The sequence below is a fragment of the Oncorhynchus nerka genome, linkage group LG1 (genome assembly GCF_034236695.1).
Source record: "Oncorhynchus nerka isolate Pitt River linkage group LG1, Oner_Uvic_2.0, whole genome shotgun sequence".
In the NCBI taxonomy this organism is placed as follows: domain Eukaryota; kingdom Metazoa; phylum Chordata; class Actinopteri; order Salmoniformes; family Salmonidae; genus Oncorhynchus; species Oncorhynchus nerka.
The window spans coordinates 8,376,442-8,664,799 of record NC_088396.1 but is presented as its reverse complement, the minus strand read 5'-3'; the positions used below and the strand labels follow the sequence as shown (position 1 = coordinate 8,664,799).

Here is a 288,358-nt window from a genome sequence, read left to right as displayed (position 1 = left end):
CCAAATGTGATGAACAAAACGGAGCAATTTCTCCTACACAAATATTCTATTTGGAAAAACTGAACATTTGCTATCTGAGAGTCTCCTCATTGAAAACATCTGAAGTTCTTCAAAGGTAAATTATTTTATTTGAATGCTTTTCTTGTTTTTGTGAAAATGTTGCCTGCTGAATGCTAGGCTTAATGCTATGCTATAGCTATCAATACTCTTACACAAATGCTTGTGTAGCTATGAGATGACAGTGTTGTTAACAAAAGGCTAAGCTTGTGAGCTAATATATTTATTTCATTTCATTTGCGATTTTCATGAATAGTTAACGTTGCGTTATGGTAATGAGCTTGAGGCTATAATTACGCTCCCGGATACGGGATTGCTCGTCGCAACAGGTTAATAAGGCTGATGGAAAATATCAGAATGTTTCACTTAAAATGTTGATAACTATTCACATTTTAAGCTTAGCTATGTGCACATGGCGGTAGGCCTATGCGGAAATGTTCCAAAATGCAACTTGTGGAAAACAGTTCTAAAATGAGCACCCCGCACATGCGAGCGGTTTCATGGCGATGGAAATATGTTAGAAATTTAGGGAGATCTTAAGATGCAACAACTATCCTGGGTTGCTGATATGACTAGGATAATGCCTTTAGCTGCTAGACAATGAAAGAACCAATAAAACAGGAGAGAGCATATGAGGTCTTTATAAAATAATTACCTCCACTTTCTATGTTGGGATTGTGGCTATAGGCCACTTTGATGCAAGGTAAGACATGCCTCATAGTAGGAAGTGAAATGTCCAGGTTTCAAACAATTGACAAACAGGAAAAATATAGTGACGCTAATGATGGGCCTAACCGTCTAATGGTAGATGGATAGTTTTTTTTTTTTACTATTAAAGTGTGACTTTGAGAGCAAAAAACTGAATTTGACAAATCTGAAACTTGTGAATTTCTGACTCAGTTTACTGCCTCATTTATCCATTTCAATAATAGGCCTGCTATTAGCCTACGTACAGTACAACTTGTGTCATGACTGTCCACGAGAATCCAAATAGGTCAGATTTGGTTTGCAATGAATAACTTCAATCAGACCCCCTTTCACCCGTAGAGGGGGAGGAAAGAACTAGTTGGGATTGACACTCACTTCCTGTTGTAAATCAGGGGAGAAGATCCAGGCCTCTGCTCTTTATGGAATGTGCTTTGTCTCAACACACCTTTTTGCCGCTGAAACTAACACGTTCAAAAGCGAATACTGGAACAATATTTCTAACATAGAACCTGGGGAAGGGTGTGAGGGATCTATAGAACACTGTCATTTTGTTTATTTAGTGATGTCATTAAATGTTATAAAGGAAATACTGTAACTTGGAAAGTATACCCACTACATGTATGGAGTTTCCATACTATGTGTTGTGCATGTAATATGAAAAATAATTTGTGTTTTTAAGAGGGATGTGACTTGAGAAAGCTATGAGACAACTGTTTTTATAACTGTGCACAATAAGTAGTCACCACCCATGAGTGAGGTCAGAGAGTGTGTCAGCCTGCCGAAAGAGTCCCTTTCCTGCAAACTCTATAAATGATGGGTTAAGAAATTAACATACCAGACTAGAAAAATGTGTAGCTGCAGCAAAGTGGTTTGAACTTTGAGTCTCAACTCAAGGTAGAGACGAAAAATCACCTCCCAATCACTGGTATGGCTGATTAGCAGTCCTAAGTAAAGTATCTTCGAAAGGAAATTTAAGTAGAACCGTTCTGTTACTCTGCTCAAACCATCGTATTACGCTACTCATCACCCCACTGGGAAACCATCGATACGGTTGGCTAGCCTATCTTCAAATAATCATCTTCAAGAGTGAATGGAAGGAAAGTAAACTCTGTAGTACTGTTCAAGACTACACAAGTCATCGGATACCGGACAACTACAGAGAGGGAAAACAAGACTTGTTGAAAACATTTTGGACAATCAGAGCCTTACAAGCGTGCAACAAAAAGGCTCAACTCCCTTTCCAAGGCTGCCCTGTTCACCGAGAGAGATCCACAGTGAACCCAGGCATTTCATGTAAATGCATTCATGATTACTTACTCAAAGTGGGCGGTGGTTTGTGTGCAAAGTATATGCTTACTGTAGGTGAGTAGTTTCTGAATGTACCAATGTTAAGTGTCTCTGTCCCTCCATCTCGTTTGAAACAAGCAGCCATGTTGTCATTCCTTTTGGGACCTGTTATAACGTATTTAGTCTCCAGTCAATAACCACAGCAGTGTGTTTCTCCTGTGTTCCCATTTAAAGAGCTAGTAAATAAATAAACCAATTTGTGTAGTACTGAATCTAAGGCTCTGGGTTTTGCAGATGCAAGAAGATTATGACTGTTCAGAATATGATACAAGGTTGTGATTAAGTCGACTGATTATAGACGTGATAGGTAAAGACCTTTTTTGAGTTTAATTCAGGAGATGGTAACTGTTTAAAGAACCGTGCTCGTGGTGCCGCAGATCCTAAGGAGTTACATGATTAATTTAATCGGGTAACAATTCAACATAGTTAATGACAACATTCTTCAGATTAATGTTAGTCATTTAAGTCACAACACTTGAATTGGCCTGATTGTGAAAGACCAATATGGGATATCATTTTAGGACAGTCAGAGTGTCACTGTTTGTCATAGAATTTTTCGCACAGGGTGCATGTTCTTTGCTGGGAGGGCCGTTGAATTTTTTGGTGTGCAAAATTAGAGTATACCCGCTTCTCCGGGCACCATTACGTCACTTCTTAGCCGAGCCACTTGCTCCTGTTTTGCACTACCGTTTAACATTGTGTTTGCATAGAGGGCTGCAGGCAGGGTGTGTTTGTGTTGAGGGTTAGTTGTAGCAGCTTGCATGCTCATGATTCTGACTATTTCAACTTTCCTTTAAAAAAATTATCCACAAGCAAAGACCCTGGGATGAGTGGTTGTATGACTGACTCACTCAAGCAGATAAGACTTTTCAATAGTGGTCACCAACCTTGGTAACAGAGAGTTATGCAAGTTTTATTTCCAGCACAGACATAACATTTTGCTGAAATGTGAGACCTTCAAAATCTATTTAAGTGTAGTTAAAGGGATGGTTCGGAATTTTGGAAATGAGGGCCTTTATCTGCTTCACTAGGGTCAGATGAAGTTGTGGATACCATTTTTGTCTCTCCGTTCAGTTTGAAGGAAGTTGCTAACTTGCATTAGCACAATTGCTAAGATGTTTTTGCATGGGCTGCATCTCAATCCACTGCATCCACCATTGTTGGCCTTCCGCATCTGCGGTGGAAGGTGGCAGAGATGCAGCTGTGTTTGTTAGACCAGGAGACATCCCGAAAATGGAAAGTAACCCAGTTACAGTTTAAAAATTAAGTTTTGAAGTACTTTAGTGCCAAAAAGGGGTTAAATGTGATGACATATTTAAATAATTTCCTGAGCTTTCTCATCTCTCAGATATAGGACAGACTTAGAAACATACTTTAGTTTTTTTTTTAAATACTGTTTCGCCACATATGAATGTTATTCAATGTGTTTCTATGGGTTAATAGCAGTAAGGCCAAATGCAATGTTCCATCAAATAATGTGTATTGTTGTGAATTGTTAGATACTACTGCACTGTTGGAGCTACTGTGAGGGAAAAAAGTATTTGATCCCCTGCTGATTTTGTACGTTTTGTGCCCACTGACAAAGAAATTATCAGTCTATAATTGTAATGGTAGGTTTATTTGAACAGTGAGAGACCGAATAACAACAAAGAAATCCAGAAAAACGCATGTCAAAAATGTTATAAATTGATTTGCATTTTAATGAGGGGAATAAGTATTTGACCCCCTCTCAATCAGAAAGATTTCTGGCTCCCAGGTGTCTTTTATACAGGTAACGAGCTGAGATTAGGAGCACACTCTTCAAGGGAGTGCTCCTAATCTCCATTTGTTACCTGTACAAAAGCAATCAATCAATCCGATTCCAAACTCTCCACCATGGCCAAGACCAAAGAGCTCTCCAAGGATGTCAGGGACAAGACTGTAGATCTACACAAGGCTGGAATGGGCTACAAGACCATCGCCAAGCAGCTTGGTGAGAAGGTGACAACAGTTGGTGCGATTATTCACAAATGGAAGAAACACAAAAGAACTGTCAATCTCTCTCAGCCTGGGGCTCCATGCAATATCTCACCTCATGGAGTTGCAATGACCATGAGAACGGTGAGGAATCAACCCAGAACTACACGGGAGGATCTTGTCAATGATCGAGGCAGCTGGGACCATAGTCACCAAGAAAACAATTGGTGACACACTACGCCGTGAAGGACTGAAATCCTGCAGCGCCCTTAAAGTCCCCCTGCTCAAGAAAGCACATTTACATGCCCCTCTGAAGTTTGCCAATGAACATCTGAATGATTCAGAGGACAACTGGGTGAAGGTGTTGTGGTACGTCATTTCCGGTCACAACTTGCAGGCTTGTTTTCGAGTTGCTGTGCGTTTTGTTGCCAACCTATTTTGCTACCTGACAACTTTACGGTTTTCACTTTTTAATTACCGTTCATATATTTATTTATTTTTTCCTCAACTTTTTCACTCCGGACGCTTTATCTGGACACGATTCGTCAGGACCTCCAACAGCCGAAGCTAAGTAGTAACATTAATATGATGCCTTCTAATTGCAGCCGCTGTGCTCGCCTTACGGCGAGGATAGCTGTACTGCAAGCCCAGCTTCAGACGCAATCGTTAGGCAAGGATAATTTCAGTGTAGGAAAGGATGAAACAGCGTCTGTGCCACCAGTAAGTACAGATAGTAGTATAAATCCCCTGGCACAGTCCCCGCAGCCGGACAATTTTCTCACGGTTTCTGGAAGGAAATGCTGTAGGAACGCTCAACCGGTGTCGCTCATTCAGCCGACAGAAACTTTCAACCGGTTTTCCCCATTAAGCAGCGGGTCTGTGTCAGAGGCAGAGTCTTCTCTGGTCTCTACTCCTCCCGTTACGGGGTCTGAGACGCCGAAGCTTCCCACCATTAGCTCTGACAAATTGAAAACTCTAGTCATTGGCGACTCCATTACCCGCAGTATTAGACTTAAAGCGAATCATCCAGCGATCATACACTGTTTACCCGGGGGCAGGGCTACCGACGTTAAGGCTAATCTGAAGATGGGGCTGGCTAAAGCTAAAACTGGTGAGTGTAGAGAGTATAGAGATATTGTTATCCACGTCGGCACCAACGATGTTAGGATGAAACAGTCAGAGATCACCAAGCGCAACATAGCTTCTGCGTGCATATCAGCTAGAAAGATGTGTCGGCATCGAGTAATTGTCTCTGGCCCCCTCCCAGTTAGGGGGAGTGATGAGCTCTACAGCAGAGTCTCACAACTCAATCGCTGGTTGAAAACTGTTTTCTGCCCCTCCCAAAAGATAGAAATTGTAGATAATTGGCCCTCTTTCTGGGACTCACCCACAAACAGGACCAAGCCTGACCTGCTGAGGAGTGACGGACTCCATCCGAGCTGGAGGGGTGCTCTCATCTTATCTACCAACATAGACAGGGCTCTAACTCCTCTAGCTCCACAATGAAATAGGGTGCAGGCCAGGCAGCAGGCTATTAGCCAGCCTGCCAGCATAGTGGAGTCTGCCACTAGCATAGTCAGTGTAGTCAGCTCAGCTATCACCATTGAGACCGTGTCTGTGCCTCGACCTAGGTTGGGCAAAACTAAACATGGCGGTGTTCGCCTTAGCAATCTCACTAGGATAAAGACCACCTCCATTCCTGTCATTACTGAAAGAGATCATGATACCTCACATCTCAAAATAGGGCTACTTAATGTTAGATCCCTTACTTCAAAGGCAATTATAGTCAATGAACTAATCACTGATCATAATCTTGATGTGATTGGCCTGACTGAAACATGGCTTAAGCCTGATGAATTTACTGTGTTAAATGAGGCCTCACCTCCTGGCTACACTAGTGACCATATCCCCGTGCATCCCGCAAAGGCGGAGGTGTTGCTAACATTTACGATAGCAAATTTCAATTTACAAAAAAAAAAAAAATGACGTTTTCGTCTTTTGAGCTTCTAGTCATGAAATCTATGCAGCCTACTCAATCACTTTTTATAGCTACTGTTTACAGGCCTCCTGGGCCATATACAGCGTTTCTCACTGAGTTCCCTGAATTCCTATCGGACCTTGTAGTCATTGCAGATAATATTCTAATCTTTGGTGACTTTAATATTCACATGGAAAAGTCCACAGACCCACTCCAAAAGGCTTTCGGAGCCATCATCGACTCAGTGGGTTTTGTCCAACATGTCTCTGGACCCACTCACTGTCACAGTCATACGCTGTACCTAGTTTTGTCCCATGGAATAAATGTTGTGGATCTTAATGTTTTTCCTCATAATCCTGGACTATCGGACCACCATTTTATTACGTTTGCAATTGCAACAAATAATCTGCTCAGACCCCAACCAAGGAACATCAAAAGTCGTGCTATAAATTCACAGACAACACAAAGATTCCTTGATGCCCTTCCAGACTCCCTCTGCCTACCCAAGGACGCCAGAGGACAAAATTCCATTAACCACATAACTGAGGATCTCAATTTAACCTTGCGCAATACCCTAGATGCAGTTGCACCCCTAAAAACTAAAAAAATGTCTCATAAGAAACTAGCTCCCTGGTACACAGAAAATACCCGAGCTCTGAAGCAAGCTTCCAGAAAATTGGAACGGAAATGGCGCCACACCAAACTGGAAGTCTTCCCGACTAGCTTGGAAGGACGGTACCGTGCAGTACCGAAGAGCCCTTACTGCTGCTCGATCATCCTATTTTTCTAACTTAATTGAGGAAAATAAGAAGAATCCGAAATTCCTTTTTGATACTGTCGCAAAGCTAACTAAAAAGCAGCATTCCCCAAGAGAGGATGACTTTCACTTTAGCAGTGATAAATTCATGAACTTCTTTGAGGAAAAGATTATGATTATTAGAAAGCAAATTACGGACTCCTCTTTAAACCTGCGTATTCCTCCAAACCTCAGTTGTCCTGAGTCTGCACAACTCTGCCAGGACCTAGGATCAAGAGAGACGCTCAAGTCTTTTAGTACTATATCTCTTGACACAATGATGAAAATAATCATGGCCTCTAAACCTTCAAGCTGCATACTGGACCCTATTCCAACTAAACTACTGAAAGAGCTGCTTCCTGTGCTTGGCCCTCCTATGTTGAACATAATAAACGGCTCTCTATCCACTGGATGTGTACCAAACTCACTAAAGGTGGCAGTAATAAAGCCTCTCTTGAAAAAGCCAAACCTTGACCCAGAAAATATAAAAACTATCGGCCTATATCGAATCTTCCATTCCTCTCAAAAATTTTAGAGAAGGCTGTTGCGCAGCAACTCACTGCCTTCCTGAAGACAAACAATGTATACGAAATGCTTCAGTCTGGTTTTAGACCCCATCATAGCACTGAGACGGCACTTGTGAAGGTGGTAAATGACATTTTAATGGCATCGGACCGAGGCTCTGCATCTGTCCTCGTGCTCCTAGACCTTAGTGCTGCTTTTGATACCATCGATCACCACATTCTTTTGGAGAGATTGGAAACCCAAATTGGTCTACACGGACATGTTCTGGCCTGGTTTAGATCTTATCTGTCGGAAAGATATCAGTTTGTCTCTGTGAATGGTTTGTCCTCTGACAAATCAACTGTAAATTTCGGTGTTCCTCAAGGTTCTGTTTTAGGACCACTATTGTTTTCACTATATATTTTACCTCTTGGGGATGTTATTCGAAAACATAATGTAAACTTTCACTGCTATGCGGATGACACACAGCTGTACATTTCAATGAAACATGGTGAAGCCCCAAAATTGCCCTCGCTAGAAGCATGTGTTTCAGACATAAGGAAGTGGATGGCTGCAAACTTTCTACTATTAAACTCGAACAAAACAGAGATGCTTGTTCTAGGTCCCAAGAAACAAAGAGATCTTCTGTTGAATCTGACAATTAATCTTAATGGTTGTACAGTCGTCTCAAATAAAACTGTGAAGGACCTCGGCGTTACTCTGGACCCTGATCTCTTTTTTTGAAGAACATATCAAGACCATTTCGAGGACAGCTTTTTTCCATCTACGTAACATTGCAAAAATCAGAAACTTTCTGTCCAAAAATGATGCAGAAAAATTTATCCATGCTTTTGTCACTTCTAGGTTAGACTACTGCAATGCTCTATTTTCCGGCTACCTGGATAAAGCACTAAATAAACTTCAGTTAGTGCTAAATACGGCTGCTAGAATCCTGACTAGAACCAAAAAATTTGATCATATTACTCCAGTGCTAGCCTCTCTACACTGGCTTCCTGTCAAAGCAAGGGCTGATTTCAAGGTTTTACTGCTAACCTACAAAGCATTACATGGGCTTGCTCCTACCCATCTCTCTGATTTGGTCCTGCCGTACATACCTACACGTACGCTACGGTCACAAGACGCAGGCCTCCTAATTGTCCCTAGAATTTCTAAGCAAACAGCTGGAGGCAGGGCTTTCTCCTATAGAGCTCCATTTTTATGGAACGGTCTGCCTACCCATGTCAGAGACGCAAACTCGGTCTCAACCTTTAAGTCTTTACTGAAGACTCATCTCTTCAGTGGGTCATATGATTGAGTGTAGTCTGGCCCAGGAGTGGGAAGGTGAACGGAAAGGCTCTGGAGCAACGGACCGCCCTTGCTGTCTCTGCCTGGCCGGTTCCCCTCTTTCCACTGGGATTCTCTGCCTCTACCCTGTTACGGGGGCTGAGTCACTGGCTTACTGGGGCTCTCTCACGCCGTCCCTGGGGGGGGTGCGTCACCTGGGTGGGTTGATTCACTGTTGTGGTCAGCCTGTTTGGGTTGGCGCCCCCCCCTTGGGTTGTGCCGTGGCGGAGATCTTTGTGGGCTATACTCGGCCTTGTCTCAGGATGGTAAGTTGGTGGTTGAAGATATCCCTCTAGTGGTGTGGGGGCTGTGCTTTGGCAAAGTGGGTGGGGTTATATCCTTCCTGTTTGGCCCTGTCCGGGGGTGTCCTCGGATGGGGCCACAGTGTCTCCTGACCCCTCCTGTCTCAGCCTCCAGTATTTATGCTGCAGTAGTTTATGTGTCGGGGGGCTAGGGGGGGGGCTAGTTTGTTATATCTGGAGTACTTCTCCTGTCCTATTCGGTGTCCTGTGTGAATCTAAGTGTGCGTTCTCTAATTCTCTCCTTCTCTCTTTCTTTCTCTCTCTCGGAGGACCTGAGCCCTAGGACCATGCCCCAGGACTACCTGACATGATGACTCCTTGCTGTCCCCAGTCCACCTGGCCATGCTGCTGCTCCAGTTTCAACTGTTCTGCCTTACTATTATTCAACCATGCTGGACCTGAGCCCTAGGACCGTGCCCCAGGACTACCTGACATGATGACTCCTTGCTGTCCCCAGTCCACCTGACTGTGCTGCTGCTCCAGTTTCAACTGTTCTGCCTTACTTATTATTATTCGACCATGCTGGTCATTTATGAACATTTGAACATCTTGGTCATGTTCTGTTATAATCTCTACCCGGCACAGCCAGAAGAGGACTGGCCACCCCACATAGCCTGGTTCCTCTCTAGGTTTCTTCCTAGGTTTTGGCCTTTCTAGGGAGTTTTTCCTAGCCACCGTGCTTTTACACCTGCATTGTTTGCTGTTTGGGGTTTTAGGCTGGGTTTCTGTACAGCACTTTGAGATATCAGCTGATGTACGAAGGGCTATATAAATAAATTTGATTTGATTTGGTCAGATGAGACCAAAATTGAGCTCTTTGGCATCAACTCAACTCGCTGTGTTTGGAGGAGGAGGAATGCTGCCTATGACCCCAAGAACACCATCCGCACCGTCAAACATGGAGGTGGAAACATTATGATTTGGGGGTGTTTTTCTGCTAAGGGGACAGGACAACTTCACTGCATCAAAGGGATTATGGACAGGGCCATGTACCGTCAAATCTTGGGCATTGAAAATGGGTTGTGTCTCACTGTTCAAATAAACCTACCATTAAAATTATAGACTGATTATTTCTTTGTCAGTGGGCAAATGTACAAAATCAGCAGGGGATCAAATACTTTCCCCCCTCACTGTAGGTACATAAGCATTTCGCTACACCAGAAATAACATCTGCTAAATATATGTATGTGACCAATAAAATGTGATACTTACAGGAGGGTAGCTCTCCAGGAACAGGGATGGAGAGCTCTGCTCTACGGGGGCTAACTAGCATTAGCACAATGCCTGAATGTCTATGGGAACAGCTAGCATGCTAGCTGTTTCTGTAGACCCGTGGTTCCCAACTCTGATCCTCAAGTACCCCCAACAACACACATTTTTGTAGCCCTTGACAAACATAGCCGATTCAACTCATTGAGAGCCTGATGATTATTTGCAAGTTGAATCAGGTGTTCTTGTCCGGGGCGACAATAATTTGGACTTTTCGGGGTACCTGTGGACCGGAGTTGGGAACCAAACTGTCATTGCGCTGACGCTAATTAGCATTGGCTCGCAAAACTACCTTCAGCTTCCTTCACACTGGACGCAGATAAAGGTATCCACAAGTTATTCTGACTCAAAATCCCGAACTATCCCTTTAATGTGTTGTGGTAGTATGATAAATTATAGAATTAACTTTTAATTTCATGTCTCTTTATTTTGACAAGTTGGGCAGCAGTTATACAGTTTTGTCACATGCACAAATATAGTGAAATGACTTTCTTGCAAGCTCTTTCCCAACAATTCAGTAATCAATATCAATAGTACCCTAAAAAAAGTAAGTAGAATAAGAACAAGAGAAAGCAAGTGAGCTATATACAGGGTCAATTCCTGGATCAGTGCCAATACCATATTTACAATGGATACTGGAGTGGTAGGGGTAGATGTGTATAGTGGTAAGGTGAATAGGCATCAGGATATGACAAACAGGGTAACAGCAGCGTAAATTACGATTGTTTGTGAGTGCATGTGTGTATAGTCAGTATGAATGTGTGTGCATGTTATGTGTGATCAAATTAAGTGTGTGTGTTGGAGTATCATTGTGTGAGTGAGTGTGTAGAGTCCTGTGAATGCATAGTCATTGCAAAACTAAAGGTCAATGCAGATAGACCGTAGCCATTTTGTTAGCTATGTAACAGTCTTATGGCTTGGGGATAGAAGCTGCTCAGGGTCGCTTTTTTAGTAGGGTTATACTCCCTCTACCACAAACTACAAAGTACATGATCCAATTTTATTAAGATGACAGCAATACGGCAATTACCATCACTTTAGAATTCAAATGTGAAAATGTTAGTTCTCTAATGTACTACAATATCTGAGTCTATCAGTGAGGCTTTATAATTTAACTATAAAAGCTCCAACGGCTTTAATCACTTAAATACCGATGCATGATATGGAGAATTAGTCCTGATCTTCTAACACATGACACTCTGATTTCCAAATCCACTTATTTAATTACATACATGCCATTCATAGATTGACTTAGCTTTTAAGTTTGGCTAGACGTGTATGAATGAGGCTTGTCAATATTGTTATTGAAGAATATTTAGCCTCAAACTGCAGCATATCTCAATTCCCTTGGCATCAATAATTGCAGTATGGTTGATTTAAATTAAATGTTATATTCCTCCTGAGTACATCTAAATGAAAGGTTTGACTGACAGCTGTTGTGCTATAATCATTAAATAATCTATTTATTAATATTTAGGGTTCATACACATTTTGACAGATGGAATTATTTGACTTCTCCTTGACTCTGAACTAAATTGACAGCGTCTATGTACGTAATAAAAAGTGGAATGTGGTATCTCTGCTCTCTGATCACCATGTCGTATTCCACATGAAGTAGAATACTGTTAGGCAACTGTATAAAACATGTGGTCAACACTCAGTCTGGAGAGCTGCTGGGTGTGTAGGCTTTTGAGCATGTCCTGCTCAAATGAATCAGACAGTTTATCAAGGTTGAGCAGCTAATTTCTATCAAGGTTGAGCAGCTAATTTCTAAAATGTGGTTTGTTAGAGGGGAATGAAATAAAAGCCTGCACACCAGGCCATCAGCTCTCCTGGAGGATGGTTGACCATCCTTGATGTGAAACATTGCAACATTACAACCAAATACGTTTTATGCCTTTTTGAAATAATTTGCTCATTCAATATATCAAAGATTAAATGGCTATGGTAGGTTGCAAATCTTTTTATTCAGCTGAAGCAAGCCCACACATTTTCACCTTTTTAGTTTAGTCACTTATCTTCGCTACCTTAGAAGTGTTTTAATAATGCCACAATCTGTGATTTCAACAGCCTGACCCTGCCACTTACCCGTACAGGGGATTAGGCTGGGATAATAAACAACCTCACATTTTATAGAGAGCTATGAATGCAAGGACTGACAGTCCATGAGGTCAACATGATCAACATATTTCAAGCCCTGTGTTGCTTGTTTACAAAGACAAAAACAAACAATGGAATAACCTGAGATATGGGGTTATGATGGGGGAAAGTCAGTTGTACTAAGTGCATAAGGCATTAATAAGCTACATTCTTCAAATCTAAACCAAAAAACAAACATTTGAACAGCAATAAATATTACAGATTATGCCTTTATGGATTTCACCATTTAGAAATCATCATGACAGTGTAAGTAAAGACACTGCATTCAGAGTCGACTAGAGCAAAGACGTTCTAAAGATAGCCCAAACAGCAAATAACAAGGTCACACAAGACACATCTGACTTTTGCCATGCACTATTTTTAGGCTCTAAATCTTTTGGAGTATGTCATGGTTTTGTTGTAATAGAAACAATGACTGGTCATTTCTACCCAAACTCTTGGCATTTTTAAAAGAAAGGTTTGTGACTTCTTGTTTTTAGTAGCATCTTGTTTTAGATGCTCCCTAAAAGACATGACATTAAAAACTGAAAAATATAACCTGTTTTCAGATAGTTTTCATAAACTGAATCCCATGGACATGAGACAAGCCATGTTTCTACATTAAAAGCTGCATAAAGTACAGCTCTGGCATCAAAAACACCATATGCCAAGTGGGGACAGTATGGAAGCTGTGTTAACTGTTTTATTTAGCTGAAAGGGTATGTGTACATATTTTTTCACACACTTTTCCTCTAAATCATTAAGACTAATTGACATATGGTAACTTACAATGCTAGTATGCTCAAGAGATCAAGTAGAGGCAATGCAACACCTGAGTAATGTATAATACTGTGCTTCTATAAACATGTGCCAAGAGTGATGTAATAAAACAATTATTAAAATCAGCTCAAAATGTTATTTATGAATCGAGTGGGCAGGCCCCGGCTTGAGCCTTGTGGAAATGTATTTTCAAATAGCCAATAGCGTCAGACAGACTCATTGTGAGTTCATATTGATCGACGGAGAATGATGGAGCGCTAAAATCGATGTGAGCAATTACTGTAAACATCCAACAGCAAGCTATGCACCAAGCCATACGAGTTCATATTGCAATTTTAGTCAAACTTGGATTTGGGCCAAATTATGTTTTTCTAGCCGTTTACCCACATCACTGAACACTGGAAAGTGGGATGTATATTTTAGCTCTTACAGAACACAGCATTCTGGGAACACCAGGTAGTAAGGCAATTGGATGGTTGTAACAATATTCAGGGTTCATACGGTCATGAAAATCCAAAACTGTTTTCCAGGTTTTGGAAAATGATCAAATCTGAAAAGTTTTTTGAAAAGTAATGGAATTTTTAAAATTTATGTTAATATAATTTATTAGGCACAGTTTTTAAATATTGTATCGATCAAGTCTAGTTTCTGAAATATGATCAAGAACAGATTAACTAGGTAGACAATTCAAAACATCTCTTGTACCCTCTAGTTAACTGATGAGCTATGTAATGTTTTCGTAATTTCCCCTCATTTTAGCGAATAAGGATTCATATGATTCATTTAAACTATTGTTTTAGACAAATGATTCACCACACCATTGTATTAGTTTGGATTTGATTCAATCGCGGTTAATTGAATCATGTAAATCAAAATCATTTGAAACCTGAACATTAATTGTAGGAATAAAGAATAGATGTAGCCTTTCGTTTGGATTATGTGGCTTCAGAACTTGTTCTGTAGATACTTCCAGTTGATTTGGGCATCCAATGTATGGAACATTAAAACTCAATAGCCTGCAAAGTAAAGCCTACATCAAGCCTCTCAGTGGCGGCATTGTAATCACGGTTGATGGGTTATCCATGCAGCAAAGATAAGGGACTAAATATAGAAACAGGCTGCTCACACTCGCTGAAGACTCATTAGCTTTGCAGAATAGAGAAGGGCATTTGTTAACTTCTGTCAGAAGTGCACTACAGACGTTCAAAGATCACTAGGTGCAGCATCATTGCATTTGCAGAGAAAGCGACAAACTGCTAATATCACAACCTGACAACATATTCTAGGACAAGATCTAAAAACAAGGTCTCCAGTGCAAGGCAGTGAATATTCTTCTATGTTTCGTGCGTTGGAGAATGTTGTACAACTGACATACTCTAAAAAAATCCAATAAAAAATCTGCTGTGCATGGTCAAAGTCCAACTTTCTATTCTTAACTTTGAATATTAACAACAATAATTAGCCATAGAGGACAGAACAGAAGTATGAACACATTGTGGGGTCGATAGCCAAGACTATAGCGTCCAATGTCGGATTTAAGTTTGTAGGTGCAATGTTATATATATATATATATATATATGGGGGATATAAACATCGCAGCTCTGCAGATTTTGCTGTGAAGAGACCGAATCATTATATCACTTGCTTTGGTACTGTCCATATGTAGCTTGTTTTTGGTCGCAGGTTCAGGAATGGGTGAAGAAACATTTACCTGCAGCGAACTTAGCAAATAGTACTGCTGGGTGACTTCAATTCATTTTCAATCGATCAATAATATAATAATCTTAGCAAAATGTAATTTACAATCTGTAGAAACTGAGAAAGGTTCTGAACTTTGGTGAAAAATCACAGCAGATTTGAAAAATATGGCGAATAGAAATCTAAACTGGATGGTGTTCATCGATAGATGGGAGGGTGGGACTAAAAACAAGATGAGTAATATAAAATATGTATCTGAAAAATGTACATAGCTAGTGTATTCAGAAAGTATTCAGACCCCTTCATTTCTTCCACATTTTGTTACATTACAGCTTTCAAAGAAAAATCCTCATCAGTCTACACAATACCCCATAACAAATTAACAATTATAACATTACAACCTCGTGTCTTCATGGGTATAATGCTACAAGCTTGGCACACCTGTTTTTGGAGAGTTTCTCCCATTCTCTGCAGATCCTCTCACGCACTCAGGTTGGATGGAGAGCGTTGCTGCACAGCTATTTTCAGGTGTCTCCAGAGGTGTTCAATCGGGTTCAAGTCCAGGATCTGGATGGGCCGCTCAAGGACATTCAGAGACTTGTCCTGAAATCCCTCTTGCGATGTCTTGGCTGTGTGCTTAGGGTTGAATGTCCTGCTGTAAGGTGAACTTTCTCCCATAGTCTGAGGTCCTGAATGCTCTGGAGCAGGTTTTCATCAAGGATCTCTCTCGACTTTGTAAAGTTAATCTAGACTCCCAGTCCCTGGCGCTGAAAAACATCCCAACAGCATGATGCTGCCACCACCATTCTTCACTGTAGGGATGGTGCCAGGTTTCCTCAAAGTGACACTTGTCATTCAGGCCCATGAGTTTAATTTTGGTTTCATCAGACCAGAGAATATTGTTTTTCAAGGTCAGAGTCCTTTAGGTGCCTTTTGGCAAACTCCAAGTGGGCTGTCATGTGCTTTTATTGAGGAGTGGCTTCTGTCTGGCCACTCTACCATAAAGGCCTGATTGGTGGAGTGCTGCAGAAATGGTTGTCCTTCTAGAATGTTCTCCATTCCCACTGATGTACTCTGAAACTCTAGGAAGAATATTGGTGGTTGCAAACTTCCATTTAAGAATGATGGAGGCCACTGCTGTGAACTTTTTCCTAAGACACAATCCTGTCACGGAGCTCTACGGACAATTTAACCTCATGGCTTGGTTTTTGCTTGGACATGCACTGTCAACTGTGGGACCTTATTTAGACAGGGGTGTGCCTTTCCAAATCATGTCAAATTGATTGAATTTACCACAGGTGCACCCAATGAACTTGTAGAAACGTCTTAAGGATGATCAAAGGAAACAGGATGCACCTGTAAAGTACGATCTTTGTCACAAGGTCCTAAGCAACCTTCATTCACATCGTTTGAAGTACGTAGACCAACAGCTACTTTAGTAGGTAAAAGCACAATTGAGGCTCATAGCCATTATTTAAATAAGGTTTCTGTTTTTTATTATTAATACGTTTGCAAACATTTCAAAAATCCTGTTTTTGCTTTGTCATTTTGGGGTATTGTGTGTAGATTGATGAAGAAAAACATGTATTCAATTTTAGAATAAGGCTGTAACGTAACACAATGTGGAAGTCAAGGATTCTGAATACTTTCCGAATAGTGTGTGTGTGTGTGTATATATATACACAGTTGAAGTCGTAAGATTACATACACCTGAGCCAAAAACATTTAAACTCAGTTTTTCACCATTTCTGAGATTTAATCCTAGTAAAAATTCCCTGTTTTAGGGAATGTGAAATGTGATATATTTCTATATATATATTATATTGCTTTTATATTGCTTTTATTTCTTTAATCACATTCCCAGTGGATCAGAAGTGTATATACACTCAATTAGTATTTGGTAGCATTGACTTTAAATGGTTTAGTTTGGGTCAAACGTACCGTGGAGCCTTCCACAAGCTTCCCACAATAAGTTGGGTGAATTTTGGCCCATTCCTCCTGACAGAGATGGTGTAACTGAGTAGGGTTTGTAGGCCTCCTTACTCGCACACGCTTTATCAGTTCTGCCCACACATTTTCTATAGGATTAAGGTCAGAGCTTTGTGATGGCCACTCCAATACCTTGACTGTGTTGTCCTTAAGCCATTTTTGCCACAACTTTGGAAGTATGCTTAGGGTCATTGTCCATTTGGAAGACCCATTTGCGACCAAGCATTAACTTCTTGACTGATGTCTTGAGATGTTGTGTCAATGTATCCACATAATTTCCCCTTATGATGCCATGTATTTTGTGAAGTGCACCAGTCCTTCCTGCAGCAACGCACTACCACAACATGATGCTGCCACCCCGTGCTTCACGCTTGGTGTCATTCGGCATGCAAGCCTCCCCCTTTTTCCTCCAAACATAACGATGGTCATTATGGCCAAACAGTTCTATTTTTGTTTCATCAGACCAGAGGATATTTCTCCAAAAAGTACGATCTTTGTCCCCATGTGCAGTTGCAAACCGTAGTCTGGAATTTTTATGGCGGGTTTTGAGCAGTGGCTTCTTCCTCGCTGAGCGATCTTTCAGGTTATGTCGATATAGGTCTTGTTTTACTGTGGATATAGACACTTTTGTACCCGTTTCCTCCAGCATCTTCACAAGGTCCTTTGCTGTAGTTCTGGGATTGATTTGCACTTTTTGCACCAAAGTATGTTCATCTCTCGGAGACAGAACACATCTCCTTCCTCAGCGGTATGGCGGCTGCGTGGTCTCATGTTGTTTATACTTGCGTACTAATGTTTGTACAGATGAACGTGGTACCTTCAGGAGTTTGGAAATTGCTCCCAAGGATGAACCAGACTTGTGGAGGGCTACAATTTATTTTTCTGAGGTCTTGGCTGATTTCCTTTGATTTTTCAATGATGTCAAGCAAAGAGGCACTGAGTTTGAAAGTTGGCCTTGAAATACATCCATAGGTACACCTCCAATTGACTCAAATGATGTCAAATGGCCTATCAGAAGCTTCCAAAGCCATGACATCATTCTGTGACATTGACATGACATTCATTCATTCATTCTGAAATTTTCCAAGCTGTTTAAAGGCACAGTCAATTTAGTGTATGTAACCTTCTGACCCACTGGAATTATGATAGTGAATTATAAGTGAAATAATCTGTCTGTAAACAATTGTTGGAAAAATGACACAAAGTAGATGCACAAAGTAGATGTCCTAACCGACTTGCCAAAACTATAGTATGTTAACAATAGGTTGCAGTCATTAAAAATAGTTTTTCAACCACTCCAAACTTAAGTGTATGTAAACTTCTGACTTCAACTGTATACATTCTCTCTCTCATTAAGCTGTATGTATTTTTAGAAAGGCCTTTTCTAAATGTGTATTGTAACGACACCATCTTTTTTTGCAAAAATAAATTAAACTTTAAGCTTCATATTCATTTGACAGAGGTATTGAACTGCCAATTGATCTGCAAAGCAAGTAATAAAACAGAACAAGTGTTTCTGCGCTTATGTCGATATTACACAGATAAGCAAACGGTAACAGAAATCAGGTATGGATACAGGCTTTATAGACCTCTACATATGAGTGACCGTGTCCAGAAAACCACCACCTGTTATGTTGGGCTCAATTAAGCATGATCGTCTTGTAAGTATAATAGCAAAGCTTGCTTTTATATAATAAAAAAAAGCTTGAAACGGTAGTGTAATGGAATTAGTGTGGTGTGTGTGTGTGTGTGTGTGTGTGAAGAATACAATACTTTAACTTGTATGCGGTACAAATCATATTGTGAGTGCTCCTCTTTCTAAGGCTGTTTGAGAAGGTTTGAATCCTAAGCAACCTTCATTCACATCGTTTGAATTATGTAGACCAACAGCTACTTTAGTAGGTAAAAGTTGTGTGCTGGAAAACCTTGGTAGAGAATGCATGGATGTAGGCATTGTGGAGCTCATGTGAATTTCATTTATTTTTTGGTTTCAGACCAATGCCTGCTTCTCACATTTAAACATAGAATTTATTCTTTTTAATATAGAATAGAAGCAAGTGTAAATAAAAGTAATAAGGCGGTGGACATTTTCTGAGTTCACCAATAAGATATATTGCATTTTATTCTTCTTACTCAAGGCCTCCAAGGAGACTAGTTTGGAATTGAATCATACGCATTTGATACTGCAACTTATTATAGGTATTATACCGCTGTTACGGTTTTCTTCTATCCCCTCCTCTGACGAAGAGGTGTAGCAAGGATCGGACCAAAATGCAGCGTGGTAATTTTCATATATGTTTAATAACGAATAAACACGAATAATACAAAAACAAGAAATGTAACACGAAAACCAAAACAGCCTATACTGGTGCAAACAAACACAGTAACACAGGAACAATCACCCACGAAACACTCAAAGAATATGGCCGCCTAAATATGGTTCCCAATCAGAGACAACAATAAACACCTGCCTCTGATTGAGAACCACTTCAGGCAACCATAGACTTTTCTATATAACCCTACTAAGCCACAATCCCAATACCTACTGAAACCCCAAGACAAAACACACCACATAATAAACCCATGTCACACCCTGGCCTGACCAAAATAATAAAGAAAACACAAAATACTAAGACCAGGGCGTGACAACCGCACATATAACATTAAAGCTGTGTATAATGTACATCACTAATGTTAAATTCCAGATATGCAACGCTACCTCAATGATGAACACTAGAACCGCTAAAGCAGTCATTTAGACATCTCATTCATTAAATTGGTTTATTACGCTACCATTTTTAAAGTCATGCCCCCTGTGTCTTTTACTTTTCTTAAATAACTCTATATAACAGACTAGCGTTGTTAGAATCTTAATCTCACAAACAGAACTGGTGTTTTAAATAACAATTTTTAAGTGCATGTCATTCACCCGTTGCCCCTCCCGACAGTAGGGCCTGCTCCGCTCCTTCTCCAGACAGTAGGGCCTGCTCTGCTCCTTCTCCCGACAGTGGAATGTTAGATGATTATCACCCCGATAATTAACTCGGAACTGAACCTAAATTATACCGAAACTAATTTCACACATATAGCAGATTAAATTAATGAAGTAAAGCATGATGGGGGAGAATGGGTTAGTTGATGAACGAGGGAAGCAAACAATGCATAATTATGCAATCACCAATTGCGAATGAAGAACAGGGTGTGCCATTCTAATATATTAGTATATTCTAATCTCAATGGTATGTACCCTATATCAGTCCACCAAATCCAAGCAGTTTTATCAGTGTACTCTGACCTACTTGGAGTACACAGTGAGAGCATGCATATTTTAAAATGGCAAGAAGATGAAGAGGAATGGATACACATGCTGTGTTAGCAGTGCTACACGATTGTAATAAAAACGACTCAGATGGCAGGAAAGAAATGAATCATGACATCTCTGATAGATTACTCTTCTGATTCGGAGCCTCAGCCTGAATAAACTACACTTCCGAGGCAAAAAACTGCAAAATAGCCGAAACAGTGCGCACTGAGCGAGGTCCTCAGCTGATACCAAATGAAACAGCAAGACGGAGAGAGGAAGAGGAAGGGATGGCACCGGTTAGATAGAACAAGCTGGTGAAAATGCTACGGGACGATTATCAGCACAAAATGTAATAGCTGATAGAGCAGGCCCTAAATCACAAGAAAAAAACCATCAGCAATGAACTCACCAGCTTTCGTTGTTTGTGACATGGAGATCAAACATTATTTGTCACATGCGCCAAATACAAGTAGTGTAGACCTTACTGTGAAATGCTTACTTACAGCCTTTAAAAAACAGTTCAAGAAGAGTTAAGAAAATATTTACCAACTAAACTAAAAAATAATAAATCAAATTTATTTGTATAGCCCTTCTTACATCAGCTGATATCTCAAAGTGCTGTACAGAAACCCAGCCTAAAACCCCAAACGGCAAGCAATGCAGGTGTAGAAGCACGGTGGCTAGGAAAAACTCCCTAGAAAGGCCAAAACCTAGGAAGAAACCTAGAGAGGAACCAGGCTATGAGGGGTGGCCAGTCCTCTTCTGGTTGTGCCGGGTGGAGATAACAGAACATGGCCAAGATGTTCAAATGTTCATAAATGACCAGCATGGTCAAATAATAATAATCACAATAGTTGTCGAGGGTGCAGCAAGTCAGCAACTCAGGAGTAAATGTCAGTTGGCTTTTCATAGCCGATCATTAAGAGTATCTCTACCACTCCTGTGGTCTCTAGAGAGTTGACAACAGCAGGTCTGGGACAGGTATCACGTCCGGTGAACAGGTCAGGATTCCATAGCCGCAGGCAGAACAGTTGAAACTGGAGCAGCAGCACGGCCAGGTGGACTGGGGACAGCAAGGAGTCATCATGCCAGGTAGTCCTGAGGCATGGTCCTAAGGCTCAGGTCCTCCGAGAGAGAGAAAGAAAGAGAGCATTAGAGAGAGCATACTTAAATTCACACAGGACACCGGATAAGACAGGAGAAGAACTCCAGATATAACAAACTGACCCTAGCCCCCCGACACAAACTACTGCAGCATAAATACTGCAGGCTGAGACAGGAGGGGACAGGAGACACTGTGGCCCCATCTGATGATACCGCCGGACAGGGCCAAACAGGAAGGATATAACCCCACCCACTTTGCCAAAGCACAGCCCCCACACCACTAATACAAAGTAACATAACAATAACGAGGCTACTGTTGAAGTCAGAAGTTTACATACACTTAGGTTGGAGTCATTAACTAGTTTTTCGACCACTCCACACATTTCTTGTTAACAAACTATAGTTTTGGCAAGATGGTTTGGACATCTACTTTGTGCACCAGACAAGTCATTTTTCCAACAATTGTTTACAGACCGATTACTTAACTTAGAATTCACTATCACAATTCCAGTGGGTCAGAAGTTTACATACACTAAGTTGACGGTTCCTTTAATTAGCTCCTTTAAGCAAAATTCCAGAAAATTATGTCATGGCTTTAGAAGCTTCTGATAATTGACATCATTTTAGTCAGTTGGAGGTGTACCTGTGGATGTATTTCGAGGCCTACCTTCAAACTCAGTGCCTCTTTGCTTGACATCATTGGAAAATCAAAAGAAAAAAACCTCAGACCTCAGAAAAAAATTGTAGACCTCCACAAGTCTGGTTCATCCTTGGGAGCAATTTCCAAATGCCTGATGGTACCACGTTCATCTGTACAAACAATAGTACGCAAGTATAAACACCATGGGACCACGCAGCCGTCATACCGCTCAGGAAGGAGACGCGTTCTGTCTCCTAGAGATGAATGTACTTGTGCAAATCAATCCCAGAACAACAGCAAAGGACCTTGTGAAGATGCTGGAGGAAACGGGTACAAAAGTACCTATATCCACAATAAAACGAGTCCTATATCGACATTACCTGAAAGGCCGCTCAGCAAGGAAGAAGCCACTGCTCCAAAACTGACATAAAATAGCCAGACTATGGCTTGCAACTGCACATGGGGACAAAGATCGTACTTTTTGGAGAAATGTCCTCTGGTCTGATGAAACAAAAATAGAACTGTTTGGCCATAATGACCATTGTTATGTTTGGAGGAAAAAGGGGGATGCTTGCAAGCCGAAGAACACCATCCCAACCGTGAAGCACGGGGGTGGCAGCATCATGTTGTGGGGGTGCTTTGCTGCAGGAAGGACTGGGGAACTTCACAAAATAGATGGCATCATGAGGAAGTAAAATGATGTGGATATATTGAAGCAGCATCTCAAGACATCAGTCAGGAAGTTAATGCTTGGTTGCAAATGGGTCTACCAAATAGACAATGACCCCAAGCATACTTCCAAAGTTGTGGCGAAATGGCTTATTAAAGACAACAAAGTCAAGGTATTGGAGAGGCCATCACAAAGCCCTGACCTCAATCCTACAGAAAATGTGTGGGCAGAACTGATAAAGCGTGTGCGAGCAAGGAGGCCTACAATCCTGACTCAGTTACACCAGGTCTGTCAGGAGGAATGGGCCAAAATTCACCCAACTTATTGTGGGAAGCTTGTGGGAGGTTACCTGAAACGTTTGACACAAGTTAAAAAATGTAAAGGCAATGCTACCAAATAAAATGACTGCTCATTAGCTTGAAGGGGGATCCCTCAAGGCCCAATGGTTTTGGTGTTAAATAAAACATGCAGTGATTTAAATGGAAAATGTGCAAAAACTCTACTTAACAAGTGGATCTCATGTCAGGATTCTGACCTACATGCTTAGCGTATCTGCATTGTGCTTTGTCAAGTCCCGTCTTTGCTTGACTTCAGTTTTAAAATGGGATACAGGTTGTTAGTAGTTAAGCAGAACATTCTGTATGAAGCCAGCATATATAGTCTTCATTACTGACTAGTGATGGCACTGCAAGAAATTCCTAGTGCTGAAGTTTGCTGTACTTTTATTAAATATTCAAGAGCCTGTGGCATATGTGCTTGCTGTCCTGAGAGACGGTCCCCTAAGAGCTAAAGGGACATTTTGTATCCTGACTGTTACAGTGCCATGTCAACTTTTTCATTGAGGTGCAAGTGATATGACACTGTGAAACTCTGAAAACGTTATGGGTCTCAGAATGTAACTGCATTTTACTTTTTGGACTACCAGGAAAGATGCATATTACGTAAATTCATGCACTTCAAAATTCATTTTAACTTTTCCCAAGCAGCATTTAACTACAGGACCCTCACAGATCATGTGAAGGAATGTGCCTACCTGATATAAGGGACACAGTGAATAGTTGGGGCCAATTGCATTGTACAATGGGGTATATTTCCAGTCTATCTACATAATTATGAGTGATGAGAGGGTGTTTCAGACAGAATTATGCACTATAGCTGTATTTTAGAATTTTCGTTCCGGGAGAATCCAACCAATGACGTCATTGGTTGATTGAGCCTGCTGTCTTATCTAAAAATGAATTGAGTCATGTTTTGTAGCAATTATTGTGGCCTTTGTGTCCCTGATTGTGCAATCATGTGAGTAGATATCGTTGTCCTTGCTCAATAGAGCCATCGGACTTGTCTCAACAATATTCTTATCGTTGTTGACTAATTTCCCCTGGTTTGTAAAGACTACAGCTTGATGGGAATCATATTTCCTTGTTCCCACCTTAGAAGGCAGGGTTTTCACAAAGGGGACAGTGCTAGTTTAGAGGTTGATTTGAGCAAGAATACATTGGACAGGAGTTGCGATGATGAGAAAAATTGCGAGACCATCAAGCAGCAGTGGCAGCATAGACCAGCTGCTCCTGGACTCAGGATGATAAATGACAAACGAGTAAGTTGTTTGGCTGTCAATAGCTAGCTAGCAATATAAGCTCTTTTAATCAAGGCAGTGTTGTACAGTACAATTTGGTGATGGATTCCTCCATAACAGGACTGGCTAGAACCACTACACGCCTAGTTAGCTAGCTGTCCTTGCTATTCCTAAAATATACGGTAGTCTAAAGTTATAGCTAGCTAGTGAAGCCTAGCTAGCCTCAGTGCCTCATTATGAGCAAAACTGGAGAAATGTTTTTATGGCATAGAGTAAAGGAATGACTTTGGCTTGACTCATATTAGTCTTAAAGTAACTATGCCTGTTGTAGCTAGCAACTAACGTGTCTGTGATGTCTTATATTCTACACAATGCTGCTACAGTAGGAATACTGACAGTAGACAATGATTGTCAATGTGTAATAACGTTTTGAGAACAAGTTCTCATTTACAACTGCAACCTGATAAAGATAAAGCAAAGCAGTGTGACAAAAACAACAGAGTTAAACATGGGATAAACAAACGTACAGTCAATAACACAATAGAACATTGTATACAGTGTGTGCAAATGAAGTAAGGAGGTAAGGCAATAAATAGGCCATAGTGGTGATGTAATTACAATTTAGCAGTTGGCACTGGAGTGATAGATGTGCAGATGAGGATGTGCTATAACCCCACAAGGAAGCAACCCCAGTCTGTATGGCACTTCAATATATTGATCATTAACCTTTTTGGGATGGGTGTCAGCATTCGGAATTTTGGATGAAAAGTGTGTCCAAAGTAAACTGCCTGCTACTCAGGCCCAGAAGCTAGGATATGCATTTAATTTGGATAGAAACCACTCTAAAGTTTCCAAAACTGTTAAAATAGTTTCTGTGAGTATAGCATACCATACCTGAAATGGCAGGAGAAAACCTATCCAGGTCCCAATTATTTTAAAATGGGAGTTTTTCCATTGAAAGCCTATCCACCATTTAAAGGGATAGGACCCCAATTCTGTTCCCTATGGCTTCCACTAGCTGTTTTTTTTATTTTACCTTTATTTTAATAGGCAATTCAGTTAAGAACAAATTCTTATTTTCAATGACAGCCTAGGAACAGTGGGTTAACTAAGTGCCTGTTCTGGGGCAGAACAGATTTGTACCTTGTCAGCTCAGGGATTTGAACTTGCAATTTTCTGTTTACTAGTCCAACGCTCTAACCACTAGGCTACCCTGCCGCCCCAACAGTCTTTAGACATTGTTTCAGGCCTTTATTCGGAAAAGTGAGTGAGAGTGAGCAGTTTCAATTAGGCCAGTGGAAAATCCCCAACATGTTTGGTGTGCAATCCCAAGAGTGCGCCTTTCTTGTTTTTCTTTAATATTGACGACGCTATTGTCCAGTTGAAATATTATCGATTATTTAGGCTAAAAACAACCCGAGGATTGATTATAAACATCGTTTGACATGTTTCTATGAACTTTACGGATACTATTTAGATTTTTTTGTCTGCCTCTTGTGACTGCATTTGAGCCATTGGATTACTGAACAAAATGTGTCAAGAAAATATGTTGCTGCGTTTTTGTTTTGAGGTTTTTGGAAATAAAGAGGGACTTTATCGAACAAAACAAAAATGTATTGTGTAACTGGGAGTCTTGTGAGTGCAACCATACGAAGATCATCAAAGGTAAGTTATTAATTTTATTGCTATTTCTGACTTTCGTGACTAATCTACTTGGCTGGTTACTGTTTATAATGTTTTGTGTGCTGAGCGCTGTCCTTAGATAATGGTTTGCATGGTTTGCTTTCACCGTAAAGCCTTTTTAAAATCTGACACGGCAGCTAGATTAACAATTTAAGCTTTATTTTGATCTATTGCACTTGTGATTTCATGAAAGTTAAATATTTATAGTAATTTAATTTGAATTTGGCTCTCTGCAATTTCACCGGAAGTTGTCTAGGTGGGATGCTAGCGTCCCAATGAGCCATAAGAAGTTAATTAGTGTGGAGTCTGTCTAAATGTAGTGCAACATAGGCGATATAATAATAACGAAGTCCAATGTCCAGCAATTATGATACAAATAATAATAGTGTTCCTTTTACCTAATTGAGAGGGTTTCCTCATTGTCTTATGATGAGGACAGCATCAAAGCCATAGGTTAGGCTGCGTGATTATGCATACCTGAATATTGTCGGCTCGTGCCCTTGGGTGTTGGACTTGATGTGCTTATCGAGGAAGTCTTGAGCCTCTTTGGCAGTGGAAACATGTTGTATTTTGGTAGGTCAAGATGAGTTTTGCCAGGTGGAAAATACTGAGTAGGTGGAATCTCACCTCCATTGTCGGTCTCCCTCTGTTTTAGCAGTTCATCAGTCAGGTCTGGGTAGATAGGTCCGAGCCCCCGATTCCGGTGCGAGGCGAACAATTTGCCATTTGGATTCATACACAGAGATCTGTTCAGGATAGAACCAGTGCAGTGTTTATCTGCAACATGGGAACCAGCTTCTCCCGCACAAACAGCTCAAAGAAAATATTGCTCATGAAAGAAGTTGGGTTCTTTGAGTCGTGGAAATTATTACACAGGGACACTCGAAGTCCATCTTAAACGAATCATTGTTTATTTGTGAGTGCACTGGAGAGGTTTCAACCAACTCAATGCACCATAGTACACATGTCAATCAGGAGCTTTGCCTGGGCAGTCCCAGCAGTTGTCTTAAATACTGCTATACACAGAAGTTATACTTGCATGATTTAGCATAATATATTAATCATTAGCATCTTGTTTCATCAATGTGACAGACCACTACTGGTTCATAACATGTGACAGACCAATACCTCACAAGGCTTCTTTCTCTCTAAGCTGAGACCTCGAAACTGAGAGGTATTTAGTTTGTTCTCAAAACAAGTTCTGGGCGTACTGCCAAATTGCAGATACTGATAGTGAGGATTTGTTAAATCAGTTAATTGCATGAACACAGAAATTGGTTATTAGAACACCACATGAAAATAGTTAAAAGAAAAGCACAAACCATTACATAACATAATCATTACATTTTAATGTACGCATTTAGATTTTAGCTTCTATCAAAAATATTCTATACTCTTTTAAAGTAAGGGGGGGATAAAATACACTTAATTTCAAATCCTTCATTCTGGATTGTACAATCCACTTAGTATGGTAATACTATAATGATAATAAAGGTTATACTTCTATTAATGGGAGTGTGTATCAAAAATACACACATTCTCAACAGGTCTGTACAGTAGATTCAGAGGTGAATAAATGTCTCAATGTCAGCCATTGTTTCCATATTTCTTTCCACACTTGGGTTGGATTGACCTACACTACCGTTCAAAAGTTTGGAGTAATTTAGAAATGTCCTTTGAAAGAAAATATTTTTTTATCCATTTAAAATAACATCAAATTGATCAGAAATACAGTGTAGACATTGTTAATGTAGTAAATGACTATTGTAGATGGAAATGGCTGATTTATAATGGAATATCTACATAGGCGCACAGAGGCCCATTTATCAGCAACGATCACTCCTGTGTTCCAATGGCACGTTGTGTTAGCTAATCCAAGTTAATCATTTTAAAAGGTTAATTGATCATTAGAAAACCCTTTTGCAATTATGCTAGCACAGCTGAAAAATGTTGTTCTGATTAAAGAAGCAATAAAGCTGGCCGCCTTTAGATTAGTTGAGTATCTTGAGCATCAGCATTTGTGGGTTTGATTAGTCTATTTTTGTTCTGAGAAATGCGAGAAATTGCAAGAAACTGAAGATCTCGTACAACACTGTGTACAACTCCCTTCACAGAACATCGCAAACTGGCTCTAACCAGAATCGAAAGAGGAGTGGTCGGCCCCGGTGCACAACTGAGCAAGAGGACAAGTACATTAGTGTCTAGTTTGAGAAAGACGCATTCAAGTCCTCAACTGGCAGCTTAATTAAATAGTACCCGCAAAACACCAGTCTCAACATCAACAGTGAAGAGGTGACACCGGGATGCTGAACTTCTAGGCAGCGTTGCAAAGAAAAAGCTATATCTGACTGGCCAATAAAATATTAAGATGGGAAAAAGAACACACGCTGGACAGAGGAACTCTGCCTAGAAGGCCAGCATCCCGGAGTCGCCTCTTCACTGTTGACGTTGAGACTGGTGTTGCAAAAGGGTTTTCTAATGATCAACTAGCCTTTTAAAATGATCATCTTGGATTAGCTAACACAACGTGCCATTAGAAGACAGGAGTGATGGTTGCTGATAATCAGCCGTTTCCAGCTACAATAGTCATTTACAACATGAACAATGTCTACACTGTATTTCTGATCAAGTTGATGTTATTTTAATGGACAAAAAAAGTGTTTTTCTTTCAAAAACTAGAAATTCTAAGTGACCCCAAACTTTTGAACTTACTGTCCCTGGGAGATCAACTTAGTCAACAACTTTGTTTAACAATTCTGCTAAGACCTTCAAAAGGTTGGTGCTTGCTCATCAGCTCAGTGTTCAACCTAATTGTAGTCTAACCAATACCCAAAACGGAGATAGAGTGAAAATAAAAATCTCATTGATTTAGACCAGTCCCCATGCTTGTCTTAGAGGAGTGTGAAACGGTGCTGAAATAGTTGACCATACGCGGGTAGGCTATTGCTTCAAATCCCACCGCCAAACCGGTCATGCTGGAGGATGTTGCAGGCAGCAGAACGTTCTCCACGATGTCTCCAGACTCTGTCACGCCTGCTTGATAGACGCTAAGTTGCTAGCTATCAAGCTAACGAAGTTGGTACCAGATGAGTTTTGCAATGGAGCCCTCTTTGTCTGGAGAAATAAATGAATGGTTCCAGCGCAATAGGAGCTGTATCTATTACGCTTTGTTTCAGGACAAACTGGATCACTTGGAGATCCAATGCGGCAATTGTTTACTTGCTATCCAACTGGCTGGTGTTGCCCGAAGCTCTCCCATCTGATAGCGGAGTTGAAGGAGCACAGCATGAGGGAAAAGGAAATCAACGATTTTCGCATGTTACGAGCCGTGGAAGCCGAAAGCGGCGACCTACCACAAAGCAGTCTACACTCCCAACGAGAGGCCAGGAGGGGATACAAACAATGAATTGTTTCACCGTCCTGGAGCCTGATCTTCCTTCACCTTCGTCGCTGGGGTTGCCTGTGTCTGCGGCCGCAGTGCCTACTTCTACGATTTCGAAGTCGGCGTCAGAAACCTTCCGTTCCTGCTCTGGATCGAGCAGGGCTTTTCTATCTGTCGGAGGCATGAATCCTGTGAAGCGTGGGAGTGGGCGGATTTCCTCGTCCTTCGCCAACCGTGATTTTGGGCAGCTCCATGGTAAGAAATGTGACCATTACTGGTGCAAAAACAATGTCCTATCCAGGAGTGAGAGTAAATGACATTACTGAGACAATGACTTATCAATGACCCAAGCCCAGCTCAAATAATTCCTACCATTGTGATGCAGTGTAGTCATAATGCTTCAGCAAATGTACAATACACCAGGGGTGTCGGTAGACAGAATATAAGTAACATTTATTTCCCTCTAACTGCTCTGTATGCCTCTGCAGATCCTACAGCTATTTTTTGCAGTAATCATGTGCCTACGAACCCGATTTATACTGTTAGCACCGAGCTGGTGTGCCCTAGGAGGAAGTCCACTGTCTGCAGCTCACCCTGCACTAGCATAAAGAACATGAGCACATATACTGCTGCTAAGCGTCAGAGTAATGCAATAAAAACAAGTAAGCATCCCGGAAGTAAAGTGCTCAAAATAGCTCACGTTAACATATGTAGCTTAATTAAGAAACAAGGTTCGTGAAATCAAAAATGTGCTAGTAACAGATGACGTATTTTGACTAACTCTGAAACTCACTTAGATAATACCTTTGATACAGTGGTAGCAATATAAGGTTATAACATTTACAGAAAATATAGAAATGCCAATGGAGGTTTTGTTGTATATTCATGTAAATTCAGAACCACATTCCTGTAAAGATTAGAGAGGATCTCATGATAAATACTGTTGAAGTAATATGGCTACAGGTTAATCTGCCTCACCTAAAGCTCATTCTGGTGAGAAACTAATATATACCACCAAGTGCTAACAGTCAGTATCTGGATAACATGTGTGAAATGCTTGATAATGTTTGATGTCAATGGAGGTTTATTTTCTGGGTGATTTAAAACATTGACAGCCTTTCATCAGGCTGCCCACTCAAGAGAAAGCTTCCAACTAGTGCCTGCAACCTGGTTCAGGTTATTAATCAACCTACCAGGGAAGTTACAAACAATACAGGAATGAAATCAACATGTTTTGATCATATATTTACTAATGCTACAGAGATTAGTTTGAAAGCAGTATCCAAACCATCTAATGTAGTGATCACAATATAGTAGCCATATCTAGGAAAACCAAAGTTCCAAAGGCTGGTCCAAATATAGTGTATGAGCGGTCATACAGTACGTTTTGTAATGATTCCTATGCTGTTGATGTAAAGAATATTTGTTGGTGTGTAAAGAGGAGCAAACAGACACTGCACTTGACACATTACTTAAATTGCTTATTCCAGTTACTAATAAGCATGCACCCATTAACTTCTTGCGTCGAGCCATGCCGGATCCGGTAGCGTAATCATAGCCTCAAGCTCAATACCATAACGCAACGTTAACTATTCATGAAAATCGCAAATGAAATGAAATTAATATGCTAGCTCTCAAGCTTAGCCTTTTGTTAACAACACTGTCATCTCAGATTAAAAAAATATGCTCTCTACCATAACAAACTAGCATTTAGCATTTAGCGTTAGCATTTAGCATTAGCATTTAGCGTTAGCATTAGCAGGCCACATTTTCACAAAAACCAGCAAAAACATTCAATAAATCATTTACCTTTGAAGAACTTCGGATGTTTTCAATGAGGAGACTCTCAGTTAGATAGCAAATGTTCAGTTTTTCCTGAAAGATTTTTTGTGCAGGAGAAATTGGTCCGTTTGGTGCGTCACGTTTGGCTACCAAAAAAAAACGAAAATTCAGTTATCCAAACGCCAAACTTTTTTCCAAATTAACTCCATAATATCGACTGAAACATGGCAAACGTTGTTTAGAACCAATCCTCAAGGTGTTTTTCACATATCTCTTCAATGATGTATCGTTCCTGGAAGTATGAGTCTCCTTCTGTAACGCAAGGTACAATGGTTGCCACTGGGAATTACGCACCGATTTAGACAAAGGACACCGGACGGTCCCCTGGCAAATGTAGTCTCTTATGGCCAATCTTCCAATGATATGCCTACAAATACGCCACAATGCTGCAGACATCTTGGATGAACGGCAGAGCGCATAAGCTCGTTCACAGCATATTCACAGCCATATAAGGAGACGTTAGTAAACACAGCGTCAAAAATCCTGTTCATTTCCTGTTTGAAGTTTCATCTTGGTTTCGCCTGTAGCATTAGTTCTGGGGCACTCACAGATAATATCTTTGCAGTTTTGGAAACGTCAGAGTTTTGTCTTTCCAAGGCTGTCAATTCCATGCATAGTCAAGCATCTTTTCGTGACAAAATATTGCGCTTAAAACGGGCATGTCTTTTTATCCAATAATGACATAGCGCCCCCATAGGTTGAAGAGGTTAACTTCTTGACGCTACCTATCCCGTTAGCAGGATAATTGTCATCAACAACCGCTGAATTGCAGGGAGCCACAGTCAAATAATATTACTAAAATTTATATTCATGAAATCACAAGTGCAATATAGCAAAACACAGCTTAGCATTTTTTTTATCCACCTGTCGTGTCAGATTTTGAAAATATGCTTTACAGCGAAAGCAATCCAAGCGCTTAAGTTTATCGATCACTCGACAAAACATTATGAACACCTAGCATCAAAGTAGCTTGGTCACGAAAATCAGAAAATCAATCAAATGAATCGCTTACCTCTGATCTTCGGATGTTTTCACTCACGAGACTCCCAGTTACACAATAAAGGTTCCTTTTGTTCCATAAAGATTATTTTGATATCCAAAATACCTCTGTTTGTTTGGCGCGTTATGTTCAGAAATCCACAGGCTCGAGCGATCACGACAACGCAGACGAAAATTCCAAATAGTATCCGTAATGTCCACAGAAACATGTCAAAGTTTTTTATTATCAACCCTCAGGTTGTTTTTAAAATATATAATCGATAATATTATATATTATCTTTTTCAGTAGGAGAGGGAGAGACGATGGCTGCCCAAGCTCTGTTGCGCAAGCAAAACTCATGCGAACACCTGACGCGATGTTATCTTTCTCACTCATTTTTCAAAATAAAAGCCTGAAACTGTCTAAAGACTGACACCTCGAGGAAGCGATAGTAAAAGGAATCTGGTTGATATCCCTTTAAAAGGAGCAAAGGCAGGCTATGGAACATGGAGCTTTCAAAATAGAAGCCACTTCCTGGTTTGATTTTCCTCAGGTTTCGCCTGCAATATCAGTTTTGTTATACTCACAGACAAAATTTTGACCGTTTTGGAAACTTCAGTGTTTTCTATCCTAATCTGTCAATTCTATGCATATTCTAGCATATGGGCCTGAGAAATAGGCTGTTTACTTTGGGAACGTTATTTTTCCAAACATAAAAATAGTGCCCGCTAGCTGAAAGAGGTTAAGAAAATCACTGTTAACTGTTAAATCCCTGTGGATTGATGAGGATTTGAAAAATTGTATGGTTTAGAGCAGGGGTGTCAAAGTCAAATGGACGGAGGGCCAAATAAAAAAATCAGCTACAAGACGAGGGCCGGACTGTTCGAATGTTCATTGAAAAATTTTAAATGACGCATATAGTCTAGTGAACCTAATTGAACCTACTGAAAACCTAACAAATATATTACAATATGATCAGATAAATAAAGCAATATTTTCTTATGGCTCTGTCAGTAATCTTTAATTTTCAACAGACACAAAAGACAAATTTCCTTTATATAAATATCCCCATAACATGAACATTAAATGAAAGAAACCGGTATTCAAGGCACCATCAGTAGACTATATTTTCTATTTTAGCAAAAGTGGGCTAAATTTACTTCAAAGAAAAAACAATAATAGCAATTTTCTATCATCCACTCAACTGAAATATTTTAAAAATATAATTGGATTGAAATACAAAAAAATAAAGTGCAAAAATCTATTAATCAAAAACAACACTTTGTTTAAGGAGAAGTAACATGCAGTGAAAACAAATATTAAATTTTAACTTTTAAACTTGAACTGAGTAAAAACTCTAAATATGTGATTGCACAGTAATGTTCACTTGTTTGAGGTTGAGGGTGATACTTGGTGGTGTCCCATCTTTTCCACAAGTTCATCAATGTTCGGGGTAAGGCTCTGAGCTGAAGAAATCCTCAGAATTGAGTGGAGGTGTTCAGCAGTAAGTCGACTTCTGTGTGATGTTTTGTTCAGGTTCATCAAAGAAAACAGTTGTTCACACAGGTATGTGCTGCCAAACATAGACAACGTTTGAGCAGCCTGGATGCGCAGCTGGGGCATTGTGCCGGGAGGAAACGGGCGAACTCCGCAGCACCCACTGCCGCATATTTTGCCCTCAGTGCATCATTGCATTGGAGGTCAATCAACTCCATTTGGAGGTTTGGTGGTGAGCTTTCCACGTCAACAGCAAATGGGTTACCGAGCAGTTCCAACCTGCTTTTTTGTGCTTCAAAGTCAGCAAATCGGCGTCGAAAGTCAGCGGCAAGCATACCTATTTTATCAGCCAACTGTGTGCTCGGGAACGCACTGGTAGAGAGCTTCTCTTTCATGGTCTGGCAGCTGGGAAAGTGGCTCAAATTTTCTTTCCGCATCTGCGTCTCCCACAGAGTCAGTTTGGTTTTAAATGCCTTCACTGTACTGTACATATCAGAGATGACACGATCCCGACCCTGCAGCTGCAAGTTTATTGCATTCAGATGACTCGTAATGTCACACAGAAAAGCCATTTCACACAGAAACATTTCGTCTCGGAGTTGTGTTGTGTCTTTCCCTTTGCTGTCCAAGAACAGACAAATCTCCTCACGAAGCTCGAAACATCTTTGAAGCACCTTTCCCTGGCTTAGCCATCGCACCTCTGTGTGATAAGGCAAATCACCATGCTCCGTTTCTAACTCCGTCAGAAATGCCTTGAACTGGCGGTGATTCAAACCTTTGGCTCTGATAAAGTTAACTGTGCGCGTGATGATGCTCATTACATGCTCCATTTTCAAGGCTTTACCGCACAACGCTTCCTGGTGTATGATACAATGATAAGCTGTCAGCTCACCTGTCGCGTTTTCCTCTTGCATCTTTTCCCGTATCTTTTCCCGTATCTTCGCCACCAGTCCGCTCCTGTGTCCACACATCGCAGGTGCTCCGTCGGTTGTCAAACCCACGAGTTTTTCCCAAGGCAGCTCCATCTCATTTACACATCTTGACACCTCTTCATACAAATCATGCCCCGTAGTTGTGCCATGCATAGGACGTAAAGCCAAAAACTCCTCTGTCACGCTTAGGTTGGAGTCCACTCCGCGGATGAAAATTGACAACTGGGCAATGTCAGAAATGTCGGTGCTCTCATCCACAGCCAAGGAATATGCAATAAAATCTTTTCCCTTTTTCACAAGCTGCTCTTTTAGATTGATGGACAACTGGTCTACTCTCTCGGCAATGGTGTTTCTGCTCAGACTCACATTTAAAAAGAGTTGCCTTTTTTCTGGGCAAACTTCGTCACAAACTTTAATCATGCAGTTTTTGATGAATGGCCGGGCTGATTTAGCGATCTCTTCTGCCAAAATAAAACTGGCCTTGACAGCAGCCTGGCCTTGTGATTTGGCTTTTTTGAACAGAGCCTGTCGAGATTTGAGGCCTCGTTTTAATTCCTCTGCCTTTTGTAGCCTTTGTTCCATGTCCATATTCTTGTTTTTGTCCGCGTGTTTCGTTTCATAATGTCGTCTCAGATTATACTCTTTCAGTACCGCCACACTTTCTCCACACAGAAGACACACAGGTTTTCCAGCTACCTTCGTGAACATATACTCCGACTCCCACCTTGTTTGAAACCCCCGGTTCTCAGTATCCACCTTCCGTTTTGCCATTTTTGATGGGTATCTGAAAGTTAATTTTACTGTGATGCTGACGACTGCTGTGCCAATAAATATTGAAATGAAGCAGCCTACTGCTCGGTGCGTCACCTTTGCATTGTGGGAAATGTAGTATTGGTGCGTGTAAAAGATCTGCGGGCTGCCGGCTTGCTGCGGGCCGGTTCTAATAATAAATCAAGATCATCCCAGGGGCCGTAAAAAACCTTCTTGCGGGCCGGATGTGGCCCGCGGGCCTTGACTCTGACATATGTGGTTTAGAGGGATGAGGCAAAATTAATGGTAAATAAGTCTGGCTGCACAACAGATTGGCAAACATATTGCAAATTGAGAAATCATGTGACTAAACTGAATAAAAAGAAGAAACTACACTATCAAACAAAGAAATGACAAAGAATTATAGTAAATAGCTTTGGGGCACCTTAAATGAATTTTGGGGGCAAAAAGGCAAACTCTGCTCCATCATTCATTGAATCAGATTGCTCATGCATCACAAAAGCAACTGATATTGCCAACTACTTTAGCAAAATTAGCAAACTTAGGCATGCCATGCCAGCAACAAAAGCTGACACTACACATCCAAGTATATCTGACCAAATTATGAAAGACAAGCATTGTAATTTTGCATTCCGTAAAGTGAGTATGGAAGAGGTGAGAAAATGATTGGTGTCAATCAACAATGAGAATTCACCGGGGTCTGACAACTTGGATGGAAAATTTGAGAGGATAATAGCGGACGATATTGCCACTCCTATTTGCCATATTTTCAATTTAAGCCGACTAGACTTGGAGGGAAGCAAAAGGCATTCCGCTTACCAAGAATAATAAAGCCCCCTTTGCTGGCTCAAATAGCCGACCAATCAGCCTGTTACCAAGCCCTTGTAAACTTTTGGGGAAAAAAATATTTGACCAGATACAATGCTATATTTACAGTAAACAAGTTGACAACAAACTTTCAGCATGCTTATAGGGAAGGACAATCAACAAGCACAGCATTTACACAAATGACTGATTGGCTTAGAGAAATGAATGATGTGTCTCCCGACCCCTTCTGTCTCAGCCTCCAGTATTTATGCTGCAGTTGTTTAGGAGTTGGGGGGCTAGGGTCAGTCTGTTATATCTGGAGTATTTCTCCTGTAATGTGTGAATTTAAGTATGCTTTCTCTAATTAGGGCTGAAATCCCGTTAACGGGATCGATATGACAACAGCCAGTGAAAGTGCAGGGCGTCAAATTCAAAATAACAGAACTCTCATAATTAAAATTCCTCAAACATACAAGTATCTTATACCATTTTAAATGTAATCTTGTTGTTAATCCCACCGCAGTGTCCAATTTCAAATAGGCTTTACAGCGAAAGCACCACAAACGATTGTTAGGTCAGCACCTATTCACAGTCACAAAAATCAGAAACAGAGAGAATTAATCACTAACCTTTGATCTTCATCAGATGACACTCATAGGACTTCATGCTAGACAATACATGTATGTTTTGTTCGATAAAGTGCATATTCATATAAAAAAATCTCAGTATACATTGGTGCGTTATGTTCAGTAGTTCCAAAAACATCCGGCAGAGATCCCCATCAATTTACAGAAATACTCATTATAAATGTTGATGAAAATACAAGGGTTGTGCATGGAAATAAAGATGAACTTCTCCTTAATACAACTGCTGTGTCAGATTTCAAAAAAGCTTTACGGATAAAGCAAACCATGCAATAATCTGAATACGGCGCTCAGACAACAAATACATATATCCGCCATGTTGGAGTCAACAGAAGTCAGAAATAACATTATAAAAATGAACTTACCTTTGATGATCTTCATCAGAATGCACTCTCAGGAATCCCAGTTCCACAATAAATGTTTGATTTGTTCGATAATGTCCATCATTTATGTCAAAAGCTACTTTTGTTAGCGCGTTTGGTAAACAAATCAAAACTCAAGAAGCGCGTTCACTAGTTGCAGACGAAATGTCAAAAAGTTCCGTTACAGTCCGTAGAAACATGTCAAACGATGTATAGATTCAATCTTTAGGATGTTTTTAACATAAAACTTCAACAATATTCCAACCGGAGAATTCCTTTGTCTTTAGAAAAGCAAAGGAGAGCTCCCTCATGTGAATGCGCGTGACTGAGCTCGTGGCTGATGGCAGACCTGACTCATTCCCCTCTCATGGATAGAGTTACCTGTCTAACAGAACAGAGGGTATTCTTTAATGGAAGCCTTTCCAACATAATCCAGGTAGAATCAGGAATTCCCCAGGGCAGCTGTCTAAGTCCACTACTATTTTCAATATTTACAAATGACATGCCACTGGCTTTGAGTAAAGCCAGAGTTTCTATGTATGCGGATGACTCAACTCTATACATGTCCGCTACTACAGTGACTGAAATGAATGCAAAGCTTAACAAAGAGTTGCAGTTAGTTGGTGGCAAGGAATAAGTTAGTCCTAAATATTAATAATACTGAAAACATTGTATTTGGGACAAATCGTTCACTAAACCTCAACTAAATATTGTAATAAATGTGGAAATTTAGCAAGTTGAGGTGACTAAACTGCTTGAAGTAACCCTAGATTGTAAACTGTATATCAATAATAAAGCACTGATCTACCTTGTTGATAGTGCTATTAAGAAGGCAGGTCTTACAGGCCCTGGTTTTGTAGCGTGTGGTCTGGTGTCACAAAAAAATTACTTAGGAAAATTGCAATTGGCTCAGAACAGGGCAGCACGGCTGGCCCTTGGATGTGCACAGACAGCTAATATTAATAATATGCATGTCAATCTCTCCTGGCTCAATGTGGAGAGATTGACTTCTTCACTACTTGTTTTCATGAGAGGAATTGACACGTTGAATGCACCGAGCTGTCTGTTTGAACTGCTGTCGTACAGCTTAGACACCCCTGCATACCCCCCAAGATATGCCACAAGAAGTCTCTTCAGTCTCCAAGTCCAGAACAGACTATGGGAGGTGCACAGTACTACATAGAGCCATTACTTCATGGAACTCTATTCCACATCAAGTAACTGATGCAGCAGTAAAATTTGATTTAAAAAAACAGATACAAATACACCTTACGGAACAGCTGGGACTATGAAGCAACATAGACGCATACACACACGATAACATGCGCACTAAACACACACGTACACATGGATTTTGTACTGTAGATATGTGGTGTTGTTGGAGTAGGGGCCTGAGTGCACACAGTGTGTTGGGAAATCTGTGAATGTGTTATGTTTTTAAAATTGTATAAACTGTCTTAAATTTTGCTGGACCCCAAGAAGAGTAGCTGCTGCCTTGGCAGGAACTAATAGGGATCCATAATACGTAGAAATACAAATTAAGTACCTATTTAAAGTGACAAATTGTGGTTAAAACTAAGAAATGTATCATCAAGATGATCTGTACCTGGTGACATATCATCACAAAGAGACCGCAGCATCGTTTCAACTTCTTCTTTCTACTTGGTGAAATTCAAACTTGCGATGCCTCTCATGCACGATAGAAGATATCATAATGAGAAGAGGCCTGAGACAATAGTTTGATGGAGACTGGAACTGATATCCACTGAGATGATGTTGCCAGATGTGCTTATCATCACACTGACACCCTGTCTATGGAGTGTTATAGCATGGCCCTTGCACCACCATCTCCAGTTGTCTTATGAATTCATCATAACAGTGCTACTGCTATTATAGTGCTAGGATTTCTACGTACAAAACCAAGGCCTGCTATGCAGCAGTAATAGCCTCCAATAGCCTTCATGCTCAGTATGATAGCTTGTGCCAAGCGATAAGTATTGCCAGTTTTAACAGCAGGAAGTGGACATTTGCTTCAAGCTGAAATCAAATCGTAATATTATACCTCTCCTCTTGTGTTATGCATGTTTTGCATGACTTGAATACTTCCCCTTAGAATTGAGAAGTCGAAGCTCTGAATATCTGTTACAGTTACTCTTTTTTGGCAGTTAATGTAGCAAAATCAATTTTAAGAGCCATGAGTAGCAATGATCTTCACTATTATGAAACATGTATGGCTTACCTACCATGGTGAAGTGAACATTTCTCCCTTGTGTGTTTTTATTGTTCATTGTCAATTTGAGGTTAGTAAATCATTCAGGCAAAGTTTGAATGTGAATATTTTCCTGCTGCTCCTATAGACTTGAAAAACAATACACCAATTTTGCAATAATAGCAGTAAGATGTGAATATCTATTGGATTGCTTACTGAGTCTAAGATGGAAATACATTTTCCATATCCTCATGCATACTCATCCAGAGAAAATGTCATTACACTGTCCTTCCATTGGTGAAAACTGACATTTTGAACATAGTGTTCATCAGGTCAAATATAAATGATAAAATATTCCTTCACAAAGATCGAATACACCTCTTCGTTTCACTGTAATCTTTCACATTTATCACACCCAACCCACTCCTACCACACACAAATTCAAAATATCTTACCCCCCCTTCCCATCCTTCACTCAAACATATCAAAGCTGTTGAGGCTTTGTTAGAGAGGCCTATCCTCACATCTCTCTAACACTTTCTCCCATAGCCATTCAAGCCAACTGTTGACAATCTTATCAACAAATCATTGCTAAATGTCACCTATCAGTGTCAGAGTAGACAGCCATCGGAGTGTGAGTCTGAGTGACCAGTGACGATGCAATATATTTTTCTGTGAAAATTCTCTCGGGCGACTCAAACAGGAGAGCCCAAATTAAGACTGAAGGCTGGGTGACTGGTACAAGCGGCTAAGCAGACTCCATTTCCATGGGCAATTGAGCTCTGGTTAAGGCGAGTGGAGCGTCTCCGCTGTATTTATCAATAGGCTCGAGGGTCAGCATAATGTATGATTTTTATGCAAATTAACTCACTGATTACCCATACAGAACCACTCAGCCATTCTCTATTTACATAATGACAACCAAAAGCTCTGTCAATGGATATAGATTGAGTTTTAATGGTGTTGTAGTTTTGCAATAATTCCCCGTCCAGCTTTCCATTTAGGTCACAGTTGAACTATGACAAAGAAAACAATATTAGATTTATGATGTGCAAAGACATTTTATAATGGTAAATAAATCAGGCTTCTTTCATCACCAGAAATATCAGATTATGAATGTAATGATAACACATTCTCTGATATGGATTTTTCCTTTGGTGTACCGGCATTCTTTCCTGGCATCTTACTTGATATACAATCTGCATACAAGGTATGTATCACCTGTCAAGATGTGAGTCGACTAATAAACAGAAAGCAATTATTCCATAATGGCCGTTTCTATACGGGAGACTGTATAACCAGGGAGGTACGGGAGCTGAACCATCCAGAAGTGTCAGACTCTGTCCTGCAATTTGCTTCCTGGGGCGTCTGGGATCAACAGCTGGTGAGTAGTTACTCAATCACGTTGAGTTGATGTTCTCCATTCCCTAAATGGTCACCAGATGGCGCTGTGTGTTCGGTCGGTTCGCTAGTGTTCTTGCAAAAAGGGGGTTTAATTTGTTAGTATTATCCAAAAGGCACTTTTTGAAATGACCTCCAAGAAATTCCAAAGTTGACAACGGTGACACTCGAATCACCGAGAATGATTAATTATGAACACTTCCTTCCGTTTGAATATTCAAGAAAGGTGTTGATTTAGTGAAACTATTTTCTTAGCTTTCCTTCATTGTTTGCTGTAAAAGATAGCAAACTAATTAGATGGACTAACAGGCTAATATTTAATATTTGTTGAACAAGAATCATAATTAGGATTACAGATCATAGTCTGATTCAATTAGAAATGCAGCATGTCCACATAGGAGCATGTCCACTTGTATCTTAGCATCAGTAGCTAATTAACATTATATCCCGCCAACATTATTGCTCAATATATTTTGTTCTCAGCCAGATACAATTTCACTAATGCTATCTGCTTCGTTAGTTGACTTTGTAACATTAGCCAGGTTTGCAGCAAGACTGTTCTCAGGGCAGGCCTGTTTGTAGCTAGATATTTTTGAGTCACGTAGGGGACAATTGTAGCATTTTAGCTAAACCTATTCCTAACCTTAACCTAATTCTCCTAACCTGCGCTATAAACATTAACTTCTCCTAGTCAAAACCAGCAAACCTGCCCTGAGAACAGTCTTGGTTTCCACTAATGCGACACAGACCCAGGTTAATGTCTCATCCGAGCAACCAAGCTATAGCACAAACTGGCCAGCTAACTTGTTTTACGTTGACAACATTGACAACACCCTCAACATATTTATTTTGTTCAATTACCTCAGCCACATTCACAACCAAATTCAAGGCAGGCATGACCTCAGGCATCGACATCTCCACATTAGCTAGCTAGCTTGTTAGCTAATCAAATCAAAGTTTATTTGTCACGTTCACCAAATACAACAGGTGTAGACCTTACAGTGAAATGCTTATTTACAGGCTCTAACCAATGGTGCGAAAAAAAGAAAAAAAGGTGTGTGTGTGTGGGGGGGTAAGTAAAGAAATTAAACAACAGTAAAAAGACGTTTGGAAAAAAAGAGTAGCAAGGCTTTATACAGACACCTGTTAGTCAGGCTTATTGAGGTAGTATGTACATGTAGGTATCGTTAAAGTGACTATGCATATATGATGAACAGAGAGTAGCAGAAGCGTAAAAAGAGGGGTTGGCGGGTGGTGGGACACAAAGCAGATAACCCGGTAAGCCAATGTGCGGGAGCACTGGTTGGTCAGGCCAATTTAGGTAGTATGTACATGAAGGTATAGTTAAAGTGACTATGCATATAAGATAAACAGAGAGTATCAGCAGTGTAAAAGAGGGGTTGGGGGGCACACAAATAGTATAATGCCGCGACACTTTCATCAAACTGAAGTTATAGCTGTGTCTGTTCTTAACTTGATCGTCTGTATTAGTTACTCTGCCCATGATCTAAAATATAAGAGTCTCACCCCAAATAATACATGTCAATGCAATGTCTTTCTGCACCAAGATGGCTGACTGATGTTGCAGCATATTAGCCTGACTGATCCTGACAATTGTGTAATTCATAAACAACTTAGCTATTGAAATGCAAGTAGCAGGTGATGAGACCAGTTACAGAAAGTATTGTAATACCAAAACATTTAAAAAAGCATAAGTGAAATGTTAAGCCAACCTTACCAACATGAATGTAATACAGTCATCAGTACTATTCAAATTAACCTACTGGACCTCATTAGTACAAGAACAAGAAACAAAGATTATTTGCTCTATTTTAAATTATGTAATGGTGAATGAATCTCAAATTGTTAAATGTGGTAGCTGCAAGCTGTCTGTGTTTGCATCCCTCTCAGTCCAATCAACAGAGACGGCTATACTAGAGGGAGAGGTTATTAGAGAGAAGGGTGGGGGGAAATAGGTGGAGGTTGAGATCTCCTGGAGAAGTACCCTCCTATAGCTCATCAACCAGCTAGTTATTAGAATCGGGTGCACTAGATTAGGGTTGGAGAAAATCTACAAAACAGTGACTCTCCAGGACTCTCAGATCATGCTGTATCTTGCGCCGAGTCTGTTGATTCCATTTTGATCTGCTCATCCTCATTGTGATATTTGTCTTCTGTGTCACTTTTTCCACAGACCCAGCTAACACACCTAATTAAACTAATTGCATTCCGAGGACCAGTCGCCCATCTCTGTGATAAGACTGTCACCATGATCACCTAAAAAACAACAACAAATAGTGTAACAATTACTTTGTTTGTGATCGTTTCCCAATGTAAATCAAGGTTCAAAATAATTGTTGTGCTTGCGGTCCATTTGCAGTGCAGAATTAATTTAGAATTATTAAATGTTTTTTGGAGATCCTGGATGCTGATTGGACGAGCAGTGTTCCAAGCCGTACTGTTTTGGCCGTCAAGCTATGCATTCTAACAGTTCCATCTGAATTATCAGTACGCCTTCATAATAATATTCATGTTGCTGTCTAAAGCATATCTTGTATTTCTCTCAACTCGCACATTATTTCCCCTTGTTTCTAGCATAGCATTTGGTTTGGTAGTGGGGGTTAATATACATCTCGCTGTCTGCCTGTCTGACCTCATCTCTGTACCATACATAAAGATTGAACAGTGCCTAGATGAGATTAACTTTCTCTAAGCCATGCAAAATCACACATCATTATCATGGATATATCCAAGCACAGTGCCTTCAGAAAATATTCATACACCTTGACTTATTCCTCCAGCACAATATGCACCTGTGTAATGATCATGCTGTTTAAATCACCTTCTTGATATGCCTCACCTGTTAGGTGGATGGATTATCTTGGAAAAGGAGAAATATTCACTAACAGGGATGTAAACAAATTTGTGCTCAAAATTTGAGAGAAAGAAGCTCTTGGTGCGTATGGAACATTTGTGGGATATTTTATTTCAGTTCATGGTACCAAAGCTTATATGTTTACATCTTGTATGTGGGTGTCCTGGAGGACACGCAGTGTGCACCCAATGGTGCGTTCGGCTGCACGTATCACCCTCTGAAACACCTTGTGGTTCGCTGTGGTGGAGTTGCCATACCAGACAGTATGCTCTTGATGGTGCTCTTGTAGAACACTGAGGGCCCTCAGGGACAGGGCAGATTTATTTATCATCCTGAGGTTTAGGAGTTGCAGTAGTGCCTTCTTCACCAGTGTCCGTGTGGTTTGACTATTTCAGCTTCTCTGAGATGTGTATGCCGAAGAATTTGAAGTTATTGACTGGCTCCACAGAGGCCCCGCTGGGGAAGCACCCTTTTGGGGCTCCTGTGTTGAGATTCCGTGTCGGAAGTAATGTTACCTACCTTCACCACATGTGGGCATCCCGTCAGGAAGACCAGGACCTACAGTAGTTGCAAAGGGAGGAGTTCAGGCCCAGGGCCGTGAACTTTGTAATGAGCTTATAGGGCACTATTGTACGGATGGCAGAGCTGTAGTCTAAACATCATCCTCACGTATGCATTCCTTTTGTCCAGGTTGGTAAGGGCAATGCAATGGCGATTGCGTCGTCCGTGGATCTGTCAGGGCGGTAGGCGAACAGCAGAGGGTTGAGTGTGTCGGGGAGGGAGGAGGTGATATGGTCTTTGACTAGCCTCTCTAAGCACTTCATGATGACGGAAGTGAGTGTTACTGGTCGGTAATAATTCAGCACAGTTACTTTCCCATTCTTGGGCACAGGGATGATAGTGAACATCTTGAAGCAGGTAGGTATAGCGGCCTGAGTTTGAGATTTAAAATGTCAGAACTCAACAGCCAGCTGGTCTGCACAATTTCTGAGGGAAAGACTATTGATGCCGTCTGGGCCGGTAGCCTTGCGAGGGTTTATGTCTGAATGACTAAGATACATCCTCAGTGGAGACTGCGTATGTAGTCCACGTTGACTTTTCAGAATCCGGTGACTGAATCGAGGTATTCATTTATCTCCAGAGGCGACCCGGAATATATTCCATTCCACGATCAAAACAGTCTTGAGCATGAAGTCTTATTGGTCGGTTCAACGTTGTACAGACCTCATCACCAGAACTTCCTTGAGTCTTTGTAGGTTATTTTATTTAACCTTTATATAACTAGGCAAGTCAGGAAGAATTTTCATTTTTTTACAATGACGGCCTACCCCGATCAAACCCTAACGACGCTTGGCCAATTGTGCGCCACCCTATGGGACTCCCAATAACGGCCAGTTGTGATACGGCCTTGGATCGAACCAGGGTCTGTAGTGACACCTCTAGCACTGAGACGCAGTGCCTTAGACCGCTGCACCACTCGGGAGAAGCAAAATATAGTCATGGTCGGATTTGTCAAAAGCAGGACGGGAGAAGATCCTTATACCCATATTGAAAAGGCATTTAGCAGTTTTCAAGAGTAGAATTTCTGCGAGTTAGACAGTCTGTGTTAATAATTCAGAAGCACGGTCCTCAAATTAATTTTAAAGTCCCCTGCAACAATGAACGCTGCCTCCGGAAATGTGGTCTCCAGTTTGTTTAGCGTCCAATGAAGAGCTTTGAGAGCATTTTTGGTGTCGGCTTGGGGCGACACCAAAAATGGTGGCTGTGTGCCATGTTATCTGATGGGACCAGCTACAATTTACCATTTTGTCACAAGAAAGTAAATTGATGATTTTAATTAGTCGATATGCATTTTGAGCTAGAGAAACTGTTGAAATGTAAATGGATACTTATGTTTGCAAATATGACTACAATATCTTTTATTCTGTTTTGCCAACCAAATACGTTGCTTTGACTCATTTTCAATCACACCTATGTAACATTATTTTGTAGAAATCATTCAGACCCCCTTTGCTCAAATGTGAATGTTTGAAGGTTTATTTTTGACATGAGAGAAAGTGTAAACAAAAGCCGTAAAAGGAACCAATTATCAGGAAGAAAAAAGAAACAGTACAATAAATCAAGCCATTGCTTTGAGTAATTCAATCCACCGAAAGAGTAAACATGGTGTTGCGGATATTCTGAAGTATATCCCCAGTTCACTATCAAACTCACTATCACAGTAAAAACGTGCCCCTCCAAAATAGCTGCCAAGTCAACTGATGGGTCATGTGGTCATATTAAGATGGCCGCCATACAAGTGGAGGCTGCTGAGGGGAGGATGGCTCTTAATAATGGCTGGAATGATTCTATTCAATTTACTCCATTCCAGCCATTATGAGCCATTCTCCCATCAGCAGCCTCACCTACGCATTACCCACACCAAACAATTAACTGAACAGCAGCCATCTGAGGACCAGTAGTATGTGTCATTGACCTTGATTTGTTTCATAGTTTCTGACTTATCAGATTATGTAATTGAACTTTACTTTTCACACTGTAAATCAAATGTTATTTGTCAAATGCACCGAATAAAACAGGTGTAGACCTTACAGTGAAACGCATACTTACAAGTCCCTAACCAACAATGCAGTTAAGAATACCTAAAAAAAGAAGAAATAAAGTAACAAATAATTAAAGAGCAGCAGTAAAATAACTGTGAGGCTATATACAGGGGCACCGGTACAGAGTCAATGTGCAGGGCACTGGTTAGTCGAGGTAATACAGTTGAAGTCGGAAGTTTACATACACTTAGGTTGGAGTCATTAAAACTCATTTTCAACCTCTCCACAAGTTTCTAGTCAACAAACTATAGTTTTGGCAAGTCGGTTAGGACATCTACTTTGTGCATGACACAAGTAATTTTTCCAATTGTTTACAGACAGATTATTTCACTTACAATTAATTGTATCACAATTCCAGTGGGTCAGAAGTTTACATTCACTAAGTTGACTGTGCCTGTAAACAGCTTCTGATAGGCTAATTGACATGATTTGAGTCAAATCAAATCAGATTTTATTTGTCACATACACATGGTTAGCAGATGTTAATGCGAGTGTAGCGAAATGCTTGTGCTTCTAGTTCCGACAATGCAGTAATAACCAACAAGTAATCTAGCTAACAATTCCAAAACTACTACCTCATAGACACAAATGTAAGGGGATAAAGAATATGTACATACAGATATATGAATGGGTGATGGTACAGAGCGGCATAGGCAAGATACAGTAGATGGTATTGAGTGCAGTATATACATGAGATGAGTATGTAAACAAAGTGGCATAGTTAAAGTGGCTAGTTATACATGTATTACATAAAGATGCAGTAGATGATATAGAGTACTGTATATACATATACATATGAGATGAATAATGTAGGGTATGTAAACATATTAGGTAGCATTGTTTAAAGTGGCTAGTGATATATTTTACATCATTTCCCATCAATTCCCATTATTAAAGTGGCTGGAGTTGAGTCAGTGTGTTGGCAGCAGTCACTCAATGTTAGTGGTGGCTGTTTAACAGTCTGATGGCCTTTAGATAGAAGCTGTTTTTCAGTCTCTCGGTCCCAGCTTTGATGCACCTGTACTGACCTCGCCTTCTGGATGATAGCGGGGTGAACAGGCAGTGGCTCGGGTGGTTGTTGTCCTTGATGATCTTTATGGCCTTCCTGTGACATCGGGTGGTGTAGGTGTCCTGGAGGGCAGGTAGTTTGCCCCCGGTGATGCGTTGTGCAGACCTCACTACCCTCTGGAGAGCCTTACGGTTGTGGGCGGAGCAGTTGCCGTACCAGGCGGTGATACAACCCGACAGGATGCTCTCGATTGTGCATCTGTAGAAATTTGTGAGTGCTTTTGGTGACAAGCCGAATTTCTTCAGCCTCCTGAGGTTGAAGAGTCGCTGCTGCGCCTTCTTCACGATGCTGTCTGTGTGGGTGGACCAATTCAGTTTGTCTGTGATGTGTACGCCGAGGAACTTAAAACTTACTACCCTCTCCACTACTGTCCCATCAATGTGGATAGGGGGGTGTTCCCTCTGCTGTTTCCTGATGTCCACAATCATCTCCTTAGTTTTGTTGACGTTGAGTGTGAGGTTATTTTCCTGACACCACACTCCGAGGGCCCTCACCTCCTCCCTGTAGGCCGTCTCGTCGTTGTTGGTAATCAAGCCTACCACTGTTGTGTCGTCCGCAAACTTGATGATTGAGTTGGAGGCGTGCGTGGCCACGCAGTCGTGGGTGAACAGGGAGTACAGTAGAGGGCTCAGAACGCACCCTTGTGGGGCCCCAGTGTTGAGGATCAGCGGGGTGGAAATGTTGTTGCCTACCCTCACCACCTGGGGGCGGCCCGTCAGGAAGTCCAGTACCCAGTTGCACAGGGCGGGGTCGAGACCCAGGGTCTCGAGCTTGATGACGAGCTTGGAGGGCACTATGGTGTTAAATGCCGAGCTGTAGTCGATGAACAGCATTCTCACTTAGGTATTTCTCTTGTCCAGATGGGTTAGGGCAGTGTGGTTGAGATTGCATCGTCTGTGGACCTATTTGGGCGGTAAGCAAATTGGAGTGGGTCTAGGGTGTCAAGTAGGGTGGAGGTGATATGGTCCTTGACTAGTCTCTCAAAGCACTTCATGATGACGGAAGTGAGTGCTACGGGGCGGTAGTCGTTTAGCTCAGTTACCTTAGCTTTCTTGGGAACAGGAACAAATCAAATCAAATCAAATCAAATTTTATTTGTCACATACACATGGTTAGCAGATGTTAATGCGAGTGTAGCGAAATGCTTGTGCTTCTAGTTCCGACAATGCAGTGATAACCAACAAGTAATCTAACTAACAATTCCAAAACTACTGTCTTGTACACAGTGTAAGGGGATAAGGAATATGTACATAAGGATATATGAATGAGTGATGGTACAGAGCAGCATACAGTAGATGGTATCGAGTACAGTATATACATATGAGATGAGTATGTAGACAAAGTAAACAAAGTGGCATAGTTAAAGTGGCTAGTGACATAAGAATGCAGTCGATGATCTAGAGTACAGTATATACATATGCATATGAGATGAATAATGTAGGTTAAGTAACATTATATAAGGTAGCATTGTTTAAAGTGGCTAGTGATATATTTACATCATTTTCCATCAATTCCCATTATTAAAGTGGCTGGAGTTGGGTCAGTGTCAATGACAGTGTGTTGGCAGCAGCCACTCAATGTTAGTGGTGGCTGTTTAACAGTCTGATGGCCTTGAGATAGAAGCTGTTTTTCAGTCTCTCGGTCCCAGCTTTGATGCACCTGTACTGACCTCGCCTTCTGGATGATAGCGGGGTGAACAGGCAGTGGTTCGGGTGGTTGATGTCCTTGATGATCTTTATGGCCTTCCTGTAACATCGGGTGGTGTAGGTGTCCTGGAGGGCAGGTAGTTTGCCCCCGGTGATGCGTTGTGCAGACCTCACTACCCTCTGGAGAGCCTTACGGTTGAGGGCGGAGCAGTTGCCGTACCAGGCGGTGATACAGCCCGCCAGGATGCTCTCGATTGTGCATCTGTAGAAGTTTGTGAGTGCTTTTGGTGACAAGCCGAATTTCTTCAGCCTCCTGAGGTTGAAGAGGCGCTGCTGCGCCTTCTTCACGACGCTGTCAGTGTGAGTGGACCAATTCAGTTTGTCTGTGATGTGTATGCCGAGGAACTTAAAACTTGCTACCCTCTCCACTACTGATCCATCGATGTGGATAGGGGGGTGTTCCCTCTGCTGTTTCCTGAAGTCCACAATCATCTCCTTAGTTTTGTCCAGGTGGGTTAGGGCAGTGTGCAGTGTGGTTGAGATTGCATCGTCTGTGGACCTATTTGGGCGGTAAGCAAATTGGAGTGGGTCTAGGGTGTCAGGTAGGGTGGAGGTGATATGGTCCTTGACTAGTCTCTCAAAGCACTTCATGATGACGGAAGTGAGTGCTACGGGGCGGTAGTCGTTTAGCTCAGTTACCTTAGCTTTCTTGGGAACAGGAACAATGGTGGCCCTCTTGAAGCATGTGGGAACAGCAGACTGGTATAGGGATTGATTGAATATGTCCGTAAACACACCGGCCAGCTGGTCTGCGCATGCTCTGAGGGCGCGGCTGGGGATGCCGTCTGGGCCTGCAGCCTTGCGAGGGTTGACACGTTTAAATGTTTTCCTCACGTCGGCTGCAGTGAAGCAGAGTCCGCATGTTTTAGTTGCGGGCCGTGTCAGTGGCACTGTATTGTCCTCAAAGCGGGCAAAAAAGTTATTTAGTCTGCCTGGGAGCAAGACATCCTGGTCCGTGATGGGGCTGGTTTTCTTTTTGTAATCCGTGATTGACTGTAGACCCTGCCACATACCTCTTGTGTCTGAGCCGTTGAATTGGGATTCTACTTTGTCTCTATACTGACGCTAAGCTTGTTTGATTGCCTTGCGGAGGGAATAGCTACACTGTTTGTATTCGGTCATGTTTCCGGTCACCTTGCCCTGACTAAAAGCAGTGGTTCGGGCTTTCAGTTTCACGCGAATGCTGCCATCAATCCACGGTTTCTGGTTTGGGAATGTTTTAATCGTTGCTATGGGAACGACATCTTGTGGAGTCAATTGGAGGTGTACCTGTGGATGTATTTCAAGGCCTACTTTCAAACTCAGTGCCTCTTTGCTTGACATGGGAAAATCCAAATAAATCAGCCAAGACCTCAGAAAAAAATGGTAGACCTCCACAAGTCTGGTTCATCATTGGGAGCAATTTCCAAACGCCTGAAGGTACCACATTCATCTGTACAAACAAGTATAAACACCATGGGACCACGCAGCCGTCATACCACTCAGGAAGGAAAGGCGTTCTGTCTCCTAGAGACGAATGTACTTTGGTGCTAAAAGTGAAAATCAATCCCAGAACATCAGCAAAAGATCTTGTGAAGATGCTGTAAGAAACAGTTACAAAAGTATCTATATCCACAGTAAAACGAGTCCTATATCGACATAACCTGAAAGGCTGCTCAACAAGGAAGAAGCCACTGCTCAAAAACTGCCATAAAAAAGCCAGACAACGGTTTGCAACTGCACATGGGGACAAAGATCATACTTTTTGGAGAAATGTCCTCAAGTCTGATGAAGCAAAACTAGAACTGTTTGGCCATAATTACCATCATTATGTTTGTAGGGAAAAGGGGGATGCTTGCAAGCCGAAGAACACCATCCCAACCATGAAGCACGGGGTGGCAGCATCATGTTGTGTGGAGGGAGTGGTGCACTTCACAAAATAGACGGCATCATGACGAAGGGAAATTATGTGGATATATTAAAGCAACATCTCCAGACATCACTCAGGAAGTTAAAGCCTGGTCGCAAATGGGTCTTCCAAATGGACAATGTCCTCAAGCATACTTCCAAAGTTGTGGCAAAATGGCTTAAGGACAACAAAGGCAAGGTATTGTAGTGGCCATCACAATGCCCTGACCTCAATCCTATAGAAAATGTGTGGGCAGAACTGAAAAAGTGTGTGCGAGTAAGGAGGCCTACAAACCTGACTCAGTTACACCAGCTCTGTCAGGAGGAATGGGCCAGAATTCAACCAACTTATTGTGGGAAGCTTGTGGAATGCTACCCGAAACATTTGACCCAAGTTAAAATTGTTTAAGGAAATGCTACCATATACTAATTGAGTGTTATCTTCTGACCAACTGGGATTGTGATGAAAGAAATAAAAGCTGAAATAAATCATTCTCTACTATTTTTCAGACATTTCACATTCTTAAAATAAAGTGGTGATCCTAACTGACCGAAGACGGGGAATTTGTTTACGATTAAATATCAGGAATTTTGAAAAACTGAGTTTAAATGTATTTGGCTCAGGCGTATGTAAACTTCCAACTTGAACTGTACATTGTCTTATGCTACACAAAGATAGCAAACATACATTTTTCTAAACTAATCCAATCTGTAAAGTGGTTTGATTTACTGTATAGCAACCGTTGTGTGAGAATTGTTTCATTTTACATTGTGTACGTAGTTTCCATGAACTGTATTTTCCATGAACTATGGAAGGCATTCTAAATGCAAGCTGTGGGTGATGTAAAATTTCTGGATATCTTCCTTTAAGTTGGATCCAACAGAGATTGGAAATCACCTTTCAAACCACCATAAAGTGGCACATTAAGAAATATTCAAATAAGGCTTTTCACACTTATAACTCAAAGTAACCCAAAAGAGAAATGTACTCGGCTGGAGTGGATTGTTAATTCAAAACAATACACACGAGTGTAAAATGGCACGGGAGTCAATTAAAGAGACACTGAAAATAGTCAAATGGCAATTGGAGTTACACTGCCTTCAGAAAGTATTCATACTCGTTGACTTACTCCATCCACATTTTGTTACAGATTGAAATAAAAATGTATTAAATTTCTCACCCATCTACACTACATTCCCGATAATGAAAAACGTTTGCTAATTTATTTTAAATTGAATACAGAAATCTAATTTACATAAGTATACACAACCCTGATTCAATACTTTGTAGAACCACCTTTGGCAGCGATCACAGCTGAGCTTTCCACACCTGGATTGTGCAACATTTGCCCGTTATTCTGTAAAAAAATCAAGGTCTATCAAGTTGGTCGTTGCTAGACAACCATTTTCCAGTTTTGTCATAGATTTTCAAGTTGATTTAAGTCTTGGCCACTCCGGAACATTCATTGTATTCTTTGTAAGCAACTCCCGTGATGATTTGGCCTTGTGTTTTAGGTTATTGTCCTGATGAAAGGTGAATTAATCTCCTAGTATCTGGTAGAAAGCAGAAACTAGGTTTTCCAGGGCTTAGCTCCGTTCGGTTTCTTTTTTATCCTGAAAAACTCCCCAATCCTTAACAATTACAAGCATACCATAACATGATGCAGGCCCCATTATACTTGAAAATATGGAGAGTGGTACTATGGTATATTCACTAATGTATTGGATTTGCCCCAAACATAACTCTTTGTATTTAGAACAAAAAGTTAATTGCTTTGCCACAATTTTTGCAGTATTACTTTAGTGCCTTTTTACAAACGGGATGCATGATGTAGAATATTTTTTCTGTACAACCTTTTCATTCTGTCAATTAGGTTATTATTGTGGAGTAACTACAATGTTGTTGATCCACCCCCAGTTCTCCTATCACTGCCATTAAACTCTAAATGTTTTAAGGTCCCCATTGGACTCCCTGAGTGGTTTCCTTCCTCTCTGGCAACTGAGTTAGGAAGGATGCCTGTATCTTTGTAGTGACTGGGTGTATTGATACACCATCACAAGTGTAATTAATAACTTCAACATGTTCAAAGGGATATTCAATGTAATGTATTTTTACCAATCTACCAATAGGTGCCCTTTATTGCGAGGCATTGGAAAACCTCCCTGGTCTTTGTGGTTGAATCTGTTTGAAATTCACTGCTCGACTTTGGGACTTTACAGATAATTATGGACGCGCTACCCTGTCCCAGACCTGCTGTTTTCAACTCTCTAGACACAGCAGGAGCGGTAGAGATAATCTGAATGATCGGCTATGAAAAGGCTATCAAGGGGTGTGAATAATTTCTGAAGGTACTGTACATTCATGTAAAACTCTGCAAGTTGGATATTTACTCCATTTAGTGTAGTTGTATCTCCAAATATAACACCATGACCAGAGTAGTTAACACAAAATGGTGATGGGACATTTAAACCTCAAAATAGTGTTAAATTTGACTGCATAAGACTTTAATTAACTCTTGCGATTTGACTGTGTAGACAAGTAATTAACAGTTTATCATCTTTATCTACTTTCTGCAGTATTTATACCTGGCCCCCATGTAATCAGTTATCTAGAAAAGCCCTGCAGCGGTGTGTGTGTTATACACAAACGCCTCCACACAAAGGTGTTTTAGTGATAATGATGAGCAATGCTCTTACTACGAATCAGGAACCTAAACTAAATGTAGGTGCCTGTAGTATATTTGATATCCGCCTATTAGTGAACCATCTGTCTTCCTCCTCAGGTGTATGTCTTTGAAAATAACATTTATTACCAGACGGATGTCAAAAGAAGCTCTTGGAGACTGACGTCCTCGGGACAAGGCGTGGTCTTTAATGGGATCACTGATTGGTTATATGAAGGTAAGACTGCCACTGTTCTGATAATTATGGTCAACAATGGTTAAGAATGTCCATAAATGACAATATATGCGCAATTTACATTTACATTTACATTTAAGTCATTTAGCAGACGCTCTTATCCAGAGCGACTTACAAATTGGATCCACTATGAAATGGCTTGTCTTGTCTTTTGTAACCATGGATAGTAAAGGGAATTCATGGGTGTCAAGCATAGAACAGGATTCATATACACAATCGACAAAGATAGTATTTTAGAGCAGATTAAATTTTATGCAGTGTTTGGGAGTAACTGATTACATATAATCCGTTACATGTAAGGGATAACAAAAAAAGTACTGTAATCCGTTACATTACCAGCTAAAATATTGTAATCACATTACAAATACTTTTGAAAAACTTGATTACTTTTAAATTCAGAAATGTTTGAATACATTTTTTGACACTTCTCGGTTTTCTCAATGACAGTGAGTCTGACCACAAGTCAGAGACCACTATAATGACACACCAAATGTGTTTAATGGATCGTGGTAAAAGAGCAGGAATGGGCTTTTGCAGGCTACAGTCCAAGCTGTCTTCCAACGGTGCGACGGCTGTCGGCATCCAAAGATTATCCAAGCATTGTCTACGGCGATATGGTATTGTGCCGAAAATCTCCCCCCTGCCAGAATCCCCCCCCCCCCTTCCTGTGAAAGCGCATGCATTGAATTCTTCATCTCTGCCACTTGGTTCCTAGTTGAGATTTCACGAGGTCATTTGCCGTTCTGGGATTGATTTACACTATTCGCACCAAAGTACGTTCATCTCTAGGAGACAGAACGCGTCTCCTGAGTGATATGACGGCTGCGTGGTTCCATGGTGTTTATACTTGCGTACTATTGTTTGTACAGATGAACGTGGTACCTTCAGGTGTTTGGAAATTGCTCCCAAGGATGAACCACACTTGTGGAGGTCTACCATTTTTTTCAGAGGTTTTGGCTGATTTCTTTTTATTTTCCCATGATGTCAAGTAAAGAGGCACTGAGTGTGAAGTTAGGCCTTGAAATACATCCACAGGTACACCTCCAATTGACTCAATTGGCTTTAGAAGCTTCTGGAATTTCCCAAGCTGTTTAAAGGCACAGTCTACTTAGTGTATGTATAAACTTCTGACCCATTGGAATTGTGATACAGTGAATAATAAGTTAAATAACCAGTCTGTAAACAATTATTGGAAAAATGACTTGTCATGCACAAAGTAGATGTTCTAACCGACTTGCCAAAACTAGTTTGTTAACAAGAAATTTGTGGAGGGATTGAAAAACTAGTTTCAATGACTAACCTATGTGTATGTAAACTTCAGACTCCAACTGTACATTAATTATTCATTTCAGTTGCCTATCTTGATGTGAAGTTTGTTCTATATATACTCTAGCCACAAATTTAAGGAAATTAGAAGGGTGGGGGATTTCAGCAAGGCAATATTCTTGTCTGCTAAACCCCCCCTTCTAATTTCCTTAATTTTGTGGCTAGAATCAAATACATGAACTACCAAAATTATTCTGAAGTGTGCCAGGCCAATTGAGGTAGCATGTACATGAATATGATAAACAGAGAGTAGCAGCAGCGTATAAAAAGAGTGGTTGTGGGGGTTGGGGGGGCACACAATGCAAATAGTCCGGGTAGCCATTTGATTACCTGTTCAGGAGTCTTATGGCTTGGGGGTAAAAACTGTTGAAGCCTTTTTGTCCTAGACTTGGCACTCCGGTACCACTTGCCATGTGGTAGTAGAAAGAACAGTCTATGGCTGGGGTCTTTGACAATTTTTAGGGCCTTCCTCTGACACCGCCTGGTGTAGAGGTCCTGGATGGCAGGCAGCTTAACCCCAGTGATGTACTGGGCCGTACGCACTACCTTCTGTAGTGGCTTGCGATCAGAGGCCGAGAAATTTCCGTACCAGGCAGTGATGAAACCATGCTTTCGATGTTGCAGCTGTAGAACCTTTTGAGGATCTGAGGACCCATGCCAAATATTTTTAGTTTCCTGAGGGGGAATAGGCGCTTTAGTGCCTTCTTCACGACTGTCTTGGTGTGTTTGGACCATGATAGTTTGTTGTTGATGTGGACACCAAAGAACTTGAAGCTCTCAACCTGCTCCACTACAGCCCCGTTGATGAGAATGGGGGTTTGCCCAGTCCTCCTTTTCCTGTAGTCCAGAATCATCTCCTTACTCTTAATTACGTCGAGGGATAGGTTGTTATTCTGGCACCACCCGGCCAGGTCTCTGACCTCCTCCCTATAGGCTGTCTCGTCGTTAATCAGGCCTACCACTGTTGTGTCATCTGCAATATTGGCAGAGTTAGAGTAAATTTACCATTTGGTATAAACCGGTAAAAAATATATTTTCCTTTTATTGTTTTACAGAGGAAGTGCTGCAGTCTCAAGTGGCTCAATTGTGGTCCCCTGACGGGTTCCGACTGGCCTATCTCACCCTTAACAACACCCTGGTACCCAACATGATCCTGCCTCGCTTCACTGGCTCCCTCTACCCCAAGGGCCAACAGTAACCTTACCACAGGGTAAGAGTTTATCCAACAATAAACTTTTAACCCTAGGTAAGAGTTGGGCTAACAGTGCCCTTACCCCAATGTAAGTTAGTCTAACATGGGATACCTAATCAGTTGCATAACTGAATACATTCAATCAAAATGTTTCTCCCGCATTTAACCCAAGTGCTCTGAATCAGACAGGTGGGCCGCCTTAGACGTCCACGTCATTGGCGCCCGGGGAGCAGTTGTTGGTTAACTGCCTTGCTCAAGGGCAGAACTGCATTTTTTCCCACCTTGCCAGCTCAGGGAATCAAACCGGCGACCTTTCAGTTACTGGCTCAACACTCTTAACCAGTAGGCTACCCAAATGTTCCATGCATTATCTTTACTCCAGTGTAGTGTTCAAGCAATACTAACACTTCAAGGATGTAGAGCGTGTAAGGACACAAACAGCTGTCCATAGAGTGTCCTACTGTTGTACCGAGAAACAGGATGCTCACAGCTATTGGCACTGACTGAAATTCAAATTTTGTTGATGAGAACATCCCCTTGAGCAGCCTTGTACCCAAAGCCCTCTCCTGGCTACAACCAAACTCTTTCAGGGGGCATAAAGGAAAAACAGCTTCATATCACAGGTACAATTAATAATTCAACCTGCACAGGGCTTTTAAGGGTTTAGCTTTTTCATCCTGGTTAGAAAATCTTTTGTTTTATTCATATAGACGCAGGCGGGCTTCCTTTGAAGAGAACTGCAATGGTGGTTGTATAGATCTGTAGCATGATGGGCGGGAAATGCTGTGATATGCCATGGTAAGAGGAGGTAATGCTCTCCCATCCTCTGATCTGAAGGGTTGAAGTGGAGCTAACCCTCAGAGGCGAGGGAGTGGTGGGGTAGCCGACTGTTCGCCTCGCCCAGACCAAGAATGAGAGTCAGAGGTTTGTAGGAGGTAATCTCATTAATAAACATCAAGTTCTGATCGCACGCACGCACGCGACACACACAATGAGAATCTTGCCCATACCCGCAAGAGAGGCAGGCTAATAGAGGGAGTCGACGAAAAAGCTAATGAATTGCCTTCTCCCTTCTTTTTTTCTCAGAATAAGAGGTGATGTACTGTATTTTGCCTGTGATATGCCATTCTACTGCATCTATTCTTGTAGTTCGCATCTCCTCTGTGATCTAATACGAAGCAACCAACCATCACTATAACAGTGCCATCCAGAGACCCGATTATGCCAGAAAAAGATCATGGTAGAGCAGGGCTATAACGGGTTTGGAATCTGTGGTACGGGACTCATCTAACCATGTTAGATTATTGAACTGTATGTTTTAAAGGGGAGGACTGAGCTCAGCTGGGAGAAGGCAATAGCCTAGTTACGATGCTCAACACAGCTCTTCCGATTTGGGCACACCATGTCATTTCAACATGGAAATGTGTTTAAATTTGGTTGAGACGTCATTCAATGACATTTCAACCTTTTTTCACCCACTCAAAAAGACAACCAACAGTAATTTCTTAATTTCGGTACGGAGTTTGAAAACTGTACTTGACTATTAAATCAACTACAGTACATTTAAATATTGAGGTGAGGTTGAGAACACATTGATCTGATTTGACCAACACACACCATGAATTCAACACACCATTCCATGAAGTGTGATTAGATGTTTAAAAGTAGTTGCCATTTTGTGACGTAAGCTTCTTTACATTAAAAGGATAAGGGCCTGAGCTAAGAATAGGAAAACAAAACGTATCAACAAGGACCTTTCTGATGTTGCACACTCTTGAAAAGCACCCTGTATGTAGAATAGAATTCTACTCATGGTGATAAATGTGTCTTCCAGACTTAGGGTCTATACTAATCTTAGCTGTTGTCATTCCGTGCAACACAATTAGAGCAGTAACTTGGAACAGAATTGTGTAAACCTTGTAAAACGTATGTAAAAACGTATGTATTTCTTTATTTTGTATTATTATTCAAGAACAGTTTAAATACATTGCACCACAAAAAGCCCAAATAATTTATAAAAAGCCTAAAAAAATATATTTCTTGCACAAGCTTCTTGAAACACAAATTAGATATACAATAAACAAATAAAAAAGGCACTGTCGGAACAGGCGTTGATGCTTTTAACTTAAGAACTCTTTCATCTCCTTACTCATTGGCCCTCCCACTGCCTCCCTTGCAGTCAGGTGCATATTTCAGGCAGGTTGACATTGCCTGTAGCATTTCTGCCTCTGTAGCCTTTGATTTGCCAAGGCTCAGACCTGCTGTAAAGGGGAAAACAAGTACTTTGTCATGATTTGGACTCCACTGCAGGGGCATAGGCATGGGTGGGCCCAATCAGATATATTTTATGCGCTCGTCAGTGTTCCAAAACGGGACATTATTTGTCTTTTTACCTAAATATGCAAACACCATCAGATTCATAGCAATCTGTGCACTGAGTTAGTCAGATTTGATGAAATATAACAGAACAGATTAATTGGAATGACATTAATTTGCCAGGGATAGGCTGCCAAAAAGAACTAACGGAAAGCCACACCCCAATTAAGCCACAAATCACTGCATTGAGGCATATGCCACTGTGCTTTTATAGCTACAGTGGGGCAAAAAAGTATTTAGTCAGCCACCAATTGTGCAAGTTCCCCCACTTAAAAAGATGAGGCCTGTAATTTTCATCATAGGTACACTTCAACTATGACAGACAAAATGAGGGGGGAAAAAGCCAGAAAATCCCATTGTAGGATTTTTTATGAATTTATTTGCAAATTATGGTGGAAAGTAAGTATTTGGTCAATAACAAAAGTTTCTCAATACTTTGTTATATACCCTTTGTTGGCAATGACAGAGGTCAAATGTTTTCAACAGGTTTTCACACACTGTTGCTAGTATTTTGGCCCATTCCTCCATGCAGATCTCTTCTAGAGCGGTGATGCTTTGGGGCTGTTGCTGGAAAACACGGACTTTCAACTCCCTCTAAAGATTTTCTATGGGGTTGAGATCTGGAGACTGGCTAGGCCACTCCAAGACCTTGAAATGCTTCTTACAAAGCCACTCCTTCGTTGCCCGGGCGGTGTGTTTGGGATCATTGTCATGCTGAAAGACCCAGCCACATTTCATCTTCAATGCCCTTGCTGATGGAACGAGGTTTTCACTCAAAATCTCACGATACATGGCCCCATTGATTCTTTCCTTTACACGGATCAGTCGTCCTGGTCCCTTTGCAGAAGAACAGCCTCAAAGCATGATGTTTCCACCACCATGCTTCACAGTAGGTATGGTGTTCTTTGGATGCAACTCAGCATTCTTTGTCCTCCAAACATGACGAGTTGAGTTTTTACCAAAACATTCTATTTTGGTTTCATCTGACCATATGACATTCTCCCAATCTTCTTCTGGATCATCCAAATGCTCTCTAGCAAACTTCAGATGGGCCTGGACATGTACTGGCTTAAGCAGGGGTACACGTCTGGCACTGCAGGATTTGAGTCCCTGGTGGCATAGTGTGTTACTGATGGTAGGCTTTGTTACTTTGGTCCCAGCTCTCTGCAGGTCATTCACTAGGTCCCCCCGTGTGGTTCTGGGATTTTTGCTCACCGTTCTTGTGATCATTTTGACTCCACGGGGTGAGATCTTGCGTGGAGCCCCAGATCGAGGGAGATTATCAGTGGTCTTGTATGTCTTCCATTTCCTAATAATTGCTCCCACAGTTGATTTCTTCAAACCAAGCTGCTTACCTATTGCAGATTCAGTCTTCCCAGCCTGGTGCAGGTCTACAATGTTGTTCCTGGTGTCCTTTGACAGTTCTTTGGTCTTGGCCATAGTGGAGTTTGGAGTGTGACTGTTTGAGGTTGTGGACAGGTATTTTATACTGATAACAAGTTCAAACAGGTGCCATTAATACAGGTAACGAGTGGACGGCAGAGGAGCCTCTTAACGAAGTTATTACAGGTCTGTGAGAGCCAGAAATCTTGCTTGTTTGTAGGTGACCAAATACTTATTTCCCACCATAATTTGCAAATAAATTTATTAAAAATCCTACAATGTGATTTTCTGGATTTTTTTTTCTTATTTTGTCTGTCATAGTTGAAGTGTACCTATGATGAAAATTACAGGCCTCATCTTTTTAAGTGGGAGAACTTGCACAATTGGTGGCAGATCTTCATTTTAAACGGTTTAAACACTGTTTCCCATGCTTGTTCAAAGAACCATGAACAATTAATGAACATGCACCTGTGGAACGGTCGTTAATAACTTCTTGGTGACAGGGAGGTAGTATTGAGTAGCTTGGATGAATAAGGTGCTCAGAGTAAACTGCCTGCTACTCTGTCCCAGATGCTAATATATGAATAGTATTAGTAGTATTGAATAGAACACACTCTGAAGTTTCTAAAAAACTGTTAGAATCATGTCTGAGTATAACAGAACTTATTTAGCAGGCGAAACCCCGAGAACAAACCATTCAGAATTTTCTTTTTTTTAGGTCACTCTTTTCAATGGTTTTTCATTGGGAATCCAGATTTCTAAGGGACCTTCTTGCAGTTCCTACCGCTTCCACTGGATGTCAACAGTCTTTAAAAATGTGTTGGTTTTTCCTTTGTGTAATGAAGAAGTAACACTGTTCAGAACGAGGCTAAAGTGAAGAGGACTCTTTGTTAGAGGCGCGTGACCTGAAAGCTAGCTACAGTTTGTTTTCTTCCTGTATTGAACACAGATCATCCCGTCTTCAATTTTATTGATTTACGTAAAAAAAAATACCTAAAGTTGTATTACAAAAGTAGTTTGAAATGTTTGGCAAAGTTTACAGGTAACATTTGAGATTTTGTAGTCCGGTGTTTTTCTGGATCAAACATGCTAAATAAATGGACATGCCATCAAAAGAAGCTTGTCAAAGGTAAGGCATGAATTCTATCTTTATTTCTGCGTTTTGTGTCGCACCTGGAGGGTTGAAATATGCTTGTCAGTGTTTGTTTACTATGGCGCTATCCTCAGATAATAGCATCGTTTGCTTTTGCCGAAAAGCCCTTTTGAAATCTGACATGTTGGCTAGATTCACAACAAGTGTAGCTTTAATTTGGTATCTTGCATGTGTGATTTCATGAAAGTTGATTTTTATATTAATTTATTTGAATTTGGCACTCTGCATTTTCACTGGCTTTTGGCCAGGTGGGTCCCACATATCCCAGAGTGGTTTTAAGACTAACGGCTTACAGATGGTAGGAAATTAAGGTCACAGTTATGAAAACTTAGAACACTAAAGAGGCCTTTCTGCTGACTCTGAAAAACACCAAAAGAAAGATGTCAAGGGTCCCTGCTCATCTGCGTAAACGTACCTTAGGCATGCTGCAAGGAGGCATGAGGACTGCAGATGTGGCCAGGGCAATAAATTGCAATGTCCGTCCTGTGAGACGCCGAAGACAGCACTACAGGAGACAGGATGGACAGCTGATCATCCTTGCAGTGGCAGACCACGTGTAACAACACCTGCACATAATCGGTACATCCAAACCTCACACCTGCGGTACAGGATGGCAACAACTGCCCGAGTTACATCAGGAACGCACAATCCCTCCATCAGTGCTCAGACTGTCCGCAATAGGCTGAAAGATGCTGGACAGAGGGCTTGTAGGCCTACTCTGGGGCGGGATCGATATGGAGGTGGAGGGTCCTTCATGGTCTGGGGCGGTGTGTCACAACATCATCAAACTGAGAGTGTTGTCATTCCATACAATCTAAACGCTGTGTGTTACAGGGAAGACATCCTCCTCCCTCATGTGATACCATTCCTGCAGGCTCATCCTGACATGACCCTCCAGCATGACAATGCCACCAGCCATACTGCTCGTCCTGTGCATAATTTCCTGCAAGACAGGAATGTCAGTGTTCTGCCATGGTCAGCGAAGAGCCCGGATCTCAATCCCATTGGGCACGTCTGGGAACTGTTGGATCGGAGGGTGGGGGCTAGGGCCATTCCCCTCAGAAATGTCCGGGAACTTGCAGAACAGTGGGGTAACATCTCACAGTAAGAAGTGGCAAATCTCGTGCAGTCCATGAGGAGGAGATGCACTGCAGTACTTATGGCTAGACGTTTCGCTAGCGGAACCCCTCGACAAAATCCGGTGAAATTGCAGAGCGCCAAATTCAAATTACTATAAATATTAAACTTTTATGAAATCAACATGTTAATCCAGCCAATGTGTCAGATTTCAAAAAGGCTTTACAGTGAAAGCAAACCATGCTATTATCTGAGGACAGCGCCCAGCATACCAACACATGAAAATCACATTTCAATCTGCCATGTGCGACACGAAACTCAGAAATAACTATATAATTCATGCCTTACCTTTGACGAGCTTCTTCTGTTGGAACTCCAATATGTCCCATAAACATCACAAATGGTCCTTTAGTTTGATTAATTCCGTCAATATATATCCAAAATGTCCATTTATTTGGCGCGTTTGATCCAGAAAAACACTGGTTCCAACTCTCGCAACATGACTACAAAATATCTAATAACTTACCTGTAATCTTTGTCAAAACATTTCAAACAACTTTCCTAATACAACTTTAGGTATTTGTTTACGTAAACAATCGATAACATTTAAGACGGGATAAACTGCGTTCAATAGAGGATAAAAACATCTAAAAGAGGATAAATAGAGGATAAAAACAGCTAGCTTTCAGGTCAAGCGCCTCTAGCAAACAGTACACTTCAATCGACCCTCGTTCTGAACTGCCTTCTTCATTACATTACATTACATTTTCTATCCAAATCTGCTAATAATCTGCATATTTTAGCTTCTGGGCCTGAGTAGCAGGCAGTTTACTTTGGGCACGCTTTTCATCCGGACGTGAAAATAGTGCCCCCTAGCCGGAAGAGGTTTTAATGCAGCTGGTGGCAACACCAGATGCTAACTGTTACTTCTGGTTTTGAACTTGTTCATTTTGTCTCAGTTGAATCTTGTTATGTTCATACAAATATATACACATTTTAAGTATTCTGAAAATAAACAGTTGACATTGAGAGGACGTTTAATTTTTTGCTGAGTTTCTATATTCAGAGCCATATCTCTGTAATGCTTAGAGAATATTTTATGTCAAGTGTTATTGAAGTGTTGTATTGAAGCATTTTCTTTTAGGCCACCAAGTGCTAACAGTCAGTAGCTATAATGGGTGAAGTGCTTGATAGTGTAAACAGAGAGGTCTAATTTCTTGGGGACCTGAATATTGACTGGATTTCGTCAAGCTGTCCACTCATGAGGAAGCTTCTCACTGTAACCAGTGCCTGTAATCTGGTTCCGGTTATTAATCAACCTACCAGGGTGTTTACAAACACTACAGGAACAAGATCATCAACATGTATTAATCACATTTTTATTAATACTATATAACTTTGTTCTAAAGCTGTATCCATACCCATTGGACGCAGTGATCACAATATAGTGGCTTTATCCAGGACAGACACATTTCCAAAAGCTGGGCCTAACATAGTGTGTAAAGAGATCATACAAAAGATTTTGCTGTGACTCTTATGTGGATGATGTTCAAAATATTTGTTGGTCTGATGTGATTAATTAGGAGCATCCAGATGCTACACTTTATGAATGACATATTTTCCTTCAATTATTGATAAACATGCAACTGTTAAGAAACTGACAGAACTGTTAAGGCTCCATGGATTGATGAGCAACTGTAAAACTATATGGTTGACAGATGGGGCAAAAGGAGTGGCTAATATTTCTGGCTGCACATCTGATTGGTTGACGCTGAAAATTGAGAAATTATGAGACTAAACTCAAAAAGAAAACTGCATTATGAAGCCAAGATCAATGATAAAGAATGATGAGTAAATTAAATTATAGGCAGAATGTCACGAATATTACCGAAGGTGGCTCCCCTTCTTGTTCGGGTGGCGCTCGGCGGTCGTCGTCGCCGGTCTACTAGATGCCACCGATCCTTTGTCCGTGTTCGTTTGGTTTTGTCTAATTGTTTTCACCTGTTCATTGTTTGGTTGTTAGGGTGGTGTTATTTAAGTTAGTTTAGCCTGCTTCTGTTTGTGCGGGCTTGTTCTTCTGTATTTGTGAGAGGTGTTAGTGTTTTGTTGCGTTTTCTCCCTGTCCTGGTATTTTTACCTAAGGGTACTTATTGTAGTTACGCCTGTGTTGGGTATAACTATTTTGTTATTTTTGATTTTGGACGTTAAAGCGTGTTTTTTCCCGCATCCTTTGCTCTCTGCGCCTGACTACACACCCATCCACTCATTGAGCGTTACACAGAAAGAAATTGAAGTTGGCTTATTCATCAGAAAACCATTTTATGTTGCCAATTATTTGAATGATTATTTCATTGGCAAAGTGAGCAAATTTAGACAGGAAATGCCAACAATAGTGAGCCATCTTATTCATGCATCAAACATTTTTTTTAAAGAGGTGGAAAAATTGTTATCGCTCTATACTGACCAACTTCCTGACATTGACAACTTAGATGGAAATCTACTGAGGATGGTAGATGACTGTAGCCACTCCTATCTGTCATATTTTTAATCTGAGACTACAGAAAAGTCTTTGTCCTCAGGCCTGGAGGGAAGCCAAAGTTATTGCGCTACCCAAGAGTGGTAAAGCGGACTTTACTGGTTCTATACCAGCAGACCTATAAGCTTGCTGCCAGCTCTTGGTGTTTGACCAAATACAATGCTATTTCTCTCTAAACAAATTAACAACAGACTTTTAGCATGCTTGTAGAGAAGGGCACGCAACATGTACTGCACTGACACAAATTACTGATTGGTTGAAATAAATTGATAATAAGAAGACTGTGGGCGCTGTACTGTTCGATTTCAGTGCAGGCATTGATATAACTGACCATAACCGATTGTTGAAAAAATGTACGTGCTATGGCTTTTCAACCTCAGCTCTGAATCCACAATATGGCAATCTATCTAATAGAACTCAGAGGGTTTTCTTTAATGGAGGCTTCTCTAATGTCAAACATGTAAAGTGTGGTGTACCGCAGGGCAGCTCTCTTGGCCCTCTACTCTTTTCTATTTTTACAAATGACCTGCCACTGGCATAAAACAAAGCATGTGTGTCCATGTCTAATGATGATTCAGCCATCTATGCATCAGCAACCACTGCTAATGAAGTCATTGAAACCCTTAGAGTTGCAGTCTGTTTTGGAATTGATTGCCAGTAATAACTGGTCCTGAACATCTCTAAAACTAAATGCATTGTATTTGGTATAAATAATAAATTACTTGGACTGTCATGGTCAAAGTATATTGATTCAATGGTTGTGAAGATGGGGAGAGGTCCGTCCTTAATAAAGAGATGCTCTGCTTTTTTGACACCACACTCCAAAAAGCAAGTTCTGCAGGCTCTAGTTTTTTCTTATCATGATTATTGTCCAGTCGTGTGGTCGAGTGCTGCAAGGAAAGACCAAGTTAAGCTGCAGCTGGCCCAGAACAGAGCAGCATGTCTTGCTATTCATTGTAATCAGAGGGCTGATTTAAATGCTATGCATGCCAGTCTCTCTTGTTTAAGAGGAGAGAAAGGCTCTCTTCCATTTGTTTCCTTTCATATTCATCGTTGACATGAGGCAGCTTGTCACTGTTCTGTATATAAGACAAAATATATACTTTAAAAGCAACACCCCATGACCTAATTTAAAAGTAAAACAAATATAATAGTTTACCAGGCTTGGGTAGACCTTTGCCTGAAAATAAACAATCAAGTGTAAAATAACATCCAGCCTTTTTCTCCACACATTTGCCATGGGTTTGTATTTTGATGAAGTGGAAGAACTTTTAAAGTCAACCCAAAAACACATTACCAAACCTTAAACCAAAATGATACAACATGAAAAATTTCTGCTCAGTTTCAGTACACTAACAATGGTGAAAGAGGTGATTCCATCTGGGTTAAGGTTACCTTCCCACTACGCTTGTAGATTTGAAAGGATAAATTAAAGTAATACAGTAAAAGGTCCTTGAAGTCTTTCAAAAAGGCAAGGTGGTAATTCAGTGGTTAGGTTTTAGGGACACAGGGTCGATTAGTAATCAGCACGGCAGGCTACCATACTTCTAAATTGGAGGCAGTAATGGCTGGAGTTCACATTACTCATGCGATTCTAAAGCACACAACAGTATACAGAATAAAAAACCATGCACTGTCAATGTGTGTTTAAACATACCAGTTAGAAATCCTTTGAATGTAGATCTTTCAGTTTCTCTTGGAGATCTCCACTTCACTGGCTCCAGGAATTTTTACGTCTTCACGTTGCCGTTTTGATTCTGAATGTTGGGGTGAGGGTTCGAAGTAGTTAACAGTCCTGTTTAACAATCACAGGTTTTTATTTATTGCATTTAAGTATACTGAACAAAAATATAAAACGCAATATGTAAAGTGTTGGTCCCATTTTCCATGAGCTAAAATAAAATATCCCAGAAATGCTCCATATGCACAAAAACCTTATTTCTCACATTGTGCACAAATGTGTTTACATACCTGTTAGAGGGAATCTCATACCAAGATAATCCATCCACCTGACAGGTGTGGCATGTCAAGAAGCTACATATTGTCTCAAGTTTTGAGGGAATGTGTAATTCGTATGCTGACTGCAGGAATGTCCACCAGAGCTGTTGCCAGATAATGGAATGTCAATTTCTCTACCATAAGCCGCCTCCATTTGAAAGAATTTGGCAGTACATCCAACTAGCCTCACAGCCGCAGACCACGTCATCACAGGCAGCCCAAGCACTGTTATTTTGTACATAATAAAGCCCTTTTGTGGGGTAAAACTCATTCTGATTGGCTGGACCTGGCTCCCAAGTGGTTGGGCCTATGCCCTCCCACACCCGCCCCTGCTCAGTCATGTGAAATCCATAGATTAGGGCCTAATGAATTTAATTGACTGATTTCCTTCTATAAAGTGTAACTCAGTAAAATGTTTGAGTTTATAATGTATCTGCTCTTTACCGGATGTCAGTTTAATCCTCAGAAGCTGAAATGACTTCCATTTCAGAGAGGGTGCGGACCAATCCTTTATTGCGTCATCATATTTATTTGGGGGCCACCAGTTTGGACTTTGATCCAGTGCTTTGGAATAACACCTACTTCTTTCTCATTGTCCATCCATGCTACTCTGGCTCACATCCTCTGAGATTAGAACCTGGGGAAATAGACAATTTAATCCATAATTGCAAACCAAACTATTCCAATACATGTGGTCTTACTTGGCAAAACTGTGCAATAGAGGGATCACTATGTAGTGCCTATGATAGGTCAGACACAGCCTTGCTGATGAGGTCATCGGGGTAATTTTTTATTTATTTAGCATTTGTGGATATTTGAAGGCTTTGTGGATATTTGAAGTCTTTGGAGGCAAATGGAAAAATAAAGTTGTCAGACATCTAGGTATCTAGTGTCTCCTTTTTCTTTGACAAATGCATATTTTCCAGGAGGAAGCAACCATCTCACATTTTATTCTTCATGTATGGTTGGGTGTTCTTGGCAGTATGTTTCACTTGGCTTGATTCAGACAGTCGCCTCATCACTTGTACCAATGGATTGTGGGCTTTTGATGTCACATTTAAGTGACTGCAAAGGGTTCTCATACTCAAAGCAATTAAGGTAATTGAGTGAGCAATTGTGAAATTCAACAATCTGCCAAGTGACACTGTAAATGTATCACCATAGATACTCTTGCTCATCTCAACAAAGTGCATCAGCAGCTGTTTGGCATAATCAAGGTAATGCCTCCTTCTTTCATCATTTGAATATAGCAAAATTAACATGACTACACTGAAGAACAAAGTAGTGAGACTTTTTTGTAAACCGCATCCTTCAATACTATGGGATCCGTGTATAACAAACTGCCTTTACTCAGTTGCCTTCCTTTGGTCAAGTTCTGCCAGTGACGAGGTTGTAGGGCAAAATCTTTTGGCAATAAGCCTCGGAAGGAGGTCATAGCCTCTGACAACTTTTCTGAAAGGAAGACTGTCTTTATGTTATAGGGCCTCGTGTAGCCCTTTTCTGAAGTCAATGACCAAAAGCACCATCTTTGGCCTCATGGGTGGAATGTGTGAGAACAGAAATTACAATATTATGTTATAATACTGTTATTGCATCAAATGGTTTTATGCAACATAATACATATTTTTTTTAGAACACTCATCTGTGTGTGTGGACTGAAGGTGGGCCTCTGGGAGATTTAACACTGACAATAGATTTACGATGGATTGGTGATAAGACAACATTCCATGATTAGTGTCTGTGTGCCTGTCTGTCGGTAACAGGGAGAACCAATCTACAGTTTCTTTAAAGAAAAGGATTTAGTATTCTAGATTGCAGTAGTATTTTTGTACAAGCAAGTGTAAATTAACGAGACAGATATGAGAGCAAAATGTACCTTTTTGTATAAATTCTCTCATCTGTGATTTGTAATAGTCACGCCCTGGCCATAGAGAGGCTTTTTATTCTCTATTTTGAATAGGCCAGGGTGTGACTAGGGTGGGCGTTCTGTTCTTTTTTCTATGTTTTTGTATTTCTTTGTTTTTGGCCGGGTATGGTTCTCAATCAGGGACAGCTGTCTGTCGTTGTCTCTGATTGAGAACCATACTTAGGTAGTGCTTGCCCACATGGGTTTTGTGGGTAGTTATTTTCTGTTTAGTGTGTTTTGCACCTGACGGAGCTGTTTCGGTTGTTTCTTTTGTCCCTTCTATTTAGTGGTCATTTTATTAAAATAATGATGAACACTTACCACGCTGCATCTTGGTCCTCACCTTCTTCCACCGACAATCGTTACAGTAATGAACTTCCAGGAGGATGGACTGTGCTATAAAATGCTGTGGCTTAGTCCTGATGGTTGGGCTCTCAAAAAACCACCCACGGGAGGGTCGTTGACAAGCTCCATTACTGCGGTAATTAATAACATTTACTTGTTTAGAGGAAACAAAACTCCTTTTGATTAGACTAATTCCACCACAAATGTAAATAATATTTTTCATATTTGATAAAGATTATTTTAAAAACCCAACATATATCCAGTGTTTCTATGTCAAACTTTTGTTGTCAGTCTTCTGTGATTTCAACTCTGACATGGTACAGGTGCCTTCCTTTTTTAAAGTCGATAACCACGTGTGTGAGGTGTATACTTTTGTTTCAAAGTAGATTTGTATAAGACTATATCACAAGAATCACTGTGTGGGCCTGATTTAAGGAAAATCAACATCCTCGTGACATCTAGGCACATCAGGCATATAATCTAATGGAAACCCTGAAATACAAGCAAAATATCCAGTATGGGATTTGATGGATTTTGGCATGGCTCGCACTGGTGCATCAAAGAAAAGCTTTGATTGTGACATGGTAATGATCATTTGTGAGATTGATACCTGAATCCAGGATCACCTTCAACACAAATAGGACATCACTCAGGTAATCATCCATCGGCACTGGCTTAGCCTCTCCAGCGAATAAGGCAACAACAAAGGGATGTAAAATCAAAGGGATGGAAAGCTGCATAAAATAAGCCAAAGTTGGCAGCTAGACGAGAGGAACCACCAACTTTGATTTTCAAATCCTCATTGAAATCTGGATGCTCTACCAGTCTTCACTATACCCTGCTCAACACGAAAATATGCATAGTTACCCTTACATTTCTCAATAGTGTGCTCTCTGGGTGTATGCATAGTGTGTGGAACATTACAAATAAACTACTTACTGAAACCCTGGTGAGGTTGTTTTCATTAGCCCAAGATGCCAGCTTCACACATAACACCCCATTTTCATTTATAAGTGACAAAATGATTGTCTTACCTCTTCAGCGATTGTTTCCTTCTCCACAGGGTTTGATTAGCATGAAATTGGTTGTGCTCCCTGCTAATTATCGTAGGCTACCCATACTAAGGCAATCAGGTCAATCGGATGCAGCTGTCAGATGATGCCACGAACAGGTCGACAAGATGCCTTTTTCACGAGTGTGGCAATGTAAATTACAAAACGGAATTCATGACATTGATATAGTAAACATTTACATTTAGATATTGTTTTATCCATATGCAGTGTACAAAACATTTACCATTCCATGACATAGACTGACCAGGTGAATCCAGGTGAAAGCTATGGTCCTTTTTGATGTCACGTATTAAATCCACTTCAACCAGTGTAGATAAAGGGGAGGAGACAGGTTAAAGGATTTTCAAGCCTTGACAATTGAGACATGGATCGTGTATGTGTGCCATTCAGACAGTGACTAGGCAAGACAAAATATTTATGTTCCTTTGAATGGGGTATTGTAGTAGGTGCCAGGTCTACCGGTTTGTGTCAAGAACTACAACGTTGCTGGGTTTTCACGCTCAACAGTTTCTAAATGTTTTGTACACTCTGGACATTATGAATAACATATTTATAAAAGACAATATCCAAAGCTAAACGTATTATTCTTATTACTATTTGGCATCCTATAAATTGGGCTAATGGCAACTACTTCTAAAGATCAATCATGAATCAATGATAGTATACCTAGCTATACGTTGACATGACAGTGTCCTTTGGGAAAATCAGATGTCAATGTACTACATTGAATGTAGCCTACATAAAACCAACCTCCGAATTTACTTTCACATAGCTTGTGTAAAACAAGTTAAAGGAGATACTATCAACTACTCAATGTTATTAAGGTAAATCATACCTACGAAAATGAGTATGGAAGCTGATGAGTATCCAAATGTGTTGAGATGATAGCTCAGCAGAAACGAACACAGCTTGATTCCAAAGATAAGGGTAAGCATCTGTATGGTAGACCTTTCACAGTGAAAGTATTCAGGCCCTTTTCCACATTTTGTTACGTTACAGATTTATTCCAAAATTTCGTTCATTGTTTTTTCTTCATCAATCTACACACAATATCCCATAATGACAAAGCTGAAACAGGTTTTTAGACATTTTGCTAATTAAAAAAAACACTGAAATATCACATTTACATAAGTATTCCTTCACTCCGTACTTTGTTGAAGCACCTTTGGCAGCGATTACAGCATCGCGTATTCTTAGGTATGGCGCTACAAGATTGTCACACCTGTATTTGGGGAGTTTCTCTCATTCTTCTCTGCAGATCCTCTCATGTTCTGTCAGGTTGGATGGGGAGCTTTACTGCACAGCTATTTTCAGGTCTCTCCAGAGATGTTAGATTGAGTTCAAGTCCCGGCCACTCAAGGACATTCAGAGACTTGTCCCGTTGTCTTGGCTGTGTAATTAAAGTCGTTGTTCTGTTGGAAGGTGAACCTTTGCCCCAGTCTGAGGTCCTGAGCACTCTAGAGCAGGTTTTCATCAAGGATCTCTGTGCTTTGCTCTGTTAATCTTTGCCTTGAACCTGTTTATCAAATCAAATTGTATTAGTCACATGCGCCGAATACAACAGGACCTTACAGTGAAATGCTTACTTACGAGCCCCTAACCGACAGTGCAGTTTGAAAAAATATGTATAAGAAAAAGATAAAAGTAACAAGTAAATAAAGAGGAGCAGTAAAAAATAACAATATATACAGGAGGGAGTCACTATGCGAGGGCACCGGTTAGTTGAGGTAGTATGTACATGTAGGTAGAGTTAATTAAAGTGACTATGTATAGATGACAACAGAGAGTGGCATGTGTGGAGAGGGGAGGAGGGCAATGTGAATAGCCTGGGAAGCCATTTGACTAGATGTTCAGGAGTCTTATGTCTTGCGGGTAGAAGCTGTTTAGAAGCCTCTTGGACACAGACTTGACGCTCCAGTACCGCTTGCTGTGTAGTAGCAGAGAGAACAGTCTATGGCTAGAGTGGCTGGAGTCTTTGACAATATTCAGGGCCTTTCTCGGACACCGCTTGGTGTAGAGGTCCTTGATGGCAGGAAGCTAGGTCCCAGTGATATACTGGGCCATTCGCACTACCCTCGGCGGCCGAGCAGTTGCCAAACCAGGCAGTGATGCAACCAGTGCTCTCGATGGTGCAGCTGTAAAACCTTTTAAGGATCTGAGGACCCATGCCAAATCTATTCAGTCTCCTGAGGGGGAATAGGTTTTGTCGTGCCCACTTCACAACTGTCATTGTGTGCTTGGACCATGTTAGTTTGTTGGTGATGTGGACAACAAGGAACTTGAAGCCCTCAACCTGCTCCACTGCCGCCCCATCGATGAGAATGGGGACTTGCTCGGTACTCTTTTTCCTGTAGTCCAAAATCATCTCTTTTATCTTGATCATGTTAAGGGAGAGGCTGTTGTCCTGGCACCACATGGCCAGGTCTCTGACCTCCTCCCTCTAGGCTGTCTCGTTGTTGTCGGTGATCAGGCCTACCCCTGTTAAGTAATCTGCAAATATAATGATGGTGTTGGAGTCATGCCTGGTCGTGCAGTCATGAGTGAACAGGGAGTACAGGAGGGGGCTGAGCACGCACCCCTGAGGGGCCCCTGTGTTGAGGATCAGCACGGCAGATGTGTTGTTTACCTACCCTTACCACCTGGGGGCGGCCTGTCAGGAAGTCCAGGATCCAGTTTGAGGGAGGTGTTTAGTCCCAGGATCCTTAGCTTATTGATGAGCTTTGAGGGCACTATGGTGTTGAACGCTGAGCTATAGTCAATTAATAGCATTCTCACATAGGTGTTATTTTTGTCCAGGTGGGAAAGGGCAGTGTGGAGTGCAATAGAGACTGCATCATCTGTGGATCTGTTGGGGCTGTATACAACTTGGAGTGGGTCTAGGGTTTCTGGGATAATGGTGTTGATTCTTTGCCATGACCAGCCTTTCAAAACACTTCCTGGCTCATTTGGTAGGCTCGTGTCACCTGGGCAGCCCTCGGCTGTGCTTCCCTTTGTAGTCTGTAATGGTTTGCAGGCCGTGCCACATCTGACGAGCATCAGAGCCAGCGTAGTACGACTCAATCTTAGTCCTGTATTGATGCTTTGTCTGTTAGATTGTTTGTCAGAGGGCATAGAAGGATTTCTTATAAGCTTCTGGGTTAGAGTCCCGCTCCTTGAAAGCGGCACCTCTAGCCTTTAGCTCAGTGTGGATGCTGCCTGTAATCCATGGTCTCTGGTTGGGTTATGTACATACGGTCACTGTGGGGACAACGTCATCGATGTATTTATTGATGAAGCCAATGACAGATGTGGTATACTCCTCAATGCCATTGGACGAATCCTGGAACATATTCCAGTCTGTAGTAGCAAACCAGTCCTGTAGCTTAGCATCTGCTTCATCTGCCCACTTTTTGATTGACCTAGTCACTGGTGATTCCTGCTTAAATATTTGCTTGTAAGCAGGAATCAGGAGGATAGAATTATAGTCAGATTTTCAAATGGAGGGTGGGGGAGAGCTTTGTATGCATCTTTGTGTGTGGAGTATAGGTGGTCTAGAGTTATTTTCCCTCTGGTTGCACATGCTGGTAGAAATGAGGTAAAACTGATTTAAGTTTCCCTGCATTAAAGTCCCCGGCTGCTAGGAGTGCCGCCTCTGGGTGAGAGTTTTCAAGGTTTGCTTATGGCGGATTACAGCTCATTTAATGCTATCTTGGTGCCAGAGACTTCCTTAGATATCATGCACCAGCTGTTGTTTACAAAGATACATAGACTGCCGCTGCTTGTCTTACCAGACGCCGCTGTTCTATCCTGCCGGTACATCGTATAACCAGACAGCTGTATGTTGATATTGTTGTCGTTCAGCCATGACTCCGTGAAGCATTAGATGTTGCCGTTTTTAATGTCCCGTTGGTAGTTTAATCTTCCCAATAACTTGTCCATTATATTGTCCAAAGATTGCATGTTTGCGAGCAGAATTGAGGGGAATTGGGGTTTATTCGACGGCCTTCCTTTCTCAACCTCCTCTTCATGCAGATCACTGGGGTCGGGGCCTGTTCATCAGACTCATGACAGAAGAAAAAAGGATTCTGCTAGTCCGTGGTAAGTAATCGCAGTCATGATGTCTAGTAGTTATTTTGGGTCATAAGAGACGGTAGTGGAAACATTATGTACAAAAATAGTTTTTTTTTTTAAAGTTAAAAAAAAGCAGATAAACAAACAAAAAAACACAATCAGTTGGGTAAACATCTGCCTTCTGCTCTGGTGCCATTTTAGACAGGTGGACTAGTCTCCCAATCCCTGTCGCTGAAAAACATACCCACACCATGATGCTGCCACCATCATGCTTCACCGTAGGGATGATGCCAAGTTTCCTCCAGACGTGACACTTGGCATTCAGGCCAAAGAGTTCAGTCTTGGTTTCATCAAACCAGAGCGTCTTGATTCTCATGGTCTGAGAGTCTTAATGTGCCTTTTGGCAAACTCCAAGCGTGCTGTCATGTGCCTTTTACTGAGGAGTGGCTTCTGTCTGACCACTCTACCATAAAGGCTTGATTGGTGGAGTGCTGCTGAGATGTTTTTCCTTCTGGAAGGTTCTCCCATCTTCACAGAGTCACTCTAGAGCTCTGTCAGAGTGACCATCTGGTTCTTGGTCACATCCCTGACCAAGGCGCTTCTCTCCCGATTGCACAGTTTGGCTGGGTGGTCAGTTTGGTGGATTCAAACTTCTTCCATTTAAGATTGATGGATGCCACGGTGTTCTTGGGGACCTCCAATGCTGCAGAAATGTTTTGGTACACTTCCCCAGATCTGTGCCTCGACACAATCCTGGGACGGAGCTCTACGGACAATTAATTCGACCTCATGGCTTGGTTTTTGCTCTGACATTCACTGTCAACTATGGGACCTTATATAGACAGGTGTGTGCCTTTCCAAATCATGTCCAATCAATTGAATTTACCACAGGTGGACTCTAATCAAGTTGTAGAAACAGCTCAAGGAATATCAATGGAAACAGGATGCACCTGAGCTCGAGTCCATAGCAAGGGGTCTGAATACTTAAGTCATTATGGGGTATTATGTGTAGATGGCTGAGATAATAATATTTTATATTTTTTAGAGTAAGGCTGTAACGTAACAAAATGTGCAAAAAGTCAAGGGGTATGAATACGTTCTGAAGGCCATACATAAGGTGGCAAAATTCCATTAACTTTCCCAAATTCTCAGGTTTTCCAGAAATCCCAGCTGGAACATTCACAGAATCAGGAGGGAATAAGCAGGAAATCCAAAATCTCCCAACCAGGATTTTTTGAAAACTTGATAATTTTGAGAAAGTTTCCAAGAATTTGCAACCTTACTCTGACATGATATGCCTTCAATGTGGACATGCCTGCGTCTCGTGAGTTTGCATTTGTGACCTAAAAGCGCAAACAAAAAGGAGGTATTTGGGTGTACTCTTTTTCCTGTAGTCCACGATCATCTCCTTTGTTTTGTTGACGTTGAGTGTGACCCAGGGTCTCGAGCTTGATGACAAGTTTGGAGGGTACTATGGTGTTAACTGCTGAGCTGTAGTCGATGAACAGCATTCTCACATAGGTATTCCTCTTGTCCGGATGGGTTAGGGCAGTGTGCAGAGTGGTTGCGATTGCGTCGTCTGTGGACCTATTGGGGCGGTAAGCAAATTGGAGTGTGTCTAGGGTGTCAGGTAGGCTGGAGGTAATATGGTCCTTGACTAGTCTCTCAAAGCACTTCATGATGGCGGAAGTGAATACTATGGGCCGGTAGTCGTTTATCTCAGTTACCTTAGCTTTCTTGGGAACAGGAACAATGGTGGCCCTCTTGAAGCATGTGGGAACAGCAGACTGGGATAAGGATTGATTGAATATGTCCGTAAACACACCAGCCAGCTGTCTGCGCATGCTCTGAGGACGCGGCTGGGGATGCCGTCTGGGCCTGCAGCCTAGCGAGGGTTAACACGTTTAAATGTTTTACTCACGTCGGCTGCAGTGAAGGAGAGTCTGCAGGTTTTGGTAGCGGGCCGTGTCAGTGGCACTGTATTGTCCTCAAAGCGAGCAAAGAAGTTATTTAGTCTGTCTGGGAGCAAGATATCCTGGTCCACGATGGGGCTGGTTTTCTGTTTTGTAATCCGTGATTGACTGTAGACCCTACCACATATCTCTTGTGTCTGAGCCGTTGAATTGCAACTCTACTTTGTCTCTATACTGATGCTTAGCTTGTTTGATTGCCTTGCGGAGGGAATTGTTTGTATTCGGTCATGTTTCCGGTCACGTTGCCCTGGTTAAAAGCAGTGGTTCGCGCTTTTAGTTTTGCGCGAATGCTGCCATCAATCCACGGTTTCTGGTTTGGGAATGTTTTAATAGACGCTGTGGGTACGACATTGCCGATGCACTTTCTAATGAACTCGCTCACCGAATCAGCGTATTCGTCAAGTTGTTGTTTGACGCAATGCGGAACATATCCCAATCCACGTGATCGAAGCAATCTTGAAGCGTGGAATCAGATTGGTCCGACCAGCGTTGAACAGACCAGAGCGCGGGAGCTTTTTGTTTTAGTGTCTGTCTGTAGGCTGGAAGCAACAAAATGGAGACGTGGTCAGCTTTTCCAAAAGGAGGGCGGGGAGGGCCTTATATGCACCGTGGAAGTTAGAATAACAATGATCCAGGGTTTTACCAGCCCTGGTTGCACAATCGATATGCTGATAGAATTTAGGGAGTCTTGTTTTCAGATTAGCCTTGTTAAAATCCCCAGCTACAATGAATGCAGCTTCAGGATATGTGGTTTCCAGTTTACATAGAGTCAAATAAAGTTAGTTCAGGGCCATCGATATGTTTGCTTAGAGGGGAATATATACGGCTATGATTATAATTGAAGAGAATTCTCTTGGTAGATAATGCGGTCGACATTTGATTGTGAGGAATTCTAAGTCAGGTGAACAGAAGGACTCAGAGGATGTTGTTATGATCACACCACGTCTCGTTAATCATAAGGCATACCCCCAGTCCTTCTTCTTACCAGAAAGATGCTTGTTTCTGTCGGCGCGATGCGTGAAGAAACCAGCTGGCTGCACCGACTCCGATAGCGTCTCTCAAGTGAGCCATGTTTCCGTGAAGCAAAGAACGTTACAGTCTCTGACAGTCCCTGGAATGCTACCCTTGCTTGGATTTCATCAACCTTGTTGTCAAGAGACTGGACATTGGCGAGTAGTATGCTAGGGAGTGGTGCGCGATGTGCCCGTCTCCGGAGCCTGACCAGAAGACAGCTTCGTTTGCCCCTTTTACGGCGACGTTGTTTAGGTTCGCCGGCTTGGATCCAATCCATTGTCCAGGGTGGAAGGCAAAACACAGGAACTGCTTCGGGAAAGTCATATTCCTGGTCGTAATGATGGTGAGTTGACGTTGCTCTTATATCCAGTTTGTTCCTCCCGACTGTATGTAATGAAACCTAAGATTACCTAGGGTACCAATGTAATAAATAACACGTAAAAAAACAAAATTACTGCATAGTTTCCTAGGAACGCAAAGCGAGGCGGCCATCTCTGTCGGCGCCAGAAAGTATCGACATAACCTGAAAGGCCACTCAGCAAGGAAGAAGCCACTTCTCCAAAACAGAAAAAAAATCCAGACTACGGTTTGCAACTGTACATGGGGACGAAGATCGTACTTTTTGGAGAAATGTCCTCTGGTCTGATGAAACAAAAATATAATTATTTGGAATTAATGACCATTGTTGTGTTTGGAGGAAAAATGGGGATGCTTGCAAGCCGAAGAGCACCATCCCATACGTGAAGCACGGGGGTGGCAGCATCATGTTGTGGGGGTGCTTTGCTGCAGGAGGGACTGGTGCACTTCACAAAATAGATAGCTTCATGAGGTAAAAAAATTGTGTGGATATATTGAAGCAACATCTCAAGACATCAGTCAGGAAGTTAAAGCTTGGTCGCAAATGGGTCTTCCAAATGGACAAATACCCCAAGCATACTTCCAAAGTTGTGGCAAAATGGCTTACGGACAAGGAAGTCCAGGTATGGGAGTGGCCATCACAAAGCCCTGACCTCAAACCTATAGAACATTTGTGGGCAGAACTGAAAAAGCATGTCTAAGCAAAGAGGCCTAGAAACCTGACTCAGTTACACCAGCTCTGTCAGGAGGAATGGGCCAAAATTCACCCCTTATTGTGGGAAGCTTGTGGAAGGCTACCCAAAACGTTTGACCCATGTTAAACAATTTAAAAGCAATGCTACTGTCATGTTCGTTGTACGAAGGAGACCAACGTGCGGTGTGGTATGCGTACATTCTAATCTATTAAAATAATTAACACTGAACAAACTATCAAAACAACAAAACGAACCGTGAAACTAATATGAATAGTGCAGACAGGCAACTAAACATAGAACAAGATCCCACAAACACCAAAAGGGAAATGGCTACCTAAATATAATTCCCAATCAGAGACAATGATAAACAGCTGCCTCTGATTGGGAAACATATCAGGCCACCATAAACATACAAATACCAAGACCTACAAATACCAAGACCTACAAAAACCCTAGACAATACAAAAACCCTAGACAATAGAAAAACCCTAGACAATACAAAACCCTAGACAATACAAAACCCCTAGGCAATACAAAACCCCTAGACAATACAAAAACTAGCGTATCCACCTTAGTCATACCCTGACCTAACCAAAATATAAAGAAAACAGAGATATCTCAGTTCAGGGCTTGACAGCTACCAAATACAAATTGAGTGTATGTAAACGTCTGACCCACTGGGAATGTGATGAAAGAAATAAAAGCTGAAATCAATCATTCTCTCTACTATTATTCTGACATGTCACATTCTTAAAATAAAGTGGTGATCCTAAATGATCTAAGACAGGGAATTTTTACTAGGATTAAATGTCAGGAATTGAGAAGAACTGAGTTTGAATGTATTTGGCTAAGGTGTATGTAAACCTTCGACTTCAACTGTACAGCTTAGACCTGTTTACCTAAGAAAACATGTTGCCAATGTTATGTTGAAAGAACATTTGGCCCCTTAACCCTTTATGGAGTGGCCACTTGCTGATGTGTTTGATAATGATCACTCGAGTCTGCCCAGTGCCCTGACTTTGCCGTGGCGGAGGTCTTTGTGGGCTATGCTCAGCCTTGTCTCAGGATGGTAAGTTGGTGGTTGAAGATATCCCTCTAGTGGTGTGGGGGCTGTGCTTTGGCAAAGTGGGTGGGGTTATATCCTTCCTGTTTGGCCCTGTCCAGGGGTGTCCTCGGATGGGGCCACAGTGTCTCCTGACCCCTCCTGTCTCAGCCTCCAGTATTTATGCTGCAGTAGTTTATGTGTCGGGGGGCTAGGGTCAGTTTGTTATATCTGGAGTACTTCTCCTGTCCTATTCAGTGTCCTGTATGAATTTAAGTGTGCTCTCTCTAATTCTCTCTTTTTCTCTTTCTTTCTCTCTCTCGGAGGACCTGAGCCCTAGGACCATGCCTCAGGACTACCTGACATGATGACTCCTTGCTGTCCCCAGTCCACCTGGCCGTGCTGCTGCTCCAGTTTCAACTGTTCTGCCTTATTATTATTGGACCATGCTGGTCATTTATGAACATTTGAACATCTTGGCCATGTTCTGTTATAATCTCCACCCGACACAGCCAGAAGAGGACTGCCCCCCCCCCCCCCCCACATAGCCTGGTTCCTCTCTAGGTTTCTTCCTAGGTTTTGGCCTTTCTAGGGAGTTTTTCCTAGCCACCGTGCTTCTACACCTGCATTGCTTGCTGTTTGGGGTTTTAGGCTGGGTTTCTGTACAGCACTTTGAGATATCAGCTGATGTACAAAGGGCTATATAAATCAATTTGATTTGATTTGATTTGGTCTGAAATAGGTGCCGGTATCCTACTCAAGGGGTCAAAAAAGTAAAAGTCAAGGGGTCTGAATACTTTATTAATGCACTTTTTATCCATAAAATTATGCTGATTCATGATTTCGACTGGCTGAGAAAAGCTGTCTGCCTGTCTTTCTCTCATCCCATCTCCTGAATCTTTCATTACTATGCGACAGTTGGAGATTGAATTTGAATGTAGAAACAAAGTTGCAAATATCGGAGAGACAACAGCAAGGTTTATACAAATCTCCGCTGTTGAAAACTATATTTTAGTGTGAACGAAATGTGAGATCATTTGTAGTGTTGGGCTTTTTATGGTGGAGATCAACTTCATAAATGGCCTGGCTGATGAGACAATGGATTGCGCAGTCAGATGGAACAGAGTAAATAGGCATTTTAACGTCATAGATTTGGCCATTGGAAACTGTCTGGAATGCGGTTTTAGCCAATCAGCATTCAGGATTAGACCCACCCGTTGTATAATTAGGTGCAGGAACACTATAATACTTAAATAACCCCGGTTCTCTGAGAATATGAGTGAGATGCGTAACTACGGAGAATTGCATCACAAGTGATTTAGTACGGACGTACCAGTCACACAACCTCTGTCGGAGACAGACAGCTCGAGTGGTGAGGTGAACACTTGCGGCCAAGTTTCAGCCGCCTGTAGACGCAACCCATACCTACTGTGAAATATGGTGGTGGATCTTTGATGTTATGGGGCTATTTTTCTTCACTGGGGCCCTTGTTAATGTCAACGGCATCATGAACTTTAGCCAAAAACCAGTTTGCCTCTGCCAGGAGGCTGAAACTTAGCCGCAGGTGGATCTTCCAGCAAGACTGTAACCCCGAGCACACATCAAAATCCGCAAAGAAATTGTAAATTGGCTGCAAAATCAAGATTTTGCAATGGATATCGAAGAAGGATTCCGCATGGAGGAATGGTCTAAGATCGCTCCCAGGTTCAGTGTCATTATCCTTGCAAGGTGAGGTATTGAAAGGTTTTGCAAAGAGGGGTGTCAACAATTTTGACCCCTACTTTTTTGAGAAAATTTAGCAATTGTATTAGTATAAAATATAATATGTGCATTCAATAAAACCGCTAGGAGACTGGGCATAAGCGACATACCATACGTCCTCCCTAAGCAATACAACACAGAGATTGTGGAAATTCTCTGTTCAGTGTTGTTGCCTGTCGAGGCAGAGATGACAGCTAGCATCCACCTGACTGGTGGGGAAGCTCGTCTCCATGCTAAGGGTATACCAAAGCATATGGAAAACCAGCGGAGGGTGCGGGAAGTGAACCTGGGTCTCTGACGTGAAAAGCAAACACCCTACGTATTGCGCCAATAGGGTAAACCCTAAACTTGCTCTAGTGACAATTAAATTGTACCATCTCTTAATGCATTTTCATAGAACGAAAAATGAGTTGAAGGGGTCCTGGAAATGCAGAAAAGTCTGAATATCGCAATAGGATTCCTTCTGCCACGGGGTGCCGCAACAAGGATGGGAAATCGACCATTTGTAGTTGCAAACAGAGCCGCCAGGGCTGGGCACAGGTTGTGTAATGCTAACGAGCACTATCCTGGCCATAGATCTTAAAGAGGAAGATACTTGTCGCTTTTAACAGTCTGGGAATCAATCTGGACAGATGCAAAGAGCAGGCCCTGGAGGTTGTAAACAGCCAGTGCTAGCATGTCATGCGTACCCCAGGGTGCAACAATGCTGCAGAGGGTGCAGAGAGTGTGTCCCAGTAATAGAGATACCTCCTAATGAGTCCAAGGCATACAAGTATAGTTATTTTTTTAATGGTTTATTTTTTAATTAAAAACCTAGCTCATTCTTCTTGGACTGTCCCCCAACCCTGTGGTAAATAATGTATCCTTCTCCTTTTCTCTAACTGGCGCTGTGTAAGTGTTAAGGGTATAGGTAGAATGGAGCCTCGAGATGGAGTTATTGTTAACGTCTCGGAAAGAGAGACAAAGACATAGTGGCAGGCACACAGGCCAACACTACACTGTTCCACTTCCTCAGAGAGGGGTCTCCATCAATTGAGCTGAGTTGCCGTAGGCTATTTTTTCTCCCGCTTCAATCTTAGGGGTGACTGAAGCCTGCTTGAAGTGGGGTACATTTCCTAAAGCCTAAGTAATTCACTTTTATGTGATATGATATCACATTTAGTTACTTTTGTATATTTTTTTTCAAGCATTCGGACGGGAGATGAGTGTTTAGAAATTGTATGAATCAATGGGACCTGCACACTGTAGGGTGGCCGGGTGACTATATTAGGCTTATGGTTGTAAATATATTTATTTTTTTGTTAAATGATGTTTCGCCAATATTTGTCAGCTTATTTCTCATGAGTGTTCATGTTGATCAATATTTCAGCTATGCTGGCCTATTTGTAAATCTGAACAAAATAAATACATTTCTGAACATATGATGATGCTAATGCAGAGGCACCAATAAATTGTCCAGTACACTTATAGTAAGCTGTTTTCATGTACATCCCTATATGTCCAAGGTGAGTCAGGTTTGACTAATTATTGTAAAGAAGTATATCAGTGAACTGTATTCTGTAACTAGTTACAATACAATAGAAATGCAATTGTGTATTGCTGCTGTTTGTCTGATATCCAACAGTCCATAACCAGCTCTGTTGACCATGAGAACATTTTACAGAGAAAATGAGTTGAGGCATACTATTTAGGCTCAGAATGACATGTGGCCCAGAGTTTACCTTGTCATCCCCGACCTCACCTTCCCCTGACACCACATTGTCAGGGGTGGCAGGTGTCCTAGTGGTTAGAGCGTTGGGCCAGTAACTTAAAGGTTGCTGGATTGAATCCCCAAGGTAAAAATCTGTTGTTCTGCCCCTGAACAAGGCAGTTAGCCCACTTAATTGGTTCTTAGCTGACTTATAATGGTAAAAAAAAAATCAACAATGTTGTTTATCTTCTTACCTGGCAACGACCACACGGGCATTTCAAAGTGCTGTCAGTCAAGGCAAGCTCATGAATATAAGCTCCCTCCCACTGATAGTTAGAGCTGAGAGAAAGGTACAACTTCTTCAATTCTGAGCATTTTAATGGCGTAAAAATATCATGGGTGATGTTTAAGTCATTCAAAGGCTATTTTCAATTGGGAAATATGATGACTGTGTGAGAACTTTAACCAAAGTGCCCTCACTAAAGTGCACCAAGTGTCTGAGGCTTTATACATTTTCTGGAAAATGGAGGCAGTAAATCTCTCCATCATTCCAGGGAGAGAGGTAGCGGTAGTGTTAGCAACATTACTCGTGGGGTGGAGATGGTTGGCCATCAAGGGTTCCACCATGTGGGGGGGTTGCAAAACCCAGATACCTCCATGTCCTGCATTTCCTGGCTAAGCGAGCCCCTAGCAATAATCTTGCTGGAAATGTTTTTTTTCCAACTAGCCTTTCCTCTCCTTAAGGCAAGCTGGGACTGCAGGAATCATTTGTTTAAACTGGAGCCACACAGAATGGGATTCTTTTCCCTCCGTACAGATCCAGACAGAATCCTGACCACCCCCAAAGGAGGTCGGCCACTCGATGGCCATACTCCAAACGGGAGAGCAGCCTCCCCGTCCTGGGAGCGGGGCTTGAGAGTAGGGAAGAACGGGATCTTCACCCTCTATCTCGGTCTCGAAGTCGAGGAGACCCAAGAGATGAATCCTTGTCATCCCCCACCTTGCCTTTCGCTGACACCACATTGTCAGACAGTGAGGGGAAGGAGTTGGGGTGGTAGAATTGGAGGTACGTTTGAGACTCCTCTTAAAACCTTCTAAAGCAGAGAGAACAGTCTATGACTTGGTTGGCTGGAGTCTTTCGGGTCTCCCTCTGACACCACCTGGTATAGAGGTCCTGGATGGCAAGGAGCTGGCCCCAGTGATGTACTGTGGCGTATGCAGTACCTTCTGCAGCGTCTTGCGGTCAGATACCAAGCAGTTGCCATACCAAGCAAGATGCTTTCAATGGTGCAGCTGTATAACTTTTTGAGGATCTGAGGGCCCATGTCAAAACTTTTCAACTTCCTGAGGGGGAACAGGCATTGCCGTGCCCTCTTCATGACTGTGTGGATATGTTTGGACCATGATATATCCTTAGTAATGTGCACACCGAGGAAGTTGAAGATCTCCACCTGCTCCACTTCTGCCACATTGATGTGAAAGGGGGCATGCCCGGCCCTCCATTTCCTGTACTCATTTACACCCCGGAGTCAATACTTTGTAGAAACATCTTTGGCGGCGATTACAGCTGTAAACTTTTCTGGGTAAGTCTCCACACCTGGATTGTGCAAAATTTGCCCAATATTCTGACAAATTGGTTGTTGATCATTGCCAGGCAACAATTTTCATGTCTTGCCATAGATTTGTAAGTATATATAAGTCAAAGCTCTAACTCGGGAACATTTACTGTTTTCTTGGTAAGTACATTTAGTGTAGATTTGGCCTTAGGTTTTAGGTTATTGCCCTGCTGAAAGTTCATCTCCGAGTGTGGAAAGCAGACTGAACCAGGTTGCCTAGGATTTTACCTGTGCTTAGCTCCATTCAGGTTATTTTTTATCCTGAAAAACTCCCCAGTCCCGATTACAAGCATACCCGTAACATGATTCCGCCACCACTATGCTTTGCCACACTTTTTGCAGTATTACTTTAGTGCCTTGTTGCAAACAAGATTTATGATTTGGAATATTTGTATTCTCTTACAGGCTACCTTTTTTTCCACTCTGTCAATTAGGTTAGTATTGTGGAGTAACGACAATGTTGTTGATCCATCCTCATTTTTCTCCTATCATAAACTCACTATTGACCTCATGGTGAAATCCCTGAGCGGTTTCCTTCTTCTCCGGCAACTGAGTTAGGAAGGACGCCTCTATTGTTGTATTGACTGGGTTTACTGATACATCATCCAAAGTGTAATTAATAACTTTACCATGAACAAAAGGATATTCAATTTCTGCTTTTGTTTTACCTATCTACCAATAGGTGCCCATTTTGCTAGTCATTGGAAAACCTTTATGGTCTTTGTAGTTGAATCTGTGTTTGAAATTCACTGCTCGATTGAGGGACCTTACAGATAATTGTAAACTCCGGGCTCTTCGTTGGCCATGGCAGAACACTGACATTCCTGTCTTTCAGGAGATCACGCACAGAATGTGCAGTATGGCTGGTGGCATTGTCATGCTGGAGGGTCATGTCAGGACGAGGCTGCAGGACGGGTACCACATGAGGGAGGAGGATGTCTTCCCTGTAACGCACAGCAGTGAGATTGCCTGCAATGACAACAAGCTCAGTCCGATGATGCTGTGACACACTGCCCCAGACCATGACAGACCCTCCACCTCCAAATCGATCCCTCTCAAGAGTACAGGCCTTGCTGGAACACACATTCCTTAAATGATAAACGCGAATCCGACCATCACCCCTGGTGAGACATATCCACGGCTCGTCAGTGAAGAGCAGTTTTTGCCAGTCCTGTCTGGTCCAGCGACAGTGGGTTTGTGCCCATAAGCGACATTGTTGCCGGTGATGTCTGGTGAGGACCTGCCTTACAACAGGCCTACAATCACTCAGTCCAGCCTCTCTCAGCCTATTGCGGACAGTCTGTTGTTGTTGCCATCCTGTACCTGTCCCGCAGGTGCGATGTTCGGATGTACCGATCCTGTGCAGGTGTTACACGTGGTCTGCCACTGCGAAGACAATCAACTGTCCGTCCTGTCTCCTCCCTGTCTTAGGCGTCTCACAGTACGGACATTGCAATTTATTGCCCTGGTCACATCTGCAGTCCTCATGCTTCCTTGCAGCATGCCTAAGACACATTCACGCAGATGAGCAGGGACCCTGAGCATCTTTCTTTTGGTGTTTTTCAGAGTCAGTAGAAAGGCCTCTAGTGTCCTAAGTTTTCATAACTCTGACCTTAATTGCATACCGTCTGTAAGCTGTTAGTGTCTTAACGACCGTTCCACAGGTGCATGTTCATTAATTGTATATAGTTTATTGAACACGCATGGGAAACAGTGTTTAAACCCTTTACAATGAAGATCTGTGAAGTTTTTTGAATCTTTACCAATTATCTTTGAAAGACAGGGTCCTGATAAAGGAACATTTCTTTTTTTGCTGAGTTAATGTGTGGGGTATGACCCAGTCATTCAAAAATCCTGATAAACACTATTATTGCACACAGAGTGAGTCCATGCAACTTATGTGACTTGTTGACCACATTTTTACTCTTGAACTTTTTTAGGCTTCTCAACTACTTCTCAGACAGAGTTCAGTGTGTCAAATCGGAAGGCCTGTTGTCCGGACCTCTGGCAGTCTCTATGGGGGTGCCACAGGATTCAATTCTCGGCCGACTCTTTTCTCTGTATACATTAATGATGTCGCTCTTGCTGCTGGTGATTCTCTGATCCACCTCTTCGCAGACGACACCATTCTGTATACTTCTGGCTCTTCTTTGGACACTGTGTTAACCAACCTCCAGACGAGCTTCAATGCCATACAACTCTCCTTCCATGGCCTCCAACTGCTCTTGCGACTAGCAAACCCGTATCCGGGAGCGTAATCATAGCCTCAAACGCATTAGCATAATGCAACTTTTCCTATTCATGAAAATCGCAAATGAAATTAAATAAATATATTCAAACACAAGCTTAGCCTTTTGTTAACAACACTGTCATCTCAGATTTTCAAAATATGCATTTGTGTAAGTTTATCATGGCATAATGCTATGCTAGGCTCTGCTGGCAGCAGACAACATTTTCACGAAAATAAGAAAAGCAACCAAATTAAATCATTTACCTTTGAAGAACTTCAGATGCTTTCACTCAGGAGACTCCCAGTTAGATAACAAATGTTCCTTTTTTCCGAAAATAATATTTTTGTAGGCGAAAAAGCTCCCGTTTGTTCATCATGCTTGGCTGAGAAATCGACCGAAAAATACTTCAACTATAACGCTATAACTTTTTTCAAAATTTGCTCTATAATATCGACAGAAACACGGCAAACGTTGTGATAATATATCCGTCGAGGCAATTGGTTTCTCATAAGAAGCGATTGGAAAAATGGCTACCTCAGTATTTTACGCAATATGTTCTCCGGGAGACACCATGTGACCACTCGCTATATATGGTCCCTTACAGCCATTCTCCATTTGAAATGCCTAAAAAGACGTCACAATGCTGTAGACACCTTGGGGAATGCGTGGAAAACGTAAGCTCATTCGTAGCACATTCCTAGACATATAAGGAGTCATTGGCATGAGGCGGTTTCAAAAAATGCGGCACTTCCTGATTGGATTTTTATCTGGGTTTCGCCTGTAACATCAGTTCTGTGGCACTCACAGACAATATCTTTGCAGTTTTGGAAACGTCAGAGTGTTTTCTTTCCAAATCTGTCAATTATATGCATAGTCGAGCATCTTTTCGTGACACAATATCTTGTTGAAAACGGGAACGTTTTTCATCCAAAAATGAAATACTGCCCCCAGAGTTTCAAGAGGTAAGTAAAACTAAATGCATGCTCTTCAACCGATCTCTGCCCGCACCTGCCCGCCCGTCCAGCGTCACTACTCTGGACAGTTCTGACTTAGAATATGTGGACAACTACAAATCCCTAGGTGTCTGGTTAGAATAAGCATTTCCAATCCAAAATTAAATCTAGAATCAGTTTCCTATTTTGCATCAAAGCATCCTTCACTCATGCTGCCAAACATACCCTCGTAAAACTGATTATCCTACCGATCCTTGACTTTGGCAATGTCATTTACAAAATAGCCTCCAACACTCTACTCAGCAAATTGAATGCAGTCTATCACAGTGCCATCCATTTTGTCACCAAAGCCCCATATAATACTCACCACTGCGACCTGTATGCTCTCGTTGGCTGGCCCTCGCTTCATATTCGTCGCCAAACCCACTGGCTCCAGGTCATATATAACTCTTTGCTAGGTAAAACCCTGCCTTATATATCAGCTCACTGGTCACCATTGCAGCACCCACCCATAGCACGCGCTCCAGCAGGTATATGTCACTGGTCACCCCCAAAGCCAATTCCTCCTTCGGCCGCCTTTCCTTCCAGTTCTCTGCTGCCAATGACTGGAACGAACTGCAAAAATCACTGAAGCTGGAAACTCATATCTCCCTCACTAGCTTTAAGTACCAGATGTCAGAGCAGCTCACAGATCACCGCACCTCATCCCCATACTGTTATTTATTTTATTTATTTTGCACCTTTGCACCCCAGTATCTCTACTTGCACACTCATCTTCTGCACATCTATCACTCCAGTGTTTAATTGCTATAATGTAATTATTTTGCCACTATGGCCAATATTTTGCCTTACCTCCATTATCCTACCTCATTTGCACACACTGTATATAGACTTTTTCTATTGTATTATTGACTGTATGTTTGTTTATTCCATGTGTAACTCTGTGTTGTTGTTTGTGTCACACTGCTTTGCTTTATCTTGGCCAGGTCACAATTGTAAATGAGAACATGTTCTCAACTAGCCTGCCTGGTTAAATAAATGTGAAATATATATATTTTTTTTAAACAAAGCGGTTGAATACTTATTGATTTAAGACATTTCAGCTTTTCATTTTTCAATAATTCAGGAAAAATTGGGAAAACATCATTCCACTTTGACATATTGGGATAAAGTGTGTAGGCCAGTGACAAAACATCTATGTTTAATTTATTTTAAATTCAGGCTGTAACACAACAAAATGTGGAAAAGTCAAGGGGTGTGAATACTTTTTGAAGGCACTGTACGTGATCCACAATGCCGCACCATTCAACTGCAAATGCTCAACACTGACAATACAATAGTAAATATTCACTTGGACCAATTAAAGCATGATAAATCAGTTTAAATGAACACCAGTGTATACAAGGGCCTCAAGCAGTGAAGTTTTAGGGTTTGCGTCCCAAATGGCTCTATGGGCCCTGGTGAAAAATAGTACACTAAATAAGGAATAGGCTGCCATTTGGGACATACGCTAGGATACTGCAGTAGATAAATGATCAACCTCTTCCTTCTCTGCAGGCACATTGCATGAGTGATGTTGATTAATTCACTCATTAAAGTTGCATCATTATATCCTCTGTGGGGCCACAACAAATGTATATCGCTGAATCAGTTTCAATTTGCAATTTGATCCTCATTAAGCTGGATGTGGAGCTTGTACTGTCTTTAAATGCATCCTTAAAGCAGATGTGTGCATTGGGTGAGTGGGAGTGTTTGGAAAATGTGTATGAACATAGATATGGAAATGTGATTAATTAAAGGATCATGTTCTATCATATGATTTGATTATGCTGCTCATTTCAGTGATATGGGTTTCAATTTCAACCATAGATGTGTTTTTAGAATATCAGAACATTATAGTACATCATATAAATGCATATACATTAAAACATGATATGCAATTAGGAGTTTATGCAGATATGTAAACATAGTACTTTCTCGTGACAATTTTAAGAGATAATTTTTTGATGTGTCTGGTTAATCCAGTTATTTGTTTATGTATTGTTCCTTCACTGTAAATAGACAATTACATGTTGGAGAAGAAAACAGCCCTAAGTGATGCGCTGATATATAGGAATATACCTCGGAGAGACATCAGAACCCTACAAATCAACAACTTTGGTATGACAATCCCTTTATCATGATCATTCTATCATCTTGACCATCATCTTCATAATCAGGTTAAAGCAAAAGCCTGAAACTTAAGTCGATCCCAGATCGATTTTCTGAGGCCAAGTTAACCTCCCGTTTCATGTAAGAAGGTCATGACCATCATTCTTTTAGGGAAAGAGGATGATTTTGTACATGTATTAAACTGCGAGTTGAACCAATTCATTCCCCTTGCATATGGGGTCCGGGGAGGAGTGAGAAGCTCAGTTCTGGTGACTTCTTAAGGACATTCTTCTCCAAAATGTATGAAAATAAAATGATGCTGACACCAGAACTGCTGACACCATCTAAAATATGTCCACCTCCAGAAGTTGTCCACCTCCATTTATTTTAACATATTGGACCATGCATATATCCTGTGCATGATATATATGATGGTTCCCCAACTGGACTTTTCATTGTTGGGCGTAAAATCACCAGGAAATCGTCTCCAAGTGATTTTAATTTAAGAAATCTGTTCCCAAGTATTCTCACACATAATAGAGAGACACGTGGTCATATACAAATGTACGGTTTGAAATGATTATGTTTTAGTCAAACATATGTTTGGGCTTCTTGCGGTCAATTTGCATTCTACAAATGATTTGTAATTACGTTCCGGCCCTCTGATCATCCGCTCAAGAAAGAAATCGTCTGAATTTAGTTGGTGATCCCTGGTCTATATTATGTGCTATTAGCAACAATCATTATTACCTGTAGCCCAACTGATGCAGCATAGTGACTATACAAGTTACATAGGCTGAAGCATGGGGTTTGTCCTCATGTATTTACCCCATCGGACACAATAAGTTGTGTCCAATGGGATTTTATTATAAATGATTATATTTGATTATAAATATGAATATATAAATTATTATTATTAACACAAAAAAGTATTATTTTGTTTCTATTACAAAGTATGTCATTGCTCCTTTCAGAGCTCTTTTGCGTAGCTGTTTCTAAACCAAGGTTTAAGACTTTGTAAGACTGAATTCGTAAAATGATGCCAGACGCAAAATTGAAGTTGAGAAATAAATATGGTAGCAATGTAAAACTAGGATTCCCCCTCTTCATAACAAGTTGCTCTCGCAACTTTAATGCGCTTCGAGAGGAATATTTTTCCCACACAGAAGAAACAACAACAAGCCAACTAGGTAAATAGGTAAACTAACAACAACATTACATGGCAAAAATAGTAGCACTGGAAAATTACATCCCCTACTCTGATGTCAAAACAAACCTCTCCAGAATCCATATGACGGAAATCAGTTGCAGTAACGGATAACTTTAACCCCAATCTTTGGGCATCGTCATCATCATTCCCATCATCCCCATCACCACTGTCATCGTAATCAAAGTTATAGTTGTTATCGTCCTCATGAATCATGGAATAAAGGCACAGTTACAGGTAACATATGTTAGCTGTTGACATGTGCTACAGGTATGGCTTTTAGCTGTAGAGTGTGAGACATGGCCAGGGATAAACACAATTAATAGAACAGGTGCACAGCTGTGTGAGGTGATTGTGAATCAGGTCTGGAATGAGAAGCTTGCCAATCTACTGATCCAATTAAATGGGAAGGGTCACCATATGGTTCCTTCGCTCTGGTCCATGTGTGCAATTAGACACAATGTGCTACATTTTGTTAAGGCTTCTGAATGGAGACTGTACCTCAATTCCTAGACTTGCCTTTTGTCTCTGTTTTTCCACCCTATTTTCCTCTTCTGTCTTGATGTAATTCTGTCTGCAATGTAATCAGTTGCTAGGTCATTTGTTGAGCTACTGTATGTGATATGTAATTTGTCAAATCATGATTTCATGCAATCATACCAGGTTAAAACATATAAAGATTCTCTCAAGATTCTCATATTGGAAATAAACATAATATGTTTAGATTCTGCATTTGGCAGGCTGATTGGTACTCAGCATAGTCAATGTGCACTTTTATCGCCTGCATAATATGGACCGCTGAGGTGTAAGGGAATTGTGAATTTATTTTACAGGGTTCCGTCTGGAGCTGACCTTGCCAATAGATTTTGATGAGACCACTGCGCATCCACTTCTGCTGATCCTGTACGTATCCTTCCCCTCTACCAATTCTGCATCCTTATCTTGGAGTGTACTGTATGTCATTTCCTAAACCCTTATCTTTTTCAATCCTTAGCTTCAGATTGAATATTGTATGAGAGCAATAGTGGAAGCAAAGTTTCGCATCAACATTTCTCCTGAGATGATTGAGGGATCAAGATAAAGATTATTGTCATTTCTTATATCTCTTCAGGGATTTAGAAAATAAGTGTAGTGTGCTTATCCAAATAGTGATTTCCTAAAAGCTCTTATTTCTTTATTTATCTGAGATATGGAATGAATGGTGTCTTCAAGTACTGTTGGAAATTCTGAAATCAGACATTCCGACGTGGAAATAACCACTTAAAAGATGCTCCAAAGTTGGAAACTTTGCACAGAATTTGTTAACAAAATGTATGATGTGAGATGTTTCATCACTGACCTTTCACTTTTTCAACCACAGGTTGATAAAATGAAGCCATTTTACAACCTTAAAAATGTGAATAATGTAGCTAGTTTGACCATATTGTGAATGTTAGCAATCTAGCTAACTCGTTATTAGCTAGCTGATGTGTCAGTGGTTGAAGCATTCAAAAACACTTGAACAGACTCATGTTGTGTTTACAAATAGACCAACTAGGAAATACGAGATTCCAAGGATCATTTGAACACATAGAGAAGTCACTCATTTTAAAGCTTGTTGGTAAATTCAGTTTGACCAATTTTGATGGTTTTCCACAGTGACAGTGCACCTGGTAGCCATGCAGTGAGTGACCAGTTTGTTCTGGACTGGTCAGCTCAGATAACGTGATTGTGGCTCGTCTGGATGGCAGGGGGAGTAGGTTCCTGGGCCAGAGGGTTCTACATGAAGTCCATCAGCGTTTGGGAACTGTGGAGGTGCAGGACCAGATCACAGCAGTAGAGTATGTACTGGAGCATGATCTGAAAGCTTTCACATGGGATTTAGTAGATACTTAGAAAGCAATTGATTTGTGGGGAGCTGTTTCAATTGCATTTCAGAAATCTTTGACTTATACCCTCATATTTTATTAGGTACCTGACCAAGCTGCCATATGTGGATAAAAACAAGGTGGCAGTTTATGGAAAGGTAAAGAAGTGTAATTTATTATATTTGAAGATATATAGTTTGCTATAACCTTTCAAATGGTGTTGTCTTTAGTATTCTTGCTTACATAGGTTTCTACCAACATCCGACATTGAATGTCCATTATGTTTTTCTGTTTTCCCCAGGCTTATGTGGACTTCCTGAGCTCTCTTCTTCTCTTCTCTGGCTCCATGTTCAAGTGTGGGGTTGCGGTTGCTCCTGTGACAGACTGGAGACTCTTCGGTAATTTACCAGTCTAAGATAAATCCTTTCAGAGACCATTCATTTAATACAGATTGTCAGGTCCCGCTCAATAGGGCTGAGGAGTTATGCTGATGGCCATTTACTTAATACATCAGGGTCTGTCAAATAGGGCAGGCAGATGTGACAATCATCCATTGACTTGGAATGTCCGGCCCCATCCAATAAGGCTGATGTATGTTGTTGACTATACCATTCATGTTAATGGTTAGGCCAGCATGCACTATTAATCTATAGATATATGGCAGGCACTTTGTCCTCCATATGGGAGGAAATAGTGTTTCCTACTACTTTAGAGTTTCCTACTATCTTCATCACACAGTGGCATAAAGCTCATTTGATAGTACAGGGAATGCAGAGGTAATCATAAGGAAAAAACTTACCTGATTTCTGTCTATTCAATTACTGGAATCTTTTTTCTCACTTTTCATTTCACCTGCATTTTGGATATTTCCTTGATGGTTTCAATCTCATATTTCCTACCTGTCATTTTTCAAAGACTTAAGATGTTTTTCTACAGGTTAGGCCTTCACTGAGCCATACTTTGGATTCCCAGTCAAGGATGAGCATAAATACCAAGTATGATTGACTTTCCATGGTCTTTAGATTATTGAGAAGTGGTGAAGGTGGAAGCACTTTAAAAATTCTAAATTTAATCTTGGCATAGCAACTGATCCAATAAACACAGTGCAATAGCCTCATATATATAGATTTTTCTCTCATGGCAAGACCCCTGTTAAAGTACAGCAATCTGTGCTTGAATGCATTTCTCTGTGAAATCTTTGAGAATACAGCAGTGAACAAAAATATAAACACAACATGTAAAGTGTTGGTCCCATGTTTCATGAGCTGAAATAAAAGATCCCAGAAATGTTCCATATGCACAAAATGCATATTTCCATGTGCACAAAATTCTTGTTTACATCCCTGTTAGTGAGCATTTTGCCTTTGCCAAGACAATCCGTCCACCTGACAGGTGTGACATATCAATAAACTGATTAAACAGCACGATCATTACACATGTGCACCTTGTGCTGGGGACAATAAAAGGCAACTCTAAAATGTGCAGTTTTGTCACACAAGCTTTGGATAAGGAACACATTTGCATTTTATCAATGGCAATTGGAATTTACAGAGATACCATGACGAGATACGGATGCCCATTGCCGTGCAATTCATCTGCCAGCATCCCCTCATGTTTCAGCATGATAATGCACAGCCCCATGTTGCAAGGATCTGTACACAATTCCTGGAAGCTATATCTTTTCCAGTTCTTCCATGGCCTACATACGCAAACATTTCAACCATTGAGCATGTTTGGGATCCTCTGGATCGACGTGTACGACAGCTTGTTCCAATTCCCGCAAATATCCAGCAACTTCGCACAGCCCTTGAAGAGGAGTGGACAACATTCCACAGGCCTCAATCAACAGCCTGATCAACTCTATGCGAAGGAGATGCGTTGCACTGCATGAGGCAAATGGTGGTCTCACCAGATACAGGTTTTATGATCCACTTTCCTACCTTTATTTTTTAAGGTACAGTATCTGTGACCATATGAACTGTAACTCAGTAAAATCTTTTAAATTCTTGCGTTGCATTTATTTTTGTTCAATATAGTTGTTATTTATGCTTTCAGTTTCTCTCAGTTATATAAAAATGGCATTGTGTCTCTAACAGCTCTCCAGACTGTTGACTAACATCACAGGCACAAGTCATCTGAAGTTTCTCATCATCCATGGAACAGCAGATGGTGAGTTCTAGTTCTTCTAGTAGCTATTATGGACAGTGGTTTCAAGCCATTGTTGGACTTCAAGGTGGAGCACTTTGTAAGATTAATAAAAAAGATGGGAGACAGTCTTCTAATGAGTGTTTAATCTGTCAGACAGTTTGTAGGACAAACAATGGGCTTACTGTAGTAGTGTGTTCAGTGGAACTGATTGTTAGGCTAAGTGGTGATTCAAAGATAGATGTTTCAGACTATTGTCTATGAAATGTGTACGGTATGAATGTCAGACACTAAAAAAATCGAACTGAGCAGCGCACGTTCCATTGTGCAAAATTGCCTAAATAAATATGAGATGTATTTTCAGCATTGGAGGGCTGTCACAACACTAGGATGTTCTCCGTTCATATACCAAGGGGACAACATTAAACGTTGGTTCTGGTGTTATACTTTGTGTTCATGAGAAGCTTCTCATGAACACAACACTTTATTTAATGAGGATAGGACTTACCATTGCTGAGATATCGTATTGTCGAGTTATCGGAAAAGGTCAAAAGGGTCGCTCGCGGACATGTCAATGTTAATCCCTAGTCAATTCAACACGTTCTGTCCAATATCTCAAGTTAGGGTGGTCATATTGTTTTGACATTTTCAGGGTTGATGTAGAACACAGAGCCAATTCAAATAAAATACAAAATTGTTACATTGAAATGCTATATTATGAAAATTGGGCACTTAATATGCAAGTAATTAGGAATACATAATAAATAATAATAATAATAAAAATAACAATAATAAAAGGTAGGGGGTCATATTATTAACAAATCTTCATGCTTTATGCAAAACTGAGAGTTTGTAACAATTTGAAACAATTTATGAAATTAGAATACACCTTTATGAAAATGTGATACCTAATACACACACACAATCACACACACACCCCCACCATCACACACAGCCTAACACAGACACACTTGTCAGTACCCCCACCACATCACACATAGCTAACACAGACACAGCCAGCCTAACACAGACACACACAGCCTAACAGACACCCTTCTCAGTACCCCCACCACATCACACATAGCTAACACAGACACACCCAGCCTAACACAGACACACACAACCTAACACAGACACACCCAGCCTAACAGACACACTTCTCAGTACCCCCATCACATCACACATAGGTAACACACACACACCCAGCCTAACACACCCAGCCTAGCCCCGACACACCCACCCTAGCACAGACACACACAACCTAACACAGATGCACACTTCTCACTAAATCTGAACTTTAACACAGAAGGCTACTAATCTAAAAACATAGCTTACTTCTAAAGTAGGTTTACACTTGAGTTGGGTTACATTGTAATGTTATTTTTGGTGTTGATGAGTTACTCTGGTGATGGGAGGATAAACTGCAGCAAATAATTTGCCTAGGCACAGTAGAGAAGGTGTGAGCCTCCCGCTAGCCAGCTGCACAGAAAGATAGATGGGACACATTTTCAATTCACTGGTATTTAGCTATGTTTTTTTGAATTAATTGTAGGGTTTTAGCCACTGAATTCTATTAGTATATACTTGAAAGAATAAAAACATCAATCACAAAATTTGCAGCTGGTGCACAAGACAGCCAACCCCGCGCAGGTCTGCCTCTCACCAAGCTCGTTGCCTCAGTGAACAGCATCAGGCACTCGCACACAGCTATCAAGCTAGCACTCGTCATGGAAATGGGGGTGGTGAAATGTGTATTTGGACCAATCCCTGACAACCTATACATCAAAACGTAGCTACAAAGCTCTACTTTGTAACCTGTTAGGTTTTGTTTGTGTCTCTGAAAACATCCGAATGACGGAAGCGGAAGCGAAGGAATAACGTTTTACCTAATATTTTATTCAAGAGATGTCAGATGATCATGAAACACTCTCAGGACTTGCCCATACTTCTTGGCAATACAATCTCACATCAATCTTACTCTGGTAGGTTAAGGAATACCTATAGCAAAGAGCCAATATAAACGCACCGATTTTGCAGGTTTCACAAAAAGAGCTATCCCACAGATTTGCTTTACATTTGGGCTCATATCACATAAATATCATGTTATAACATGTTTTCAAAGGATTTATGTATTTTGATGACCACATTATTGAAGTTTAATGCATTTTAAAATGTATATTCTCGCATCGTGTCCATTGTTTATCGCGTCACCTAACACCCTAGTAAAGCTGCTCTGCTATAGAATTCAATATAACCATAATGAACAATTATTTATCTATTCCCTAGATCTTCCGAGATGAAGGCCACAACATTGACTCTGTGAAGAGTCAACAGTACATGCTGAACTCTGTCATGACCTTCGTCAGGGAATGCTTCCTAGAGGAAATCCCTGAAGCTCCTCCTGCGTCTGAGGACGACTAGCATGACCATAACTCTGTTTTGTAGCACATGTTGCTCCTGGAAACAAACCTGCTTGTCTGAGGAGCCACCAGTGAGAAGTGGTGAAATACAGTGAGATGATGGAGGAGAGAGGGGTCGGACAATGTTGCTGCACGCTATGAAGGGTGATGATAGACCGAGATTTTTTATTTATTTTTTTATTTCACCTTTATTTAACCAGGTAGGCAAGTTGAGAACAAGTTCTCATTTACAATTGTGACCTGGCCAAGATAAAGCAAAGCAGTTCGACAGATACAACGACACAGGGTTACACATGGAGTAAAACAAACATACAGTCAATAATACAGTATAAACAAGTCTATATACAATGTGAGCAAATGAGGTGAGAAGGGAGGTAAAGGCAAAAAAGGCCATGGTGGCAAAGTAAATACAATATAGCAAGTAAAAACACTGGAATGGTAGTTTTGCAATGGAAGAATGTGCAAAGTAGAAATAAAAATTATGGGGTACAAAGGAGCAAAATAAATAAATTAATTAAATACAGTTGGGAAAGAGGTAGTTGTTTGGGCTAAATTATAGGTGGGCTATGTACAGGTGCAGTAATCTGTAAGATGTTCTGACAGTTGGTGCTTAAAGCTAGTGAGGGAGATAAGTGTTTCCAGTTTCAGAGATTTTTGTAGTTCGTTCCAGTCATTGGCAGCAGAGAACTGGAAGGAGAGGCGGCCAAAGAAAGAATTGGTTTTGGGGGTGACTAGAGAGATATACCTGCTGGAGCGTGTGCTACAGGTGGGAGATGCTATGGTGACCAGCGAGCTGAGAAAAGGGGGGACTTTACCTAGCAGGGTCTTGTAGATGACATGGAGCCAGTGGGTTTGGCGACGAGTATGAAGCGAGGGCCAGCCAACGAGAGCGTACAGGTCGCAATGGTGGGTAGTATATGGGGCTTTGGTGACAAAACGGATTGCACTGTGATAGACTGCATCCAATTTGTTGAGTAGGGTATTGGAGGCTATTTTGTAAATGACATCGCCAAAGTCGAGGATTGGTAGGATGGTCAGTTTTACAAGGGTATGTTTGGCAGCATGAGTGAAGGATGCTTTGTTGCAAAATAGGAAGACAATTCTAGATTTAACTTTGGATTGGAGATGTTTGATATGGGTCTGGAAGGAGAGTTTACAGTCTAACCAGACACCTAAGTATTTGTAGTTGTCCACGTATTCTAAGTCAGAGCCGTCCAGAGTAGTGATGTTGGAACTACTAGGTGCAGGTAGCGATCGGTTGAAGAGCATGCATTTTGTTTTACTTGTATTTAAGAGCAATTGGAGGCCACGGAAGGAGAGTTGTATGGCATTGAAGCTTGCCTGGAGGGTTGTTAACACAGTGTCCAAAGAAGGGCCGGAAGTATACAGAATGGTGTCGTCTGTGTAGAGGTGGATCAGAGACTCACCAGCAGCAAGAGCGACCTCATTGATGTATACAGAGAAGAGAGTCGGTCCAAGAATTGAACCCTGTGGCACCCCCATAGAGACTGCCAGAGGTCCGGACAGCAGACCCTCCGATTTGACACACTGAACTCTATCAGAGAAGTAGTTGGTGAACCAGGCGAGGCAATCATTTGAGAAACCAAGGTTGTCGAGTCTGCCGATGAGGATGTGGTGATTGACAGAGTCGAAAGCCTTGGCCAGATCAATGAATACGGCTGCACAGTAATGTTTCTTATCGATGGCGGTTAAGATATCGTTTAGGACCTTGAGCGTGGCTGAGGTGCACCCATGACCACCTCTGAAACCAGATTGCATAGCAGAGAAGGTATGGTGAAATTCGAAATGGTCGGTAATCTGTTTGTTGACTTGGCTTTCGAAGACCTTAGAAAGGCATGGTAGGATAGATATAGGTCTGTAGCAGTTTGGGTCAAGAGTGTCCCCCCCTTTGAAGAGGGGGATGACCGCAGCTGCTTTCCAATCTTTGGGTATCTCAGACGACACAAAAGAGAGGTTGAACAGGCTAGTAATAGGGGTGGCAACAATTTCGGCAGATCATTTTAGAAAGAAAGGGTCCAGATTGTCTAGCCCGGCTGATTTGTAGGGGTCCAGATTTTTCAGCTCTTTCAGAACATCAGCTGAATGGATTTGGGAGAAGGAGAAATGGGGAAGGCTTGGGCGAGTTGCTGTTGGGGGTGCAGTGCTGTTGACCGGGGTAGGAGTAGCCAGGTGGAAAGCATGGCCAGCCGTAGAAAAATGCTTATTGAAATTCTCAATTATGGTGGATTTATCAGTGGTGACAGTGTTTCCTATCTTCAGTGCAGTGGGCAGCTGGGAGGAGGTGTTCTTATTCTCCATGGACTTTACAGTGTCCCAGAACTTTTTTGAGTTAAGTGTTGCAGGAAGCAAATTTCTGCTTGAAAAAGCTAGCCTTGGCTTTTCTAACTGCCTGTGTATAACGGTTTCTAGCTTCCTGAACAGCTGCATATCACGGGGCTGTTCGATGCTAATGCAGAACGCCATAGGATGTTTTTGTGTTGGTTAAGGGCAGTCAGGTCTGGGGAGAACCAAGGGCTATATCTGTTCCTGGTTCTAAATTTCTTGAATGGGGCATGTTTATTTAAGATGGTTAGGAAGGCATTTAAAAAAAATATCCAGGCATCCTCTACTGACGGGATGAGATCAATATCCTTCCAGGATACCCCGGCCAGGTCGATTAGAAAGGCCAGGTCGCTGAAGTGTTTCAGGGAGCGTTTTACAGTGATGAGTGGAGGTCGTTTGACCGCTGACCCATTACGGATGCAGGCAATGAGGCAGTGATCGCTGAGATCTTGGTTGAAGACAGCAGAGGTGTATTTAGAGGGGAAGTTGGTTAGGATGATATCTATGAGGGTGCCCGTGTTTAAGGCTTTGGGGGGGTACCTGGTAGGTTCATTGATAATTTGTGTGAGATTGAGGGCATCAAGTTTAGATTGTAGGATGGCTGGGGTGTTAAGCAGGTTCCAGTTTAGGTCGCCTAGCAGCACAAGCTCTGAAGATAGATGGGGGGCAATCAGTTCACATATGGTGTCCAGAGTACAGCTGGGGGCAGAGGGTGGTCTATAGCAGGCGGCAACGGTGAGAGACTTGTTTTTAGAGAGGTGGATTTTTAAAAGTAGAAGTTCAAATTGTTTGGGTACAGACCTGGATAGTAGGACAGAACTCTGCAGGCTATCTTTGCAGTAGATTGCAACACCGCCCCCTTTGGCAGTTCTATCTTGTCTGAAAATGTTGTAGTTTGGAATTAAAATTTCTGAATTTTTGGTGGTCTTCCTAAGCCAGGATTCAGACACAGCTAGAACATCCGGGTTGGCAGAGTGTGCTAAAGCAGTGAATAGAACAAACTTAGGGAGGAGGCTTCTAATGTTAACATGCATGAAACCAAGGCTATTACGGTTACAGAAGTCATCAAAAGAGAGCGCCTGGGGAATAGGAGTGGAGCTAGGCAATGCAGGGCCTGGATTCACCTCTACATCGCCAGAGGAACATAGGAGGAGAAGAATAAGGGTGCGGCTAAAAGCAATAAGAATTGGTCGTCTAGAACGTCTGGAACAGAGAGTAAAAGGAGGTTTCTGGGGGCGATAAAATAGCATCAAGGTATAATGTACAGACAAACGTATGGTAGGATGTGAATACAGTGGAGGTAAACCTAGGTATTGAGTGATATAGAGAGAGATATTGTCTCTAGAAACATCATTGAAACCAGGAGATGTCATTGCATGTGTGGGTGGTGGAACTAATAAGTTGGATAAGAGAGGAGGAAAAGGTGATCATTAATTAAGATAACTTCCCTTTCTCAGAGGTCCCCAGCTGACCTCTTGGGGGAGGAGAAGATGGAACTAATTGAGTTACAAAATAAACTGGATAATATATATAAATTAAAAGCAGAAGGAGCCTTTGTTAGATCTAGGAAAAAATGGATTGAGGAGGGAGAACAGAATTCATCCTATTTCTTTAGACTTGAGAAATTTCACTCTAAAAATAACACTATCCATAAGTTAAACATTGATGGTGTTATTACAGATGACCAAAAATTAATCGCTAAATACTGCAGCAATTTTTACAGAAAATTGTATAGCTCTACGTACTGTCAGGAATCCACAGATATGTTTTTTAACTCACTGAATAATGTTCACTCTATCAGTGATATAGAATCTAAACAGTGTGATGAACCCATCAAAGTTGAAGAGATTATAGAGTCTATCAAACATCAAAAGAACAATAAATCACCAGGTGTTGATGGAATTACATCAGAATTTTACAAATTATTTTCTGAACAAGTAGCTCCCTTCCTATTTGAAGTCTTTTTAGAGAGTATTAAAAACAATGTTCTCCCTCCTACAATGAGTCAGGGGTTAATAACACTGATACCTAAGCCTAAAAAATAAGTGCCGCTCATCGATAACTGGCGTCCAATTTGTCTTCTTAATAATGACTATAAGATATTAGCCTCACTACTTGCAAAAAGAATTAAAGAAGTTCTGGACGCAATCATTGATGAAACACAGTCTGGCTTCATGAGGAACAGACATATTTCTAACAATGTCAGACTAGTATTAGACGTACTTGACTAATCAGACCTAATAACTGAGGATAGCTTCATATTATTTTTAGATTTTTATAAAGTATTTGACACAGTAAAGCATCAGTTTCTCTTCCACTCCCTTGAGAGACTTGGCTTTGGGGATTTTTTCTGTAAGGCTATTAAGACTCTCTATGCAAATGGTAACAGCTCTATCAAATTGAAATATGGCACCTCACCTAGATTTGAGTTAAAGAGAGGAATTAGGCAAGGTTGTCCTATCTCTCCGTACCTGTTTTTATTAATCACCCAACTTCTTGCAAATTCTTTAAATAATAGTCCTGTACAAGGTATTTCCATAGCTGGTAAAGAAATTATTATAAGCCAGCTGGCTGACGATACTACACTTTTTCTGAAAGACGCTAACCAAATTCCCATATCGATCAAATGTGATACAATCCTTTTCCAAAGCGTCTGGTCTATATCTTAACATTAAGAAATGTGAACTCATGGCTGTCAAAGATTGTGTGACACCTTCATATTATGGTATTCCAGTAAAAGAAGAACTTACATATTTAGGCATAACCATTACAAAGGATCAGAAGTCTAGAGGCTTACTAAATTTTAACCCTCTTATTAAAAAAAAACAGAAGAAACTAAATCAATGGCTACAGAGGGACTTCTCTTAAAAAGGTAGAGTCCTAATAACCAAGGCTGAAGGTATCTCTAGACTAACATATGGTGCTCTATCTTTATATCTTGACCGTAAAATAAGCAAGGAGATAGACCAGATGCTTTTCAACTTTCTTTGGAGAAACCGTACCCATTACATTAGGAAAACTGTTGTAACGAACACCTATGAGAATGGTGGACTGAATTTTCTGGATTTTACTACTTTAAATAATACTTTCAAGATCAATTGGATAAAACAATTCCTAAGAAGACCCACTTCTATCTGGAATTTTATTCCTCATCATGTCTTCTCTACTTTTGGTGGCCTTAACTTCATGTTGTTTTGCAATTATAATATTGACAAAGTTCCAGTGAAACTTTCTGCTTTTCATCGGCAGGTTTTCTTGTCATGGTCCTTAAGTTATAAACACAATTTTTCTCCACACAGATATTATATATGGAATAATCGGGATATATTGTATAAAAATACCTCTCTGTTTTTAGAATATTGGTTCAGAAATAATATCCTATTGGTGAGCCAACTGGTAAATGCCAACTGTCTTTTACTCAGTTATAAAGAATTCTTATCACTTTACAAGGTCCCTGTAACACCTAAAGATTTTGCAATTGTTTTAGATGCCATTCCCTCAGGTGTTGCTATGTTATTCAGGAACATGTCAAGACCTGACCCTCAGAGCCTACCTTCTATTGACCCTGTTGACTCATCAGTAGGAAAGATTTGTTTCTCTTTTGGTCCATTCAACAACAGAGCGATATGATCCTTGTTTCAGCAGGATGTTGTATGTCGTGCCTTATTGGAATGGATTTATTGATAACATCTGTTGGAAAAAAGTTTGGATGTTGCCACACACATACCTACTTGTTAACAAAATTAAGGAAGTTTCCTTTAAAATTATTCATAAATATTATCCTGCCAACCACTATATGAAGAAGTTTAAGGAAAACATCAACTCAAATTGCTCCTTTTGTAATGACCACCCAGAAACAGTTGTGCATCTTTTTTGGCATTGTATGCATGTAAGAAAACTGTGGCAAGACATCAGTAGGTTTATAATTGAACACATTTATGAAGATTTTACACTATTTTGGAGAGATGTACTGTTTGGATTCTTTACATACAATAGAAATAAGCGGAATCATTTTTATGTAATTAATTTCATTATTCTTTTGGCCAAATTTCAAATACACAAATGTAAATTTACAAACAGAAAACCACATTTTCGTACCCTACAAGAAGAAATTGAACTGTATTTTAAGACGGTTAAATGCTCTACTAACAAAAAAGCTGTTAGAATTGTAAGTATATGCATGTCCCTTAAGGTCCTTGTGTAATTGTAATGTGATATTGTACCCCCTAGCTCGATTGTCCATTGTTTGTAATCTATGTATGCTTGTGTTCCCTCATGTGCTTTATGTATTGATTTGTTGTTAATAAAAAATAATAATAATTTAAAAATAAAAAAATAAAATAAAAAGTTGGATAAGGTATAGTGAGCAGGACTACAGTGAAATAAGCCAATAAACACTAACCAGAACAGCAATGGACAAGACATATTGACATTAAGGAGAGGCATCCTTAGTCGAGTGATCAAAAGGGTCCAGTGAGTGGAGAGGTTGGTTGGGGGTCACGGCGATTTAGACAGCTAGCCAGGCCATCGGTAGCAAGCTAGCATAGGATGGAGGTCTGTTGTTAGCCACCTCTTGCGTTCCGTCAGTAGATTAGTGGGGTTCCGTGTGGTAGAGGGGATTAATCCAAATCACACAACAAAAAACAATAAAAACAATAGATATAGTTATAGAGGCCCAAGAAGAAACATAATAAAAATAAATAAATAGTCCGATTGTCTATTCTGAGAGCAGCCGGTAAGACAGCTAACGGTCAGCAGGCCGCAGATGGGCGTTCAGGTAACGTCGCGACGGAGGAGCCAGCCGGATCTCCTTCGGGTAGATAACGTCGGCAGTCCAGTTGTGAAGGCCCGGTGGGGCTCCGCGTAGGCAGTAAAACGGGTCCGGATAGGTGACTGCAGCCCAGGAGTGATTGATGGAACTCAGAAGTGATTGACGGAGCTGGCTAGCTCCGGAGTAATTGATGTTTGCTCCGGAATCGACGAAAGCCGATAGTCACACGGATAGCAGCTAGCTAGCTGTGAGATCCGGGTATGAATGTCCAGAGAGCAGTTGAAATCCAGGAACATGGAGAGAAAAATTGGTCCGGTATGTTCCGTTCCGAGCCGCGCTGCGCCGTACAAAACTGGTGATAGATTTTCGAGCTAAAGGATAGCTGATGACCACCACCGTGGTTAGCTGAATAATAATGATTTGCCAGGAAAGAAGCTAACTAGCTTCTGATTAGCTTCTGGATTAGTTTCTGGCTAGCTTCTGGCTAGCTTCTTGGAGGATTGCAGATTTGAGGTAAATAATACTTATTTATAAATATAAATTGGTGAGGTTGCAGGAGAGTGTTTTGAAGATGAGTTGATGGAAAATAAAAATAAAATGTATGTGAAAAAAGTTGTAAATATATATATATTTACAGGACACGACAAGACGAGGACAAAAGACGTCTGAACTGCTATGCCATCTCGGTTGATGAGATGAGATTGAAGATGGATTTTTCTTGTACAGTGATGTGTAATTTTTCTTAATGCTATGATCAAACAACAGTGTATCTAGGAACACTTAGGGTGTTATTTCTACTTTCTACTTTTAACTTTCTACTTTTAAACTCGGACAAAACAGAGATGCTTGTTCTAGGTCCCAAGAAACAAAGAGATCTTCTGTTGATTCTGACAATTACTCTTAATGGTTGTACAGTCGTCTCAAATAAAACTGTGAAGGACCTCGGCGTTACTCTGGACCCTGATCTCTCTTTTGACAAACATATCAAGACTGTTTCAAGGACAGCTTTTTTCCATCTACGTAACATTGCAAAAATCAGAAACTTTCTGTCCAAAACTGATGCAGAAAAATTAATCCATGCTTTTGTTAGACTACTGCAATGCTTTACTTTCCGGCTACCTGGATAAAGCACAAAATAAACTTCAGTTAGTGCTAAATACGGCTGCTAGAATCCTGGCTAGAACCAAAAAAATTTGATCATATTACTCCAGTGCTAGCCTCCCTACACTGGCTTCCTGGCAAGGCAAGGGCTGATTTCAAGGTTTTACTGCTAACCTACAAAGCATTACATGGGCTTGCTCCTACCTATCTCTCTGATTTGGTCCTGCCGTACATACCTACACGTACGCTACGGTCACAAGACGCAGGCCTCCTAATTGTCCCTAGAATTTCTAAGCAAACAGCTGGAGGCAGGTCTTTCTCCGATAGAACTCAATTTTTATGGAATGGTCTGCCTACCCATGTGAGAGACGCAAACTCGGTCTCAACCTTTAAGTCTTTACTGAAGACTCATCTCTTCAGTGGGTCATATGATTGAGTGTAGTCTGGCCCAGGAGTGTGAAGGTGAACGGAAAGGCTATGGAGCAATGAACAGCCCTTGCTGTGCTTTGTCAAAGTGGGTGGGGTTATATCCTTCCTGTTTGGCCCTGTCTGGGGGTATCCTCGGATGGGGCCACAGTGTCTCCTGATCCCTCCTGTCTCAGCCTCCAGTATTTATGCTGCAGTAGTTTGTGTCGGGGGGCTAGTGTCAGTTTGTTATATCTGGAGTACTTCTCCTGTCTTATCCGGTGTCCTGTGTGAATTTAAGTATGCTCTCTCTAATTCTCTCTTTCTCTCTTTCTTTCTCTCTCTCGGAGGACCTGAGCCTTAGGACCATGCCTCAGGACTACCTGGCATGATGACTCCTTGCTGTCCCCAGTCCACCTGGCCGTGCTGCTGCTCCAGTTTCAACTGTTCTGCCTGCGGCTATGGAATCCAGACCTGTTCACCGGACGTGCTACCTGTCCCAGACCTATTATTTGACCATGCTGGTAATTTATGAACATTTGAACATCTTGGCCATGTTCTGTTATAATCTCCACCCGACACAGCCAGAAGAGGACTCACCCCTCATAGCCTGGTTCCTATAAAGGATTCTTCCTAGGTTTTGGCCTTTCTAGGGAGTTTTTCCTAGCCAATGTGCTTCAACACCTACATTGCTTGCTCTTTGGGGTTTTAGGCTGGGTTTCTGTACAGCACTTTGAGATATCAGCTGATGTACGAAGGGCTATATAAATACATTTTACATGATTTGTTATTAAGGTCTACCAGTGTGCTCCCAATATCAAAAGCATACTGTAGCATGCTAGCGTTTCAGTACCATGGTGAAACGAGAATAAATACAATTGTATTGGTCGCATACATATATTCTGCTGATGTTAGCGCAGGTACAGCAAAATGCGTATGCTTCTCGCTCCAACAGTGCAGTAATACCGAACAATATACACAAATCCCCAAAATAAACATTTTGAAATTATAAGGGATTAGATTAAATTTGTTTGGATTAGCTCTTTGTATGGGAGGTACAGTGAGGCAAAAAAGCATTTAGTCAGCCAGCAAAAGCGCAAGTTCTCCCACTTAAAAAGATGAGAGAGGCCTGTAATTTTCATCATAGGTACACCTCAACTATGACAGACAAAATGAGAAAAAAAAATCTAATTAATGAATTTATTTGCAAATTATGGTGGAAAATAAGTATTTGGTCACCTACAAACAAGCAAGATTTCTGGCTCTCACAGACCTGTAACATCTTCTTTAAGAGGCTCCTCTCTCCTCCACTCGTTACCTGTATTAATGGCACCTGTTTGAACTTGTTGTCAGTATAAAAGACACCTGTCCACAACCTCAAACAGTCACACTCCAAACTCCACTATGGTCAAGACCGAAGAGCTGTCAAAGGACACCAGAAAGAAAATTGTAGACCTGCACCAGTCTGGGAAGACTGAATCTGCAATAGGTAAGCAGCTTGGTTTGAAGAAATCAACTGTGGGAGCAATTATTAGGAAATGGAAGACATACAAGACCACTGATAATCTCCCTCGATCTGGGGCTCCACGCAAGATCTCACCCCATGGGGTCAAAATGATCACAAGAACGGTGAGCAACAGTCCCAGAACCACACGGGGGGACCTAGTGAATGACCTGCAAAGAGCTGGGACCAAAGTGACAAAGCCTACCATCAGTAACACACTACGCCGCCAGGGACTCAAATCCTGCAGTGCCAGACGTGTCCCCCTGCTTAAGCCAGTACATGTCCAGGCTCGTCTGAAGTTTGCTAGAAGAGCATTTGGATGATCCAGAAGAAGATTGGGAGAATGTCATATGGTCAGATGAAACCAAAATAGAACTTTTTGGAGGACAAAGAATGCTGAGTTGCATCCAAAGAACACCATACCTACTGTGAAGCATGGGGGTTGAAACATCATGCTTTGGGGCTGTTTTTCTGCAAAGGGACCAGGACGACTGATCCGTGTAAAGGAAAGAATGAATGGGGCCATGTATCGTGAGATTTTGAGTGAAAACCTCTTTCCATCAGCAAGGGCATTGAAGATGAAACATGGCTGGGTCTTTCAGCATGACAATGATCCCAAACACACCGCCCGGGCAACGAAGGAGTGGCTTCGTAAGAAGCATTTCAAGGTCCTGGAGTGGCCTAGCCAGTCTCCAGATCTCAACCCCATAGAAAATCTTTGGAGGGAGTTGAAAGTCTGTGTTGCCCAGCAACAGCCCCAAAACATCATTGCTCTAGAGGAGATCTGCATGGAGGAATGGGCCAAAATACCAGCAACAGTGTGTGAAAACCTTGTGAAGACTTACGGAAAACATTTGACCTCTGTCATTGCCAACAAAGGATATTGAGATAAACTTTTGTTATTGACCAAATACTTATTTTCCACCATAATTTGCAAATAAATTCATAAAAAATCCTACAATGTGATTTTCTAGATGTTTTTTTCTCATTTTGTCTGTCATAGTTGAAGTGTACCTATGATGAAAATTACAGGCCTCTCATCTTTTTAAGTGGGAGAACTTGCACAACTGGTGGCTGACTAAATACTTTTTTGCCCCACTGTTTAAGAGTGTGAAATAAAGATATGTATTTATTTTCTCTTTTGAAGAATATAGTTATTTTCAGACCTCTGTGATCTACTGTGCATTTGATACCTATATACCTAATTCAACTTTGATAATATATGCCATTTAGCAGGCGCTTTATCCAAAGCAATTTACAGTAGATCATGCATACATTTTGGTGTATGGGTGGCCCTAGTAGGAATCGAAACTACAAACCAATGTTCAAAGCGCCATGAATTGTCTAAAATGTCATTGTATGCTGTAACGTAAAAAAAATTGTCACTGGAACTAAGGGGCCTAGCCCAAACCATGAAAAACAGCCCCGGAACATTATTCTTCCTCCACCAAACTTTACAGTTGGCACTATGCATTGGGACAGGTAGCGTTGTCCTGGCATTTGCCAAACCCAGATTCGTCAATCAGACTGTCAGATGGTGAAGCGTGATTCATCACTCCAGAGAACGCGTTTCCATTGCTCAGAGTGCAATGGCGGCAAACTTTACACCACTCCTGCCAACGCTTGGCATTGCGCATGGTGATCTTAAGTTTGTGTGGCGCTGCTCGGCCATCGAAACCCATTTCATGAAGCTCCAGACAAACAGTTATTGTGCTGGTGTTGCTTCCAGAGGCAGTTTCGAACTTGGTAGTGAGCGTTGCAACCGCCGACAGACCATTTTTACGTGCTTCAGCACTCGGTCCCATTCTGTGAGCTTGTGTGGCCTACCACTTCGAGGCTGAGCCTCCTAGTAGTTTCCACTTCACAATAACATCACTTACCATTGACCGGGGCAATTTGACAAACTGACTATGAACCTATGATGGTGCCACTTTGAAAGTCACTGAGCTCTTCAGCTCTTCAGGAAGACCATTCTACTGCCAACACTTGTGTCATGACATTGGCCTGGGGGGTAGGTTTATGACAGTCATAAATACCTCTTCCCCCCTTTTTCCTCTCTCTACCCTACTGAGGTTACATTTGCACAACCCTTGGTTAACATAGAGCTTCTGGGAACATCAGTAGGTGGGGGAAAATTAACTATATTCTGGTAATCCGAACAATTAATGAATACTTAATGGTACTTAATGAATATGATGTCAGTTCGGTTGTCACCTGAGACATTCTCATCAATGATAAGATGACAAACTCTACAGTGGAAAGTCTACACATCAGAGTTATCAGATTCACATGGAATTGTTGTTCAATTTAAATGTTTGAATATGAAATTATTTGTGATAGGATGAAATATGATTTTAGCTTCTAAAATGAGAGATTTGGATTTTCATAAGATAGGGCTGCTCAATCAATGGCCCGCCCTGTGAAGGGACATGGGCTATAAAACTTTTCAAACACGCCCCCCTCTCCCTTCCTATATAAGCCCTTGACGACAACATAACTTCCTGTTCCGATGATGTGAGTGTCACAGTATAACTTTAGACCGTCCCCTCGCCCATACCCGGGCGCGAACCAGGGACCCTCTGCACACATCAACAACAGTCACCCACGAAGCATCGTTACCCATCGCTCCACAAAAGCCACGGCTCTTGCAGAGTAAGGGGAACTACTACTTCAAGGTCTCAGAGCAAGTGACGTCACTGATTGAAACGCTATTTAGCGCGCACCGCTAACTAAGCTAGCCGTTTCACATCCGTTACACTCACCCCCCTTTTGACCTCCTCCTTTTTCCGCAGCAACCAGTGATCCGGGTCAACAGCATCAATGTAACAGTATAACTTTAAACCGTCCCCTCGCCCATACCCGGGCTCGAACCAGGGACCATCTGCACACATCAACAACAGTCACCCACGAAGCATCGTTACCCATCGCTCCACAAAAGCCGCGGCTCTTGCAGAGCAAGGGGAACTACTACTTCAAGGTCTCAGAGCAAGTGACGTCACTGATTGAAACGCTATTTAGCGCGCACCGCTAACTAAGCTAGCTGTTTCACATCCGTTACATGAGGATGACGGTCCTATGTCAGAATGGTTCAGATAATAACTACAGAACGAAGCCAACATCAGCGTGAGCTTTGGTTGCGAATGGTATGAACTTTGAACTCTTACTCACTACAGAAGTGATACCTCCTAGCCATTGAGTTAGCAACCGCAGCTGCAAACGCAGGTTAGGAAGGAACAGAGAGAGTATTCCGTCTATCACACAACAACGTTACTACAACTTATCCAATTGACCACCAGAGACATTCTTCAAAGGACAGAAGACTCGGTTTGGCAACACAGTCTTCCATCTATCACCAACCTACTGAAGCGCAGCTCAGAGTAAATATTTATTGCACTTTCCTTTTCCAAATGGGCGGTAATTTAGAATGCATAAGATACTGTATTTACGATAGCACAGCTTCTTCTTTGTTTCTCAGTCTCCTGCTCTTTCACTCAACCCAGCCCCTTTTCCTTTGTGTAACAAGCTGTCATATCTGTTCCACCCGCTATGGACGTTTTCCTTTATGACGTAATTTGTAATCAAGTTCTGATTTAATTATGTGTATGTGTAATTCTGTGTGATTAGTTAGGTATTTAGTAAATAAATAATTAAACCCAATTTTGTATTGCTGATTCAACTTGTTAGCCAGGGTTCGTGCAGATAAAAGAATTTACAACTTTCAGATGAGACTGAATTGAGGTGATGATTGATATTGACTGCTATGGATGTAAAATATTACTAGGTCTTTAAGAGTTTATTCAGAAGATAACAGCTCTATAAATATTATTTTGTGGTGCCTGACTTTCTAGTTAATTACATTTACATGATTAGCTCAATCAGGTGATATTAATTACGGAGAAATTATTTTACAGAATAGAATGCCATATCACTTAATCCGGCATAGCCAAAGACACGACACTTGTCTATGGAGATTGCATGGCGGTGCTCGATTTTGTACACCTGTCAGCAACGGGTGTGGCTAAAATCCACTCATTTGAAGCGGTTTCTACATACTTCTGCATATATAGTGTATTAGATGTGCTGAAATGAAAGCAACTTCCAAAAATGAACTTGCATTATAGTGATATTGTCTGATCTCGCAAGCAATGTGATGTATGTATAGATAAGTACGTGTAATCTAAAGCCAAGCTTGTTGATTTTTAATTCGAGGGTTTTCCTGCTATTGACACGCAACAACAGTAAGTAATGAGGCAGTCTAGATAGTTGAGGTGAGTGCAGTTAGGCCTAGACAGAAGACTTTTTTTCCCAGCCCTTTATGTTAATGTCTTCATATATGCAAATACACCCAGTTTATTTATATAAATGAGCCATGTACAATTTTCTTCCATTGAAAACAAAATATAAAATACCTGATAGCATTAGGGAATGTACACTGAGTATACCAAACACCTTCTCTTTCCATGACACACTGACCAGGTGAATCCAGGATATGATCCTTCATTGATGTCACCTATTAAATCCACTTAATCAGTGTAGATGGAGAGGAGACAGATTAAAGAAGGATTTTTAAACCTTGAGACATGGATTGCGTATGTGTACCATTCAGAGGGTGGATGGGCCAGACAAAACATGTAAATGCCTTTTGAACGGAGTATGGTAGTAGGTGCCAGGCGCACCGGTTTGAGTGTGTCAAGAATTGCAACACTGCTGGGTTTTTCATGCTCAACAGTGTCCCGTGTGTATTAAGAATGGTCCACCACCAAAGAACATCCAGGCAACTTGACACAACTGTGGGAAGCATTGGAGTTGTCATGGGCAAGCATCCCCGTGGAGCGCTTTCGACACTTTGTCGTCCTTGCCCCGACGAATTGAGGCTGTTCTGAGGGCAAAAGAGTGTGCAACTCAATATTAGGAAGTTTTGCCTAATGTTTTGTAGAGTCTGTGTATATATAAGTGCGTTCTAAGAAAAAACGAACTCCATTCATTATTTATCCGTGCCAGTAAACAATTGCATGAGCTATAATTCAGTCAATAAATGAAAAACATAATCTATCATCCAACTGTTGCATTTATTAGATTTGTTTTTTAAACCTTTTCACAATTTTGATGACCGTTGCTACTTTACCAACTGAGCCTCTATTGTATATACCTCCTTTCATTTCCTAGTACAGGGGCCTTTACCTCATTCCAGTCATCACTACGAAACAAAGAAATTGAAATTGCACTAGCAAACTCAATCATATTTCCACAATAGAAAAGAATTACAGATCATTAATAATGATGGCATTGTAGGGTGGAATCATAACTTGATATCCATGCATGTAATATCCATTTTAATTAATTAAGTGTTATGAAAACAGAATAATGTTTAGAATGGTTAATTGGCATGATTGAACTCATTGTAACATAAATTAATTGATGAATATGATTTATATACAGTATGACAAAGATTCATTCTGATCACTCTTCACCAGTTAATAACCTATAGGATGCACAAAGTCTGGGGTAGACCTACAACTAGATGAGCATGACCTGTATGACAGCACAATGGTAGAACAGGTACATCCAGGAAGCAATTAAAACGGTAAAGCGATAAGATAATTCTTTCGATTCCTGTCTGTGACTTTTGCCTCTGGATATTTATTTGTCTGTGATCACACACAGGTTTGCAAAAATTCCTGTTACTTTCCCAAGATACCCAGGTTTTCGAGAACCTGGTTGGAAGGTTCCTAGAATCAGGAGGGAATAAGCAGAGAATCCAAAATGGAAATCCTGGGAATTTGGGGAAAGCTACACATTTTGCAATCCTAATCTAGCCTTTGTGTTGTCATCTGGCAACCATTTCATTAGTCGTCAGACACTCAAGTCAGATACTGACACCACTCCACCTGACCTCAGTCCTTCAGTCCACGAAGGTCCATGCTATACTGAAGTACACATAAAGATCCTATCAAATGTCAATTTCTTTAGTTACTTAGCAGTACCACTTGTTTGACCCCCATATCTCTTATATAGTAGAAGTTATGATTATATTTTGGTTGAAGAGTATGGGAAGAATTGAAAAGATATATGGCTTTCAAATAATGTAAATAAAGGGTCAGGGTGGACAGTAGGGCCAGGATTTATAGGGCAGTACACTACAGAGCCAAAAATGTGCCTGTTAAAGGCTATTTCCCCGTCGCTTGCAGAAATCACATTCATTGTAAACGTTAGGGCTGGATTCAATCCGTAACGTGAAGAGCCGCAATAAAATGTTAAGGTAATTTCCGATTTAGCCGACACGTAGTGTTTACCGTAAATGCAGTCTCGGCGAATGCGGGCATATTGCCTTTAATTTTCAATCGAACTATAATGTGACTCTTCCTCGATACTTCAGTGATACCGATTGAATCCAGCCCTAAATCCCGGGCTAAATTTATGAATCCTATACAAAACACACTTTTGGTCAACATGTATATCCCTGAATGAATTGTGTACAATTCTAATCTTATTATGGTGCAGCTTTACTAATTGTTGGTCATGTATATCAGTGGTTCCCAAACTTTTTATAGTCCCGTACCCCTTCAAACGTTCAACCTGCGTACCCCCTCTAGCACTAGGGTCAGCGCACTCTCAAATGTTTTTTTTTTCTCTATCATTGTAAGTCTGCCACACACACTATACAATAACAGCACGATTTTCAAGGCAGGAGAATCTGAACGTATTCTAATCCAGAAATCGGGCAGTGGCTTCTGATTAAATTACATTTTCACATTTCGATGAGGCTCTCTTGTTCAGATATTGGTAAGTGGACTGGAGGCAGGGCATGAAAGGGATAACGAATCCAGTTGTTTGTGTCATCCATTTTGGGAAAATACCTGCGTAATTGCGCACCTAACTAAGGTGCTTCGCTATATCACATTTGACGTTGCCCGTAAGCTTGAGTTAATTTGCACACAAAAAAATCATACAATGATGGAAAGACCTGTGTGTTGTCCTTGTTAATGTAGACAGAGAAGAGCTCCAACTTCTTAATCATAGCCTCAATTTTGTCCCGTACATTGAATATTGTTGCAGAGAGTCCCTGTAATCCTAGATTCACATCATTCAGGCGAAAAAACATCACCCAGACCCAGATAGGCCAGTCGTGTGAGAAACTCGTCATCATGCAAGCTGTCAGATGAGTGAAAATTATGGTCAGTAAATAAAACTTTAAGCTCGTCTCTCAATAAATAAAAAAAGTGATTAATACTCTGCCCCTTGATAACCAGTGCAATTCTGTATGTTGTAAAAGTGTTAAGTGGTCGCTGCTCCATTTCATTGCATAGTACAGAACATACACAAGAGTTCAGGGGTCTTGCTTTAACAAAGTTAACCATTTTCACTGTAGTGTCCAAAATGTCTTTCAAGCTGTCAGGCATTCCTTTGGCAGCAAGATTCTCTCGGTGGATGCTACAGTGTACCCAAGTGGCTTGGGAGCAACTGCTTGCATGCGCGTTGCCACTCCACTATGTCCCCCTGTCATGGCTTTTGCACCATCAGTATAGATACCAACATGAGCAGCAGCTATGTTTGGCTACATACGGACCGTTATTGGAATTCCCATAAGAGGGTAATGGTTAATGTGAGTGGATGTTAATTATTTGACTGTGCTACTTGTATTTGACATTGTGTTGTTTCACTGAACACTAGATGGTTTAATTTTATTTTTGGCAGTGAAATGAGGCTACTCAGGCAAGAAAAAAATCTCACCCAAATGTATAGCCCCGTTGGAAAATATAAATGGACTGTTTGAAAATGTTTGGGAATATCTGATGTATATTAATACCTGCATCAAATGAATTACACACAAACGGTCCCATACACCATACAGTCAATGCCTTTAGTGTATTGCATTTGTATATATGTCCAAATGTTGTACAATAAAATGAATCTATTAATCTGGAATCTGGCTACCTTGCGCCCCAATGTGTTTGTTTCTAAGAAACTATTGTCACGCTGGTATAAGGGATCGGGAGAAAGGCGCAGGATTGCGTAATAGGGTTTTTTATTTACCCAATTTACAGCGCGCCATGGAAAGGCACGAGAATGAAGACCAAACAAAGACGTATACAAAACACAGGGTTGAAACCCAAACAAAAGAGCGAGGAGTATCTTGAAATAATACACGGGGTGCACAATGATACCACACGGGACGAAACCCGTAATCATCTGCACAATACAAGTGTCAGGAAAGCCAAAACAACACAGCACAGGTACTCACACGACCAACTGACATTGTAATAATAATCAACAGGACAGTGGTGAACAAAGGGCACACTTATACAATTACTAATCAATGGGAATGGGGACCAGGTGTGTGTAATGACAGTTCCCCGAGGGGTCCGTGACAACTATACAGTAGAGAAACACCATTCTTGGGATAAACATTAACTGATCAACTGAAAAATACTTCAAACTACTATGAAGTGCCACAACATTCCACAAAATACATCAATCAGACACCACAAAGCACGGAATATCACTGCATGTGCTGCTAAATGTAATTCACTCCGAGACGCTGTTGGATGGTGTTTTTCAATGAGATATCAAGATCTTTTTATGCCAGAGGTGGCATCACAGGTCCCAGAGTGGTGTGAGAAAAAAATATATCTGGGGTCCTTAGTTATTCCTGATCTGGTAACCTAAACAGGTAATACTCCGGACCTTATACGTTATGACGGGATTAGTCTGTTGTATGGGTTATGATGGGAGCAGATTTTTCTAATCAGGTCATATGGTCATAAGTCCTGGAAAAAGTCCTGGCCTTGGGGAGGATGAAAACCCTGTCAAACTACAGAAACCTGCAGTAAATTATATATATTTAATAAGGACTATGGAGGTTTCCTATACACAGACACAGAGAAAACAACATGATTGGCCCATACAACTCACAGGGCTGAGCTTTCTTTACGCAGGTTTCCAATGTGTAGTCCTGCCCTATGCAACTGTAGTCCTAATTAAAAATGTATTCACAGTCTATGTCAGCGATTGTGTTTATTGAGTAATTCCAGTTAATAATTTTGGGGATTGAAAAAGTATACATACTCTAGTCAGCCCAAGTCTGAATATAAACCAAATTTGATCCCATTCACATTCTCACAAACAAAATGGGCTATGAATACACAACATTACCGCTTCGTTTACCCTGGCCAGAGGGACAGGGTGCATAGTAGGATAGACTAAGCAGCTGTTGTTGTTAGTAGCCTACAGTTGATCAGACTGAACATCTTTCTTGTTTCCATGCAATACAGCAGTGGTTCACAAACTTTTTATAGTCCCGTACTCCTTTAAACATTCAACCTCCAGCTGCGTACCCCCTCTAGCACCAGGGTCAGCGCACTCTCAAATGTTGTTTTCTTGCCATCATTGTACACACACACTATACAATACATTTATTAAATATAAGAATGAGTGTGAGTTTTTGTCACAACCCGGCTCATGGGAAGTGACAAAAAGCTCTTATAGGACCAGGGCACAAATCATAATAATAATAATCAATCATTTTGCTCTTTATTTAGCCATCTTACATATAAAACTTTATTTGTTAATCGAAAATTGTGAATAACTCAGGTTAATGAGAGGATGTGCTTGAAAGGATGCACATAACTCTGCAATGTTGTGTTATATTGGAGAGAGTCTCAGTCTTAAATCATTTTCCACACACAGTCTGTGCCTGTATTTAGTTTTCATGCTTGTGAGGTCTGAGAATCCACTTTCACATAGGTACGTGGTTGCAAAGGGCATCAGTGTCTTAATAGCGCGATTTGCCAAGGCAGGATAATCTGAGCTCATTCCAATCCAGAAATCTGGCAGTGGCTTCTGATTAAATTAAATATTCACAGAACAGCTTGTTGCAATTTCGATGAGGCTCTCTTGTTCAGATATCGGTAAGTGGGCTGGAGGTAGGGCATGGAAGGGCTAACGAATCCAGTTGTTTGTGTCATCTGCTTTTTGGGAAAGTACCTGCATAATTGCGCACCCAACCCACTCAGGTGCTTCGCTGTATCACATTTGACGTTGTCCGTAAGATTGAGTTCATTTGCACACAACAAATCATACAATGATGGAAAGACCTATGTGTTGTCCTTAATGCAGAGAGAAGAGCTCCACCTTCTTAATCATTGCATCAGTTTTGTCCCCCACATTTAATATAGTTGCGGAGAGTCCCTGTAATCATAGATTCAGATCATTCAGGTGAGAAAAAACATCACCCAGATGGGCTAGTCGTGTGAGAAAGCCGTCGTCATGCAAGCGGTCAGACGAGTGAAAATGATGGTCAGTAAAGAAAGCTTTAAGCTCGTCTCTCAATTCAAAAAACGTGTTAATACTTTGCCCCTTGATAACCAGTGCACTTCTGTATGTTGTAAAAGCGTTACATGGTCGCTGCCCATATCATTGCATAGTGCAGAACGAGAGTTCAGTGGCTTTGCTTTAACAAAGTTAACAATTTTCACTGTAGTGTCCAAAACGTCTTTCAAGCTGTCAGGATCTTTGGCAGCAAGATTACCAAGTGGCGTCGGGAGCAACTGCTTGCATGCGCTTTACCGCCTCAGTCTCCCTGTCATGGTTTTTGCGCCATCAGTACAGATACCAACACATCTTGACCACCAAAGTCCATTTGATGTCACAAAGCTATCCGAGACTTTAAAAATATTCTCTCCAGTTGTCCTGGTTTCGAGTGGTTTGCAGAAGAGGATGTCTTCCTTACTTGACCCCCCATAAGTAACGGACATATACCAGGAGCTGTGCTAGGCCCGCCATGTCTGTTGACTCATCCAGCTGTAACGCATAGAATTCCCTGGCTTGTGTGCGAAGAAGTAATTGTTTCAAAGCATCTCCTGCCATGTCACTAATGCGTTGTGAAACAGTGTTGTTTGATGAAGGAATTGTCTGTACAGGTTTTTGGGCCTTTTCCCCCAGAATCTTCCCAGCCATATCTGTGGCAGCAGGAAGAATTAAGTCCTCCACAATAGTATGGGGCTTGCCTGTCCTAGCCACTCGGTAGCTCACCATATAAAACACTCTTATTAATGGTATCTGTTACTTTTATACGTCTTACTACTCGAAAGTCGTCTTAATTATCGCTCAAAAAACTCCTGTGGCTTCATTTTAAAATTGGCATGCTTTGATTCTAAATGTCTACGCAAGAGTGAAGGTTTCATTGAGTTGTGAGATAGTACTTTTGCACATATAACACACTGTGGCTGAGGAAAGGTACTACTCCCAATATAAGTGAAGCGCAAATCAATGTAGTTCTTGTCATATTTGCACCTCTTCGATGGTCCAATGTCCCTGTCTGTTGTTCGGTGCTTTCCCGGGTAAGGGGGCAGTAGCTCTTCGGCTGCATCAGATTCACAACTGTCAGTGTCCATGATAGCTGGGCTAAGAACACATTTAGAATTACTGATGCTAGCATTGGATGTGCTCGTGGAAGCAGAACAACTTGTGTCGTCGACAGGTGCAGGTGTAGTACTGCTGTCAGATAGCTACTGTAATGTTGAGGTGTATAGGCTTCTACATTTACATGTAAGAGTTTTTGCTTGTGTCTGTCGGGAATGTTGTGTTGTGTGTTGCTAAACAAATACAGGAGGAAAGTGGAGAGTGTGCCTTGAGCTTTTTGCGCTGTGCCCGGCCCACACGACATGCGATTTCTGTTAATCTGATTAGTCAAGACATGCAAACTGCCTGCAGCAGCACCCCGACGTGAAGGACACAGAAATTGTGCGCGAGATGACAAATCATGAGGCAAATCGGTCTAAAGAACATCACTTTGACCCTCTTTTTAACGATTTGTGTCCATATATGTTATTCGATTAAATCAAAAGTGGTTGAAAAGTGATTGAAAAGTGCTGTCGCAAATGCAGCCTTGTCACACGTTTTCTACCAGCCCCAGATTATGCAATATATCTCTCCATATTTCTCTCTCTTCTCTCTTCTCTCATTCACACACACACACACACACACACACACACACACACACACACACACACACACACACACACACACACACACACACACACACACACACACACACACACACACACACACACACACACACACACACACACACACACACACACACACACACACACACACACACACACTCTGTAGCCCTCTAGGACCAGAGATGCTCACTCCTGGCGTAGATCCAACTAAAGGCGCCCGCATACTAGGTTCGGTTTGCTCCTAGCAGAACTCGGCTAGGCAAAATGAACATCTGTGCGTAGCATACTCCCTTAAAAAACCCTCGCTTGAAAAACAAGAAAAAAGCTTCAATATTGCCGGGTAACGCCTTATATTATGTGGCCCTTATTACTATGTAACTAACACAGTAATAGCTTAACATAGTAGTTACATAGGTTTTACTAAGTAATTACATGTTAATAGGGTTGTTTGTGGAATCAGTTATTACACAATTGGAACAAGGATACATATTCACTTGCTGGAGGTTATTCCGTATGTGCAACTACTGATGTTACTGCACATTCTCTTGGTCCACTATGTAACTAATGTTTTGTAATTATCCTTTTGAAAGTCAAACCAAAATATGCCACTCCCATTGAAGCCACATGTAATACCAGGATCGATAAATAGGCTTGGACCTGGTAACAACAATTGTAACAAAGGCACACCCTGCTATTAACTCCAGGTCACTTTCAATGTGTTTATTTCTATGTTATGACCTGTCTCAAAGGCTATACTGAATCAGGTGTAATGTAAGAACAATGCAGTTACATAGGATATACTTGTAATTATCATGTATCTACCCAGGAGAAAGCAACGTAATGTAGATGCTGAAGTGCAACATCGGCAGATGAGGTGGATTGAGACGCATCCAATGTCAGATATCTGTAGGCCAACTGCCTCAAGGCCCTTATTGAATTTGTCTTCAGACCATGACCAACTCAAACAGTCTAGGCACAAAGGTGAGTCCAAGGTCAACAAACCGATTGTATGTAATTGACTGGATCATTTGTTAATTTGTCAATCAATACTGAAAACACTGTGGTTGGATGTAATTTGTGCAAAATACCTAATGGTAATATATTTGTTTTTCTGAGCTTTTTTATTCATAATCATCACTAGAGGACAATCACAATAACCCAACACCCACATCCCCCCTCCCTTTAGAAACAGCAAAATTAACAAGCATTACAAAATCTACCCTTGGAAGAAAAATAAACCGAAACCAAAATCAACTGGAAAATGTACAAGACATACAGGTCAAATCATTCCATTCCCATAGACTAACCTATCCACGAGATCTGACATATCTAAAAAATATATGTATGTACACACTGCTGTAGACATGCAAACCCCTTACTTAGGCCTACACAATGTCATTTTTTGGCCTTTGTGACCACTCTCTACTCACTGGAGTTATAACTGGTTTATGACCTGACCTTATAACTGATATTAACTGTCTATGAGACTGCACTATGTCATATTGCGTCTCAAAGGACTGAGCTGACACAGGTTGGTAATGAAGCTTCTAATAATGAATGGCTATGAATGCTAGTACGTGGTTTTATGGTCTTATGTAGCACTTCATAAGGCATTGGACATGTCTACATAAGACCATTGTTTAAGTGTGCCCGACTGTTCTTTTCAGTGGGGGTTGACAATGAGAGAGCATTCAGCAGGAATTACACTTATTTGTGGACAACGTCACAGTGATGGTGAACTTGCATTACCTACAGTATGTCTCTGAAGAGCAGTGGAACATTTCCTTGTGCAACAAGAACAAATAATATTGAGGGGGAGGAATTGAAAAGGGGACTTCATCTGTGTTTGTCTCTTCCCAATGACTACTACAACAAAGACTAACAAAACTAGTGAAGCTGCAAGGGGAAAAGAACCATGCACTTGCAAGTGTGGATGTTGCAACACTAATGGCCGCCATCGATGATGGAGGCAGTCTGCTATGTGCTTTGCCTGAAAGTGATCGAAGTGGCATTTTGGATTAGTGAGAGTTCCAGCTTGTAGTCTCGACAATGCCCGTCTCCATTGTCTTTGACAGGTGTCCTTGGAAGTTCTCTGAATGAAAACACATGCACACACAAACATACACACGCAGACACACTATCAAACTCTCTTTCTCAAACTAACACAAACGATCTAATGTACACACACACACACACACACACACACACACACACACACACACACACACACACACACACACACACACACACACACACACACACACACACACACACACACACACACACACACACACACACACACACACACACACACACACACACACACACACACACACACACACACACACACACACACTAACAGCATCAGCAACTCTCACTGTCCACCTCTGTCTTAACACTTGGTCCAAAAGCCACCAGCCTTTAGTGCAGGCTTCAGCAAATGTTTACAGAGAGGAAGTCCTGCCAAAGTCCTGCCGAAGGTTCCCAACACATCATAACTCCTACTCTTCTTCCTCCTCCTCATCATCATCGGGCAGTGGTAGGATCTCTTCCCTGAGACACTCCCTGTAGAAGTTGGTGAGCGACCCGAAGAGGTGCTGCCGACTCCGCTGGGACAGGAAATGACCCTCATCTGGATAGAGCTAGAACACCACGACATAAACACGACATTTGTTATTCATTTTTTTATTTCACCTTTATTTAACCAGGTAGGCCAGTTGAAAACAAGTTCTCATTTACAACTGCGACCTGGCCAAGATAAAGAAAAGCAGTGCGACAAAAACAACAACACAGAGTTACACATGGGATAAACAAACACACAGTCAGTAACACAATAGAAAAATCAGTATACAGTGTGTGCAAATGAAGTAAGGAGGTAAGGCAATATGAGTACAACATGAACACAACATGCGCAAAGCAGCATTGGTGAAAAGCTTTTACTCCCATTTCTTTATACCACCACTGTATGACTGTGTGTAATTACTTTATTTTCATCACAGTAGCTGGTGGTACTGTATGGTTATGGTACTACATACAGTAACATACTGTACATAAGGTAGGGTACTGCATAGTTTTGTTTTTTCTAGTGTACATTCAAAGCAACCATAGCTTGAGTAGGCTTATGGCTTCATGTATCTAGTGTACCTGCACACTGCACAGTACCTGTTTACTACAGTACAGTGTGCAATTACTTTCTCCATACCTGCATTGAGTAGTTTGCTCCAACTTTCACAAGGTTCCTGATGAGCTCAGCAGTATGCTGAAAGTGAACATTGGCTGAAACGCAGAAGAAAATATGTCAGCAGAATTCTGCTTGAATCATCACAGGGAAGAGAGGCAAGATCACATTTGAACATAAAACATGACAGGGTAGAGAAGAAATTACCTTATATAAATTGGTCTAACTTGAAACATTTGAGATTTCTTGTGGCTAATCCATTCTCTGTACCATGAAATGGCCCAATTCTTGACTCTGTTTCATGTATTCTATGCCCAATATATTATTTAAATAACTCATATTTCATAAATCAGTCATTTTTGTTACAAGTTCTTCAGTTGTGGCAGTTTTTGCAATTGTCAGGTTATTGCTGTTTCATGTGCCGTCTGGCAAGAAGCACACTGCAGATTGGTCATACAAAGTAAGGAATAACACAACAGCTACAAAACTGACCCCAGATCAATGCGGAGGTCTTTTTTTGTGGTTTCTCTTAGTTAGTCACTCACCATCTGATGTGCCGTGGACAAGCATCAGAGTCTGTTCCCTCAGTGGCTGGACGTTCTGCAACACACTGGAGAACTGCAATAGAGCCATCCATAGAAGTGTTAAAGAATAATAAAAACAGTTTGCTGGCATATTGTTAGAAGGGAAGGTCAAGAGGAATTCCTAGTGAGAGGAGTATATGGAGTGTAGTGGTGCAGACGGTACTTTATTCCTGCGGTATGGATACTGTCATTGGCGGCAAGTAAGTTTCTAGTTTGGGGAAGCTAATTGTCACCATAACAATGCAACTTTATAATAAAGCATTCCATGCATCATCGCATTTGCAGACTTATGTAAGATAGCCTACTATTCCTAATGTGGTAGATTGGATAGTCATAATTTAGACTAATAATATAACTCAATAACTGGTCGCAAAAGAGACTGTTCAATGTATGGCTGAGCTCGTGGTGGCATAGAATAGGCCTAGGCTATATGAGAAATGCTTATTCTTTTTTGCACAGGAATGAATTCTGCTATATGACTGGAGATATAAACATAATCTTTTTTAATACAATAAAAATGACAGGGTAGCCTACTCTGCTGACACTGACAAACAGATCAATAAAAACAACATTGTCTGATCCATATAATAGGTCTACGAAAAGGGGAGACACAAATACAATATGATGTCCATCTAAACAGGAGGAGGAAATAATTGTCCAAAAACAAACTTTCAAGTGGCACTGACCCAACAATGATAAAGAGTGAATATGCGCACTCACTGCGGATATGGCCAATGCTCTCGTCTGCATGGTGCCAATAAGATAGGCTATAATGTTCGCTCAATTAAGTTGAATATTTTGATCATGAAAAGACAGATTACAGTTTTCTCTTTGCAGCAATAGCCATTTGCTTTCCAAACTATGTTTTTCTGCGATTGTATTTAGAAATATTGCAATACGCCTGGCTGGGCCTCTACTTTTCACTGACAGTCGCAACTCAACAATCATCTATTTAGTAGGCTATTTGCCTCACACGCCCGGGCCCTTCAGACTTAAAATAGGCAATGCGGTTTTAAACAATCCACAGCTTTTTTTCCAATCCACAGCCTGTGTGGCCAAATCATGCTTTCTGTGGTAGTAGCCTATTTTAAATGATTTTATATATTTCTGTATAGACAGGAGTAGGCTAATTAGGCTATTTAATTTAGGCAATTTCACTTTAGGGGAAGCTAAGCTTCCTATGTATACTGTTATAACAAAAATGCCTAATGGTTGTGACTGCTATATAAGTTAGATTGAGAGTTATCGTGCACAATCTGCATTTAAGTTAGCTTACTGTGCAAATGCAGTCACTCATAAATAAACAGCTTGATTTATCTGACAGGCACTGTAATTGAATTAATTGATATCAGGCATAAAATAATCAACGATCAATCCATTGTACATTACAATAACACATGTATACAAAGTTCAATTCTAAGCCATGACAGTAGGAAGATGGAACATCTTTTAACCTTAGATGTCACCTTCATAAACATTGCCTTTTTTGTCTGTATACCAAGTTTATTTATTTTGTCTAGAAGTCATGTCAGTGGAACAGCAGTTCTCAGGATTTTACCTGCTGCAGTTCCGTCTCTCTCATCAGTGTAACTGAACCAGCTGTTTGACATAGCGGCAGATCCACACCACTGGGGTGTCTGGGAAAGCCAGACGTCCCCTTTCAGCAGCTCGTCAAAACATGAACGCAGTGCGATCTAACAAGTTAATGCGCCACAGTTACCGTGGAGATGAGTGACAAAGTCTCTGCGCTCTGGAAGCATCAAAAAAAGAAAAGGGGAAAAATTCTGATGGTAGCGACACTCAGTAACTGCAGGAGCTTAACCGCAAGCATGTCAGCAACGATATGGCGAGACGGCTTTCAAAGAGCCAAACAAGATTGACGGCAAACAAGTGCAGGGAGGCGGTAAGCAAACGCACCTGATATCTGCTGTCGTCCCGTAATGGCATGCCAAGGTACCTCTCGGAAAACGCTGATGCTGTTTAATAGAAAGTGATACATTCCAAACAGGGTGGCAGGTACAGACAGAGCTTCAGTGTTTCAGGTGCATCTAAGTGGTACTTTTGCTAATGCTACACAAAATGTGATCTCTGTCATTCTGCATCCAAACTACATTGAACAAAACTATAAACCAACATGTAAAGTGCCATGAAAATATCCCATACATTTTCCATACTCAGAAAAAGCGTATTTCTCTCAATTTTGTGCACACAGTTGTTTACATTCCTGTTAGTGAGCATTTCTCCATTGCCAAGATAATCCATCCACCTGAGAGGTGTGGCACATCAAGACGCTACTTAAACAACATGATAATTACACCTTGTGCTGGGGACAATGTGCAATTTTGTCACACAACCCCACAGTTGTCTCATGTTTTGAGAGAGTGGGCACCAGAGCTGTTGACAGAGAACGGAATGTTCATTTCTTTACCATAAGCCACCTCCAATGTCGTTTTAGAGAATTTGGCAGTACATCTGACCGGCCTCACAACCACAGACCACATGTAACCACGCCATCCCAGGACCTTCAGTATCAGTATCCAATTCCTTATTGAGGAATGTTTTACAAAATAGGACAATCTCCTACATAAATGGTGCCCTGTGTGAGGCGAATCACATACTCTACATAAACGGTGCCCCAAGTGAAGAGGATACCCGACTTAGGTGTCAACACTTCAGTCACCTCTCCTTTCCTTTCCTACCCCTCTATCCATCCTTGCGAAGTGTAATATCTGGAATCCGTCAATGGAACGGACATTGGGATTTCCAAGCTTCTACTCACCATATAGTTTCCAGTCCGTGACGGGGGACATTGCTACTGAACATTTGAACAGGCTGTCGGTTGATTTGAGCATCATTAATGTAATATAGGCACCATAACCCTGGAAGACAATCAAAACAACAAGATACAAACAAGTAAACAAAAAATGCAGTTTCCGTACAATTCACAGATTCGGGACAGCTTTATCATTTTGAAATCAATCAAAAAACGTTTTCTTTTTTTTACAAAATTAAAAAAGTGTCAACTTTCAAATCCCGGGAAACTGCGAACAAATAATGTGAAATTTGGTCCTGACAGGTTGAGTACGTTTCTCCTAAAGTCATTAACCCTATGAGACCCATGGTTTCAAAAATGTAACTCTGCCTACAGGTCATAAACAATGACTTACAGGTCATAAAATGTACAGGTCATCAACAAAAAAATTATGTTTAACACTACATATTGCATCTCCTTAGACCTAAATGTATCTTAGTAGCATTTGTTTTGTGTCAGTATTATTATTGTGGCATCAGTAGCCCCTGAAACATTAGAAGCATGTCCACTTGTTTAAGACCACACTGGTCCCCTACACAATGCATATGTTGGTAGCCATCCATGCAAGTACATGACGTGAAAAATTTCTTACTGTCTTCTCTAAGATGTGGTGATTATGTATTTAAACATTTTTTTGAATCAAACATTCTGAGCCAGAGCTAGAGGTAATTTTGTAACTGTTGCAAAAACACATCATTGGGCTTAAAATGTTGCAACACAGAGACAAAGGGCCACACTCATATGTTGACAGACAAGTAAGAGAGATTATTTCCCTTTCAAATAATGCAAATTTGGACAAACAAATACATCAGGAGTAACTTTGATGTTCCCTCTACACATCAAAGAACAAGAATGTAGCCTTAAAAAAAAAGTGGCCCTATTACTTTACTCGGTCAGAATACTGCCATTGACGACCATTCATATAATGGTAAAGAATTAAGACAGGTTATTTCTCTCCAAGTGAACCCAGAAAGGAGAACCAAAAATGAGATGTTCTCCATACATAGAAACCCCACCAAATAGTTGATCCTTTAAAAAAATTGATGTTTTTGATAGCAAAATACATACATTTTAATCCATTTTTGACCAGATTCAGGATCGCATGAGTTTGACGCTATTTTCTACTTCACGGTAGGTCTGTTTGAAAATGTCATATGCCTTAATTAAAAATGTGTATGGGATCTGTAAATATGAATTAAATAAAGAAATGATGAGTCTCGTTTAGTCAAGGAGAAGCACTGAGCAATGTAGGGAGAAAGGCAGGATATATGATTGGCTGAGACAACGGAGGGAGATAATAGAGAGACTACTTTCTGGAGGACAATGCCATGCTCACTCATACCTTTACATGTGAATTCTTAAAGAGATGGGTGGGGCTAAGGTTTAAGAGGGTGTGAATGATGCTGAATGGTTATAAACAAAGACTAGCTCTCTAGAAAGTGTGAAAATCATTCAAGGTCATTTTTCTCCTACTTCTCATCAAAGTAGGATAACAAGTTTATCAAATTTAAAAGAAGCATAACTTTCCCATGTTTACCCCAACTAGAGTGTTAGATATACAATTTAAACTCTGAGTCTGTACTTTTATAAAATAAAAAATGTCACATTGTCATATTGTGCTATTCCAGACAACATTTGACTTAATTTCAGATGTACTCCATATACCATAAAACCATCATGTTGTAATTTTTATAGAACTTCACAGTTTTCTTAGCACACAATTTTCCTACCATTGAAGCCCAATGGAGCATTTCTGCAACGTTTCCATAAAATTGGTCTACAGATTTTCAAAATCAGATGCCTATTAGAAGTATGATAGATTCTGTCAATAGATTCTTACCCTCCCAAATACTCCTATCCGTGTCCGATCAATGTACGGGAATGTCAACATGTATCTGAAATAAGTTACAAAGCATGATGTCACTCATAGACAACAGCAATATGAATTCACTTCCCCAAAATGTTTTAAGATTGTTTGACAGCTAAATGGAAAACGTGAGCAGATTGTTGAATTAGCATGTATTCTAAGGCTAATTACTTATTGATATAGCTAGAGTTAAAACCAAATTACATTTAATGGGATAAAACTAATACATACTCCACAGCTGTGATTTGATCCTGCACCTCTACGGTTCCCAAACGCCGGTGGACTTCATGTAGAACCCTCTGGCCCAGGAAGCCACTCCCTCTGCCGTCCAGACGAGCCACTATGACGTTATCCGAGCTGACCAGAACCGAGTCCCAGTCCAGGACGAAACGGTCGCTCACCGCCTGGCCACCGGGGGAGCCATCGCTGAAAGAATAAATAGAATTGTTAGAATGAAATAGCGTTGACACTATGGGCACTGTAACGACAGTCTGACTCTCACGCGATGGGGTTCAGATCAATCAAAATAGATGGGAATACATAGATTAAAACACTTCAAACAGATGAATTCAACAACAGATGGCGATACGTACACTATCAATAGCAAGCCATAGTGACGCGATTCAGAAAAGTCTGGTGGGTAAGAGATCTTCAAAGGCAGATCTGAGCAGAGAAAGTAGTCATTAGCAACAACCTTAGAATAATAGATTAGAGAAACTGACAGAAAAAAAATGTGTCATTAGCCAAAATGATCTGTCATACCAAAATGTTCCATCTGGATTGTTCTGAAATCCGTCATCTGAATCCTCTTGACCTTTAAAGCGGCCTTTAGTAGAGAGTTGTTCTCAAGGATGTAGTAATCTAATAGGGGAACAAGGTTGCATTAGTTTTAGATATGTTCACAATGTGGGCCACTTATTCTAGCAAGATGCAAGTGGAATTATATTAGACTTATATAACGCATAAAGACTTCTCATTCAAGCCTGAAATGAAATAAAAATCAACTTTACAGCTTTCAAGGATTTCCCGCACACTTTTTAATGATAATTCTAGTGGGGAGTTGATAACCAACCAGGTGCCAATTATTTAGCCCTTACAACAAGCCTTTGAATGGTGCATACGACCAGATGCATTCTATTTTCTAACCCAGAATAAGATGTTTATTGGTCTACTATAAAGACTGTGGTATCATCAAAACACACAAACACTGATGACAGATGGGAATTATTTTGAACTCAACATTGAACTTCAGCATCCAAATAATGAACTAATGTAGCCTGAGCGGTGCTGCCTGCATCTGAGTTTGACCACTGTAACGTAATCAGTGTCTGCTGTATACGATTGAGTAGGTGTGCTATTGATCTTACCACAGCTGGCAGAGCAAATAGCAGACTCACTGGCATGCAGAACGTTTTCCTTTCGCCAAAGATATCTCATATTTACCAACAACTGCTTGTCAATGGTTGTTTTAAAAAGAAGCCCCCCTGCCATTTTCTCCACATTGAACTACACAATGAATGCCTATTGTATCCTTCATGTCAGCCAACTAAGAGGAAACTGGAAAAAAATTATTCATCCAGTATTTTCAATAGAAACCCCAAATCAATAGGCGTCTCATTATGAAACTGCCAAGGCCCTGAAGTTCTCAGCTGTGGATTGGAAGGTTTGTCCAAATAACCCTGGGCAAATTGATTGCATTTTTTCCACTGCAGCTGTTAACGTTCAAGACAAAACAATGACAGATATCCAGACATGGATGGTGTAAATGAAAATAAGGAAATTAAGACAGCAGGGGGTCGATTCGCATTGCTAGTTCAGAGTCAACAAGGGTACCAGTGAGAGGGGGGCTGGTATTTTTCAACAGCAAATCTTCAATATTTGAACAAAGTGAGCAATAGTTATTTATTTATTATTATTATTTTTTTTACACTTGTTGGTTCTGGCAAAATGCCAACGTTCTAAGTTGTCTCGCTAACTCCTTTGAGCAGTTTATGACATACCTATCAGTTAAGAGAGATTAAGTTGACTTCTTACTGGCATTATTGAGGCTGTGTAAGATCACAGTGGGTGCTCCGGGACCTGCAAAAAAAAAAGGATTAAAAGATTTGAAATCGGTATCCTCAAATCCTTTGAATGGCTGAAGATTTACAATTTGGTGTGACTTGAGTCGACAACTTAAGCTTGAGTCACAAAATACCAGTTTCCCCAAGCAATACACGTTAGAGGAGTAAGACATACAAATGCATCCTATTTGTACATAAAGAGATTTAAAAAATAGCATGTCTCAAGCAGGGTAGCATAGTCACAAATACAATACAGCAGCCTTTCCAATCCCCTAGCTGCTGTCACAACCACTGTAACCAATTCTACCTCCACTTCTTTACCTATTACACTCAATAGTTAAAGGTAATTCAAACTGCCTCTAACAAACCAGGCCTTTCAGATTAAGTCAATTATATTCAGCGCCCATTGGAAGACACCCAATCTGAGGTTAATAAGATCAGGCGGATACCTCAGGGGATACCCCAACCCTCCACAAATCACTGTTCATACCCTTCCGTTTGAATAATAGTAACCGAGGTAATGGTGATTTTACAACCACACACTATTACCAGGAATGGTAAACATATGAGGCTTTTAAAGCCCAACACAGATCAATGAAGAGGAAGCATAGTTTCATTTTCACCCCTAAAGCGAGTTTTATCATGTCTTATATGGTTGTTGTTTTTGTTAGAAAAGATAATAAGAGATAATTCACAACAATGCAGCATTAAATCATTCGAGGAGCAATGGCTCTCAAGGATATTGCAAACTCAGCAAAGGAAAAGGGCTGCTGTTATGGCACTTCTACCTGCTCGACAATGGTAATGATATCCGTTGCGTTTAATGGAGGGAATTAACTAACTTTAATACGCTTGTTGAGGAGAGTGGTCATGACAAGCTGCTTGGTTTTTACTGAATTTAGCCTTATCCTCAGATGACATGCTAACTGCATTGTGTTTATTGCTCAAAAACAGGATGGTACAATTTGCCCATTAACTCATGGTGCACAAGACAAACGCACCCAAGCATACATTACAAATACATGTGGTTAAAACAAACCTAAACCATAAACAACCGCAGTGGCAATAAACTCTCTTTAATGCGCTGTGCATGGCACGATAACAGCACGTAAAGCAATTATACACAATAGAGCGGCTAATTTTATTTTGAATTGTTTGATAGTCTCTCTACACTAAATGTTCAATAATGACCGATTGCCAAAGGCAAACTCCTGACATCTGTCAAATGGGTTGTGACTCACAGGGCCAATGACACATAATGGTTGATTAAATTGGAACTAGACACTGAGTTAACAAAACATTGGTCTTTCCATGACACAGACTGACCAGGTGAATCCAGGTGAAAGCTACTCTATGATCCCTTATTGATGCCACTTCAATAAGTGTAAATGAAGAGGAGGAGAAATGTCAAAGGATTTTTAAGCCTTGAGACAATTGATACATAGATTGTGTATGTGTGCCATTCAGAGGGTGAATGAGCAAGACAAAATATTTAAGTTCCTTTTAAAGGGGTATGGTAGTAGGTGCCAGCTGTACCGGTCGGGGTGTGTCAAGAACTGCAAAGCTGCTGGGTTTTTCACACTCAACAGTTTCCTATGTATCAAGAATGGTCCACTACCCAAACTACATCCAGCTAATTTGACACAACTGTGGGAAGCATTAGACACAACATGGGCCAGCACCCCTGTGGAACTCATTCGACACCTTGTAGAGTCCATTCCCCAACTAATTGGGTGCAACTCAATATTAGGAAGGTGTCCCTGGAGTTCATCTTCATATTAATTCATATTAGACTCTTCATCACAACAAGATTATTTAATCTACATGCAAAAATGAGATAATTCCCAGCACAAATTGCAAGAACTCCCCCTGGTAATGATGTGTCTCTGGCCTTTTAAAGGAAAGGTTCACCCATTTTGTAATGTTATATTGTTGATGTACATCCCTGAGTGATGTTCTATTGATTTCCTGTGTTATTCCATGTTTTCATGTGTATCTGAGTTATTGGAGTTCAAGCAGGCAGAAATCCGGCAGGTATGACGTAGCACTGTGATAAAGTCCCTCTCGCTACACTGGAAGTTAATAGGAATTGGATTTTAGATCGCGGAAATATCTATCATAAATGTCAAAATACATTGTCATATGTCATAGTTCAGGAGGATGTTCTCCCGAATGAGCCATTGGGCATTTTTTAATTTTTTTTTTTTTAGATATTCCTACCTCGAAAAATGTTTCATTTAACGGAGGGTCTAGCACATTTTTCCTATTTGTCTGCCTATTTGGCTGCCTCTTTAGTCCAGGGTGCATTGCATGGTGCCGTTGCCAGAGATATTATAGAAAGGAAATAGGATAACGCCCGACCCAGCAGACTGTCGACCAACCGTGTTCACGTTGTCATGCTGCATCACGCTGTTGCTAAGCTAATTGTCATGCAATCCCTTCTCAAAGTCAGTGTATATGTCGAAAAACTTGCCTATTTTCCTCAAAAGTATGTAATGACACGATTTCAAAGCTACAGTGGCTTGCGAAAGTATTCACCCCCTTGCTATTTGTCCTATTTTGTTGCCATACAACTTGGAATTAAAATGGATTTTGGGGGGGTTGTAATCATTTGATTTACATAACATGCCTACCACTTTGAAGATACAAAATATTTGCAAACAAGAACCAAGACAAAAAAAGAGAAACTTGAGCGTGCATAACTATTCACCCCCCCCCCTTCCTTGATGGCCAAAAAGCTCAATTTTAGTCTCATCTGACCAGAGTACCTTCTTCCATATATTTGGGGAGTCTCCCACATGCCTTATGGCGAACACCAAACGTGTCTGCTTATTATTTTCTTTAATCAATGACTTTTTTTCTGGACACTCTTCCATAAAGCCCAGCTCTGTGGAGTATACGGCTTAAAGTTATCCTATGGAAAGATACTCCAATCTCCGCTGTGGAGCTTTGCAGCTCCTTCAGGGTTATCTCTGGTCTCTTTGTTGCCTCTCTGATTAATGCCCTCCTTTCCTGGTCCGTGAGTTTTGGTGGGCGGCCCTCTCTTGTCAGGTTTGTTGTGGTGCCATGTTCTTTCCATTTTTTAATAATGGTTTTAATGGTGCTCCGTAGGATGTTCAAAGTTTCGGATATTTTTTTATAACCCAACCCTGATCTGTACTTCTCCACTACTTTGTCCCTGACCTGTTTGGAGAGCTCCTTGCTAAGTGGTGTTGCAGACTCTGGGGCCTTTCAGAACAGGTGTATATATACCGCGATCATGTGACACTTAAATAAAGTCCACTTGTGTGCAATCTAACCAAATATGTGACTTCTGAAAGTAATTGGTTGCACCAGATCTTATTTAGGGGCTTCATAGCAAAGGGGGTGAATACATATGCATGCACCACTTTTCCGTTTTACATTTTTTTGGATTTTTTTAAACAAGTTATTTTTTTCTTTTCACTTCACTAAATTTGATTATTTTGTGTATCTACATTACATGAAATCCAAATAAAAATCTATTTAAATTACAGGTTGTAATGCAGTAAAATAGGAAAAACGCCAAGGGGGATGAATACTTTTGCAAGGCACTGTATATGATATTGCAGACAGGAAGTTAATTATTCCATTCCACTGACACCTGCCTACTATATCTGACTAACCACATAAGAAAGTAGACGGGGGGAAATTTTGTGGTATGGTTATGTTAGATCTCAAAAAGGGGTTTGATACAGTGGATCATGAGATTCTGTTAATCAAACTAAGAGCCATGGGCTATAACAACTTAGCAGTAAAATAGGTCAGCTCTTACCTGCAAGGAAGAAAACAGATGGTGGATGTGGATGGGACCCTGTCTAAACCCAAAATCTTGAACTGCGGGGTACCCCAAGGGAGTGTGCTGGGTCCACTTTTATTTCTATTGTATATAAATGATCTGAAATCTGCCTGTACATGTGACCTTTGCTGCACTGTTGGTTACCCACAAAGACAAAAATGTGGTTGAGAAAGCCCTCAGTGCTGAACTTCTGAATGTCATTAAATGGCTATATGACAAAAAGCTGTCAGTCCATCTTGTTCAAATCTAAAGTGAAACTGAGGAAATCCCCAGATTTTAAGGTGGTAGTAGGTGACATAGTAGTCGCAGCAAAATACTCTGTTTAGTATCTTGGATGTGTGCTAGATAACCATCTGACAGGGGAGAGCATGGCAGAAAATGTTATCGCCAAACTGATCCATAAAATTAGGTTCCCTGGCTAGAACCTCCAAGTACAGGTACAAAAATGCAAATGAATTACTTAAAAATCATACAATGTGATTTTCTGGATTTTTGAGTTTTGATTCCATATCTCACAGTTGAAGTGTACCTATGATAAAAATGACAGACCTCTACATGCTTTGTAAGTAGGAAACACTGCCGATTTTGCAGGATATCAAATACTTGTTCTCCCCACTGTATGTATATATATATATTTTAGGGATTGATTGTTCATATATTAAGGGTATGTGAGACTGTCATTGTGTCTGTCATTGTCTGTTGTCATTACAATTACCGCCTAACCTTGTTGTATTCCAACTTGCATCAAAAGGACAACAATGGAAATAAGCTGTTCAGTTTAATTGTGTTATCCTTGATGATTTTCTTAAATTGTATGTGGAGGCGTCACCAGCTGGAGCACCCTTATGTATGGATTTTACAAATTGCCAAATAAATTAAACCAATCAATCAATATAATATACACTACCATTCAAAAGTTTGTGGTCACTTAGAAATGTCCTTGTTTTCCATGAACACATACATGAAATTAGTTGCTAAATGAATAGGAAATATAGTCAAGACGTTGAAAAGGTTATACATAATTATTTTTAATTCAAATAATTGTGTCCTTCAAATTTTGCTTTCGTCAAAGAATCCTCCATTTTCAGCAATTACAGTCTTGCAGACCTTTGGCATTCTAGTTGTCAATTTGTTGAGGTAATCTGAAGAGATTTCACCCCATGCTTCCTGAAGCACCTCCCATAAATTGGATTGGCTTGATGGGCACTTCTTACTTACCATACGGTCAAGCTGCTCCCACAACAGCTCAATAGGGTTGAGATTCGGTGACTGTGCTGGCCACTCCATTATAGACAGAATACCAGCTGACTGCTTCTTCCCTAAATAGTTATTGCATAGTTTGGAGCTGTGCTTCGGGTCATAATGGGCCTCTGTACGCCTCTTTTCATTTTTCTGCATCTCACGAAAGTTCTTCTTTGTAATCTTAACACCTCAAACTTAGATTTGTCTGTCCATAACACTTTTTTCCAATCTTACTCTGTCCAGTGTCTGTATTCTTTTTCCCATCTTAATATTTTATTTTTTTGGCTAGTCTGAGATATGGCTTTTTCTTTGCAACTCTGCCTAGAAGGCCAGCATCCCGGAGTCACCTCTTCACTGTTGACATTGAGACTGGTGTTTTGCAGGTACTATTTAATGAAGCTGCCAGTTGAGGACTTGTGAGGTGTCTGTTTCTCAAACTAGACACTAATGTACTTGATCTCTTGCTCAATTGGTCACCGGGTCCTGCCGCTCCTCTTTCTATTCTGGTTAGGGCAAGTTTGCGCTGTTCTGTGAAGGGAGTAGTACAAAGCGTTGTACGAGATCTTCAGTTTCCTGGTAATTTCTCGCAATGGAATAGCCTTCATTTCTCAGAACAAGAACAGACTGTAAAGTTTCAGAATAAAGTTAATTGTTTCTGGCTATTTGGAGCCTGTAAACGAACCCACAAATGCTGATGCTCCAGATACTCAACTAATCTAAAGAAGGCCAGTTTTATTGCTTTTTAATCAGAAGAACAGTTTTCAGCTGTGCTAACATAATTGCAAAAGGGTTTTCTAATGATATATTAGCCTTTTAAAATGATAAACTTGGATTAGCGAACACAACGTGCCATTGGAACACAGGAGTGATGGTTGCTGATAATGGGCCTCTGTACGCCTGTACGCCTATGTAGATATTCCATAAACAATCGGCTGTTTCCAGCTGCAATAGTTATTTACAACTTTAATAATGGCTACACCGTATTTCGGATCAATTTGATGTTATTTTAATGGACAAAAAAGGACATTTCCAGGTGACCCCAAACTTTTGAACAGTAGTATATATCCCTGGTATAAAATCACATTCTGTTTGTGTCTCTAACATATATCTTCAGTGTATGTTTAGGAGCTGGTTATGTTCACTTTTAGCATTACTATCCTACTATCACATTGGTGTTTGTTGGATTGGCTATTCTCTGATAGCATGTGATATACCTTACAGGGAAACAGTGAGCAGGTACAGGAATTGATGTACTTTTGCTGGATCTGATAATTGATATGTACTGTATCTCTGATCCTGAATCTAAGTCTAAGCGGATGATGCATTGGTTGGGTTTAACAAATGGCCTAGCTGGCATAACTTCACCGTTTCAAATAATGAATGGTTGGTTGATGTTGGTCCCTAATGTCTTTAAATTACCTCTCAAAGAAGGTTGATGCTTTAGTTTCCTAAGCTCTATCAATATTTATCTAACTTCAACAAAGACAGATGAGGGGTGCTAGCATGTAGATCAATATTAGCCTTCAGAATGATGCACTGCTTGTGTTAGAATTTAGCTTAGCTGACTGACATTTAAAGTGCAAAATGACATTTGCATTAGCCTGTTAGTGCTGTCTTGGCGCTATGGGGCACTACTTTACAATGGACTGTCTGTGTTAGCATTTAGGTAAGCTGGATAACTTGTACAGTGTAATGACATGTTTACTTTGCATTGGACTGCTAGTGCTATCTTGGTGGTAAAAAGTGGAATCCAATGCACTGAGTTAGGATTTAGCTAACTCATCATTTAGCTCGGCTAGCTTACCTTTACAGTGGAGGATGATATGCTTATCATTGGGGCTTATCTCAGCATTAAAGAACAGACAGTGCGCCTTATTTAGCTCACACGTCAGACAGTGTCGAGGGAACAACCCGACAGTCTTCACACTGAAAGGAAGGGGAAGACGGAAGATTAGGCGACCGTTTTAACATCCACTGCAAACCCTAAAGAACAGGCCTATAGAGTATCTAGCACCTGTGGTGTTTGCAGTTGGCACATGATATTTACACTCTACATAAATGAGGAGACAAGCAATGTTGAGGTTGGGAGCTTCAAGTCATTGGTTCACCTGAAAGCATTTGACATGTAATTAAGACGATTTTCCCACATCAAAAGAGCAGCTGAATTTGGAAAGGTTTTGTTGAAATGTTTTATTATCATTAACCTAATGTGCCTGTGCAACCTCCATACTCTTTATAAAACAAGTATCATCCAGTGTACACGATCTTACATCAGAGGATCTCTACATTTCTGTAAGAAATAAACAACCTCAGATGTTTACTGTTGTTGTGACATGTTCTTCGCTAAAAGAAAAATGACAGAATATGAGAGGGACTGTAAATCAAAGGGGAGCCGTCAAAAGCAAGATTCAGGACAGGTTGCTAAATGAGTCACCTGAAAAGCTGTCTTCTTCGCGGTGAGCCTTCAGTGCTGAGAAAATATCTGTATAGAAGAAACAAACAAGGTAATTGAGTCTCAAAGAAATCCGGTGGCCTTCGCTAACAAAGTTATGCCATAAATACACTCTCAAGCTCAGCTTTGTGCCTGCAACATGTCATATTCAGATGAGAAATAAACCTGATGCTTTCAAATAAGCAACATTTGTCTGTGTACTTCATATGCAAATGACACTCAGTCTTGAGGCAATACGCATGAGGTTTATTAGTGTCAAGTTGAGAAGAGAAAACACTTGCTTATCAAGCTACAATAACATGCTAATACAGGTACTATACAGTTTCACACTCAAGGTTCTATGTTTTATGATGCAAAATGCAATGTCAATTCTTAAACCTCCTTTTCCCACAAATGCACTATGGTGTGCTGTCTATGATTTGCAGTTACATTGGTCTGAGATTTTGATTCGGAATGTACCTGACACCACAACTCTTACTAGAGTAATGACACAAAGCCCCCCATAACATACAATCAAGTTCACTGTGATAACAATGATGTTTTCAGTTTGTGCTGTCGTCAACTCCTCTACAGCATTCATTCATCATTCCATACATGCACATAATGTGATCTGTCGACCAGACTAGCTGTTACATATGTATGAGATACCTTTGTGTCAAGAACTGATGAGGAATATGTTGAATTATGATTAATGTCATGTTATAGTCAATGCAGGAATTATTACATATGGGACTCAACATGGCTGCAGATGCTCAACTGTCTGTCACCTATCCATATAAGACTCATATATAGTGAGGTCCAAAAATATTTTGATAGTGACACATTGGTCACACTTTATTTGGATAGTCCATCTGTAGATGCTCTACAGATGGTCATACTATCTTTTGATAAGCAACTACTTGCCAGATATACTGTTAGGTTTAGAATAAGGGTTAGGGTAAGTTTAGAATAAGGGTTAGGGTAAGGGTTAAGAGTAAGAGGGTAAGGGTAAGAGTCTGAAGATAGTCTGTAGTGCATCTACAGATGGACTATCCAAGAAATGTGTTAACAATAAATGTTGTGTTGTTTTGTCTCTGTACTCCAGCACTTCGGATTTGAAATTATACAATGAATATGAGGTTTCATTAGTCCACTGACGATACATTCCCAAAATGTTTTGCATGTCAGCAGTCAAGTTTTCAAGATATTGGACTTTCAGGAAGCAAAGTGTTCCCCGCAAAATCATCATGATGATTTAAAAAGTTAGAGGCATAAATGTCATACCCCCCAAAAATGCTAAGCTTCCCTTTTTATTGTTAATGGTGAGAGGTTAGCATTTCTTGGGGGTATGATCTTTGTGCCACTGTACCTTTCTCACTCATTATTATTCACGTTTCATTCAAGGATTATCCGTAATCATGGTAGCATCCACATTAATGTGCAAGTATTCAAAACAGTGGAGGTCAGTGCCATTTACGATAAGGGAGGACAATTTTTTTTCATGAGCATGACCTTATTTCTATTACAGCATGTTGGATGACTGTCATTAATAGTCCATTCACCCAGTTCAATTTAACATCGATAGGGTTAGGCAACTACATGATACTCAAATTTTACATATACCCATCATGAGGTTGCTCCAACCTAGACTATGAATGAAAGTTTACAACGTGTAATTATTGCGTGTTAGGAATATGGGCACAAAAATACCATACTTTTGACTACTTTAACACACATAATTAAATGTGCCCAAATACTTTTGGTTCCCTTAAATGTGACTGTGTACAAAGAGTTCTGTCATTTCTAAACAGTTCACCCGATATGAATGAAAATAGCCTCAAATTAAAGCGGACAGTCTGCACTTTAATCATAGTCATTGCATCATTTCAAATTGAAAGTGCTGGAGTACAGAGCCAAAACAAAGTGTCACTGTCCAAATAATTGTGTACGTACTAAATACCTGAATCCTCATTCTTGATTTATTATGCACAGTTCAGAAGAGACACTCACATGTTGTCGTTGCTCTCATCATAGGCCAGGATCTTAGTTACTTCCCAGTTTCCTGATGTTAGATGGCGGACCTCGTTTTGATCTGCTCTGAACTGGAGCAAGGAAGGAGACGAGAAACAGGAAATATACTATTATTAGAGTGATCTACAATATCTACTTAATTCCTGTTTTCAGAGTCATCACATCATCCTCATCAAGATCGTCATCATCATCATACGTCCTAAGTACTGGTCACTAGCAAGGATTGCAATTTGATGTGGTTGAAGCCACTTTCATTGAGTTATCACATAATATATTTGCAAAAAAGTACAGTGGCCATTGAGAGATGATGCTCACCACTATGGGCACACAGTAGTAACCCTACCCTCACTTGTGCTGTAACCATGGAGATATTACTCTCACCCCGGTGGAAACTATGGTAACAGAACCCTTTGAGTGGTAACCATGGTGACATGAGTGACCCTCATCAGTGATGTAACTATGGTGACGTGACCCTAGTACCTGTGTGGTGAACATGGCGATGTGATGGAACTCTCCACGCCCGCCTTGCTTGACGGGCACTGTCAGGAAGAATATGCTGCCATCCCTGGAGAACACTGGTTCCTGGTTCTGCCGAAACAAAAACAGCAAACATTTTTAGTTTAGAGTGTTATGACGTCATTACATGATCACAGAGATTGTGTAAAATACATTCATTTAAACCAGTTTAGTACAGCAGGAAAATAATCCTGGAAATATGAATTATTATGTGGATTATAATTAAAAGTCATATTTGTAGGGATTGATACATTTTCTGTTAGGGCAAATCAAATTACATTTCCAAGTGAAATTATAAACTTTAGAAGCCTTTTTAAATCTCAAATACACTAAAAGTTTGCAATTCTCAGCAACAAAAGAGTAATCAAATTAAGATCCTACATCGGTACAAGTGTAATGGCAATTTAGGCCATTTACTACTATGAGTGCACAACAAAGATCTATTGAATAAGATTGAATGGAAGTTTGGCCATTACTGACAAAAGTAAATATTTTTTACCTGCTTTGAAAGCCAGAGCTCTGAGACCTCCTCATGCCTCTGAAATAGGAAGGCCAAAATGTTAACAGTTAATATTATGTCCCGATTTATAATATGTCCCATATTACATCCCAACCTACTTCAGCAAACCTGAATAGCCGTGGAGCCTGGTTGGAATTAAGCATCCCACAAAGACAGCCCTAAGTCCCTCAAAATCACTCAATTCCCTTTCTTCCCCAATACTTTAACTCTAAAAGCGCCAACATATTTCAACCCCTAAAAGTTCCAAAAGTGTTTTGTTTTTATTTATTTTTTTATTAATGAAACACTTTGTCAAACTCTAACACTTTTTATTTCATTAACCTTTTGTAACACAAGTAAATTGTTTTTAATTTCCCAAAATAAAGATATTTTGATCAATTTCACCCATAGATACTAATTATGAACATTTGTCTGTTATTTATTCAGTGTTTTTTTCCTGTAATACTCAGAGGCTGAGAAAGTGGCAAATCTGAGATACTGGTAGTACCTAAAGTGTCCCTGTCACGACTGCTACCGAAGGTGGCTCCCCTTCCCGTTCGGGTGGCGCTCGGCGGTCATCGTCACCGGCCTACTAGCTGCCACTGATTCTTTCCTCCCCCCTCCTTGTCTGTTTATTGGTTACACCTGTTGTGTATTTGCTGATTAGTTGGGCTTTATTAGCCTGCTCTTTGTGCGGGATTGTTTTGTGTACCTTTTGTGCACGTCTGTGGGTTACGCGGTTCCCATTTTGTGGGTTTTGCTGGACAGTTTAAGTCCCCATGTTTGGGGCCTTTGTTTTGTTGTACGCCCTGTGTTTTCGTGGGGTTGGCTTATGTTTGCCGTTTTGTGCATTAAATTAGCACTACCCTGAACTCTCTGCTTCCTGCTCCTGACTTCTCACCCACTACACCCAGAACGTTACAGTCCCCCGATATGGCCGATTTAGACCATATGGTGGCATCAGACTTTTAGCTCTAATTTTGGAATGCTATGGGCGATCAACTCAGTTCCAATTGTATCTGAACGATGAGATTCTCAACTTGGTGTAGAGAAATTGACTGAAAGCTAAATATTTATTTACATACACACATATATATAAGAAAATTTGGGGCATAGCAGCCACTATAATAAAAATGATATCATTTTTATTATAGTGGCTGCTATGCCCCAAATTTTCATACTACCACACATCGCTAGTATAAAAAGACTGATTATGTTTCATTCCTCCATTTTAACACAAGCATCTAGATAGATGTAGTTTTTTGTTGATGGTAACAAGTTGCTTGACCGAGTATAAAACAAGGTTTAGAAATGATTACATTTTTTTGACCCCCTTTTAGGGTTAAAATGCCAACTGGGGAAATTCGGAGTCTGTGCTCTTTAAATTAAAACCCATTGGAGACAAGGACAAAAGCATTGGCAGAGAAATTGAGTCTGCGCCCAGGCGGAGCCGCTTCTTGGCTGGAGCGTCTGTTTGTTTGTGGTCCAGCCGTCTGTGGGGCCTGACCCTGGGACAGTCGAACTGGACCGTGTCCAATAGACTCCCATGTTTTCCCCACAGGGGACCGCAGCTTTGCCCTTTTCCAGACATAGCTTATAATAACACTGTGCAATCATTGCCATCAAAACCAATAGTGGGAAGAATAAGTCTTTACTTAATGAAAACAGTTTGCTGAGATGATTATTTAATAAAGGCTTCCCAGTTGAAAGTAATAGAATAATTAATATGACTTATAGTGTGTGTTTATCTGATAAATGCCACAAGATAATATTTGTATTCGAAGTGGTAGATAAACAAAACAGAAAAAGTGCACCCCTCCACAAGTGTCCTTTAGCAGGCATAGTAAAAAGCACACAACAAAGAACACCAGCTGATACAGCACTATCAGATGAGGCATTCGAGTCAATGGTATCTCTCCCATAGCAGTAATAAAGTCAATGCATTGTCTGCTCTGTCCTCCCACTGACACAATAACAGAATGACCCCCCCAGGGTGAGTGTGACCTAGTCTCAACATTACCAAGCCCCCCACCCCCTACCCAGCATGCCTCTCACCTTAACACAGGCCCCCGTGGTGGTCTCACACACGGTCAGGATGGACACATTCTGGGCACGGTTTATCCACCTGACCGTCGTCTTGGTTTTACTGATCCAACTGACCATGGCGACATAGTGCTCCCTACGAGAGAGAACAACCACAGTGGTTATTGTCTGAAACATGGACCATGACCACATAGTGCTCCTTACTAGAGAGAACAACCACAGTGGTTATTGTCTGAAACATGGACCATTGCCACATAGTGCTCCCTGCGAGAGAGAACAACCACAGTGGTTATTGTCTGAAACATGGACCATGACCACATAGTGCTCCTTACTAGAGAGAACAACCACAGTGGTTATTGTCTGAAACATGGACCATTGCCACATAGTGCTCCCTACGAGAGAGAACAACCACAGTGGTTATTGTCTGAAACATGGACCATGACCACATAGTGCTCCTTACTAGAGAGAACAACCACAGTGGTTATTGTCTGAAACATGGACCATGGCGACATAGTGCTCCCTACGAGAGAGAACAACCACAGTGGTTATTGTCTGAAACATGGACCATGACCACATAGTGCTCCTTACTAGAGAGAACAACCACAGTGGTTATTGTCTGAAACATGGACCATGACCACATAGTGCTCCTTACTAGAGAGAACAACCACAGTGGTTATTGTCTGAAACATGGACCATGACCACATAGTGCTCCTTACTAGAGAGAACAACCACAGTGGTTATTGTCTGAAACATGGACCATGGCGACATAGTGCTCCCTACGAGAGAGAACAACCACAGTGGTTATTGTCTGAAACATGGACCATGACCACATAGTGCTCCTTACTAGAGAGAACAACCACAGTGGTTATTGTCTGAAACATGGACCATGACCACATAGTGCTCCTTACTAGAGAGAACAACCACAGTGGTTATTGTCTGAAACATGGACCATGGCGACATAGTGCTCCCTACGAGAGAGAACAACCACAGTGGTTATTGTCTGAAACATGGACCATGACCACATAGTGCTCCTTACTAGAGAGAACAACCACAGTGGTTATTGTCTGAAACATGGACCATTGCCATATAGTGCTCCCTACGAGAGAGAACAACCACAGTGGTTATTGTCTGAAACATGGACCATGACCACATAGTGCTCCTTACTAGAGAGAACAACCACAGTGGTTATTGTCTGAAACATGGACCATTGCCATATAGTTCTCCCTACGAGAGAGAACGGACAGAAGTTGTTATCATCTGCAACATGTACCATGACCTAGTCCCTCCAAATAGCGAACTTTCCAATATGTGTTTTCATTATTCCAGGCAGTAAATCACACCTTAGTTTGAGGCTGTCTGGTGGTGTGAGCTCCTGTGTGTGTGTCGGCCCGTACAGATTCACCACGTATAACTTCACTGTGGGGTTGGGTTGGCCAGCCTGAAAACAGAATCAGTCCTTTAGATATTGTAGCACCATTAAACATTATGAATCACAGATTAAAAACACCACACGAAGGCAATCACCATATCGACTAAACAAACAATTGCATAATTACATTGTAGTTATGTAGAGCAATATTATACTGTATATGTGCTACCAACATAAAAAACAACAACTTCAAAACATTCTGAAACAATAGATGATGATAATAGTAACACATTAGAATCATTGATCACATGCCCTAACAATGGATAATAGCTATGGCTTTACACAATACAACGCATAATATCAACTCGTTTTATCTAACGGTGATACAAATGTTAATGGTTATGAAAGAAAATGAGATAAACAGCATGACTAAAGTTATCACCTCATTTACACGCAGCCCATGTTTAAACCTGAATAAGAATCACAAAGGTTGGCCTTGAACAATGCATGAAGATATGAACCAAAGCCTGTATAAGCCCCCATAGAGAATGAATAGTCCTCTTATAGGCACTGCTACAGCACAGTATTGTATTGACCTTTTCTAATGCTAATCCTCCCTAATAGAGTACCAATGCTTTTTCTACATTCAGTGTCATATTCACTGTTGGCACTCAACCCTAAATGCCATATGCCAAGCTCTACTGGTTCTCACCCTCGGTATGGATTCTGACGCTTCTAGTTTAACCTTGGGCCAAGAACACATGGCCGGATTGGCCTCACACTGGACCACAGTACTGTGTTGCAAGAGGCTGACAAAAAGCAGGAAGAGGGATCATTTATGTATCCTCAGTTATCTAATTATCAATGTAGAAACTGAGGACACAGGGTTTCTGTCCCAAATGGTACCCTATTCCTTTCATAATACATTACTGGTACCATAGGCCCCTGGTCAAAGTAGTGCATTATGTAGGGAAAAGGGTGTACATTGGGACGCACCCAGGACTGGGGGAACAACAGACATCTGGTGGGGAGTTTCAGTCTTAATTGCTGCAGGAAAGGGACACTGTTTGGATGGATCTTCCTGTACCTTGAAGTTAGACATGCTGTGGGTCTTATTCAATCAGGATGGTGACCATGAGTTCCCAGAGTTAGGTGAAATCGAAGTTTAGAATTATAGTGATACGGTAATGGATTTGCTGTTTTAAACTGTAAATAACTCAAAGAACATTTAAACTACCGATCAAAAGTTTTAGAACACCTACTCATTCAAGGGTTTTTATTCATTTTTACTATTTTCTACACTGTAGAATAATAGTGAGGACATCAACACTATGAAATAACGCATAAGGAATCATGTAGTAACCAAAAAAGTGTTAAAGAAATCAAAATATATTTTACATTTGAGATTCTTCCAAGTAGCTACCCTTTTCCTTGATGACAGCTTTGTACACTCTTGGAATTCTCTCAACCAGCTTCACCTGGAATGCATTTTCAACAGTCTTGAAGGAGTTCAAACATGGCTATTTGAAGTATCTCAAATATAAAATATATTTTTATTTGTTTAACACATTTTTGGTTACTACATGATTCCATGTGTTATTTCATAGTTTTGATGACTTCACTATCATTCAAGTAAAACCCTTGAATGAGTAGGTGTTCTAAAACCTTGGACTGGTAGTGTATCTAATTGTGATTTCTAAAAGCTCAAGAGGAATGTTAATTTGGTTTTGATTGAATGACTAGAGATATATAACATAGACCATCTGTAAATAGCCCACCCAACTACCTCATCCCCATATGGTTTTTCTTTTTTCTCCTTTGCACCCAATTATCTCTATTTGCACATTCATCTTCTGCACATCATCATCTCCATTGTTAATGCTAAATTGCAATTATTTCGCCACTATTCCTATTTATTGCCTTACTTCCCTAATCTTACTACATTTGCACACACTGTATATAGACTTTTCTATTGTGTAACTGACTGGACATTTGTTTATCACATGTGTAATTCTGTGTTGTTTGTGTCACACTGCTTTGCTCTATCTTGGCCAGGTCGCAGTTGTAACTGAGAACTTGTTCTCAACAAGGTGAAAAAAAAATATTTTATTTTATTTTTTATCTTACTGTAATCTCAGAGTACTCAGAGTTATCTTAATTTGTTTCATTCCACCAATCGAAGCTAGATAGGTGGGTGGCAGCAGACAATGTACTTCTACATCATCTCAGGCTTACCTTAGGGTAGGGGTATTGCTTTCCTTTGGGGTATGAAGCGCCAGTGAAGCGTGGAAGGGCCATATTGGGCACCAGAGTGTCATTGAGGACCAGGAAGGCCAACCTCTCTCCATCCGGTGACCACCAGTGTGCTATATGTGACTGGAGAATCTCCTCTGTAAAGAGACACAAGGAATATATAAGAAATATATTGCAGATCTCGAGAAAATTAAATACAGAAAGTATTCATACCCCTTGACTTGTTACAGCCTGAATTCAAAATGGATTCAATATATATTTTTTCTCACCCATCTACACACACAATAATGACAAAGTGAAAACATGTTTTTAGAAATGTTTGCCTGTTGTTTTTAGGTACAGAAATATCTAATTTACATAAGCATTTACACCCCTGAGTCAATACTTTGTAGAAGCACCTTTGGCAGCGATTACAGCTGTGAGTCTTTCTGGGTAAGTATCTAAGAGTTTTCCACTCCTGGATTGTGCAACATTTGCCCATTATTCTTTTCAAAACTGTCAAATTGATTTTTGATCATTGCTAGACAACCATTAACCATTATCAGGTCTTGCTGTAGATGTTTAAGCAGATTTAAGTCAAAACTTTAGCTCAGCCACTCAGAAACATTCACTGTCTTCTTGGTAAGCAACTCCAGTGTAGATTTGGCCTTGCGTTTTAGGTTATTGTCCCGCTGAAAGGTGAATTAATCTCCCATTGTCTGGTGGAAAGCAGACTGAAACAGGTTATCCTCTAGGATTTTGCCTCTGCTTAGGTCTATTATGTTTCTTCTTCATCCTGAAAAACTCCCCAGTCCTTAGCGATTATCAGCATACCCATAGCACCACTATGTTTGAAAATATGAAGAGTGGTACTAATGTGTTGTATTTGCCCCAAACATAATACTTTCTATTCAGGACAAAAACTTAACTTAATTAATTTTGCAGTGTTACTTAAGTGCCTTGTTGCAAACAGGATGCATGCTTTGGAATATTTGTAATCTGTACAGGCTTCCTTCTTTTCATTCTGTCAATTATCAAATCAAATGTTATTTTCCACATGCACTGAATACAACAGGTGAAATGCTTACTACAAGCCCTTCACCAACAATGCAGTTCAAGAAATAAGAGTCAATAAAATATTTACTAAATAAACTAAAGTAAATTATAAAATAAAAAGTAACACAATAAAATAACGGGGCTATATACTATGTACTGGTACCAAGTCAATGTGTGGGAGTACAGGTTAGTCGAGGTAATTTGTACATGAAGGTAGGGGTAAAGTGACTATGCATAGATAATACACAGCGAGTAGCAGCAGTGTAGAAACAAAGGGGGGTCAATGTAAATAGTCCGGGTGGCCATATGATTAATTGTTCAGCAGTTTTATGGCTTGAGGGTAGAAGCTGTTAAGGCGCCTTTTGGACCTAGATTTGGCGCTCCGGTATCGCGTGGTAGCAGAGAGAACAGTCTATGACTTGGGTGACCGGAGACTATGACCATTTTTTGGGCCTTCCTCTGACACCGCCGAGTATATAGGTCCTGGATGGCAGGAAGCTTGGCCCCAGTGATGTACTGGGCCATACGCGCTTCCCTCTGTAGCGCCACTACACTGCCAGGTCTCTGACCTCCTCCCTATAGTCTGTCCCATCGTTGTCAGTGATCAGGCCTACCACTGTTGTGTCATCAGCAAAGTTAATGATGGTGTTGGAGTCGTGCTTGGCCACGCAGTCGTGGGTAAACAGTTAGGACAGGAGGGGACTAAGCACGGACCCCTGAGGGGCCCCTGTGATGAGGATCAGCATGGCAGATGTGTTGTTGCCTACCCTCACCACCTGGGGGTGGCCCATCAGGAAATCCAGAATCCAGTTGAAGAGGGAGGTGTTTAGTTTAGCTTAGTGATGAGCCTTGTAGGCACTATGGTGTTGAACGCTGAGCTGTAGTCAATGAACAGCATTCTCACATAGTAGTAGGTGTTCCTTTTGTCTAGGTGGGAAAGGGCAGTGTGGAGAGATTTAGAATGCATCATCTGTGGATCTGTTGGGGCCGTTTGCGAATTCGATTGGGTCTAAGGTTTCCGGGATGATGGTGTTGATGTGAGCCATGACAAGCCTTTCAAAGCACTTCATGGCTACCGATGTGTGAGCTACGGGGCGGTAGTCAATTAGGCAGGTTAACTTCATTTTCTTGGGCACAGGAACTATGGTGGTCTGCTTGAAACATGTTGGTATTACAGACTCGGTCAGGTAGAGGTTGGAAATGTCAGTGAAGACACTTGCCAGTTGGTCCATGCATGCTCTGAGTACACGTCCTGGTAATCCGTCTGCTCCCCCGGCCTTGTGAATATTAACCCGTTCAAAGGTCTTGCTCACATCGGCTACTGAGCGAGCATAAAAGCCATTTGGCTCGTCTGGTAGGTTAGTATTGTGGATTAACTACAATGTTGTTGATCCATCGTCAGTTTTCTCCTATCACAGCCATTAAACACTAACTGTTTTAAAGATACCATTGGCCTTAAGGTGAAATCCCTGAGCAGTTTCCTTCAACACAATCCAAAGTATAATTAATAACTTGCTCCATAACTTGCTCCAATAACCATGATCAAAGGGCTAGTCGATGTCTGCTTTTTTTTTTACCCATCTACCAATAGTTGCCCTTCTTTTGCGAGCCATTGGAAAACCTCCCTGGTCCCTGCTCGACTGAGGGACCTTACATATATTTGTATGTGTGCAGTACAGTGATGAGGTTACCCATATCAAAGGGGTGAATACTTATTGACTCGAGACATTTCAGCTTTCACTTTTAATGAATTAGTAAACATTTTGAAAAACATAATTCCATTTTTACATTATGGGGTATTGTGTGTAAAAAATCTCAGTTTAATCCATTTTAAATTCAGACTGTAACTCAACAAAATGCAGACAAAGTTGACAAAGTTGAGGGGTGTGAATACTTTCATAAGGCACTGTATTCTCCAACAAAATGGCCATGTAGTATTTAGGGCTCGATTCAATCCGTATCACTGAAGTATTGCGTAAGATCCACGTTATAGAGTAATTTAAAGGCAACGTTCCCTCATCCGCGGAGACTTCATTCACGGTTAACGCTGCATATGGAAGTTTAGTGTGAAACACCTTGAGATAATAGTTGATATAATCATCTTTCCTGAAGTTTCCATCTGTACTGTTCTATGTGAGAAGGCCATATGTCGATAGTGTGCTAAAAAAAATAGAGAGCACTAAAGTATTGCGACAACTCAAGCATGATGTTTCGAGTGCAGTTAACAGTCTGTGGCAACATAATGTCAAACATTTGAGATGTTAATTAGGTCTGATTGGGAGTCATTGAGAGAGAGAGGGAGAGAGAGAGAGAGGGAGAGAGAGAGAGAGAGAGAGAGAGGAGGTATGGCATATGAAGAAACTGGATAAACAGCATGCTCTTTACACAGGGGCATCTTGTGCTGGGGAATAAAAAAATATAAAACATTTGTCACATAACAAAATGCCACAGATGACTCAAGTTTTGAGTGAGGGTGCAATTTGCATGCTGACTGCAGTATTGTCCACCAGAGCTGTTGCCCGGTAATTGAATGATAATTTCTCTACCATAAACCGCATCCAATGTAATTTTAGAGAATTTGGCAGTACGTCCAACCGGCCTCAAAACCGCATATCACATGTATCCATGCCAGCCCAGGACCTCCACATCAGGCTTCTTTATCTGTGGGATTGTCTGAGACCAGACAACTGAACAGCTGATGAAACTGTGGGTTTGCACAACTAAAGCATTTCTGCACAACCTGTCAGAAACCGTCTCAGGGAACCTCATCTGCATGCTCGTCATCCTCACAAGGGTCTTGACCTTTATGCAGTTTGGCGTCGTAACCGACTTCAGTGGGGAAATGCTCACCTTCAATGGTTACTGGCATGCTGGAGAAGTGTGCTCTTCAAGGATGAATCCTGTTCACAACTGTACTGGGCCGATGGCGTTGTGTGGGCGAGTGCTTTGCTTGTGTCAATGTTGTGAACAGAGTGCCTCAGAGTGGTGAAATAACAAAAAGGTCAAATAAAGACCAAGAGAAATAATAAAGTAATGGTAAACTGTACTGTAAATTAATAATCTCATGTTTTGGCTTTCCTTTTGGTGTTTTATACATTGCTGAGTGCACACGCTTAGTTAATATGGCCCTGAATGTCCATATCATGGCAAAAATGCCCACACAGTAAATCATTACAATGATACTACTTCACAAAGGTACAGATGATGGAACAATTAACAAACATTATACACAATTGCACAGTTAAAGTAACTGCTTGCTGAAACGCTTTCTTAATCTGTGTAAAGTTTCATTTCTCCTGAGTAACGTAATGGGCTGTCTTTCTCCTAAACTTAATTAGCTCTTCCCTTTTCAAATCTACTATTTCATCACATTTATATTTAATCATTGTTTTGCATAAACTGGCATTCGGTACTAATTTAGTATTTCATTCATCCACCTACTATGTAGCTGAAGGGAAATGGAAATTTTGTTTTTAAAAAATGCGGTTTGACTCCCCGACTGTGTTTGACTAATTTGATATCATCAGGAAAACACGAGGCATGTTAGAATTGTTGAAAATCACTGAACTGTGTTATTCAGTCACAAATATCTTGAGTTAAACTGAACAAAAATATAAACGCAACATGTAAAGTGCTGGTCCCATGTTGCATGAGCTGAAATAAAAGATCCAAGAAATGTTCCATGCGCACAGTGGTTGAAAAAGTACCCAATTGTAATACTTGTAATACTCCAGTAAAAGTAAAAGTCACCCAGTAAAATGCTGCTTGAGTAAAAGTCTAAAAGTATTTGCTTCTAAATATTCTTAAGTATCAAAAGTAAATGTAATTGCTAAAATATACTTAAGTATCAAAAGTAAAAGTAGAAATCATTTTAAATTCAATTCTATTAAGCAGAGCAGACAGCACCATTTTCTTGTTTTTTAAATGTATGGATAACCAGGGGCACACTCCAACACCCAGACATCATTTACAATAGATGCATTTGTGTTGTCTTGATAAGTGCGTGAATTGGTCAATTTTTCTGTCCTGCTAAGCATTCAACATCTAACGATTACTTTTGGGAGTCAGGTAAAATGTATGGAGTAAAAAACGACATTATTTTCTTTAGGAATGTAGTGAAGTAAAAGTAAAAGTAGTTAAAAATATGAATAGTAAAGTAAAGTATAGATACTTTAAAGTACTATTTAAATAGTTTTGGGGGGTATTTGTACTTAAGTACTTTACACCACTGCATACGCACAACAAGCTTATTTATATCATACATTTGTTTACATCCCTGTTAGCAAGCATTTTTCCTTTGCCAAGATAATCCATCCACCTGACAGGTGTGGCATATCAAGAATCTGATTAAACAGCATGATCATTGCACAAGTGCACCTTGTGCTGGAGACAATATAAGGCCACTCTAAAATGCACAGTTTTTCCCACAACAATATACCACAGATGTCTCAAGTTGAGGGAACATGTAATTGGCATGCTGACCGCAGGAATTTCCACCACAGATGTTGCCAGAAAATGTAATGTTAACTTCTCTACCATAAGCCGCCTCCAACGTCGTTTTTGAGAATTTTGCAGTACATCACAACCACAGAGGATAGTGAAAACATTGATATATTTTGGGGTTAAGTGGGTTAAAATCTTCATAGAAGTCACAGTGGGTACAGAGGGACATGCCAAAATGCTGAATGTTGGCCCTTTAGAAAATATTTTTATTCATATAAAAAAGCTGATAACATTTTTGTGTGGTCTATATTAAAGGGCACTTCATTTAATATAACAGGTATTTAAGATTAAATATTGCTGCACAATGTTTACTTCAAATATCAAAGGGGCGCAAAATGTATTCTATGTATTCTATTCTAACGACCCACCTACCCTCGTACAGCCAGTCAGCGATCCCATTGAAAATGACCCCTTCCTTTCCAGACGATGTCAGTCTGAGGGAGTTGCTCTTCACATCTGATTGGTAGTAAATATTGTTCTCAAATATGTAGATCTGTGGGCACAAGGACACACAATGAGAACAGGAAAGTCATTACTGACCTATCACATTTAACATTTGACCTTGGTATGACCTCTACAGGCCTGCACTGTGAAACTCAATGAAACATCAGTGTTTGACAAAAATTATGTTTTGAACCCAGAGAGAATTAACTTCTATGGTAATGTACAGTATATTCTCACACAAATACAAGGCCTACGGTAAAATCCGTTTCAACACACTCAATTTAGCAGACATATTCAAATTCATGAAAGGGGGAAATAATAACACATTTTCCATTCAGGTCTTATTCCCTGATTGGATACGGTTGAAGTGGCCTGGATTCACCCTTGTCCAGAGAAACAGCAGAAACCTAATGTCCGATTCCATCAACCTAAAGGACCTGTGTTACATAGAGCAGTGTTGAAATTAGCACCCAATTCCTCAGCCTCAGATGACTACTTTTCCCAGAACCATTCAACGTTTCTCAGCCAGCCAGCTGTCTGCATCAGCCAGACTTACATAAAGCACTGTTATGTAGTCACTTGGTCCTGGAGCTGAGCTGACCCCATCTCAAGCTCTGCAGGCCCCGCTGTTATATCAAAGACATTAAGCAAAGGCAACTTGCCTAAATCGCTTCAGTAGTGTGTGTGTGGTATAGGATTCAGCGAAAAGAGCTGCTTTTAACAGCAATGACTTGAACCGTTTGAACAGTTTCCACATCAATGTACCATCTGCTTCACTAAAAGCTGAGACTAGTTGTCCTTAAACCACAGGAGAGGAGAGGAGTGCGTTTGAAACTACGAGGCGTCTGTTAGGAAATTTGGTTATGACAGGTTTGGTTACAAGGAGCTGCAATCGTAACATTTCTATATGGATTACTTTTTGTTTTGGGCTTGAGTTTGTGTTCACAGATCAGCCCAGCAGCAAAATCCTTCACTTCAAGGATGCTGTTGCTGACCTACACAAACCTACTGTGTCAGTTCTGTACACGAACTGAGTGTCAGTATCATTTTTTGGGCCACCAGTAATATAAAACAACTTTGCCAGTAATATAATTTAAATTGTGATGTTGAGTAAGCAAATATACTTTTGATTTCACCTCATTTTAACATTCTGTCACCAAGATCACATGCTCAACTTCATAAAAACATGTTTTCCCATCTCAAGAGGTAAAAAAATAACTACCTCTCTTCAGCTTAATTGAATAATGAAAACATTATAGAGCTCAAGATAATTATTATTATTCAATTGTTATTACTATAGGTTGTACATTGTATGGCTAGCTCCTGCTCAGCCCAGTCCAAGCTATTCACTGCCCTGGCACCCCAATGGTGGAACCAGCTTCCCCCTGAAGTGAGGACAGCAGAGTCCCTGTCCATCCTCCGAAAACATCTGAAACCCTACCTAAAGAGTATCTTAAATAATCCCACAGCACCACCCAAAAAAATTATTTTGTAAACCAACACTCAAACTTGACTTTTTCCCCCCCTTACTAGCTCTGACCTCACTGACAGCTACTTTATTGCGGAAAAATGTACTTACTATGACTGTGATATTAAGCCGAATGCACTAACTGTAAGTCACTCTGGATAAGAGCATCTGACTAAAATGTAAATGTAAATGTTGTGCTTCCAATGAGTGGTATTATATGGCTACACAGTGTACGGCTAGCGGTGCTATACCTAGCATTGTGTATGCAGACATAAGCCTTCTCATGCTCACTTTTCGTTGGCTCACTGTATGTCAATCCCTGAAAGACTGACTTCCACATTAGTGAAAAGGTAATGGAAGATACATTTCTCTTCATCTTTAGCAGGAGGTTCAGAAAAACATTGTCGCTGTAGGACTCGATATCACCCCCGGCCTCCTGTAAGCAACATTTCAATAAGTAAATTCAATATGAATACCATGAAAACACGGAACTACAGTTCTTAACATTTACTCATAACTTCATAATAAATTTGAACCATATCTGACAAATAATCTGTCATGTAATGAACCCTCTGTTTGAAACAATATGGAGGGGGTTCAAAGCTTTATTCATTCACATGAAAAATGTATATACTTTTGTATTTCATACCCAAGATTTGCATAGAAAAAAAGATCTAAAAAGTAGTTGGACCAGTCCACTGTATTATACAACTCTTCAGCTTTCTGTGGATATTAGGGTTACTAGTCTACTCTTCAAGGCCCTCTCTATTTTATTTTAAACGGGCATAGCATATATAGGCTCAAAAGGTGCCAAATAAAGTAACAGGGTTGATGATTTCTTCTTAAATCAGCCATAAATCCCGTGACTGGGGAATGGAAGCTTGTTGTGTGCAACAGGGAGGGGCAAATGAATGCAAGATGAGCAAACATCTATTTGGTAAAACATTTCTAGCCTATCTATCTATGGGTAACAGATTTGACAATTAGATTAGTGTTTCTTTATAAAAATATAGGAATAGTTTCACCAATATTAAAACAAGAGTTCCGTTCACGTAACAGGCTTGACCCTTAAATGAGGGACATGCAAAAATTTGGGAGGTACTTTAGCAAGTCATTATTCATCTGGAAAATCAGATTTATTGGATTCTCCATGTGGTCTACATAAAAGTGCACTTCATTTAATATAACAGGATTGTATAACCCATAAGACTCTAAGCCCTGTCTAAGCCGGGGTAGGGGGTCTCCATATACAGTGCATTTGGAAAGTATTCAGACCCCTTGACTTTTTCCACATTTTGTTACGTTACAGCCACATTCTAAAATTGATTAAATATGTATTTTTTCTTCATCAATCTTTACACACAATACCCCATAATGAAATGTTTGCAAATGTATAAAAAAATAAAAACAGAAATACCTTACTTACATAAATATCCAGACCCTTTGCTATGATACTTGGAATTGAGCTCAGAGGCATCATGTTTCCTTTGCTCATCCTTGAGATGTTTCTACAACTTAATTGCAGTCCACCTGTGCTAAATTCAATCGATTGGACAGTATTTGGAAATGCACACACCTGTAAATAAATTCATAAGGTCCCACAGTTGACAGAGCATTTCAGTGCTAATACCAAGCCATGAGGTTGAAGGAAGTGTCCGTACAGCTCTGAGACAGGATTGTGTCGAGGCACATATCTGGAGAAGGGTTCCAAACACATTTCTGCAGCATTGAAGGTCCCCAAGAACACAGTGGCCTTCATCATTCCACCCGGGCAAACTGAGCAATCGGGGGGAAGAGCCTTGGTCAGGGAGGTGCCAAAGAACTGAATGGTCACTCTGACAAAGCTCCAGAGTTCCTCTGTGGAGATGGGAGAGCCTTCCAGAAGGACAACCATCTCTGCAGCACTCCACCAATCAGGCCTTTATGTTAGAGTGGCCAGACAGAAGCCACTCCTTAAAAGGCACATGAAAACCAGTTTGGAGTTTACCAAAAGGCACTGACAGACTCTCAGACCATGAGAAAACAAAGGCAACCTGCCTAAATGACTACAGACCCGTAGCACTCAAGTCTATATCCATGAAGTGCTTTGAAAGGCTGGTAATGGCTCACATCATCACCATTATCCCAGAAACTCTAGACCCACTCCAATTTGCATACCGCCCAAACAGATCCACAGATGACGCAGATGATCTCTATTGCACTCCACACTGCCCTTTCCCACCTGAACAAAAGGAACACTTATATGAGAATGCTGTTCATTGACTACAGCTCAACGTTCAACACCATAGTAACCTCAAAGCTCATCACTAAGCTAAGGATCCTGGGACTAAACACCTCCCTCTGCAACTGGATCCTGGACTTTCTGACGGGCCGCCCCCAGGTGGTGAGGGTACGTAGCAACACGTCTGCCACACTGATCCTCGACACTGGAGCTCCCCAGGGGTCCCCTCAGTCCCCTCCTGTACTCCCTGTTCACCCACGACTGCATGGCCAGGCACGACTCCAACAACATCATTAAGTTTGCAGACAACACAACAGTGGAAGGCCTGATCACCGACAATGACGAGACAGCCCATAGGGAGGTCAGAGACCTTGCTGGGTGGTGCCAGAATAACAACCTATCCCTCAACGTAACCAAGACTAAGGAGATGATTGTGGACTACAGGAAAAGGAGGACCGAGCACGCCCCCATTCTCATCGACGGTACTGGAGTGGAGCAGGTTGAGAGCTTCAAGTTCCTTGGTGTCCACATCAACAACAAACTAGAACGGTCCAAACACACCAAGACAGTCGTGAAGAGGGCACTTTTTAGGAAACTAAACAGATTTGGCATGGGTCCTGAGATCCTCAAAAGGTTTTACAGCTGCAACATCGAGAGCATCCTGACCGGTTGCATCACTGCCTGCAACGGCAATTGCTCGGCCTCCGACCGCAAGGCACTACAAAGGGTAGCGCGTCCGGCCCAGTACATCACTGGGGCTAAGCTGCCTGCCATCCAGGTACTCTACACCGGGCAGTGTCAGAGTAAGGCCCTACATTTTGTCAAAGACCCCAGCCACCCCAGTCATAGACTGTTCTCTCTAATACTGCATAGTCAAGCAGTACCGGATGTCTAGGACAAAAAGGCTTCTCAACAGTTTTTACCCCCAAGCCATAAGACTCCTGAACAGGTAATCAAATGGCTACCCGGACTATTATCATTTTGTACCTCCCCCAACCCCTCTTTTATGCTGCTGCTACTCTCTGTTTATCATATATGCATAGTCACTTTAACTATACATTCATGTACATACTACCTCAATTGGGCCGACCTACCAGTGCTCCCGCACATTGGCTAATCGCTAATCTGCATTGTGTCCCGCCACCCACCACCCGCCAACCCTTCTTTTACGCTACTGCCTCTCTCTGTTCATCATATATGCATAGTCACTTTAACCATAGTTACATGCACTTACTACCTCAATCAGCCTGACTAGTGTCTGTATAAAGCCTTGCTACTGTTATTTTCAACAGTTTTTTTACTGTTGTTTTATTTCTTTACTTACCTATTGTTCACCTAATACCTTCTGTGTGCTATTGGTTAGAGCCTGTAAGTAAGCATTTCACTGTTGTATTTGGGGCACTTGACAAATAACATTTGATTTGATTTTGACATGGATAGAGCAGGTGTTCCTAATATTTTGAACACTCAGTGTACATTTTACAAACATTTACAGTATATATATATACACATTTTCAATATATGTTGGAATGTATTTAAAATGTATTAAATAAATGTTTTTCAAATACATTATTTTGCCATTGTATTTTTTTCCCGTATGGGCATCGAAGATATGTGTACCAGCAGTATCATCTATTCATACGATACACTTATGTCTAATGATGCAGCGTATGCCACTCGAGAGTCCCGCATGCCTGCACATCTGTCTGCCTCTCACCCCTCATCACCAGTAATGGCCCTCTAATGGAGGTGAGTTTGATTTATGCCCAAATCAACCACACAGAATGTTCCAAATGTAGACAAGAAGCCACTAATATACTTAAGCCTGTTTGATGTTGACAAAAGGCTGTATGTTGGAATCAATCATCTAATTTGGCTGATTTCCATTTGAAAATGAACTGGAGTTTCTCTTTCAAATACTCGTTTCAGAATCTCACATATGGGGACATTCCCTTCAAGGCTGGACCACAGGGAAGATCCAATTACACGTCTGTCATATACAGACAGGAAGCATGGCGAATAATGGAGAACCCCACCCCTTATAAGGTGCTACGATCCCGCCCTCTAGTCAGTATTGTTTTCTACCTCACGGAAATCACAAGCTCTCTCTACAGTGAACATCTTATGGTCCAAGCTCCAACATGCAGGGCTAAGTGAAATAAAATAATGAAAATGGTAATAAAAAAATACATCAATAGAAATAAAATAGCACTATATACAACAACTGTAGCAGTGATTAATAAATAAAATGTCCATTGGAGTGGGGATTGACCATAGGGGGAGCAGCTGGACCATTGAGGGGGTGTGGGGACCAAGTGAAAAAACAAAACAACTCTCACCCCAGTGCAACTGTCGATGCAAGTCACTAGGTACCACTGTAAAGGACATTACGCAGCTTGCTTAGTGATTACTACTTCATCCTAATTTGGCTCCCCGATGCTCAAACCCAGGACTTCTGCCTTGCTAGCACACATAACCACTCTACTTAAGTGTTTTACCAGTCGGCACCACTCGAAAAGCCAGCTATTTGCTGGTGCAAGTGGGGACACATCAGGCTAAGGAGTAAGTTATTCACATCACCATATGCTACATTCAATTCTCAAACTTACTCAACAGCGACCCCAGCATTGAGCTTAATGCAACTGTAGATGAAACATGTCAATATTAATAAATTAAACTATAAAACAAATCAAAAGATGAACTCAAAAGCATGAATTCAATAATTTTGATGAACTTCACAAATAAAACAGGACATATTTTCTTACTCTGTTACACTTAGAGTTAGCTTTATCCGCTAGCTTCTTCTACCTGTACTTTGTAGCATTACTTATGCCCTCGTCTAGCTTACCAGCGCCCTCTCTGGCTAGGCTGCCGATTTTTTTTACCTCTCTGGGAGAGTTTTAGCCTGTAGAGCAACTCTCCGGCTAACGACGTCCCTACCTCATGGTCAGGCTTGATGAGGTCAAATTGTCCTGGGGCATCCCTTTTCCAGCCGACTGGACACTAAGGGCTTTTCTAGCCTGGACATGCAGCGCATGGAGGAGTCTGGGTTTTACAGCCCTGGCTATGGAGCCTACTGTCAGAATTAGGGCAGACCTGGAGGTAAGCAGTCCTAGCCCCCTAGCTAATGAGAGGGGCAGCACACAGCACTGGTGGCTTCCTGCCCTAACTTCTCTCTAGTTTAGCATATCCATCTCTCCCCAACTTGTGGTACTAGAGAGACACTCCTTAGTTTTCCTAACCTATCCCCTGTGCAGCAGCTCATCGTTCCAACCCGCTGACAGCAGTAGGTGTGGAAGTTGCACTTCTCCCCCGAGTGCCCTCCCTATCAAGGCTCTCCTCCGACACCTTTAGGTTCCAGCCGGGACCAGAAGACAATATGATTCAGACAGGAGCAGGATGATAGAACATCAGTTGCCCTCAAGCACCATTCCCGTTCAGTGCTCTCAGCATCTTTCCTCCTTATATTTTTCCATGTTGCATCCAGGCGCCTTGCCAAAAGAGGCGACTCTTTGGCACGCCGCCAGAGGGCACGGTTGCCTCGGCGAATGAGAGTCTCAGCGCCTGAAAGGCACCCCACCAAGATGGTGGAGATCTGTCACGCATGGTGGGTATAGTCGCTTGGGGACAACAGTCTTCAGCCAGCTACCTGCAACGCAATCTCTGCAACTTCGGTTTTAGTGGCCTACGGCGACTCAGCTATTGAGCTAGGGACCATTCAGTACGTTGGAAATGCTACTTCCTCTCTTCCCAAAGGAAGTGCCATTGCACCTCACTGTCCCGTTCTGTTGTACCCTGCATTTGGTTCACAGGAGAGGGGCCAAAGCTGACCAGATATAGCTGTCCTGCTCTAAGAATAGGAAGTCACGAGACCAGTTGTGCCGCTTTTATTCTTCTGGGTTGCACTGTTGGCTGGAAGATTGCTTTCTTCCCCCAGAATGTTAGATGTAGCAGGCACCCCTCCCTTCTGTTTTCAGTAGATATAGCTGTTCATGAGCGTTGTCTCCTATCTCTCACAACCAGCCATTGACACATAACTGGAGATACTCCATCCCCATTCATACACACTGTCTCTCTGATTTGGCCAGTGTAGGAGGGAATTCTTTGACTACAGCCCAACCACTCGGTCTTTAGACAATCCGATGGTCCAGGGCCCCCTTCCAAACACGCACTGCTACAGTTAAGTGTGTTCAAGAGATTCTGAAACAAATCTTTCTGAAACAAATCATTATGTTCTGTTCTAATAGATAACTTCCTGCTATACCGGTTGGCAGTTGTCACACCCTGACCATAGTTTGCTTTGTATGTTTGTATGTTTTGTTTGGTCAGGGTGTGATCTGAGTGGGCATTCTATGTTGGATGTCTAGTTTGTCTGTTTCTGTGTTTGGCATGATATGGTTCTCAATCAGAGGCAGGTGTTAGTCGTTGTCTCTGATTGGGAACCATATTTAGGTAGCCTGTTTTGTCATTGTGGGTTGTGGATGATTGTCTATGTGTAGTGTTTGTGGCAACACGATTGTTCATTAGCTTCACGGTGTTGTTTTGTAGTGTACAGTTGTTCCCATTAAAATGACGAACACTTATCACGCCAAACTCTTGGTCCTCCTCTCTATCTCCAGATGACATCCGTGACAGCAGTCCCCTCCATTGCTCTAGGGAACGGGTGCGTTACTCACGCTTAACCTCCAAGACTATGGTCCCATCTCGGGCCCTGTCGGTCTTGTTGAGATTTATTTTAGCAGCTGTTCAGCCAAAGTTAGGCATCCACTTTCCCCCCCTGTGACAAAGTATGTAGCAATGTAGCAACATTTGAAATGTTGTTTTTATTTGTATTTATTTTTGGTAATTTGTACCCCAATTTCGTGAAGTCCAGTTGGTAGTTACATTCTTGTCCCATCGCTGCAACTCTCATACAGTCTTGGGAGAGGCAAAGGTCGAAAGCCATGGCTCCTCCGAAACACGACCCCGGCAAGCCGCACTGCTTCTTGACACACTGCTCGCTTAACCCGGAAGCCAGCTGCTCCAATGTGTAGAAGGAAACACTGTACAACTGGCGATCGACGTTAGCGTGCATGCACCCGGCCACCACAAGGAGTTGCTTGTGCGCGATGGAACAGACATCCCTGCCGGCCAAACCCTCCCCTAAACCAGACGACTCTGGGCCAATTGTGTGCCACCTCATGGGTCTCCCTGATTCGGCGTCTGCGACACAGACCAGGATCAAACCCAAATCTGTAGTGACGCCTCTAGCACTTCGATGCAGTGCCTTAACCTGCTGCCCCACTCGGGAGGCCCGAATTATTTTTTTACATTGGATAAAAGTAGACACTCCGAGCGAGAAAATAGTATATCACACACTACAGTTGAGGAACAATGGGAAAGTAATTCTGTATTGAAAGTTGATAAACATAACCTCACTTTTGAGAAAATGCTCTTCTTTGCCTACACCCATTCAGCATCGTTCACACCCTTTTACGCTTTAGCCACCCAGCTCTTTAAGGATTCACATGTGAGGTCATGTACTAAACAACCAAAGAATTTCAAGACTAAAGGCTGGTTTATATTACAGGTGTGTTTGTAAATTCAATCTGGAATCTCAGAGTGCTCAGATTACGCTCTGGGCATTCGTAAACTCAAAGCGTTGTCAGATTGTCTGTTCGTAAATCCGAGGATTAGGGTTGATCTGAGCGTTCTGACCTAACAACAGCAGTCAAGCACCCTAAGCTAACTGGCTAATGTTGGCTAGCTTGCTAGCTACTTCCAGACACAAATGAGATAACAGCTCACTCTGACCATTTTACTTGCCCTAGCAGAGCTGGGTAGGCTGTTTTGATGTTATCCAGAGGGTTGGTGACTGCAACTGTGCTGCTGGCAACAATTTAATTGTGCTTTTTTTTGCCAACGTTTTACTGACACTGGCCATATTCAACAGGTGTTGAGCGTTCACAGGTGTTCACAGGTGTTGATTCGTCAGTTATTCACTCAGACGAGTGCGCTGAAATCGTAGTAGATAGCCAGAGAAAATTTACCAGCTATGTCTATTGACAGATGTCGCACTGTCATCATGAACCTTCTATTGAAATGGTTACTTGCATTGTGGAGTCTTCGTTTAGACAGGTAACGTTAGCTAGCTAGCTAGCTAAACAATGAACCATTATCCCAACACATAACGTTTCTACTCTGCATGAATCTGCAGGTAACTAACAAACCAAGTTCAATGTTAGCTAGCTAACTAACATTAGGCTATAACTAGCAATGCAAATGGCTCTGTGATATGAATAATATCACAACACAGATCATGCACGTAACATTAGCTAACGAGTCAGCTAGCTAACATTAGCCAACTAGCTAACAGTACACTTTAACTTGAAATGAAAACAATTTTCTGACTAAATTAGAATTGTGTAATATCTGAAAATGCAGCTAGCTAGACTATCTTACCCATATACATGGATGGACTACCTGGCCTGATGATTCCTTGCTGTCCCCAGTCCACCTGGTCATGCTGCTGCTCCAGTTTCAACTGCCTGCGGCTATGGAACCCTGACCTGTTCACCGGATGTGTTACCTGTCCCAGACCTGCTGTTTTCAACTCTCTAGAGACAGCAGGAGTGGTAGTGATACTCTGAATGATCAGCTATGAAAAGCCAACTGACATTTACTCCTGAGGTGTTGACCTGTTTCACCCTCGACAACCACTGTGATTATTATTATTTGACCCTGCTGGTCATCTATGAACATTTGAACATCTTGGCCATGTTCTGTTATAATCTCCACCCGGCACAGCCAGAAGAGGACGGGCCACTCCGCATAGATTGGTTCGTCTCCAGGTTTCTTCCTAGGTTCTGGCCTGGGGTTTTAGGCTGGGTTTCTGTAAAGCACTTTGTGACATCAGCTGATGTAAAAAGGGCTTTGAAAATACATTTGATTGATTGGACGCTTCTCCCTCTCTGTCACGGATGCCATGTCTGCCTTAGTTTGAAGATGTAATCCGGAAACAGGTGTTTTATACCACAACCTTCTTATGTGTGTTCTCTTTTCAACTCTGTCTGCATATTTGCAATCAAACGGCAGAATTTTCTTGATCTCCTTAGCTATCATACTCTAATTCCACCATGCATTCTACTGATTTCAAAACTTGGACCTCCAGAAAGTGGAGAGCTACACCTTTGCAGCTCTACTACGAGATGTCTTTCAAAAAATCTGTGTTAGGGTCTCCACTTCAGCTCTGTATGGGTTCTGACTGACAGTTGTTCTGAAGTTGAGCACCACGCATGACAAGAAGTTTCACCCATCCCTCTAATTGGGCAATTTTTGCAATTGTTTTTGTTGTCTGAGTGAGGGAAATGCTGTAAATTAGGACTCGATTATCTGTTTGTTTATTTTTCTTACTTAATTTTTTGCAAATCAGCTTTGTTGCAGAGGGGCTCATAAGTAAGCATTTCACGGTAATGACTACACCTGTTGTATTCAGCGCATGTGACAAATAAAATAGGATTTGTTTCGATTTTTAAAAGATGAGATGTTGAGGACTATAATAAATACTACTTTGATATTATGATCACTACCTTTCGATGTAGAGTTAGTTACAAGATGACATGGCATCATACCCTGGCCTGTCCTGAACAGAATGAGCCAGTTTGTTATATTGTGAAGAGAATTTGCCGCAGACCACGCATCTGACTCCAATCTATATTAACCAAAATTATGATCTGTTCTCTGAATTGCATTGTGAAAGTCTAATACGGTAAGATCGTATTTTATAATTTAGCCAGTCATGTTGGTAATAGAACAAGCTTTCAAATTATGTCTACCTGACCCAGATTGTGATTTATAATGGACCGTTTTGGATTGCGTAAACAACTTTAATTGTGTAAAGGCGGGCATGCAGGGCTGTGTTCCACACAAAACAACAAAAAAAGTGCTTGCACTAGTTCCTCAATGGCACAGCTAAGAGAGCTAAAAAAAAGCATATGGCATATAAAGCACTCTTGTTTGAGTCATAGAAATTGAAACTGTGCACACTTTGGAGAGGTGTATGGCCACTTGGAAACACCAGTTAGACCTGCGGCGTGCCGAGGTTATGCATTTCCAAATTTCTTCTGTAAGAAACATTTCAATTTAGCCCTTTCCATATAGACCAATTCCCATCTGTTTAAGGGCTTAAGTTTGGATCCATTTTTGAGTTTTCCCATCTGTTTGGACGGAGTTGGGCAAGACAGAAAAGCTACCACCTGCTCTACGCATATGTCCCTTAGTTTGGGGCCTCTGAGGCATGAGTCTTTCCCCATATGTGTGATACCGAAACAAGTATTTGAAAGAGAACTTAGGGTTACTTGAGTAACCCTGTTACTCTGATATTATGAATGAGGTACTGTATCTCAGCGCGTTTCCCTTCTCGCTATGTGTAAGAAAGAAAACATATGCTTCATAATCAGTACAGGGTGGGATTGCGGTGCCTTATAAGAAGTGGGGTTCCCCACTATCCACCATGCCTCCTGTCTGTCTACAAAAGATGTTGTGTGATTGGAGCTTCCTCGTGTTCCCGTCTCAAAGGGTGTCCCCCCCACATTTTTAATTAAAAAAATAAAAAAATTGTACCTTTATTTTACTAGGCAAGTCAGTTAAGAACAAATTCTTATTTTCAATGACGGCCTAGGAACAGTGGGTTAACTGCCTGTGACACCTCACTCAGAGAACCGGGGTTACACAAGTAAGACAATGCAAGGGTCATTTAGCATTCCAAATCAACCTGCTTATGCTGTTTCCAACGTTTCAGAAAGGCTGGCCTCCCGTTTTAGTTCAGGTGCATTTTGGATGCCACCCTGGATTAGACTAATAGGGTTCTGGGGTCTTGGTTCGAAAAACTGCTTTATTGTATCACATTTTTTGGGGATACCATAATGATGGGGCGGCAGGGTAGCCTAGTGGTTAGAGTGTTGGGCTAGTAATTCGGAAGGTTGTAAGATCAAATCCCCGAGCTGACAAGGTACAAATCTGTCATTCTGCTCCTGAACAGGCAGTTAACCCACTGTTCCTAGGCCGTCATTGAAAATAAGAATTTGTTCTTAACTGGCTTGCCTAGTAAAATAAAGATAAAAAAATATATAATAATAATAATGATCCTGCCTTAGTTTCCCCATGATATCGGACAAATACATGAACCTTCTTGGCACTTTATGGGCGGCAGGTGGCCTAGTGGTTAGAGCGTTCGTTGGGCCAGTAACCGAATGGTTCCTGGATTGAATCCTCAAGCTAACAAGGTAAAAATATGTCATTCTGCCCCAGAACAAGGTAGTAAACCCACTGTTCCCTGGTAGGCTGTCATTGTATATCTGACTTTGATCTTAACTGACTTGCCTAGTTAAATAAAGCTTCAATAAAAACATTTAGATACAGCAGTGTGCCCACTATCCAAATGTATAGTACTAGGTTTGAATCAAACATGACCCAATTTCATAGTATTTGGTGTCAGAAGTGAGATCCTACACGTGAGACCATCAGAACTGTGTCTGAGCAGCCTTATGTAAACGCTTAAAAGAAGCCTTCCAGAGGTGATGGGGCAATGTGGTTAATCCTGCTCCGGAGCTTCACTACAAAGTACTACAAAATGAGCAGATGTTACATAAATAGTCAGGCTTGGAGGAAATGGAAATGGTCTACATTTAAATGGCATACTGAATGTCAAATTAGTATAGGTTATTTCAGGTGTACTTGGCATTTCACTACTGATGGTTATCGTTTATCAAATATCATCTTTCCAATAATCTGACTGAAAGCTGTCAACATGTTTGAATGTCCACTAGAAGTGAATTGCCAAAAAGGGCCAGACATTCACCTTTACAACAGAAAAATACTTAAAAACCAGCACCTCATAAAGGGCCAAAGGAATTCTTTGATGCAAATGTTTTAAAGGCCAGGTAACTTGGTTGACCTTCTAACCCAAGACAAGAGGTTGAGTGGCTATTATCTATACATTCTGGCCTCACATGTAATTCACTCAAACATACATTTCCATGTAAGAAAGATAAATATCAAATCAAATTGTATTGGTCACATAACATGGTAAGCAGATGTTAATGCGAGTGTAGCAAAATTTAAGTGGCATTAATTAAAGTGGCATTGTTTAAAGTGACTAGTGATCCATTTATTAAAGTGTCCAGTGATGGGGTCTCAATGTAGGCAGCAGCCTCTTTAGTTAGAGATTGCTGTTTAGCAGTCTGGTGGCCTTGAGATAGAAGCTTTTTTTCAATCTCTTTTCAAAGTCCCACTGTTGCGCCTTCTTCACCACACTGTCTGTGTGGGTGGACCATTTCAGTTTGTCTGTGATGTGCACGCCCAGGAACATAAAACTTTCCACCTTGTCCGCTGCTGTCCCTTCGGTGTGGATAGGGGGGGTGCTCCCTCTGCTCTTTTCTGAAGTCCACGATCATCTCCTTTGTTTTGGTGTTGTTGAGTGAGAGGTTGTTTTCCTGACACCTGTCTCGTCGTTGTTGGTGATCAAGCCCACTACTGTTGTGTCGTCTGCAAACTTGATGATTGAGTTGGAGGCGTGCATGGCCACGCAGTCGTGGGTGAACAGGGAGTATAGGAGAGGGCTGAGCACACACCCTTGTGGGGCCCCAGCATTGAGGGTCAGCGAAGTGGAGATGTTGGTTGGATGCCCGTCAGAAAGTCCAGGACCCAGTTGCACAGGGCGGGGTTGAGACCCAGGGCCTCTAGCTTGATGATGAGCTTGGAGGGTACTATGATGTTGAATGCTGAGCTGTTGTCAATGAACAGTATTCTTACATAAGTATGATTTTTGTCCAGATGGGGTAGAGCAGTGGGTGGTGGGACGGCATTTGCATCATCTGTGGACTTGTTGGGGCGGTATGCAAGCTGAAGTGGGTCTAGGGTGGCCGTTAAGGTGGCGGTGATGTGATCCTTGACGAGCCTCTCAAAGCACTTCATGATGACAGAAGTGAGTGCTACGAGGCGGTAGTCGTTTAGATCAGTTATCTTTGCCTTCTTGGGTACAGGAACAATGGTAGCCATCTTGAAGCATGTGGGGACAACTGACTGGGATAGGGAGCGATTGAATATGTCTGTAAACACACCAGCCAGCTGGTCTGAGCATGCTCTGAGGACGCGGCTAGTGATGCCGTCTGGGCCAGCAGCCTTGTGAGGGTTAACACGTTTAAATGTTTTACTCACGTCAGCCATGGAGAAGGAGGGGGGGTGCAGTCTTTGTAAGTGAGCAGCAATGGTGGCACTGTATTATCCTCAAAGCGGGCAAAGAAGGTGTTTAGTTTGTCTGGAAGCGTGACGGCTGTGTCCGTGAAGTGGCTGTTTTTGTAGTCCGTGATTTCCTCTAGACCCTGCCACATAAGTTTCGTGCCTGAGCCGTTTAATTAAAACTCCACCTTTTCCCTGTTCCGGCATTTCGCTTGTTTGATTGCCTTGAGGAGGGAATAACTATGCTGTTCATATTCCGCCATATTTCCAGACCTCTTTCCATGGTTAAATGTGGTGGATCGTGCTTTCAGTTTTGCGCATCCATCCACGGTTTCTGGTTAGGGTAGGTTTTACTAGTCACAGTGGGTACAACATCTCCAATACACTTCTTTATAAACGCACTCACCAAGTCAGCGTATAGATCAATGTTGTTCTCTGAGGCTGACCGGAATATATTCCAGTCCGCGTGATCAAAACAATCTTTGAAGCGTGGATTCCGATTGATCAGTCCAGTGTTGAATGGTTCTCGTCACTGGTTAATCCTGTTTGAGTTTCTGCCTATAAGACGGTAAGAGCAAGATGGCGTCGTGATTGGATTTGCCAAAGGAGGGCGGGGGAGGGCTTTGTATGCATCACGGAAGTAAGAGTAACAGTGGTCGGGAGTATTAGCCATGCGTGTCATGCAATCAATATACTGATAGAATTTAGGTAGCCTTGTTCTCAAATTTGCTTTGGTAAAATCCCCAGCTACAATAAATGCAGCCTCCGCAGTCTGGAACCTTCTGAGACGGTCTGCAGTCCAGAGTCTCCAGCGACGGTCGGCGGTCCAGAGCCTCCAGCGATGGTCGGCAGTCCAGAGTCTCCTGTGAGGGTTCCCAGTCCCGAGCCTCCTGTGATGGTCCACGGTCCGGAGTCCCCAACAACGGTCCACGTTCCGGAGTCCCCAGCAATTACCTACTTTCCGGCTACGATCGGCGGAAGGACATATCCGCGAGCGGAGTGGGTACTTCGCCCCGCACCGGAGCAGCCCCCGACAGTAGAGGCCCACCCGGACCCTCCCCTATTGAGTCAGGTTGTGCGGCCGGAGTCCGCACCTTTGGGGGGAGGCACTGTCACGCCCTGACCATAGAGAGCTTTTTATTCTCTATATTGGTTAGGTCAGGGTGTGACTAAGGGAGGGTAATCTAGGTGAATATATATATATCTATGTTGGCCTGGTATGGTTCCCAATCAGAGGCAGCTGTTTATCATTTAGGTAGCCATTTCCCCATTGTGCTTTGTGGGATCTTGACTCTGTATAGTTGCCTGTGAGCACTATAGCAGCTTCACATTTCGTTTTGCATTTATTGTTTTCTTTGAGTTTCACTTCAAAATAAAGAGGATGGAACCATACCACGCTGCATCTTAGTCCACTCATTTTAACGATCGTGACAAGTTTCCAGTTTACATAGACTCCAGTGAAGTTCCGTGAGGGCCATCTTGGTGTTCGCTTGAGGGGAAATGTACAGAGCTGTGACTATAACTGACAATAATTCTCTCGGTAGGTAAAATGGCCGGCATTTGATTGCAAGGAATTCTAGGCCGAGTAGGCAGAAGGACTTGAGTTCCTGTATGTTGTTATGATTACACCATCATGAAGCACACACCCCCGATCTTCCTATTCCCAGAGAGGTGTTCATCTCTGTCTGCGCGATGCATGGAGAAGCCCGGTGACTGAACCGATTCCGACAACATATCCCGAGAGAGCCATGTTTCCGTGAAACAGAGAATGTTACAATCTCTGATGTCTCTTTGGAAGGCAACCCTCACTTGAATTTCGTCTACCTTGTTGTCACGAGACTGGACATTGGCAAGTAGTATTCTCGGGAGAGGTAAGCGATGTGCACGTCTACGGAGCCTGACCAGGAGGCCGCTCCCTCTGCCCCTTCTATGGTGCCGTTGTTTTGGGTCGGCTACTGGGATTAGATCCATTTTCATGGGTGGTGGTCCGAACAGAGTATCCGCTTCAGGAAAGTCGTATTCCTGGTCGTAAAGTTGCCGTTGCTCTTATATCCAATAGTTCTTCCCTGCTGTATGTAATAAGACAAGATTTCCTGCAGTAACAATGTAAGAAATAATACATTAAAACACGAAATACTGCATACTTTCCTAAAAACTCGAAGCGAGGCGACCATCTCTGTCGGCGCCATTTGTATATGACAGCAAGGCAATAGCATACAACAGGGGAGCTGCCAGAGTATATCAAAACATAGATTCTTCCATTGTCTGAGATAATGTGAATATGACATAGTCCATTGTTGCGTCTTTAATGAGAAGCATGATTCGCTTTCAACAGCAACATAATCAAAACACATTCTAATTAAAAGTTCAGAATGCACTCCATGCGGGGTTTAAATAGGAGAACAATTAAGTTAAACAAAGCAATTACAAGAGGAAAGAAAATCATCCCGAAGGCCAAACCAATAAAGAACATCATTTTGAAAATACAGAATAAAGAGATTTATTAAAACTGTTGATCCTTGGCATACCAACCGCTCCTAATCCTTTGCACATATAGTATCAGTCAAACGTTTTGACACACCTACTCATTCAAGGGCTTTTCTTTATTCTTTACAATTTTCCACATTCTAGAATAATAGTGAAGACATCAAAACTATGAAATAACACATATGGAATCATGTAATTAACAAAAAAGTGTGAAACAAATCAAAATTGACTTTTAGATTTTAGATTCTTCAAAGGAGCCATCCTTTGCCTTGATGACAGCTTTGCACACTCTTTGCATTCTCTCAACCAGCTTCATGAGGTAGTCACCTGGTACTGTATATTTAAGGCCACAGCCAACACTTGTTAAAGCAACTTCTTTTAAGTTTATACCAGCTGTACCCAAAAGTAGCTGACATAAGCCAAAGTAATGACTATAGTCAGTTACCTTCAACATTGGGGTGGGTAAATGCAGAATCTTGCAAATTTGGAGGGGAGCCCTGACCAGGTTTCAAACCTGTGTCCAGCGACTATCAACCTGATACCTTAGCCATTACGCCAAAAAAATGCTAACTTCCTAATTGGGAGTAATATTCAAAAGCAATGTGATAACGGGTTGTGACTTTAATCGCCGGCACAGGAAAAATCACATTATAAATGGTAACATGGGAGATATAAGAGGATTGCATGGACGAATGGCCTACTTGTGGTCACAGACCACTTGTCTTTGACTTACCAGTTGCTGGCCCTGTACTCCCCACGCAGCATACTGCAGAATAGAATTCACCACCTCTGGAGGATCCAGCTCCCATACCTCCCTGAAAAACAACATTAAGTAACAGTAACACTGCTGCTTAGAGCAGCTGACACATTTTGTTTGAAGGACAGTGCTCAACTCCTCTCAGCCTACTAGACTTGGCATGTCTGCCTTTCAAATTAACATTTGAAAACTTTAAAAGCTAATTTCACAACATTGTTTTATCATCATAATTGAAATGTAGTTAATGCCTGAGATAAACTGCCTGAGAATAGTCTTGACAAGTAAACAAACACATCAAGACCCCAACAAAGTTAATGGTAAACAAGCAAACGAAACATACCTTGTGTGGATGTTGTAAATGCTATATGAGGCCATGTATGAATGCCGGAAAACCTGGAACAAAAGAGAGAAAAGAAAGAGGAGATTACTGCATGAAATATTTACGATGGAGGCAGCTTGGCTGATAACAACATCATAAAAACAGGCAGAGAAAGGCATCAAACAGAATAGACCGGTAGCTGTTTTCACAGATAGATTCTGGGGACAATGCAATTTGCATGGGTGACAGCTGGGAGATGAGACATTTTAATTCCATCTGAGAAACCGATCATGCAACCCCCATGACTTTAGGTCTGAAAGCCCGGGAGTATGAAAGACACAGAGAGAAAGGCAGGAGGGAGGGGGAGAGAGAGAGCATCCAAATGGTTCTGACTAGGGTGTTTGTAAATCTGTCTGGATTCCCCTCGAGAAGCTGTGCCTGACATGATAGTATAATTCAGACTGTAGACGGGGAAAGAGAGCGAGAGAGAGAGAGAGAGAGTAGGAGAGAGAGAGAGAGAGAGAGAGAGAGAGAGAGAGAGAGAGAGAGAGAGAAATAAAGAAAAAGAGGAATAGAGACACCTGATTCAGACTCAAGTGTTTGATATATCTGTTTGAGCAGACAGGAGTCTAAAAACAGGGATGCCACAGCCGAGGATGGATAGCTGAAATTAACAAGTGCTTCTTCATTTGAATAGGATGCACTTTGCCACAGTGAATTATGCATAGCGCATGAGGACGGAAAGGCCCGAAGGTGGTGGCAAAGATGTGATAGCGCTAGATTGATGAGCACCAGAAATAGTGTTGACAAGCCAAGATGAGTGATCTCAGAAAGGGAGGGAGGTGGAGAGTGCACCTCCGATGGCTTTGACAAAAGATGTCTCATCTACCTCAGTTGCTATAAGCTGCTAACCAACAGAGACGCAGGTCAGGGTTAAAGCTCTGTGAAAACATCCCTGGCTAGGAACTAAAACGCCCATGCGTTTAGATGTGCCGCAACTTCAGGCGCCGACAGAGATGGCCGCCTCGCTTCGCGTTCCTAGGAAACTATGCAGTATTTTGTTTTTTTACGTGTTATTTATTACATTGGTACCCCCAGGTAATCTTAGGTTTTATTACATACAGTCGGGAGGAACTACTGGATATAAGAGCAACGTCAACTCACCATCATTACGACCCGAAGCGGATCCTGTGTTTTGCCCACCACCTGGGACAATGGATCGGATCCCAGCCGGCGAACCAATACAATGACACCGTAAAAGGGGCAGACGAAACTGTCTTCTGGTCAGGCTCCGGAGACGGGCACATCGCGCACCGCTCTAGAGCATACTACTGGCCAATGTCCAGGCTCTTGACTACAAGATTGATGAAACCCGAGCAAGGATAGCATTCCAGAGAGACATCAGAGACTGTAACGTTCTTTGCTTCACGGAAACATGGCTCACTCGAGACACGTTATCGGAGTCGGTACAGCCAGCTGGTTTCTTCACGCATCGCGCAGACAGAAACAAACATCTTTCTGGTAAGAAGAGGGGCGGGTATGCTTTATGATTACGTGGTGTGATCATAACAACATACAGGAACTCAAGTCCTTCTGTTCACCTGACATAGAATTCCTCACAATCAAATGTTGACCGCATTATCTACCAAGAGATTTCTCTTTGATTATAATCACAACCGCATATATTCCCCCCCAAGCAGACACATTGATGGCCCTGAACAAACTTTATTTGACTCTATGTAAACTGGAAACCACATATCCTGAGACTGCATTCATTGTAGCTGGGGATTTTAACAAGGCTAATCTGAAAACAAGACTCCCTAAATTCTATCAGCATATTGATTGTGCTACCAGGGCTGGCCCAAACCCTGGATCAATGTTATTCTAACTTCCGCTACGCATGTAAGGCCCTCCCCCGCCCTCCTTTCAGAAAAGCTGACCAGGACTCCATTTTGTTGCTTCCAGCCTATAGACAGAAACTTAAAAAGGAAGCTCCCGCTCTCAGGTCTGTTCAACGCTGGTCCGACCAATCTGATTACACGCTTCAAGATTGCTTCGATCACGTGGATTGGGATATGTTCCGCATTGCGTCAAACAACAACATTGACGAATACGCTGATTCGGTGAGCGAGTTCATTAGCAAGTGCATTGGCGATGTCGAACCCACAGCAACTATTAAAACATTCACCAACCAGAAACCGTGGATTGATGGCAGCATTCGTGAGAAACTGAAAGCGCGAACCACTGCTTTTAACCAGGGCAAGGTGACCAGAAACATGACCGAATACAAACAGTCTAGCTATTCCCTCCGCAAGGCAATCAAACAAGCTAAGCGTCAGTATAGAGACAAAGTAGAGTCGCAATTCAACCGCTCAGATACAAGAGGTATGTGGCAGGGTCTAAAGTCAATCAAGGATTACAAACTAAAAACAGCCCCGTCGCGGACCAGGATGTCTTTCTCCCAGACAGACTAAACAACGTCTTTGCTCACTTTGAGGACAATACGGTGCCACTGACACAGCCCGCTACCAAAAACCTGCGAACTCTCCTTCATTGCAGCCGACGTGAGTAAAACATTTAAACGTGTTAACCCTCGCATTCAATCAATCCTTATCCCAGTCTGCTGTTCCCACATACTTCAAGAGGGCCACCATTGTTCCTGTTCCCAAGAAAGCTAAGGTAACTGAGCTAAACGACTACCGCCATCATGAAGTGCTTTGAGAGACTAGTCAAGGACCATATCACCTCCGCCCTACCTGACACCCTAGACCCACGCCAATTTAATTACCGCCCCAATAGGTCCACAATAGCTACCACACTGCACACGGCCCTAACCCATCTGGACAACAGGAATACCTATGTGAGAATGCTGTTCATCTACAACAGCTCAGCATTTAACACCATAGTATCCTCCAAACTCGTCATCAAGCTCGAGACCCTGGGTCTTGACCCCGCCCTGTGCAACTAGGTCCTGGACTTTCTGACGGGCCGCCCCCAGGTGGTGAGGGTAGGTAACAACATCTCCTCCCTCTGATCCTCAACACTAGGGCCCCACAAGGGTGCATACTGAGCCCTCTCCCGTACTCCCTGTTCACCCACGACTGCGTGGCCATGCACGCCTCCAACTCATTCATCAAGTTTGCAGACGACACTACAGTGGTAGGCTTGATTACCAACAACGATAAGACGGCCTACAGGGAGGAGGTGAGGGCCCTCGGAGTGTGGTATCAGGAAAAAAAACTCACACTCAACAAAACCAAAGGAGATGATCGTGGACTTCAGGAAACAGCAGAGGGAACACCCCACTATCCACATCGACGGGACAGTAGTGGAGAGGGTAGAAAGTTTTAAGTTCTTCGGCGTACACATCACGGACAAACTGAATTGGTCCACCCACACAGACAGCGTGGTGAAGAAGGCGCAGCAGCGCCTCTTCAACCTCAGGAGGCTGACGAAATTCAGCTTGTCACCAAAAGCACTCACAAAATTTTACAGATGCACAATTGAGAGCATACTGTCGGGCTGTATCACAGCCTGGTACGGCAGCTGCTCCTCCCACAACCGTAAGGCTCTCCAGAGGGTAGTGAGGTCTGCACAACACATCACCGGGGGCAAACTACCTGCCCTCCAGGACACCTACACCACCCTAAACCTGCACACACTCGAGGGTTGCAGAGGAGCGAGGCAGATGATTAATAGCATCCGCCTGCTTCCCAACCGAAACAGAAGAATTTCGCATTTTATTTTCGTTTTCGTGTGTGAATCTAAGTGTGCGTTCTCTAATTCTCTCCTTCTCTCTTTCTTTCTCTCTCTCGGAGGACCTGAGCCCTAGGACCATGCCCCAGGACTACCTGACATGATGACTCCTTGCTGTCCCCAGTCCACCTGGCCGTGCTGCTGCTCCAGTTTAAACTGTTCTGCCTTATTATTATTCGACCATGCTGGTCATTTATGAACATTTGAACATCTTGGCCATGTTCTGTTATAATCTCCACCCAGCACAGCCAGAAGAGGACTGGCCACCCCACATAGCCTGGTTCCTCTCTAGGTTTCTTCCTAGGTTTTGGCCTTTCTAGGGAGTTTTTCCTAGCCACCGTGCTTCTACACCTGCATTGCTAGCTGTTTGGGGTTTTAGGCTGGGTTTCTGTACAGCACTTTGAGATATCAGCTGATGTACGAAGGGCTATATAAATCCATTTGATTTGATTTGATTTGACCTGATGTCACAGGAAGGCCATAAAGATCATCAAGGACAACAACCACCCGAGTCACTGCCTTTTCACCTCGCTATCATCAAGAAGGCGAGGTCAGTACAGGTGCATCAAAGCAGGGACCGAGAGACTGAAAAACAGCTTCTATCTCAAGGCCATCAAACTGTTAAACAGCCACCACTAACATTGGGTGGCTGCTGCCATACATGTAAAAAATGTATCACTAGCCACTTTAAAAAATGCCACTTAATATAATGTTTACATACCCTACATTACTAATCTCATATGTATATACTGTACTCGGTACCATCACTCATTCATATATCTTTATGTACATATTCTTCATCCCTTTACACTTGTAAAGGTAGCTGTTGTGAAATTGTTAGGTTAGATTACTCATTGGTTATTACTGCATTGTGGGAACTAGAAGCACAAGCATTTCGCTCCACTCGCAATAACATTTGCTAACCATGTGTATGTGACAAATAACATTTGATTTGATTTAAAACAAATTCAAGGTAATCATTTGGAACTAGAGGTAATGAGCTTTTTGTGAAATATCCACAGCAAAACCACAGACTCTTGTTCCCTGGGAAGGCACAAGAAGAGGAATGGCCTCTGTGACTTTTATTGGAACCCTATTGACTCACTCCAGTTAGAGGTTTACTTCCAAACACACTTTGACCTTTGACAAAAAAGTTTAAACTGCCTGTCAGATACTACTTTGAGTGTCTGAGAAAGTGTTGAAGTTATCATTTTAAGAACCTAATTGCGCAGATATCTTTGCTGCAGGGTGGAATTCACTCTCTCTGCGGTGCTCGTCATCTCTAGCTTTGATAAAAATGTCCTATATATGATGATATGTATATGATGATAAAATGGCTAATATCAGTTCCAGTATCAGGTGTACAGTTACAGGATAATTTCGAAATGTTTCACATTGTTTCCATCACTACATCTTTTCAAGAGCTGGCACAATGACCTTTGTGTTCAGTATGGTGATTTAATCAAAGACAAGTAGGTTGACATTTTCAACTCCTACTGCACTAAAACTTTTGCTGCAACTCAATGTTGAATACAAGTGGTCTGCACAGGGCAGTTTTATCAAACACCATTAACACTGCAAAAGTTTAGTATAAAACCACACAGAGGGAAACTTATCTGCCCAAACCAATGAAACGACCATGTTGTATTAATGACGATTTTCATCACCATGTTCCTCCATTTCAAATATTATCTGAATAATACATTTGCCACACACTGACCATCCTTCCCTCCCTCTTTTCTTTGCTCCTCTTCCCTGCCAAGGTGACTTGCCCGCTCCCTCCTCCCCTCCTCCCCTCATATTACGTATGCAAATCGGATTGAATGAAATGAAAACACGGATTCTCTTGATTTATGGGAGAGGTGTGGAGGATCATGGTTCTGTATATTACCCAGAGATCCCCTAATCTCTGGCAGTGTGTGGCACGTGCCTGGGAGCAGGGGCCCACAGATTAAAACACATGATTAAATATCTAGACTGGTTCAGACAGCTTTAGGCGCTCTTCTATACTGCCTCAGAGAAGAGTCCACTGGACCAGCTAACGGAGAAATGCATGCCAAGGTTTCCAATGGCTGCTTTCAGCCTCTGGGTAAATAAATATTACAAAATAGTATTAGAAATGAAAATAGTATTTGGATGCTTGTATGTGTGAAAAGAGTTTATTACATAGTAATAACATGTTTAGGCTGTTAATAACTGTGTTATATACAGTAGGACAGTTGAATACAAATGGGAATGATTGTTTTGTTTAATCATGTGTCTAAAAACAGGTGACTTACTTGCATTTAGAAACTAAAGGCCTAGTTTACTGTCCTTATTTGAACATGACCACATTTAAGGAAAAACTTTGCTCAACTGGCTGTTGGTTACAGAGGAGCCTTAACCAAATACAGTGAAGAAACTTAAGCAAATTCTAGCACATTCTAGCACCAACATAGCAGAGAGCCAATGAGCCAGCTTTCTTAGCACTCTCACCCCAAAACAAGTTTATTTGTGTCTCCAGCCCCACTGGGATCGATCCATTTGTCAGCAAAAGGGGAGGAGAGTAGGGGGGAGATCAATAGAACACTCGAGGGTGGGAATTATTTTAGGCTGTAAGCCGCTCTAGAGGTGCCTGTGCAATGAACGTAAGAGCAGGCTGCACCCCTACAAGTATCAAAGTGAAATGGTCCCTGAAGCTAACGATGCCGCATAATATTTTGCTACCTTATATATTTTGTGCACAATGTTGGCCCAGTGTGAATGACAGAATCAGTGCAACCCTGACAGCAGTCAGTATTTGGCCCTCAGGTTACCATAGCAATTCTGGACCCTTACAGCACACTGGACCCATCAGATTAACTATAATAGCATGGGCCCTCAAGGTGCCAGTGCTGTGACGACCATCCAGTCTCAGGGGTCTGCCAGACCCAATCTAGTCCCATTTAGAGTGGGAGGGAATACGGATACGGTGAAAACGGTGCTTAGGGCCCCAGGTGCTGCTTTTGGCCTGCTAAATCACACAACATTGGGCTATTTGGGTTACCGTGACCCCCGTATAGTCCTGATGAGATAGCTCTAAAAGATTCTGTCTCTCCTTCATCTTCCTTTGTGATTCCCGCCAGGCTCATTTGTTCAGTAATCAGCCTTGAGGGGTTAGGCGAGGTAGGACCTAATGTACGTATTCAGCCTCTGCTCATTTGAAGGCGGGGAGCCACTGAATATAAATGCTACTTCATCAATGTTACACAATGTTTTATCCGTCACAAAGATATATCAAGGTTTGGAGGACCAGAAGGTAAAGAAACTGAATTCTTCATATATTTCCTTCGCCAGTATGTCAAATAACCGATCACAATGTAATAAACTTTGTGAATGAATGAACAGAACAGAACAGAAACGTAAAATGGTCTATTTGACTGAGATCTGTCATCAAATGAAATACAACACAATTTCCTCACAGGGCGATTGTCATGTCAAGTAAACAATGGACTTCATTATTATACTCCATGGGTAAACTCTGGACTCTGACTCTCTATTGGTTACACAGACTTTTTGCCTCCCATTCCATTCTTAACACCGCTCGCCGGCTTTGTATTCATGTTGCCTGATGAAATTGCTGTACACAATATGATCTTGTTGCCATCTGATGAACATTCAGATGTCATAAATCAGCACTGCAGAGCTCTCCCTGTACTCTGCCGTACCTTGATTGTATTACTGTTGATGATATCTGGAAATGTGCACGTACACCCTGGCCCATCTACGGTTGCTAGCCCCAATTCTGACTTGTGCTCTGATATCTGCTTCACTGATTTCTGCTCCCGTAAAAGCATGGGTTTTCTGCAAGTTAACCCGAGAAGCTTATTACCTAAAAGGATCAATTGAAAGTTTGGGTTCAGAGCTCCAATCCAAATGTGTTGGTCATTACTGAGACGTGATTAAGGAAGAGTGTTTTGAATACTGATGTTAACCTTTCTGGTTATAACCTTTTTTGGCAAGACAGATCTTCCAAAGGTGGGGGAGTGGCAATCTTTACCAAGGATCACCTTCAGTGATCGGTTATCTCCACCAAGTCTGTCCCCAAACAATTTGATTTGCTGGTTTTAAGTATTAACCTTTCAAATAGCTCTTTGTTGACTGTTGCTGGGTGCTATCGTCCTCCATCAGCAACAGCCTGTAACCTACCTGCCCTAAAGCTCTCTCCTGGGCCCTTACACCAAGTCTGAATTTGTCCTGCTAGGTGACCAAAACTGGGACATACTTAAACCACCTGACCAAGTCCTAAAACAATTTGACTCCCTAAATCTTTCTCAGATTATTACCAATCCCACAAGGTATGACTTCAAACACCCAGAAAAGGCTACTCTTCTTGATGTTATCCTCACAAATAATCCTGATAGATATCAGTCTGGTGTCTTCTGTAATGAACTTAGTGATCACTAAGGTCATAGCCTGCGTATAGCCTGCGTTCGTAATGGCTTCTCAGTGAAACAACCTGTCCCGATTTGTCATAGAGGCTTGCTAAAAAACTTTAATGAGCAAGCCTTCCTTCATAACTGGCCTCTGTAAAATGGTATAGAATCAGCTTGATCCCCTCTGTCGAAGATGCTTGGACCTTCTTTTTTGATCATTACAGTGGTATTGTTAACAAACACACCCCCATGAAGAAAATGAGAATTAAAACCAGGTTCAACACCTGGTTCGACCGTGATCTTGCAGAGTTATACTCCACCTCAAAAATTTGGCGAAATGCTCGGCACACACATACTTAGGCTGACTGGCTGTTGTTCAGGCAAATGAGACATCACGCTATCTGGAAAGCCAAAGTTAGTTACTTTAAGAAGCAGTGCCCAGACTGAACTGCCTCCTACTCTGTCCCAGATGCTAATATATGCATATTATTATTAGTATTGGATGGAAAACACTCTGAAGTTTCTAAAACTGTTTGAATGATGTCTGTGAGTTTAACAGAACTGATGTATGCAATCAATTTTTAGGATGTTTTCAACATAAATCATCAATAAGGTTCCAACCGGAGAATTTCATTGTCTGAAGAAAAGCATTGGAACGAGAGCAAACTCTGTCGGGAGCGCGCGTCATGAGACCGAGGCTCTCTGCCAGACCACTCGCTCAAAGAGCTATTATGAGCCCCTCCTTTATAGTAGAATCCTTAAACCAGTTTCTAAAGATGGTGACATCTATTGGAAGCCCTAGGACGTGCATCCTCACAGACATCATTCAAACAGTTTTAGAAACTTCAGAGTGTTTTCTATCCAATAGTAATAATAATATGCATATATTAGCAATCTAGGATAGAGTAGGATGCAGTTCACTATGGGCACGCAATTCATCCAAAGTGAAAATACTGCCCCCTATCCCCAACAAGTTAAGTATTTCTTTAATTCTGTGAAAAACACTTGCATTTTTTATCAATGTTTATTATGAGTATTTCTGCAAAATCACCGGATGTTTTGGAATCAAAACATTACTGCACATAACGCGCCAATGTAAACTGAGATTTTTGGATATAAATATGCACATTATCGAACAAAACATACATGTATTGTGTAACATGATGTCCTATGAGTGTCATCTGATGAAGATCATCAAAGGTTAGTGAATCATTTTATCTATATTTCTGCTTTTTGTGACTCCTATCTTTGGCTGGAAAATGGCTGTGTGTGTTTTTGTGACTTGACTCTGACCTAATATAATTAGATGTTGTCAGATGGTTTAGACCCTTTCTTCTTTAAGGTTGCTGCCCCTATCATCGCCAAGCCTATCTCTGACCTTTTTAACCTGTCTCTCCTTTCTGGGGAGGGTCCCATTGCTTGGAAGGCAGCCACAGTTCGTCCTTCATGTAAAGGGGAGATCAAGCTGATCCTAACTGTTATTAGGCCTATTTCTATTTTGCCCTGTTTATCAAAAGTGTTGTAAAGACTTGTCAATAATCAACTGGCTGGCTTTCTTGAAGTCAATAGAATTCTCTCTGGTATGCAATCTGGTTTCCGCTCAGGTTATGAACGTGTCACTGTAACCTTAACTTCTCTAGGATAGGGGGCAGCATTCGGAATTTTGGATGAAAAGCATGCCCAAATTCAACTGCCTGCTACTCATCCCCAGAAGATAAGATATGCATATTATTGGTAGATTTGGATAGAAAACACTCTGAAGTTTCTACAACTGTTTAAATCATGTCTGTGAGTATAAAACAACTTATTTGGCATGCGATACCCCGAGGACAAACCATTCAGATTTTTTCTTTTGAGGTCACTCTCTTTTCAATGGCAATCCATATTTCTAAAGGACCTTCTTGCAGTTCCTACCGCTTCCACTGGATGTCAACAGATCTTGGTTGAGGTTTTTCCTTTGAGAAATGAAGAAGTAACACTGTTCAGAGTGAGGCTCAAGGGAAGTGTACTCTTTGTTAGAGGCGCGTGACCTGAAAGCACGCTCCACTTTGTTTTCCTCCGGTATTGAACACAGATCATCAGTCTTCAATTTGATCTATTATTTACGTTAAAAAATACCTAAAGTTGTATTAAAAAGTAGTTTGAAATGTTTGGACAATGCTTACAGGTAACTTTTGAAATATTTTGTAGTCACATTGCGCAATTTGGAACCAGTGTTTTTCTGGATCAAACGCACCAAATAAATGGACATTTTGGATATATATTGACGGTATTAATCGAACAAAAGGACCATTTGTGATGTTTATGGGACATATTAGAGTGCCAACAGAAGAAGCTCGTCAAAGGTAAGGAATTAATTATATTTTTATTTCTGTGTTTTGTGTCGAGCCTGCACGGTTAAAATATCCCTTTCTCTCTTTGTTTACTGGGGTGCTATCCTCAGATAATAGCATCGTTTGCTTTCGCAGTAAAGCATTTTTTAAATCTGACACATTGGCTGGGTTCACAACAAGTGTAGCTTTAATTTGGTATATATAATGTGTGATTTCATCAAATTTAAATTTTTATAGTAATTTATTTGAATTTGACTCTCTGCATTTTCACTGGATGTTGGCCAGGTGGGACGCTACCGTCCCACATATCCCAGAGAGGTTAAAAGTTTCCAATGATGTCACCATTGCTCTTGATTCTAAGCAATTTTGTGCTGCTATTTTTATTGACTTGGCCAAAGCTTTTGATACGGTAGACCATTCCATTCTTGTGGGCCGGCTAAGGAATATTGGTGTCTCTGAGGGGCCTTTGGCCTGGTATGCTAACTACCTCTCTCAAAGAGTGCAGTGTATAAAGTCAGAAAATCTGCTATCTCAGCCACTGCCTGTCACCAAGGGAGTAGCCCAAGGCTCAATCCTAGGCCCCATGCTCTTCTCAATTTACATCAATAACAGAGCTCAGGCAGTAGGAAGGTCTCTCATCTGTTTATATGCAGATGATACAGTCTTATACTCAGCTGGCCCCTCCCCGGATTTTGTGTTAAATGCTCAACCACAAAGCTTTCTTAGTGTCCAACAAGCTTTCTCTACCCTTATTAACCTTGTTCTGAACACGTCCAAAACAAAGAAAGAAGAATGCCCCTCGACCCACAGGTGTGATTACTACCTCTGAGGGTTTAGATCTTGAGGTAGTCACCTCATACAATTACTTGGGAGTATAGCTAGATAGTACACTGTCCTTCACTCAGCACATACCAAAGCTGCAGGCTAAAGTAAAATCTAGACTTGGTTTCATATATCGTAATCGCTCCTCTTTCACCCCAACTGCCAAACTAACCCTGATTCAGATGACCATCCTACCCATGCTCTTTATAGGAAACATAGACCAATGCTCCTTATAGGACACATCACTGCACTCTATACTCCTCTGTAAACTGGTCATCTCTGTATACCTGTCGCAAGACCCACTGGTTGATCATTATTTATAAAACCCTCTTAGGCCTCACTCCCCCCTATCTGAGATATCTACTGCATCCCTCATCCTCCACATACAACACCCGTTCTGCCAACCCTATTCTGTTAAAAGGTTCCCAAAGCACACACATCCCTGGGTCGCTCGTCTTTTCAGTTCGCTGCAGCTAGTGACTGGAACGAGCTGCAACAAGCACTCAAACTGCACAGTTTTATCTTAATCTCTTCATTCAAAGTCTCAATCAGTTGTGGCTGCTTTGTGTGATATATTGTTGTCTCTACCTTCTTGCCCGTTGTGCTATTGTCTCTGCAAAATAATGTTTGTACCATGTTTTGTGCTGCTACCATGTTGTGTTGCTACCATGTTGTGTTGTCATGTGTTGCTGCCTTGCTATGTTGTTGTAATTAGGTCTCTCTTTATGTAGTGTTGTCTCTCTTGTTGTGATGTGTGTTTTGTCCTATATTTATATGTTATTTAAAAAATATATATAATAATTTAATCCCAGTCCCCATCCCCACAGGAGGTCTTTTGCCTTTTGGTAGGCCGTCATTGTAAATAACAATTTGTTCTTAACTGACTTGCCTAGTTAAAAAAAGGTTAAAAAAAATAAAAACGGAAATCCCGGTTATACACTCTTGTTTGGTGAGGTACAACCAATTATTTATACGTACACTCTATGACTGATAGGGGACACTGTGTTGAAGCCATGGTGCCTCCATCTTGATTAATGCATTACACCATTGTAAAAAATATTTTGGAAGCTATAGAAAAGCTATAAACATTTATTAATGTGTACATTCGTTTTTGCCACATGTATTTTATTACAGACATGTTACTGCGTACTTTTAAATTATATTATGTGAGCTAAACATAAAAATAAAAAATGAATAAGTATCTAAAAACATTTTCCTTAAATAATCATCTTTGGAGATTATTAATGTTTCCAATCCCCACTACAACACAAAAATACTTCAATGTCAGTAATTTTGTCCTTGGAACATTTATTTGATTCCATTAAATCCTATGTCGGACTGCTCCTTCTGGGGAGTGCCAATATAGCCGACCAGTAGCTTCAAAGCCTCTCAAAGGCCAACACATAGCATCAGCAATCCAGGGTTTATATATATCATTGGGTACGACCTACTCAAACCTGATTAGCTTGAAGCTTTTCTCTAATTATTATTGCAAACACAATGCATTGGATCAACATAGACCTGGAGGATTTAAAACCTTGAAGAGCATTACAAGATGTTTACCAGCAAAGAAAACATATCCTATTGTCACGATTGACACAGAGATTACGAGTGTTTATAAAGCTTAACGGCTCTTGGATACCTCAGTAATGAGATAAAGGCGTGTAATCTTAGAGCTACTGTAGTTGAGACTTCCAGAGATTTCCAGAGGGAAACTCTGTCAATAACTTCAAACTACACCAGTTGATGTGGACATACTTGTTCAAATGCCACAACGTTATTCTGTGCTTTTTTTCATTCCAACATACTATACCGGTACTGCCCTGTTTGTTCAACTAAACAATTTCCCAAGGGCCCAGAGATTGTGTTCATACAGTAGGTGCCTAAGCATATACTGTGAACATATAATTAAATGGTGAACAAATGACAGCCTCTATACATACCTTTCATAATCAATTCCGAGCTTTTCTATCTATGAAATACAACATAACATTACACGTCAAAAGAAAGGGACAACACTGGGCACAGGCACAGGTTTGCCAACTACAGGGGTGTATTTATACTGCAAATTCTGTTGTAAAACGTTTCTTAGACAGAAGCAAACGGAACGAACCTAAAACGGACCTACCTGATTTTGTCCAATAGAAACTCTTGTTTAGCTCTGTTTGCTTCCATTTGGTTCTGAACGGAAAAAGGTTTCCGTAATGAATACACCCTAGTCCTCGAGTACCCACAACAGCACACATTTTTTGGGGGACAAGTACACCTGATTCAACTTGTCAACTAATCATTAAGCCCTCAATGAGTTGAATCTGTTTTCTGGGGCTACAACAAATATGTGTGCTGTTGGACAGGAGTTGGGAGACACTGGTGTAGTATGCATGCCTTTAAGATTGAGTTTATTGTCATATTTAATAGTGCGCTATAGAATATGTGAGAGACAGAGAGCGAGAGAGAGCGAGAGAGAGAGAGAGAGAGATTCATATGGAGTGTGGGGGGATTAAGAGCATTAAAGTAAAAAGATAATACAGTTTACCTGTTTAACATCATAGGCAAAGAGCACATATTTCAAGTCCGGGGAAACGGAGTACTTTGCAACATTGAAATTGACCTACAAGACAAAGAAGAGGAAAAGAGAGTGAGAGCATTTTTAAGTGGGTATATCCGTTTGCTAACATGTCACTTTGAGTGGCAGGGTATATGTTTGTGTAAGTCTGTGTGCATGCATGTTCAGATGGTAAAGGGTTTTCACTTACAAATGTTGTGTTTGTCAGTACAATTTCAGTCTCATTGGTGAGGATGTTAAACTTGATTACGTGGCCATCGCGATTCCTGTAGATCACTTCTGAGTCTATGAAAGGAGAGACAAATAAGAAAAAACATCTGAAACAATTCCTCTGTCGATTTTTCTACTAAGAAGAAATTGCAAGGCCTTTGTTGCCATTTGAATGCAAGGCTGGATGGCTGTCAAAACCAGAACTGTACATTGAATAAGGCTTTGTAGCCAACATTTTGACAATAAAAGTCTCCATTCTATCCCAATTTCCTTGTTTTACTTCAGCATAGCAAAGACAGAATGTCCAGTACACTGTCACATCATTGTCTCTGGAAAATCAAATAACAATAGTAACATGACGGCACTGACTCCATTCATACACGTAAGCGCGTGACTGCACTGTGATCAACATATATGAAGCCAAATAATCATTTCATGGTGTATAGAAACAATTAGTCACCTTAAATAAAATATTTTTTTTACAAAAATCTGTATGTTCTCTATTGATGGGAAATGCTTTCTGTGCCTAAGGAATGAAACACACACAGTGCCATCAGAAACTATCCACACCCCTTTTACTTTTTCCACATTTTGTTGTAGCAGAAGGCTGCTGAGTGGAGAACGGCTGATAAATAATGGCTGGAATGGAGAAAATGAAATGGCATCAAACACCTGGAAACCATTTATTGATATCATTCCACTCACTCCACTCTTCACCACAAGCCCGTTCCCCCCAATTAAGGTGCCACCAAACTCCTGTTTAGTAAGGTCCCTCAGTTGAGCAGTACATTTCCAACACAGATTCAACCACTAAGACCAGGCAGTTTTTCCAATGCCTCGCAAAGAAGGGCATCTATTGGTAGATGGTTAAAAAAAAGCTGACATTCAATATCCCTTTGAGCATGGATGATATAAGGACAATGATCTAAAACACAGGGACAGATCTACACTGGAGTTGCTTACCAAGAAGACAGTGAAAGTTCCTGAGTGGCCAAGTTACAGTTTTGACATAAATCTGTTCAGAAAATCTGTGGCAAGACCTGAAAATGATTGTCTAGCAATGATCAACAACCAATTTGACAGAGCTTGAAGAATTTTTTAAACAATAATGGGCAAATGTTGCCCAATCCAGGTGTGGAAAGCTTATAGACTTACCCAGAAAGTCTCACAGCTGTAATTGCTGCCAAATGTGATTCTAACATGTATTTATCTAATAAAAAATCATGTATTTTTTTAAACAAATGTTACAATTTTTCTTCCACATGTATTTTGTGTGGATAGTTGACCAAAAATGTCAAATTAAATCGATTTTAAACCCACTTTGTAACACAACCAAATGTGGAAAAGTCAAGGTGTGTGAATACTTGTATGTAGCTTGTAGCCTGTGTTCTTGTTATTGAATGCCACAGCATTATCTGCTATGTGATGTCATACGCAGACATGATCCTGAAATATCATCCAGCAGTACTGCAAATGGCAGACACACACACACATTGAGCAAATGATAGCATGCATTGCTAATCACTAATTCATACATGAGTTATGATCAAATGCAAACAAAACAAAGATGGAAGACAATCCATAACATTCTGTGCTGAAACAAGCTCAGACAGATATCCCATAATGAAGTTATCCATCTCTGTCAAAAGGTTATTTGGGGGTTATGCAACTGACAGGGCAACCCCAGCAGACCTGGCAACCCCGGCAGATATTGGATTCCTACAGTGGGAGCTGATCACCTATACCCGCCTCTCAGCAGAGTCTCATTTGTCTGTCAACAATTTTCTCATGCACAGCCAATCAGGTCCCTGTTGCCATGCTGTAGTTACCATGGGTTTGATTGATGGTTGATGGGGCCCTCACTGCCCAAACCAGCCCCATATTTTGTTCCTGTCATAACCTCTGTGAGCATATCACAGACATAAATGTCATCATCTAAAACAAGAAATCTGATGCCTCAAGACCACTGGTCGAAATATTTGTGTTTACCACGACCATATACAGTGGGGTCTGAAATGATTGACAACCTTGATAAAGGTAAGCAAAAAGGACTGTATAAAATAAATAATTCTAATACTGAGCTATATTGTATGCTCAAATTATATTATTTCATACTAATATATGGAATACACTGCCTTCAGACACACACAACTGCACCACATATCACACTTTCACAAAATGCTTGAAGACATGGCTAAAGGTCAATCAAATTTGTGAACATGGTCCCTAGCTGTGTGTTGCCGCTTTCCATGTTGTCTGTTGTCTGTAGCTTGTGAGGTGTGGAAACACTTTGTTGCTTTTATGAATTTTGTCTTGCTGCTTTTTGTTCTATGTTGCTCTGTCTGTATGCTACGTCTTGCTTGTCCTATGTTGCTCTGTCTGTATGCTATGTCTTGCTTGTCCTATGTTGCTATGTCTTGCTTGTTCTATGTTGCTATTGTCTATATTGTAATTGTTTTTAATAACCTGCCCAGGGACTGCGGTTGAAAATTAGCCGACTGGCTAAAACCGGCACTTTTACTGAAACGTTGATTAATGTGCACTGTCCCTGTAAAAATAAAATAAACTCAAACTCAAACTCAATAAAAATGTATGTATGGGGTTGGAACCGGTGCTTTGGTCAGATGACATGAAAATAGAGCTATTAGGCCACGCACATCAGTGGTGGATTTGGTGTTGAAATGAGAATGAATAAGCAGAGAATAACTCCATATCTACTGTAAAATATGGTGGTGGATCTTTGATGTTATGGGGCTATTTTACTTCCACTGGTCCTAAGGCCCTTGTTGACTGTCAATGGCTTCATGAACTTTACCCAGTACCAGGACAGGATATATTAGCCAAAAACCTTTCTGCCTCTGCCAAGAGGCTGAAACTTGGCTGCATGTGGATCTTCCAGCAAGACAATAACCCCAAACACACATCAAAATCCACAAAGAAATTCTTAATTGGCCATAAAATCAACATTTTGCAAAGGCCATCTCATTCTCCGGACTTGAAACCCCATTGAAAACCTGTGGTTTGAGCGCAGACGAAGGATATCAAGGATCTGGAAGGATTCTGTACGGAAGAAGGGTCGTTATTAAAAACAGGGGTGTCAATCATGTATATCCCTACCTTTTTGAGGAAAAAAACGTTCTCTGATCAATTGTATTAGTATAAAATAATAAATGTCCCATTTTTTTGCGTATAATACAGCTCAGTATTTAAATTATTTATTTTATACAGTAATTTTTGCTCATCTTCATCAAGCGTGTTAAATACTTTGGACCCAATAAGGACAATAAGAAACCAACTGACAAAATGAACCACCTAGGGTATACATTTTATTATCAGAATTTGAGTAAGAGGGCTGATTCAGACTTAGGGAAATATTTTCTTTTGTTCTGTGTTTTAATTGAAGCACTTCTCAGGATTTGGTATTCAGACTTACAGTATGCAGGTGCCTAACAAACTCTTTGGGTGTTGCTCCCTTATGCGCACTATACGTTTATCTAAAGCCATCCCTTTAAATACAGTGTACCTTTTCTTGACAAACTAGAGTAGGGTATATAGAGAGAACAGGTTCTGAGTATTAGGGATCATGAAGAAAGCCATCAAAATATGCATATTTGTCTAATTTTAATAGATGAATAAATATTGTGATCTTGTAGAGTATTTATGGTTAGGAAAGTATTTATGAATCTACCTACTTTACGCACGAGCCTTTACGCACGAGATATAGGCCTATTGGTGAATTGAAAAGAGGTTTGATTCATCCTGAAAGTATGACATATTCAGTTGTTTAAAGCCATGAAATATTGGTAGGGCAGAAAAGTGTACAATAGTGGTTGAAAAATAGTTATATAAATATATGAATCCTTACTGATGATGGAACTATGATGAACTGTGCTGTCCAGTTGTCGTGAACCGTGCGCCAAGCTCCAGGTTGTATAAAACAGGAAAAGTTGGGGAATCTAAATATGTTAATACTTTATTTGTAAGTTTTCATGTTTGAGAACATAAGAGACATTGACAATGATACAATATCCCCAGTCCCCATCCCCCCCACACATATTAAGAAGGAAATTACAACAGCACTGCTGACATTAAGAATGTTGGATAGATTGTTGTTTTCTACTAGCAGCTCAAACAATAACTGGCTTACGACAGCATCCCCCAACCCTGGCCCTGGGGACCCAGGGGGGGCACACCCCCGACCCACCACCCAACACACCTGACCCCCCCCTGATGTTACTGATGTTATTACACATTTTGTGTAATAGCTAATGTGAGAAAAGCATTTAAACGTGTTAACCTTCGCAAGGCTGCAGACCCAGACGGCATCTCCGGCCGCGTCCTCAAAGCATGCACAGACCAGCTGGCAGGTGTGTTTACGGACATATTCAATCAATCCTTATCCCAGTCTGCTGTTCCCACATGCTTCAAGAGGGCCACCATTGTTCCTGTTCCCAAGAAAGCTAAAGTAACTGAGCTAAATTACTATCGCCCGTAGCACTCACTTCTGTCATCATGAAGTGCTTTGAGTGACTAGTCAAGGACCATATCACCTCCACCCTACCTGACACCCTAGACCCACTCCAATTTGCTTACCGTCCCAATAGGTCCACAGACGACGCAATCGCAATAACACTGCACACTGGCCTAACCAATCCTAACCCATTCGTCACCAGACCCACTGGCTCCAGGTCATCTACAAGTCCATGCTAGGTAAAGCTCCGCCTTATCTCAGTTCACTGCTCACGATGGCAACACCCACCCGTAGCACGCGCTCCAGCAGGTGTATCTCACTGATCATCCCTAAAGCCAACACCTCATTTGGCCGCCTTTCGTTCCAGTTCTCAGCTGTCTGTGACTGGAACGAATTGCAAAAATCGCTGAAGTTGGAGACTTTTATCTCCCTCACCAACTTCAAACATCTGCTATCTGAGCAGCTAACCGATCGCTGCAGCTGTACATAGTCTATCGGTAAATAGCCCACCCAATTTTACCTACCTCATCCCCATACTGTTTATATTTATTTACTTTTCTGCTCTTTTGCACACCAATATCTCTACCTGTACATGACCATCTGATCATTTATCACTCCAGTGTTAATCTGCAAAATTGTAATTATTCGCCTACCTCCTCATGCCTTTTGCACACAATGTATATAGGCTCTCTTTTTTTCTACTGTGTTATTGACTTGTTAATTGTTTACTCCATGTGTAACTCTGTGTTGTCTGTTCACACTGCTATGCTTTATCTTGGCCAGGTCGCAGTTGCAAATGAGAACTTGTTCTCAGCTAGCCTACCTGGTTAAATAAAGGTGAAATAAAAATAAATAAAAATACCAACCTTTCAAATCACTTCATGGCTACGGACGCGAGTGCTTCGGGTCTTTGTGTTCTTGGGCACATGGACTATGGTGGTCTGCTTGAAACATGGTATTACAGACTCAATCAGGGACATGTTGAAAATGTCAGGGAAGACACCTGCCAGTTGGTCAGCACATGCCCGGAGCACGCGTCCTGGTAATCCATCTGGCCCCGCAGTCTTGTGTATGTTGACCTGTTCAAACGTCTTACTCACGTCAGCTACGGAGAGCGTGATCACTCAGTCGCCTGGAACAGCTGATGCTCTCATGAATGCCTCAGTGTTGCTTGCCTCGAAGCGAGCATAGAAGTGATTTAGCTCGTCTGGTAGGCTCATGTCACTGGGCAGCTCGCGGCTGTGCTTCCTTTTGTAGTCTGTAAAATTTTGCAAGCCCTACCACATAAGACGAGCATCGGAGCCGGTGTAGTATGATTCAATCTTAGCCCTGTACTGACCCTTTGCCTGTTTGATGGTTCGTCGCAGGGCATAGCAGGATTTCTTGTAAGCTTCCGGGTTAGAGTCCTTGAAAGTCCGCACCTTGAAAGCGGCAGCTTTATGTTTTGTTTCAAAACAGAGAAAGTGTTAATAAATAGCACAGTGTTTCAAGTTCTTTATTTTTGTGCAGGTTTCTGTGTCTGCGTGAGGGACATGTTTGTGCCTGTTGTGAGGTCATTTAGTGTCAGGCATGGCAATGAAGTAGCTTTATAATTATTCCACATCAATCTCCAAAATCTGTCAGTTTAAACTAGAGATATCTGCCTATATCGGCCTTCCACATCTGCGATCGAAGGTGGCCGAGTTACAGCGTTGTTTGTCAGACAATGAGACATCCCGAAAATCGGTCTTCTCAATAGAACGTCTGTAGCGTCCGAACTGTTTGGACTCACGAACACAAAGGTGTTCTCCGTTTTTCTCTACGACCTCCACACGTGTCACGGGACTCATCTGAAGTTAGTAACGCAGATGTGCCAACTTCTGTCTGTAGCGTCTGAACCGTTTGGACTACAAACTAATATGAGACTTTCCGAACATGATGACTTCCATTCATTTGTATGGTGTTCTCTACGATCCACACGTGATTCACAGGACTAGTCTGAAGGTAACCCATACAAATGAATGTAAGTATGGAGGCAGATTTGTAACAACAAAACAAGGGGTTAAATATGTTTACAAATATGTCCTTTACATTCTTATATCTCCTAGATATAGGACAAACACTTCAAAACCCTATTCCTTAAGATTTATTTTGTGACGGTCTTTTTTACCATTTATGAAAGTGTTATTCAATGTGTTTCTATGGGCTGTAGTAATAAAGACCAAATTCAACATTTTATGAATAAATATTTTTACATAGATGTTTTTATACCTAAAAGGGTCCTACAATTCTAAATAAAATAGCTAAATGATCCATGGCATGGCCATCTAAAAACAATTCCATATGTGGCTTGGTAGAAACCCCACCCCAAATGCTTCAACTTTACAGATTCGTCCTTGCAAAAGAGTGTCTAACCCCAAACAGATGCCGACCATGAGTTTGGACAGCACAGCGGACCCTCGGGAATAATCCTGGTGTCCCAAAGAACAACTAAGTTACTAAGTTACTGTAGGGGTTTTGGGTAACTTTCCATTTGAGGTTTAATTGAGATAGGGGTGAGAGGATGATCTTTAAAACATTGCGAGCCATCGATAGGCCTTTTTCCGTGCTTGTCTACTTAAATAATGGAACGTTCCACACTGAAAAGTACAAACGAAGACTCTAATGCATAAGTAATGTACTACTTCTGTAACATGTTAAATAATGAATAACTCGGGCCCTTTTACCAGTCTGAAAATCCCCAGCTTAGGGTTGGGCTTGTAGTTACCCTGCCCTCCCACTGTAGCCTGTCCTCAAGCTACATCTCCATCTGCCTGCAGCAGCCCCCTGCAAACTAAACTAAACTCAAAACCATGAGACAGACCTTTCAGGCTTTTCGCTGGACAACAGTACACCACAGCTGTGGAACACACAACCAGACTCTGTCAGGACTGCAGTGTCCCTCCTCTCAAGTTTTTAATTTAACTCAATTACATTCCTCTTTCCGTTTTTATAGACTGAATACTCCTCAGTCCTATAATTGTGACTTTCATGACATGGCATTGACATGCAGCCTGGCCCATATGAGGGATGGTTCAAGGAAAGTGTTGTCAACACTTCAAAATAGGGATCACATATTACGAACTTATTTGCGTATATGAAGTGTCTATATAAGTAGCTAATTTGTATTACCAGCCATTTATGCCTAATGAATGGCTAATAATACCCAATAAAGACCTAATTAGCTACTTATACTGCAAATCAATGCCTTTGTCGGAGTGATCCCTATACTGGCGTTACCAAAGTCTGGATCACTTTCCTAGAGCGATGACCTGCCCATAGTTATAGACAACACGCAACACGTGTGACCGAAATGGTCTAAAACATGCGTTATTGCCTCCCTACAATGCACCTTTTAAAGTAAATTTTCCTAACGTTGGCAGAGATCACATTCACTGTAAATGCTGTAGATGTCGGCTCAATAATAAATTGCGTTTAAAGACATCCTCTATTGTTTTTTTAGACACAACTGCAAACTTCAAGGAGTAGGGCATTCAAGGATTTGATCTGATGGGAACTTGTGATGTCATCGGCCTCCCCCCTTGCTTGAGGAACAATAGAGGAGCAATAGAGAACAAAAAGAGGAAAGGCCCACTTATGCTATGTCATGACATACTGTACCTGGACCACCTATTGAGATGTGCCTTTTGATCAGTAAATCAGGTGTTAAATGAGGTGAGAAGGTCACGCGCTATGTGCTTGTTGACAATCCACCGTTGATTAGATCCCAGGTATGTTCTGCATGAGTCACACTAATCTGTTTACCAAGAAATGAATTTGCATGACCTATCATATTAATGAATCAGATTCCTTCTTCTTCCTCCTTCAAGCAGCCAAGAAACAGTTAATGATAATGGCCATGGGGAGTGGAGTCATTATGAGTCAGATTCTAATGGAAAGAAGGGTATAAGAACAAGCTCCTTGTAGAAATAGATGTGATTGAGGGGTTGTGAGAGTTATGCACTTCCTCATCAGACATACTGAGCAAATCATTTTTTCTTTTGATTGCGTTCTTGAGTTCTGTCTGTGGCATCTGCCGCTGTAACCCAGGCAGACTGAGCACACACACACATACAGTACGTACATGAACAAACACCAGACGACAGATGATTGACAATGCAGAATTGGTTTCCTCCTAGGGCAGTCTGTGAAATATCAAGGTATTTGATATTAACAATAGATTCTGATGTAACATACTAACATGGAATTTCTAATGATCGTTTTTGATGGCATGTGTAAGTCCTTCCGTCCTACTTTATAGAACAATACCAGTGAAAGTTATGTCTGATAGTCAAACCTGACAAATAATAGGGTATATCCATTTGATTTCAATCACTTTCTGACAGCACCACTTTTGATTTGAACGAAACCTCCCATCCATATTCGCCTATTGGAGAAGTGTTCAGAAAGTGACTTTTTGGACCTACTGTAACAGCCATGTTTTCATCACAGGAAAAGATAAACAGTTGAGATGTATATAATTTAGAAGCTTGCATACAGGGTTGTCAAACTATTTTATAATTTCAAAAACAATACGTTTCATGATATAAATTCACTTTTCTTTCTCCCTCTAGCCTCAATTATCAAAAAACACAAACTCAGATTTGTTTCATATTTGCACATGTTGTAGCTTAGACCCTATTTGACATAATCTAATGTTTTTGTGTTGTGCCCACCATAGGTTGAGACACAACTTGCTCATGAATACAATCATGTTTTGGCTGATAAATGTGATAAAATATGAATAAAACATTTCAAATGATACCAAAAAGATGGTTGGAGGTCCACACACCAGAGAATGTTGACTTGAATGGGAATATCTGTTGTTTTAAATTACACTGTCAATCCACCATAGGAAACCCATTGATATTGTAGAAATACAGATACTAGAATAGACATGACCATTTAAGTTGACATTCGACGGTGGATGGACTGGCGGTCATCTTTGTGGTAATAATTAGAAGTAAAAATTGTAATTTGATTAAAATGTCAATGGTGTATTAGCTAAATTGCAGTGGTCTGAAGGGATAGGTCCAATCTATGAATTCTATTTCTATGATTGAAATGACACCCACCCTGTATTCAAGAGCATGTTGTGTCTCAACCGATGGCGGGTACAACACAAAAACCTCAGATGTTGTGAAATAGAGTCTACCCAGCAAACCAAAATTGGTTCTGTGAAAGTTCTCGGAACATTTGTTAGGTTCTCATAACACAAAAACTGTCCAGCCTGCTAATAATTATAGAATGTTGTATAAAACATTTGCCTGATGTTACAAGAACGTTCCTAGAACACATTTAATCTGTTCTTTAAAGGTTCCCAGAATGTTTCATTAGGTGCGGGAACAGTCTGTGTGGCGGAAGAATCATAACTAGTTAGGTAACATAGATAATTTAGATGCCTTATCTATATCATATTCTCATATGATATGATTGTTAATAGAATGTATCCCTTCGGACTCTGGTGTTGGCAGTTGCATTTTGTCCCTCAGCTGGGGCTCAGTCACCTGGGGCCCAGAGAGGGGAGAGGTCAGGCTTGCCTTTCACATGTCTCTTGTGCTATGCAGAATATCAGAAAGAGAGGAGGACAGGAGTGAACATTGTCTTCATATGTGAATGTGTCTTTACCTATTCTAAACCATGTGAAGGGATGGCGCGATTAATGGAGAACCAATTACTTGTCTCCACAATGTCTGTGCGCCAGTCACTCCCTCCTTCGGCCTTGGGGGAAACCATTGTATGTCATCTCTGATGTTGCACCTATCCTGGTGTAGTATATGACCTAGAGGCTCACTTCTCTCAGTGAGCTTGTCCAGGCGTGTGATCAAGAAGGGGTTTTACTTGAGATGGGAGTATCTGGAGTTGACAACTGATTTATGCCATATAATGAATTGGTGTTTCTGTGCTATGAAGTACCAGGAACAAGATAGGAGCCTCGTCTTAGGGGTCAGACTGAAAAATAAGAACAGTCTTCATAGCAAATGCTATCTGCTGCGGGATACCCCTTTCTCATATATCAAGTTTCACCTTGTGACCCATTCCATACGTCTGTTGTTTGTCATGAAGACTAAAAGGGTGTATCTTTTCTATAAAATATATTTGTATTCTTCATATGTCAGAGCTACTCGTCACAACACTTGGAAGTGTTGAGCTGACCACCCTCATCATTATAGAAGCAATTGCTCTATGCTTTCCTTATTAATACGTTTTGAATAAAGTAATATCCTGATTGGTGATTGACCTTGTCTCTCCTCATTATTGATTAGAATTTCCACGACATCTGGTGGGAACATTTTAGAGACATAACAAAATATTGTTTCCAAAACGTAAAAACTGTCCAGTGGTGCGGAAGATTGTAAAAATGTTCTTTTAGGCTGCAAAACATTTACCTGATGTTAGAAGAATGTTCCCAGTACACATTTTGTCTGTTCTTTAAAGGTTCCCAGAATGTTTAATTAGGTTGTGGGAACAGTCTGGTGGGAACATTGTGGGGACACAAACATTTAGCCAAAGCACAAAAACTGTCCAGTTGGGCTGACATTCAGATAATGTTTACATCAGTCTGCACAAAACATTCATAAACTGTTAGGTTGCACAGGACATTTCTATAATGTTGTAAGAATGTTGACAGAACACCTGGTCTAACTTCTTTTAAGGTTCCCAGAACATTTAATTAAGTTATGGGAGTTGTCTGGTATGTTGCAAGAATATTCTTGTGATATTCACATGTAGTAGGTTGCACAACGTTCTAATATTTACAAATACGTCTGTTATTAAATACGTTCATAGCATGTGTTTTAGGTTTAACATACTATTCTATTGATGTTCACTCAAAATACATTTGACCTCCTCTTGAACACATCAAACACATGGTTTCAATGTGTTTGACATCAATCCATTTACTCCATTCCAGACATTTTTATGAGCTGTACTCCCCTCAGCAGTCTCCTGTGTTATTGTAGCTGATAAAGAGACAAATGGCATTTTAATATAATTCAAAATATATTTTGAACAGCATTTAATCATACAAGTACAACCATATTTTTTACACTTCATATGCTGATCATCTGGTGCGGCAGGTAGCCTTGTGGTTAAGCGTATTGGGCCAGTAATTGAATTGCTACAGGTTTGAATCCCTTAGCTGGCAAGATGGAAAAATCTGCCGTTCTGCCCTTGAGCAAGGCAGTTCATCTCTAAAAGTCAAAACTGTTGGGGGGAGGGGGTGCTAAGATAACATATGGAATTACTTTAAGATGGTCATACCATGGATAATTTAGCTATTTGTTTTGGAATTGTATGATCTATACCTTTTTTTGGGATGTCTCATGGGCTGACAAAGGCTGCTGTAGTTCAGCCACCTTCCATCGCCATAGTCGGATGTGGTGGATTGAGATTTAGCTCATGCAAAGGAACTGATATCTCTAGCTTAAACTGACATATTTTGATGTTGATTTGTTATTATGTTTCTTAGGTTGATGTACGTACAGGTGCATCAATAGATTCTTGTTAAGCAACAACAACTCCCAGGGTGCTGATGACATATTTAGCATATTTTATGAAGTATTTCAGAATTTTTTTATACAAAAAAAAACATTATATTTGTGTCTACATTCAACTGGTAAAAGTGGATTGTGATATGATTAAGGAAAATAAATCCATATGAGGGTGTAGCGTCTGGCCTTAAAGCTCCAATGCAGCCGTTTTTATCTCAATGTCAAATAATTTCTAGGTAATAATTAAGTACCTTACTGTGATTGTTTTCAATTAAAATGGACCCCCAAAAAAGTACAATAGCAAAGAGCTAAATCATAAAATTATTTGTTACAAGTACACAGCATATGAAAATGATGGGAACATTTCAACAACTTAGAAATTCTGTTCTGATTGAAGGTTACAGCTATCACATGGATGTATTCTACTAAATTAAGAATGTCTTTATTTTGTCCAGAGTTATAAATCCAGTCAGAAATGCTTAATTTAAACTTCAAAAAATAAAACATTATGTTAAAAATGACTGTTCCATTTTTTTTTTAAATGCACTCATAATAATGGCTGGAACGGGGCAAATAGAATGGCATCAAACCATGTGTTTGATATATATGATACCGTTCCAATCCGCTCCAGCCTGTCCTCCCCAATTAAGGAGCCACCAACCTCCTGTTTTTGAGATGCTTGACATGGTCCGACCCCTGTCTTATTTTTCATGATGTGAAAAGCAAAAGTGATCCTAGATGAGCACTCATAGTCTTGGATACCTTGTAAATACGGGCCCAGAAGTATGCAGCATATAAAGAGGATGGGTGTAGAGATAGTAAATAACCTAGTTATCAGTATTTCCCTGGGTTAGTTGTCTAAGAAGGCTAAAAAGGAAGCATGGAATTCCTGATTGACCATACCCGCATGGCTATACACTCAATAAAGAATCTGTACGAGAGCATCCCTGGTGGCGCAAAGGACAAAAGCACTGGATTGGGAACAAAAATGTGTAAGTGTAAAAAATATGGTTGTGTTTGTATGATTAAATACTGTTCAAATGTCCTATGACTGAAATAATGTCCAGATTGTCAACTTATGAAGTGTATAATGGTTATCTTAATATGACTCACTTGCTGACCAGACCGGACTCGTCATGTGCGAAAGTGTTACAAAATAAATGTACACATACATGTTATTCAATCATTGCACCCACACTGCTCTCTAGCGAGCGTCTACGTGTCCTGGCGCTAAAATAGAATTTATTATATTATATTTGTGACGCTCAATGCGCTGCAAGTCCTGCCTCTCAAATCTCGACATTGGTTTTTAGGAGCATATACCCACGTGGGTGATTTGAAAAATGAACTGACGTCCACACTACAGTAAAGTGTTTACACCGTAAAGTTGGTTGCCAACCACCATATAACGCCCAAAGAAGAAAAAAAAGCCTGAAGAAAGGAGGAGAGATGACAAGAAACAAATCCGGTTCACCGTTTTATCTGTTAATTAATTGTCGGAGTAGAGGACCTTGTGCATTTCAGTTAAAATAATAACCCAATGTTTATATCCCAGGACAAATTAGCTAGCAACAGCAAACTAGCTAGCTAAATTTCCATAAATGTTTAATGCCATTCGACCTGTCCCCAAATTAATATAATTGGTTCAGAGTTTGTTTTAATATTTCAACCTGCGTGTCCTGATTGTGTCTGGTGTGGGGGTACAAAATCAACATCCGCGAGCAGTTTGGTCAGCATGTAAATACAGTTCAAATGTCCTATGAATGAAATGAAAATGCTAAGAATGTTGTGTTAATGTTAAAGCTTAAATATAACATTTTCTAAATGTTCTTGAAATGTTCTGATGAACTCCAAGACAAGGTAAAAATGTATATTGTGTGAACACCGATGGAATGGTATGTTAAACCTAAAACAAATATTCTTATACAGACTAATTTGTAAATTGTGGAACATTGTGCAACATTGTGAGAATGTTCTTCGCAACCTACAGTATGTGAATATCAGAAGAATATTTTTGCAACATCCCAGACAACTCCCATAACTTAGACAAGGTGTTATGTCAACATTCATTCTTACAACATTATAGAAATGTTCTGCGCAGCCTAACATAAACATTGTATGAATGTCATCACAACTAAACATATTTGATGTTTTGGGAACCTTTCTCTAATGTACCCACACTGTTCCCACAACCTAATTAAATGTCTGGGAACCTATAAAGAACTCCAAAAGGCTGTACTGTCAACATTCTTGCAACATCAAAGGAATGTTTTATGCACACTAATACAAACATGATCTGAATGTCAGCACAACTGGACAGTTTTAGTGTTCTGGGAAAATTCTTGCACAATCAGGTGACTGTTTTTGCAACATAAAATAAACATTTTAGAATCATGGAAAGAGTAGCTGCTACTTTCACAACAGCTAATTGAGATCCTTATAAAATACCAATACCAATCAACCGCACAACTGGACAGTTTTTGTGTTTTGTGAAAATATATTTTGTGATGTCCCCACAATGTTCTCACGAGACTGTTGCTACAACATAATGAAACATTATGGGAACCTTTAAAGAACACAATAAATATAAACATTTTAGTTTAGCTGGGAAAACATTACTGGTAAATTATGTCACTACATTACCTGGAAACCGAATGAGAACTTTTGGGGAATGTTCTCTGGTGGTTGTTACAGACATTGGCATTACGCCCATTAATCTGTCTTTCTTGTGTCACACAAACATTAAGTGTTAGAAGTACAACCAAAACCCTGTAAAAGTACACTAGCCACAGTGCTAAATCAGATCACGAACACAACCATCTGACTTTCTCTAGACCTATAAGTGAAAGCATTGATGATTGAACTGGCATTTTGCAGATTGGGATACAAAGGTAATGGTTGCTAAATGTACTACGATTGCAGAGGCTCATGTCCAAGGGAGAAACACTGCACAATGAAATATGCAACACACAACTGCTTTATTTAATCAAAGGTTATGTAACAGATGAATGATGTAGTGCTGGTTCTTAAGCTTCTCCAAAAAGTCAGACCCGGTCAAGCTTGAAGCTAACTTGGCAAAGATTAAACTTGTAAGTGCCTGAGTCCGCAGTACTCGCTACAGTGCGCACCACATGTTTTATGGATAGGCATGTGACACAATGTGCAGAAGACACTGCACTAGTCATCAGTGTTCTGTAGAAATAGCTAATTTGTAACTTGCAGTATCATATGCTTCTGCTATTGAATAAATGTAATATCAAAGGAGTTCATTGATTACTGTGAGTGTCAAAGACTACGAATGAGCCTGCTGCAGTCGCCTCAGTGAATCTAACTTTGGATATCCGGAGCAATTAGCGCCCCCCATAAATCAACACATGAATATATCACAGCTGACAAAGACAGACGGCCAAGATGATATGTGCAACTTATAACCCTTTTTCATCAGGACCCATGATATGTATTTCTGAAGTTACACCATCTTGCACCACACCGTAGGCTAAGTAAACCATGCATATACACTGAGTGTAGAAAACATTTGGAAGACCTTCCTAATATTGAGTTGTACCCCTTTTCCCCACAGAACAGTCTCAATCAACGGGGCATGGACTGCAAGGTGTCGAAAGCATTCAACAGGGATGCTTGTTGACTCCAATGCTTCCCACAGTTGTGTCAAGTTGGCTGGATGTCCTTTGGGTGGTGGACCATTCTTTATACACACAGGAAATTGTTGAGCATGAATAACCCAGCAGCGTTGCAGTTCTTGACACACTCAAACCGGTGCGCATGCCACATACTACCATTCTCAGTTCAAAGGCACATAAAAATGATGTCTTGCCCATTCACACTTTGAATGGCACACATACACAATTTATGTCTCAATTGTCTCTAGGCTCCTCCCCTTAATTTACACTGATTGAAGTGGATTTAACAGGTGACTTCATCAAGGGATCATTAGTTTCACCTGGATTCAACTGGTCAGTCTATGTCAGGGTTTCCCAAACTCGGTCCTCAGGACCCCAAGGGGTGCACATTTTGGTTTTTACCCTAGTACTACGAAACTGTTTCAAATAATAATTGAATAATCAAGCTTTGATCATTTGAATCAGCTGACTAGTGTTAGGGCAAAAATCTAAATGCACACCCCCTGGGGTCCCGAGGACCGAGTTTAGGACCGGTCTATGTCATGGAAAGAGCAGCAATGTTTTGTACACAGTGTATTTCATCAATGTTATACATGGATCTTGATCATTGAATAACATCTGAATTAGCTACAAAGAACACTATTCATTAACCCTACTCTGTTGACACATTTAGGGAAAGTGGGATACCTAGTCAGTTGCACAACTGAATACATTCATCCCAACCCCTCTAATGAGTGTTGGAGATTGGAAAACACACTCCATTGGTTGTGGAGGACTGGGTGTTATAGTGGTGTGGCCATTATGCAGACTGGAGTCCCATGCTCCAGTGGAGAACCAGGTTATCCACAGACAGTGGATATGAAATATTAAATTACAACATCAATAGTCTGTTGTGGAATATTTTGGAGATTTATCACTGTTACTATATTACCATCGAGTTTGTTTACTATGTTTTGCTCCTGGCAATGAGTTATGTAGGATCCTGGATCTATGCTACTTAGCTCTCACCCTGTTAAAGGGATCCATCAGGATTTTGGCAAGGCCATTTATCTACTTCCCAGTGTCAGATGAACTTGTGGATACCATGTCTCTGTGTCCAGCATGAAGGAAGTTAGAGGAAGTTTCACGAGATCATGATAACTGGAAGTCTATGGGTATCTGCTAGCATGCTAGTGTTTCCATTGTGAATTCATGCAACATATCTTGACATGCTATATAATTTGACCACATCAGAGTATTTTTTATGAAAATAATCCATATACAGTAATTTGTTAAATGAGAAAGTGAAACCTTTGTTGAAATACTATAAAAGACTGAGATAATGTGAAATAGAATGAGAGATGGCTGATCTTGCACTGTTTGAAGATGTGGTACATGCTGAACTTTGCTTAGAACGTGTTTTTAGAGACAGGTGAGACTTTTTCTGCAGAAAGTACAGATTGGCTCATCAGATACTGTTTCCCAAAACCAATCTTAAAGGATTTTTGCGAGGTTTTAAGACATACAAGGCAAACACATGCCATTTCGGTGCACATTCAAGTGATATCCACACAAGTTTTTGACAATGGGCACTTTTCAGAGGGAGCTTGCCGATCGGCATCTCACAGCTCTCGATGAGTCAATGTTTTGGATGCAGTCATCAGCAAAACAAACAATAACATAAACCATTTCCATAAGCCATCGTAGAATAGGGTGAAGTCAAGAGGGGTTTCTTTGCCATGATGCCATAAATAGGTTCCCAAATACGAATGGGCAATAGACGGCACCCACATCGCCATAAAATCACCATCCGATAATGATTTCAGCTAATGGATGTGAAGAGAAAAGGCTTTCACTCTTTATGTGCGGGCTATGTGATATGCAAAAGACACTGCTGAATGTGGTGGCCAGGTGGAATGCATGACTCGATCATTCTGCAGAACAGCAATGTTGGCTTATACAGCTACACGGGGAGGTGTTGAGGAAGAATGGCTTATTGGTGAATGTTGCTTACTCATTTGAAGTATATCTGCCATTGCTAAAGCAAAATGACTTTTCCTAATGGTCCTCTCTTTGTATGTATGTTTTTATTTTTACTTGTCAGGTGTCATGACGTTGGCCTGGGGTTAGGTTTATGACAGTCATAAATACCTCTTCCCCCCTTTTTCCTCTCTCTACCCTACTGATGTGACATTTGAAAACCCCTTGGTTAACATAGAGATTCTGGGAACATCAGAATCGGAGTATGAAGTCTTATTGCAAATGCGGAGAAACAGAACCGAAGATTGTTGCATAAAACACCTGTCTCCAGATGACATCTTCAAAGTAGGAGCAACCATGGCATTCATGACAGACAGGGAGAAAGATCTGATGATTCTTATGGCATTGAATACTGTCAGTGTGAACCAGACTGACTTGACACAATGGCACATGCAAGCTCTACAAACAACACAAACAAGAGGACTTTTAACTTAGTGAAAATGATTACAGTCTGCCATGAAGCATTCAGTCATATACACGAGTAAGAGTCAAGCTACATTTTCAGATATTATGAGTTTAACATTTCGTCAGAAAATCATTTTCATTGCAAGTTAAAGCCTAATGCTGCTATCTACATAGCTAGCTAGCTAATGTTAGCTGGCTGTCTATCTAGCTACATGTACGATCTGTGTAGTAATATTGTTAATTTCAGAAAGCCATTTTATAGCTACCCATCACTGATTGGTTGGTTAGCTTTAGCTACCTGCAGATTCATAATACATAATTTCATGCATGGTGGGCAGCTATGACAATCCATTTGTATTGCTATTCCGTATGGGTTGGGATTATGGTTCATTGTTTAGCTAGCTAGCCGACGTTACATATCTAAACAAAAGACTCCACTTTGCCAGATGATTACATGACCCATCAAATTAGCCAGCTGTGTCTGGGGATGATTTCGGCCATACCCACCATACGTTGCTGCTACTATTTATTTTTGATTCCTTTACCCCTGATTGTATGCATATAACTATCTATCACCAGTATCAGTGCTATCGTTATTGACATTGTTATTATGTACATACATGTAGTGTACTGTATTTTCTTTAGGTTATTCATTGACACTTTTTATTTAAAAAATGCATGAACACTTTTCTATTGACACTTTCTATTTTTGATATTTCTACTGTGGGAATGTACAAGGAAGCATTTCACTGTACCATTTACACATGCTGTATCCTGTTCAACAACTAAACTTCGATATAGTGTGTGTTTACCAGTCCTTCAAAAAATGTAACATGGTAGTACAATAAAAACAAATGACATGGTAATATCATGTTTTGTTGGTCACTACCATGGCAGGACAATACCATGGTACTGGTGCAAATACATGATAGTACCATTGTATTTTTCTCATTGTACTCCCATGGCAAGAAAATACCAGGAAATTTGTGCCAGTACCATGATATTTTCTTGCTATGGTAGTGACCAATTTTTTTATATTTTTGTTTCATTGTACTAGCCTCCATAGTACAAAATTAATCACGGTAGTACAATGAAAAAATACCATGGTTTTGTGCTAGCAGCGTGTAGTGAAACACAGTTTTTCAGATAAATTGACCAAACTAATTAACTTATGGTACTCACATAATGCAACATTTACTACTCACTCTGCAATGGCAAAGCATAGGCCTAGTATCCTCTTACACTGTTAGGTCATATTGAAAAACCCCAACACACCTGGTCTAGTAGTGTAGTGTACCCTCTTAAACTTTAGCCAACATTAGCTTCTATGCTAACAGACATTTATAAATTAATTAAACTATTAAAACATTATCAAGAAATAATAACAATTATAGCATTATTATAGCATTATTAATTATAACACTCACTTTGTGTTTCATATTAAATGCTTATAATTCACCAAACCTTGATGATAAAGTTTAAAATGTGTTGTTTATCTGGCACTTCTCTCTTCAGTTTTCTGTTAGCTTGTCACTCTAATTCAACTGACTCACAGGCTGGTTAGCGCGAGAGCCACTGTAGAGTGAGAGCATGTGCAGGCCGAAACAAGTGCAACACCCCTTGAATAAAAATACTGTAAATTATTACAAAATGCCAAAGATTAGCCCTTATTTACAGCAACTATTTCCCTTTTTCTCTGATGTTACAGACAAACTAGGAACACCAACCTCTGACTTTTTCAGAATTTTGCCCATACTGGTATATAAATTCATCAAGTCTGTATTTGTAGCGCTGAATAATGTTGGTTGCAATTCTGCTTGCAGCTATCGAGCTGGCGAGCCTCTTCCTCCGTTTCTGAATGAATTTATGGCTATTTCTTTCTAGCTGGCAAAATAAGTGAGCTAGATTTTGTTTATGTACTGCCATACAGTGCATTCGAAAAGTATTTAGACTTATTGACTTTTTCCACATTTTGTTACGCTACAGCCTTATTCTAAAATTGATTGAATTGTTTATTCCCTCATCAATCTACACACACTACCCCATAATGACAAAGCAAAAAACGGTTTTAAAAACCCCCCTGAAATATTACATTTACATAAGTACATAGACCATTTACTCAGCACTTTGTTGAAGCACGTTAGGGTTTACAGCCTCGAGTCTTCTTGGGTATGATGCTACAAGCTTGGCACACCTGTATTTGGGGAGTTTCTCCCATTCTTCTCTGCAGAGCCTCTTACACTCTGTCGGGTTGGATGCGGAGCGTCGCTGCACAGCTATTTTGAGGTCAATGCAGAGATGTTAGATCGGGTTCAAGTCCGGGCTCTGGCTGGGCCACTCAAGGACATTCAGAGACTTGTCCCGAAGCCACTACTGCGTTGAATTGGCTGTGTGCTTAGGGTCGTTGTCCTGTTAGAAGGTGAAACTTTTCCCCAGTCAGAGGTCCTAAGCTCTAAGCGTTTTCATCAAGGATCTCTTTATACTTTGCTTTGTTGCATAATTACATTTGCAGTCACTTTTGATAATGGTGTTTTCTGCTAATGGAACACTCGCACGTATAGCCTACTACAATGTGCGTATTGCTGCGCTTATAATGTGAAGAAATAGCCTAATAGTTTATCAATATTTTAACCTTTTTGGGATAGGGGGCAGCATTTTCACTTTTGGATGAATAGTGTGCCCAGAGTGAACTGCCTCCTACTCTGTCCCAGATGCTAATATATGCATATTATCATTAGTATTGGATAGAAAACACTCTGGAGTTGCATGATGTGAATGATGTCTGTGAGTATAACAGAACTCATATGGCAGATGAAAACCTGAGAAAAATCCAACCAGGAAGTGGGATATCTGAGGTTTGTAGTTTTTCAACTCAGCCCCTATTGAAGATACAGTGGGATATTGGTTATGTTGCACTTCCTACGGCTTTCACTAGACGTCAACCGTCTTTAGAAACTGGTTTGAGGATTCTACTATAAAGGTGGGGCTCATGAGACCTGTTTGAGTCAGTGGTCTGGCAGAGTGTCTCAGGCAAGTGACTCGCGCTCCCGACAGAGTTTGCTCTCGTTCCAGTGCTGTTCTTCAGACATAGGAATTCTCCGGTTGGAACATTATTCATGTTTTATGTTAAAAACATCCTGAAGATTGATTTCATACATCGTTTGACTTGTTTGTTTCTACGACCTGTAATGGAACTTTTCAAGTTTTTGTCTGGACAAAGTGCTCACGCCTCATGAAGATGGATTACTGGGCTGAGCACGCTAACAACAAGTGGCTATTTGGACACAAATTATGGACTTTATGGAACAAATCAGTCATTTATTGTCGAACTGGGATTCCTGGGAGTGCCTTCTGATGAAGATCATCAAAGGTAAGTTAATATTTATTGCGTTATTTCTAACTTCTGTTGACTCCAAAATGGCAGGTGTTTCTCTGGCTGGATTGGGCTCTGAGCGCCGTTCTCAGATTATACTTTTTCCGTAAAGTTTTTTTGAAATCTGACACAGGAGTTGCATTAAGGAGAAGTCTATCTTTAATTCTGTGAATAACACTTGTGTCTGTTATCGATGTTTATTATCAGTATTTCTGCAAAATCACCAGATGTTTTGGAATCAAAACATTATTGCACGTAAGGCGCCAACGTACACTGAGATTTTTGGATATAAATATGCACATTATCGAACAAAACATACATGTATTGTGTAACATGATGTCCTATGAGTGTCATCTGATGAAATCATCAAAGGTTAGTGATTAATTTTATCTATATTTCTGCTTTTTGTGACTCCTATCTTTGGCAGGAAAAATGGCTGTGTGTTTTTTTGACTTGGCGGTGATCTAACTTAATCATATGTTGTGCTTTCACTGTAAAGCATTTTTGAAATCGGACACAATGGGTAGATTAACAAGAAGTTTATCTTTCATTTTCTATATTGGACTTGTTAACTTCTCTAGGGTAGGGGGCAGCGTTCGGAATTTTGGATGAAAAGCATGCCCAAATTAAACAGCCTGCTACTCGGGCACAGAATATATGATATGCATATAACTGGTAGATAGGGATAGAAAACACTCTAAAGTTTCCAAAATAGTTAAAATAGTGTCTGTGAGTATAACAGGACTGATTTGGAGAGAAAAACTCCATTCAGGAAGTAATTTTTTTGTTGGTTTTGTAGTTTTCTATTCAATGCCATTACAGTATCAATTGATTTAGGACTCAATTTGCAGTTCCTATGCCTTCCACTATATGTTACCAGTCTTTAGAAATTGTTTCAGGCTTGTATTCTTAGAAATGAGGGAGTAAGATCAGTCTGAATGAGTGGACCATGATGTGTCACAGAGCTTTTTCATGCGCAATCCCGAGAGAGTGCATTTCTTGTTTACCTTTTATATTGACGACGTTATTGTCCAGTTGAAATATTATAGATCATTTAGGCTAAAAACAACCTGAAGATTGAATATAAACATTGTTTGACATGTTTCTATGAACATTACGGATACAATTACAACTTTACGGATACAATCTGCCTGTTTTGACTACGTTTGAGCCTGTGGATTACTGAAGAATACGCGCGAACAAAACTGAGGTTTTTGAAGATAAAGAGACTTTATCGAACAAAAGGAACATTTATTGAGTAAATGAATGTCTTCTGAGTGCAACCATATGAAGATCATCAAAGGTAAGGGATTAATTGTATCTCTATTTCTGGCTGGTTACAGTTTGTAATAATTTGTCAACTGGGCTATGTTCTCAAATAATCGTAAGGTATGTTTTCGCCGTAAAGCATTTTTAAAATCTGACACCATGGTTGGATTCACAAGAAGTTCGTCTTTAAACCTATGTAAAATATGTTTTGTTTTCTGAATTTTTATAATGAGTATTTCTGTATTTGAATTTGGCACTCTGCAATCTCACTGGATGTTGGCCAGATGGGACGCTAGCGTCCCACATACCCTAGAGAGGTTAATGTGTGAAAGTGACATATTTCTCAAAAATATTTTTGAATTTCGCGTGCTGCCTTTTCAGAGGAATGTTGGTTAAGCTAAACATTCTGATCTGTTGCGTCAGCCACATTGCATATAAAAAAGGTTGTTTGATGTTATGGGTTGTATTAATTTGTGATCTATCGCATCCCACAACTGTCCCAGACTATGTTTGGAATATTTATTTCTCGCACAGAATAGGTTGACTTTTGTACTATGGGTGATAGTAGATTGACATAGGCTAGTGCTTTTGCTGTTTGTTAAGTCTACTCATCTTGATGAATAGTAAATGTGGACAGTTCTTCCAATATCTTCAATATGTACCTTGGAATTTTTTTAGGGTGCGTTACAGTCACAAAGTGGATGCCACTGTGAAATTCAAGGCATTATCAAGGGCTTGTCAAATTGTGAATGAGAGACTATTGGAGTGTGTACAACCCGTGTAAAAAAAACAAAGCAGAGCGCATGCATTTCAAGCAACTTTTTTCAAATCCTCATTAGTGTCATCATGCAGCCTTACAATGTATAAAAAATGTCAACATATAGCCCAACGTTTGTAGAACAACTAAAGTTACATTAATAACTCTAAATTAAGCATATAGGAGTTTTACCTGTTTATTTGTTAACCGCTCAACACAGAATAGCCGCATGTGCTCACTCCCTCAAATCGTTTGGAGAAAATATTTTGATTTTATTCAGCTTTGTTCAATTGTATTTTTCATACTATAAAATAATTCCCCGGAATTATAAGCAAATCTTGTCTGCTAAATTAACTAGTGTAGCCCACAGCCATTTGGCATAGCCACATCAGGACCGAACATAAGGACAACTCAGAGTATGCTATTTTTTTCTTCTGAAAAATACTACATTTTCTTCATATCATGCATCTTTAGACCTGTCTAAAATAAATAATTGATTTATTGAGAAGGTGTAGGCTATATTGCATGTATTTATTATACTCTTTAAAATGGCTTGTAAGTTATGTGTGGAATCCAGGAGATGTTAAATGTGTTTATGTTAAATAACAGTCAATTACTGTGAGACCGACAGTTATTTGCTTGACAATCACCGGCTGATGAAATTTTGTGACCACCTAGCCATGACTACAACAGTGAGAGGAAACCATTAAGTTCCCGCCTAGCAACAGAGATGTATTGGCTGTCTAGATGTGTAAGGAGTCAACTCCACCGAGTAGTGATAGGTTTGGATTTCAGATCTTTAAATGTTATTAATCATTAGTTATAATACAGTCCCGAGGGGTGTCATAGCCGAGGGGCTACACCAGAGGTATATGATGGGTGCAATTAAGTTTAGAATGAATTGAGTAGGGAAAGCAATCCCATATGGCAGGCATTGATAAGGGGAGAGAGCCATGGATTAGTGATGAAGGGGGTTGAGGACAGGTCAAGTCACATTAGGGGAGAAGAAAAGTGTATTACCCATATCACTTAGTGTCCTGCCTAGCAATAAAGATGCAATGTTTAGCGAGAAGGAGGAGACTCCCCACAAAGTGGGGTACATGTACCACCAACATGTCTTTGTCTAATGCAGCTGTATTGACCCTCTGGGAAGAATAAACTTGGTTTGAGCTTTCATAGTGTCCGTTGAGTGTTTACTCTTAGAATTAGAACCTAACAGTAAGAAGTTCTAAATATATGTGCTTGTGTAATCATGCTTTGTCTTTTGCAGCTGTATGACCCAGTGGGGTGAATAAACTTGGTTTGAGCTTTTTCTAGTCGTCTGTGAGTTTTTCATTTAGTTTGTTCATAACCTAACAGGTGCTATTGCATGTCATATCATTTGAAAGGGCTGTTTCTAGGTTTCAAAATATGTATCATGTTTTCAGATATGGTTTTACACCAACAAATTATACTCAATAATGGACACAGAGGTCATGATCCAGCAATAAACGGAACATTCTGCTCAGGCTGCAAAGGGATCAACTGAAACAGACTGCTCCAATTAAACACAAAGTAAACAGTCACAACTAAAACATTGTATCACTCCATCTCAAATTAAAAATGAAACTGCAAAGTTGTGGTTAAACAGAAGCCTCATAGGAGTAACTGACAGTTTCTTATTCATGCTTGTCATAAAGTATGACGTTATAAAGATGAGCAATAATACACAAGGGGCCGTGTTTCTGTGTGAGGTGCTAGTTGTTATACTGTTCTCATTTTAGCATATATATATATATATATATATATATATATATATATATATATATATATATATATATACATATACGGTACCAGTCAAACGTTTGGGCACACCTAGACTAGACTTATTCACTATTCAAAAGTATATCCATATGGGCAAATGGGACATATAGAGGGCCTTCAGAAAGTATTCATACCCCTTGACTTATTCCACATTTTGTTGTGTTACAGCCTGATTTCAAATACCCTACCGGCCAAACGTTTTAGAACACCTACTCATTCAAGGTTTTTAAATTATTTTTACTATTTTCTACATTGTAGAAAAATAGTGAAGACATCAAAACTATGAAATAACTCATATGGAATCAAAGTAACCACCCTTTGCCTTGATGACAGCTTTGCACACTCTTAACTTATAAGAAGGCACACCTGTTAATTGAAATGCATTCCAGGTGACTACCTCATGAAGCTGGTAGAGAGAATGCCAAAAGTGTGCAAATCTGTCATCAAGGCAAAGGATGGCTATTAGAAAAATCTCAAATATAAAATATATTTTGATTTGTTTAACCCTATTTTTGGTTACTACATGATTCCATATGATGTCTTCAATATTATTCTACAAGTGAATAAGTCTAGTTAATAAGTAAGCAATAACCGCACACCTCCAACAATGTGAGAATGCACAAGTCAATTACTTTGTAATGGCTGAAAATATTTTGTATTCGATATATTGTCCCCATGCACCAGATGCCATGTTGATGCAATTCACAATCTATTTGAAGCTATCATTTCCACTTGCTGCAGAAATAAACATATTAAAAACATTACAAACAGAGCACTGTATTTTTTTTTTTTTTTTATATTTCAAAAGATGCGTTGCATGATCCAAATTGAATACATTTCATCTTAACATGCTTAAGGGCCAGTCTTGGTATATCGAAAGTGGCAGTTTTTTTCTTTCGCGATTAAACTCTTGGAGCCCAAGAGGCATAAGTAGAAAAACGTCTGTAAATTGACTAGCTTTATCACACTCATACCTCAAGCTACAGTCAGTGACTGACTTTCAAGAGTCCTTTTAAATTAGAAAATAATGTTCAACCTTTCAGGCAGACCTGTGACTCAGCATCGATTTGAAATATGATAATAGGCCTGAGTGTCAAGTAGGTAAAAAGTTGTAGCTCCAACAGCACTCTGAAAAATAAATGAAACCCAAGACCAGAAAAGGTCCTGCGTCTTCATATCCCTCTGACATCCATTTAGTTGCCATGGCAACATATTGAGGCTTGTAAATCAGCTTGCCGTTGGTTGTCATGGAGGAGACAAAGTGAACTATCTATAAAGATGAACTAATGAAAGACAGCCATCTTTTTCCTGTTCTATAATTAAAACAAACATATTTAATTCCTAGCGCATTATCCCCTCATGGTCACAAGGTCTTGTTTCAATATTGGGGTGTCAAATGTCCACATTAAATGTTCTCAGTACATAATGAAGTGGAATGTCACAGGCCTATGGTGGGGTGAAATAGTGGATAGGAGTGTCATCCCACAATGCATTGCCCTGGTGCCCGAGGGATGCAGGGGACTGTGGCTGGGACGTGACTTACAGTATATGATGCACTTAGAAGAGTGTTTGATTTGGATTCAACCTTAGTCTTTGGCTGAACCTGAAAAATGATCGGATGGATGAACACCTGAAAATAAAATTAGATGGATGAAAAAAATGTTTTGTTTATCATTTGCTGCATAGAGGAACCCTGAACTAGTCTATTGCTACTCTATATAGTTTAGCATAGAAGAGACCTTTAGTGGCATGCTTTAGAAAAACAAATATTGATGGAAATATTAGCAACTGTTGGCAACTTGACATATGCAATGACTGAATTTTCTAGAACATAGAGTAATCATAGCCAAAAAGAACGCTAAATAAGCGTGTGACACCTTCACAAACAAATTCTGATTGATCAAATGTGAAAGCTCAAAAGGTTAGATTAACACAGTCACTTTGGTGACACATCCCATGGGAAGGAAGAAGTGAAAGGAGAAAAAGGCAGTATTTTTAGAGGGGTGAAGTCAGGGTACAACCCAGAGGCACAGCCCAACTAGCACATAATGTTCTGAGAACCATATGTTTCTTAGAGCTTGGTGAGAGCGTGGTTGTCCTTTGGTTATTTTGCATAAAAACTTCCCACAAGATTCTGGGAGTGGTGCAGGATACCCAGCTAGCGCTTAAAGTAATGTTCTCAAATTGTTCCGAGAATGTTGTTAGGTTCCAATTATCAGAGTAAGAACTCGACAGACAATGAAAGCTTAAACCAAGTTTATTCTTCCCAAAGGATCCAACAGCTGAATCGACAATAACATGTTTACAATAGCGGTGTATATGTACCCCACTTTTGGTGAAGTCTCCTCCATCTCGCAAAATGTTTTATCTTTATTGCTAGGTAGGAAACTAAGCGATTACGGGCCATAAACTTTTCCTTCTCCCTTAATGTGACCTGACCTGACCTTGACCCCCTTCATCACTAATCCATGGCTCTCTCCCCTTATCAATGCCTGCCACATGTGATTGTTTTCCCTACACTTAGTACATTCCAAGGTACCCATTCACTTCTGGTGTAGCCCCTCGACTATGGCACCCCTCATTTCTCTATTACAACTAATGAATAATAACATTAACATTTCAGAAATCCAAACCTATCAACGTTAAGAAACAACATTCTTCTGTCAGAATTTCAGTACATCAGCATAATGTTTTCTATAAATTTCCTCATGGTTCTATTTAAAGTCATGTTCTCAGAACATTAAGAAAACTTTCCATAAAAAACACAAGGAAACATTAGTAAGGTCAAAGAATGTTCTAAGAATGTTATTTAAAAACATTTAAATTCTGTTCTCAGCTTCAAAAAATCTCTTGTCTGTTTGGAAAATGTCAAATAAAATGTTTGCTACCGTTTAGGCCTTAGGGTTAGGCCAATGCAGGAAGAGTGAGCGGACACTTCAATGACTAGTATGATTATGGGCGGCAGGGTAGCCTAGTGGTTAGAGCGTTGGATTAGTAACCGGAAGGTTGTCGTTCTGCCCCTGAACAGGCAGTTAACCCACTGTTCCTAGGCCGTCATTGAAAATAAGAATTTGTTCTTAACTGACTTGCGATGAAAAGTACACCCTTGACAAGGGAATTCATTCGACAATTTCTACATTTAGACATACATTTTCAACTGTAATTATACTAATTCGGTTGCTTTTAGTATTCCTGAGAGGGGTTGCAGTAGCAAGTTCATTGTTTTGCTGGCGCACTTCATCTATTCAACTACAAAACAAAAGTTCACACTCCATAGGAGGCCCAGTGACCCAGAAAAATCCACTTGCAATTTGCATGACTTTTCTGTCTTAGTGCAACAGGGGAAATGTATGCACCAATGTTTTGTCTAAGTAGCTTTGCTCAACTTCTATTCAAATCAAATTGTATTTGATGAGTTCGAATTGGTCTGTAATGTAGCACACTTCTGTCTATTTAATTTACCTTTATTTAACTAGGCAAGTCAGTTAAGAACAAATTCTTATTTTCAATGACGGCCTAGGAACAGTGGGTTAACTGCCTGTTCAGGGGCAGAACGAGGGTTACTAGCCCAACGCTCTAACCACTAGGCTACCCTGCCGCCCCTATAACATGAGATGCTCAGTATGTTTAGCTAATCTACATAAGTTTTGCTCTCCGCTTTCTGGAGGACCAAGTTTTGAAATCAGTGGACTTAGAGTATGATAGCTAAGGAGATGGAGAAAATCCTGGTGTTTGATTGCTTTTCCACTCCGTCAGCATATTTGCAAACACACAGAAGGATGTTGTATAAAACACCTGTTGCCAGATTACATCTTCAAACTGAGGGCAACTATGGCATCCGTGGCAGAGAAGGAGAAGCATCTGTTGGGTTCACCTTGGGGTCATGATAGGGGCTGTACCGAATGTTTGATGTATTATAAGAATTGATTATGCTTATGTTGTATTAATAGAAGGGGAAGGGTTATAAGACCCCTCCCCCTTACATTTATAGGGTCCTAGACTATAGATGAACAATATATACAATATACATTATGAGGTTTAATATTGTTCCACAGTACTTTTATTGTCTCTGCTTCTTATAAAAAATGTTCTGAGAGATGTGTCAAAGATAAAAGAGATACAGAGACACAGAACTCTGCAGGGGAGTGAAAGAGATAAGAGACTAGTTAGACATTCCACTATAAATCAACTTAGGGAGGGGATATTTACTGCTGAGCCTTTAGATAACACTGAAACTCTTGTTTCTATAGCTGTGTAGGCATGGGTTTGGTCTCAAGAGTAGAAGGTAATGACGTAGGCAGTGACATCACTAAGATATATGACTGCAGACATAATAAAACCACTTGGACCCTTTTCTATTTTGCAGAACTTACTCAGAAACATGTGTGCTATGTTCCTGTTGTCAACTTCTGTCTGCAATTGCATTCAACCATATTCCCAGTCACCTTGCCGTGGTTAAATGCAGTGGTTGGTGCTTTCAGTTTTGTGCAAATGCTCCCATCTATCCACGGGTTTGGTTTAGTAAGGTTTGAATAGTCACAGTGGGAAAAACATCCCCTATGCACTTCCTGATGAACTCCGTCACCGTGTCAGTGTGTACGTCAATGATATTCCCAGAGGCAACCCGGAACATATCCCAGTCCGTGTGGGCGTCTCATGGTTTTGATTTTGTTTGACGTGATCAATGCTGAGGAAAGGCAGGGGTCTTTGCATTCAGCAGACAGTTGTAAAGGTCCTGGACAAGAGAGTGGGTCTAGATGATATGAAGGTCAGAGGATCCACACGATGTAAGTGTTATTTAAGAAGTTAAAACTGGCCCGCTTTAAAGTGAAAGTCCTATGTGCTGTCATAAAGTCGAGTTCCAAACTTCTCACTGAGCAGTGGCCTGTGCCGGCCTACTACTGAGCCTTGCCAGCCGCGCAACCCTTATCTAATACATCTCTGTCGGCTCTCATTGGCCCTCCCTCACCCACACCACCAGGTGAGAGCAAATCAATACCTAGACTCGTCAGGATGCCACTATGGCCGGCAAGAGCCCGCCTGCCAGCAACTACATTTGTCCTCCTTCTCGAAACAGTGTGACTTAACATAGGTATGATAAATACAGAGTATCACACACTGGTCAGTTACATAACACAGGATTGGACAGTGTATTACTGTGTATTACAAGGCTACCTTTACAAGGCTACCTTAGGTGTGAGTGGAGTGTTGTGGTTCCATGCAAACCAAGTGGGAGGGGGAATGTTGCCACTATTCCCTGTTCTGGAATTGGGAAATCAATGGGAATCAACTGGGCTGGAGACCCAATGTCTGGCCAGTATCGACAGGAGATTACCGATTCCGATAAATAGAATCAACAGGAGATCGAGGCAGTCATTCCCACCTGCCACATATGGGTGTGAGGAACACCACGGGCCTGGAATGGTTCTCCTCATCAGAGACCAAGAGAGATGTCTCACTTTTCCCCTAACTTAATCTCACGCTCTGCTTCTGTTTTGGAGACCCCACTGTTTCCACATCACAGTTTGTAGAAAATGTATTTCTCTAAACTCTATACTATACTCTCTTTAACTCTCTCGCATCTCTGGAAGTATATCCGTCTTCCTATTTCTTTCATACTCATTCAGAATAGGGATAATGGGTGTGCCCGCACTTGCTAGAATTGATTGGTGTCACAGTAACCTTGCAATAGAGGGAGAATAATAGCAAATACAAACATTTTTATAGAGGCCTCTACACCACAGGTGACTGACATTGGAGGATGTTGCACAAATGAGGCAGTATTTCAAAACAGAATATCTGTCTATGTGGGAAGGATGAGAGAGGTGTAAGGATATTACACCCGTTCCCTTGTTTCTCCTTTTTTCCCCTCCCTCCATCCAGCTGTGGCTGGCTGCCTGCACTGCTGGAGCTGCTTAAGCGCTAAATTATGCAATTTTAACGCCCTCCGCACACACACAGACACACATATGCATACACACACACACACACACACACACAAAACACACACAAGCCTGGCACATTCTCCCTTACTATTATGCCCTACAGCGCCGCTTGGGGATTCTCAAACGTTAATTAATGGCAGGCACCGAAGCATGGGATTTCTCATTAACCCCAGAGAACGATGCTGCAGAAGCATGCAAGAGGAAAAACACTATAAAAGGGACGCCTTGGTACCTTTTTACTTGTTTCTGATCTGTTCTTTGCATCCTGCTCTACTGATCATTGGCAGCTGACAAGATTGAGGCCGTTCTTTACCTCTGGCTTCTTAATGGCAAGGGACATACGAATATAGTGACTTAATTGACTTAATTACGGAGCTAATCAGGTAAATTAGAGAATCTAGGTGCGGTTAAAGGTTACTGTGAGGGGAACCAAGATGAAGCAGATGGCTGGGCAGTGAGTGTGACACACACAGTTCAGAACTGTTCTGAATAAAGTATTTGTCATTTAATTTGAGCAAATAACATGACTGTGAGGCAAGGAGGAAGGTGTGGTGGGAAAGGATTGTTTGGTAGATAAAGCCAATGCCTATGCACCGGGAGTTTTTCCAGGACTTTCTGTATTTGCTAAGAAAGGCCAAGTTTGATGTTTGGTCTACCAGACTCTTCACGCATTTGGGCGGAAACTAGTGTCTGGAAACGAGATTACGGTCATTCTAATGTCGTTTTCAACAACTTTTCTACATATAATAGCCTCACGAATTGTACAATACAAATACAGTATAACAAAAAAGGATATAAACACATGGAACAGACTAATGGTGTAAGAAAAATAATGGGAATGATTGTATGCCTATATGAGAGGACTGGAAGAAAGGAAGTAATAGAACTGACATGGTACAGAGCAACAGAGTTGACTGGATGTGAGGGAGGAGCAAACTGACATGTTACAGAGTAACAGAGTTGACTGGATATGAGGAAGTAACAGAACTGACATGTTACAGAGTAACAGAGTTGATTGGATGTGAGGGAGGAGCAAACTGGCATGTTACAGAGTAACAGAGTTGACTGGATGTGAGGGAGGAACAGAATTGACATGGTACAGAGTAACAGAGTTGACTGGATGTGAGGAAGTAACAGAACTGACATGGTACAGAGCAACAGAGTTGATTGGATGTGAGGGAGGAGCAAACTGGCATGTTACAGAGCAACAGAGTTGATTGGATGTGAGGAGGAGCAAACTGGCATGTTACAGAGTAACAGAGTTGACTGGATATGAGGGAGGAGCAAACTGGCATGTTACAGAGTAACAGAGTTGACTGGATATGAGGGAGGAGCAAACTGACAAACTGCATCTGTTCACTATATATTTTACCTCTTGGGGATGTTATTCGAAAACATAATGTAAACTTTCACTGCTATGCGGATGACACACAGCTGTACATTTCAATGAAACATGGTGAAGCCCCAAAATTGCCCTCGCTAGAAGCATGTGTTTCAGACATAAGGAAGTGGATGGCTGCAAACTTTCTACTATTAAACTCGGACAAAACAGAGATGCTTGTTCTAGGTCCCAAGAAACAAAGAGATCTTCTGTTGAATCTGACAATTAATCTTAATGGTTGTACAGTCGTCTCAAATAAAACTGTGAAGGACCTCGGCGTTACTCTGGACCCTGATCTCTCTTTTGAAGAACATATCAAGACCATTTCGAGGACAGCTTTTTTCCATCTACGTAACATTGCAAAAATCAGAAACTTTCTGTCCAAAAATGATGCAGAAAAATGTATCCATGCTTTTGTCACTTCTAGGTTAGACTACTGCAATGCTCTATTTTCCGGCTACCTGGATAAAGCACTAAATAAACTTCAGTTAGTGCTAAATACGGCTGCTAGAATCCTGACTAGAACCAAAAAAAATGATCATATTACTCCAGTGCTAGCCTCTCTACACTGGCTTCCTTTCAAAGCAAGGGCTGATTTCAAGGTTTTACTGCTAACCTACAAAGCATTACATGGGCTTGCTCCTACCTATCTCTCTGATTTGGTCCTGCCGTACATACCTACAACGTACGCTACGGTCACAAGACGCAGGCCTCCTAATTGTCCCTAGAATTTCTAAGCAAACAGCTGGAGGCAGGGCTTTCTCCTATAGAGCTCCATTTTTATGGAACGGTCTGCCTACCCATGTCAGAGACGCAAACTCGGTCTCAACCTTTAAGTCTTTACTGAAGACTCATCTCTTCAGTGGGTCATATGATTGAGTGTAGTCTGGCCCAGGAGTGGGAAGGTGAACGGAAAGGCTCTGGAGCAACGAACTGCCCTTGCTGTCTCTGCCTGGCCGGTTCCCCTCTTTCCACTGGGATTCTCTGCCTCTAACCCTATTACAGGGGCTGAGTCACTGACTTACTGGGGCTCTCTCATGCCGTCCCTGGAGGGGGTGCGTCACCTGAGTGGGTTGATTCACTGTTGTGGCCATCCTGTCTGGGTTGGCACCCCCCCCCCCCCCCTTGGGTTGTGCCGTGGCGGAGATCTTTGTGGGCTATACTCAGCCTTGTCTCAGGATGGTAAGTTGGTGGTTGAAGATATCCCTCTAGTGGTGTGGGGGCTGTGCTTTGGCAAAGTGGGTGGGGTTATATCCTTCCTGTTTGGCCCTGTCCGGGGGTGTCCTCGGATGGGGCCACAGTGTCTCCTGACCCCTCCTGTCTCAGCCTCCAGTATTTATGCTGCAGTAGTTTATGTGTCGGGGGCTGGGGTCAGTTTGTTATATCTGGAGTACTTCTCCTGTCCTATTCGGTGTCCTGTGTGAATCTAAGTGTGCGTTCTCTAATTCTCTCCTTCTCTCTTTCTTTCTCTCTCTCGGAGGACCTGAGCCCTAGGACCATGCCCCAGGACTACCTGACATGATGACTCCTTGCTGTCCCCAGTCCACCTGGCCATGCTGCTGTTCCAGTTTCAACTGACCTGAGCCCTAGGACCATGCCCCAGGACTACCTGACATGATGACTCCTTGCTGTCCCCAGTCCACCTGGTCATGCTGCTGCTCCAGTTTCAACTTCCACCTGACTGTGCTGCTGCTCCAGTTTCAACTGTTCTGCCTTATTATTATTCGACCATGCTGGTCATTTATGAACATTTGAACATCTTGGCCATGTTCTGTTATAATCTCCACCCGGCACAGCCAGAAGAGGACTGGCCACCCCACATAGCCTGGTTCCTCTCTAGGTTTTGGCCTTTCTAGGGAGTTTTTCCTAGCCACCGTGCTTCTACACCTGCATTGCTTGCTGTTTGGGGTTTTAGGCTGGGTTTCTGTACAACACTTTGAGATATCAGCTGATGTACGAAGGGCTATATAAATAAATTTGATTTGATTTGATTTGATACAGAGCAACAGAGTTGATTGGATGTGAGGGATTAGCAAACTGACATGTTACAGAGTAACAGAGTTGACTGGATATGAGGAAGTAACAGAACTGACATGTTACAGAGTAGCAGGGTTGACTGCATAAGAGGAAGTAACAGAACTGACTTGGTACAGAGTAACAGAGTTGACTGGATGTGAGGGATTAGCAAACTGACATGATACAGAGTAACAGAGTTGACTGGATGTGAGGGAGGAACAGAATTGACATGTTACAGACAGGATGGGAAATTCACTTTTCGGTCCACCAGCCAGTGTGGCAGGTAGATAAAATAGAACACCATACCTACTGTGAAGCATGGGGGTGGAAACATCATGCTTTGGGACTGTTTTTATGCAAAGGGACCAGGACGGCTGATCCGTGTAAAGGAAAGAATGAATGGGGCCATGTATCGTGAGATTTTGAGTGAAAACCTCCTTCCATCAGCAAAGGCATTGAAACATGGCTGGGTCTTTCAGCATGACAATGATCCCAAACACACCGCCCGGGCAACGAAGGAGTGGCTTCGTAAGACGCATTTCAAGGTCCTGGAGTGGCCTAGCCAGTCTCCAGAGCTCAACCCCATAGAAAATCTTTGGAGGGAGTTAAAAGTCTGTGTTGCCCAGCAACAGCCCTAAAACATCACTGCTCTAGAGGAGATCTGCATGGAGGAATGGGCCAAAATACCAGCAACAGTGTGTGAAAACCTTGTGAAGACTTACAGAAAATGTTTGACCTCTGTCATTGCCAGAAAAGGGTATATCACAAAATATTGAGATAAACTTTTGTTATTGACCAAGTACTTATTTTCCACCATAATTTGCAAATAAATTCATAAAAAAATCCTACAATGTGATTTTCTGGATTTTTTTCTCATTTTGTCTGTCATAGTTGAAGTGTGCCTATGATGAAAATTACAGGCCTCTCTCATCTTTTTAAGTGGGAGAACTTGCACAATTGGTGGCTGACTAAATACTTTTTTACCCCACTGTACATGTTGTCTTGACGTTGTATTAGTTAATGTGACGACTGTTGTTCATCGAATGATTAAACGTTTCTAGTTTCTATTTCGCAAATTAACTCAAAGAATATCAGAATATCGATTTTACAACAGCCGCTTATTAACCAGTTACCTCTACAATCTCGTTCTGAACGTCGCATAGTCCGTGAATCTGCACGGACCCGGGTCTCACCGATGAGTTCGTACCACACCAATCTTAGTTGAATATTTATTTACTGGAAAGCTAAAATGATGATAAAAGATACACATAGACAAAACACATTATAGGCTATTGATTAGAACTTAGTATAACGGGCCAACATATTATGACACGTGTTACCCAAAATGGGGATTTCAAAGAGAGAGGGAAAAAATAAAGTACACAAGAGAAATATATATTTGGGTGAATTTGTCAGCTATGCTATTCTAACCCTAGCCTTGCCCCAAACTGCCGCTCTTATGGGTCAGAATATAATGATGTAATTACGTGGGGAAGATCTCAGAGGATTCTCTGCGTGGACCGTTCAGGCTGCTCAATGACGCACTTCTCCGGCGCACCTTTCTGGTCGTCCTCACCATTTCAGCGTCCTTTTGGCTTAGGAGTCTGTTCCCTCACCCTTGCTCTGGAAGGGATTTTCTGAGGACAGACAGCTCTGTAGCTCAAAGCTCACAGCATAGGAATGAAACCGTTTAGATACCACGATTCGCTGGGATTGGATGCTAGGGAGTCCGGCTTGAATTCACGCGCTTGGACACAGCTACTAATCCGTAGCTTGGGTAGAAAAATATATATTTGTCTTCAAACTTGTCTTGCGTTCTGGGTTCATCGACTTTTTAGACCTTGGCTGCAGCTTGGGTCACGTAGACTTATCTGTAAATTCTTTACTCACAGGTTTTATACACTCGTGTCAAAAGTGGGCGTAATCGCCTTTAGGGCAATTCTCTGGGCGTACCAATTTAAGAGCAAGGTCTAGGTTTTTCTCAAGTCCAATTTTAGACTAACTTCAAATTTTATCTTTACCAAAACATTCCCTTTGATTTGGACATTTTCCACACAACGTACAATGTATAAACATCAACATTTACTAGGAAAACTCTTCACGTTACAATGTTTTTGTAATAACGTCATCTATTAACCTTTAATGACAAAACAAAAATGACATACATTTTCATATTCCATCTATCGTCACGACTACCATTGTGGCTGACGGAAACCATTGTTCCTTTATTTAATGTTTAATGTTCTGAGGTTGGTTCTTCATAGTAACAGGACAAAGGAATGTTGTCTGTGGCCTGAGATTTACCAAGGGCGTGAGGGGTCATAAAACCCCCACATCTTCAGACCCGTAGATTTCTCCAAATTAATATAGTTGGTTCACAGTTGGTTTTGGTATTTTAACCTGCGTGTCATGAACGTGTTTGGTGGGGATAGACAAAATCAACACACGCACGATGGCGCAAGCCAGTAGAAATGTCGAAGCTCACAAATAAATCTAGGAGAACAATTACATTATTTGAGTGTTTTAATGATAAGATTTTTTTTTTAGAAGTCATCCATGCTAAATCATTAGGTGAGACACAAATGTTCAGCTGCCCCTTTAAGGGACAGGCCATTACCATGGTAACTTGGCCACTCACTTGTCTGTGATGAAAGAAATCTCAGACTGTGATATTTTCCTTTTTATTTTTTTATTTTTTATTTAACCTTTATTTAACTAGGCAAGTAATGTCTTCCAAGCAGCAAACAGTTACAGCAAACTGAAAAACAATCTAGTGTGTAAACAAAACGATATACAGCTCTGGGAAAAATGAAGAGACCACTGCAAAATGATCAGTTTCTCTGGTTTTACTATTTCTAGGTATGTGTTTGAGTAAAATTAACATTTTTGTTTTATTCTATAAACTACTGACAACATTTCTCCCAAATTCCAAATAAAAATATTGTAATTTAGAGCATTTATTTGCAGAAAATGACAACTGGTCAAAATAACAAAAAATATTCAGTATTGTCAGACCTCGAATAATGCAAAGAAAATAAGTTCATATCCATTTTTAAACAACACTAATGTTTTAACTTAGGAAAAGTTCAGAAATCACCGATGCTCCACCAAATTTCGCCATCAAACAAAGCTGAGCTGCTTTCAATGTGAAAGACTGGTGGAGAGTGTGCCAAGACGCATGAAAGCTGTGATTGAAAATCAGGGTTATTCCACCAAATATTAGTCTCTGAACTCTTCCTACGTTAAAACATTAGCATTGTGTTGTTTAATAATTAATATGAACTTATTTTCTTTGCATTATTTGAGGGCTGAAAACACTGCATCTATTTTATTATTTTGACCAGTTGTCATTTTCTGCAAATAAATGCTCTAAATAGTTTATAGTTTATAGAATAAAGCTAAAATGCTAATTTTACCCAAACAAATACCTATAAATAGTAAAACCAGAGAAACTGATAATTTTGCAGTGGTCTTTGTCAATTTAACCAACCCCAAATGCTCTGTGTGACCACTGGCCATTCTTACCTGCTAATGACAAAATCTACCGACATTTTGCGGGTTTTCATTTCCTCCAGAACAACCTTGGTACGTGGCTTAAGAGAGTTGACTGGATGTGAGGGAGTAACAGAAATAACATGTCACAGAGTTGACTGGTAGATGTAGGATGTAAAAGAACTGACTGGTTACTGAACTGACTAGTAAGGTGAGTGAAGGATAGGACGTGAGAGGGTAATGGAGCCAACTGGTACATCATGTGTTAAGTTACTGAACTACAAAATGCAAGCTGATGTGACATACTCTTCCCACCAGATTGTCACTGGCAGGTTGAGGATGTTCAGCCCTCAAGGGAAGTCTGTGCTAATACTGATAGAGACTGACAAAGAGAGAGCATTGCATGACCGTGGCTGACTGTGACACACACACACACACACACACAGAAAACAACAGCTGGGGTACACATTCTATGTCACACTTCACACATATGCATACTTTTGCCAGTTGTCTTCCTGTAATGTTTATACTGCTCTTCATTAACTGGTCACACGGAATAACAAATGATCAACATGCAATGATGCATAAATGGTAATTTCCCTCAACGAGAGAGAGAGAGAGAGAGAGAGATTTGTATCGGCATTATGGAATGTTAACTAATGTAGGAAAGTTACATGTTCGCTGGGTAGATACAGGATAACTGCCACAATCAAGGAAACACTTGAGTAAATGAGGGATACAAAGTATATTGAAGATCGGTGATTCCACACAGGTGTAATTCCTGAGTTAATTAAGCAATTAACATCCCATAACATTAGGGTCATGTATAAAAATGCTCAGTTGCTGCCGTGGCTAGAAGAGGAGATCTCAGTGACTTTGAAAGAAGGACAAAGGAGCATCTGAGGTTTAAAGGGTGTGTGTCAGTCACCAGGTCTCAACCCAATTGAACACTTATGGGAGATTCTGGAGGGACTCCTGAGACAGCATTTTCCACCACCATCAACAAAACACCAAATAATGGAATTTCTTGTGAAAGAAGGGTGTCACATCCTTCCAATCAAGTTCCAGGCACTCGTAGAATATTTCCCAAGGAGCATTTGAAGCTGTTCTGGCTTGTAGAGGCTGAACACCCTATTAATAACCCTTTAACTGTTTTCTCAACTGGCTGGTAGAGCATGTTTTGACTGTGGAATTAATTGGGGATATGAAGAAAAACCTTGAACTGGATTGGTCAACCCTCCCCGGCCTTCTGCACCAATTTACATCATGTGTATCCTTTTAGGTTACTGCAGTTCAGACTTGTGGCACTCTAACTTGCCACTCGGAGGGCTGGAAGAAAACTCAAAATCAGACACCACAGATATGGGATAAAAGGCAAGAATTCAGTTGGTGAGGGAGAAATCCTGTTAGTAAAGACGTTGAAGAATAGGAATTTGTAAATAAATAGTAAAAGGTACTAAAGGAACTGAACTGATTCCACTTATCATCTATGCTCTTAAACCATCCCTTCCATCTAACAGATCATCTGTTCTTAGCATCAATTTGTATCATTCATCCATAGCAGCAGTAGTTCATCTCTGTCACAGGAATCTTTAGCCTCATGGACTCAGGAAAGGCAGCATCAATCAAGGCTTTGATTTGATTTACACTTTGCCATTGATTCTCCTATCAACCATTTCATACATCCCACATATTCACCATTTGCAATCTATATTGAACAAAAATATAAACGCAACATGTTTATATTTTGTGACATACTCAAGCATGTTTAAGCATGCTCAAGGAAACAAGTATGCTCAAGGAAACAAGTATGCTCAAGGAAACACTTGAGTAAATGAGGGATACAAAGTATATTGAAGATCGGTGATTGAATATATACTATATATATATATATATATATATATATATATATATATATATATATATATAGTGCCTTGTGCTGGGGACAAAAAAAGGCCACTTTAAAATGTGCAGTTTTGTCACACAACACAATGCTACAGATGTCTCAAGTTTTGAGAGTTTGTGGAATTGGTACGCTATAACTGTAGGAATGTCCACCAGAGCTGTTGCCAGAGAATTTAATGTTCACTTTCCTATCATAAGCTGCCTACAACGTCATTTTAGAGAATTTGGCAGTACGTCCAACCGGACTAAAAACTGCAGACTACGTGTAACCAAAGGACCTCTACATCCGGCTTCTTCACCTGTGGGATAGTCTGAGACCAGCCATCCGGACAGCTAATGAAACTAAATAGTAATTCTGTCTGTAATAAAACTCTTTCTGATTGACTGGGCCTGGCTTCCCAGTGGGTGGGCCGCCCATGCACCCCTGCTCAGTCATGTGAAATCCCTAGATGAGGACCTAATGGATTTATTTCAATTGACTGATTTTCTTATATGAACTGTACCTTGAAATTGTTGCATTTATATTTTTGTTCAGGAAATATTCTAAGACAATACCAACAGATCAGCCAGGTCTGAGTTCATGTAAAATATCATACAGTTGTTAGATCTAGCCTACTTATCCATGTTCTTCAACATTAACTAGTCACAAACTGTTACACAAATTTGGATAATTTTCCTAAATAGTTGATCTGAGAACTACAAGATAAACAGTAGCTTAACGATTGTCCTGTTCAGATTAAAATCATTGTGGGAAATTAGACTTGAATCAATAGGCATTCAACCATACCATTATAAACATTATTGTCTGGTTAGCTGGGTAGTTAGCATAACTTAAGAGCAAATTAAGTTTTTGCTGTTATCTAAAACAACACCTGGGAATGTGTTTATGGTTGAACTAACTGTATATTTTCCTTCAAAAATTGTTGCTCATAGCTGCGAGCATTGAGAATGTTTAAAGGACACCCAATTGAAAGATAGCTGATATGCATTTTTCTACATTGTAATTGACACGGTACAACCTTTAGTAGGCTGCTGGCAGGCTGCTGCCAGGATTCAGCTGTGGTACAGCAAAGGCAGTTTATGATGAATAAAAAATGCAATGCTGATGGGTGGTAACATTTAAATAAAACTCAGCCCTTCCGGTGATAACTTTGGACTGGACCACAGTGTCCCCCAACCCCCCGTCTCAGTCTCCAGTATCTATGTTGCAATAGTCTATGTGCCTGGGGGCTAGAGTCAATCTATCATATCTGATGTAATTCTCCTGTCTTATCTGGTGTCCTGTGTGATCTTATGTATGCTCCCTCTCCCATTTCTCTCTCTCCTCCCCCAGCAAAATTAAGGCTAAACCCCGCCTATTTCTACAACTGATCTTCTTGAAATCTGATTTTAAACTTAACCTTAACCCTAACCACACTACTAACCTTATACCTAACCCTAACCTTAAATTAAGACCAAAAAGACAATTTTAGTATTCATGAATTCTTACGATATAGGTCAATTTTGTGGCTGGGGTAACAAGTGACAACCCACAGACAGAGCGCATTGTGTGTTACTCTTAAAAGGGTCCGTGCGGAAACACAGACTTTTGAGTGATGGAATGGAGATGCAATTAAATGTGTAAAAAAATGTATGCTGTTTAAGATATCTAACATTAACTGTAATTAACATATTACCTTCATCAGTCCTAGTTTTAATATAACCTTGCACATCTACATTTGCAATACCACATACAGTATAGATTCCAATCTAAACTATTTAAAGCAGAGTTGGGCAACTCCAGTCGTTGGTGTCACACTTTTGCCCCAGCCCCACCTCACACACCTGACTCCAATATTAAACTAATAATGGTCTTCAGTTTAGAATGCAATTAGTTTATTAATCAGCTGTGTTAGCTTTAGGGCTGGGGGGAAAAGTGTAACACAAATCAGGCCCCTGAGGACTGGAGCTGCCCATCAGTGATCTAAAGCTTCTCTCTCATCTGGATCATCTTAAAACCTACAAAGCCACACCATGATCAATTTCAGGTCTCCCATGTTACACACTGTCTATTTGTTATCTCATCCTATTTGTCTGGAGTCCATTTTGTCCCATTTATTCTCAAAGCCGTACTCATAAACCTGGTTTTCTGACTGGTTTGACGCAATGTTATCTCTCTCCATCTCTAGCCTGAGGTCAGCTCTGTGAATGAGATGGTGGTGCGGAGATAGTGGAGAAATTTCACTGAGGTGATAAAATATTGATGGACAGAAAGGCCTTGCTTCTTCCCTGTGGCCAATTGGTGCATGCGATCGAAGTCAAGCAGTTAAGGGCAGAGAGGAATCTGAAACAAACAGCCCAAATGGCATCGGGAAAGCAGGAAAGAAAAACAGCTTGTGAGTTGGTTCTCCGGAGCATCTTAGGGAGTCGGCGTCCCATTATCTCAATGTGATCGTTATCTTGTCTGTACAACACAACCATAATCAGATTCACTTTTGCTTCACTTAACACGCTTTATTCAGAGATCTGCTCTTCCAGGCTGTTACTTTAACATACAAGCCCCATCCAGCAGATAAGGAATCAATACAATGTAAATATGTACCAGAGGGATAGAAAAGACAGTACAAATTCAGTATCTGAATTTGCATAATCAGTTGCTGGTATACACAAAGGCTGGGATATGAGACATGCAAGCCTGGTTCTGTTTGACAATGAATTATATAAATGCGCCACATTTAAAGTAGCTGGCCAATCAGCGGTATAAAGGAGGATGAGCTGGTCAATCAGCGGTCTACTTGCGTGAATATTTTGAATGACTGGTATACACCCACACCATTCTGTTGTTGGGGTACACCCACACCATTCCAACAGAAAAGCTGATTTTTAACAAACTTTTTTTGGGGGGGGAGGAAAACTATTTCACTCAAATTGTAAGTAACTATAGGTCATATTTCATAGAAATCTGGAAACACTAGGCAGTTACTTTAAAAAAGGTTGAAGGCAGGTGAGGGATCATTCATCCTTTTGTTGTCGAACCAACTCAGCCCTTTGTTTTCGCTTTGCACAACCGACTGCAGACTTTCAGTATATCAAGATCGTGTTAATGTCTAACATGATTTTGAGGTAGTGTTTATTTTTGTGTAAGTGTGCTAAGTGTCTCCAACAAAACAGTTTATTTCTAGGTGTTTTGAAGCATTCTTACTCATACCACATATACAGTATATACTATATACATATAATTGTTTACGTTATTTTGGGAACAATGAAACCAAAGTGAGAGAATATCAATGAAGCCTAACTTTTAAAATAAAGACGCAGGCATAATCTCCACATACTTTCCCTAGACCCTGCCACAGCTATTTGTGTTCAGTTACAAAAATGCTTAAATAACTAAATATTCACATGACCAAAAACAATAAACTCCCAACAGTGAGACGTCATTGCCAATCTACGCCACCTTGTTTAAAGAAGTAAGGACATGCACCATGTCACACAACATTCTGCTCACCAAAACATTGCAACCAAGTTCCATCAATATTGTCCATCATCCAACAGCTATGGCAGAATTGTGGTGTACGTGTTGGCACTTACCGTTGATCCATTTGGCCTCCGGGTCGTGGGCAACAAACTCAGGCTTGAACAGATCTTCCACTGTGAGTTTGGTATCACTGCCAGCTTGGCTGTCCGCTTTTTAAAAAATCACAAAATGTTTTTATTAATTACAAACTATCATCACTGGGAACTCAATAATTGTCACGCCCTGGCCATAGAAAGGCTTTTATTCTCTATTTTGGTTAGGCCAGGGTGTGACTAAGGTGGGCATTCTAGTTTCTTTATTTCTATGTTTTCTATTTCTTTGTGTTTGGCCGGGTGTGGTTCTCAATCAGAGGCAGCTGTCTATCGTTGTCTCTGATTGGGAATCATACTTAGGCAGCCTTGTTTCCTTTCGCATTTGTGGGTAGACTTTGTTAGTGGCATGATTGCCCAAATTAAGCTTCACGGTGGGTTCCTTGTTTTGTTGGCGACATTAATTTCAAATAAAGAGAAATGTACGCTCATCACGCTGCCCTTTGGTCCAGTCATTTCCAGGAAGACGGCCGTGACAATAATGATCAAATCATTATCAATTTTGAAGTTTCCAGCATTGTTTATTCTCTCACAGAAGGAGCAAATAATAGCAATAAGGCACATGAAACTAAAGGAAAAGGGGTGTAGTATTGCTTCTTTTTTTAAATTTGTGAAGCTTGCTGCATCAAAGTCTTTCTGAGGAACTGAAAGACATTTTCGAGAACTTGGGGTTACCCAGAACTTAGGGTCATCAAGTCAGTCTCCAATCAAAGTCAAGACTCCTTGGTCTTGACCTAGAAGCTATCCCAGACATATTCTGTCAAGAGGTTGCCTCTAGACACTGATCTAAGGTCAGCATTATGTTGTTGCTCCTGGTCAAGGTCAGCATTGGTGGGTAAGTTAATCTGATTCTAGATTTATGTTTATAGTGTGTTCTGTTTACAGCATATAGCTGTATAAGAGTAACTATACATGTTGCATCCAGCTGTTAATAATGTCTTAGGTCTGTGCTTTAGTCAGAAAAATGACAGTCAGATTAATATACCAAGGACTAGAGATGTGGAGTGGTCTGGAAACGGGGACTTTAATCTAGGGCAGTTTTTAAAGCTGTTGGGACTCTTGAGTGTGATGCTTACTTTAGCCTTTATGAATAAAATAAGTCAGGATAAAATCTTATCAGAAGATTGGATGCACTTGGACGGCTTCACCTGCTCTAGAGGCAGACACTTTGAGCAACCTTTAAAATTCAGATGAAGAGGGAGCCAAACATTTAACAGAGAGAGCGGGAAGGTTGGAGGGGTGAGGGAGAGAAAGAGAGAGGAAAAAGTAGAGCAAGAGAGAAATGATCAGTGTTTCCCTTATAGTATATTAATTTAGCTAATATTAATTTGGCTAATAAAAAGAAAAGATTAAGATGGGCAAAAGAACACAGACACTGGACAGAGGAACTCTGCCTAGAAGACCAGCATCCCAGAGTCACCTCTTCACTGTTGACGTTGAGACTGGTGTTTTTTGCGGGTACTGACGCTGCCAGTTGAGGACTTGTGAGGCACCTGTTTCTCAAACTAGACATGTACTTGTACTAATGTACTTGTCCTCTTGCTCAGTTATGCACCGGGGCCTCCCACTACTTTTTCTATTCTAGTTAGAGCCAGTTTGCGCTGTTCTGTGAAGGGAGTAGTACACAGCGTTGTACGAGATCTTCAGTTTCATGGCAATTTCTCGCATGGAATAGCCTTAATTTCTCAGAACAAGAATAGACTGACAAGTTTCAGAAGAAAGTTATTTGCTTCGGGCCATTTTGAGCCTGTAATCGAACCCACAAATGCTGATGCTCCAGATACTCAACTTGTCTAAAGAAGTCCAGTTTTTATTGCTTCTTTAATGAGCACAACAGTTTTCAGCTGTGCTAACATAATTGCAAAAGGGTTTTCCAATGATCAATTAGCCTTTTAAAATGATTCACTTGGATTTAGCTAACACAACAATTGGAACACAGGTTGCTGATAACGGGCTTATGTAGATATTCCAGCTACAATAGTAATTTACAACATTAACAATGTCTAATAAATAGCTTTCGTAAACATGTTTTAACCGTAAAATGTTAAGCCATTAATGAGAGGATGTTGTTAAGCCATTTGTAAACTACTGTTGACAAGGACAGATGCTAATTGTGCAGAGAGAGAAGGGCCAAATTATTTTGAATGTCAGCCATGTTGGCCCGGGCTGGATAACTACAAAGCACTTCAGTTTGTAAATTATGTGGCAGCCAAATGCAATAGATAGCTAGCCCATCAGATACTCAAGGGGTTTTAAATTGTCTGGAGCACCAGGGGACAATGTGGTCTCTGTTCATCTGTGAGTCATTCCAAAGATTTCTGAGTACGTCACTCAGCATAAACTGTTCTTAATTGCAGCAAATTGAGGATGTTGATGAACAGCTGAGTACTGAAACTAAGTCAATATACAAGGTGTAGTGTACTTATTATCTATGCCCAATACCGTACCTGGGGTGAGGAGGATGACAGACATGGTGATAAGAGAGCAGACCCCCAAAATAACCAGCAGAGCAATAGCAATTCCTTTCCAGTTCCTGTCAGGTGGAGCTCCCGCACCAAGGTCCTGTAGAGAAACAGAGAGAGTTAGGGAGAGAGGGAGAATGGGGAGAAAGAGAGAGAGAACAACAGTTGTCAAAAGAGCGTTCTGGAAAATACCTTTCAACATCTTTGGAAAATACCAATGTTCAGCTAAAAGTAGACACACCTAGACACACAGAACCACAAAACACAGGGATAAACACACAAAAGGATAACAAACCCCTCATAAATGTTATAGATTTGAGCACATTTTCTTCATAGCTCTATTTTCTTGCTTCCATCCACACAAACTATTTTCAAGACCACAGATTGTCCATACATGAGTTCTTCTATGTTGAGTCAAAGTGTTATGTAGGAGCTTACAATAAACATACCCATAACGTAAAATTGCTGGAATGTCAAATTGAAAGCCAAATCCAATTCCCAGATCACAGACATTGTGCATGCCATACACATCCATTTTGAAGCAGGGACACGATAGGAAGCAGCATGAGCTAGCATGGGTTGATCCCTACGATACGATGTAAACAGTCTAAGAAGAAAAACACAATACTAAAACAGCACAGTGTGTTAGGATTAAGTGCTGGTCCTTGTGTCACAATAACAATGTCAATGATTGTGACCATGTCAATGACAGCAGAGAAAATGTTTACTCATGCACTAGGTACAGGTGAAGGATCTCAATTTGACCAGTTTCTCAAAGCAGGAATATAAGCTTGCCGCAACAGAAATTATTGTGTGGAAATAATGAATTGACATTTTTGCATGGGTTGATACATTTTAAGTTAGGGCAAATCAAATTAGACATTTTGAAGTGGAAATAACCAACTTTAGAAGACTTTTTAAACCTTGTACACACCACAAGTTTGCATTTCCTGCAACAACAGGATGATCAAATTAAGATTATAAATCTGTAATAATAGAATAACATAAAGTAGTAAATAATACAGTCACAAAAGTTACTCATTCAGCTGTATAATAGTCAATGTGCTAGGCACGATGTTTCAGCATGTCACCTTGAGCTGCATTGATAACCAGCTCCATGGCGAGGCTCAAAATGAGCTGCATGATAGGGCTTAATCTAAGCTGTGCGGTGGGGCTCAATGAATAACACGAGCAACATTATGGCATTTTGTGTTTAAATTCAACTCTGAGGTAGGGAGGGGTTTATAAGTTGCATGGAGGAGCTCAGAGTAAATGGCATGAAGAGACTTTATGAAAAATGCAAGTTAATACTTCATCATTTGCATTTCAAGAGGGGAATTTGCATGGTTGAATTGTTTTCATTAAACCAATGACTGTATATATCAAATATATCAAACTAAATCAAACGCTGAATACAACATGTTCCGTGAATGCTTACTTACAAGCCCTTAACCAACAGAGTGCAGTTCAAGAAAGAGTTAAGAAAATATTCCAAATAAACTAAAGTAAAAAATAATAAAAAGTAAACACAATAAAATAACAATAATGGTTTTAGCCATCGATCACGTGACACCATTCATTCCTATGTGATGACTCAATAGCGCATTGAAGCAAAATTATGTCGGCTAAGATGGCGTCTAATGGAGACGCTGGCCTTTAATCAATTAGATTTGCTCACTTCCTGCCTCCTTTCACCTCCTGCCTCCCAGGAGGCTGAAAAGATTTGACATGGGCCCTCAGATCCTCAAAAGGATATTATACAGCTGCACTATCAAGAGCGGCTTAACTGGCTGCATCATCGCTTGGTTTAAACAAGTGTTTGGAATCCGACCGCAAGGCGCTACAGAGGTTAATGTGAACGGCCCAGCACATCACTGGGGCCGAGCTCCCTGCCATCCAGGACCTCTATACCAGGCGGTGTCAGAAGAAGGCCCAAAAAATTGACAAAGACTCCATCCACTCAATCCGCAAACTGTTCTCTCTGCTACTTCACGGCAAGCGGTCCCAATGCACCAACAGGACCCTGAACATCTTCTACCCCTAAGCCATAAGACTTCTAAACAAGACAGCTAAAATGTAATCAAATGGCTACCTGAACTACCTGCATTGACCCTTTTTTGCACTAACTCTCTTGCACATACTTTATGCACACCCACTGGACTCTACCCACACACTCACACATACATACACTGACACTTTAATGCACAAATACTTAAAAAAAATTGTTTTAACCTTTATTTAACTCACACGCACACACACACACACACACACACACACACACACACACACACACACACACACACACACACACACACACACACACATAATATGCACACACATGCATACTGACACCATATACGCTTTCACACTCACCACATACGCCGCTGCTGCTACTGTCTATTATCTATCCTGTTACCTACCTCAATTACCTCGTACCCCTGTACGTCAACTCAGTACTGGTACTCCCTACATAAAGCCATGTTATTTTTACTCATTATTTTTATGTTATTCACTGTGTATTTATTCCTAATTTGTATCTTATCTTTACTCTGCATTGTTGGAAATGTACCCGTAAGTAAACATTTCACTCTGTCTACACCTGTTGTCTATGAAGCATGTGACAAATAAAATTGGACTAAATTTTTTTAGGAGGGAAGGACACTCTTCCGTTTGCCTACTAACAAACTGACACACTCCTCGACCACTCAACCACTTAGTGGTTTACGGGTCACGGAGGAGAAAGGATGGAGGACAGACTTTTGCCAACGCGAGAAAACCCCATAACATGCGCAGTTTGAACTACACCAGGAAGTGATGTTGCTGGCTAGCTCAGTGCTGCCCCCTCTCATTGATTAACTCTAGTTGAATGCCGACCCGGGTACTGCAGGCTAAATTGTCGTTATTATCGTTCTGTGTGAGATTTTTAAATAATTGGTTCAAGGACATACATCTGTTGTATAAGATTAAATAATTGGTACCATGAGTTTCTTCAAAGCATGTTTTTATTGGATCAAAAATTAACCGTGAGGATTGCCATTTTTTCCCATTCACTATAATGAGGGATCCTGTTTTCAGCTAACAATGCCTGCAGTACCAGGGTCTGCCTTGAATTTCCTTCAATGAGAGGGGGTAGTTGTTCTCCACTGCATTAAATCCTTTCTCGGAGTCTCTCTCTCACACTCCAACTTCATGACCCCCGACTACTGTAGCAACTCCCTGGCACAAACAAGCAGCCTTTTACCAGCTGTACAGTATCAGCGTGTGTCATTACCTCTATTCGACAAGACAGAAACACAACACTGTTTGCATTTAACAATTTCACAGGTTAACATGGAGAAAGGACACTGGTCATCGGGTCAAGATGGCCGCCTAAGTTAATAGCCATGCACTGGTGGGGTAAGAGGCTGTGGCACTGTCAGAGTTCTGCCTCAGTGGTCTTAAAAAGGATCTCCTCCATCCACATCTGCTAGTTCTGATAAGGTGGGAACATTAAGACCTTCTCTCCACATCATCCAAACCACTAGCTTTCCTGGCTTCAATTGCCCACAAAACCCTGCAGGTACAGGGAGGGGATTACTGGCCGCCGACCCACTTCTAAGATGTGATTGGCTAGATGGGGTGAAGTAGAAAAATGAGAAGTTAGACCCAGGTCGCTGTATCAAAACGATTTTTAGACATTTCTGCTCCATCTTCCAGAGGAGGTGTTCAGTGTCTATTTATTAAATGTGTATCTTGGAGGTTTCACGGGGTAATTGTAAACTAAACCATCATATTTCTCCTGCTCTGGAACATTTTCAAATGCTCAAGCACCTCTCCAACAGCAAGAGTGCAGTTTTCGGCTGTCCATATTTGCATGCCAGGGGGGCACCCCTTCGTTCTGGGACCAAAGTGTTGTATCAATTACGACCCCCAAAGGGCCCAGGAGGCTGATCTATTATCAGAGGTTAGGCCGATGCTCATTTAATTACTTCCACCAAAAAGGCTCTGCCTTGTCCTTGAATGTTGACAGCAGCTCTAAATTCTCAAAGCCCTCCATCCATGAGCTTTTCTCTTTCTCTTTCTACAATTTCCTACTTAGCAGTTTTGGAATCATCATCCTTAATTTATTAACTCAATTATGAGCAAAGATAGAGTCATGAGAGTTCTGGCCCGACGTGTCTCTCCATTACCATTATGGGGATTAGGAAACCGTGGCAGGGCCCTGACAAATGCCTAGCCTCCAGGAAAAAATAAAAAATTGCCTGGGTGTGTTTCACTTAGACCACCCCCCTCCCAACCCCCCACACACACATAGTGGGGAGACATCCCCCATGACCGTTCTACTGCAGCTCATATATTGTATTCAGAGCTTCACAGCTGAAGTCATTGGAATCACAGTTTCCCAAACACACATTCAGTGACACATGCCTTTACTTGAAGAGTTATGCTACTTTACAATATGCTTATGACCCTATTATGGATGTGTCATAAATAACACTTCAAGTAAATTGTTATCACACCTACTGTACACATTGCTCCCGAGTGGCGCAGCGGTCTAAGGCATTGCATCTCAGTGCTAGAGGTGTCACTACAGACCCTGTTTCGATTCCAGGCTGTATCACAACCGGCCGTAATTGGGAGTGCCATAGGGCGGCGCCATCCGTGTTAGGGTTTGGCCGGGATATGCCGTCATGGTAAATAAGAATTTGTTCTTTAACTGACTTGCCTAGTTAAATAAAGGTAAAATAAAATACACAGACATATCCACAGGCAACGGCCTATAGGCAAAGGACTGCTAAACAGTAGAGTCCAACCAAACAAGCATGTCGCCATCTCGAAGCACTGCAAGTCTAACTTTCTTTACTTTCACCAGTCTAGACAGAGTTTCCATTTCGATTTACAGTCCAAATAAAACAACAGAGTCATAAAACTAATATAGCTGCCCACACCATTTTTCAGAAGACAATTTTTTTGCCCTTTGATTTTCTGTCATAGAATGTCATTCATCTTCCAAATGTGCTATGTTACTCCACATTGGAGTGTGCAGTCTGTGTTGCAGGGAGACACTGAAAACCATAAATAAATATCTGACAGCTCTGGCAATAAGCAATCAGACAGAGGCTGTGTTCCAAAAGGCACCCTATTCTCTTTATAGTGCACTACTTTTCACCAGGGCCTATAGGTCAAAAGTAGTGCAATGTGTAGGCATAGGGTGCCATTTGGGATGCATCCAGAGCCTTCATTTATCTATGTCTCAGAGAAGAAACTCAAGGGAGAAGAAGCACATGTCTATGGGGAGTTAGGGTTGAGATGTTTTGTAGGTACACATAAAATATCCCTTTTAGTTACAGTGAGCTCCAAAGGTATTGGGAGAGTGACATGTTTTTGGTAGTGTTGGTTCTGTATACAATGACTATAAGGTTAAAGTGCAGACTATCCGCTTCAATTTTAGGGTATTTTCATCCTTATTGTGTGAACTGTTTAGAAATTACAGCACTTTTTGTACTTAGTCCACCATTTTAGGGGACCAAAAGTGTTGGGATAAATTCACTTATGTGATTTAAAGTAGTCAAAAGTTTAGTATTTGGTCCCATATTCCTAGCATGCAATTATTATCAAGCTTGTGACTCCACAAAGATGTTGGGTATATTTGCTGTTTGTTTTGGTTGTTTCAGAAAATTGTTTGTCCAATAAAAATGAATGGTAAATAATGTATTTTGTCATTTTGGAGTCACTTCTGTTATTATATTCTTATTTACATGTTTCTAAACACTTCTACATTAATGTGAAAGCTACCATGATAACGGATAGTCCTGAATTAATCGTGAATATGATGAGTGAGAAAGTTACAGATGCACAAATACTGCATGATACCTCCAAGACATGCCAACTTCTCACCATCACAATAAAAGGGGAAGTTAGCATTTTATTTGGGGGGAGGGTATGATATTTAAGCATCTGTAACTTTCTCACTCATCATTATTCATGAATCATTCAGGAATGTCTGTAATCATGGTAGCATCCATATTAATGTAGAAGAGTGAAGACACATACAGTGGGGCAAAAAAGTACTTAGTTAGCCACCAATTGTGCAAGTTCTCCCACTTAAAATTATGAGAGAGGCCTGTAATTTTCATCATAGGTACACTTCAACTATGACAGACAAAATTAGGAAAAAATCCAGAAAAATCACATTTTTTTGTTGTTGCAGCGATTCAACACTTTTCTGGTTACTACATGATTCCACATGTGTTATTTCATAGTTTTGATGTCTTCACTATTATTCTACAATGTAGAAAATTGTAAAAATAAAGAAAAACTTTGGGGGGACAAAACAAAATCACTCACGAGACAGTTTTGGCTCGGTATGATCAGCCTGATGCAGACCCCTGACCTACAGCATGGTCAAGCAATTTCATGTTTCTGAAATCTGCAACCTGGACTCAAGGGTAGATGTAACATAGTAAACTAAAATCCAGAACACATCAAATAGGTATGATAACATCTATTAACCTTTTGCGTGTAGGGGGCAGTATTTTCGTTTTTGGCTATAAAACATACCCATTTGAAACTGCCTATTTCTCAGCCCCAGAAACTAGAATATGCATATAATTGTCAGATTAGGATAGAAAACACTCTAAAGTTTCCAAAACTGTCAAAATATTGTCTGTGAGTATAACAGAACTGATATTGCAGGCGAAAACCTGAGGAAAATCCAATCAGGAAGTGCCTCTTATTTATTTATTCTGTTCCTATGCATGCCTATCCTCCATTTAAAGGGATATCAACCACATTCCTTTTTATGTGGCTTCCCTAAGGTGTGAACAGTCTTTAGACATAGTTTCAGGCTTTTATTTTGAAAAATGAGCGAGAAAGATCACATTGCGTAAGTGGATAGGTGGGGGCTCTCAGAGTGAGTTTTGCGCAACAGAGTAAAGCGGCCATTGTTTCCCCCTGTCCTATTCCCCCTAACCTACACTCCCGGTTGATATATTATCGAACATATATTTTAAAAACAACCTGAGGATTGATTATAAAAAACCATTTCTGTGGACATTATGGATATTATTTGGAATTTTCGTCTGCGTTGTCGTGATCGCTCTTTCCTGTGGATTTCTAAACATGACGCGACAAACAAACTGAGGTATTTTAGATATAAAAATAAACTTTATGGAACAAAAGGAACATTTGTTGTGTAACTGGGAGTCTCGTGAGTGAAAACATCCGAAGATCATCAAAGGTAAACGATTCATTTGATTGCTTTTCTGATTTTCGTGACCAAGCTACCTGATACTAAGTGTACTTAATGTTTTGTCATGCGATCAATAAACTTACACAAACGCTTGGATTGCTTTCGCTGTAAAGCATCATTTCAAAATCTGAGACGACAGGTGGATTAACAAAAGGCTAAGCTGTGTTTTGCAATATTACACTTGTGATTTCATGAATATTAATATTTTTAGTCATTATTTGACTGTGACGCTATGCTATTTAGCAGTTGCTAATGACAATTATCCCGCTTAAGGGATGGGTAGTGTCAATAAGTTAAAGTTTGGTATGGTATGTATTAATTTGTGGATTTCCATCATACATTTCGTATGATATGTTACGAATTACAATTCGTATAACGGCACGAATTTTCAATACGTACAGTGTGACATGTTACGAATTCCAATTTGTTGTGGCAAACAATAGCAAGGTGGCTAACGTTAACGTTAGCTAGTTAAGCTTAGGTTAGCTAGGCTAGGGTTAAGGTTAGGAGTTAGGTTAAAGGGTTAATGTTAGGGTTAGCTAACATAGTAAGTTGTTTCAAAGTTGCTAATTAGCTAAAATGGTAAAGTTGATTCAAACATGCAACCTTCACGCTCATTCATCCACCCTGACCAAGCACCCTTCTTTTGTTTTTGCCTTAAGTAACCTTCTGTACCCATACCAAACGTAACATATGGATTTTCTTTTAGTATGTTGATTCTAGTCTATGAGACCAGGCTGATAGTTTACTAAACAACTACTGATTTAGAACCATGAAGAGTTAGCGCAAGTCATCACAAAGAAAACAGGAGCACTTCCTCTATTATTAGAGCATGATTTCAACTTAAACATCATCAAATCAACTAGGTAATATATGCTTAGTGTAATACAGTGAAAACAAATTTAAAGATACCTAAAACATTTTAGTCCAATCAACGTTGCTAAATATCATGTTGCTCTCCATGGTACTGATTTTTGTTTGTGTGTCCGTGCGTGTGCGCAAGTAGAAAAAACATGTTGACTCACCCTACCTGTAGACTAGTTGAACAGCAATGTCATCCTCCTCTCTTTCATGTTGGCAAAATGGTCTATGACTCCGTCACACAATAGTACAAGCTTTTAGTTTTTGTTGTTCTAGCCTAGGCTACATGGCTAAAATGCTTGCTAGCTTAGAGCAACAATGAACCAGCTAAGTTAGCTAGCTAGTTAACGTGAGCCTATTACATCTAGGTTACTTCAATCGTCTCAGGCCAGTGGCAAAACGTATGAATTTATGGTTACATCAGAATTGTCGTTATAATCATTGGCCTCCATGGACAATTAAGTTTAAAAAATATATATATATTTTATTGTCACATTCTGTACACCTGATAGGTGCAGTGAAATGTGTTGCTTTACAGAGTCAGCCATAGCAACACGGCACACCTGGAGAAAATTAGGATTAAAGGAAGACTCCAAAACTCATTTGGTATGATTTCGGTATGATTGGTATGATTTCTGTATTTTGAAAGTTACATATCTTGAAAACTTGAGTGCTGACAAGCAAAACGTTTTGGAACTATGTCAACAATGAACTAATGGTTTTGTGTGGAATTTTCCTTTAAATGCCTTGCTCGAGAGCACATTGACAAATGTTTCACCTTGTCGGCTCTTTGAACCAGCAACCTTTTGGTTGCAAGCCCAACTCTCTAATCGCTCGGCTACCCACAAGTCCAAATCCATATCTGAATCCACAATTTAGGAAATTGCAGATCTAGCTAGCTAGCTACTGCAGGACAACAACACAAGCAGACCAGGAACAGGCAAGTATTTTGCTTTTGATGTGATTTGATTTGTGTGAGGCCAAATCTAAACTGGCCGGGACTTACCACAGTTGAGCTTAGCTCAACGCTGATTGGCAAAATGCTCACTGGCATTAATTAATGCTACAGTGGAAACATGTCATACTCTTTTTGTCCAAACAGCCTCAGATTCATGGGCTCCACATACTGGACAGAGGGGTGCTGTTTCCCTCGCTCTGAGGACTTATCTGATGAGATAGATTCAGCCACTTACCAAATTAAGGAAAATTATGAAAACACAGATTGACTAAAGATAAATTGTTCTAGAATTTGTATGTTTTTATTGGACCAATTTTTGAGGAAGCCTGGTTTCCCTTGGCATCCATGAATACATGCCACTGTTCTGACGTACCAAAAAGGTCACAAGCTTTTGGGCTGCATCTCAATCCACCACAGCTACAGCAGTTTTTGTAAAACCAGGAGACATCCCGAAAATCTGTCTTTTTAATTTGGGATACAAATTAATATGTTGAGACTAATTCGATGGTGTTCTCCATTTTGCTCTAGAACGCCCACAAGCCTCACAAAACTAATCTGAAGGTAGCCCGGTATCAGTTAAAAAAAATTAATGGAAGTATACACTAAGTGTACAAAACATTAGGAACATCTTCCTAAGATTGAGTTGCAACCCCTTTTCCCCTTAGAACAGCCTCAATTCATCAGGGCAATGGACTCAACAAAGTGTCAAAAGCATTCCACAGGGATGCTGGCCCATATTGACTCCAATGCTTCCCACAGTTTTGTCAAATTGGCAGGATGTCCTTTGGGTAGTAGACTATTCCTGATACACACAGGAAACTGTTGAGAGTGAAAAACCCAGCAGCGTTGCAGTTTTTGACACTCAAACCTGTGCCCCTGGCACCTACTACAATACCCTATTCAAAGGCACTTAAACCTTTTGTCTTGCCCGTTCACTTGGCACACTTACACAATCCATGTCTCAATTGTCTCAAGGCATAAAATCCTTCTTTAACCTGTCTTCTAACAGGTGACATCAATAAGGGATCATAGAGTCTATGTCCTGGAGTCTATGTCATGGAAAAAGCAGGTTTTCCTAATGTTTTGGACACTCAGTGTATATGGAAGTACTTTAGTGCCTACAAAAGCGGTTAAATATGGATAAAAATATATATATATTATTTCCTGATCTTTCTTATATCTCTTAGATATAGGACAGACACTTCAAAACAAACTTTTTCCAAACTCTCTAGCCATGAATGAATATGTTATTCAATGCATTTCATCAAATAATGAAAACAACACTTTTATATACTTACAGGGGTCCTAAAATAAAACAATTTAAATAGCTAAATTACCCTTGAAATCTTAAAACAATTCCATATGTTAGCTTAGTAGAAACCGAGTCCCGGGCCCTTAGACCTTAGGGGGTTATGGTTCTATCAAAACTGTGGTAAACAACTGTTTAAAATACTCTGAATTCCATATCTATATCACACGATACAACAGCAATACATCTCTCCAATGTGGTAATAATGCTGGTTTCCTAAGCTGTATCCCAAATGGCACCATTTTCCCTAGTGCACTACATTTGACCAGAGCCCTATGGGTCCTCCATAAGGTCCATTTGGGATGTAGCCATAGTGTATTCAAATCCATAATTCAAATTATTTACATACCGCTCTAATCAAAGAGGGTATCAAACTGATTTGTAGGGACGCATTCAATTACTTATTCCAGATTCATAATCGGCCGCTACATTGGTATACAGTCTGTTGCATTAGTGTATGTTAAAATTCTAGTCAATGTCGAGCTGTTTTGCGTTTTTGTATCTGTGCTGGTCTGAGCATTCCTAAGGACCAAATCTATCCAAGAGCATGCTGAACATATCTGAAGAAATCATCACACATATCCTATACCCTTTATCATTATAGACTATATATGCTTTGTAGACTCTACATGCTTTAATCACACCAATCAAATATGAAATGTCAATGTTTATTTAGCTAAGGGACTTGGGATTTGGTTCACACTTTGACCTGAAGCAACCAGTCATGATGCCTTCATAAAACAGTCATAAGGAGGGGATAATAACTTCCGTAAGACATTAAGACAGAACCCAAAAAGTCACGGAAAGATAACAATGGCCAACTTACTTATTTTTGCATTATACAGTGCCTTCAGAAAGTATTCATACCCCTTGATTTATTCCACATTTTGTTGTGTTACAGCCTGAATTCAAAACCGATTAAATTGTTTTTTTTTTATCTCTCACCCATCTATACACAATACTCCATCATGAAAAAGTGAAAACAAGTTTTTAGACATTTTGGCATTTTGGGGCAAATTAATAACAGAAATACCTCATTTACATAAGTATTCATACCCCTGAGTCAATACTTTGTAGAAGCACGTTTGGCGCTGATTACAGCTGTGAGTCTTTTTGTGTAAGTCTTTAAGAGCTTTCACACCTGGAATATTATTTTAAAAATTATTCAAGCTCTGTCAAGTAGATTGTTGATCATTGCTAAACAGCCATGTTCAATAATTATCCTAGATTTTCAAGCCGATTTAAAGTAAAAACTGTAACTAAGCCATTTGTCTTGGTAAGCAACTCCATTGTAGATTTGGTCTTGTGTTTTAAGTTATTGTCCTGCTGAAAGGTGACAAAATCTCCCAGTGTCTGTTGGAAAGCAGACTGAACCAGGCTATCCTCTAGGATTTTTTTCTGTGCTCATAGCTGTATTCCATTTATTTTTATCCTAAAAAACTCCTAGTCCTTGCCGATAACAAGCATAACCATAACATGATGCAGCCACCACCATGCGTGAACATACATAATGCTTTGTATTCAGGACAAAAAGTGCATTTCTTTGGTACGTTATTTTGTAGTATTACTTATGTGCCTTGTTGCAAACAGGCTGCATTTTTTATTCTGGCTTTCGTCTTCTCACTATGTCATTCAGGTTAGTATTGTGGAGTAACTACAATGTTGTTGATACATCCTCAGTTTCTCATATCACAACCATTAAACTCTGTAACTGTTTTAAAATCACCATCGGCCTCATGGTGAAATCCCTGAGCAGTTTCCTTCCTATCCGGCAACTGAGTTGGGAAAAACGCCTGTATCTTTGTAGCAACTGGGTGTATTGATACACCATGCAAAGTATAATTAATAACTTTTCCATGCTCAAAGGGATTTTCACCATCTGCTTTTTTGTGTGTGTTTTTTTTGTACAAATCTACCAATCAGTGCCCTCCTTTGAAAGGCATTGAAAAACTTACCTGATCTTTGTGTTTTGAATCTGTGCTTGAAATGTATTACTTGGTTGAGGGACCTTACAGATAATTGGGTTACAGAGATTGGGTAGTCATTCAAAAATCATGTTAACCTTTATTATTGAACATGGAGTGAGTCCATGCAACTTATTATGCAATTTTTTTAAGCACATTTTTACTCCTGAACTTGTTTAGGCTTGCCATAACAAAGGTGTTGAACACTTACTGACTGATGACATTTTCTTTTTACTAATTTCAGAAATGTTCTACTAAAAAAATTCCACTTTGACATTATGTGGTATTGTGTGTAGATCATTGACACAAAATATCTACATAATCCATTTTAAATTCAGGCTGTAACAGAGCTGCCAACTCTCCCGCATTGGTCATGAGACAGATGCATTTGACCTCACATTCTCACCGCACACCTCATATCTCACGCATTGAAAAGCACTAGTTATATTTGTCTAATTAGTCTATTGTATAGTCAGCGCGTTAACTTTTCAACTGCCCCAAATCATTTTGAAATCGGAGCATCTGCACCTGCAATTTAAACATCACGAGCTGAACCTTTATCATTGTCCTGTCTTGCCACAGCGATGTGAACAGCGGCACATTGAAGCATATGTAAGGGATCAAAGGGGATTTGATGCATGTTTTAAAGAAACGCCCCTCAAAATTAGAGTGGAGCTGAATGGAGAGAGAGAACATTCTCTGCTGAGTTTATAATACTCTGAAAACAGTAGCATGGTAGCGCTGTTTTATGTACAATGTTGTCAACAAAACGAGGTAGAGGTTACTCCTGTCCCTATTGCAGAGTGCCTTTTGGCAGCATGTACTAAAGTGGATTTAATCCACACTTGCATTAGTTCCTTCGTTTGGTGATTGCCGTTTAGGTTGTGACAATGAAAAGGCAGTAGATAGACCTACGGTATGTTTCAGTCTGATCAGTGGAACAATTCTCATTCTTTAACAATGGGCTAAAATTTTATTTACCTAGGCAAATCAGTTAAGAATTTTTTTTTCTTTTTCCAAAGATGGCCTTTTTCAGGAGCAGAACGACAGATATTTTTACCTTGTCAGCTCAGGGATTTGATCTTGCAACACTCTTACCACTAGGCTACCTACCACCCTGATTAATATATGGTAAATATTTGCTTGTCAGCAAGAACACTGTTGTTACTCCCGACACTTATTTTATTATTCCACTTCTTCCCAATTTTGCCAGTTAATCACATATTTGAAATCGGATATACCTACTTGTCTTTGAAAATGAATTACATGAGGCAATGTAATTATGCAGCTATTCATGGACAGTCTTGAATAAACATTGGATATTAAATACTCCAGGAATCAAAATAAGTGTTAGTACTGTGCACATGCTAGGCAGAGATGATAGGGCAACTCATAAAAACATCATAAAAACATCATATTTTGTCTATGTAGAGCAAGATGATGACAAGGATCTTCATCTAGTAGGCATAAACCAACTGAATATTGATATTGAGAAATTAATTGTTATAACAAGAACATTTTCAAACACCCAGCACTTCAGGGGAGGCCAACCCTCTTGGAGAGCAAGCAGGATTTTCTTCCAGACCTATTTTAAAGTGATTGTCCACCCAAATTACAAAATGTTTGTGTTTTTATCTAAAATGAAATCTCAATGTCACAAAATTGTCAAATTGTGACTATTCATTTAATGTTCAAAGCATTCTGAATACACGTGACCTGTGTTTTTTTATTTTAAATTTTATTTCCACCCTGGTCATATGCCTAAGCCATGTCAAAATGCATGGAATTGTAGGAAATTAGCCTTAAAAAGTAACATTTCCCATCTAGGGGTTGTGCCAGTGGGCAATGAAATTGACATAGCAAATCTCACTCTAAGCTTTCTTCAAAAGTTGGCAGCCCTGCTGTAAACACAACAAAATGTAAAATAAGTAAAGAGGTGTGAATACTTTCTGAAGTCACTGTATGTACCGAAAGTATCTGCTAAAGCCAATTCAATGTTTACTGATTCCTGATTTGTCTATAGAACTATGACAGTTGGAAGAGTATGGCTCAACTATATGTAATTCTTTGTAGAGTGTTTATTCTTCAAAGTAGACAGTACAACACCTTAAGCTGTGAAGGTGTTAGTTATTTCTGTAATGACATGCATCTGATCCATCTGTACCCAAGACCCACCAGTACCCTGATAATTGAACATTTACCAATGATCACAACACAACGCAAACCACCACACAACATACAGCACAACATTACCCTGTCACATATTTACTGTGATATACATCTTGGGTGTCCATACATGACTGGCCACAAGAACACAGAACCCTGCTCAATGCAAGTCTATGCCTTACAAATGCTTTCAACAGTTAAAGCCTCAAAGAGAAGTGGATAAACAGAACACTTTTTGGACCAAAGAACAGGCAACATGTTCCAATAAGCGACCAAGACATTCGATCCACAGCAGCTTTGTACGAAGTGCAAGTTTTTGACTGAGGTTAAAGTTGAAGCTACTCCGAAAATGGACATTGATCGCCTCCACAGGCCATTCACCCACTGTTGGAATTCTTGTCTGTACTCCACAGTGGGGCTCTAATGTATAAACTACACTACCCAGCATGCCCATGACACACACAGGGAAACATGAGTGGGCCCTGATGGAACTAAATTCTCAACATTTAGACAGCTCAATCTACGAGTCTGTTTTTTCTTTCATGTGAGTGGCTGAGCACAGTAGATATGGAGAGTTGCAGCTGTGCTATTCACAAATGAATAGGTGCCCTATTTGGTTCCTTGTTTGTTTATCGGAGCTCTAATGACCAATGTTTGATGCTTCATGTGATAGTTATTGTCTAGCGCTGAAGTCAAGTGTCTAGTCCGGAATAAAATCTATGACACGTTTTGCACTCAATGGCGTTCATATTATCTGTTATGAATGTCTACTCCTTCTCTCTCTTATCTCCTATGCCAAGTGATGTTTATTGTTTATAAAGCAAACAAGATATAAAATAGATACGAGCCCTCAATGATTTCATTCCAAAACAATTCCTCCTTGTATAGTTTTTTGTGTATTTTGATATCGATATTGGTGTTGGTAAACAGACGGACTGAGTCAATGACGTGCATAGGACAGAGAATGTGTTCTAGCGACATCGAGTCAAATTGGGACATAGCCATTCACAAGATGCAATCATCTGTATTAGACCATATAATGTCTGAATATTAGCCCAGACCACCTCCGCAGCAGCGTATGCAGGACAATAGAGTAATTATATTAATCAGCTTTTACTATCTGAATGAAATATCCACAACCGCAAATTAAAATGTGATTTGGTTGAAATTACACGGTATGTGCTAAAGCCTTTTTCTCTTCTGCAATCAAATTTAACTGAAGCCAATTAGACACAGCTGACTACATTCGTAGTCAAATTATGCTCAGAGCGTGGATAAGAATTGAGCTCTTTCCCTCCAATAAAAAAAGGTATTTCATCTATTCTAGGGAAATCAAATTGAAAAAGAAAATCGTAATGGGGGAGCCATCCACAGGGTAAGCTCATTGAGACACAACTGAATGTGTCTGAGTGGAGATTGTCGTCACACGCCCAGTCAAACTCACAGGCTCTGCACTTTAAGAGTCTCTCACTTTATGTTTTTTTTTTTTTTGAGACATAGGTGACATTGGGGCATCCAGCAGCCACTGAGCTATAAAATTACCGGCGAGGGGCGAATTAAGGGAGAACGGAGGAGCAAGAGTGAAGGACAAAGCCAGTGGGAGTTGGATTGAGAGGGCTGCTCATGCAACTGATTTACTCTTTTTGTTCCTCAGCCCTGTCTGCTGCTCCAGGAGTTTGGTTCTTATTTTCAACCTCTCTCTAAGCAATTATTTTAAATTCACTGTAGCTCGGTAAGTAGGCAAAAAAATTACTGTGCCAATGACTAACTTTAAGGTTGTAAAGTATGACCTTATAAGTTAGAGGTGTACATATCTATCTAAAAGGTCAAATTTGTCATTGAGATTCATGTAGATTGTTGGGAGAGAAAGGTACATATCCCCCCCATACTAAGCTACAGTAATACAAGGCACATCTTTAGGCATTTGCACCCATGTCAAGAGAGGACACAAACCTGACCCGTATGGACACAACAACATGTTTTAAAATAGGTTTAACCTTTAGGCACACCAACAGAAACCCATCTGAACACAAAAAAAGTAATTTAGTTATTAGTAGACAACCATGTGTCTACACCAACACCCATCTAAACAACAACATATACATGTATTGATTGACCCATTGAATACTACTGAAAAACAAAGCCCCAATTCCAAACCCACCCAACGCACCCTATGCACCTTTGCATATCTGAGAGGACATAGGGCCATAGACACACTAGACAACCCCATCTTCCTCTATCTGAAGCCAGTGATCTTGTGATGTGGTTAATCTTGAAAAACAGCCTTTGAGTGGATTAGGGTAATGGAGACGTGCTGTTTATTCACCACGCACACAGACACAAAACACAGACCCAACACACTGACACCGAAACAAACACACAGACAAACAGGGCTTTTTCGGCCTGCTCTCCGCCTCTAATCAGAGGTTAGACCGAACTCTCTACGGACTCCCTCATATTCCCTTTTATTCCCACAGGAAAATATTAAGAACATGTGCCAAAAGTGTGTTATATTTGCCAAATCTAAATCCGGGAGCATGGTTAAGATTAATCTATAAATAGGGCTCATCCATGTTACCAAATGATAATGATCCCAGCGTAAACATACCATACAATGATTTCTTTGTCAATGGCTTGTTACGTTAGTACTTCCATTTTTTGATAATTGGATAAGAACAACTGAGGCCTGCTTTCACAATCATTGTGGATTTCTTTGAGAGGCTGTGTTAACTACATGTAAACTACATTATGTTGTTTGAAATGTAGCATCTCCCCAGGTCCGTTGGCAGCCTAGTCTCAATGGCTATGTTGAAAACCATTTGGCAGTATCCCGCTCCGCTCCTCTCCACTTCACCTTCTCCTCCCCTCTCTCCTTTCCTTTCCTCTGTCCAACTCTCCGCTCCTTATCCTCCACCCTCCTCTACTCCACTCTCCTGTCCTCTCCTCTCTAGTCCCGTGGTTGTAAAAACGTGCAATATTAATCTGTATGCATGCCATTGCCCCAACTGTTAGAGGTGCAATCTGACCTTGTTACCTTACTTTTGGTCTCCTAAAATACTGGGGACTATGTACAAAAAGTGCTGTAATTTCTAAACGGTTCACACGAAAATGTCCTTAAATTATAGCTGACAGTTTCCACTTTAACTTCTTTGTCATTGTATCATTTCAAATCCAAATTGCTGGACTACAGGGCCTAAACAAATGTATATGATTGTTGTGGCTTATTTTTTATTTTTTTACACTATCAAAAGATTCTCCATCCCCATGCAACAGTTATGATTACACGAAAAAGGGAAATGGGAAAGTTGACAGTGAATTGGAACTAGATTATAAAAAAGTTATTTGCATCTTCCCTATGTGTATATCTCTCAATGCACTAATTAAATGTTGTGGATGGTTGATCTGCTAGGGCTGTCAGCGAGTCAGGCGCAGTCAGTGAGAGTCTCATAAAATCTCTGTCATAAATAGCCTATGTGGCATTGCGTGTCACTACATTCCTGTGACATATAGCTAACTGCATGTTTGTCATGAATTAATTACTCAGACCTGGGTTCAAGCAGGGGGTTCTTGATTGAGCATACCTGGTGCAATGGAACCAATTAAATCATCACAAAAGTGCAAACTCTCCATGTCCAACTGTCACTCCAGGCAGGCCCAATCAAAAATCTAATCTCATATTAAATGCTATTTGAACTCTGTAAATAAAATGGTACCCCTGACACAACATCCTTCAATCGAATCAGAAGTTTTCAAGGTTAGAGCAAAACAGCATTTCAAAGATACGATAAAGGATGTTGGTAAGTATTACAATGTGGTTGAGTTTCTGTTCAGACTGCAATGTGTCCTTCATCACAAGAACATACAAGCTACATCATAAGCACAAGAGGAGCATTGCTTTGGAGACTTAGATTTGAAGGGAAAGGGAAAGGTAAAGGGGATACCTAGCCAGTTGTACAACTGAATGAATTCAACTGAAATGTGTCTTCCGCATTCAACCCAACCCCTCTGAAACAGAGAGGTACAGGGGCTGCCATATATTCCTGAAGTGGTACAGTATTTGTGGGTGCTGTCCATGGTGCTTAATAAACTCTTAAGACCCCACAAGTGACACCAACAACTGACATTTACAATTGACATTCTGGTGGCCACAGACAAAATATACAGTATGAGACCACCCACATCACCGCAGATGGATTGCAATGGTCTGGAAGATCTTTTCCCCGGGTGCCACACTGCACATGGGGGTTATTTAAACATTTAGGGAAGCAATATCAATCATTAGAGTTGATGCACCGACCAGCCGCTAGTTGTTAAGTTGCAACGCTCCAACAATTCCCCCAGACACTGATGTCACCCGTTTAAATGTTTAACTAGAAACATTGCAGATGCCGAACAAAAACATTGCAGAATAGAACATGATCTCTGAGAGATATTTGTACTGCATGAACATACTGACAATAATCATCGTCAGGCCTGCCTCCTGGATAATTGTGGTTTACATGCCCAAAATACAGAAAATAGTTAGAGTTAGGTAAAGGTTATGGTTATGGTAAGGGTTAGGATAATGGTAGGTTTAGGTTAGGGTGGGGACGTCCCACGGATCCCGGATAGCACTGACCGGGCTGACAGGAGGCAACCGCTGAATTACAATCTTGCCGGAGCCGAGCACGCACGCGGCGCGGTCTCCCTCTCTATCTATCTCTGGCAGTGCAAGTTTCACGATTCCCACGAGAGCACTCATTACTCTCGGGCATTACCGCTGACAAACTCTTCATAGAGAGCCACTAATGTATATAATAGCGATATATGCAGCACAAGTGCTTAATGTATTTTAATATTCTCGCACGATTGGGAGCGCATGGACAGAAAGCTATAGGGTAAATAAACGCATGGACAGAAAGCTAGAGGGTAAATAAGCCACCGGCTATCTAACAGCCAACAGTTAAACCACAATCTAAGTGAAAGACATCCCTTCACTCCCCTCCTGTAGACTACGAAATATATTCCTGAATATACCATGTTCTAAAATATAGATAGTAGGCCTATTCAGATGTTAAATGACCCCTATTTCTCACACTCTGCCACACACAAGAACTGGCATTAATTTGCTTCATCACATTTTGGACACTATGTAATTATATAGCCGAACTGACCTTGTAGAATAGACAAAGTAAATAGGTTTGACACATAGTTGTGTAACACTGATGGAGAACACATGATAATAAAATAGCTCATTAACTCTTCAATAGCCTAACCACAGATCCTGGCAAATAGATAGACTGGCAAACCCACCTCCTCATCATCCTTTGGCGGTGGCTTCTGTCTCTGATTCGGCTGCGCCGCCTCCTTAGTGGCTGTCATGGTAAACTGCTGGTAATAGAACTTGGACTCAACTCGCTGTGAATCCTAAAGATGCTCTGTAGTCGGATCCCACTGTCCCGTGGATTAGTCAAAACGGCAGAATCTTAAACAGGAGGCATGCAGCAATGGGGTCCGTCACGAATGAATTATGCTAGGTCTTCGAATGTCTGCCGAGAACACTTGTCTCTCCACATTATGTTCAAGAGAGGGCAAAATATTTAGTCGTCAGAATTAAGTAGCCTAATCCCAGAAAATATACTGGCTGCCTATACACCTCTATCAGTCTGCAAGCGACTAACGAGGGGATCTTGACTGCTCGGTCCTCGTCTAGTCTGTGTGATCCAGGGTGAGGAACTGGGAGGGGGAGGAGAGGATGGGGCAACGGAGTGATCTGATGCCGATGCGTTCCCACTGTAAAAATGGGTGGGGGTGATTACGTGTTTAACATAATATAAATTGACTGACGACCCAAAGAGCTCAAATGAGCAAATTATTTACATATATTTAGCTATTTCAGAACGTTAATAGCCGCAGCATTAGCTTGTACATCCTTCTAGTTTCCCCGTAATGTGTGTACAGTTGATGATGGTAGGCTCCGTGCTTGACATGGGATAAAATAAGTGCAGGAGCTGTCTTTTTCCACGATGGTCTATTATATTATGTTCGCCGACATTCACAAATTACATGCTATAGAAACCTCTGATTATTCTCTGTTAAGGATTCATACACATGTTTGATGACTTCTCCATGACTTTTAACCAAATTGCCATGACTATTATTATAACCTCACGAAAAAGTAAGCATTATTGAGACTGGAAGGCTGCTGTGTCTGATCCTATTTAGACATTTAACCCCCCACAAAGTAGAACTGCACCGTTAGTCACATCAACATGTGTTCAATCCTCCATGTGGAGAACTCCTGGGTGTGCAGGCTTGGCCTTTGATCCGGGCCCTCGAACACCCAAGTCTGCCTATCAAGGTCCCACTGAGCAGCTGATGTTTAGGCTACAATGAGGTTAGACCAGGCTTGAACAAAAGCCTGCACAACCAGTAGCTGTCTTGGGGGATGGTTGGCAACGATTTACTCATTCAATGAACCAGGGATCACATGCATAAGGTAGGATACTTCAAAGCAAGGTATCTAACTAGACATGTTTATATATAAGGCTAAAATGTTTCAGGGGCGATCTATGCTCTATGCTTAGTTATTTGTCAGTAAGTCCATTATTAGACATTTTAAAACATTGTTGCAATTACATGGCTTCTATTTAATAGAGGGGAATCCCAGTTTTCCAACGGTGCAGATTTATTTAGGTTTCCTACAGTGCCAGTGGAAAGGCGACAACGACATGAATGCTTAGTTAGCTATTGTTACAAGCGGGATAACTGCTACACGTTATGTTTTGAATTGGCTATCTAGTTAGTCTGTTGTCTGTCATTATTGTGTTCCTGCTGCTGAAATGTCGCAGGCAACAGCCCACTCGCACTCTTACACACAGCATACACAGACACACACTTAAGGGTCATTCCGATAATGGCTGATATGTAGATTTTTAAGTGGTTGATAATATTTAAAAGTGTGCCTTCATGAATTACATTAACTAAAATTATCAAACTAATTTCCATGACCTTACAAACAAACCCTCATTTGACAACTTGGAAAAGCGCATCATGTGCATTCAGGTTGGCTCATTTTAGATCTGCACAATATCGACCAGCCTACTGTCACGCATAGATTCACAGACTAGAGGCAAATAAACTTGAACAAAGTGGAATCAGGAAATGAATGGCCACTCTCCATTACTATTCAATGCAGATACCACCTATATTCTGCTTTGATCAACTTTTTTTCGGCTTGGTGTGTGAATCTCGGCCAGAGATAAGCTACTTTGTTTTGTAGAGGAGCAGGTACATAATTCTCCTAAAATGTGAAGTGCCAGTACGGGGCTCTGGACAGCTCCAGTCCAAGTCAAGCACCATTATGGCATATAGCTAGCTATTGGTTGGTTAATATTTATCCATTTGAATCATGAACCCTCTTCAGCTACTGAGCGCATTCTGTCCATGGTGCTGAAGTCCTGAACCCCGCGCTGTCAAAATGAACAAGCCAGATCCTGCTTTTACTGATTCCACCCTGTCAAAAAGTTGACCAATGACCATTGCCTGAAAACAATCAGCATGGGCCCTCAGAATTTCAAAAGGTTCTACAGCTGTACCATTGAGAGCATCTTGACTGGCTGTATCACCGCTTGGTATGGTCCTTGCCATTGTTGGGAAGGGCCCGTAAGTAAGCATTTCACTGTTAGTCTACACATGTTGTTTATAAAGCATGTGACAAATACAATTACATGTTATCTGACTGATGTAATCTGAGTTTATTTATTTTTGGTGGAATATGTTTGATGAGAAGCAGCTCTTCCTAGCAAACAAGTTACATAACCACGACCGTAATGAATTGGTAATTATTGGTAATGTCATGTAATTACGTTCCCACAACATTGTGGCAACGTAATCTGAAGGTAATATCATAACCATCGCATTTGGTCATCTTCCTACCTCCTCAACATGTCGCAGCAACGTGATTTCATATTATTACATATTGGTCCCGAATACAGATTATACCCATGGAGAACATCACAGTATAACTGATGTGCTGCATGCCCATTTGCATTGCTGTGTTTATGAAGGCTAGCTGGAAATTATTTTATTTTAAATTAGATTTGTTTTTAGCTCCTAATGGTTTTGTTTGCACATTATTTGTATTTTCATGTGTATATATTAGACACGCCAAAAATATGTATTTTTACCCAATATATTTTATGAGGTTAGTGTGGATGCTAATGTAACGGCTGTCTTGGAAAGAAGGTGAGGACCAAAACTATCCAGCGTGTTACGTGTTCATCTTATTTAATGAAAACTTAACACTGAATAACAAAATTGTCACGAATATTACCGAAGGTGACTCCCCTTCTTGTTCGGGTGGCGCTCGGCGGTCGTCGTCGCCGGTCTACTAGCTATCGCCGATCCGTTGTTCTGTGTTCGTTTAGTTCTGTCTAATTGGTAGCACCTGTTTCTTGTTTGGTTGTTAGGATAGGGTTATATATAGTCTGTTCAGCCCGCTTCTGTTTCGTGCGGGCTTGTTCGCCTGTTTTCTTGTTTGAGTGTATTTTTGTTGGCATTTGGGATTCACGCTGTCCGTTTATATTTCTGTTCATTTGTGTTTCCACTTTTGTTCATGTTATGTTTCCGGGACATTAAAGCGTGTTGTTTTTCCCATATCTTTTGCTCTCTGCGCCTGACTCCACACCTCTTCACTCATTTACTCGTAACAGAAGCCCGCACGACTTATGGAGTCAGCAGGAGCAGCGACCACTCCTCTTCCCACTATGGAGGAGCGAGTCCAACATCACACGTCCATCCTCCATCGCCTAGGATCAGCGATGGATCAGATGATGGAGAGGATGGATCGTTGGGAGAGGAATGGTTTCCCTACTACTACCCCACCGACCCTCCCACCAGCAACTCTACCATCTCCCCCATCTGGATCCGGTTTCAGCGCTCTGCACATGACGCCTCCGAGGAATTACGATGGAGCAGCCAGGGATTCCTGCTTCAATTAGACCTCTACCTGGCCACCGTTCGGCCGGACCCCTCGGAGGAGGAGAGAGTAGGGGTCCTCATCACATGCCTGACCGGTAGAGCCCTGGAGTGGGCTGGAACGGGCCCGACTCAGCGAAGGACAACTACCCGGAGTTCATCCGCCGTTTCAGGGCCGTGTTCGATCACCCTCCAGAAGGTTGAGCGGCGGGTGAGAGATTGTTCCATCTTAGACAGGGGACGAGGAGCGCGCAGGACTTCGCGCTGGAGTTCCGGACCTTGGCTGCGGGAGCAGGGTGGAACGACAGGGCCCTGATAGACCATTACAGGTGTAGCCTGAGAGAGGACGTCCGTAGGGAGCTTGCCTGTCGGGATACTACACTTAGCCTGGATGGACTGATAGACCTGTCGATCCGGTTGGACCATCTGCTAGCTGCTCGTGGACGTTCTGAAAGGGTCCTGTCAGTTCTACCTCCTGATCCTCCTGCCCCTATCCCGATGGAGCTAGGAGGGACCGCGTCAAGGGAGATCGGAGGAGGAAGCTCCTCCTGTACCAGTTGTGGCCGGAGAGGGCACACGTCTGGTCGGTGCTGGAGGAATTCATCTGGGAATCGTGAGGGCAGGCAGAACACTTATCGGTCACCCCAGGTGAGTAAGCACCACACTCTCCCAGAGTTTCCTGTTGGTCACATGTTCCTATTAATTTGTTTCCTTAATTATTCTCCTTCTCTCCAGCATAAGGCACTGGTAGATTCAGGCGCAGCTGGAAACTTTATAGATCGCGGACTCGCTCAGAGGTTGAGGATTCCGTTAGTAAAAGTAGACCCCCCTTTTCCCGTGCACTCTTTAGATAGTCGACCATTAGGGTCAGGGCTGGTGAAGAGAGCCACAATTTTGTTGGAGATGATTATGCAGGGGAATCACAAGGAGCGAATTAGTTTGTTCCTTATCGATTCACCTGCGTTTCCAGTTGTACTGGGGATTCCCTGGCTAGCTATTCATAATCCTACGATTTCGTGGAAACAGGGAACTCTACAGGGGTGGTCTGATGAGTGTTCAGGCAGGTGTGTAGGGGTTTCCATCGGTGCGACAACGGTGGAGAGTCCAGACCAGGTTTCCACCGTGCGCATTCCAGCTGAGTATGACGATTTGGCTATCGTTTTCAGTAAAAAGAAGGCGACCCAATTACCACCCCATAGGCAGGGGGATTGCGTGATAAACCTCCAGGGTAACGCTGCACTCCCCAGGAGTCATGTGTATCCTTTGTCCCAGGAGGAGAAGGTGGCTATGGAAACTTATATCACCGAGGCTCTGGGACAGGGGTATATTCGGCCCTCCATGTCACCTGTCTCTTCGAGTTTCTTTTTTGTGAAGAAAAAAGATGGTGGTTTACGTCCGTGTATTGATTATAGAGGTCTAAATTCCATCACAGTGGGTTTTAGTTACCCACTACCTCTCATTGCTACGGCAGTGGAATCATTTCACGGAGCAAAGTTCTTCACTAAACTGGATCTCAGGAGTGCTTATAATCTGGTGCGTATTCGGGAGGGAGATGAGTGGAAAACTGCATTTAGCACTACGTCTGGCCATTATGAGTACCTCGTCATGCCATACGGTTTAAAGAATGCTCCAGCTATATTTCAATCCTTCGTGGATGAGATTCTCAGAGACCTGCACGGACAGGGTGTAGTGGTGTATATTGACGATATTTTGATCTACTCCGCTACACGCACTGCGCATGTATCTCTTGTGCGCAAGGTTCTTAGACGACTACTGGAGCATGACCTGTATGTGAAGGCGGAGAAATGTGAGTTTTCCAAACAATCAGTTTCCTTCGTGGGTTATCGCATTTCCAGCTCTGGTTTGGTAATGGAGGGTGACCGCGTAAAGGCCGTGCGTAATTGGCCGACTCCGACCACGGTAAAGGAGGTGCAGCGGTTCTTGGGATTTGCCAATTACTACCGGAGGTTTATCCGGGGTTTTGGTCAGGTAGCTGCCCCTATTACCTCACTGCTGAAGGGGGGGCCGGTGCGTTTGCAGTGGTCAGCAGAGGCGAACGGAGCTTTTCATAAGTTGAAGGCGATGTTTACTGAGGCGCCGGTGTTGGCACATCCGGACCCTTCTTTGGCGTTTATAGTAGAGGTGGACGCATCCGAGGCTGGGGTTGGAGCGGTGCTCTCACAGCGTTCGGGTGCGCCACAAGCTCCGCCCCTGTGCCTTTTTTTCAAGAAACTCGGGCCAGCGGAGCGGAATTATGATGTGGGGATAGGGAGTTGTTGGCTATGGTTAAGGCCCTGAAGGTGTGGAGACACTGGCTTGAGGGGGCTAAGCACCCTTTCCTTATCTGGACTGACCATCGTAACCTGGAGTATATCCGATCAGTTAGGAGACTGAATCCTCGTCAGGCAAGGTGGGCCATGTTTTTCACTAGATATCGTTTCACTATCTCGTATAGACCAGGTTCCCTCAACACTAAGGCTGACGCGCTGTCAAGACTCTATGACACTGAGGACAGGTCCATCGATCCTACTCCCATCATTCCGGCAGCTAAGCTGGTGGCACCAGTAGTATGGGATGTGGACGCGGACATCGAGCTAGTTAAGGGAGGAACCTGCGCCTCCACAGGTTCCGGAGGGTCGTAGGTACGTGCCGCTGGCTGTCCGTGATCATTTGATTCGATGGGCTCATTGTTTACCCTCGTCGGGTCACCCAGGTATTTTTTGGGCCGGGGGACGTCTTGAGAGGAAGTACTCGTGGCCCACTTTGAGGAGGGATGTGCGATTCTATGTTTCCTCCTGTTCGGTGTGCGCCCAGAGTAAGGCTCCTAGACTCCTGCCAAGAGGTAAATTACAACTTCTTCCCGTTCCACAACGGCCGTGGACCCATCTATCGGTGGATTTTCTTACTGACCTTCCCCCCTCTCAGGGTAACACTACAATCCTGGTCGTTGTGGATCGGTTCTCTAAGTCCTGCCGTCTTATCCCATTGCCCGGTCTCCCTACGGCCCTACAGACTGCGGAAGCTCTTTTCACCCATGTCTTCCGGCACTACGGGGTGCCCGAGGATATAGTTTCTGATCGGGGCCCCCAATTTATCTCCCGTGTTTGGAGGGCATTTATGGAACGTCTGGGGGTCTCGGTCAGCCTGACCTCAGGGTATCACCCGGAGAGTAATGGGCAGGTGGAGAGAGTTAACCAGGAGGTGGGTAGGTTTCTGAGATCGTATTGCCAGGACCGGCCAGGGGAGTGGGCGAGATATATTCCCTGGGCAGAAATAGCCCAGAACTCACTAAGCCACTCCTCTACCAACATGTCACCATTTGAGTGCGTGTTGGGGTACCAGCCAGTCCTGGCACCGTGGCATCAGAGCCAGACTGAGGCTCCTGCGGTGGAGGAGTGGGTACAGCGCTCTAAGGAGACCTGGAGGGCGGTCCAAGAGTCATTACGCCAAGCGAGTAGAAGGCAGAAGAAGAGCTGACCGTCACCGCAGTGAGGCCCCCGTGTTTGCACCTGGGGACAGGGTCTGGCTCTCGACCCGAAACCTGCCCCTCCGCTTGCCCTGCCGGAAGCTGGGTCCGCAGTGTATAGGGCCATTTAAAGTCCTGAGGAGAATAAATGAGGTTTGTTATCGATTATTACTTACTTCGTATTATCGTATTAACCCCTCATTTCATGTGTCTCTTCTCAGGCCGGTGGTAGCTGGTCCCATGCAGGAAGATGAGGTTCCGGAGGTTCCTCCGCCCCCTCTGGACATCGAGGGGTCCCCGGCGTACAAGATACGAGCTATTCTGGACTCGAGACGCCGGGTGAGGGGCTTGCAGTACCTCGTTGACTGGGAGGGGTACGGTCCGGAGGAGAGGTGCTGGGTTCCGGTGAGGGATATTCTAGACCCATCTATGTTGAGTGAATTCCATCGCCTCCGTCCGGATCGCCCAGCGCCTCGGCCCCCGGGTCGTCCCCGAGGCCAGCGTCGGCGCGCTGCGGGAGCTGCGTGTGTGTGTGTGTGTGTGTGTGTGTGTGTGTGTGTGTGTGTGTGTGTGTGTGTGTGTGTGTGTGTGTGTGTGTGTGTGTGTGTGTGTGTGTGTGTGTGTGGTTGTTAAAAGGCACGCAGAGTTTTACAGTCATTAAGCAGTTTTATGGTTTAAAGAATCACTCCAAAATGTTATTTTGCTATTTGATACTTCCACTATAGACAGTGTTTATTATTTAGTCGGTATCACTCTTAAACCATGGTTCCTTCTGAACTGAGAAAAGACACTGAGCAGGTAAACCATGTGCTTTGATTTAATAACTGCAATAACTCTGGTTAGGGATTTAGCTGAGGTCAGTTTATCTCATTTCCGAAACCCTCAGTTTAGTCCGTTCCCCAATTCCTCCTATAACCCCCAGCTAACACCCCTTCATCCCCCTCCACCACCAATTTGGACGGCTCATTCTCATTAAATGGGGATCGCTAATCTCTCACACTGCCCAAGTCATCATCCACAGAGTGAGTGCACTGGCAACACTGCCATTCAGATTTATTGACTAGTGGATAATTAATTAATTGACTATAGAAGAATATACAGTGTCCTGCAAAAGTATTCATCTCCCTTGGCATTTTTCCTATTTTGTTGCATTACAACCTGTAATTTGAATGGATTTTTATTTGGATTTCATGTAATGGACATACACAAAATAGTCCAAATTGGTGAAGTGAAATTTAAAAAATTACTTGTTTCAAAAAATTCTGAAAAAATATCAGGAAAAGTGGTGCGTGCATATGTATTCATCCCCTTTGCTATGAAGCCCCTAAATAAGATCTGGTGCAACCAATTACCATCAGAAGTCACATAATAAGTTAAATAAAGTCCAACTGTGTGCAATTTAAGTGTCACATGATCTGTCACATGATCTCAGTATATATACACCTGTTCTGAAAGGCCCCAGAGTCTGCAACACCACTAAGCAAGGGGCACCACCAAGCTAGCGGCATCATGAAGACCAAGGAGCTCTCCAAACAGGTCAGGGACAAAGTTGTGGAGAAGTACAGATCAGGGTTGCGTTATAAAAAAATATCAGAAACTTTGAACATCCTACGGAGCACCATTTAATCCATTATTAAAAACTGGAAAGAATATGGCACCACAACAAACCTGCCAAGAGAGGGCCGCCCACCAAAACTCATGGACCAGGCAAGGAGGGCATTAATCAGAGAGGCAACAAAGAGACCAAAGATAACCCCGAAGGAGCTGCAAAGCTCCACAGTGGAGATTGGAGTATTTGTCCATAGGACCACTTTAAGCCATACACTTTACAGAGCTGGGCTTTACGGAAGTGGCCAGAAACAATGCCATTGCTTAAAGAAACACGTTTGGTGTTCACAAACATTTTTGGTGTTCGCCAAAAGGCATGTGCGAGACTCCCCAACATGTAGAGGAAGGTACTGTGGCCAGATGAAACTTAAAATTAGTTTTTTGGCCACCAAGGACAATGCTATGTCCGGCGCAAACCCTACACCTCTCACCACCCCGAGAAGTTCATCCCCACAGTGAAGCATGGTGGTGCCAGCATCATACTTTGGGGATGTTTTTCATCGGAAGGGACTGGGAAACTGGTCAGAATTGAAGGATTTCGCTAAATACATGGAAATTCTTGAGGAAACCTGTGTCAGTTTTCCAGAGATTTGAGGCTGGGATGGAGGTTCACCTTCCAGCAGGTCAATGACCCTAAGCATACTGCTAAAGCAACCACCGAGTGGTTTAAGGGGAAACATTTAAATGTCTTGGAATGGCCTAGTCAAAGCCCAGACCTCAATCCAATTGAGAATATGTTGTATGACTTAAAGATTGCTGGACACCAACAGAACCCATCCAACTTGAAGGAGCTTGAGCAGTTTGCCTTGAAGAATGGGCAAAACATCCAGTGGCTAGATGTGCCAAGCTTATAGAGTCATACCTCAAGAGACCTGCAGCTATAACTACTGCAAAAGGTGGCTCTACAAAGTATTGACTTTGGTGGGGGGTGAATAGTTATGCACACTCCATTTTTCTGTTTTGTTGTCTTATTTCTTGTATGTTTCACTATAAAACATATTTTTCATCTTCAAAGTGGTAGGCTTGTTGTGCAAATCAAATGGTAACAAAATAGGAAAAAATGCCAAGGGGGTGAATACTTTTTCAAGCCACTGTAATACAGGCCTACAGTATGAAACAGTTGTTTTATTTCAGAGGGAGAGAGCAATGTGGTTTACAAAACACTGGGCCCCAATGACTACATGAGACACCACAAGGTATTGTTTGTTTATATAACTGAACATGTCTTGTCTTGAAAATGTGCCCTCATTAAGGGGTTGATACTTGGATTTCAGCTACATTGCAAAGGAGCAAAATAAATAAATAAATACAGTATGGGGATGAGGTAGGTAGATAGATGGGCTGTTTACAGATGGGCTATGTACAGGTGCAGTGATCTGTGAGCTGCTCTGACAGCTGGTGCTTAAAGCTAGTGAGGGAGATATGAGTCTCCAGCTTCAGAGATTTTTGTAGTTCCTTCCAGTCATTGGCAGCAGAGAACTGGAAGGAAAGACGACCAAAGGAGGAATTGGCTTTGGGGTTGACCAGTGAGATTTTTATTTTTATTTTATTTCACCTTTATTTAACCAGGTAGGCTAGTTGAGAACAAGTTCTCATTTACAACTGCGACCTGGCCAAGATAAAGCATAGCAGTGTGAACAGACAACAACACAGAGTTACACATGGAGTAAACAATAAACAAGTCAATAACACAGTAGAAAAAAAGAAAAAAAGAGTCTATATACATTGTGTGCAAACGGCATGAGGAGGGAGGCGAATAATTACAATTTTGCAGATTAACACTGGAGTGATAAATAATCAGATTGCCATGTGCAGGTAGAGATACTGGTGTGCAAAAGAGCAGAAAAGTAAATAAATAAAAACAGTATGGGGATGAGGTAGGTAAATTGGGTGGGCTATTTATCGATGGACTATGTACAGCTGCAGCGATCGGTTAGCTGCTCAGAGGGCAAATGTTTAAAGTTGGTGAGGGAGATAAAAGTCTCCAACTTCAGCGATTTTGTAATTCATTACAGTCACAGGCAGCAGAGAACTGGAAGGAAAGGTGGCCAAATTTGGTGTTGGCTTTAGGGATGGTCAGTGAGATACACCTGCTGGAGCGCGTGCTACGGGTGGGTGTTGCCACCGTGACCAGTGAACTGAGATAAGGCAGAGCTTTACCTAGCATGAACTTGTAGATGACCTGGAGCCAGTGGGTCTGGCGACGAATATGAAGCGAGGGCCAGCCAACTAGAGCATACAGGTCGCAGTGGTGGGTGGTATAAGGTGCTTTAGTAACAAAACGGATGGCACTGTGATAAACTGCATACAGTTTGCTGAGTAGAGTATTGGAAGCTATTTTGTAGATGACATCGCCGAAGTTGAGGATCGGTAGGATAGTCAGTTTTACTTTGGTCGGTTTGGCGTCGTGTGTGAAGGGGGCTTTGTTGCGGAATAGAAAGCCGACTCTAGATTTAATTTTGGATAGGAGATTTTTTTCTTTTACTTGCGTTTAAGAGCAGTTGGAGGCCACGGAAGGAGAGTTGTATGGCATTGAAGCTCGTCTGGAGGTTAGTTAACTTCTTATGGTTTTGGGGACGGTTGCGTCCCACTTGGGCAAAAAACAGGGAAAATGCAGCGCGGCAAATTAAAAAAATTATATAAAAATCAAACTTTCATTAAATCACACATGTAAGATACTCAATTAAAGCTACACTCGTTGTGAATCAAGCCAACATGTCAGATTTTAAAAAGGCTTTTCGGGGGAAAGCATAAGAAGCTCTTATCTGATGATTGCACAACAGTCAACAAAGAGGGTAGCATATTTCAACCCTGCAGGCGCTACACAAAACACAGAAATAAAATATAAAACATGCATTACCTTTGACGAGCTTCTTTTGTTGGCACTCCAATATGTCCCATAAACATCACAATTGGTCCTTTTGTTCGATTAATTCCGTCCATATATATCCAAATGTCAATTTATAAAGCGCATTTGAGCCAGAAAAAAACAGCTTCCAAAATGCGCAACGTGACTACAAAATATTTCAAAAGTTGCCTATAAACTTTGCCAAAATATTTCGAACTACTTTTGTAATACAACTTTAGGTATTTTTAAACGTTAATAATCAATCAAATTGTAGACGGTCTATCTGTTTTCAATACAGGAAGACAACAAACCATGCTACTTTTCATGTCTTGCACACTCTCAACAGTGCTACCCAGTTCCTAGATGGCCGTACTTCATTGCACAAATGAATAACCTCAACCAAATTCCAACGACTGGTGACATCCAGTGGAAGCGGTAGGAACTGAAAACCATTTGCTAACAAATATCGTTTGCCAACGAGAATTCACTGAACAGACAGAGACCTAAAAACAAAAATCTGAACGGCTAGTCCTCGGGGTTTTGCCTGCTACATAAGTTCTGTTATACTCACAGACATGATTCAAACTGTTTTAGAAACGTCAGAGTGTTTTCTATCCAAATCTACTAATAATATGCATATCTTATATTCTTGGCATGAGTAGCAGGAAGTTGAAATTGGGCACGCTATTCATCCAAAAGTTAAAATGCTGCCCCCTATCCCAAAGAGGTTTTTAACAGTGTCCAAAGAAGGGCTAGAAGTATACAGAATGGTGTCATCTGAGTATAGCAGTATCAGAGAATCACCAGCAGAAAGAGCAACATCGTTGATATATACAGAGAAGAGAGTCGGCCCGAGGATTTAACCCTGTGGCACCCCCATAGAGACTGTCAGAGGTCTAGACAACAGGCCCTCCGATTTGACACACTGAACTCTATCAGAGAAGTAGTTGGTAAACCAGGCGAGGCAATCATTTGAGAAACCAAGGCTGTCGAGTCTGCGAATAAGAATGTGGTGATTGACAGAGTCGAAAGCCTTGGCCAGGTCGATGAATACGGCTGCACAGTAATGTCTCTCAGTGAGTAAAACAAACTTAGGGAGTAACCTTCTAATGTTAACATGCATGAAACCAAGGCTTTTACGGTTACAGAAGTCAACAGATGAGAGCACCTGGGGAGTGGGAGTGGAGCTAGGCACTGCAGGACCTGGATTAACCTCTACATCACCAGAGGAACAGAGGAGAAGTAGGATAAGGGTACGGCTAAATGCTATATGAAACTGGCCATCTAGCACGTTCGGAACAGAGAGTAAAAGGAGCAGGTTTCTGGGCACGATAGCATAGATTCAAGGCATAGTGTACAGACAAAGGTAAGGTAGGATGTGAGTACATTGGATGTAAACCTACGCATTGAGAAATTATGAGAGAGAAATAGTCTCTAGAGACGTTTAAACCAGGTGATGTCATCGCATATGTAGTAGGTGGAACAACATGATTGGTTAAGGCAAATTGAGCAGGGCTAGAGGCTCTACAGTGAAATAAGACAGTAATGACTAACCAGGACAGTAATGAACGAGGCATATTGATATTAGAGAGAGGCATGCATAGCCAAGTGAACATATGGGTTCAGTGAGTGGTTGGGCTGACTGGGGACACGGTGATTCAGACAGTTAGCAGGCCGATGCTAACAAGCTAACAGTTAGTAGGCCGGGGCTAAACAAGCTAGCAGTTAGCAGACCGGGGCTTGCAAGCTATTTGAAAGGAAACACTTTGAAGTTTGTGGAAATGTGAATTGAATGTAGGAGAATATAACACATTAGATATGGTAAAATAACAAAAAAATGTTTTGTTACATCATCTTTGTAATGCAAGAGAAAGGCCAGATAGTGATGTTGGATTCTAGGTGTAATTTAGATGTTGTCCACAAGATGGCAGCAGGGTGTGTGCAAAGTTTCAGACTTATCCATTGAAGAATTACATCACTACACAATACTTTGTCTGCCAGGTGTCCTTCATGAGTTTGCCTAAATGTGCCAAATTGGTAACTTAATACATTTTCAAGTACATAACTATAGAGAACACACACAAATGCTATGGTAGAAAAACAATGGTAGAAAACACACTCCCAGGAATGTCATACATGATGGTTCATTAGCTTCCCTACAGAAAATACACTAACATTCAGATATCTAGATGGTCGGGCAGGGTGGGTGTGGGTGTGGAGCCAGAGACAGCAGTGTACATTTGAATATAAAACTTGATTTTATCAAACAAAACAACACTACATTTTATCTCTGGGACCCTCAGGATGACAAATCCTGAGGGCCCCCACCCAAACTTTGACCATTTTACTCGCACTTGCAGAGCTGGTTAGGCTGTTTTCATGTTATCCAGAGTGTTGGTGACTGTAACTGTGCTGCTGGCAACAATTTAATCACACTTTTTTTGCTGACATTTACTGACACCGGCCATATTCAACGGGGGATGAGCGTTCGTAAACTCATCAGTTATTCTGCGCTCTGGCACACTAAATGAGAGTGCTCAGAAATCGGAGTAGATGGTCAAACTGAATTTACGAATGCAACCGAAATGGTTACATGCATAGTGGAGCCTTTTGTTAAGGCATGTGGCTAGCTCGCTAGCTTGCTAGGTAATCAATTAATCATAAATCAAATCAAATGTATTTGTGACATACACATGGTTAGCAGATGTTAATGCAAGTGTAGCGAAATGCTTGTGCTTCTAGATCCGACAATGCAGTAATAACCAACGAGTAATCTAACTAACAATTCCAAAACTACTACCTTATACACACAAGTGTAAAGGGATAAAGAATATGTACATAAAGATATATGAATGAGTGATGGTACAGAGCGGCATAGGCAAGATGCAGTAGATGGTATCGAGTACAGTATATACATATGAGATGAGTATGTAAACAAAGTGGCATAGTGGCTAGTGGCTAGTGATACATGTATTACAGAAAGATGCAGTAGATGATATAGAGTACAGTATATACGTATACATATGAGATGAATAATGTAGGGTATGTAAACATTATATTAAGTAGCATTGTTTAAAGTGGCTAGTGATATATTTTACAACAATTCCCATCGATTCCCATTATTAAAGTGGCTGGACTTGAGTCAGTGTGTTGGCAGCAGCCACTCAATGTTAGTGGTGGCTGTTTAACAGTCTGATGGCCTTGAGATAAACAGCTTCTTTCAGTCTCTCGGTCCCAGCTTTGATGCACCTGTACTGACCTCGCCTTCTGGATGATAGCGGGGTGAACAGGCAGTGGCTCGGGTGGTTGTTGTCCTTGAAATCTTTATGGCCTTCCTGTGACATCGGGTGGTGTAGGTGTCCTGGATGGCAGGTAGTTTGCCCCCGGTGATGCGTTGTGCAGACCTCACTACCCTCTGGAGAGCCTTACGGTTGTGGGCGGAGCAGTTGCCGTACCAAGCGGTGATACAGCCCGACAGGATGCTCTCGATTGTGCATCTGTAGAAGTTTGTGAGTGCTTTTGGTGATGAGCCAAATTTCTTCAGCCTCCTGAGGTTGAAGAGACGCTGCTGAGCCTTCTTCACGATGCTGTCTGTGTGGGTGGACCAATTCAGTTTGTCTGTGATGTGTACGCTGAGGAACTTAAAATGTACTACCCTCTCCACTACTGTCCCATCGATGTGGATAGGGGGGTGTTCCCTCTGCTGTTTCCTGATGTCCACAATCATCTCCTTAGTTTTGTTGACGTTGAGTGTGAGGTTATTTTCCTGACACCACACTCCGAGGGCCCTCACCTCCTCCCTGTAGGCCGTCTCGTCGTTGTTGGTAATTAAGCCTACCACTGTTGTGTCGTCCGCAAACTTGATGATTGAGTTGGAGGCGTGCGTGGCCACGCAGTCGTGGGTGAACAGGGAGTACAGGAGAGGGCTCAAAACGCACCCTTGTGGGGCCCCAGTGTTGAGGATCAGCGGGGTGGAGATGTTGTTACCTACACTCACCACCTGAGGGCGGCCCGTCAGGACGTCCAGTACCCAGTTGCACAGGGCGGGGTCGAGACCCAGGGTCTCGAGCTTGATGACGAGCTTGGAGGGTACTATGGTGTTAAATGCTGAGCTGTTGTCGATGAACAGCATTCTCACATAGGTATACCTCTTGTCCAGATGGGTTAGGGCCGTGTGCAGTGTGGTTGAGATTGCATCGTCTGTGGACCTATTTGGGCGGTAAGCAAATTGGAGTGGGTCTAGGGTGTCAGGTAGGGTGGAGGTGATATGGTCCTTGACTAGTCTCATAAAGCACTACATGATGACGGAAGTGAGTGCTAGGGGGCGGTAGTCATTTAGCTCAGTTACCTTAGCTTTCTTTGGAACAGGAACAATGGTGGCCCTCTTGAAGCATGTGGGAACAACAGACTGGGATGAGGATTGATTGAATATGTCCGTAAACACACCAGCCAGATGGTCTGCGCATGCTCTGAGGGCGCGGCTGGGGATGCAGTCAGGGCCTGCAGCCTTGCGAGGGTTTAACACGTTTAAATGTTTTACTGACCTCGGCTGCAGTGAAGGAGAGTCTGCATGTTTTGGTTGCGGGCCATGTCAGTGGCACTGTATTGTCCTCAAAGCGGGCAAAAAAGTGATTTAGTCTGCCTGGGAGCAACACATCCTGGTCCGTGACTGTGCTGGTTTTCTTTTTGTAATCCGTGATTGACTGTAGACCCTGCCACATACCTCTTGTGTCTGACCCGTTGAATTGCGATTCTACTTTGTCTCTATACTGACGCTTAGCTTGTTTGATTGCCTTGCGGAGGGAATAGCTACACTGTTTGTATTCGGTCATGTTTCCGGTCACCTTGCCCTGATTAAAAGCAGTGGTTTGCGCTTTCAGTTTCACGCGAATGCTGCCATCAATCCACGGTTTATAGTTTGGGAATGTTTTAATCATTGCTATGGGAACGACATCTTCAACGCACGTTCTAATGAACTCGCTCACCGAATCAGCGTACTCGTCAATGTTGTTGTTTGACGCAATACGAAACATATCCCAGTCCACGTGATGGAAGCAGTCTTGGAGCGTGGAATCAGATTGGTCGGACCAGCGTTGAACAGACCTCAGCGTGGGAGCTTCTTGTTTTAATCCCAACTCATGATGTTACTACCCTGCATGATTCTGCAGGTAGTAAACCAAACCCGGTTCAATGTTAGCTAGTACATTTAAGGAGGAGATTCTTGTTGGAGTCCCTGTTGCAGACCGACACATAGGTTACTGTCACTGCTACATAAATCATCTTCCTGCTATAGTACAGGCCAGAAGTATTCAACACTTACCCTATGAGGTCTGGAGCCTGCTGGTTTTCTGTTCTACCTGATAATTAATTGCACACACCTGATGTCCCAGGTCTAAATCTGTCCCTGAACAATGAAACAATGCAGTGGAACTGGCTTCGAGGTCCAGAGTTGAGTTACATAGAAGTGTAGGCTTACACTTACGTACATGTACAATGTTCTATATGCATTACTATAATCACTCACTTAGTCACATATGCGTGGACCAGCAGTGAACAATGTTTTCCTTAACAAGGATGCTTGAAGCAAAAGGAGCTTGAACCCACAGTTAATGAGCATTGTTGTTTGCAATCAACCACTTTAACATTGTGTGCCACCAGGAAAGCAATGATGATTCTAATAGTCCATAAGGATCTTTAATTATATATATTTTTACATTGTACAATAAACTTGAATGTTGTATTAGAGACCTCCTTTATCTTTTCTCCATAAAAGCACATTGATATTATTGAAACGGATTAGCAAAAATGTATTTAGTTAAACTTATTTAGGATTTAGTCATATATGTGAAAATGAGCTTTAAGAATTAGCAATGTTAGTAAGTAGCCTAGTTATGGATGAAATAATCATGAAACCAAGTGAAGGGGAACAAAAGTAATTATTGAGTTCGGAGGTTTAAATATAGTATATCCCTTTGGTGGCCAGGTTGACCTATTTTATCGCTCCGGGTTGGAGCGAGCGGTCGCATCTGCACTCGGTCCGCAGGTAGTATTACATTTCATTACATTTCATTATAGTACAACGGTTTGATTTGTCTAATCTTAGCAATTTCTTCTTAGCTAGCTACATAGCCGTCATTGTATCAAAGATAATTGCGTAATTATCGTATTTCGTCGTCCTAACGTAGTCTACACTGCTATCTGCCCAGCAGCTAGCCAGCTAGCAAACGTCCACCGTTTACCGAATAGCAGCACTGTAGAAACTATCACACTCAACTGAACGACTTGATTAGTGTAGTGTTAGCTAGCTACATAGTTGTCTTTGCTGTCTTCGTATCCAAGATAATTGTGTAGTTTAGAGTGTGTAGTTTTAGAGTGATTATCTTAATTTACCGAGGTTAGCTAGCCAGCTATTTGTCGTCCTTAACGTAGGAGACACTGCTAGCTAGCCAACAGCTAGCCAACGTCTACCGAATAGAACTTCCGCACTCAACAACCCGGTCCGCTTCGCTCCACAGGTAGTATCACATTTTCATTTCATCTCATTACAGTACAACGGTTTGATTTGTTTGATCGTAGCTAGCTACATAGCTAGCTACATAGCCGTCTTTGTATCAAAGATAATTGTGTAGTCTAGAGCGATTTTCTAGGTTAGCTAGCCAGCTATTGTCGTTCTTTTAACGCAACGTAACGTAATCAACACTGCTAGTTAGCCAGCTAGCCCCCGAATAGCAGCACTGTAAAAACTATTACACTCAACGGAACGACTTGATTAGTGTAGTGTCAACAACGCAGCCACTGCCAGCTAGCCTACAAAGTCAACAACGCAGCCACTGCCAGCTAGCCTATTTCAGCAGTACTGTATCATTTGAATCATTTTAGTCAATAAGATTCTTGCTACGTAAGCTTAACTTTCTGAACATTCGAGACGTGTAGTCCACTTGTCATTCCAATCTCCTTTGCATTAGCGTAGCCTCTTCTGTAGCCTGTCAACTATGTGTCTGTCTATCCCTGTTCTCTCCTCTCTGCACAGACCATACAAACGCTCCACACCGCGTGGCCGCGGCCACCCTAATCTGGTGGTCCCAGCGCGCACGACCCACGTGGAGTTCCAGGTCTCCGGTAGCCTCTGGAACTGCCGATCTGCGGCCAACAAGGCAGAGTTCATCTCAGCCTATGCCTCCCTCCAGTCCCTCGACTTCTTGGCACTGACGGAAACATGGATCACCACAGATAACACTGCTACTCCTACTGCTCTCTCTTCGTCCGCCCACGTGTTCTCGCACACCCCGAGAGCTTCTGGTTAGCGGGGTGGTGGCACCGGGATCCTCATCTCTTCCAAGTGGTCATTCTCTCTTTCTCCCCTTACCCATCTGTCTATCGCCTCCTTTGAATTCCATGCTGTCACAGTTACCAGCCCTTTCAAGCTTAACATCCTTATCATTTATCGCCCTCCAGGTTCCCTCGGAGAGTTCATCAATGAGCTTGATGCCTTGATAAGCTCCTTTCCTGAGGACGGCTCACCTCTCACAGTTCTGGGCGACTTTAACCTCCCCACGTCTACCTTGACTCATTCCTCTCTGCCTCCTTCTTTCCACTCCTCTCCTCTTTTGACCTCACCCTCTCACCTTCCCCCTACTCACAAGGCAGGCAATACGCTCGACCTCATCTTTACTAGATGCTGTTCTTCCACTAACCTCATTGCAACTCCTCCAAGTCTCCGACCACTACCTTGTATCTTTTTCCCTCTCGCTCTCATCCAACACTTCCCACACTGCCCCTACTCGGATGGTATCGCGCCGTCCCAACCTTCGCTCTCTCTCCCCGCTACTCTCTCCTCTTCCATCCTATCATCTCTTCCCTCTGCTCAAACCTTCTCAACCTATCTCCTGATTCTGCCTCCTCAACCCTCCTCTCCTCCCTTTCTGCATCCTTTGACTCTCTATGTCCCCTATCCTCCAGGCCGGCTCGTTCCTCCCCTCCCGCTCCGTGGCTCGACGACTCATTGCGAGCTCACAGAACAGGGCTCCGGGCAGCCGAGCGGAAATGGAGGAAAACTCGCCTCCCTGAGGACCTGGCATCCTTTCACTCCCTCCTCTCTACATTTTCCTCCTCTGTCTCTGCTGCTAAAGCCACTTTCTACCACTCTAAATTCCAAGCATCTGCCTCTAACCCTAGGAAGCTCTTTGCCACCTTCTCCTCCCTCCTGAATCCTCCCCCCTCCTCCCCTCTCTGCAGATGACTTCGTCAACCATTTTGAAAAGAAGGTCGACGACATCCGATCCTCGTTTGCTAAGTCAAACGACACCGCTGGTTCTGCTCACACTGCCCTACCCTGTGCTCTGACCTCTTTCTCCCCTCTCTCTCCAGATGAAATCTCGCGTCTTGTGACGGCCGGCCGCCCAACAACCTGCCCGCTTGACCCTATCCCCTCCTCTCTTCTCCAGACCATTTCCGGAGACCTTCTCCCTTACCTCACCTCGCTCATCAACTCATCCCTGACCGCTGGCTACGTCCCTTCCGTCTTCAAGAGAGCGAGAGTTGCACCCCTTCTGAAAAAACCTACACTCGATCCCTCCGATGTCAACAACTACAGACCAGTATCCCTTCTTTCTTTTCTCTCCAAAACTCTTGAACGTGCCGTCCTTGGCCAGCTCTCCCGCTATCTCTCTCAGAATGACCTTCTTGATCCAAATCAGTCAGGTTTCAAGACTAGTCATTCAACTGAGACTGCTCTTCTCTGTATCACGGAGGCGCTCCGCACTGCTAAAGCTAACTCTCTCTCTCTGCTCTCATCCTTCTAGACCTATCGGCTGCCTTCGATACTGTGAACCATCAGATCCTCCTCTCCACCCTCTCCGAGTTGGGCATCTCCGGCGCGGCCCACGCTTGGATTGCGTCCTACCTGACAGGTCGCTCCTACCAGGTGGCGTGGCGAGAATCTGTCTCCTCACCACGTGCTCTCACCACTGGTGTCCCCAGGGCTCTGTTCTAGGCCCTCTCCTATTCTCGCTATACACCAAGTCACTTGGCTCTGTCATAACCTCACATGGTCTCTCCTATCATTGCTATGCAGACGACACACAATTAATCTTCTCCTTTCCCCCTTCTGATGACCAGGTGGCGAATCGCATCTCTGCATGTCTGGCAGACATATCAGTGTGGATGACGGATCACCACCTCAAGCTGAACCTCGGCAAGACGGAGCTGCTCTTCCTCCCGGGAAGGACTGCCCGTTCCATGATCTCGCCATCACGGTTGACAACTCCATTGTGTCCTCCTCCCAGAGCGCTAAGAACCTTGGCGTGATCCTGGACAACACCCTGTCGTTCTCAACTAACATCAAGGCGGTGGCCCGTTCCTGTAGGTTCATGCTCTACAACATCCGCAGAGTACGACCCTGCCTCACACAGGAAGCGGCGCAGGTCCTAATCCAGGCACTTGTCATCTCCCGTCTGGATTACTGCAACTCGCTGTTGGCTGGGCTCCCTGCCTGTGCCATTAAACCCCTACAACTCATCCAGAACGCCGCAGCCCGTCTGGTGTTCAACCTTCCCAAGTTCTCTCACATCACCCCGCTCCTCCGCTCTCTCCACTGGCTTCCAGTTGAAGCTCGCATCCGCTACAAGACCATGGTGCTTGCCTACGGAGCTGTGAGGGGAACGGCACCTCAGTACCTCCAGGCTCTGATCAGGCCCTACACCCAAACAAGGGCACTGCGTTCATCCACCTCTGGCCTGCTCGCCTCCCTACCACTGAGGAAGTACAGTTCCCGCTCAGCCCAGTCAAAACTGTTCGCTGCTCTGGCCCCCCAATGGTGGAACAAACTCCCTCACGATGCCAGGACAGCGGAGTCAATCACCACCTTCCGGAGACACCTGAAACCCCACCTCTTTAAGGAATACCTAGGATAGGATAAAGTAATCCTTCTCACCCCCCTTAAAAGATTTAGATGCACTATTGTAAAGTGGCTGTTCCACTGGATGTCATAAGGTGAATGCACCAATTTGTAAGTCGCTCTGGATAAGAGCGTCTGCTAAATGACTTAAATGTAAATGTAAATACGAATAATAAGATCATACATGTAACGTTAGCTAGCGAGCCAGCCAGATAACATTAGCTAGCTAGCTAACAGTACATTTTAACTTGAAATGAAAACAACTGTCAAATTTAGAAACGTGTAATATCTGAAAATGTAGCTAGCTAGACTATCTTACCCTTTATACACCATGGTTGGATGTTTCTCCCGGTCACGGATGCCATGTTTGCCCTTTGTTTGAAGAATTAACCCAGAGACAGTTGTTTTACATTTACATTTACATTTACATTTAAATCATTTAGCAGACGCTCTTATCCAGTTTTCTCCATCTCCTTAGCTATCATACTCTAATTCCACTGATTTCAAAACTCGGTGCTCCATAAAGTGGGGAGCAACATGTATGCAGTTCTACTAGGCAATATACATATTTTTTTAAAGCAGTGTTAGACAGAAATGACCTACACATACCAACCAGCTCATGTTATGCTATATGGCAGTCCAATCCGAACTCATCTCTTGGCATGTCTAGCCCACTCATTATCTCAGCCAATCAAACCAACTAGGCTCGTAATTTCACAATTGTATTTACAGATGGCATAACAGTTTGTTATTAAGGCACATGAAAGTTCACATGTTCCAGAGTTTATGCCCAAAAAATACTTTTTGATTAAACAAAAAAGATTATGTTAAAATGGCTCTCATGTGAAGTAGTGACCTGCGACATACACCTAGTTTCCTGAAACAAGTCACATATGAATGGGAAAACAGTCAGAGCTTATAATGGAAGATGTGTGTTAGAAATTGCATGCAAATATGAACAATGTTTAATTTTACTATATATTTAGCTATCAGGGATTTTATATTCTTACCTGGTCACAGCTAAAATATATCCTAATAGGTCAATACATGTTTTTTGAAAGTGTATTGTCAAGCCCTATTTTCAAACTTGAATACTATTTGCAGGTTCTTGTTGGGGTCTGGTTGAGGTACGATTAGAGGTACTATACACTAGTTAACTATACCAGAGACATAATTCCTAAAACAACAAATCTACATAGCCATAACATTTGCACAATGAATGACTGGAATAATTGAACATTACAATAACAGATACTGTAATGGAAGATAATGCAAATGAGACACGCAAACAAGACATGCCATTCCATTAATTGCTGTGGGGCAATTCCACAAAAACAGAATTACATTTTGAAATGTATGCCAAGCAAAAACATTAATTTCAAAGTTTAACAAACTATAAAACTCTATGCACAAGGACTCCTTTGAACAATTTACACTGAACATTTCACAAAAACACATTTACTGGAAGAACTGTGCAGATGCAAAGTTTGGTAAGAGAATTATAGTAAATTCTCCTGCAGTTTTTTGTAAGTTTAAATATCTTTAAACTGAGTCAAAGCGTAATTCTGTTACCGTGAAATTGTCCATAAGAGAACCTTGAACTGAAGTGATACCAAAGTACAGTAGTATATGGATTTCTAAAGTTGAAGGTATTTTTGTCATGTATTGTCATGTTATGTCTTGTTCCTGTTCCTTCTCTTCACTTCGTTTCGTTTCCCCCTGCTGGTCGTATTAGGTTACCTTCTCTTCCTTTCCTTCCCCCAGCTGTTCCTCATCTCCTCTAACTACCTCGTTTACCCTCTCCCACCTGTTCCCTTTTTCCCTCTGATTAGGTCTCTATTTCTCTCTCTGTTTCTGCTTCTGTCTTTGTCAGATTCTCGTTTGCTTCACCCTTGTCCTGTCCTGTCGTAATCTGCCTCTTCATCAGATGCTACGTGGGATCAGCGCTTTTGGGTCCTCACTCACCTGCATAACAATTTTGAATTCACGTTGCCCTATGGTAGGTATTTCTTGAGACCCCTTGATTCAATTCAGCAGCTAGTTTAGTGTGGAATGGGTTGGTTGTACAGTGAAATCACTGTGCTGACTTTGAGGAGGGGTTGAGCGTGTGTGTGTATGTGCGTCTGCACACGAGTGTTTAAAAGTGGGAAATATGGTTGTACTGTGAAATCCCCTTTTAGACTTGAGAAGAGCTTGAGGAGACGAGGGGAGAGAGAGAGCCCTGGGGAAGTTTTTTTTTTTTTGCTGAGGTGACTGCTGTTTTTTGACAATGGGGCAATTTAGTACACACATTCAGGAACTCCATGTTACTGGACTGCTGACTCAACTTTCACGACCAAACTGTGCGAACTTCGGATTTGAAAGACCAGCCCAGTTGTACTCATCACTTTGGATTTGTAGTAATAACGAATACCATTAGATGTTTTTTGTAGTAGGCCTCAATACCTTCCAATTCACACTCACAAACAGTGAAGTTTGGTTTGTGATATATATGTATTGCTTATTAATATTTTCTCTGCTGTGCCAGACATCATCTCATGTGCAGTGTTTTAAGGTAGACAGAGTGATACAATTTCATCATACACAGTGGGGATACATCCCGCTTACAGATATCAAGAACAAAAATCATATCTGTCCAGATTGCCACGGTTGGCTCTTCCCAATGTATGCCTTCCCATGAGTCATGCCAACATTGGGGACAGACAATAGTGACAGTCTTGGCAGACATAAATGTTGTTGTTGTCTGTAAGCAGGTAAGCAGGAAATCGCCCAGTGGTGTATGATGATGTCATAGCTTTTAGTCTTCAGTGCCTTAAGTATTCATACCCATGGCTTATTCCACATTTTGTGGTGTTACAGCCTCAATTTAAAATGTATTAGATATATATATATTTTCACCCATCTACGCACAATATAGCCCCACAATGGAGGTTTCATAATACCCATTAAACCAAGAGGTCAAACAGGGAGATGGTTCCAATTGTTTTTCCACCATTCATTTTTCCTATAGGGATTAGATTTTTAGAAACACTTAAAGTAAGGTCTGTGTTTCACACAGGCTTACTCTGCAGGTAGCCCAGTGGTTAGAGCGTTGGGCCAGTAACCAAAAGGTTACTGGATTGAATCCCGAGCTGACAATGTCAAATCTGTCATTCTGCTAAGTGTGCAAAGCTGTCATCAAGGCAAAGGGTGGCTACTTTGAAGAATCTCAAATATAAAATACATGTTGATTTGTTTAACACTTTTTTGGGTTACTACATGATCCAATTTGTTTTATTTCACAGTTCCGATGTCTTCACTATTATTCTACTGGTACTGCATGTAAATTTGATATTTCTGTGTTTAATTTTCAATACATTTGCAAACATTTCTAAAAATATGCTTTCACGTTGTCATTATGGGGTATTGTGTGTAGATGAGTGAGAAAAACATCTATTTAATCCATTTGGAATTCAGGTTGTAACACAACAAAATATGGAATAAGTGGAGGTATGAATATTTTCTGAAGGCACTGTATACCTTCAAAGTCACAACCATGTATTATCAATATTATTAACACAGTCATGTAATGAAATCTGTTAAATAAGTACTGTACTGTTATTGTCTCAACCTGATGTTCTTACCTACATTTCATTTTTTTGTGTTTACTTTATTCTCAAGGGCTTTGAACTGGTGAGTTTGTAGTTAAATACAACTGGATTTGATTGAAGGGTTTGCGCCTGAGTTCTGACTTTACAGAGACACAGCGGGCCATGATATCTGATGTATCTGGACTTTATTAAAGGAGAGATGTTTTTCAAGCAACAACACTTCACATTGTACTATCTGATTTCACTTTTGAACAGCTAGCATTAGGTATTCAAAGAAGTCACAAGCTCTATAAATGAAATAAACACATTTTCACTTATAACTTTACGTTTTTATTTCAATACTTAAAAAAACTGTCATAAAGTGACATTTGACTAGTATGATTCTTTATGTACAATTGCAGCATATATTTCCATTAATTTACATCAGTCCACAGCTCTTTGTGCACATTTTTCCATAGTGACATACCATTCAGCTAAAGACACCGTGGAACAACATCATTTCCTGTTGCAGGGTACATTTGAAAATCGACACCAATTTGAGCATCCTGCTGTCACGGATTTTGACATCAAAATGGCCGTTTTGCTCTGCAATTAGTTTTTCAAAGGTTTCGCTCTGGGCACAAAAACATCAGACGCATCAAATGACCAGCAGTAGTCCTTTCATCGGACTGCTGAGTGAATGTGTGCATAATTTCTCCAAACATTTTAAATTGGAGACACTTCATGAAAAATGTATATTTGTCCGTGTATTGAAAAGACAAGACTAACCTCTGAAGTTTGGGGACTGGAAGAAGGCAGCTGATGAAATTTTAATTTACCATGTTGATATATGCCTTTGTTAACCGCCTGGAGGCAAATCACACACACATCAAAGGATATGACACCGTTGGCTCAAAATGTATTAGTATTTTTTCCTTTCTGCCCACAAGGTTGTCCTGTCTTGATAGTATTTTATCATTTACAAAATCACTAAGTTAAGAGCTTGCACCACACTGACTTGAATTACCTCGTCACAACGAATCTCCTAAAGTGTTGCAAAATACAGTGTGCATTTCTCTGTTATTATCTATCTATTGATTCAGGTTCGATGTACCATAGTTATCATTATTTTATGCTGAAACTCCCCACTGCTGATAATGCTATGTCATTTATTTATAATCTAGGTAATTGATTTACTTCACTTAGCTGGCTGTGCTGGCTTGTATTGTGGCTGCTTCAGAATTGTCAAATTAAATTAATATTTTTTAATTTCAAGGATAGGAACGAAACCATCAGGAGTCATTCCAGATAACAAATGCATTACAAAAATAACCACTAATTTATTCATGAAACTTTGGTATATCAACATGTTGTAGGCTGTTACTATATGTTTGGTATTATGTGGTATTAATACCCCTTAAGGTTGATGTCTTCCCCCCCGCGGAAATCAAATTAGCATCTTAAACCCCCCCCCCCCGCAAAAATCTGTCAGTTTAAGCTAGAGATACTGTATTTGTTTATTTTGCATTGGATGCATCTCAATCCACCACATCCGCCTATGTCGCACTTCCGCATCTGCTGTGAAAGGTGACAGAACTAGTCAGACCATGAGACATCCCAAAAATCATTCTTCTCACAAAATCGTCTATAGCGTCCGAACGGTTTGGCTTACAAAGCTACGAACCCCACAAGCCTGTACAGCTGATCTGCCAACTTCTGTCTGTAGAGTCCTAACAGTTTGGGCTACACACTAATATGACTCCTCTGTGGAAAGTTGAGACTATGTTTAGCTCTAGGATGCCCAGAGGCCTCAAGACTCCTCTGAAGGTCCCCCGGTACCAGTTTTTTTAAATGAATGGGAGTATATGGAGACTTTTTAGTGCCGAACAAAGGAGCTAAATACATGTAATAATAATAATAATCCTGATCTTTCTTATATCTCTCAGTTATAGACAGACACTTCAGAACAAACTTTATTTGGGGGGGAGGGGGGGACTATTAGTTGTTCCATGTAGTGAATCTGTTATTAATTGCGTTTCTATGGACTATTTTTCCCCCCAAAATGTTAAATATTTTTTAGGAATACTTCATGGGGTCTTACAATTCAAAATCAAATAGCAAAATGATTCTTGGTATGACCTTATTAAATCAATTCCATATAGCTTAGTACAACCCATCCCCCTCCCCGGCTTAGACAGGGCTTAGACTCTTATGGGTTTAGGCGCATTGACATTGGTCTGACGTGGATCTATTATCTACCATCGCTTATATGTGAATTCAAGTTCGAAGAGGTCTGGCTGCAAGTCAGATGCCATTTATACCGATTCCAATGCTGAATCAGGATTCCTTGACCGCCCGTCTTGCAATCAATCTACATTTGCGTGCGCCATCTGGATCATTAATTGTACCAGTCAAAATTGCTAGTTGACCCATGTTGGGAAAATTCAGAGCAGTCGCGATCGACTCGATGTATTTAAATCTACCTTTACAATGTATTTGGTATTACAAAGGTGGTTAGGTAGCCTCGAAAGCCCAGGCTTCTTATGCTCAATTTGAAAGCCCGGGGAGGTTGTCAGAAAGTAGTCTCATGTGGGTGAAGTTCGGTAGAGTCTACATGGAATGAACTACAAGGAAAACATGTTTATACTCAGAGCTATTTAAAATGCAAGTGCTGAATGCCACCGTTCCCATTCAATCTCAAAATCAAATCGAATAAAATGGTATTTGTCACATGTGCCGAATACAAGACAGTAAAATGCTTACTTACAAGCCCTTAACCAACAATGCAGTTTAAAAATAAATAAAAAGTCAAGAAAGTATAAATAAGTTATCAGTAAGTAAATAAATAAATAAGAAAACAGAAAAATAACAAATAATTAAATTCACAGTAAAATAACAGTAACGAGGCTATGTACAGGGGGTAACCATACAGAGTAAATGTAAGGGGGCAAAGGTTTGTCGAGGTAATTGAGGTAATATGTACATGTAGGTAAAGTGACTGTGCATAGAAAATAAACAGAGAGTAGCAGCAGCGTAAAAATGGGGGTGGGGGGGGGTCAATGCAAATAGTCCGGGTAGCCATTTGATTAGCTGTTACGGAGTCTTATGGCTTGTGGGTAGAAGCCATTAAGAAACCTTTTGGACCTAGACTTGGCGCTCCGGTACCGCTGTCGTGCAGTAGCAAAGAGAACAGTCTATGACTAGGGTGACCGGAGTCTTTGGCAATTTTTAGGGCCTTCCTCTGACACCGCCTGGTATAGAGGTCCTGGATGATAGGAGGCTTGGCCTTATGGTTGGAGGCCGAGCAGTTGCCATACCATGCGGTGATACAACCAGTCAGGATGCTCTTGATGATGCAGTTGTATAACTTTTGAGGATCTGAGGACCCATGCCAAATTTTTCAGCCTCCTGAGAGGGAATTAGGCATTGTCGTGCCCTCTTCACAACTGTCTTGGTGTGTTTTTCGCTACACTTGCATTAACATCTGCTAACCATGTGTATGTGACAAATAACATTTGATTTGATTTGATTTAAACCATGATAGTTTGCTGGTGATGTGGACACCAATGAACTTGAAAGTCTCAACCTGCTCCACTACAGCCCCGTCGATGAGAATGGGGGTGTGCTCGGCCCTCCTTTTCCTGTAGTCCACAATCATCTCCTTCTTGTTTTTAAAATGTATGTATAGCCAGGGCCACATTCCAACACAGACATGATTTACAAAAGATGTATTAGCGTTTAGTGAGTCCGCCAGAGGCAGTAGGGATGACCATGTGTTCTCTTGAAAAGGGCATGAATTTGACAATTTTCCTGTCCTGCTAAGCCTTCCAAATGTAACGAGGTTGTCAGAGAAAAGGTATGTAGTAAAAAGTACAATATTTCAGGGAAAGGTTGTTATCCTTGCACCACACTGCCAGGTCTCTGACCTCCTCCCTATAGGCTGTCTCATTGTTGTCGGTGATCACTGTTGTGTCGTCGGCAACGTAATGATGGTGTTGTAGTCGTGCTTGGCCATGCAGTCATGGGTGAACAGGGAGTACAGGAGGGGACTGAGCATGCTCCCCTGAGGGGTCCCTGTGTTGAGGATCAGCGTGGCAGATGTGTTGTTACCTACCCTTACCACCTGGGGGCGGCCCGTCAGTAAGCCCAGGATTCAGTTGCAGAGGGAGGTGTTTAGTCCCAGGGTCATCTATTGATTAGCTTTGAGGGCACTATGATGTTGACTGCTGAGTTTTAGTCAATGAATAGAATTCTCACGTAGGTGTTCTTTTTGGAAATGATGAGTGCAATAGAGATTGAATCATCTGTGGATCTGTTGGGGCAGTATGCAAATTGGAGTGGGTCTAGGGTTTCTGGGATAATGATGTTGATGTGAGCCATGACCAGCCTTTCAAAGTCCCTCATGGCTACAGACGTGAGTGCTATGGGTTGGTAGTCATGTTACCTTGGTGTTCATGGGCACAGGGACTATGGGGGTCTGCTTGAAACATGTTCTTATTACAGACTCAGTCAGGGACAGGTTAAAAATGTCATTTGATCAGAATTGCTAGGAGTACACATCCTGGTAATCCGTCTGGCCCTGCGGCCTTGTGAATGTTGACCTGTTTAAAAGGTTTTACTCAATCGGCTACGGAGAGCGTAGCCGACACAGTCATCTGGAACAGCTGGTGCTCTCATGCATGCTTCAGTGTTGCTTGCCTTGAAGCACACATATAAGTCATTTAGTTTGTCTGGTAGGCTGGTGTCACTGGGCAGCTCGTGGTTATGCTTCCCTTTGTAGTCCATAATAATTTGCAAGCCCGGAGCCTGTGTAGTAGGATTCAATCTTCATCCTGTATTGACACTTTGCCTGTTTGATTGTTCGTTGGAGGACACAGCGGGATTTCTTACTTGTGTCTGGGTTAGAGTCCCGCTCCTTGAAAATGGCAGCTCTACCATTTAGCTCAGTGTGGGTGTTGCCTGTAATCCATGGCTTCTGGTTGGGGTGTGTATGTCCAGTTACTGTGGGGATGACTTCATCGATGCACTTACTGAAGAAGCCAGTGACTGATGTGGTGTACTCCTCAATGCCATTGGAAAAATCCCAGAACATATTCTACTCTGTGCTAGCAAAACAGTCCTGTAGCTTAGCATCTGCGTCGTTTGACCACTTCTGTATTGAGCGAGTCACTGGTACTTCCTGCTTTAGTTTTTTCTTGTAAGCAGGAATCAAGAGGATAGAGTTATGGTCAGATTTGCCAAATGGAAGGTAAAGGATAGCTTTGTACGCGTCTCTGTGTGTGGAGTAAAGGTGGTATATAGTTTTTTCCCCCTCTGGTTGCACATGTAACATGCTGGTAGAAATGAGGTAAAATTGATTTGTTTCCCTGCATTCCCCACTAGGAGCGCTGCTTCTAGATGAGCATTTTCTTGTTTGCTTATGGCAATATACAGCTCGTTGAGTGCGGTCTTACTGCCAGCATCAGTTTGTGGTGGTATAATAGACAGCTACATAATAGACAGCTACAAAAAATGTAGATGAAAACTCTCTTGGTAAATAGTGTGGTCTACAGCTTATCATTAGATAAGGCAAGCAAAACCTCAGGCGAGCAAAACCTCAAGACTTCTTTAATATTAGATTTTGTGCACCAGCTGTTATTGACAAATAGACACAGACCCCCACCCCTTGTCTTTACCGGAGGCTCTATCTTGCCGATGCACGGAAAACCCAGCCAGCTGTATGTTTTCCATGTCGTCACTCTCAGCCACGACTCAGTGAAACATAAGATATTACAGTTTTTAATGTCCCGTTGGTAAGATAGTCTTGATCGGAGCTTATTCAGTTTATTATCCAATGATTGCAAATTGGCTAATAGGATTGATGGTAGAGGCGGATTACCCACTCTCCGTCGGATTCTTACAAAGCACACCGACCTACGTCCCTGATATCTCTGTCTCTTCTTCATGCAAATGACGGGGATTTGGACCTTGTCCGGTGTCTGACGTAAATCCTTTGTGTTCGACTCATTAAATAAAAAATCTGTAATAATTTTCCTGATATCCAGAAGCTCTTTTAGGTCATAAGAGATGGTGGCAGAAACATTATGTAGAAAATAAGTTACAAATAATGCGAAAAAACACATACAATAGCACAATTGGTTAGGAGCCTGTAAAATGGCGGCCATCTCCTCCGGTGACATTCTCAGCTCAATCCAAGCGTAAAGTTTGCCAGACTTCTTATAGTTGAGTAAACAAGCTTTGATGAACAACCTTTTGGAAGGCTGGCATTGGGAGACTAGTGGTTTGGTGAACTATTTTTGCTTGATGAGTAACCTAGCTCCACTCTCAGAAGAAAAGGTGGTATCTAAATTGTTCTCCAGGTGTCCACATAGGAGAACCCTTTGAATAACCCTTTTTAAGGTCCAGGTGAACCCTTTTTGGGTCCATGTAGAATTCTTTCTATATACGGTTCCACATGGAACCAAAAAGGGTTCTACTTGGAACCAAAAAGGGTTCTACTTGGATACAAAAAGGGTTCTACTTGGATACAAAAAGGGTTATCTTATGGGGACAGCAGAATAACCCTTTTGGAAAGATGTTTTATAAGAGTGTAGAGACAGCAGGTGACACTGCGGTCAAACCCACTTAGGGATCATTATTCTACGCTATGCCATCAACCAGAAGGACTGTTTAGAGAGTGTCATACAATGCTTCTACTTGGCTGTGATGAAATATAAAACATCTTCCCTTTAAGTATCCATAATTCAATTGGGAGTTCTAGACTCCTAAACCACACACCATTAAGAATACAATGTAAATATACAGATCTGGTGTAATGAAGACAAATTATGCATGATGTATGCATATTTACAGAGGAAACATAATTCTATATCAATAGGGCTCCTAGGTATTTGAAAAGTGCAGAGCTCTGTTTCAACAATGTTTCTCAGATCAAGGCAGCCACTCTACAGAATCTCCATATTCATACTGCATGGGCTAGCACAACTATGCTCAAAGTTCCTCATTTTAAAAACCTGACTCTTCAGTCAGAGCCACGAGGCTGGAGAGAGGGGAAGCAGCAGAGTTTGGCTGAAGTTGAAAGGATGGGATTGAGGGGCTTTGAGCACTCTTTGACACTGAAGTGATGTTTTATGGAAAACACACAATAGCCAAGGGAGTGTGCGCTGTGTAAAGCCGTCTTAAACCTTTAACCCGGAATATGGAGAAAACAGAGAGATGTGGTGACCATTGCCTGTGTTGGAGATGAGGAGAAGGTTATTCTTAATCAAGCCACAGAAGGACACACAACAAAATGATTAAATAACCCCTAAAATGCCATTTAAAGTGGCTTCACTACATAGTGCACTCAATACTTTTGTCCAGAGTCCAAAAGTAGTGCAAAGGGAGCAATTTCAGACTGGTCCACTTTCTACCTCGGATAATGAATGGGAAATAGCAGATTGGATCAGTAAAGATCAATGTTACCAGAGACAGGGCCTCCAGGCTAGCTTTTCTGATCAAATATTAACCTGTTACCTGCCAGAGGATCAATGACACAACAGACTATCAATCACAATCAAATGACCCTTGTTGTCTACCAGTCTGTTCAGTGACATTCTGTAGGCTATCATCCAAGGACAAGACAATGACACCTGTATCCGGTTGAGTAGCTCCAAAATAACTACTTCCTGCAACTTATTTTCTGCAAGCCTCCTTTGGAGTACTCTTAGTATTTTAAAGAGATCACATTTACCTCCATAAGATACTAGAGTACTGTTATACAGTGGTTGGTAATCCAACTTGAGAGTGAATGAGCACAAACAGACATGGCAAATTTAACTACATCCGGCGCCGACAGAGATGGCCGCCTCGCTTCGCGTTCTTAGGAAACTATGCACAAGCATTTCGCTACACTCGCATCAACATCTGCTAACCATGTGTATGTGACAAATACAATTTGATTTGATTTGATTTAATAGAGACCCAGAGAAAGTTCCAGAGAGAAGGCATATTGGAGAGAGTGAGCAAAGATGAGGGGATCAGAGTAGGTCTGAGGGGACTGATAAGAGGCTTTGGGTGGTGGGGGACAGAACGTGGGAGGAGAGAAGGAGGAGGGGAGAGGAAAGCTCTAACTGGCCACATTACTTAGAGTGTTTAGGAAACCCAGGTTGGTGTAGCAGTCAACTCAACTGCAGGGCAGGGATGAATCCTTTAAACTACACACTAGATGCTATCTCTCCTCCCTGTAGATGTCTTTCAGGGCAGGGAGAGGTACGTAGAGGAGATATACCGAAAGAGGCATTATATCAAGCCATTTGTTCCTCAGTCATATTGTCTTAAAACTTATGGGCCCTTGTTTGTGAGGAATAGAAAAAAATTGTTATTCGGCTGTCGGTTTTCTTCAGAAAAATACTATGTTGGACCTTGAAGGGGATACAAAAGGCATAAGTAAAGATACAAATGGACTCAGATGAGAGTTGTGTTTGCAAATATACTCTGAATGAACATAGAGAGGAAGGAGGAGAAAATTAATCCTGCTACTGTTCGACCACAGCCAACAGCAGCTACAGCTTCAGGGAGACCTAAAGTCATTAGCCTGGTTAACCAGACTGAACGCTGCACTAGTTATATAGAGTTAAGGGTTGGGCATGAAATGTGAAGTGAATCAATTGTGTGTACAGCATTCAATCTGGTTTAACCAGGCTATAAGGTGTCGTGGAAATTCATACTGAGAGAGACTTTGTCATTTCTTCAAACAGTCATCTTTATTTAATATCGATTAATTATTGCAATAATGAGACTAGTCAACCCAACACTCTTGACTGTTGGACCGAGCAGCATAACTGATAATGATAAAACAGAGATCTTATATAGGATACCTAAAAATGATTATTCAGGGCTGGTTCCACCCCTCCCATGCTTATCGGGGGGCACCACAAGCCATCCTGGGTTCATCCTGTGGTCATATAAACCCGGTGCCCTTTTAACCTGACCCCAGCTTAGTTTCCCAGATGCCAGGATGATTAGAACAATAAGAGATTGTTCTAAACTCTTCCAGGCTCTCTCTATCTTGGGTCACACACATCACATATTGTCTAAGGAGTGCCGGCTGTAAATCAATTGAGCTCTAGCTATCCGTAGCCTAGTGGTTAGAGCGTTGGACTAGTTGGACTAGGACTAGGAAGGTTGCAAGTTCAAACCCCCGAGCTGACAAGGTACAAATCTGTCGTTCTGCCCCTGAACAGGCAGTTAACCCACTGATCCTAGGCCGTCATTGAAAATAAGAATTTGTTCTTAACTGACTTGCCTGGTTAAATAAAGGTAAAAAATAAATGTAAATGTAAAAAATAAATAAATAAAAATCCCTAGTGTCCCATACACCCAGATTAGCTGCAGGGAGTGGAGACCATAAAGACATAGCATTAGTAGAACAGAATTGTCTTACATTATTTCAACATTAATTGTTAACCAGTAATATCAAATAAATCAGAGAAATACTTAATTTTTCAATCACAAAGGTCACAGCCATACTTGAAAGTGAAGAAGAAACAGTGAAGAAAGGACAGGTAAAATACAGTACCTTACAGTTACACATCCTAGAATAGAATAGAAATAAGTTGTCTTCACAACATGGGGATTTTCACTAGGTTTCACAGTGGCATGTTTAAGGACAGGGAATGCAGCTTTACAGTTATGTCATGACGTTGGCCTGGGTGTAGGTTTATGACAGTCATAAATACCTCTTTCCCCCCTTTTTCCCTTTCTCTCTACCCTACTGAGGTTACGTTTGCAAAACCCTTGGTTAACATAGAGATTCTGGGAACATCAGTAGGTGGGGGGAAATGAACTATATTCTGGTAATGCGAACAATTGAACATATGCGGTGGTATGATGTCAGTTCGGTTGTCATCTGAGACATTCTCATCAATAATAAAATGACATAAACTCTACAGTGGAAAGTCTACACATCAGAGTTATCGGATTCACATGGAATTGTTGTTCAATTTTAATGTTTGAATATTAAATGATTTGTGATGGGATGAAATGTGATTTTAGCTTCTAAAATGTTAGATGTGGGTTTTCATAAGATAGGGCTGCTCAATCAGTGGCCCGCCCTGTGAAGGGACATGGGCTATAAAACTTTTCAAACATGCCCTCGTCTCCCGTCCTATATTAGCTCTTGACGACAATAGAACTTCCTGTTCCGGGGATGTCGGACGACGGTCCTATGTCAGAATGGTTTTTGAACTCTTATTCACTACAGAAGTGATACCTCCTAGCCGTTGAGTTAGCAACCGCAGCTGCAAACGCAGGTTAGGAAGGAACAGACAGAGTATCCCGTCTACCACACAACGACTTTACTACAACGTATCCAATTGACTACCAGAGACATTCTTCAAAGGACTCGGTTGGGGAACACGGCCTTCCATCTACCACCAACCTACCGAAGCGCAGCTCAGAGTAAATATTTATTGCATTTTCATTTTCCAAATGAGTGGTAATTTAGAATGCATAAAATACTGTATTTACGATAGCACAGCTTCTTCCCTTTGTTCCTCAGTCTTCCCCGCTCCTTCACTCAACCCAGCCCCTTTTCTTTTGTGTAACAAGCTGTCATATCTGTTCCGCCCGCGAGGGACGTTTTCCTTTATGACGTAATTTGTAATCAAGTTATGATTTAATTATGTGTATGTGTAATTCTGTGTGATTAGTTAGGTATTTAGTAAATAAATAATTAAACCCAATTTTGTATTGCTGATTCAAATTGTTAGCCAGGGTTCGTGCAGATAACTAAGAATTTACAACTTTCAGATGAGACTGAATAAAGGTGACGATTGATATTGACTGCTATTGATGTAAAATGTTATTAGGTCTTTAAGAGTTTATTCGGAAGATAACAGCTCTATAAATATTATTTTGTGGTGCCAGACTTTCTAGTTAATTACATTTACATGATTAGCTCAATCAGGTGATATTAATTACGGAGAAATTCTTTTATAGAATAGCATGCCATATCACTTAATCCGGCATAGCCAAAGACACGACATTTACAATGCCTAGAAGAGAATGGGAAACCTTTATTGTCCACAAAATGTCAGCACTTTTGCTAGGTTTCACAGTTGAATTATACTCATAATACACATAATACAAAAAACTGACAAACATGAAGAACTTGGGACAAATAGCAATTTAAACTGCCAAGCACTATCAAACAAAACATAAAGTGCATTCGGAAAGTATTCAGACCCCTTGACATTTTTGTCTTTGTTAATCCATCAATCTACACACAATACCCCATAATGACGAAGCAAAAACAGGTTTTTTGAAATGTTTGCAAAAAAATTATGCCAAAAAACAGAAATATTGCATTTACATAAGTATTCAGAACCTTTACTCAGTACTTTGTTGAAGCACTTTTTGCAGTGTTTACAGCAACTGTATTTGGGGAGTTTCTCCCATTCTTCAAGCTCTGTCAGGTTGAATGGGGAGCGCCGCTTCAACTCCGGGCTCTGGCTGGGCCACTCAAGGACATTCAGAGAATTGTCACCGAAGCCACTCCTGCATTGTCTTGGATGTGTGCTTGGGGCCATTGTCCTGATGGAAGGTGAAACTACACCCAAGTCTGAGGTCCTGAGTGCTCTGGAGAAGGTTTTCATCAAGGATCTCTCTGTACTTTGTTCCGTTCTTTCTTTCACATGCCTTTTACTGAGGAGTGGCTTTAGTCTGGCCAATCTTCCATGGAGTGTTGTAGAGATGGTTGTCCTTCTGGAAGGTTCTCACATCTCCAAAGAAGAACTCTGGAACTCTGTCAGAGTGACCATAGGGTTCTTGGTAACCTCCCTGACCAAGGCCCTTCTCCCCAGATTGCTAAGTTTGGCCAGGCAGCTAGCTCTAGGAAGAGTCTTGGTGATTACAAACTTCTTCCATTTAAGAATGATGGAGGCGACCTCCCGAGTTGTGCAATGGTCTAAGGCATTGCATCGCAATGCTAGCTGTGCCACTAGAGGGCCGCGACCAGGAGACCCATGAGGTGGCGCACAATTGGCCCAGCGTCGTCCGGGTTAGGGGAGGGTTTGGCCGGCATGGATGTTCTTGTCCCATCGTGTAATCTGTTATCACTTCGTCATTACGGGGTATTGTGTGTGGATTAATCAGTTTTAGAATAAGGCTGTAATGTAACAAAATGTTACTTTCCGAATGCACTGTAAGTTTAGTTATTTGTTCTCTCTTTTTTTTTTAGATATGTCTGTTTGAAATGTGTGATAAAATGAGCTTCATCTTGAAAATTATACAGCAGCATTCTGGAATTCTAAAGGGTTAACTAATTTACCACCTTGTGATGTCACCAGGCAGGCCAAAACTGCATCCCACCAAAACAGGCTGAACTTTCATACAATCTTTTCAAACAGCTCTTACACTAAAAAGGCATCATCATCATTCACAATTTCACCGTATTATTCCAACCTCATATTGTGGAAATATACAGTGCCAGTCAAAAGTTGACACATTTGATATATTAGATTCTTCAAAGTAGCCACCCTTTGCCTTGATGACAGATTTGCACACTCTTGGCATTCTCTTAACCAGCTTCACCTGGAATGTTTTTCCAACAGTCTTGAAGTAGTTCCCACATATACTGAGCAACTGTGGCTGCTTTTCCTTCACTCTGCGGTCCAACTCATCCCAAATCATCTCAATCTCATGTGATTGTGGAGGCCAGGTCATCTGATGCAGCACTCCATCACTCTCCTTCATGGTCAAATAGCCCTTACACAGCCTGGAGGTGTGTTGGATCATTGTCCTGTTTTTATATCATTTTATTTCACCTTTATTTAACCAGGTAGGATAGTTGAGAACAAATTCTCATTTACATCTGCGACCTGGCTAAAATAGAGCAAAGCAGTGCAACACAAACA

General features: G+C 41.2%; 1 protein-coding gene across 1 annotated transcript; it reads right to left on the bottom strand.

Annotated features, from left to right (window-relative positions):
- Positions 1-121,606: 121,606 nt before the first annotated feature.
- Positions 121,607-250,796, bottom strand: LOC115135159 (inactive dipeptidyl peptidase 10-like). The gene is made up of 26 exons (XM_029669582.2): positions 250,411-250,796; positions 230,615-230,729; positions 228,132-228,227; positions 184,554-184,648; positions 184,334-184,408; positions 170,514-170,566; positions 170,150-170,231; positions 151,952-152,072; positions 146,024-146,178; positions 143,760-143,857; positions 142,432-142,555; positions 140,377-140,415; positions 139,842-139,949; positions 139,341-139,432; positions 137,334-137,381; positions 136,704-136,825; positions 129,812-129,856; positions 128,540-128,638; positions 128,371-128,440; positions 128,009-128,203; positions 127,751-127,805; positions 125,878-125,977; positions 125,016-125,074; positions 123,060-123,132; positions 122,539-122,612; positions 121,607-121,978 (listed from the first exon to the last, which is right to left on the bottom strand). The coding sequence occupies exons 1-26, from the start codon at positions 250,477-250,479 to the stop codon at positions 121,838-121,840; spliced, it is 2,403 nt and encodes an 800-aa protein (XP_029525442.2). The 5' UTR covers positions 250,480-250,796; the 3' UTR covers positions 121,607-121,837.
- Positions 250,797-288,358: the final 37,562 nt, after the last annotated feature.

Coding starts and splice junctions, on each gene's coding strand:
- LOC115135159 (XM_029669582.2), bottom strand. CDS start 250,479: ATGACAGCCACTAAGGAGGCGGCGCAGCCGAATCAGAGACAGAAGCCA. Junction 122,613..123,059: donor TGTCCACGGCACATCAGATG/GTGAGTGACTAA, acceptor TCTGCGTTTCAG/CCAATGTTCACTTTCAGCAT. Junction 121,979..122,538: donor GAGCAAACTACTCAATGCAG/GTATGGAGAAAG, acceptor GTGGTGTTCTAG/CTCTATCCAGATGAGGGTCA.